Consider the following 288,358-nt stretch of genomic DNA (forward strand, 5'->3'; position numbering starts at 1 on the left):
ATCTATCTGCTTTAAATTTTTTTAGAGCTGAATTTTTAAGCAAATGATTTTTGATTCATAGGTTATTTACAGAACACTTACTGGAAATTCTCAAGTTTTGTATAAGTCTGTATAGCTTCATAAGTAATCTCATTATTATTTATGGTCCCTGAATATTTTCTGTAGGATCATATACTTTACATCTAGATGTAAAATTTGCTATTTTCTTTTGACTATTGATAATTTATGTGGTTTGAATATAAATTTTCTCTCTGTGGATATTTAGAGTTTTAACACATAAATTTTAGTTTTCGAATGTTCCTATAATAACCTTTGCTTAGAACTACATTGTCTAAGGAAGAAGAACCACAAAGCTCAGACAATTAAACTGTACGTATCTTAACATCTATAAATAAATAAATTTTCGACTAAATTATCTTATCAACTCCAGTCTCAAAGTTGTAATGACAATTAAAGAATAGACAAAGTCATTAATGTGGTTAATTAAATATGGTAGACTTACAAATTTGATATTCCAAGAAAAGTTAGAGTTAGTAAAATGGAATGTGCTGAAATAACTGATGAGAAATTTTCTTTTACTTGATCTAATCTCCATTATCTCTGTTAGTTGATATGTATATATATGTTCTCATAAGCATACCATACCTATGTTTCACACTCATTTTGTTCAATACTAAACATGGATGGACATCATATGTTTGGAGATAAGTAACCGTATGGCATTGGGAAAAGCACTTTCTGACAGCTTTCTGGATTGTTTTAAGAAAAATTAGACATTATATTGTGTTTGTTAAGGTAACCTGGGACTCTGCCTTGTGTGCTCTCCAGCCCTCTCTCTCTCACTCACACAACTGTATACATGTACACATATACACAGTCTCACAGAACAGCACCCTTACTACGTGTGTTACAAAGAACCGCTCCCCCCCCCCCCATTTCTAATGATGCTGTTGTTATCCTCTGTCCTCCAGAAATTTTACTCAACCTGACAAACATTGGAATGTTCTAAGAAAAGGTTAGAAACTTGCTAAAAGGTACAAATGTTTTCATCTGCCTTTGGGTCAGTGAAAACTGAAAGTCTGAAAGTTTGGTAACGACCCCTCACCTCATAAAGCCAACTTTCTGCATGAAGAAAGTGATTTTTTGCTATGAATGACTGGATACAGTAACAATGGTAATAACACTAAATATGAACAGTAGGAAAGGTTTTCAGAGCAGTTAGTAAGTTGAGCAACTGCAGTATCAATCCGTTAAGTTAACCCCTGTGTAAATCTCAGGTTAAAACTAAGCAACTAAATAAACAGTAGTAAATGCACTTTTAAAAACAATTATCTATATTAGCAGTCTCTTTCTAATTCTTTTTTTTTTCTTTTTTTTTTGTCTGGTGTTTTCAAATATGCCTGTGGGATAGGTCCGCCCAGGTCCCATAAAATTAATGAGAAGTAGGTGTTCAGATCTGTTAGATTGCCCTGAGATTTCAATCTGAAAGTATGAGCACTGTTTGGAAACCTCTCTAAAGCTAAAGGTCTAAGCATAATTCTGGCTCTTCTTCAGTTATGCATGAGTAAGAACATATGCTTAGAATCTCTACTGGGAGCCCCCTTAATGATATGGGAAGACTGTATAGCCAGTTCTTGTGCTTTTATGAAGTGTCTTGCAATAAATAAATTGAGAAGACCAGAAAAATCCCAGAAGAAAGACAGAGGAAAGATACAGATAAAAATGTGTATGTCTTAGATTAAGAAAGAAATATATATATATATAAATATATTTTTTAAAAAAATATAGTGGCTTTCTTGAAGACAGAAAATACAACTATTACAAGGATCAGTATTGTGTTTGTGCTCACACATTGTACAGAGCGAATTGGGGAGGAGGGGTGCTGCAAAAATCTTCAGTAGTTTTTGTGTGACTTTTCTGTGCCCGAGTTATACAGGTCACATCAGACTGAACTGGTAAGACTTTATAAAAGTACATAACATAATCTAAGTACTTTCTATGTATTCCTCCCAGAATACAGATATAAAACTGGGATGCTTATCTCACTTCTTGTCAATGTCACCGTTACCAGTAGCCATGTATAAAGAGACTTTTCAAAGCTAATAACCTTCAGTTGTGCCTCGCCACTTTATCTTCCCATATTTTGCCTTTACCTGTGTGCACTAGAAATATAATTAAATTAAATTATTTGTGTAGCTCTACACACATCTACAATAAAATCTTATATACAGACAGGTTTGAAGTGTACCTCTTTACATGAGGTTATTGCCACCAGAAATGCTACAGTAATATTTTGGCAGACCATCAGATTCCAAGACATTTCCTCCTCTTCCCACAATCACATCTACACCAGCATCTTCACCGTTTTTCACATATTTTCTGCAAATTTTTAAAACTGCTGTTGCTAAAGTCATGTCTGTCACTGGAATAGCAAAGAACAGCTAAAACGGCCATGAAATTTGATTGATGAAAAAAGTTAACAGGGTAAAATATGGTTTAAGCTTTAAAATCACGCCTTATTTTCTCCTTCCAGAATGAATAAATTAAACCCCACCTATAAGAGTAAGAGAGAGTACATATTGCTCTAACTGAGAAGTAAACTGTGTTAAAAACAGAGGAACTGAACATTGTTTAGTCAGAGGCCTGGGCAGAGGAAAACTGAGTCAGGTCCAAACTTACATTCCCCAAAGATAGGTCTAATTATCTAAGGTGCAAATAGATCCTCTAAGTGAGCAATGCATTTTCACATAGCGTAGCCCTGGTAAACATGTTTGCCCAACTATTCCATAAAATTAATTTTCTGAATCTTTCCATCCCTTCACCTTCCCATCTTTTTTTCACTTTGGGATAAGTAGGTTTACAAAAAAACCTCCACACTTCAGTATTCCCACACTTTAAAAGCTGCATTTCTACAATTTTAAAATGTTGCTTATTAGACCATCAGCATTCAAGTTAAAAACTTGAAATTCACCTGGAACCTTAATACTAGTCTCACGAGAATGTGCATTATTTTATAGTCCTCTTTAACCTGGCCACTGTTTCCCCAATGACAACATATTAACCAATTATAGCAAAAGGATGCTAAGGTAGCAGTTGTCAATAAAAGGGGAAAACAAACAGGTTGTAGTTAGAGAAGTACAGGCAGAGAGAAACGGAACCCTCTGTGTGTGATTTTTCCTCTTTCACTTGAATAACTGTTTCTGTCGAATGGGTGTCTGTCACATTGGGTGTATCTGTACTGCAGAATGGACTAATATATAGCTTAACCTTGAGTGAACTCTCCTGTTTCTTGCAGTCTGGCCTCTTCAGATACATTTTCAAGTGTGTCCTTTTAAAACACATTTTCTGTTGTTAAACCTGCTCTCTCTTTACAAGCAGCATGCAGTTTTTCTTCTCTAAACTCTTCTCACAGATCTTCTTGATCCAAAATCTCATACATGAATGGCATAAACTAAAATGATCTTAAGGAGTCCTACATGTCCAATGCTTTCGAGGGGAGTAATTCCAGTCACTGGGCTACCAAAGCAGCAGAACTGCTTTTTAGAACCTAAACTTTAAAACATGCAAAAGCAAGTAAGTAAAGAAATTACACTGTGTTGATAAAGATATTCTTGAATGTATATAAAAAGTATAATATTTTTTCTTGAGTCTGCAGAACAACAGCTCTAAGAAATGCAGTGATTTCATTAATGACACTGGTAATTAACTTGGAAACTCACCAATGATATTTAAATGTTAACATTCCTATCTGCTTTACTGCTACTCATTTTGCCAGATGCATCCAATCCCTCTATGAAATTCCACAGTCTTAAGTTTACTTTCCAAGTGCCAAATGCAACACTATTTCTCACAAACTACAGTCGCCAAGATTTATCTTTCTCCAGGTAACACTTCCAACATTCATTTGTGCTGTAAACACACAGGGGAAAAAAAAAAAAAAAAAGAAAAAAGAAAAGAAAAAGTACTTAAATAGTGTGTTGAAAGCTAAAAATAGACAATATAAAATTAATTTCTGTGGACAATGAAATAAATTACACAGGTTGCTAGTACAGTTAATTTGGGGAGATTAATTAACAGAGTAATTTAAAAAAGGTCTATTTTAACCATGTTGATGTGGAATTTCCAGCCACATTAGAGCAACACAAAACAAAACCTGCGATAATTACCTTCCATTTAAGATTCAACTTGATATGGAGTTATGGAGGCCTTTGTGTTTACGTTATAGAAGACACCCAGCATTTTCAAGCTGTTTTTGCCATCCTCCTCACATCTGTCAGACTTACCTGTCACTGCTCTGCATTATTTATTTTTATGTAATGTGTTCTTCTCTTAGCTTTTAACAATATAAATCTTATACACAGGGCACCTTGTAAAAATGATGGAAATAATATTCAAAACAAATTGTTAAGATCTTACAACAATCACTACACTGACAATCTGACACTACTGTAAAATTGGTGAATAATCACCAGCACAGCGCAAAAGACAGCTGGACCACTTGTAAACCTTTGACTGCAAAGAACCCTTTAGTCTGAGATATATATTGGGAAATTGCTGACGGACTTGGCACTTGAATGGGTCTTCTTACTCTGCAGACTGACCCAAAAATCAGAAAGCACGGAAAGCATGCATCAGGAGTGGGAGAGAAAACAGCAGCATGAAAATTGTCATAAAGTAGAGAAAATAAAGTTTGATGTGAACAGTTACACACAGTAAATAAGTAAGGACTTGGCTGCTTTAGTGCATTTTTTTGGATCTGTTCTTCACTAACCCAGTAGCAAGTCATACTCTTAGAAATATTCTTGTGAAAATGTTACTATTAAAATACAGAAACTTTAAATTATTATTGTGTACTTCTTGACGTTTTTTCCCCAAGAGCCATTTCTCTCTCACCCTGTATCTTCTTTCTCTCTAAAATGTATTTCTTTCAGTCTTCACCTACAGAGTTGTATTTCCTATACCTATTTTTCTTGGCCATTTCTCCTGCCTTCAAGAGATTAGGAGGTACCTGCTCTACTTGCTGAAATGGGCACTGTCACCACAAAGACCAAAATAACTGAAGGCCTGACAAATGCCTCACAGAAGAGATTTTACCCTCAAAATAGCTCCCTGAGACAGAGAAGTCATATTGCAGACTGGAAAATGATGCTTGAGTTATATTAACTTGATTCGTAACTCCCTGAACAAGCATCAGAGTAACGTAACCTGCATTGCCTCTGCTTTATGCAGACAGTTGGATCCGATGATTTATAGAAGTCTCATTGAACCTAAATTATTCTGTGACATTATGACTCAATGAATTAGAAATTCAATTTATAACTTTGTATTTTTTAAATTTTTTACACTTTCAGACTTTCTTTCTCTATGACTTCACTGACTCTGGGAAAAATTACAGCCAAACATAAACCAAAATATCCTGAAATATTACTGACTTTATGACTTCCTAAGTGTTAGGAATTTTCCTCGTGATCCTACAACAATTTTATGTGAGGTTTTACAGTGTCATTTACCTTTATCTTTACTTAGGGTCTTCATAAAGCCTTTGGTGGAGCTGCAAGACAACAGAGTAAAGTGCACTGGCAGTATCAGTTCTACTTTCTGACTGGATAGCCTTATGCCTACAGTAAACTTTGCAATATAAAGAACCATAGATACCTGAACACAGGCAAATATGAGTGTGATCCTGGCAGGAATACAGAGTCAATGCAATATTCCCTCCTACACAGTTAAACTTATTTGTTGCCTTCATGTCCTGCAGGACCTTTCAAATAGTCAAACAGAATTCATATGGACACATCTATGAAAGTCTCATTCCATGAGTAAAAGGCCAGCTGAGTAGAACATCTTTTCCAAACCAGAACCAATTATCAATGTGAGACAATACAAATGCGTGAGATGTGGTATCTATCATCAGTCTTTGCAGTTTAATATACCTTGTAATGAAGCTCTTTAAAGTTCCAGCTGGTACTATCAGCAGCTAAGCAACACAAAATGCAGAAAGGAAAACATGTAATATTTTGGTTTTTTTCAGTTACTGTATGAATTTATACTCAGAATTTATATAAAGTGAAAGATTTTTGCCCTGTGTTCAAATCTGGACACAGGAATGTGTAACGATGTCTTCATCTGTTTCTGGTCATCATCCATTGTAAACCTGTGACTATAGTCATCCATAAAATAGATTTTCTACAGAGTCTAAGAAACTCAGATAGTAAATGGGCTGGCTGGGAGCACAGGACACAGATCTCTTCCTGCCTTTCAAAAAGGCTAAAAGTTTTAAAACTAAATGGAAATCTCAGTTTTCCAGTTTTACTTCCCTACAAACCTGTTCAATGCTTATTAACTACTGCTGGTAACTGCCACAGGCAAGAACAGAAAAATCATATTGGTATTTGATAAAAGATAAAAATCTGCAAGACACTGATAAAGTATATGACTTGAATCATTCAAGCACTTCAACAAATAGCTCCCATTTCTTTCCAATTGCATTTTTCTGCTTCCTTCCTTCCTTTCTTGTTTACTTACCCTTTCATCTTTGTTGCTTTTTTCTGTCTTTTCTTTAATCTCTCTCATAATTCCATACACACATATCTACAAACAGCCCTCTGTATGGAGTTTTAAATTAATTTCTATTCCTTTTTACCTTCTTACATGTCCCGTGAGACTCTGACCCTACTACTCCTACATGTTCCTGCCCACAGCTTACTTATAAATATTCAAAGCCCTATCCCATCATTGCCAGCATTTCTTCTCTCACACAAGCATTCCTGACTGATATTTTTCACTTCAAAGACCTCTGTCCTTCACATGCCTTGTCTCTTCCCTTGGCACTCATACTCACACGCTGTTACTCTGTTTCCTTACTAATCTTTCTTTACTTTTGTGTTCTCCCACTCTGTTGCTCAAACACTTAGGTGCTTTTGTTCTCCACCATTCTATTCATGCCACTGCTTTTCTTCTTTCTTCTAATGAATACAGTGTAAAGGAAGGAGGTAACTGTATTTATGGCCCCATGCTTTTCACAATAGATAGCCACAGCAGTCCTGACAGGCAAGATGAATGAAATTCCAGTTACAGCAACATCTATTTCCATTTCCGCGTATTACGCTAATGGCAGACTCTACAAAATACACCATCACAAATAGGGCCAGTGCTTGCTGAAGGCACAAATAAGGAGGTCCTTTAGGAGAAGAGGAAAAAACAGAAGGGACAGTATGAAGTCAGTGAGTTACTGTTTCTTTTACACCAGTAACAGTGACTAATTCTTAGAGTAATAAGAGAAAATAAGCTACTGATACACTATAAGCAAAAAAGTCTATTAGATCTTACTACACAATCCACTGCCCTAGGAATGGAGAGACGACAGCTATAATGTTCTTGCCTGTCAAACCTCTGTACAGAAGAGATTCCACACTCCCACTAGTTACCTTGTTCCAAATGCGACTAACACCACATTTAATAAAGTTTTGTCTAACATTTTCCATATAAAGAGACCATTTACCCTCAGTCTTCTCAGACTAAATAGTGTTCTTTCAACTTCTACACGCCTTGCTTTCTACATGTCTTAAAATTCTGTTATTTTCCTCTGGACTGTCCTTAGTTTCAAACCAAACACAGTTGACTTCATCAATCCCTAGCAGAAAAATAATTTGTCCTGTCAGATGTACTGCACATCTATTAATACACTCCACAGTGAGGCTGTCTTTTTCTTTAATGGTAGCATGTTGCTGACTCATATTTACTTTATAGTCCATTACAGCCCCCAGATTCTTTTCTGAAGTGCTGCTGTTTTACCAGTATCCTTTTGATTTTACTTTTTCTTCCCAAATGTAATTTGCATTTGTCAGTATTAAGTTTCCTCCTGATGGTTCCAAGACATTTCTTTAATTTGTTAAGATCATTTTGACTTCCGATATTGGCCGCCAACATGCCAACAGGTCCTTCTAGCTTGCTGCCAGCTCTGTATTTCATGATTTCATTATTCACATCACTGACAATCTGAAGAACAGAAAATGCCTTTAAGATCTAGCAGTTAACATGAAAAAAGTATATCACGTAAGAAATTCTGCTTCACCATTCCCTTTGGTTAGGCAGAATACAACGTTTTCAGAGACAACTGTCTCACTCTTAACATAACAAATGATGGAGAAACATCCACGTTCCTACATCCTGCTACTAGGTGGTGTCAAAATTTTACACATCTAATCTTCACATGTTTTATTTCTGGACATTGACCTCAACTGAGTAGGATTTCATCTGTCAGGTTATGTCTTTTACATCCAGGTTGCTCCATATCACGATCAAGTATCTTTACATACTTTTTTTTTGGTAACCAAACAAGTAAAAATAAGGTAAATTTTCAAATCTTGGAATTGTTAAATTGCTTGTTTTCAGTAAGGTTGCTTCCTCCAGCCCTTCCCCCCCCCCCCCCCCCCCCCCAAGATGCATTATTGCAATAGGAAATCACCACAGGAGTAGTTTATCTGCCATAACCAGGAGGCATTTTGAACATCACAACATCCAGCATAAAGTTAGGCTATGCTATAGGTCTTTCACGCACCATATGACCATATATTTGGACACATTAAAATAGATTTTCAGTCAACCCAGACTTTGTCCGGCTTGTTTCCGTCACTGGTAACTACACCATCACCAACTCCCTTTCCGTGAACTTCGTCAGCAGCGACGCCCGACGTTCTCCCGAGCCGCCGAAGGGCCAGATGGCCCCGGGGCACCCCGACCCTCGTGCCATGGTCCTCCCTCGCCCGGGGCTGCGTTCGGGCACACCGCCCCCCCCGCCCCAGCCACCCTCCAGCCCCTTTGATCTGCCGCTACGCGCCGCGCCGCCGCCCGCCCCGGTGCGTGCCGGGGTAGGCCGCACGGCAGCGCGGCTGGGCTGCCTCGGCTAAACCGGGCGGCACCGGGGTCGGGACGAGCTGCGCGTCCCCGGCCCCTCGGTGGCGGCAGGGGGCGGCCGAGGCTGAGGGACCCCCGCCCCGCCGGCGCCCGCCCGCCGCTCGCACAGGCCGCGCCAGGCGGGCATTCCACGGGCGCTTAACGGGAGCAGCGCGCGCACGCTCCGCGCCCCACGGAGCGGACCGGGAATCCCGGCGCGGGCGGTGCCCCCGGGCACACGCGGTGCCCCAGCCGCGCTCGCGGCCCGCAGGGCCAGTGGGCGCGTTCCCGCCGCGCCGCGCCGGGCCGGGCCCTTCCCCGCCCGCAGGCGAGGCCCGTCCTCCCGCCGGGCCGGGCGCTCGCGCGGCTGCCTCGGCACGCGCGCGTGAGGGAAGGCCGCGCGCTCCTCCCCAGCGGCCGCCCACCGACGGCCGCTCCCGGCGGCAGAGCCGGCTGCCGGGCGGGCGCGGCCGTACGGCGGCGGGGCGGCCTGGTGCGCCCGTCGTCTTTAAGACGCCTGCGGGGCGGGGCTGTGTAGGTTTCGGCTGAACATTCTGGAGTGGAGGGGAGCGGCGGGGGGCGAGGCGAGGCGGGGTGCCGCCCCGAGCCGCGCCGCCCGAGCGGAGCCGCGCCGAGCCGAGCCGAGCTGTGCCGAGCCGAGTTGCGCCGCGCCGCCGGGCGGCCAGGCCAGCCTTCCCCGGGAGGAGGCGGAGGCGAAGGCGAAGGGGGAGGAGGCAGGGGAGGGGGAGGAGGAGGGAGAGGAGGGAGGACACGGGGAGGCGGTTGCTGCTGCTGGGCAGAGTCGTCGTGCAGGAGCTGCGGCTGCACTCGGACGCCACATTCCCTCCTTACGGGACTGGGGGTGAGGATGTGCGAGAGCTGATCCTGCCGCCGCCGCCTGTGCTGAGAAGTGTCTGCTCCTCCTGCTCCTCCTCCTCCTCCTCCTCCTCCTCCCCTGCTGTGGGTGAACCTGCGCTACGGGCTCTTCACCGACACGGGGGAGGGGGGTTCGTTTGTTTGTGTATTTGTTTAAGGCAGAGAGAGAGAGAGAGAGAGAAAAAAAGCGAGAGATCTTCCGTCCACTGAAGCACAGTTCACTATGATCGTACTCGCATTCAGCACTGGAAGCCGGTTGGATTTCGTGTCTCAGTCCAGGGTATTTTTCTTGCAAACCTTCCTTTGGATTTTATGTGCTACAGTGTGCAAAGCGGAGCAGTATTTCAATGTGGAGGTAAGATCAGCCGTATGCGTGTGCGAGCCTGTGTGCTTCCCCCCTCTCCCTTTCCCCCTTTCCTTTTTATTTTTATATCCCTTGGATCAAATCAAATAGCCAGCCAGCCATGTCTTCCAGCAGCCAGGGCATACGTCTGTGTGGGCTTTCTTTCCAGCAGCCGGTAGCTAGCTCCCCTCCCTGAATTACCCCGCCTGATGGATGCGTTTCAGCCGGAGATCCCGTTATCCGCGGCAGCACAAAGCGCGATGCCGCGCTGGAGCGCAGCCCGTGCCGCCCCGGGAGACGGGAAACCCTCACCCCGGGCACACGGGAGACCTGGGGCGTTGCGTGTACCCGCAGCTCAGGGAAGGCTCTGGGAATGGCTTAGCCTTAAGATACCGCGCTACTGCTGAGTTTCCCCAGCCTGTGGTGTGGGGGTTTTCCTTTTTTTTTTCCTAAGAATGAATGAAAGAGGGTTATGGGGACAGAAGGAAACAGACAAGGGATTTTGGCACTTTCGTTGTGGTACAGTATTTTACAAAATAGGATCGTTTCCCCGTTTATATGTAACAAAAAGTGTTGCCACTAGAAATCGTGGAACAAACGACATGAAGGTGCGACTACAGCACAAAAGTTAGAGGGTGTGGAGGACCAGGAAAACAGGATTTTTTCCAAATGAGAAAGAAGAGTAAAATGTGTGGATACTTAGATAGGGCAAGCCCTGAGAGTTTATAGTGTCAGTGAGAATTCAGTGGACATCCATTTCCATTCACTCTTCTGTACACTTTCAATTTTCCTGTTTGGGGTTTTTACATAGTGCTTTTTATTAAGTGACATTCCTTTACCGACTTTATCATCTTTGTGTATGTTCTTTCCTCCTTTTTCTCCTTCCTGTCACTTCATTAGTTCTGCTGTGAGCAGTTTTTCTTAATGTTTCAATGTGATGGGTGCATTTCCCTCTTCCTTTCCATGTCAATTAAAGCTCTTAATCTTTTTTGTTATGTGTCTCCCTAATTTATATGTGCTCTTTAAAATTCTAATACATAGTTCTGTTTTTCTGTTAGATCCCTGTGCTCCCTCACTTTCTGTCCTGCCAGCCCCCCTCTAAACTTTCTGCTGCACCCATACACCACTCTCACTCATTTCTGTTTCTAGTTTATTTCGTGTCCTGGGTTCCCACAATTCTTTCACTCAGAGAAATGGAGTCTTGTCTTTTCCTCTGTCTTGCACATATGCACACTTGCTTGTTTTATGTGAGCTCTTGTTCGCACTCAGCGACGCTAATTTTTGCTACTGTCTCTGGCAAGATTGCTCCTGCAGATGCTCTTCCGTTCCTAGACTGTCTCCCTTTTTGTCTGAAGTTCTTACCAGTACTCCTTCTCCCTCTGCCTCATGCAAGATCGCCTTGTGTAAGAAATCACTTTTTCTTTCCCCATGTCTGCTTTTCATTCTAGTCCTTCCCTCTCTACAGGCAGTTTCCCTTGCCACATGCAGTTGTCCTCTCAGTTTAAGAACACACACCCATACCTTCTGTCTTTGACTTGTGCCTCTCCAGAAACTTGTATTTTTACTCCATCGTTAAGATCTCTCCTGATTATAAATCTTAGTCTTTTTTTTGCTGTCATCTTTACTGTAGTCACTCTTGTTCATTCCTTATCACAAGTGTACATCTGTGCTTCTGTTTGTAAGCTCTTCGGGGTGCAGGACTTGTGTCTTTTTACGTGTTCATGTGGTGTGTAACATGCTCGAGTCTGGAGTACAATTGTGAGACTTTAGCTATATAAATATTAAGGTCGCTAATTTCAGAGCACATATTGAAGTTTTATCCTTCTTTTGCTCGTGTCCTCAGCTGCCTTCTTTTCTGATGAGCAGGGGAAGGCAGCGTGGAAGAGAGGAAGTTGCTCTCTGTATCCTCTCCAGGCTTCACAGGCTGGCCCCCTGCAGGGTATAGGGAAGAAATTCCAGCGACAGAACTTTCTCCTCCCACAGTAGTCTGCTTCGCTGGCATCTGGCTCTGCTGGAGAGATGGGCGGCAGATGGAGCTAGTGTGGGAGGAGAAAAAGATTGGTTTAGTCAAGTGGAATATGAACAGGAGGCCAACTCCAGTCAGAAAGAGGTTTTATGAGGAAAGACGGGAAACACTTTCATTTTTGCCACCTCTTCCATATGGAAAACAGCACATTTTGAGGGCAAAGGCAATATTGAGAGCAAGAAACACTGTTGGGTGGAATGAAGTGTGTGACATGTGTGTGTTGAGGGAACATATTTCTTCCTTTTGAATTGTGCTATCTCCTGTTCTTCCTCCCAGCTCTTCTGAAACAAAGTGTGTTGTCATAATGCCAGTGCTACCACTCTCTTTTCATTTTAAGTCTCTGCACCACATATTTCCGGGAGCCAGACAGTCTTCCAGGGAATTACTCTAGGATTTAAAACTTGTCCTAATATGGGGCTTTTCCCGAGGCCACTGACTTTGGCTACTATCAGTGACATGGTCCTGGGCTAAATGCACCTGAGATTTGCCCCAGAACAGCCATTGTCATGTTCACATTGTTTGGATAACCCTGAAAATTCAGCTTTCTTATTTGGAACAGCAAAGGCTAAAAGCATGGAAAATTTGAGGCAAAGGACTTGGCAACAGCATGTATGTATTCTGCTGTACAATCCTCTGTGTCACCACAAGTGCATAAAACAGTTGTACTTAATAGTAAATTCTGAAAATATGACAACTATTTCTTATGACAGTAAGAATAAATATTCAAAGTAGTGTTCAGGAAAGAAGTGGTATACATATAGCTGAATAAAAGGTCACCAAAGAAATGCTTAAGATAGCTAGAAAGCAGATTTCCATCCCCTCCACACCCCACCTCCTCTTCTTTCTTGTCTCCAAATAAAGTACATTTAATACCTGTTAAACATCATAAAACGCAGACATCATTTATTTCCTTTTTTGTTTTGTCTCATTTAATCCACATTCCTGATTGATAAGCAAAGTTGTGTTGTAGTGTTGGATTTTTTTGGTTGATTTGTTTCTGTGTGGGTTTGTTAGGCTGTGAGCCAGGGCAATTCTTAGAAGGTATTACGGGAGCTCAAATAATGTTATCTTTTAAAAGAAAAAGACTAAGCTGAAGTTTAGAAGCTTGTGTGAACATTATTGTTGCTTATAATTTGGTTGTCCCTCTGTAAAATTTCTTTTAACTAAATATCTACATGGATGAAATCCTCTGGCTTCCAATGATAGCTGAGTTGTCAATTCTGAAATGTATTCGTGTATGTAGTATTTAATGTAATACCCATAGTTGAGTAGGATTCAAGTCATGGAGTACGGGACTCTGGAGGGGCACCCTTGCACTCTGAGTCAGTGAGAGCTTTGTGGTAAAGCTGCATGAGAGGTGGTTGTAAACTGGTAGTTTAATCATGAAGAAGTTTAAGATTCACATAGTCTTATGTGTAGGAATATCTTAGTATTAATTTTCGAAGTTCACTGATTACCAGTGGCATTTTGGTGTGACTTTGTTTCTGACATCATGAGAAAAACTAAGGACTGCACTGTTAGCTCCCTGTTCTCAGCGCTGAACTATTGCTCCAAAATGATAACTTCAATGAGTAAGTGGAGTAATGGAAGAGTATGTCCATCAGTGTAGTTTTTCTATTTTCAACTGTTTCTGTACTCTAGCAGAGGAAGGTATGGATCAGTGAGATAGTGAATGGAATAAAAGTTACTGAAAGGGTGTTTTAAATGTAAAACTGAAACACACAGAAGATAATCCCCGCCCTGCCCCACACTGGGTTCCTCACTAAAGTACTAATAGCTTGTGTTGCTCAAAGATAACTCCTCTGCATGTTATTGGGAGTGTCTATAGATGGTTTTTCACAAGTATCATCCATATAGGCTATATATATATATGTCTCAATGTTTTCCTAAAACCAATAATAATACTATTCTGTTTGAACTGGTATTATCCTGTGAGTTTATCTTCTAATCTTACTCATTAGTTCATGTATATTTCTAAATAATAAGTATGTGTATATTTAATTTACTATTCAATAGTCAATATTAAAGAAACTGAAAAACAATGTCACCTTTTTGTTAAGGGAAATACAGTTATTGAAACAAGAATACCTTGGTCAGAAGACAGGATCTGCATGAATCTAGAATGAGATTAATCTCCGAATCCTAGTACTATGTATGCTTAGTCAGCTGAGTATCTGCATAAATCCTGCTGAGCAAAGAAGTGTTTTTAGAATTGCACCTAGTTTCATTGACTGTATGTGTCATGTGGGAAACACTAGAGAGAAAGCATGCTTCATCATCTCTTTCCTCAAGCTGGCAGTTACGCTCTATTTCCTTTTTACAAATATATAGGCTTGAATCCCTAGGGGACATCTTAAAATTACTCTTACTTTAGTATGAGCAGCTCTTTAAAACAATACAGCCGTTTCTCTCTTCCCATTTTCAGAGGTGGGACAGTTAAATTGCATATTGTGGAACAAAATATAGTGGAATCCAAGCTTCTGAAGAATACCAGGAGTTTCCTTCATGGTAATAACTAGTTGAGAACCCTGCCGTTCTGATTGTTAATAAACTTTACAATTAGCCTTCTGCTCCTGCTGAGTGGTAATGCATGACCATAAGCTTTGGGTCTTCTAAGCTTAAAACCAGACCAGTTTAATTCTTCAGCTGGTAATTGAAAAGGTATAAACATTTGGGAGGGGAAAAATTCCTCCAATATCAGGTTTACACACTTTTCAGCTAGTAGGATTGCTTGCCAGGTTTGTAAGCACAATACAATATTTTTATAACTTTTAAAATGCAAGCCCAAAACTATGGGGAAGCAATTAAGATGCTTTTGGTATAACTAGTGCTATGTGTCCTAAAAGGAATTTACAGGATCTTCTGCATTGTTTTGAGTTGCAGTCAGTATGCATGATTCTGTTACTTAAATTCTGAATCTTAGTCTTGCATAAAGTATGAACAAAATTAATTGGATTTTTGTTAGAACAAGAAGTTCAAACAATATATTAGAAGGATGGAGAGGAGTTATGGAATCAGGCGGAGGAGGTGGTTAGTGAGTGAAATATTAGTCAATAAAAAACGTAGATACAAAGTGGTATATTTGCTTATTGAGGAAATACCAATATTTAGAAAACCTCCTGTAAAGGCTTTTGATGAGCAGATATATCGAGACAAGGAAAATAATCGAAAAGTTATGTGTTTGATAGGCAACAGTACACTTTTCTGTAATAGAAGGCAAATACCTACTGTATAATGAACTGGGTTCTATTTGGTATGGAGAAATACATGTGGTGACTACTAGTTGGCAGAGTGCATTCTCTGCTGCAATTTGAACAATAATTCCCGTTTACAAGAATTCCAGTAGATCAATTTGCTACTGTAAAGTAAAAGAGATTATTTTGTGCTACTAATGTTGGAGAAACTTTATGGATTCTGTTGCCTGTATTTTGTTAAAAGACAAATAGAAAAGGTGGTCCCAGTTCTTATGAGTTCATAATTGACATAGCATGTTAGATCTTAGGTGCAAGACATATTTATTTATAACTGTAGTTCATCTTATTTTCCTGTTGCAATTTTTTTGCTGTTTAGTGTTTAAACATCACAGCTATTAGTGATTCCCAATTCTACAAAAGAAAAGAAATAAAATTGTTAAGAGGTTTATGTAATCACCTTATGTAGTGCAAGATAAACATATCAAAACATGTATTCCTAATGTTTTCTGACATGAGATCTTACTAAAATAAATACCAAAAACCCCTTAACAAGCCCAAACTTTCCCTCTCTCATTATTCAGATGGCATAATGTAAAACTCCTCCATAACCATTCACTGTTTTTTCAGAGTGGATATATTGTGTTCTTTAACTGGTTTAAGATTTATGCTGCTCTTTGTCAGTTTTATTTGAATCCATCTAAAAGGTCAGTGCTTGCTCTAGGCATCTCAACTCTGCTCATGCACTCGGCAAGACTGAGTTGCAAGACTTTATAAAGACAGAATGGGGTATTATATAGATTTTAAAACATTTCAAACTGCATCTCTTTTCAGTATTTTAAGGTCTGTCTCATCCTTCTACTTTACCAAAAGATCATTTTGTGGAGTTAAAACACTGGAGGACTTTGTGTTGATGTTTTTTGAAGGTCCTTTAAGTAACAATGTAACTTTTTAAAGATTTTATTCTATTTAACCTATTTAAATTGCATAATCCATCTCATCTCTCTGCTTTGGGTTCCAGTTTGTTGCCTAACCTGTTCACTATCCTCAAACTACACTGTTGACCATAATCTGAAGGAGCAGGTTGAGTCTGTTTAATTTGTTATCCGTGATATGTCAAATGGCAGATTTGGTTTAATTTTGTACAAGGAAGACCGGGATTAGTGCTGCAAACGTGATTTTAGTTGGCATTGAAATGGATTTGAAAAATGATTATGATTAGAGCTTTATTCTTTAAAGAGAGGTCATGCTATTTGGAACCTTTATTTATTGGTTGCCTGGCAACTGTTCATTCATGTTGCTGCTCATCATCATTCATTATAAGAATCTTTGCTGTACAGTAAGAGCAATTAAGTGGTAAAAGTTTATTTCTGTGATGAATTAAAATTGACAGAAATTACAGAAATAGTAAAAAAATATTTCTGTAGTTTTAGTTATTAACTGAAATTGTTGGTACAATGTTTTTCTACTTACGAACAAACAGCTGGTTTATACCAGCTGAAGAGTTATCTGCATTTCAGCTGTGATCATAATGTTCCTAGCATACCTTTTGAGGTATTACAGCACATAATTGAGTTAGGGGCTTGTTTAGGTGTTTTTTGTCATGCTTAAGATCTCCTGTTAATTTCAAGATCAAGGCTTCAGGGTATGAGAAAACTTTCAGTGCTTAGCATTAGGCAATCCAATCTCAAGTGCTGAGGCTTGAACCCAGGATTGCAAAAGAATTTTTAAATTCTGTAATTAAAATTGCTGCAACAAGGGATGTGCAGCTGAAGCAATGAGCCACAATAGCTCTGTAGAACACTGAAGTCACTTGATGCTTTTGCTCTGTAGAACAATAGCAGTTTTTATTACACTGTGAGAAAACATTCATAAAACATATTATTTGACAATTGTTTTGTGACTGTGTATGAAAAATGTTTTGCCTTCTTGTATTAATTCTTTATGAATCATATTGTGATTGACCCTTGTGTGGAATAACAGCGTGGAATGGAACAGTTGTGCTATTGAGGATTTGTAACATTGCGAGAAATGTTGGAACAATTTGCTTATGGCTGCATCTTAAAAGAACATCTGGCACTGTAGGGCCAGGGTGGGAGTAGATTTCTCTCTCTGCTGCTACCTCTTGGTAGTAGTGGCTTTGCCTCTATACTGGATGGCTCAGACCTTGGAGAAGGAATATCCCTCTAGAACAGATGCCCTCTGCTTTGAGCTTCTGGTTGTATTAGCTCACAAGTACTCTTCATACCATGCCGTGGTTATGGGGGTTGAAATTAATTCTGTAAGACAAATCTATATTTTCATCTGCTTTTCCCACTCACATGATGTGCCTGTAACACATGAAGATACTGTTATGCATGTTTCCCTTTTGTGAAACAACTGAACTGGTTTCACAGTTGCATAAATAATTTGAAAAGAAATGCTAACCTCAGAAAATCTGGTTTAAAAAAAAAATATTTTTTTTTTCCTCATGATCTTGTAAAAAACCTGGTTGTTTCATTTCCTTGGTCCTGTTAATTTTTGCTGACATGTAATCACATCTCCATTTACAAGTGTGAAATACAGGTTGGCAAGGGGGAGACTTAACTTTTCAGAAAATTACCAGCTGAAAGGCAGTTGGAAAATTACCAATTTTCTTTAAAACATAGATAGCGAAACAGAAAAACAAGCATCCCTTTCAATGGGAACAAAGATACTTAAATATATCAGTGGATATTTACAAAGTGTACCGAAGAGGAAATTGCTTCCTTTTTGTACTGCATCCGGGTCTGAAGGTGATGGTCCTGTCATATTTTTCTTTCTTACCTCAGATGTTGGTTGTATGATGCTCTTCTAGGAAATTGCTTTGACCCACTGTCTTTGCAGAGAAATTGACGATTGTATTTGGCTATATGTCATGGTTTACATGCTGTACAGAATAGTAATGATACATTTAATTGTAAGTAAAATAAATGATCTTGTTTCCACACAATAAAATCTAATATTATTACTAGAAGTAATAGTATTACATTGCTAACTGTACAGGATGATTTTGGTCTTGGGAAGTGAGGCTTTCCCCCTCCCCTCCTTACTTCTATGTGTTTTAAAAAGTAAAAAAACCAAATCCACAATCCAGGACTATTTTCCATTTTTAAAATTTTATTATTGATTATGAAGTGCTGGATTCTGATATCTCTGTCCTTCATTACTGGTACATGGAATGTCAGCTTTGGAAAGGTCTTTATTATCTCTTTCTCTGTTGCATGTATTTTTTAATACGTAGGGGAAAGGAGGCTGTGTGAGTAAGTGGCTGAGGCACTGTGCTGGGGGGCTGGAGGTCTGGGCTGTGTGTCCAGTTCCATCATGAGTCTTCGTATCTATCACACAACTTACCCATCTTTGTAACCTGTTTTGCACAAATGTGATTTGGACTAATTGAAGAGTATTTGCTGGCTTTTCCAGTGCATGTCAAGAACAATAGGAGTGATGTAAAAGAGCCAGGGGTATACCTTCACCATTCACTTGTCTCAGGACTGTTTCACTTTTTTCATGAAAAGTAGTAGAGGGATATCATAAAATATAAATACAGCATTTCAATTTGACAATTTGTGTGATCATTCAGATAGTGAATGTGTTCAAGACACAAGTACCAGAGCAGAAAAGGGGATAAACTTATCTATAACACTTCAAACCATGATGTTTTTTTAGTTTAGTATTTTTTTTAAATGTAACTAGCAAAACGTGGTAGAGAACATTGTCAGTAGGATTACGTGAAGGATGTCATTAGATGACTGAAGATAGAGAGTATCAAATTCTCTTTTAGAATGAAAGTTTGAATAGGATAATTTTTGTTACCCAAATATGAAAAAAAATACTCTGCTTCAAAATGTATTTAAATAAATATCAAAGTCTTTACAAATAAAACGGGCTTTGGATCAGATTGTAAATGTTACACAGTGCAAAATTTAGAACTGTTCTATTTTTGAATGATGCACTATTAAAAAATTGTTCCACAAACATTCATGTTGCCTTGTCATCACAGTACCTAAACTTCTCCTTTTTTGTTTGAATATTTGTGGATTTTTATGAAATACAATAAAAGATAGGCCTTTCACTGCCCCAGGTATTAATGTTTTTTATTAGACACCACTCATAGGCAGACATGCTGTTCACATAGCCCTGGATGTTAAAAACTTAATGGTGGCAGGATGAGGCACAGGGGAAATAAGAGATTTGCTATGCTGACATGTTAAGTATGATGAAGTAGAAACCGAACCTTATTCTTCAGGGTTCCTGTGCCATGAGTTCACCTTATGACCTTCCTTCCTTCTTTCCACTTCCCTCATTATGTAATTTTTCTTTTCCTTGCTTCTTTCTTTCTTCTCTCATTTTCATCCTTTTTTTTTTTCTTTCTTTCTTTTTTCATTATTTTCTTTCCCCTCAGCTTGTCTTCCTGCAGGCTATTATCTGCAGCCAAGGAAAATCATCAGTCATTACTGAACCGTAGAATCAAAGATCTTAGGGATGGGAAAGATGTATCAAGGGCCTGCTTCTCTGCCAGTGCAGGATTGCTAACAGCTGGATATTTGCTGGGGTTTTGTTAAGTCTGGTTTTAAAATCCATAGTGGTGGGACTTCCAAAACTGGTAGAAGTACAGTAGGGAAAACTACAGTGGAAGAATTCTTTTCAATAGACTTTTCCTTTGGCTACAGGCAACAGTTTGAAGTTGGCTCAGGTTAGGCAGTATAAAGTGATGTCTGTTCTGTAATCCAGGATCATGGGAGCTGTTTATGAGCATAGGTGGCATGCAGCGATTGGTAATTTGGTGTATTTCTTTGACTTCACAAATTGAAAAATACAGGAGGAGCAGAGAGAAACGAAGGGTTGGTTTAAATCTTCACTCCATTTAAAATTCTTAGTGCAGTTGAAACGGGATAATGCTGTCTGATTATGAAAGATATGTAGAAGCGTGTGGATTGCTGACACTGGCTCAGCGGGGCTTGACTAGTTCATGATGATTTCCTTGAAGTACTGTGCCTTGTGTTTATGTGTTACTACCTAGTGAATAAAATTGGATATTAGTAGGAGTGTTATGAATATCTAGATATTATGCTCTGTTAAAAAGTCTTATTTTGGAATTTCACACATCATTGTTGTGGTCAGAAACACAGCCTTAAGGATGTTCATGACATTGGCACATACAAGCTGTCATAACGTCCATGCTTTGCAAATTATCTAACACTTGGGAAACAAAGATCCCGATTGAATTTGTTTGCTGGTATACATCATGACGAGGTTTGTGCAGGATGATTTGCATGAGGTATGTTTTTTTGCAAGCGTGCAAGCTGCACATTTAGATTGAGAAAGCGATTCAGTCTGAGAGAATAGCACTTAAATTTAGGTGTTCAAATGTGCTGTACATGTTTCCTATATATTAATAACAGTCTCCTCCCTGAAGTCAATGAAACAGAGAGACTGATTCAGCCGACCAACCAGTTAATGTCTGTGTCAGTGAACTCAATCTTTTTCCTGGACTCTGCTGTTAGTATTGACTGGTGGTGGGGTTCAGTTGCTTATGTGTGGGCATTCTGTACCATGTAAGGTGTCGTTGGCTCAGATCCACACAAGGCTGGCAGAAATAGTACGGGACATAAGAAAGTTTCATCTTTTTAGGCCAGCAACAGGAAGGCAGGATGTGTCCCCCAAGTCATCTCAGATGACACTAGAGACTTCTGTTTAGGTAACTAAATCCTATTCTCAATTTCAAGTGATGGTGGAGGGTGTTGAGACACCTATGTCTATGAGGCTGCCCTGGTAGGCACTGGCAATCAGATGTCATCATTTGGGGTTGAATCCCTTCCCTCTGCACTGGTGGGATTCATTATGCTTGTCTGGGTACCTGGTGCTGTTTAAGCCCTGTGGACTATGTTGCTTGGCCTCTAGATAATGTGAAAAGCATGGGCCTCCTAAAGGTCCAATGATGTATCTGCCAACCCCTGGATGACATAATAATCTCAGATCACACCAAATACCTGTACTTCTGACAAAACCAAGAGCAGAACTCTCATTTTTATGGTAGTACAATTTTTACCCTGTCACTCTGGTGCCCTGCACATTATTAAATACGTTTATCCCTTAGTGCAAAAGGTTAACACTTTCTTTACATCTCATGTATTTTAAATATTTAGTTAGGGATATAAAGAACACAGCATTTCTCCACTGGCAACAAGGCAGTTTTGCTTTCAACCATAATGAGACCAGGTCTGGGCCTGTTTAAATCTGTGTGAAACAAACTACTTAACTTGAAACAAGTACTTACGGCACATTTGATAAACTTGGTGCTTCTGACTGTTATTTGATGCCTTCCTATAAATTATTTTAAAGGCTGCCTTTCCTTCCTAAACAGGCAAACCTCTAAACAGCTATTTGTTGCCCTTGAGGGGAGATAACAGAATGTTAAGCATTTTTATAAAAAGTAAGTAATTAGGAAATATATTTGAGGAGACTAAGCTCTTTAAATGTCTGTTGTCTGATAGACAGTCCCCAAGAAGATAAAAATGAAAATGACATTTTAATAATTTCTTTGGGTAAGAGCCCTAGGCCCTCAAGAATAATTAGCTATGTTTTCAAGTACTTTTGTTATATAAAGTAAAATGTGGATTAATTCCACAAAAAATTTACACTTCTGTGTTAATACCAAAATCTGTAATTCATCATAGGCAGATATGTAATTTGATTCATTTATTTACACTACTTGCTTTAGGTCTTCAAAACTGTGAAATTAACTGGGTCAGAATAAGAGTGTTATTGGCCAGTTTATATATTTGCTTATTTATTTATAAGTCCAAATTTTGAAATACCTGAGCATACGAGCTGATGTACTATTTAAATGAGCTTTCTGCTAGCATGTAGTTACAGAGAGACTAGATCTGTTGATTTTTAGGTCGGCATTTGGGAAGGAAGAGTGATATATCTGCAGTCTTTTATTCCAGAAGAGCTTCCTTTGTAATATTTAGCTCCACTCTATTGTTTTGCACTGACAGGCTCATTTAGAGAAAAAACAGTATTTTAGTTCCTTTGTGAATAATCCCATCATTTTTCCCGGCTGCCAAGAGAACTCACTCTTTGTCCCAGCAGCCAGATAAAGATAGAGTCATTGTTCTTCATAGATTAATTGCTTAGATGCCTTTTCCACTGAGATAGTAGAGAATTTTTTTCTACATGCAAGATCTAAGGACGTGATGTCAATTTAATTTGGACCAAAAGATTTGAATTCTATAGAAATACGTTCTTTCTTTAGCTTTGCTCAAAATAAAGATTCTGTTTCATTAAAAGGGTTTTTTAATGTCTTGATGAATATTCTCTTCCTTCTCGAAATTTTCAGCAGCAGAGGAAATATTTTTAAGGTGAAGCTAAGCTTTAAAGATGTTGGAACAATACATTCTGTGATGTTTTGTAAAAGTTACAGGTGACTAAGGACGGGAGAGCCTAAAGCAACTGTAGCTTTTCTCATGTTCCAACTCTAATACAACAGAGAAATTAATCATGCTTGTTAACTTTAACATGATAGCTAGAAAAGGACAGATTGGGACTTTTAATTTTAAATGTCCTACAGTGTAAGGGCTTTGTAAGTGTTAACTTGTTTTTAGAAATAAAATAGCTACATGTGGAGTTGAAAATTGTGTAATGGTGTTCAGTAAATTATCTAATAAAAAACTAATATATTTTTTATTTGGAACAAAGAATTCACAGAATTGTTGAAAGAAGTCAACACCCTTCAGATTTATATAGAAATGGAGAATATAAATAAGCTTCTTGCTCCATGCTTTTTGTTTTTTGGAGCTGATACACTACCTATGTTTCAGTTATAAGAAGAAACTATTCAGACGTAGGAAGAAGAAGAGAATCCACCCAAATCTGGTCTATTTTCTTTTACATAACTGTTATTTTTTCTACTTACATACCTATTATTCTAATAAGAGATCTGTGCCTAGTGGTCTTGATTGGAAAAAAATGATGAGATTCTAACTTCATGGAATTGGCCAGGTTGTGCCATTCATTTTATTGGGTCCAAGATTTTTCCTCAAGCTGTTTGGAAAGCACTTAATTGCCAAACATTTTAACTGAGTAAATTAAGAGTCTATCTTAAATACATAAGATAAATATTGGTGTGGAAATCCATAGGCTTAACTGGTACATTAGGGATAAAATTAGTACAAAAAGAAGTGGAGATATACTATCTATGCATAAACTGAATCTTGTAGTTAGAAGAAAGTTTAAAATTGTTAGAGGAGTAGTATTCTTGAACCACTTTCCAGAGGGAATGCGAGAGGGGTGATGTAGGGGAGAAAAAGTTAAGTCGTTCTGAGATGGGATCTAACTATTTAATGAAAGGGCTTACATTGTGTAACTTTTGTCATCAGCAGTAATGGATAGGATTCCTTATTTGTCCTATATCCTCACTCTAATAGTAATTTTCCTCACTGAGTGAGGCTGATGGCTCTGCTCACAGCCGTTGACTGAACATTTATTCTTCCGCATTTGTCTTATCTTAAGAACGCTATAGCTATTGTATTAGACTGAAAGTGTGGACTATATTGCATCAAGTGAGTTCTCCGCCTCATTGCTTTTTGTCACTTAATTCAGACAACATGTGTGAAGGTCTCTTTTGCACAGTAACTTTTAACTTTTACAAACTTACCGAATATTTAAGATTAAACCTATATAACACTGGCCATGGTGCTCACTTCATAGCTCTTTTCAGTTTTGATTGTCTTCAAAATCGTATTTGCTCAATTTTTGCTGCTGTTAAAACTTCCACTTCAAAAAGTAAAAATTTCTTTAATAGGAGAAGGAAAAAAAAAAGCACAGATTTTACTGCTTTTAAGCTAAGTTTGTCATTTCATAGCCTTAACTTGGTGTTTTGTGGCATCTGTGAGAGACATACAGAATTGTAGTGACATAAGACCAGTGTCCTAGAGGTTGAAGATTAGACCTCCAAAAGCAGTATATTAAAATACCAGTATCAGTAGCATCATGTACTTTTAGTCATAAACTAACAACTATTTGTTAACTAAGGAGGATAATTTAGGTATTTATATTTAAATAATGTAAATGAAGCAGTGTGCCCAGGTGGCGAAGGCGGCCAGTAGCATCCTAGCTTGTATCCAAAGCAGTGTGGCCACCAGGACTAGGGCAGTGACCATCCCCCTGTACTCAGCACTGGTGAGGCCGCACCTCAAATGCTGTGTTCAGGTTTGGGCCCATCGCTTCAGGAGGGACGTTGAGATGCTGGAGCATGTCCAGAGAAGGGCAACGGAGCTGGTGAAGGGTCTGGAGCACAGGTCTTGTGAGGAGCGGCTGAGGGAACTGGGGGTGTTTAGTCTGGAGAAGAGGAGGAGGCTCAGGGGGGACCTTATTGCTCTCTACAACTACCTGAAAGGAGCTTGTAGGCAGGTGGGGGTAGGTCTCTTCTCCCAGATAACAAGCAATAGAACAAGAAGAAATGGACTCAAGTTATGCCATGGGAGGTTTATATTGGATATTAGGAAGATCTCCTCCACTGAAAGTGTGTTCAAGCACTGGAACAGGCTGCCCAGGGAGGTGGTGGAATCACCATCCCTGGAGGTGTTTAAAAAACGCATAGGTGTGGTGCTTGGTGACATGGATTAGTGGTGAACTTGACAGTCCTGGGTTAACAGTTGAACTTGATGATCTCAAAGGTCTTTTCCAACCTAAATGATTTTATGATTCTATGAATTTTAGACGAGTGTTTAGGTAATATAATTTCCTCCCTCCTCCTATATAATCAGATATTTTTCTTCTTATATTTTTATTTTGTTAGTTTAATTAAGACACATGAAATTTAAAAAACCAGACTGCTTAGTAGCTGACTGCTTAGATAGTATTTTAATGAGAAAAATGCCAGTGATTGATACATAGTAAATGGATATTGATTGGAGGGGGGACAGCATGATACGATAGACAGTTGACTGCCTTACAATATGAATTTAAACTTAAGAAATCCCATAGTGATTGACTTTGTGCTGGAGTCAGGAGTTGAAAATCAGGGGATGGGCTTTGGAAGAACTGGCAATAGCGATTCTGCTTGTTCAAAAATGCAAATAGGGATTTCAATGTTATTTTAATCATATATATCTATAATGGGGGGTATTTTAATTTGGAAAACACGTTTCTTTCATACAATTCAGAAAACATGACTTGGGTAGATAGCAGACAGCAAGTCATGAATTTCAGAGTAAGAGCTAATCAGAAAGGTACCATTGTATGTCAGATAAATGCAGAGGATGGTGTGGCTGTCCATTTTTAAAAAACAGTGGAGGTAATAATTTCAGGCATTACTCTTTGCTTGTATTAATAAGTTTAGATTCAGCTTTTGAGGTGTAGTCCCACAAAGGGTCTGTCTAAAGATAGTAGAATGGATTTAACTCAAGTGCAGCTCAGATGCAAAACCCTAATCACATTAATGTTGGAGACAAAAAAGCATTTGAAATGCAGTCCCAGGTGACCGTAAACCCCTTGTCTTATAGAAGATGAAGCAAAGTCTGTGCAAGAAGGTATCCCTTGAGTTTACTGTGAATTTCCAGTTATGTTACATGGGTTTATGCTGAATGAACAATGAAGATTTTTGAAAGAGATCTGACTGTGTTTATATATAAAAAAAGTAATAAAACTGGTTGTGCACATTTTCTTGAGAGCTGTATGTAAAAGTGCTGATACAGTTTAAATGTATGCATTACAGATCTAACTGGTGTAAGTCTTCAGTATCTTTAATTATGTTGTGAAATTTCCAGCACAGATGGTAAACTGAAAAGGTTTGGATAAACTTTCATAACATGTGGAACTTCTGTCTCTTTCAGCTGCTGATTTGCTTGACGCAAGATACCAAGCTAATGGCAAGTTAACTTGCAGGAGTTAAGTTTGAAGATAACATATCATGTTTCAAAAAGTATAAAACTCAGTATCAGAGTAACTCTGTCTATATTGGTAAGCTAAGCAATGCCAGAGAAGTCTTCAAGCAGGGAAGACATCTGTCTATGCGATTAAGTTGTTTCAGGCATGATTTCAGCATGGATCAACTAGTACTCTTACTGACTCTTACTTAGCCTCCTGAAGGATTTGAATTTGAAATTGCCTCTGTGTGTTTAACAGTATGGAGGTGATCTGTTGTGTCACTAATTTTTTCATGCTGGAGGATGGTCTCAGGCACATTTATTAATTTAGACATGACCAGTCTTTTCTGTGAGTGTTCCTATACGAAGTGATCCTGATTTGTCCCGGTTGCTGAGTCAAGCTGTTCAGATGATATGTGAAGGGGAAAGGTCCAGAACATCTATGTCCTTGCTACCATTTGTTGCAGTTTCTGTCAAAAAATTGTGATGACAGACAGTGTTGGAAGACTCATTGTTCTGTTGTTTCTTTGGTTTTACACATCAGTATTTTCTTTGGGCTTGCATCATCTAGGCAGCCCAAACAAAGATTAGCCCTAGACAGTTCTATGGTAGAAAGAGAATTTAATCAGATTTAAAGACTTGAGGATCAGGGCTTTATTTAGTATTATTCTGCAGTAGGATGGTAGCAGTGTATTGTGCCAGGGATCAGGCAGGTTTTATGTATGATGTAGCCTTCAAAAACCTGATATAATTTTATTGCCATTTGTTCCATATATTTGATTGAGTGTCAACACTTTGTATGCCCTGTATTGTATGCCTTTTGAATCTGGTTTCTTATGAATGTGATTTTCTTCATTGTAAGTTTGACTTACATTGACTGACCATAGATAAGGCAGACATACTTTTACCCATCATCTCTAGAATGGTTAGTGGCAGGGTGAGTTACCCAACGCTGTACCAAAGCCGGTCAAACCTGAGCTGGAGGAAGCAGTACCCAAGTCTCCAGGTGAGAGAACAGAGTCAGCTGAAGCAGATGTGTTAAGTGTTACCCCTGGTAACGACCTACACAGCTGGCTGTCATGAAGTGCTTCCCTGCAGTTTATATGTTTACAGTTCCATGTTACAAGCTTCTATGAAGGTTGCAGATTGTAGATGGTGCAAATGTTACAGTGTTGTTCCACAGTCAGGTCCATTTCCCCAGGATGTCCCACAGTGGATGAAATTTTGCTAGAAAACGTGTTCCCTTTGGTGAGAACTCCAAAGATCCCTTTGTAGGATGTGGACAGTTTTATGTTGGTGTTTATCTGGGATGTGATCAGTGCTTGCAGTCTCCTGTGCTGAAGGTAAGATAAGTCAAAAGAGCTTTCCAGGACTCCTTCACTGTTTGGTACTTCCTGGGACAGTCAAGGAAGAGTGCCACTAAAAATTTTTTTGAACCGTATTTTTGGGAAGTGAGCTGGGATGATTAGCTTGTGTTATGTACTAGCAGCCCTCCAACCTCCTGTAGTAGCAATGATCTAGCATTACTAGCCTTCAAGACCACATTCATAGTAGTACTTAGATGGGAAAAAATGAACTGCATTTCTCTTCATAAAGCTTAACCTGTTACGTAGAAGAGGACTTTAGCCTTGATCTGGGAAAGCATGCTATTGAGAACTGTGTTTGGGGAAGCTAGAGTGTTCAGTGTCTTGAAAAGGAGAAAGCCCAGAGTGTCTTTTTGTCATTGATATTATTAGCCTTCTCTGATACCTTGTGAAACACTGTCTTCATTATAAACTGTGTAAACAAAATCAAGCTAGCAATACCGATTGTGCTTATTACTCCTACGCAAGTCAGATGTTTTCTTTTGATCTGACACCCTCCATTCTCGTTTTGTAAGCCAATTCTTAATTTGTATGAGCAGCTTTTTTAATGTCTGACCTTGTAGGTGAAACTGCTGTGTGATGCAGCATTAACTGATTGAGAATTGAGATAAATAGAATGTTCATTGTGTCACATTTATCATCTATCATATTAGCAAGACATACAGTAAATTTTGCCATGCATGGTTTTTTAATGAGTTTTGAGTTACTGTGGCTGGTCTATGCAGCATATAGTTTTAAAGGTTTGTAAACGAGGCCATAGCAAGCATTTCCAATTTCTGCCCTAAAAGTGAAGTCAGTTATTGGATTGCAATTCTTCAGATCCTCCCTTGTTCTTTATGTAAATGTAGTTATGACCATATAACATATGGTGCTTCCTTTCCCCATTTTAACTTCACTTCTTTATTCTAAGTAGAAGAAAGGATATTGAAAGTACACCACCGACAATGAAATTCTGATAGTGAAATTGTGTCCTGACTGAAATTAATGGGAGTTTGACCTGTCTGTGGTTGTGGTTTCACCTGGAGCACTTCTTTTACAAAGCGTTCGGTTCAAGTGCAAGGGGACTGTGTCTGAAGCTATGGAGTCGCTTGTCAGCATCTAGAATGTTTCATGTTGCATTCGCTCTGTACTTTTCACTCGTGTGATTAGCTCTTGCTAACGTCAGTGCTATTGGTTGAACACAGCAGACTGTGGGATAACTGTAGTTCAGGGGAGTATTGCTTGCAGGATGATAATGTGGCTGATAATTTTCCAGAAATGTTTCCTGTGTGCTTGGCAAAATAGCTTCAAGTCATTAAGACTTCTTTCAATTTTATTTGAAAATGTCAAAATACAACAAAATGTCAAGTGAGACAATGCAGATATTTAAACTGGGTGGGTGGGTGGGTGGGGGTGGGGGGGTGGGAATGGGGACAACAACTTAGCTAGGGATCCTTTGAATAAGGTGTCTGACAATTTTCAAGGTAGGGCCTCAGTTTAAACCACTTATAGAAAAAAGTGGTAAACAATTATCAATGTTTAACTTACATATCTACTTGGTACATACAGGTAACAGATGACTAGAAATATTTTTCTTATGTTTCATCATGGTGTAAAATGAGGACATAATTTCTGCATCAACTTGAAATTATTTTCTCTCAAAATTAGTCTGAATGATCACCAATGGAACAAGATGTAAATGTTGCTACTTTGACCTAACCTCTTAGCTTGAACTCCATAACATACTAGGACAAATTACTTCCACTTCCCTTCCATGTGGAGGAGGGGAGTGTGAGATATATTGTACCACTGCTATTCCATTGGCATTAGCGGTGTTACTCCTTTGGCCAAGGACTGAGTGGAGTGTTTGTTTTAAAATAAATGAGATGGTCATATGTCACTGTAGTGACACATAGATCTGCGATACTGTTTGTGATATGCAAGGTGTATCTGTCCTACAGTACAGGGTGAAACACAATATCCTGAAGCTACTATTGACTCTACTTGCTAAGCCTGCTAGGTAAAGATACTTGGTTGAGCTCCCAATTGCAGTCATACTATGCTACACCTGACCCCAAAATTCCGATGTCCGAAGCCAGAAAATTAGCATGAGTATGAGTAGATCCAGACCTGTATCACTTTATTCTTTTTGGTTAGAGACCTAGGGGAGTCCCTTACTAACTTTGAAGTCCATTTTACTGTATTTCATTTTCTTAGTCTGCCTAGCATTTTGTTAAGCAGTTGTCATGGCTTAACCCAAGTAGGCAGCTGAGCCCCATACAGCTGCTGGCCCACTTCCCCCGTAGTGGGATGGAGGAGAGAATTGGAAGGGTAAAAGTGAGAAAACTGGTGGGTTGAGATAAAGACAGTTTAATAGGTAAAGTAAAAGCTGTGCACACAATCAAAGCAAAATAAGGAGTTCATTCACTACTTCCTGTCAGCAGGCAATTCATCAGATGACTGAGTTCAGTCATCTCCAGGAAAGCAGGACTCCATCATGCATAATAGTTAATTGGGAAGAAAAAATTCTGTAACTCTGAATGTTACTCCTTCTTCCTTCAGCTTTTATTGCTGAGCACGATGACATATGGTGTGGAATATCCCTTTGGTCAGTTGGGGTCTGCTGTCCTGGCTGTGTTCCTTCCCAGCTTTTTGTGTTCCAGCCTGCTTGCTGGCAGGGCAGCGTGAAAAGCAGAAAAGACCTTGACAATGTGTAAGCACTGCTCAGCAATAACTAAAACACTGTTTTCATCACAAATCCAAAACATGGTATGATACAAGCTACTATGCAGAAAATTAACATTATTCCAGCCAAAATCAGTACAGCACTTAAAACAGTGGAACCAAAACAAAGGTGTCCATGATTCCCAAGTGCATAGGAAGAAATGTGGGATGTCAAGATGAAGTGAAGTTGTGGTAGTAGTCTGGAGAAAAAGCTTTACATTCTTTCATTGCAGCCTAGCAGCTAAATATTACTGTATTTTATTATTACTGCATATAAATGTGCACTTGTTCAAAATGCTTGACAAACATGGGCAAATTCTTACGATAATAAAGCTGTGTAAAAGTATTATCTCTGCACTTCCTGTAACATTTTGTAGGACGTCTATTGAAACCTGGTATATATATGCTGGAAAATATTAGTCATCACTCCAGGCAGACTTTTCAATCCTCTGCTACAGTCCTGTCGTTCTTCTTGAGTCTCCAGTCTGTACTGCTTTCACATTCCAGGCATGCTCACTCTTTGTTTAGATATCCCGTTCAGTAGAAACCCACCATCCCTGGTGACTCCTGTGTATTTATCACATGCCATAGGAGTTATCTGTGGTTTGGTGGTAAAGTCATCAAGGCATCATGGTATGGATCCAAAAGTTCTTGCTCCAGAAGGCTTCCTCAGATATACCAGTTCAGGTATAAGTGGGATGTTTGGTAGTTTGATCTATGTGATTAAAGGCAAGCTGCAATACTTAATGCTTTTTGATACTAGTATGTTTGTACCATTCTAAGCCTTGTGAAAATTTAACAGACCATTGACAAAAGTATGTATTTTTTCTTTGTCAAATGGGATTTTTCTAGGATGCTTTTGTTAACCTATCATACATATACAGATGAGAAAACTGGCATCAGTTAGTGTGGCCAAACATCACTGCAAGAGCCAAAATCAGACAACATGATTCATGTCTTTGGGAAAAAGTGTCAGACCATGGTGTCACACATTCTTTTAAATCCTTTGTACAGCAGCACGTAAGCCACACAATCTACAAGGGTTACAGAGGATAAGAAGCAGTGTAGATCAAATAACTAACAGCAGAGTGCATAAGGGATGCTAAAGGGACTAGGAGATGGAAGGAGACCCAAGCAACTGTAAAGAAAGGAGAAAATGACTTTCCTCTGTTTAAGGGTTTGGCTTCCCGTGACAGAAGACAAGGGCTTGTACATTTATATCCTGCTTTTCCCTTCCCCTAAGAGCATATAGAAGAAATAGGAAATTGCTTTGGGACAATGTGAAATTTAGTGCAACTCATGTGAACAACTATTTCTCTTCCTTCTTATGTGTTAAAAGGATCTAAATCTCTGTAAATAACATTTATGTCTACTGTAGAACTCCTGTACGTAGAAGAGTGAAAAAGTAGGCCAGCAGCTGAAAACCAAGTCTAAAAGAACCTATTTCTGATGTCTTCTATCTCCCACATGATCATGATAACAAAAGAAACTGTATGTCAGGACATGTGATTTTTCTTTATTTCCTTTGTTTCTAGAACATATACCCTCAGCAGCCACTGAATCCATCTGTTTAAGAATATTTCTAGCAAGTTTTCATGGTAATTGTTCTTTTTATACCTTTCCTCATGTCCACTTATGCTGTGTTCTACAGGAAGAATGTGTCAGCACACTTTCATTTATGCCTTTTCTTTGCACATTTTAGAAATAAATTAAGCTATATAGTTTTTCTTACCTTTCTTTTTACAAGTAACAGTTTGTAAAAATAAGAGATTTATTAACATCAATAGCTGCAAGGATTTACAGGAATGTATGTGCAATATTAATGAAAAAAATAGATCAGTTTAAGGCAGATGAATAACAACTCTTTCCAAGCTATGTACATTCAGGAGAGGGTAAAAGGCCTGGCTGTGGCATTACGTGAAGGCTGGATTGAAAGTAACTCTCTTCTAGTCCATTTAAATCGGTGTGGGCACCAGAACCATTCAGCGTATTTCCTTAGCTGTCCGACACTTGCTGGTGTTTGTGCTACCATATCTAGATCTTTTTACACATTCATAATGAGGCCTTCAGATCCATGATACTCAGGCTGTTCTGTGTGCAGCCTTGGAGGCAGACCAGACCTGTCAAATCCAATGGAAAATAAATGTAATGGCCAGCTGGTTTAGAAGGCTGCAGTTAGATCATCGAGAATGAAAACTCCACCTGGAGGTCTGCCCTCCTCCCGTAGCAGAGTTTGGGCTTCCAGAAACTGAGCATGCTAACTTTACCTTTAATTTTAACTTTAACCTTTAATATTTTAGCAATTCATAATGGAGCAAAGAGACTACTTATTCGACTTTTCTGTCTAGAGTGCTTCAGAGCATCAGCAGAGATTTTTTTTGTGATTTGGTAGTCTCTTTCTAGACAAGGGAACTTTTGTTCTCTGTGTGATGAAATAGTGAAAAGATGTCCCACACGCCTGCTGTTCAGAAAATATGTGACGGTAAGAGTCAATCACATGTTAGTACATGGATTTCTGGATTGTTTCAAAATATTATTCTGGGGGGAAAAATAAAAATCTTCTCTAAAACCTAAAAAGGTATGTCTTTAAACTGTTTTACCTCCTTCCTAAGTATACAGCAAAGACAAAGGAAATAGATCAGTATCATGGGTTTTGGTGGGTGGAGTGGGATTTAGATTAGCCCTGGTGGTTCTGAGATGGGGTTGCCTGACTTTTTATCTCCTCAGTTTTTTGGGGTTTTTTTGGGTGTTTTTTTTTTTTTTTTTTTTTTTTTTTTGTTAAGAAAAGCACTGATTTCCAGTTCCTATCTATCAGCTTTGCCTTGGGAGAAATTGGTCTCAAATTCAGTAAAGCTTACATGCACACAATTGCCAGAAGGGACACTGCTGCAAAATGTTGCGGAGCTTTTGTTTATGAACTTTTATTAGAATATGGAGAATCTGTGTGGGAATACTGGATATCAGAAGAGGTCTATTATGCCCACTCAGCCCTGCTATACTTTGACTGCAGTTTTTGGTAAACCAAAGATCTGGAAGGAGAAGTGATAGACAAGGATAGTTAAACAGCATTGAGCCTAAGCAGAGGGTGAGATTGGCAATCATAGAGGAAAAACCTTAAAGGGATTGGTCTGTACTGGATTGAGGGTTCTGCAGCTCTAACAGGAGTGTGTATTGGAGGCAATCGGAGGCTCTGTAGGACCTTCTAGGATGAGCAGTCAGAGATGCTCCTCTTCTGGTTTCAGCGTTACCACACAGAAGTTATGTGGTCTTCTCACATGTGTCCTTATACTGTAAATTTTCCCATTATCACCTACAGAGAGCAAACTGTGGCTTGCAAAGGTTATTTATATAGTACTATGTTGTATTAGTGTGATGTCAGCGTTCCACAGAATCACTTTTTCCAATAAACATGTACGCTTGAGGATGTGGGAATCTGCTAGAGAGAGTGGTTTTATACAGTTTCTGGAATAAAGAGGCTTAGAAATGAGAATAAAATCCAGAACTTTATTCTAGGAGGTTGTAGAATGTAGTTTGTTTTAAGATTTGTACTTTATATATCTAATAAACACATGACCAGGCCCTTGCTTTACAGGTGGTTTTAGGTAATAAAATACAGTGATGCTTAATAACAGGTGCCTGGAGAGCAAGGCAGACGAAGAACAGCAATACACAGCAGGAAAAAAATGAAAGAATACTGATTATAAAGTTAGGTTGATCTACTATAAATATTGCAGAATAGCTTTTCATTTTTTCATCGATAAAGCATACAAAAATGCTGGTTTCATCTTGATGGAAAACATTAATTGAAAAATAAAACAACCCTTCAATAAAAAGAGTTCAAAAGCATTTTTCCTCTTTGATGTAATTTTTTGCATTTCTGACTACATTTATTTTTTGGTTTACACGATAAAGATGCCTGTCTTCTTAAGGAACAATGAGAAAACTCTGAATATCAGTGTTGTGCAGCAGCTATATATAGGAGGGTAAAAGAAATCTAAGCAATAAATCTTATTTCTGCATTAGAATTTCATTTTACCCCTACAACTATATTTTAGTAACAAAAATGAGTTTTAAAGAGCATGTATCTTTAATAATTTGCCATCTGCAATGTATAGGATAATCTGTTTGAAGAGCAGCAATAGCTCTTACTAATAAGGGCGGGGTAATACTTCTGTCACATAAAATAATAGTTGTATCAGTGCAAATAGTAACTGCTTAATGACTCATTTGTCATTTAAATCTTTCAGTGCAGCTACAGCAGATGCTTTTATATCCTTATTTTGCTTCTTGGTTTTTTGCTTTTATTATACCTATTGTTCACTGCTGAAATGAGCACGGTTGCTCAGCTGATGCCATTTTTCATAGGCTCTCTCAGCAAGGGAGGGAGCAGGGATGAAGCTGCATGTAGGTCTCCATGGCGACCTTGGTCTTGGCCTGATGCCTGCAGTCGGGCCTGCTCACAAAGCGCCATACCCTGATGAATTATTTAGCTCTGCTAAAGAAAAAAAATAAATCTACAGCAACAGGCTCCCAGTGAATAACTAAGAAGAGCAGTAAGGTGACATCAGTCAGCTTATACTGATGTGCTCAAGGGTTTTCACCAGCTAGCAGAGGGATTAGTTTGCACTTCCTTTTCTTAACGCTCTGCTATGTATCACTTTTCATGTTGAATACCCACATTTTGTCAATCTTAGAATCATTTAGGTTGGAAGAGACCTTTGAGATCATCAAGTCTAACCATTAACAAAGGACTGCCAAGTTCACCACTAAACCATCTTGCTAAACACTGCATCTATGCATTTTTTAAACACCTCCAGGCATGGTGATTCCACCACCTCCCTGGGCAGCCTGTTCCAATGCTTGAGCACACCTTCAGTGAAGAATTCTTTCCTAATATCCAATATAAACCTCCCATGGCATAACTTGAGGCTGTTTTCTCTTGGCCTTTCACTTGTTATCTAGGTGAGGAGACCTACCCCCACCTGCCTACAAGCTCCTTTCAGGTAGTTGTAGAGAGCAACAAGGTCCCCCCTGAGCCTTCTCCTCTCCAGATAGACAACCATATTTCCCTCAGCCGCTCCTCATAAGACCTGTGCTCCAGACCCTTCACCAGCTCCATTGCCCTTCTCTGGACATGCTCCAGCACCTCAACATCCCTCTTGTAGTGAGGGACCCAAACCTGGACACAGGATTTGAGGTGCGGCCTCGCCAGGGCCGAGTACAGAGGGAATATCACTTCCCTTGTCCTGCTGGCCACACTGCTTTGGATACAAGCTAGGTGGCTGTTGGCCTTGGCCACCTGGGAACACTGCTGGCTCGTGTTCAGCTGGCCATTAACCACACGCCTAGGGCCTTCTCCCCCAGGCAGCTTCCCAGCCGCTCTGCCCCAGCCTGCAGCGCTGCCTGGGGCTGCTGTGACCCAAGGGCAGGGCCCGGCACCGAGCCTGGTTGAACCTCCTACAACTGGGCTTGGCCCATCGGTCCAGCCTGCCCAGATCCCTCTGCAGAGCCTCCTGCCCAACAGCAGAGCAACACTCCCCCCAGCTTGGTGTCGTCTGCCAACTCACTGAGGATGCACTCGATCCCCTTGACCAAATTGTTGATAAAGGTATTAAGCAGGACTGGCCCCAGTACTGAGCCCTGGGGGAACAGCACTTGTGACCGGCTGCCAGCTGGATGTAGCTCCATTTATTGCCACTCTTTGGGCTCAACCATCCAGCCAGCTTTTAACCCCACAAAGAGTGCACCCGTCCAAGCCATGAGCAGCCAGTTTCTCCAGGAGATGCTGTAGGAGCTGTTGTCAGTGGCTTTACTAAGGTCCAGGTAGACAACATCCACAGCCTTTCCCTCAATCACCAGATGGGTCATCTTGTGGTAGATCAGGTTTGTCAAGCAGTACCTGCCTTTTATAACCCCATGCTGTCTGGGCCTGATCCCCTGGTTGTCCTGTATGTGCTGTGTGCTGGTGCCTGCAATGGTTACGAACAGAGAATAATAATTCTGTGGGTTGATAGTGTTTTTCCTTTGGTGATCTTTTATTTATGTTCAAAGAAGAGTCTTTCATTTTCAACAATTTATTTTCACAGAGACAAATCATGACAAGAGTTTGACAGTGTCATATACTGAATTATTAAGCCCAGAAATAATTACCTCCAAAATTGCTATGTGTCTCTGTGTATTTAGATGGCTGTATCAGTTTGCTAAGGAGCATTTGGTAGTTTTCAGTTGCTTCCAACAAAGCTAACTGACCTGTATTCTGTTTATCCATTGTTACGCTGCTTGGATTATGTGTATCCAACCCAAAACACATCTGTGCAGTTTTGGGTTTTGAGGCATACCTGAAGGTAGGGAGTTTAAATAGAATAGGCAGAAGTTATTGTTATTTCTAGCAGTATTATCTGCTGCAAGTATGAAGAACCTTTGGAATACTGGGGGTAGAGGTAGTGTATCAAGTGTACAGTGTTTGGTTTGGCACCTCAGACTTTATCGGCAAATCTTACGAGCCACCCTGATTTTTAAATGTTCCATCTATAAAAGATTGTTCATGTGCCTGTGCTTCAGGCACCATTACATGCATCTGTACAACTCAAAAGCCCTGTATTTCAGAAGAACTCCTAGTTTTCTTTCTAAGGAGGGAAGATTATTTCATATTACCACTGACTAAATCTCTGTTTATGTCAAAAAGTGAAATGTTTCAAATATTTTTTTTTCCCTGGCCCTGGTGTATTTTTGCATATTTTTTAGCCATATAATAACCCATCTTATGACCCCTCCTTGTACAACAGCACTTAAGTAACAATTAAAAATGAGCTGTTTGACGGATTCAGTGGGGAGCATGTATTTGTCAGGGGGTTGAAATTCAGGTGTGTTTTGTTGCTTAACTCACCATCTCCTTTCTGTTTTGACATGGCAACATGGCATTGACCTTCTGCATGAAATCTGAACCTGCAGAAGGAACGTTCCCTACTGGGCATATTGTGTAATTAGCCCATGTGAGTCTTGAACTAACCTGCCAAAACACTAGCAGTGCTACTTCTCATCATCAGTGGCTTGCAGAGGAGTGGTGTGCCTACCTGCACTCCATTTGTCTTTGCAGCTTCAGCCTCAGCCAGAAGGATCCTCTTCACAGCTCTGTCAGCTTGTAAGTCCAAGGCAGGACTCAGAATGAGGTGGCTGAGATTACTCTATCCCCTTGCACTCTGCTTTTGCTTTAACCAGAAGTAACATTAACTAAACCAAAGCCTTAGCTAGCTAAGGTTATTAGCAGTAAAAAGATGCATGTTGGTTATTAAATCCTTATTCTGAAAGAGAGTCAGTCAGTCTAATAATCTCGTTTTGCCTTGGGACTCATATTTCTTGAGAATAAAACAGAACAGTTCGCTAAAGGGAAAACCGTAAGTCCCCTATGTTTCAAGAAGTCACATATCAAAGTCTCCTGAGTGTAGGTAACATCTTTGCATCTGCCAGCTGCAAATAAAGATGAATTAGTAAATACAGAGCTTGGTTATAGTCTAGAGAATACAAGAATATGAAGACCTTATAAAGTCACTGTAAAGATATACAATATAATTCAAAGGCGGACAGCTAATGATCAAAAAGAAAAGAAAAAAATGGAATTGTCATTTTTTATCAGGCAAATGTACCACAGTAATAGAACACTACAGTGAAGAAGCACTGATGGCTTCAGCAGAAAGGAAACACAGATTTCTGACTATAAGAAATCATAAAGTCTACATTTTCTGTGAATAATCAACAAGTTCTGTTCTCTTTTCTTATTAATGCTTAGTTCATCAGCGTTATTTTTCTTCAATTATAGCAATATTTGTTATTCTTGGGGGAATCATCCCCAGTTGTGAATCTGGGAGTGGTGCTCTACATAAGGCTTTGAGGTGGTTGCTTATAGCTGAAATCTGGAGTTTACATGCTCCTTTCTTTTAGATTATATTATTTTTGACAGGTGGAACATCTGAGCATTGTTATTACATGGATATATTTACTCCCAAACAAACACGTAGGCTCATACTTAGCTTCATTTAAAAAATCCTACAAAAAAGATGACTTCAGAATTTTAAGTATCTTGGTAGATATCAGTGAAAACAATTGTCTGTGTATTAAATAATTTCCTTGAAATACCGTTGCAACAGTGCAGATAAAATCCATTATAAGATCTCATTATACTGATCTCATTAACATTAGTTAGAGAATTTGTAATTCTAAAGAAGGTACTAAAAGATGGGAATGGATTCTTTTTGCATTTAAAGTAATAGCAGGTAAGTAATATATTTTAAATTAGATATGTATATTTTTACATTTTTATATAGTATCAGTTTGTCAATCCTGGTCATTTGCATTAATCATCCAAGGTGATGGCTGTCTTGCTGGTGCCATGGCCTAAGGCGATTCAGGACCCTTGAGTAGCTTTGATTATTAATTGATAGTTACAGTAATTTATGAAGTATGTCCTAATTTTTCCTGCTCTGGCATTCAAAAAATAACCAGGTTACCTGGTAGACAGGTAAACATAAATTCTACCAGCAATGTAGTGTGTGGGTTTGGCTGTGATGTTTCAGCATTACCTTTAGTAAGACAGACTATTTTAATAGGTCTCCATGTGCCATTTTACCCTATTGAAATACCTCAATTTGCCACTGAACCTAGTGAAAAAGGGATTTCAGTCTCCCTACCTTTCCTTTTCTTTTAAACACTTGAAAGTCATGGTCAAAATACTTCCCTCTGTTGTGTTTATTGCTGAATGGCTCAGCTATGTTTAGAAGTCAGGTGTAGTCAGTAGGCTTAAAAATTTATCATACGATTAGTTAATACTGATTTATCAATGGTCTACCTGTATAATGTGGTATTAAATTACAGTATTCTCCGTATTTTTTCTGATGTTTTCTTCTGTTATTTGAAATAGAAGTGTCTGGAGCAAGGATGGATGGTATTTAAAGGAAACATTATGAAGCTTGCATTTCTTCAGTTTGCAGTTGTGTTTAATGAAGTGTTCCTTTAAGATAATGTGGCTTTACCTGTGCCATAGGAAATGCATTTAGTGGTTTTTGAGAAAAATATTTATTTTTTGAACATACTATAATAATGGCAAGCAGACTTCCCAAAACCGTTAAAAGCCTGTTATCCAGTTTGGTATATTTTTTCAGATGTTTTCCTGATATGTTTTCTGAAATGGAGAACTTTTTTTGACAGTTTTGGGTTTTGTTGGTCTTTTTTTACTCAGGGAAAAATGCTGTTCAAGTGCACTGCTACTACACCTGTCATTTACATCCTAGATAAAAAGGAAGAGAGTTTTGCCCCAAGTTGTTCCGCAGAATTTATTCCCATGTCCCTAAATTTAAAGAGGAACTGAAAGAAAATATCCTCATTAACATTTAATGCACTGTATGATCTCATAGTTCTGCTGAAGTAGAAGACTGTAATCCATAATTTAAGAGTGTGAAATGCACTTTCTTTACTTTATGCAATTAAACCCAACATTATTTAAGAAATACTTTTCATATTATTTAGGCCTGCCTTTTAAAAACATGACAAAATGGGGATATGGAAGGAGAGGTTTCTATTCTAAATTATGACTCAGAAGATGACACTTTAACTCATTTGTTCAAGCAGTGGACTGAATCTCCATTAGCAACACGTTACCTTAATCCTCTTCTGGTATTTTCCATCAGCTGAACATTTGCATGATTGAAACTGAGAAAAAGAATCATAGGATGATTCTCATGACACATCTAAGGCTCTATAGAGACTGCAGAGGGAGATGAGCTCTCAGGGCAGAGATGTTGCCTGGCATGGGAATTCATAGAATCATAAAATCATTTAGGTTGGAAAAGACCTTTGAGATCATCAAGTCCAACCATTAACCCAGGACTGCCAAAGTCCATCACTAAACCATGTCCCTGAGCACTGCAGCTACACATTTTTTAAACACCTCCAGGGATGGTGATTCCACCACCTCCCTGGGCAGCCTGTTCCAGTGCTTGAACACACTTTCAGTGGAGGAGATCTTCCTAATATCCAATATAAACTTCCCCTGGCATAACTTGAGTCCATTTCTTCTTGTTCTATTGCTTGTTATCTGGGAGAAGAGACCTACCCCCACCTGCCTACAAGCTCCTTTCAGGTAGTTGTAGAGAGCAACAAGGTCCCCTGAGCCTCCTCTTCTCCAGACTGAACACCCCCAGCTCCCTCAGCCGCTCCTCACAAGACCTGTGCTCCAGACCCTTCACCAGCTCCGTTGCCCTTCTCTGGACATGCTCCAGCATCTCTGTGTCCCTCCTGAAGCGAGATTGGCACAACTATAAAAAGTAGTTGTAAAAAGGGCAGCAGAACTTCTGGTATTCCCTGTGCTGCTGGACAGTTCCCCTGCGCCCTGGCTCTCTGCAGCCGCCTGCCGCCTTGTTTGTGTTTCTCCAGAAATTGCTGTGGGCGTGGGTATACTTTTAACATTAGAATGAACATTGCCTTGAAATTAGTCTACATCATTCAGTCTGGTCGTTAAAATTAGAAAGGAACAACTTCAGACTGACTTGAAAAGCATATGCTTCAAAAATACATTCATGAATGTTTGATTTAAGTTAAGGACTAGTAAGAATAAAAACCCCACTTGAGTAGTATTGTACAGCAATGTCACAGTTTGAGACAGGTTGACAGTGTAGAGTCTAATGGGGCTGCAGAGAGGCGACTGGTGCTATGGTTTTGTCTTACCTTGTTTCAAATAGCTGGGTTTAATCTGACTTTATTATTCATGGGGCACTTATTCCTTCTGGGAGGTGATTTACCTCTGACAGCAGTCAAAGGTAAAAGTTAGGGGGGCTGATTTCTTGAATTGATGGCTAAATCCATGAAGTTGCACGACCAACATACTGTGATCAGCTGGATTCTGTTATTGGTTGCTTTTCTTGGTGGTGGTTTTGTTTGTTTCTTTCTGCCAGGAACATCTGAAGCTTTCCTGATTTGAGAACTTACTTCTTAGTGTCATGGGATTCCAAGTCAGGCACAGCTGCGGGGCAGATGTGTGTAGACTTCCCCTTACAAGGAACTCTTCAAAGAAATCCAAAAGGCTTATAAATAAATAAGTAAATAAGTATATTACCTTTAGGTTTTATTAGCATAAAGCTGGATTAGTTAACTTCCTAAGAAAATTCAAAGAACTTAGGGAAAGCAATAGAAATGAGAAAGACTTATAAACAAATGCCTTCCCAGAGTTAATTATTATTTCCAGAAAACCCACTGCCCTCCTGGCTCAGCACCATCTTGTGAGGCCCATGGGGTGGGGGGAGGGAAAAGAGAGAGGAAAAAAGCCCCAATCAGGTCTGAGGCCTGGTTATCTGCTCCTTGCAATCATTCCTCCACCTTTTCAAATGAGTTGCAGGCTTCCAGCTCTGTACTGTCATGCAGGTTCCTTTGCTTGAACTTTTTCTCTTTGAGGAAGCTCAGTGTCTTCCCAAAGGAAGGAGCAATATCCACTTTTCAACAGATTCCATCCCAACAAGTGTTCATAACTGCCATCAAGAATGAAAACCAAAAACTGCCCATCACAGTTTATTCACACTATAAATTTATTTCCTAGCAGTAAATGAGACAGGTGCAGAAGCAAACTCTACTCCAGTATGACTTGATGGAATTGACATGAGCGTAAAGGTGCTCTGTACTGGTTTATCTATTTCTAGATGTGGAAGCATGAGAGTAAAAAGATATTACGGTATGAAGAATCCAATGTAAAGAAGGTATAGCCATATCTAAATCAGCAGCTGTAGTTGTATGTATGTAATTACTACACTAAAAGAACCCAGAAAACAAAATTTTTATTATGCTATAATCTGTGTATAGAATAGCATTAGGTATATATGCACAAACTGGCAATTGCAACGAAAAATGTGTGGCAGATAATTTCAGAATACTCAGGCCTGTGTGTGAGGTATTTTCTGCCTGTGCATGCTTTTAAAATAGTTTTCATTCCTTTGCGCATGCAGACTGTTTTTGAGATTTCATCTGAAAATGATCCTACTGCATTTCAAGGAAGAAGGAAAGGCATTTCATTGAGGGGTCACTTTTAAATGTTCCTTCAAAACACACTCAAGCAGAAGTATTTCTCTGAATAATGCATAATGGCAGTGTTGTATAGCTCCTATTAATATGGTTATCAATTGATTTTTTTCCTTGAAAGAGAGATTCTTAAGACACCGATCCTGGTACCTGAAAACATGTTATTTAGTCATTGGTGTTTTCTCAGTTGTGCTGGTCTGTCTGTGGTTGTGTGTGTGTGCGCACACATACAGCTCACAGGTTTGGTGATTTGTGTACATGGATGATAAGAGTTTTCAGGGGTCAGTCTTATGAATCCAGAGTCTTTATTCATCCCCTTTGGGACAGGCTATTTAGTATCAAAGAAAATGCTGCAAGTTATTTCTTTTCCTTTCATTAATTGTGGAGTTTTAACTGGTGAGGTGTGTAGGCTGGACATACGAAAGCACTTCTGTGTGATGTGATAAGTGACTTTCAGAATTGAGCACTTGTCCTTCTGAAATAGGTTATATGGATTTTGTAAGGCTTGCTTGGTGTGCAACTCCAAATGAAAGCAACTTTCAGTTTCCATAGAAATAAGTACAGCATGTGTTTAAAAACTTCGAATCATGGCCCTATTTAATACTGTCAAAAGAGATTTAACAGCAATGTAAATCTGAGTGCTGAAGTTGCAAGCTACTTGCTGCTTTATTGCTACCTAACATTTTTCAGTTTCTGGGAATATCTGTATCTGCATTGTTTCTCTGTTTTTTGAAAAAAAAAAAATATCAGGAGCTGTATGGTAGGTTGAAGCTGAACATTCATTCATTAAAATTACTGTTCATGTTCACAGTTCAAAGTAAGCAAGCAGTAAATTTAATACCTGTTTTTCATTTCTGGTGGTTACATGTGACATAGAAGTATTGCTGTCTGAAGCAAAGACAGTGCAAAGCTGCTCAGAAACTGAAAGGCTGTGTATAGAAAAGCTTTGGCAGAGCACCACGCTGGGCATTGACTGGGTATTATTGGAGATGGTGGTGGCTGTGTACGGAAAAGTAGAACGTAAAGCCAAAGAGAGCTGTGGAAGTTTCACCGTGACTTGATTGGCATAGGCTTTCCAGGTCTGTTTGTTGCCCTGCTAATATATCCTTATGCATACTGAAATATTTGAAGAAGTGTCTGGCAAGAAGTCTGTGATAAACTGGGGGCTGTCAGTCAGAAACAGAATCCAAAGAGTTATTTAAAAAGACAGTAAGTCAGTGAGATAAGCAATTCTTCTGAAATATCTAAGGTTATATGGAAATGGATGTTTTCCATTCCTTTTAGAATATGGAAGGTTTTGCAGGAGCCTTTTCTTGTTTTGCTCGGTAATATTGCTAAACTAATATTACACAGACATTGCACAGGCTAAGTGAGAAAGGTAAACTTCCAATAGTTAATGCAATATGATTTTTTGCTTCTCAGGCATTGACAACTCTTGTCGTTTCTGTAGTTTTATGCTGTTTGCTTGCCAAAGTTCTTTGAAGTTGAACATACATGGAAGTCTTCCAGTGTAAGAAAAATACATAAGTATACCAGTGTCCTAAGAAGGTGGTATGTCATGGCAGGAGAAGTCTAGATTTTCCTGAGAGAACTAAATACAGAATCTTATAGTTGTGATTACCTTCTAGAAAGTTTTCATTATTTCTATTAAAGAGAGATTGTGTATCCCTGCAACACATTTTATGATTTAGGATTCTTGAGGGGCAGCTAGTTACACTGTCAGAAAAAAACCCTGAAATATTATGATTGATTATGAAGTTAAAGCAGGCAGGGCATAAACATGGTAATTCTGATTCCCTAAGATATTTGATGTTTTAGGACAGTAGCTAGATAAAGAACAAAAATGGAATGTACAGGAGAAAGTAGGCATGGTAAGAGAGACATCTCTCCATAATTCAGTAGACTCACGATTCAAATCTGTTTTCAGAACTACCGAAAACTTGCCAAAGGAGTTCCTAATGTAAGGGTAGACATTAGCGTAATACCAACTGGTAAATTCATCCACCCTGCAGTGTAAAGTGATTCTCAGAGTACAGGAGTACCGCTTTAAAATCAAAGTGTGGAAGCATAGCTTTTGAAGGTGAAATATTTGGAGCATGATGTAGAGGAAGCCTTCAGGTGAAGGCTATGAGTAACAACTGCCTGCTCTGGTTCAGGAAAAGCAAGTATGCTGTTTCTATAACTGTTTATAAAACTTGGACTGCTGAAGATTTCAAACAGTGAAGAGATTTCTTGGTAAAACATAGAATAGGAAGGCATGGAAAATTACTGCAAGTGAAATAAACTTGCATTACAAAGAAAAGGTTTTTTGAGACTGACCCAGCTCCAAAAGTTTCATGTCATTCACGGTTCCGTATTGGAGTATGTTGCGATTTGGGCATCTGCCTGGAACAGAAGCTGACAATTGTATTTCCTGACAGCTGTGAAGTGCTTCACGAAATAGCCTGAAACTTACCCAGTAAGAAGCCAAGAGTCTGTGATAGTACCAAACGAGTGGAGTGGTTTGGGTGGTCTGAGTCAGTTCAGATGGGAAAGCTCAGCATGCAAAGTGTTTCAAAGGGTGTGAAGCAGTCTAGGTTCAACAAAAGGTAATCCACCTTGGAAATTAAAATCTAAGAGAAATCTAGTGTCAGATCTCAGGATAAGTTCCCACAACATGGTGCAGTGATTTGTCTAATTAGCTGCGGCAGAACACTTCTGTAATGCAGCTATACTGCCTCTAGTATTTGAGCTAGCTTGAGCAGCTCCACAGTCAGCATTATATCCTGCTGACATACCTTGGAATTCAGCTTACTGCCTGTGCAGAACAAGAACACTACAGCTCAGAGCCAGTCTGCATGGAAATTCGGGCAACCAGGTAGAAATACAAGCAGAAGAATAGGAGTCAATTTTCATTAAAACATTTCCTATCTAATGTGTCTCATTGCTTTCTGCTGACACACTGTCCTGTTCTCACCGTGCTGTACCTCCCTGTTGTTTCATAGCAGGACAGCTGGGCCCTTGAGTAATACTGAGTGAAATGGAATAGGTTGGTTAATCCCAGCCTCCAACAGTACCAAAGCAAGCATGGCAACTCTTCCACTGATTGTTTTGTGTTGCTGTGTCTCATTCTCTCTTAGTCTAGAATTATTGTGGAGAGTTATTTGGAGGTTCTGTAGTCAGTGCCTGCACCTGTGCATAGAAAATCCACACCCTCCAAGTCAGGGATGTTTGAACACAGCTGTTCTAAACAAGCCCTTGTGAGGAGAAACATAACTTCTCCTGGGATCAGCATTAATTACCTCGATACCAAACTTCTTTCCCAGAACCTGTAAAATCCATCTTTCCTTCGGCTACCAGTTTAAATAGGAGAGGAGACTCCTGCCTACCTCTTCCTTCACTGGACCTTGCAAACAAGTGCCACCTGTTGGGAAAGATTAGTAAAAGCTTGATATCCATCCCTGGATGTTGTAAAAATCTGAATAATTAATTTATTCTGGCACAGGTTGCCTCAGCTTGCTCTTCTGCACCTTTGCTACTCATTCTTTATCTGTTCTTCCTACTGTTTAGCCAAGAGTTTCTGTTCTACCTCCAGCTAGAGACTGGTGCTGTTGGTTCTTCTTGTGTGATCTCATTCACACACAACAGTGACAGTGTTGTGGTAAAAAGATTAGCGCGTTGGTATTCTGCCTCCCAGCCCCCATCTCTGAATCTTTTTATCCTCCTTTAAGAGCAAAACCGAAAGGAATCAGTCATGCATGGAAATAGGTATTATAGGGAATAGGGTTTATTACAAAAGTCCAAGTAGGAAAAAAGACTTGGAGAATTCTGTTCAAAGTTAAAGGCAATGCCAAAAATTAAGAGTCTGAAACTGACCTCTTAATATAATTACTTCTGTGTTTAGACCAATACCCATAAAGAACTGTGTTCACACTGAAAATGAGAATGAGGTATCTGTATCAGTGGCTGGAATGGGAAAAGAGTGGCCCTCCTATTTCATGATAGTCACATTTGTTGCTGGGTGTGTTTCATTTGGCATGGCTTGTTAGAAAATTAAACTAAGACATGTTATTAATTGGTTTTTTTCATCCCTTTAGATATCAACTGAGTTAGTGGTTGTTTTACTGAAGGAGGATGTGTTACTTTTTCATTACTGATGATTAGTTATGGAACGACTGTACTGCATGAAGAGGACTGGGACATGAGTGGCAGTTTTCAAGTGGGATGTAACTGACCCACCACATGTTTTAGTGATATTAGTGGTGTTAGACAATCTGCAGTACATATGTACATATGTAACATACAGTGTTTTCAAACATAAAACCATCTTCCTTTTAAGTAATCCCTTTTAAGAAAATATCCAAAAAGCATTCTAGCATTTGAATGGAAATTCAGGTGGAATGCTAGCACTTGAATCGGAAGAACATTCTTCAAAAGCCCTGCTGAGGTCTGACTACTTACCTACAAATGTTTGGAGATTCTATCACTTTTGTGCAGAGTGCTTAGGATGTATAACCCAGTTGAGGTTATTGGAGCTTCACGAACAAGGAATCCTTAAAGTCTGTAATCTTCTCAGCAGTCAAATTTAATAGGCAGGTTTGAGGAAATTCAACTATATAAATCAGAGGATCTCTTTTATAACCAGTGCAGTTGTGCTGGGTTTTGCTCAAAACCAGACAATAGGAAGTAAAGGCTAAGAAGCAGTCTGTTAGGGAGGTATTTATAACAGAGAAAATAATTCTGATTTACAGAATGTTAATCAAGAGCAATCCTGGGGGTGAAAAAACATAGTATGTTTGGAAGCTGTCTTTATCTGAGGCCAAAAGATGACATACATTTTACAGATGTTGAGAAAACTCTGAATTTCCCCTGCTTAAACAGGTTTAGATTACTGTACCTGCAGATGCATTTTGTGTGTTAAGAGAAATGATTAGAGAGTCAAGGCCTTTAGGTATAAAAATATTTAAGGAAAAGCAGTATGAAATTTGACTTTCTGGTTTCCTGGATAATCCATGGCTTATAATTCTGAAAAGTAATTTCCTTTCAAGTATCGGATGTAACACAGCTTGGTCAAGCCATCCTCACACATCAGTGAAGAATGTTAAAAGCAGACATAGTAAATGAAAATTGACATTGTAATAAAACAAGAGACTAATGTCATTGATTAATCCCTGTTGTGTGAGAACATGCCGTCACTGCAGAAATCACTAACGTGGTCCTGTCTTGGGCTACCACTGTCAGTAGCTGTCAGTACAGCTATCATTTTGGATGCAGACAGTGTAAGAGAGCTCGCTCTTAGAAGACAGAGCACTCTGAAGACATTTTTATTATGTTGTTGGTTTTATGACTTCACTGAGAGCATTTCCTGCTCGGTGCTTTTAGCATAGAACAGGACACAGTAAGAGCCAGATAGAATTGTTTTTAGGGAAGAGCGTGTGTTGGAAACTGCTAGGTTGCTAAAACAGAAACGTTTCATGAGTATGTTTTCTTCTCCAGTTATTTTCCTCTGGGATGAAGACTACCATGAAATAGTGGATGAGTTTGTTTTGTGTCTCTATTCTTTTGGGTAAATCCAGACTGGCGATAAGACTAGTTTCCTTATCCGTTTTCTGAGGAAGATTAAAGAGATAAATGCATGTCATTCTTCCTTAATGTTACGGCTTTCATATTGTCTCTCTCTTTCTACATTTATATATGTGTTCTAATGCTAGAGAATAATAAAGGCCATATTTGATGGCAACATTTATACAGAAAAAAGAATGGTGGTATTTGGTTTATTGCAATAAATTCTAATGATGCCATCCTTTAAGGCAAGGCTTTTGTTGGAAAGCATCTTTCTCCTGATGTCTTCCCACCTTTCATTCCAGTGTGTATCAGCAGCATTTCTATTATCCATACCCATATCCAATGATACAATGGGAGATGGTGCCTATAGGGAGCACCTGTCTCACTGGAGGGCCCTCTGCTCTGCCGCTCATAGCACAAGTTGCTAAAGTCCATTTGTGCTCTTTTAGTATTTGTTGAAGGTGCACTGCTGTGAACACACCTTGTATCATAAATTGTTAAAATCTCTCTGTGCTCTCTTAATATTTGTTGCATATGCATGGCTGTGAACACATTCTGGATGTATAGCCAGGGTGTTGTGGATGATGCTGGTTACATTTCTGCATTCTAGCTAACAGAATAATTTCAAAGCATGGTAGCCATTTGTTGATGACTGAGGTTTACATTGATTTTATTGTATTTTCATTGAATGTGTTGATCCACCAGCATACAAAATGTAATCAACCAAAGAGCTCCAGGAACCTCCACTAAATTTGCAAGATATAGTTTCTTTTATAAAACAACATAGTATTCTAAAAAAAGGATAAACTTAGGCTGTAGCTATTAATATATTGACTTACAAGGTGCCTGGCATGTGGAATGATAACTCCCCATATTCATCCCACCTAATCAGTCTTCCATGAGGCTGCTTATGGTGCAATTACTTATTCACTTGTTTTATGACTGAGAAAGGCTAAGAGCAGAAGGTGTTATTACTTCAGATAAAGTGTTGCTATGTACTGCAGATGCCATACTAGTACAAGATATAGTCTATGGGGACATCCTCCCATATGGTCTGTGGTAAGCTAAACTCTTGGCTGATGCTGATGCCCACTATATTTTGTATTTTTTTGTAAGTGAATGTAAATGCTGATTTGTAAAACTTGAGTAATCATTTATTTAAAATTTACATTCTGGATGGCTGGATTGAGTGTTGATTTTGGTAAACTCACTAAGACATTCAGTTATTTTTATTTTCTTTTATGTCCACTGAAATTTAAAATGTGTATGAATCCTGTTAGGAGAAAATGGCATTGCTTTTTTACAAATGGTATATTTTCATTCCACACTTTGTTTGTGTATCGAGGTTTTATGTTCAAAGTGTTACTGCACATTTTATTTCTATGTCTGTATCTTGAAATGCTTATACTAGCTCAATATAAGTGACTGCAGCTGCAGAATTTTATTTAATCCTGTTAGATAGCACTTCTCTGACTGTTTGAGTCTTCCAGAATTATCTATCTGTGTTTATTTTAGATTGTTCAGAATATGATTACTAGTCAGGTTTTTTATAACTAGGCAGTCAAAAATAGGTTGCTTTGCCATACTCATGGGTTTGCTATATTTCCTTTTTTTTTTTTTTTTTTTTTTTACCAGCTTGTATACCTTACCAGGAAGATACTGCAAGGAGTTGTCTGCTATTCATTTGTCTGGTTCTAAGACCTTACAGAGTGTTAAATAACTTGGTATCTGCTTCCCATGGCTGTGGATGAAAAGGGAATAAATGTCTACCTAATGAAATGTGCCATTACAAATAATTTTTTTATGTTTTGCTGGATTTTATTATTTTTGATAGAAACATGCTGAAATATCAAAGAAGGAAAAAGGTGTTGCAAGGAATTCTCAAGTTTCATTATGGTTTTCATCAACTAGTGTTGGTTTGGTCTACTGTTTGAATTTCCAGTTAGTATCACATAGTTCTGTGTGGCTGATGAATTTCAAAATGTGTCTTGGATGGTATTTGTTGTGAATGGAGCAAATTTTTGAATTTAAGAAGATATTTTGAGGGGGAGAATCCCCATGGCCCTACCTTCCATTGGTGAAATGGACTGCATCAATTGAAGTCAACTAACGTACTTTCCTGTAAGGAGATGAAGACTGAGTTAAAAGTTCAAAGAAAAGGTGATTTTACTTTCTCATCCGGAGATTAAAAAAAAACTTTATTGTTTTTAATAGGCATAGCTTTTTTTTTCCTCATTTTTATACCTGGAAATTACTAAGGTGAACGTGTTCTAAAATACACAAAAATCTCACGATGGCTTCCTGGTTTGTTGTTTGGTTGTTGGTGGTTTTTTGTTTGTTTTCCTTCTCCCCTTTTTCTGTTCTCCACTTTCTGCCATTGTCTACAGAACTTTACCAAAAATGCTACTCTCAGAATGCTTTCGTAACAGCCCGGTGTACCAAACCTTCTGCCTTCTCTTTCCTTTGCCTTCCTCTACTTTACCTCTCAATATTTATTACTCCTTCTACTGTATTTCCATTTCCCATTGTCCCTGTCCCTCCCTGGACACTGTCCCACTAGCTACGTTCTTCTGTTCTCCATTTGCAAAATCGTTCCCAGCTGATGAAGTTTTGGTAACATCACAAACGAGAATATGGGAGGAAGTATCTGCAGAACATGCCCTGCTTGACTGCTGGCACAGCAGGTGAAGCGGGTATCAAAACATAGCTGAGAAATGGTTAAGAAAATTAAGCACGCCACAGGTAGGTCTGGCAAAAGCAATTTCAATAATAAATTAGAATACTGATATATGCTTAAAAATTTAGAATAGGCAAACTTCTGCTAAGAGATTAGTTTAGGGGGAAGGGATGGAGAGAAAGCCATTGTGTTAAACTCACCCACATAAACTGAAGAGAAGCATGTTCTGCACATTTTCTTGGCCTGTAACAGCAATAGACAAGCTGCAGTGCTTACCCCAGAACTCATCAGCTAAAGGCAGCTGTACCTGAACCTCTGACCTTAATTTAACTTGACAGGGCTAAACTGTGGCTGATGAACTACTGAAAAAGTTTAATCCCACAGCACCAGCTAGCTAAAGCTATTACTTTAAGATTTACTATTTGAAAAACTATACTTTTCTGTCTGTAAGTGACTGCTGAGTCAAATACATGTAATTTAAAGATGGACTGCAGTTCCATAAATGCGACTAACTGCTTTCCTGCTACAAAGTAAAATACCCTGGACCAGCTCCAGTTTTCTACTGAAACAAATAAATTACACAAAAGATTTTATTAGTTTTTAATATGTTAGGCTCTTTAACTAAGTCTTTTAAAAGACAAATGTTACCACACAGGGGCATGAACACAGGAATTTTTGTTGGGAAATAACACCTCTGTAAAGACACCTTTTTTTCCTCAGTTAGTGCAATAATAGCAGAACTCAGGGACTGTCCTCAAGGTCACAGTCTTCCAAATGCATTTGAAGATCTATATCTGCAAGTTACCAGGATTATGTATTTGTAAGGGAAACTTGTAATTGGCTCCATGTATCATCCATTTATAACATATTATGCATACAGTATTATTTGTCTGGTTAATTTTTATTTTGAGACATAAATAATCCTTATTTACTAGGTATTCCTTGCATTTTTTCCTCTCTGTCTTCCTAGAAGTCAGACTCCTCAGGGCATGAGCAAAGCAGTGTTCATTAGAGTATTGGCAGTAGAAGAAACCAAACCCAGCTTATTTTTCAGGCCCTCAATGGTAATGTGATCAGACTACTCCGATTGCGGTGTAGCCACAAGTCAGCCAGGTATTAGTCTAGCATGATATATTTATTGTGTAATAGTATGTCAAACATCAAATGAGTCTCAGTCGTTGAGTGTTATCTTCTACTGGGTTACAGTCTTCAGATGCCCCTTATCTAGTCTGGGCTACTCTTACTGTATTATAATGTAAGGATTTTTAAAGTCACTGTTCTGTGGAGTACACAGTATTTTTGGTTGTTCATTTGTTATGCTGATACAGTTGAAAAGCACTCACTATTCCTAGAGCTATGCAACTATCGGTCAAATGATGGTAGTATGCAAAGATACATGAGAATGTCAAGACACTGTGCAAGTTGTAGTTGCTCTTGTGAAAGAAATGCAGACATGCAAATTTCATCTCTGTTCAAGGCACAAGAAGAAAAATCAATATTTTCCCAATGGTGGAAATATAAATCAGTGTAAATGTATGAAGGTATATTTCTGTATTCTCTTTCTGCATGTTACAGTCTCTAATCAGTAGCTGCAATCAGTGCACTGGAAAATATGAACATGTATTGATCATTTTCTTACCTAAAAAGAACAGAAGAGTACTGCTAAAGAGAACACATTTTTTGCTTTCAAATTCCTTGCTGATATTTGAAATGCTTTACTTGGCTTCTTACTGCATAAGTTTCTGAGAATGTGGAGTCAAAACCACATATGGTTTATACACTTTATACATTGAAATGTCCGTTTTATGTAAAATTGGACATCTGTAACTTTATGTGAGTTTATAAATGAGAATAAGTCGCATGGTTAAGAGCCAGCACTTGACTGAAATAAGACAATAAAGAGAATGAAACCATTTTTGATGGGTAATGTGTTTGGTCTGAATGACCTTTAGTCTAGCTTTGGAAAGGGCTCTGTGTGATGCGTGCCCCAATACTAGAATCCCACTAAATATAATAGAGTAGGTATCATTTTCTGACAAATTTAGCTATACTAGGTTGTTTGAAACACTGTTTGCAGACGATGAATGAGGCCCTAAAATAAATGCTGCGGATTAAAAAGAGTGATATAGAGCCCTCAGATCTCATATGATTTGCAAATTCAGGTGGGTAGATATCACTTGCAACATAAGTGACATAAGCACTGCTATGTAAGAAATAAAGACTGTTCTTATCCTCTGTTTTAATGCAGACACCACCTTCTCCCCATTAATTTGAAACTGAAAGGCTTTGTACTTTTTGTGTGGGATTCATTAAACAGATCTATAGGCAGATATATATGGCCACTGCAGAATGATGATCAAGTGCTGATATGACAGGGATTTAGTTCACATAATCACAAGTTGTGATTCTTTTGTGAGCTTAACCCTTTAATTTTCAGTTTGTATAAAGATATCTTACAAAATGTGACTTTTTTGACAGAAACATTCACACTGTATCAGGAAGCTTTAGTGGGAGGAGAGTGCAAATTCAGTGGATTTCCCTTTAAAAATATGATGCATATGTAAGCTATGCATATGAAACCATATGAAAAAGCCACTGTACTGGAAATACGTATATATATATTTTTCTCTCAGGGGGGCTAGTATTTATGCTAAACAGATAAGACTTTTTCTTAACACTTAAGAAAGAACTATGACTTTTTTTTCTTCTTCAGAGGAACCATAACTGTAGAACAGATTCACATGCATGACAAAACATTAATTTCTCCATTTGGAACACTTTATCCACTCTTTTTTTTCCTTCTTTCTACCATTTACTTTCCACTCAGCACCTGGCAAAACAGTGAACCATTGCAACTGCTTTTCAGTCATTACTGTATTATGGTCTATCTTTTACATTTTGGATAGGGAAATAAAAAGAGAACCTTTTAGAAACTGAATAAAAAGGACAGAGGTATTTACTTCCTGGAACACTGGAATCTGGAAAAGAATTTTAATTTCCTTAAAAGTGACTAAAATTACTTCAAGGTTCTCAAAATGCTCTGAAGGCATAAATGAGTTTAATTATTCCATTGTGGCATGGCCTTCCAAAAATACTATGAACATTTTTGCACTGAACTATACTATACGACTATGCTTTTGAACCTCTTATGTACCTAAAATAGGGAAGATATTTACATTTTCAGTAGTTCTATCAACAGTGCACATGGGTGATGTTATTCTCCATTTTCAAACAGCTGAAGTGTGGTATGTTTAACTCCTCTGAGGTCATATTGGGTGTTTGAATGGAGAAAGGGGATAGTCAAACATTCAGGGAACTTTTGGGTTGCTTTTCTGTATTGTGCTGAATTGCAAAACTCGGAAAGATGGTTTATACCAAATCACAGAATCATAGAATAGTCTGGGTTGGAAGGGACATTTAAAAGTTACCTAGTCCAGTGCTCCATCCTAGCTCAGTTGTTCAGGTAAAATGTCCACTACATGAGTGGGACCGGAGCCTTGTTTAACAAAGACTAGTTATCACAGAACCATAGAAATATTTAGGTTGGAAAAGACCTTTGAGATCATCAAGTCCAACCATTAACCTAGGACTGCTAAAGTCCATCACTAAACCATGTCCCTGAGCACCGCATCTCTGTGTTTTTTAAACACCTCCAGGGATGGCAATTTCACCACCTCCCTGGGCAGCCTGTTCCGGTGCTTGAACACACTTTCAGTGAAGGAGTTTTTCCTAATCAATATAAACCTCCCCTGGCATAACTTGAGTCCATTTCTTCTTGTTCTATTGCTTGTTATCTGGGAGAAGAGACCAACCCCCACCTGCCTACAAGCTCCTTTCATGTAGTTGTAGAGAGCAATAAGGTCCCCCCTGAGCCTCCTCTTCTCCAGACTAAACACCCCCAGCTCCCTCAGCCGCTCCTCACAAGACCTGTGCTCCAGACCCTTCACCAGCTCCGTTGCCCTTCTCTGGACACACTCCAGCACCTCGATGTCCCTCTTGCAGCGAGGGGCCCAAACCTGAACAGAGAATTCGAGGTGTGGCCTCACCAGTGCCGAGTACAGGGGGACAATCACTTCCTAGTCATGCTGGCCAGGATGCTGCTGGCCTTCTTGGCAACCTGGGCACACTGCTGGCTGATGCCCAGCCGGCCGTCAGCCAGCTCCCCCAGGCCCTTTTCCCCCAGGCAGCTTCCCAGCCGCTCTGCCCCAGCCTGCAGCGCTGCCTGGGGCTGCTGTGACCCAAGGGCAGGGCCCGGCACCGAGCCTGGTTGAACCTCCTACAACTGGGCTTGGCCCATCGGTCCAGCCTGCCCAGATCCCTCTGCAGAGCCTCCTGCCCTCCAGCAGAGCAACCCCCACCTCGGTTGTCGTCTTGGTATCATCTGCCAACTTACTGAGGATGCACTCGATCCCCTTGACCAAATTGTTGATAAAGGTATTAAGCAGGACTGGCCCCAGTACTGAGCCCTGGGGGAACAGCACTTGTGACCGGCTGCCAGCTGGATGTAGCTCCATTTATTGCCACTCTTTGGGCTCAACCATCCAGCCAGCTTTTAACCCCACAAAGAGTGCACCCATCCAAGCCATGAGCAGCCAGTTTCTCCAGGAGATGCTGTAGGAGCTGTTGTCAGTGGCTTTACTAAGGTCCGGGACCTTTACTAAGTTCCAACAGCCTTTCCTTCATCCACTAGGTGGATCATCCTGTCACAGAAGGAGATCAGGTCCATCAAGGAGGACCTGCCTTTCATAACCCCATGCTGGCTGGGCCTGATCCCTTGGTCATCCTGTATGTGCTGTGTGATGGTGCTCAGCATGATCTGCTCCATATTCTTCCTTGGCAGGTTATATTATATATGAGGTCATATTATATATAAGGTCAGGCTAGTTGTATCCACCCCATGGTGAGATACAGGCTTGAAGCTGTTTCTTTCCCCCCAATACCACAAGGAAACCTTAAATCTTCCTAGAGACCTGCACCAGTCCTGCAGCAAAACTGCTTCTGCGGTCCATGTGCTGGTTCTAGCTTTCAAAATTTCCATAAGAAATTCTTAGCTTTCTGCTTTTGAAATAGACACATTGACTCAGATAACATCAATTACATTCTTAGTAGTTAAATATCTGGTTGAATTACAGCCTAATGAAACATGATAAACTCCATCTACAGTACACAGTGCTGGGCATTATTAACACACTGTTAATGAAGATAATATTTAGAGTATGAAGGGAAGTGTTTAGCTTGGGAGGAATACCAAGGCAAGATAATTTTATAGCATGCTTAAATTGAGCACCACCCCTGATTATGCGTCCGTGAGTCTTAATAGGCATGCTATGCTGAGGTGTCTGAAGCTTATACTCTTAATTAAAACTTCTGAAAAGGCCTGACAGTGAGGAATACAACTATTTCATAGCACAGTTATCTTCTCAATCTGTTTAAAAACACTTTGCAGCTCAATAATGGTTTTAGGAAAGTCACCCAGGGCTTATTACTTAAATGATTGCTTTTTTAGTTGTTGACCTTGAACGCTAGTGCTCAGTACTGCACCTTTAATTGCACAGACAAGTGCGCCAAAATGTGGGTGTTTGATTAGGTAATCAAGAATTTAACCTCTGACTACCTAAAATATTTTGAAAGAGCTTCTTTTTGTGCAGTTGGAATGATTAGCTGCCAAAACTAAATTCTTTGTTAACACAGATGATACTTCACCTGTAAATATTTCAAATGAGTTGTTGATTTATGGTGGAGAGGTAAGCTTTTCTATCGTACTTGTATACTTTTTAAAAAAATAGAGAAGTAATTAAACTGCTAATAAAAGCAGACATTCAAAAAACCTGTTGGGGTGTAGTCATTTGTACCCTCATATAGCCTTGATTTACTCAGCAGGCGAAAGTGGTTTCCTCATTAGTTGGGGCACACAGTCTCAGTGTGATGCAGCTGCTTGATTGTACTGCCTCTCTGTGCTTTCTGCCTGCCTCTCATCTGCCAGCATCTCACAGACTGTGGCAGCATCCATCCTGGTAGCACTGTCCTGGGTGCTCTACTATCATTTGTATGGCAGCGTGATCACAGCCCTTACTGACGATGCTCTATTTGCAGCAAAAGCAAGTGACAAATTGTTACTGATTTTTATGCTCAGAAATATGCATCTGCTTTTAATGTTGCTTGAGCCACATCATCCTCAATTGAAATACAACTACACTTTATCCAAGGTGAGTTTCTAGAAATTGAAGATCACCAGTCTCTCCAGAACTTACTGCTTCACAGGTGTTTACAGAGAATATAATTCTCAAATACTTCCAATCACCACCTGCGGCAGCCTTGGAGCACCACTGCTTGTGCAGCCTATCTGCTATTGCTAGTCTTCAAAAAAGTGTGTAAAGACATTTGTTTCTTCAAACACCTGCACCTGGAGTTTGTTTCTGCCCAGAATTTGGGATAGATTCCAGATATATTTTAATATGGCTATAGAATTTGTAAATGTTATTAAAAAAATCATCATTTTTAATAAAGGTAATTAACAATGTCCACATTTACTGATGATGGCAGTAGTCCAGAGAAGTGATCTTTGCCTTATTTGTCCCTTTTCTATGTACACTTTCAATCAGCATTACTGGGGAGAATGTGAGAGAGCAGCTAGCTTTCTGGATCCCACGCTGAGAGCTGGAAAGGGCGTGTGTGTGTGGGGGAGCTTCTTTATAATCTTGTTACTTGTAAGCTGATAAAAAACATTGCAAACACTAAACATAGACCTACTGAGGTGCCTTTTTTTTTCACAGGACACTCTTTGGAGTTGAATTACCCCTTGAAATTGACTGTGCTCACTGGTTCAAGAAGTGTATTTTTTTGTGCTACATTTTATGACCAGATGATGGCTAAGGCTCCACCAGGGTCTGAATTCCTTGGGTATTTTTTTCTGCATGCCTGTCTTTCTTATTTTGAATGTGATGGTTGCCAAGGCTTTAAGAGTTAATTTTTCTGCAAGAAAACCCTTGTCCGGTGTGAGAAGATGTGAGAGAGAAAAGCAGCACTATTGGCATTGACTCCCTTTGGGAACAGCGTGGGTTTTCTCCAGGCAGGGCCATTTACCGTGAACAGCTCTCTGGCCAGAAATCCAGTAGCAAATGACAGGAGCATTAGAGCAAAGCGAACTTCCACTGAAACAGCAGAAGTAGGAACATATTAAAAGGAGCATGCTCTCTGGACAAAGGCAGCTACTTTTGCCCAGAAATAAAATATGAAGGGGGAGGATGAACATAGCTTCTGGATGAAGATAAAGCTATTAGAAGTTTCATAAGTAAAATTACATTCAGGACATTGTTTCCCTGAGGAGCTTACTTCGCCTCCTCCCTCACTTGTATCTTGGTTTGGTTTTTTTTCCTCCCATTTTTCACTCATTTTCTTTTTCAGGACTGTGTCTTAGAAATTCCTTTGCTAAACCCAAGTTACTTCTGTTACCAACTTGTTCTTTAAGAAATTAAGGGTAAGTCAGCACCTCTGGTATAGCTTTGTGTTTTCTAGGAGAAATTTACTCAATTCACTGTGGCACTAAAAGGCTTGAAGGGCTAGTTTCAGAGTTGGGGTAGCTGAATCTAAGGATCCTGCTCACCTGGAATAGTGTCAGATTAGAATTTGCACTTGAAAGAGCCAAAGTAACTATGGTTGTCACCCACTGTTTAGACCGAGGGGGCTTTATGGTATGTAAAGTACACGATTCTGTCACAACAGGCTAGCTTTCACTGAGAACAAGCTGCGATACAGGGCTTGGGTTTGACATTTTTATCAAGAATGAACCTATTTAAGATATGTGCTTATTGGATAAACACCAGAAGAGGAAAACTATATTATGGATTTTCAGTAAGTTAAAGAGGGAATAGATTATAGGCTTTTCATTTTACTGTTTGCATGGCTGAGGAAATAAGAAAACAGACTGAAAGAAGTGGCCCTAAATCTAAAGTTAAAGATATCATACATTATATAGTACTTAGCCAATCAACTGAACCCACAGGAATTCTAAACTTTTTGATTGCACTTAAGAAAATAATGATATATGGATATTATTTGTAGGGGTGCATTATGTGGCAATAGATTATCACATTTCTTTAATGCCTGAGTAGAGATTAAAGAAGAATTTAGAATTTTCACAATGGAAAACTGGATGCATGGAAAAAAGGGATCTTTGCTGTTTCTTTTCAGCAGAATATGCTGTGCTGGCTACTGCAGTGTTATTTTACATATACTTTGCATATAGCATTGGGTTCAATTAAGTTGTAGTGCTTTGACCCTGTCTCAATGCCAGGTGCCCACCAAAGCTGCTCTATCACTCCCCTCCTCAACCAGACAGGACAGAAAATATGACTAAAGGCTCATGCGTTGAGGTAAGGACAGGGAGATCACTCAGCAATTACCATCACAGGCAAAACAGACTCAACTTGGGGAAAATTAGTTTAATTTGTTACTATTCAAATCACAAAAAAAACCCAACACCCTCCCCCCCCCCCCCCCACCTTCCCCCCACCTCTGCCTTCTTCCCGGGCTTAATTTAGCTCCCAATTTCTGGACCTCCTCCCCCTGAGCAGCACAGGGGTGCAGGGAATGGTGGTTACAGTCAGTTCATCACGTGTTGTTTCTGGTGCTCCTTCCTCATCAAGCTCTTCCCCTGCTACAGGGTGGGGTCCCACCCACAGCAGACAGTCCTCCTTGAACTTCTCCAATGTGAGTCCTTATCAAAAGGTGCTGTTCTTCACACACTGCTACAGTGTGAGTCCCTTCCATGGGCTGCAGTCCTTCAGGAAGAGACTGCTGCAGGGTGGATCCCTAATGGGGTCCCAAGTCCTGCCAGCAAATCTGCTCCAGCATGGGCTTCCCATGGGCCACAGCTGCCTTCAGGCATCCACCTGCTCCAGCATGGGATCCTCCATGGGCTGCAGGTGGATATCTGCTCCACCATGGACCTCCACGGGCTGCAGGGGCACAGCCTGCCTCACCGTGGGCTTCACCATGGGCTGCAGGGGAACCTCTGCTCTGGCTCCTGGAGCACCCCCTGCCCCTCCTGCACTGACCTGGGTGTCTGCAGAGTTGTTACTCTAACATAGTCTCACTTCTCTCTTTTGCTGGCACAGATAGATTTTTATTTTTTTTTCCTTATTACTATGCTATCCCAGAGACTTTACCACCATCACTGCTTGGCTTGGCCTTGTCCAGTGGCAAGTCCATCTTGAGCTGGCTGGCATTGGCTTCATTGGACATGAGGGAAGCTTCTGGCATCTTCTTATAGAAGCCACCCCTGTAGCACCACTGCTACCAAAACCTTGCCATGCAAACCCACTGCATATGTATGAATCAAGTAGAGTTTGGAAGTGAAGTTTAAACCTCTCAGAACAGGCAAAAGAGAAAAAAGTGTTTGTCATGTTTTGTTTCTGGTGGAGTTACCTCCTTCACTGATTTGCAATAGGAAATCTTTAATGGAAAGAAATATACTAATGGGAAAAGCAGGGGTGTGGATTTCAGGCAGACGTGATTTCCTTATTTCTTTTTGTGTCCTACTTTTGCTTTTCCTCTGTCACATAAGATCCTTTTTCAGTGCCTGTAATTAGATGCCTACTACTGTCAAGTGTTCCTACCCAGTTGTGTGTAAGGAGACTAACTGTGCTACATGCGTGAACTAGTGCTTCTCATTCTGCCATGCATCAGTAATATTTGAAGCAAATTGAAGTGCTCTCTCTCCTTCGGAGAAAAGATGTTGTCTGTATTCAGTAGCTGTTTCTTGGGTCTAGCATCTGTCTCAGATATGTGCAGTATCTCTAACATCACTGCTCATGCAAATGAGTTTATTTAACTTTGGAAAAAGATGAATAGGCTGCAGAGTTACCTTGCTCTTTCACAGGAGTAGAGAGTTGCAGCAGATGCATCTTTGTGAATTAGATCTACTTGAAAAGGGTGCTAATAAATCAATTCTCACTTTTAGTGGAGGAGTTTTACACTACAAGAGAGGAGAGAAAACCAGTGTTAACACTAAGAAACTGTGATTGTAGAAATACAAATTGGTGTGGGAATTGTGGGTCTGTAGTGTACATGCAACTGCTTTTAACACTGCATTTGGAAATTAACATTATTTCTAACTCAGTCTCCCAAGCACAGATCAGTGTTGTACAGGTTAATATGGGTAAGTTGGGGTGGTGGTTTTTTTCATAATAGGAAACAAAAATTTCTAAACTTGCAAGTACTTAAGGCAATGAACAGAGTATACTGGAGTACTTTAGAGTGAGAATCGATTTTATTAGGTTTATTTTAAGACTTAGAGGGTTTTTTAGGTCATACATATCAATGTTTTATGCTAACCACAAGCAAAGGAGATTTACCCACAGTTGTAATTAAACAAAGTCAGAATTTATCAAAACATGATGGTGCTGTAGTAAACTTAACTCGTGAGAGCTGCAAGACAGACACTTGCTAGAATATTTTTCAGTTAAAAAGTTAAACCCCTCTCCTGTTTAAGTTACAGTTTTGATATAGTTAGCTAGGTAGGCACTGTATTTGTTTTGAAGGAAGGAGAGGAAATCTGATGCCAAGGTGGCACAGCAGAGCACTGGAGCGAGGAGATCTCGATTCTTTACTTGGCTCTGCCCCTAATCCATCATTGGAAAATGGAAGACATACTGCATATGTAAAATAATTGTAAATAAAATTTCTATTTGTTTTTCATTATAAAGCAGTTGGAGACATCTGTTATGCAATCTCTTATGAGTCCATTGTAATAATTACCTTTAAGCTTTTCAGAATACTGATTGCAAAATGATGAATGTTTACATAGTTTACAGAAGTAACAGCTTTCTAGAAAGAGTGTTATTTATCTTAGACTATTAAATAAAAAATTATGGGTTTACAGTAGTTTCTCAGGTCTTGGCCTTCTTTAAAAAGATAGATTTAAGGGGACTCAAAATTCTATATCATGATTTAGAAATCACCCTCTCTCATAAGAGCACTCTGGACATCTACAGTTGAACAAGAAATCAGACTTCCCAGTTCAGCAGTTCCAGAAGAACTGTAAGATTATATTTCATTAAATGTCCAAAGGCAGAGGTGTATGAACATTTGCGTCAGCAACTGCCCTTCATTCACTTGTGTTGGTCCGTTGGTCAAGTCTCCCTGTTGTGACCTCAGAGTTACTGTGGAAATGACCCAGAGGGAGCTAGCAATGACCTGGAAGACTAACAATTGATGTGGCAATTATCATAGCAGGCAAGTAAACACTGAAGTGGTGGTATTTGCACCCTGGATATGGTATTAAAGAAAGGGTGTGTGTGTGGAGTGGGGCAGGAATTTAGCATGTGCTTAATGACTACTGTCTATCCAGAATTGAATCTTAACTTTTATTCAGAATTAGCTGGTTGTGCCCCATAGAATTCACCACAGATAAAAAGAAGACAGTTAGCAGGTCTATATACTGTGAGTGAAATGTAGATTAGAAGGATACATATGCATTAAAAGGCTACAATATCAGAGCAGTCTTGAAGTCAAGAGGCAAAGTGCCCCTTAACTTCAATAAAAGCTGCGTGGAACCCCTGCAGAGTGGCAGGGTTTGACAGCATTTTTTTCAGTGTGAAAGTGAATTAGCATAGTTGTAACAACAAATGGTACAAGTTGATATCTTAATGTCAGGAAAAAAAGTTAGTTTCAAAATATAGATTAGGATCTAGATATAGGTCTTTTTTAATGCATTTCTGATAGGTTGCAGCTGGATCTGTAATTGAACTGGTTTTGTTGGAAGAACCCACAATGAGCATTTTCCATTCAGGGAATGGGAATTGATTGTGTCTTCAGCTGATCCAAAGCTCATCTCTTTAGTTAAAACCAGGACAAATAAAGATACGTACAACTGGATCTACAACTAAGGCAAAAGAGTTTCACTAGCTACTTAATGAGTAAGAATTTAAATACAACTTCACAGTAGCCAGAGCTGTAAACAGGAGCTGTACATTGTTGTTCAAATTCACCCTTACATCACCTATTATTTTTTTTCTTTCATAAAGTGGCTGTAGGCTTTTTTAGGTGCAGTCTAAAAGCCATTAGTGTGTGAAATTAGTATAATTAACTTCTAAGTGTTTGCTGGGAGATATTGATAGATTGCTTGATGATGACTCCTGTATATTTGCATTTATTTGGTTTAGTCTTTAGCCTTATACATAACTACTTATTTTAGGCTAACTTTTCTGAAACCAAGTAAAATGGGATAAAAACAAACATCAACAAAAAACCCCCTCTTCATTCCTCTGTAACATTTTCTGTTGAAATACGGTGAATTCTAGAGTAGGGGGCAGATGTTTTCTCCTTAATGGTCTGAAGACATCTTCCTGCTTATTGATTTGTCAGTATGAGAAAAGCTATTTAGAATTACTAAATATAACATCTTTGCCTTGTCAGAAATAGAAAGGTGCAAATTAGTCTGAGAGTTAGATAAATACAAAGCTTAAGGATTCTAGGAGAAGCAAAGAAATAACTGAAAGCTGGGGATGGTAGCCACATATGTCTCCTTCATTAAAGTCATGCCTCAAACCCAGTCAATCCAAGGAAAAGTTCAGTGAGCTAGTTTCTACCATGCACCTACTATGTGCATGTGTATCTCCTGGGGTTTGGTCCTGCGAAATATTGCAGGCTCTTAATGAGATAAAAATTCAAACATGTAACTGCTCATAAAACATGGAAATCTAATCTTTAGTTAATCCCATGATGTCTTAAATATGACCTCGCTGTTGTTTGGTCATGTTAGTACATGATAAAATTAAATACTGCCAATTTCAACTGCACTTTTCAGAAAGGAGCTAGTGGGGAAGAAGCCTTTCAGAATTTGTGGTTGCCTACTTGCTGTGTAATCATCAAGCCTCTCAGTACAAAAAAAAGGTTGCAGGGAATAAATATATGTGCTTTCCTACAGATTCTTGCATGTGTCCTGGAAATGACTCCAAAAGCGTTCAGGACTTTATTATAACAATGAAACGCAGGGTTTGTTGGTGGGTTTTGGTGGTATTATTATTATTATTATATATAATAATTATATAATAATTATATAATAATAACAATAACAATAATAATAATAATAATAATTTTTAACTTAAAGCCTTTAAGCAATTGATGTGTATTTGTGAGAAATGAAATATATTACTGAGAGTGTTTGGTCTAGAAAGTTTGGATCCCCTTCTCTAGATAAAAGAATTATGACATGACCTGTATTCATTTGCAAAACAGTCTTTTTTTTTTTTAATTCCTTTATTGGATAATTCGTTCTGCTTTGTTTTATAGGACTCTAAGTATCAGTGGACTTTTTTCAGAATTCTCTTTGATCGGGAGTTCTCAGTACAGTTCAAGCTTTTTACCTGTTACTGTATCTGTGATTCTTGGAACCCACTGCTGCATAGCAGGGTATGTGATTTTAGTAAAAATTTATGCACAGCACAATGACATTTAGTTTACTGGAGAATCTGGTAGCAAGGATGTGATTCTTGTATATCAGATTAAATTTTAAAAAATAGAACTTGTCTGAGTGCCTGCAACTCATTACAGTAAGAGTTCCTTTCCAGGTCTCTTTAGTCTGTTGAGCTCTTTTTGATTCAGTGATTTTCTGTCTCACAGGTCCTTACCTAAAATGTCTCACAGGTTTTGACAAAGTTCATATAAACTGGAACATACTCAACTGTTGTTTTAATGACCTTGTAAGTTTCTTTAGCATCTTAGTGTAATTCTGTGAACAAGATTTTCTTCAATTTGTAGGGTGAACTTTGCGAATATGTTAATGAATTTCTATAACAATTTCTGCTAATAAGAGAAAAAGCTTTGTTCTTTTATAGTGGAAACTGTAAAAACATCTTACTTTGTTAGCTTAGGCAATGTAGGCTACAGCAGAAACAGATCAGAGCTAACTTATTATTTTTACATCAAAGATGAAGAAATTTCTTTGTAACAAAGTCTAAGATGGATCCAACCTAATATCTGACCCCTCTTTTTTTCTTTTTTAATCGTGAAATTCTTGAATTCTTGAATTTCCCTTGAAACTTTTCCTGTCACTTTTTCATAGACTACATTACCCTTTCCAAAACTTCTTTTCGTTATTTTCACTACTACAATATTATTTCAGCTTTGAAGTTTTTAGTAAATTGGGACAGTGAAGTGATGCAGTTACAGTGTCCTGAGGAAACCTGGATCTTGTTGAAGCTAGTGGGTCTTTTGTTGATGTTGATGTTCTCCTTACTTATAGAGAACTATAAAGTTTGGCCCTTTGGCTTTGCCAGCCATGTTTGTGCAATTCCCAATGTTACTGTGCTATAGCACAGTAGAAGTTGTCTTCTAGTGAGGAGATGTTTTCTCTCAGTATTTAGGTCTTTGCAGCTTCTCTTCCACTTAATTCCTCCTTATTCTCTGCACCAAAGCATACTACTCATTATAACCTGCCATTATCCAATGTATCATTAAATTATTGAATTGAGCTAAATATGAAAAAGTGTTTCTCCATTACACTGTATCCAGCACAGTGTGAGGATGAGAGTTTACACCAGGGGCCCTCAAACTTTTTAACCAGGGGGCCGGCGCGCGGATGCAGTGGCAGGCAGTCATCTGCGGCTGCTTGGTTTCCCCCCCCAACCCCCGGCGGGGGGGTCTGTAAATACCGGGGGCCGGATTGAGGACCCTGGGGGGCTGTATCCGGCCCGTGGGCCATAGTTTGAGGACCCCTGGTTTACACAATCTCTGAAATAGAACCAGATTAAGGCACCTTTGCAAATAATGAAATACATTAAATGCTTTTTTTTGCTATCTCTGATAGCATAGATTTTTCATAAAGCTAGCTATCTTGTGGTGGGAAAGACTTTTATATTTTACTTCTACAGTGGTTTTAATGATTAGGTTTATGTAATCTTGAAGACCCCAGAAGCCATCTCCTACATCTTGTTGGAAGGAATGCAAGAATAAATTCAAATGAGCTAAGGTAATTTTAGAGAAGCCTTTAAAAAGTCATTGGAGAAGGTCTTCTCACCATATCTAGGTCCAGCTAAAAGAAACAGAAAACCCTGGGAGAACCTTCAATAATAACAGCCTATTACTCGATCAAGAACAGGGCATGGAACTGAGCTTACCACCCTCTGGGGATATTTTAAATATTTTTAAGCACATGTAAGCCACAATGATTGACATTTTCATGAATGTTTATACTCTAGAGAGATTGTTAAATTGCCAGGCATTTGCTAGTGACAGTGTAAAAGAAACTGCTCTTAAAAATTAAGCTATAGTAGAGAAGGTTAAAAAAGTTTTAAAATATCAAAATTGTGTATAAAATAATTACATACTGAGACAATCTCATGCAAACGCAATACTAGCTTAATTAAATGTAAAATGAACAATTAAAATGTGAGTATATTGTACTAGTCGATAGTTATAAAGTCAGTGTTTCAGTTTGTTTTGCAGCAGTGTATATGAAACATGAGGAAAATATGAAAATATTCTATCTTATTGGAATTCATCATTTATTGGAATTCTTTTTTATTTAATTTGATTTTCGGACAGTGACAGTTACATTTCTGACTCAGATGCCTAGTCTTTAAGTTAGTATTAATCTGAAATAATAAATCAGCTTTATATGAGCAACAGTTTTAGAATTTACCTGGACACTTCTAAATTTTTATTGTATTTTTCTAACACACATATATAATGCAAAATATCTAGAGACTTTATAGGTTTTGTTTTATGCATTTCAATAATGCAAATTATGTCTTTATTTCCCAGTATATATCACTGTGTAAATATTTGCATATGTGGGTGTGTTTTCATCACTATATGTGCTTATAAAGTGATAGGTATGTTTATTGTATTTTTTATATATAAGTTTTTATATGTTCAGTTTTGTAATATGTTTAACTTTCAAAAGAGGTGTGAAGTATATATTGCAAAATGCTCAGCTCCTTTCAAAGTCAAGCTTGTGATGGTAAGAATCAAACTGCTATACTGGCCCTTAGGATATTTCTGAGGACAGATGAATTTGTGTGTGCATCCATATTCTTTCCAAAGCCTACTCACTGAGGAAGTAATCTTCCTTCACTAGTCTGCTAAAAGTCTTACATTCCCTTAAATTCTCTTGTGCAATGAAGGTGCTATGCAGGTTGCCTCGAAATTGCAGCTGAGTTTTGTAATGTCAGTGGTGGACCTTTGTATTACGTAGATAACCTTGTTGCACAATTACCTCCATGCTGTGACTTCACTGAATGTAACAAGTAGTTGCACCAGGTATTGTCCAGTGTTCTGAATACATACTTTCAATGCTTATTTTAGTGCAAACTAAGTAATTTTAGTAAAGTCACACTTTTTTTCATTATAATCTTTTTAATTCAGAATTTCCTCACATTTTTGAAGATAATTTATTGAAAATGCCAGTCATGATGAGATCAAGGCACATGACTGACAGATGTTCACATCATACCTAGTACTTAAGAAAGCATAAAGGCACTTAGGATTGCATTACTTCTGCCTAAACCAATAACAAAAATGTTCAAATCATAAAAAAATGTATCTGTAACGGAACAATTTTTGTGTTGTTTTAAGTATTAGCATTGAAAGACTCGATTAATTTGGTTAAGAGCATTTATTGTGGTGTTTATAGGCTTTGTAAACACCTTTGTTCTCCCTTCTTTTTGATTTCACTTCTGTTGGCATACATGTATATATAGTCACACGATTAATAAAATTCTTCTGATGAATTTTAGGAAGAGAATACCCTCCATTGTCAGCTTGCTCAGCCGTGGGGATAGGGGGGTCAGATTTCACAGCATCATAGAATGGTTTGGGTTGGAAGGGACCTTTTAAAGGTCATCTAGTACAACCCACCAGAAGGCAGGGAAGTCTTTCTCTATATGAGGTTGATCAAAACATCATCCAGCCTGGCCTTGAACACTTCCAGTGATGGGGCATCCACAACCCGTTCCATTGTCTTAGCATCCTCACTGTAAAAAAATTCTTCCTGAAGGATGAACTGGGTGATCTTGAAGCTTAACACACATCTAGAACTATTACCTGGTATGGATCACAGAGATGCCATGAAGCTGGACTACTGGGTTAGAAAAGTGTGGCTTGTTTAGAAAAGACAAGCCAAGGAAAACCAGCAGAGTTACACTTCATTTGAAAAATGTATTTATAGCTCTCTGACGTTCAAGCAAGAAAGTGAGAAGTAGACTTCTTGAAGGCATACCTTCACTGGGCTGGATAAAATTATGAAGGAAAAAGGGACATTGCCATTCCTGGGTTGTATTGTAGACAGCTTGGTCAGAAGAATAGAGTCACTAGAAACACCTGAAGGATTCGGTGTGGTTGAATTGGAGAGCAGCAGTTACTCAGTTACAAAACTGGTATGTAAGGATAGAGAAAGTCTGACAGATGAACAACTTTGTTTTAAAATATAAAGAAAGTTGCTATTACAAATAGCATTTCCTAGATTTGGCTATGATTAAAAAAAATCTGAAACTGGATGAGAATCTGCACTTGGAAGCCAATTTGGGTGAAAGTGGCTGTAAAATGGCAATGTTTGTGGTTTTTGAAAGAAGCTCCCATAGTAGGAGAACATGAACAACTGACTTTAATGAACTTGGAGACCTAGTGGAAATGGTCTCCTGGGAAGATAATCTAAAGGATAGATGAGTGAATGAGAGCTAGCAGTTACTGAAGGAGAACATGTTAAAAGCAAAGTCACAAACTATCACAACGGGGAGCAGAGATGGGAAGTATACTCAGAAATATGGATGCATCAGGCTACACAAATGAGACACATGGAAGCACTGGGGGAAAAAAGTGCTGAAGGTGTTAGAACCATACATTAGAATGATAGAATGATAAAGGATAGTACTGGTCTATTACTTAGCAAGAAAGAATAACAAGAAACAGAGGGAGAAAAATGCCCTTCAGTTCTGTAGGCATGTGTTTAACAAAACAACCAAAACAACATTACCAAGTAGGTACAAACAGAACTGGGAAGGAACAATTTAAAGAATGTTCATGCAACACGATGTATCCATGTTGACAGGATCCAATTAAATTTGCCCTAAAGTACTTAGAAAACCTAGCTAGCTCAATCCCTGAACCATTAGCAAATGTAGTACCTAACTTTTGAAAAGGAAAAATAGATTATTGTAGAATTACAGATGAATCAGTGTAATTTCAACATCTGGAAAGTTACTGGAACAAGTTATTAGGTATTCAGTGTGTAGGTACAGAGACGATAATAAAGTAATAAATCCAGCTTGTATGGTTTTGTCAAAAGCAATCATATCAACATACCCTAATTACTTTCTTTGATGGGATTTCTGGGTTAATCAGATGTGGGAACAGATAGGATTAATTTTGACTTCAGGCACGGTTTCCAACACTGTCCTGTAAAGGAGTCCATAAATAAATAAGGACAATATGATTGTGATAATAGTTATATTGTGATAATAGATAAATAGGTGAAATTAAGACAAGGTGCATAACTAGTTAGAAACCATACTTAAAGCTGAGTTATCAATGACTGTCAAGGAGGGTGGACAGTGCTGGACATAGTTTTGTTCAACATTTTCATAAATGACTTAGTAACAGACTAACAAGTATACTTTATAATTTATGGATGAAATATGTGAGTTTGGAAGCATTTCGAACATTAGGAAAGAAAGATCATTATCCTGGAAAAACAGATCACTGTGCTGAAATTCAGTAGTAAATAAGTGAAAAATGCTTGGGGGAAAGAGTAAAAAGCACAAATACAAAATGAGCGTAAAGAACTAGGTATTTATTCTGAAGAAGAGTATCTGAATGCCATAGTGGACAACAGACTTTGTCAGCTAAGAAACTGATGTTTTTGAAAAATGAACATCAACTGTTATTCTGGTTGTATTAACCAGAATGTCATATGCAGTGTATGCAAGGTAGTAATTATACTCTGGATCTGAGGAAGGTTTGACTATGAAGTAGTGTATCTGTTCTTTGCCTCCACACTTTAGAAAAGAGCTTAAAACTGTAGCATGCTCAGAGGAGAATAGCAAAATTACAAGAGGTATGGAAAATTCTCTTTCGAGCAGAGAAGACATATTTAATTGATTTCATCTAAATAGTGGAACTTATGATAACAGACTTTCAATATGTAAAAGAGTTTTACAGACAAAAGATATACATGTGGATAAACAGGTAATTAGCTTAGTTTTCAAAACAACCCAGAAGTAACCAAGCAATCAAAGCCCAGTGCTTTAGGTTTGGTATTGGGAATTGTGAATGAAATGCAGGATTGCTGACTAAGAGTGAATTCTCTTTCACTGGGGATTGTCAAGAAAAAAATCTGTCCTGAATAGTCTAAATGCACTTAACTCTGCTTTTGGGATAGGCAAATGACTTCATTACTCCTGTACATTTGGCCAGCATACCTTTTTTACAATACTTTGCAAAATGCTGTGTCAAAATACTGAATTTCCCTTATCTTTGTTCTTTTTAAACTTCTGTGTAGTTTGATGTGGCTTTTGTATCTGGACAGCTGGACAGTTTACCTCAAATGTGATGCCTTCCTAATTAATTAGTTATTCCAAATAGTTTTACACATACAGAGGCAGGGAACAGAACTTCTGAATCAACTCAGAGTGAGTAACTTGCCAGACTGCTGCTATTTATCGCTCCACAGATACTCTCTATGGTTTTGCATGAACACTTTTCTGTCTTGTGGATGCACATCTGGAGCACAGCAGTCTCTCTGCTGTGGACTGAGAATATCACCTCTCCGGGCTTCAATCTTGTTTATTTTGGGGCTATTTGATGGAAATGGCAGCCATCGTTATCTGAACACATCACATTAGAGCTAGCTGGAATCACAAATTTTGTCCTGCAGGCAATTCTGGGGTTTTTTGATATTTGTTTTCAATCTCCCTTACTAGATTAGATCTCCTCTGTCACATTGGTTTCATTTAGGTGAGACTGCAGTGCCTCATGGAACATGTAGTTCAGACAGGCTAACTGGTACTTCACCACCATCTAAGAATAAAGTGCACTGGGTATTCCATTTCCTTGCATGACTTTTAGCCGGGTCAGTCCTATAAGCTTTGATAGAGTTATTTCTGATTTCTGCCTGCGTAAGCAAAAGAACCATAAGCAGATTGTTTCAAACTGTGTGATCTGGGAAGAAAACAGAGCCTTGTTTCATAATTGGGAAGGTTTCTTTTTTAGTAATATTTTCTCCTTTCATTTTAAAGCTGAGAGTTTTATATGAAAACATAAATGGACAGGTTTTCTTTTCATTGATAATGAAATTAATTTCCATAGATATCTCCATCTTTTTTCTTCAATAAAGAAGAGGAGGAGGATCCTTGGCTGAAGTAAAAAAAGACATTGCTTCAGGAGCAGCAGTAATGCAATCTTTTATTTTGCTCCTGCACAGCTGATAGGTGATAGATAGGGGTATTCTGGTTTTTCAACAGGATTCTTCTACTTTTTGGAGTGGACGTATTATGTAAAAGAGTTGTTTGTTTTGCGTTTTTTAGGGTTTGGGTGTTTTTGTTATTATTTCTGGCAAACCAGTCACATTTTCCCTTTAATACATTATACTCTGGTGTAACAGTTTATTTATTCTGAAAAATAAATAGTAAATCACCGTGTCATACTGTTTTTCGATGGAAGTTTACTCTAAAGCTATGAAGTTCCTTGAAAGCATTTAAGTATTTGCTGTTTTGTGAGTAGTGAAGGCAACCCCATGCAAAACTTCTGTCCATTTAAACAATAGAAACCATATTTCTTCATCTATTACAATGTTGTTGTTTCTGGTCCAACAAATGACAAGTAGAGTTTTCCTTATTTGTTTATCTTCATTGATTAGTTTTGCATTTCACTTCTCTTTGAGATCAGATATTTCAACTTTTGTACTTATTTTATTTTTCCAGTGGCTGATGTCTGGTAGATAAATGGTGGGAATTTCCAAATCAGTCTTGTTTCACTTTATAGCAAAACCTGCACAAATGCTTTCTTAGCTTTATATGTATTTTCATGGGTCTTATTTTCAGATTTTCTCCTTTTACATGGTGAGTGACAATCTAGTATTTAACATTTTCTTCAGTCCTCAGCAAGAGTAAATTATTCTGCTTCATTTCTTTTCCTGTTCTCAGAAAAGCATGGGCAGGAAGACCTAGGAAACTGCCTTCTAGGAGTGGGATCCCAGAAGAAGTACCCATCCAGTGGAAAATCCATGTGACCTTTCTTCCTTGTCCTAACATAACTAGCACTGGAATGTTTCCTTTGATGGGGAAGTGTGGAAGGTCTCTGTCATGGCATGCATAGGCCCTATTAGCACCAAGCTAAAACAGGAGCACCTTATGCAGCAGGCTCTCCCTGCTTTCTGTGCCGGATAACTTCAATCATTCTGATTTGTGTCTGCATCTATCAGATTTGGACTTGTAAGTCTACTTCTAGTAGTAAAGGTCAAGCAGCACTAACACCAGTCTCCCTGCTGCAAAGCTGCATCTACTATTCTGGCTTTTATCTGTGACTTTAATATTCCTCAGGGCTTTGTCCATGTTATTCAGTATAATTGCGTATTTTAAGAACTACAAAACTTTTGGCAGTACCAGCTTATATAACAGAATGAAGAAAAACTATTTTTTGTATAGCACTGGTAGTTTATATTTTTCATGAAGCAGGATGATGTTTCAATTTAATTGTTTGGACTTGTGATAAAGTAAAATCTTATTAGAGAAAGCTTTGTTATACCACAACCTCTAGTAAAGCAGATGTGCAGCTGATTAAATAATTTACTACTTTGCCTTGTTCTTATCTTTAATCGAATCTAGCCCATCTCAGTTGGACAAGCAGGGCTCTTTGAAGTTTTTCCTTTATGTCAGCTTGTACGTGTTGCAACAAATAAAAAAAATACAGTTAATACATAACCAGGTTTGAAGCTTCTTATGGTCCATTCTTATAACAGTAATTAAATGCAATATTAAAAAATAAGAGCAGTAGAAAGCTTGGTGATTCTTTCTCCAGTACTTTGATGTAAGTCTTGCAATATGGAGGACCAGCTTCTTCCCACCATTGCACCAGCATAAGCAATAGATAATTCCACCAAAGCCATCAGGCTTAAAGAGAGGATAATCAAGTATGTTGTTTACCCAACAGGTCTGTGGAGATGGGGTGAGAAGGGGCCTGTATTCTGGACATGCTGGTTTTACAATGAGTAAACGAACTGAAAAAAAAAATTAAATTTAAATTTTGTAAGCCTCCCCTTAAAATCTCAGGATTTTAAGGCCTTCTTTACTTTCATATTCCTGGTTAAAAGCCAGATTGTGCCTATTATAATGAATTAAAGAGAGTCACAGAAGTGGTTTGGGTTTGGTCAGCGCTAGCATGACCTCTTACCTGGTTCAAAAAAACAGAGAGACATTTTAGGTAGAAGTGTCGAGTGGGAGCAGAAATTGAGAGAACAGAAATGAAATTGACTTTCTGTTACCAGTTATCTGGTCTGCCTGTAGCTCTTGCTGTGGGTTCAGTCAGCACAATTAACTCTGCTCTGGCCTTCTTGCAGGTGGCATTGCTCAGAAGTCCAAAAGCCATGTGGAGGTGATTGTCCTGCTTTCTGATTTGATTTGACTCTGCAGTTGGGTGTCATTAATGAGCCTTCCAAGAAGGAGAGACAAAATGCAGGGAATGGGGGGAAGGAGAAAGAAAAGGGAGTTGTGAATAGTGTCAAAAGGAAGAAAATGGATCAAAGGCATGAAGTTGGCAGCACAAAATGGTTGAAGGCTGAAAGGCATCTTTGGAGATGTTCTAATCCAACTGTTGTGAAATGAGTGGCTTAGGTCAGGTCGCTTAAAGAATTACCACCAAAGAATTTGAGTGAAATAGGTGTAATAGGAATTTGTGGAAATGTGACTGCACAAGATTCGATGGCAAGGTTCACTCTGTTACTTATTACTCAGAGAGAAACTGAGTTTAAATCAAGTCAGAATAGAGTTGGAAATATTTTATAAAGTTCAAAGGCATAAGAGGGTAAAGGAGATCCTCCTGCTGAGTCACAGGGTTTAGAGGAGACCCCCTTGCTTTCTAAACTCTCACAGAGTTTAGGTGCAGCTAGATCCAGTCTTCGCCTCAGACTTTGACAACAGTTGGTACGTAAAGTGGAGAGAGGGAGAGAATTTGTTTACAATTCAAGATTATCCATAGGGTTTTAGCAGCAAAGCAAATCAATCAAATTTGTTTAAAATCGTAAAGATAACCTAACTACTTCAAGCTTGCAATGCATATTATAACAAAGGTATACCTGCTAGAGGTCCCCAGTGAGTTCAGTGAAATATATCAAATGCCTTTTGCATTCCGCAATGGATGAAGGGTTGAGCCTTGAGGAGCAGGGACTGCAGCCCAGGCCCCATCATCAGCTTTCCACAGTGGTCCCTCTAGTATCGCAGACGTGGTGGTCGGCGAGCTCTAAGCGGCATCCTGCTTGGAGTGAGATGCTGGTCACAGCCCGCTGCAGTCCAGGAGAGCTCAAAAGGGGCTCACTTTAGGACCACTCTTTATAAGGCTGTGAGGTGGTTGGCTTTAGTCATCAGTAAATTTCCATCCTGGCCACACCCTGAGTCAGTAATTTTTCAAAATTCCTTTTGCTTGGGTTACCACTCAGGCTACAATCTGGGAAGGAGCATTCTGCCATTGTCAGGGATTAACTGATTGTCTCCATTCTTGTTCCCTGCTTCAACCAGTCAATGGGAGGTCCAGTATGGACAGTGCCACTCTCTGCCTTAGCTGAGTAGAAGTTACAGGTATAGTCAAAGGGTGCTTAACTGCCCAGCTCATCACTGATGGTGCCAAGGCCTACTTGGCAGTTCCTAGGGTCACAGAACAGGGGGAGAAGTGCACCACCACACCAGCCCCCTTGCTTAAAGAAGGATCAGCTAAAGCTGGTTGCCCAGGGCCGTATCCAGCTTGGATACTTAGTGTCTCCAAGGATGGAGACTCTAAGACCTCTGTGGGCAACTGGTTCCAGTGCTTGACCACCCTCACAGGGAGAAAGATTTTTTCTTATGTATAAAGGGAATTTCCTTTATGCCAATTTACGTGAATTTGCACCCACTGCTTCTTATCCTGTCCCTGGGAACCACTGACAAGAATCTGCTTTTGTCTTCTTACTCCTACTCATCAGTTATTTATACACATCGATGAGATCCTCCCTTAACCTTCTTTTCTCCATGCTGAACAGTCCCTGCTCTCTCAGGCTCTTTTTGTATTACAAATGCTCCAGCCCCTTAATCATCTCTCATGTGTCTATGCCTCTCTTGTACTGGGAGATCTAGAACTGGACACAGTTATCCATTGATAGAAAATGTATTAAAGGTGTGGAAATAGGAATCCCCCAAAAAAGAGGCAGCATCAGCAGCAGGGCAACAGTTTCTGCATGAAGAACAGCCTGGGCTAGCTGTATATCCACACGAACCTAAGCAGAGCTGGCTCAGGTGTTTTTGCACCTTCAGCAGAAGTTTTGTGGGAAGGGGATTTTTTTTAATTTATTTTTTTTTTGCCCCAAAACTCCAGAGCTACAGAGGAAATAGCAAGGGTAAACACGAAGGAATACTCTGGAATATAGGTTTGTCTTTTTTGCTTCACCCAGGAACGTTTTGCACACATTTATATAAATGCGTGTGGATTTTTTTAGAGGAGGAAGAATTAGAAGAATGAAGAAATGTCTCCAAGATACTCTATAGGGTTATTAGGCTCTGAGAAAGTGCAATGTGAGTTGAGCTGAGTCCAAAAGATCTGTGCCTATATTGACATAATGGTGATTTTGATCTGATTACATCTCAGGAGGGCTTTTTAAATTCAGACTTAGCTCTCTGTAAAGCAGGTATATCTTGACTAGCTTATAGGGCAGGCAGAATGAACTCAGCATCTCCTGTAATGCATTGGGTAGACTCACGTGGGCCATTGCCAGGAAGGCTGTAATCTGCTATGGAAGCTGTTGGCATGGGAAAGGCAGGGAAGGAGGCTGGGGTAAAGCCTGAGTGAAGTGAGTGAGCAAGTACTGGAGTCAAACTTCATGCTCTGAAGTCCCAATGTAGTTAGTGAAAGAGAAGAAAAGGTAAAATTTTCTTGGAGTTTGTAGAGAGGTCAAACAGGGTGTAAGTGGAATAATCCAGAACTGTGTAAAAGTTGAACAAGGCAGAGGCAGAGCTTTAAATATAAGTCTAAGAAGGCAGAGAAGGCAGGTGAATGACAGCAGAGAAAGCCTTAGGAAGAGTATCAATTAGGTTTTCAGAGACAAGTGGGCAAATCAATGGAAACAAACAAAATAATCACATAAAAGAATATAAAATATGTGCTTTTGAAGAAGGAAGATTTTAAATAGCTGGTTCATGAAGGAATGTCTGATTCTTCTAAACTCAAAATGTATTGCAATTTATTTAATTCACAAAGAAGCTGTGGTGAAACGAGGTGCAGTTGATATCAACTCTATATTCCTACTTCTTTATAATCAAAGGGCAAAGATACAAAGTTGTTGAAATTTTTTCCAGCTGCGTTTTTTCTCTTTACAGTATAATCACCACGCAGCTGCTTTAGAGCATACTTCAGGTTGAATGTATGAATTTAGTTCTGCTGATAGTTGCCTGCATGTTTTTATTTGAGAAAGGTTATGCATGCCATTCTGTAATGGTTCCTATTTTCATTTTAGGTCGGTATGCTTATGAAGGGAAACAGCTATAAATGGCACCAGCAGGTGCAGGCATGAGAAACCAAGTAGAGGAAACTCTCACCACAATACACCCTCAAATTTTCCCCTTGACAGCAGTGTGTCTCTTCTCCAAGATACAAACCCTGTGGTTCCAAATAAGTCATCATAAGACTCCTGAAAAAGATGCTATACTGCTGCATTACCATTTGTGAGGCTCTTGGTCTTTTGTGACAGAAGTCTAAAGCCTGTTACATGATAGAAAAGTGGTGGGGACTTGAGGTTGTGATGTGCTTTGGAGGACCTCTGGACATATTTGGGTAAATGTACCAAGTTACATGGTAACCAGCAACAATAGCACAAGTGTGTTTATGGCCTGAGACAGATCTGCCTATAAAATACAGCTCTGACTTTCATGCTTCTTTAGTACAAGCAATTGGTCGCTTAGTTTTGTATTTGTTCTCAAGAGAGTCCTAGAGTGAGCTTGCATGGCATTAGCTGGGTGAACTGTGACTGTCAGGTGATCAAATGTTCTTGAAAGATCAAAGATTCTTGAAAGGATGAAGTAATGGTGAAACAGTTAAGAAAACTTGAAGTCAAATTTGTTATGAATTGGTTATAATTGCATGTCACTCAGCTCAGGTTAAGTCAGGCTTTTTTGCAATGTGCTTTCAGAAGTATCAGCAATATTTCCCTCTGTGGGATGTGCAGTTTCTCCGATTTACATATTCTTATATCTTAGAGTTGTCAGTTCTCCGATACACTTCAGCTCTATCAGTTCTGTTTTGCTTTTGCTTGAAACAATAGTGAAGTACGTATTGGCTGGACTATATTTTAAAATACTGGTCTGGCATTGCTGTGCTGTTTTCAGAGTTGGCCTTTTTAGTTCTATTTGCAACATATAGCTTTATACTATGTTTCAAAAGCAGTAGCAGAATGTTACATTATTTTAAAGTTATTTTTATCAGGAGGTTAAAAGAGTGGGAACCTTACAATTGAAATTCAAATCTCGTCTGTCCTGTTGTCTGCATCTGTACTCGAGACAATACTGTCAAGGTAGCTGGAACTGGATCAGAAACTGTACCATCTGGAGGCTTTTATCTTTTGTAAGTGAAAGATGCATCTGTGTTGTTTTTTTTTTTTAAGTAAGAGATATTTTGATCTAGAGTCACAGCTGAGGCCAAGTAGGGCTTGGCGCATCTTAAGTGGTGGATGGTGCAAACATTACTTCAAGCCAGGCTGATTTCTCCTAAAGCCAGTCTCTGGGCATGGGTGAAGACTCTTAAGTGGTGTGCTTTGACTTGCACTGTTGCCTGTGATCCCAAAGGACTTTTATAACAGCAGTGGTTTTGCTTTCTTTTGCCTGGCTTTCTTGCCTGATGTATGCTTTTTTTTTTTAGCTGGGGCTGGGCAGGCCTTGGTGCAAGCTGTCAGGGTTGGAAGGTTGAATACATTTCATGCTCTAAAATTGTGTAAGACTGACTTGTCATCCTGACTGTCTGGAAAGCACTGAGCTTAAATATGAGTGTGCACTGTTTCCAATAATTGCACAATACATGGGGGTGGGGGTGGGGGGGGTGGGGAGGCGGGGGGTGAGCAGCACTCTAATGCAAATGGCCTGGTTGGACTTCTTCATGACTAGTATGGAGCTGTACCACTTCCAGCAATGGCCTTCCATCAAGCCTGAATTGATCTTGGATATAGCAGGACAGTGTGGTAGCTGTTGTTCTAGTCCAAAACAAGGATTAGCAAACTGTGGCATACCTTTTTTCACAATTCACACAACATCTATTTCAAAGAAGCATGCAAAATAGTAGTAGTAAAACATTAATATGCCATTCCTTTATTCATGGAGCACATGAACGACAGCTGTTGGGTGGCTTGTAAATGCCCTCTCTTGCACCTGTGCACGTTTTGGCACAGAGATGAGCCAGCTACCACCATCGCCATATGGATGAGGTGGGACAGGAGACCTCCTAAGTGTGCATGTGAGTCAGCACTGACTCTGCAGCAGTGACTGCTAGTTATGCAGGGGAACCCCTGTGGAAAAAATGACATACAAATTATCACAAATTATCACAACCAAGGGGGGCTAGCCAGAGTTATGAGGCATTTCCATGTGTTCCACTAGTAATTGCCTTGTTTTCATGTGCTTGGTTTTGGTGAAAGAAGCTGATGATGGCACAGTAAGTTAAAACATACCTACAGTTTAACCTAAGGTCAGCCTTAGGTGCCTCCCTTCTCCCTGCCATTGCACTGGGACTTGGAGATACTAAACCAACATGCATGAAGGGTGGCATCACACTGTCAACATTGTGTCCACGTCATGCTCCACATTTTGTTCAGAGCGCTCATTTTGAAGCATTCTTTAAAATTAAATTAAAACAAATAGCGGAATTTGAGGTGATTTTTGCAGATTATGCTCATTAGATGGCAGTACAGCAGCTAAGAGATGTGTTAACCTTTAAACCATTTCATCATATTTGACTCATCTAACCACTGCAGGTGTGTTTTTAATGGCAGTGACTATCATAGGTCTGAGCATCTTCTTCACGCTTCAATTTTATTTCATGTTCATGGTTCTACATGTAGGCTACTACACTAGAGAGTTTCAGGGGACTATAGTCAGGATGCTAAATTTTACTGAATTGCTCTTTTATTGCCAATACAATGAAAAGGAGAAACAAGTATACATGGATGAAAGAATTAGAGCAATTACTACTTCTGGAAGATATAATCTGTTTAAAGTAGTTACTTTGGTAGTAAAAAGATACCATGAACAATTTAAAGAAATAAATACATTCTTGAATTCAATGTTACTTGAGTGTTACATCCTGCCAGGGAAATAATAATCATCGTATATAAAACATTATTGTGTATTATCTCAACAGTGGAAATTAACCAGAGTGCTGGGGCCACATTTATACTCTTTTGTAGACTTCTGACTGATCTATTAGAGATAGTGTACCATAGAGCACTGTACCACAGAGATCAAGCAGTGCTTGATACTGATTTCAATGGCAGCACACCCCAGACTATCACTATGTAGCTTTCTGTAGTGTTACTCCTACTGTTTTTTCTACATTATTTGCCTTAATTCTGAACAGGGTTCATTGCGTCCATACATACTCCCATGTACTGTTTCTACTTGCATTTTTCATGGTTACCGATGTAGCTACAAAGCTGGCACCCACAAAAAGTAACACTGAGCTTCCTTCGAGACTCAAATGTTGCTCGATTACTGTATTTATTTTTCTGAAATGTCCATGGAAGATGTTGAACTCTGAGCAAAGTACAGTGTAAATAATTCTATCTTGCTGTCACAGTTTGAAGAGGCATATAGGTCAAAGTGTTCCTGCAGATCAGAAGCACTGAAAAGCTGATGAAGGGCTCTTGCATCCTGCATAGACAGGATTGAGTAACTTATGACGGAATTAAATAATTAATTTCATGACCTGGAGGTTGTTGGACTGAACACCATTATAACTATTTAACCATAATTTAAATTTCTACCTATTTTTCAATTAAAGATAGACATTTCTTACAAGTACTTTGAGGCACTGTAAAAGCTGTGACTGGAAGAGAACACTATTACCTGATATATTTTTTTCTGACAACTTTTCTAATTCATTCTTTCTATGATGTCGAGTGGTTTGAAGTAGTGTCCTAAACTGGCATATAATGCAGATCTGTAGGTGACAGCATCGAAGAAAACCAATATTTGCAAACATATTAGTGCTTGTTTATAGTATTTTGAGACATTGCCCTGATATGGTGTGACTGATCATACTAAAGCTAATCATTTTCTTCACCCAAGCTGCTGAATTCTGTTGTGATGGATGCAGCAAGCAAGGTTGTTCTTCTGCGTTGACCCTTCTATAGCTGAACATGTCAAATTCTCATCACAGATGGCATTGCTTAGAGGCTCTTTGTCAGATCCCTTGTCACTGGGATTGTGTTTGAATTTTGGGTCAGTAAAATATAAGCAGATAAAAAACTTGAGCATTATATGGGCATTATCTGAAAACACAACTCTCAAAATCGTCTATCATAGTATTACGTAAGAGAAAGTTGATAAAATTTATGCAAGCAAAATCAGGTGAAATGATAACTGCCTTTCCAAAACACTGGTCATAGTTTATTTAAATTCTGAGGATATTAAAAATTTGGGACTTATAAATTCTTGATCAAAATGACAGTAAGCAGTTGACACCAAATCTAACTTGGTGCTGCTCTTAAGCATTTCACAGGAGTAAACACTTGGTGAGGCCACTTTAATTCCAGTTTTAATAATATCCCCTTTAGATAATAAACTTCTGACTTGCATGTGCTTTAAGCTAAGCCTTTCCTCATGTGCAGGCCTGCATGAATTTGTAATGCACAGGGGAGGACATCTGGGTCTCAATTTAATGCCATGTTTCCACAACCAAGTGTTGCAAAAACCACATAAACTTAAGATTTCATGAAAACCAATGTGTTTGCAGTTCATTTAATTAATTGAAGCACAGTTATCCACAAGAGCTTGGGCATTACAAGCAACATTAAAGGCATTACTTTGATACATTAAGTATGTTGAAACACAGACTTCTTTTTCTAAGTATGTACAGATTTTGTTGTAAAGATACAAGATACTGAAATGAAAGCCAAGCCATTGTTACTGGGATCAGTTACAGTAAAATAGTATTTAAGGTGTCATATAGATCTGTAGGCCTTGTCACTGATAATAGGACATGAAAAATGCCTGGTAAGAGCTGTGCTTGTGGAGACTCCCTGCCTAAATTTAAAGCTTCTGCCTAGCTGCCAATTTGTGTTGGCTTTTTTATGTATTATAAAACTACCAAGTATATACCATAGTAAAACATAATGCCAGAGCAAACTGAAATGCAGTATGTTTTATCAAATGAAAGGAATTTTAAACAATATAACAGGGGAAAAGTACCTGTGAAAGACAGTAAGAAGAGTCAAGTGATAATCATTAAGGTATTTTGAAAGTATGAGACAATTCATGTAACAGTAAAGGAAGGAAAATGTAAACGCACTGTGAAATTTCATAGGTCATTTCTATCTGGCTGCATACACGTTGAATGTATGTGAGGTTTTTAGTTTAATCAGACCTGTACATTTAGAGTCCATCTGCAATTCCAGTTGGAAAAATCCGTGGGCTTTTGTTTTGTCACTTTATTAACATAAAAAAAGAGAAACTAGATGTCGTTTTAATAGGTCATGATATTTTTTCTAGTTTAGTTGTATTGTACTGTTTATGTATATGAGCTCTTCTATTGTTTTCGTTCCTTTTTTTTTATTCCTAATTTGAGGTTTTTTTAGAAAACAGTTCATATTCACAATCACTGTAAAGATCAGTCATGTGCAACTATTTGTGAAGATATGCATTCTTTATATTTTTATGTATTTTATAATTCTTCAGAGCAGTAATTAGTAGTATACAATATGAAAATATGGGTTTATCTAGAAAATAACAATAAACCCTTCATGATATAACCATCCTGGCCAGTTAGAAATATATAATGAAGAAATGCTCACAATATGTAGCCTGTGTATGGTTCCACCTGACCTACTGATCTGTCTTCCTGAAGAGGCCTTGATTTAATTTTCCAGGTTTTTGATTCTTACAGAAGCATTTCCAGATTATAATGTGTTGCTTGCAGTGGACACTGGGTATGTGTTCAAGTCCACAATTAAATTTCTCAGCCTACCTCTATGATGCTGCTCTGGATTTAAACAGCTTAAGTTACCACTTGAGGACTTGTGAGGATTTGTTGTAATTATCCATGTTATTCTTCTCTTTGTGACATCTATGAGCCTTGCAAAAACCTACACGCATTTAAAATTTTACATAGAAAGGTGCAGAAGACGGCTGAAATATTTGCTGGTTTGTATCTCACAGGTGAATGCCTCCCATGGTTGCCTGCTTTTCTATATAGGACCCTATCTTGTTTTCATTGTCATGTTTTTTTTCCTAATTTTTTTGAGCCTATGCCTTTTGAACTGTTCAGCATACCATATGCTCTCATGTGCATGAAAAAGTCGGACCTGGGAAAATAGGAAGATGTAACATGACAAAGTTGCATGTCCCAAATCTGCATTCTTTTTACAGGGAAGGGAAACCAGGTATTTAACAGAACAGGTTATACAGCACCTTCAGCTTCCACTCAGAAATATGGAAAAGAGAAGTGTTTGTGACATCTACTCTCCTTAGGTTTTGTCAAGCTAAATAAGCTCTTTAAGTAGCTTGTTCACCATGGTCTCTGAAAAGTACCGCCAGATAGCTGGTGCTAAGGAGTCATCAAATTACAGTCTTTTAAATAAAGCATTTGCTCATATTCTTGGCTTTTTTATGCCACAGTCCTTTGCAACAGTCTGTTAGACTAGAGGCAAGATTGAAGCTCTCCACCCTCTGAAGAAATATTACTGTATAGAAGGAATGCTTTTGGAAGTAGGGGGGATGTCTCCACAGAGACAAGCACAAGTAACAGTGTGGATTTCCATTCCAGTGATTAGGATAGGAAACTGGAGAATGAGACCAAAGACCTCTTACTGCTCTCTCTGTGAAAGAAATTTTCATGCATACCTGTGTGATCTAAACATCTTTCTGAATAGCAAAAGTCTGAATTCAAAGCAAACTGAGGAATCTGGGATAATGCTTATGCTATCCAAGGAAAATATGTTTGCCTCCAAAGATAAACCAGAATTGCACTATAAGTACTGCACTAAGACCAGTTAGGGAACTAGGTATTCTATGATAAGTGGCTTAAGGGAACCCTGAGACATGTAAATTTCAAATAACAGCTTTTCAACCATGAAAATATCTGATAGAAGAAAAAAAGGAAATGATTCCATGAAACTGTTTTTTGTGTTTCTCTAAATTTGCTAAAAATGTAAATTATTTAATTATATTTATTAAATATAGTGAAATGCTGGTTAAACTGAAGTTTTGGAGGGAAATTTCTGTATACCCTAGCATAAATCTTTGATAGGCTTTTTTTCAATGAATGTATGCAAAAACACTAGAAAACTAACTCAGACTCCTAGAACTATAACACTAAATAGGGAAATACCAATTTTTAAGAACATGTCTATTTGGATGTTCTTTAAAAATAAGTTCCAAAAGTCTTAACTGGTATATCGTAGGTGAGAGCTTGGAGAGAACTGAAGGTAATTTAATTTTGTGAGTTAAAAGATGAACGATAGTAAATCATGTTCATATGCTTATTTTCATTGATTTATTTTCATATATATTTATTTGTTTCCATTTAATTTAATTATTCATAGAAATAACCCACAGCATGCTAATTGATACTGTATATTTTGTAGTACTAATACAATAGAAATTATTTATTTGCTTAGAGGTATGAGAAATCTGAAGTTATTTTATGAAGTTAATACATGACCCAAAGTATAGTGCAGGGACACACCTGTAAAGCTAGTAAGTAATACAAGAGTCACAAGGTACAGATTTTTAAAGCTCCAATATTTTAAAAAGGTATGGGGTTTTTTATTTTAAAAAGTATATATTTAAAGAGAAGACAAATTATGCATTAGCTAACAGTTAAATACACCTTATCATGTTGGATCTAATACCTGGCTATGGAAAAAATGATAACGGTATGTGTGCTTTCATTCATGTGGTTGCTTTTTTTGCAAAAGAGTTAAATTATCCTGAAACCTTCCTTAGCAGGTATTTTTATGTATTTTACAAAACATTTGGCCAAACAGTGAGGTGAAAGCAGTTCCATCAACTTCAGGAACTTTAAATTATCAGCGTAAGAGTTTGTTCTGATGAATTGGGGAAGCACAGTTTGTGGCCAAGAGAGTTTCTTCCTTTCCTTTCAGTCTCCTGGCAGAGGCTTAGTGGGACAGTTCTTCTTTGCTTCAGTTCCTCATGTATGAAAGGAGATCACCATTTCCCTGTCTGATCTGCTATAAGAAGAAATCCTTCAAAATTGTGAAATATTCAGAGAAACTGCTTTTTAAAGGCAATATAAACTCTATGATATATTTTTACGTCTACGTGTCCATGCTGTACTGAGTTAACCTCTCCGTAACAAAACATTCCCAGTTTTGTATGGAAATTAAATATTAAGTCTGACTATTTCAAAATTAGGTACTGTGCCTTTCTAGGAAAGAGCAGCTACTCTGGAAGATTTTCAAACTGGCAGAATAGTGCCTGAGGGTACCATGTCCATACTGCATGGGGAGGCACTTGAGTTTTAAGCAGAATTTCCAATACATGATACAACAACCAAAACAGCACTTCCAAGAGATTTCAGATACTTTACTGGTGTTTCAAGTTTTCAGTGTTTTAAAGTTAGGAAGGATAGGAGAACATAAATATTAGTGTCAGGAGAAGAAAAAAGACAACTTGCCAAGCATTTCTCTTATAATGCTGAATTGTGCATTACTTGGCACTATCTGAAATATTTGAAGACCTTCACAAGACTGGGAACAGAGACTTTCTGTATATTCTTCTTGTGCTAATTACTTGTAAGGATTTTACAAGATTTAGTTCAAGTGTTCCATTATGAAAAGTGACATGTACACAACTTGGTATGTCGGCTGCCCTGTGTGCCCTGCAGAAATAAACAAAACCTCATTCTGAGCCTGCAAGCAGATTTATGTGTATATATATATATATATATTTAATCATGTGTCAGAAAACTGACTTTGGTTAAGTTTGAAGGGATGTATATGTCTTCCACCTGTCTAGACCTCATGTGTACAAAAGAAGCCATTTATATAAACAGCTCTTGAGCCAATATATCATCCTAGACCTCAGTAGCGGACTTTTGATCCATTTCTCTCAGATTCCTTTTTCCTACAAAGCAGTTCAGTGCTCACTAAAGCCACATGAATCTTTTCCAGTTCCTTCCAGCCCCAGACTAGTCCATATTAGTCCCTCTGCAGACCTATTTGTCAGTCCCTGCTGCTTTTATTCATTAAGGCTTCTGCACTATTCCCCTGAGACATCAGCTGCCAGACCTCCCAAACTGTTATGATGCATATTGCTTAAATATACAACCTTTGCTTAGAATAAGCATTACTTCTTTGCTGTCACAACCACATGTGTTTTGCAGGCTGAGATAGAGTGAACAGGCACAGAAGAAAGACTAATGATTTCTAAATCGTAATATGCAAAAATGCAAATCTGATAGCTACTGCCATTGTGATTGTACAAGTATGCCATCACATTTTCCTCTTCATGAAGAATTATGTCTATGAAGATTCTTAACTCTAGGAGGAAAATGATGTGAGACCTGTTCTCATAGAAGACTGTTGATCATCCTGCTTTCACAGTAAAGGTCATAGGACTTCCCTGAACTAATTCTGCTTTGAAATAAAGCACATTCATTAGGGAAAAGACAACCCCTACTGATTTTCAACTTGCCAGTGAAAAGAATCTTCTTAAAACTTTGAAACTTGTTCCATTAGGTACTTACCCTTGCAAGACATTTTCCCCACAGATTTTGTTGAGAAGTGAGTTTATGATTGGAGATTTAATTTATTTTGAGAGAGAGAGGTTATTTGCTGAGTGCTATGGTACAGTTCTCAGAATGTGTGGATTGGAGTGAATGGTTGTCAATTTATTGAGGGTGACAGGTGAAATTCAGTGCTGATAAGGTAATGCATACTAGAGGGGATAATTTGAATTTCTCACACACGTTGCAGGTTTCTAAATTAATTGTAGTCACAGAGGGAAGAGACTTGGGCAATGTTTTGGACAGCTCAGCAAAAACAGCTGTGCAGCGTGCTACAAAAGGAAAATGCCAGGACATTTTATAAAAACAGTTATACAAAATCTGTAATATTTTAATATCATTAAGCTAATCTGTTACTATTTTCTTACGTAGTGTTTTTAGGTTCTGACAACTTCATCTCAGGAAGTGATTCATCAGGAAGAGACAGAATTCTAGAAAAGGTTGAGGAGAAATTTGAGTACAGGAATGCCTTTTTATAAGGGTGTGTGTTAATATTGTTTCATTTGAAGTGACTAAGTACAATCGGCCTTAAGAATAAGAATAGCTAAACTGAGTTCTATTTGGCTTTTCAAAATTTAATGCAGATCAGTTGAAGCAGACAGTAAACTTTGAAGTGAAAACTGCTTTTAAAAAAAAAACAGCCTTCAACTGGTGGGGTGAAAATTAATTTACCCTGATATCCAGCTTATTCCATAATTGTCCAATAAGAAGTTTTCACTGAGACAGGAGATGGAGCACCACTGAGACAATCCAGTGTGAAATGTCCCATGTTTAGTCCCATAATTCGTTTTCAATCACTTATCATGATTATATAGAGATAATGACCCTGGCCTGAGTACATACAATCAGTTAAGAGGTTTTGACATTATAAGAACCTTTAGCTTTACTTTGTTTTCAGATCATCTGCAAAACTTAACCAATGCTGAATCAAGACTGCATTTCTGCTCTAGAAAGGAGAAAAGAAAAGGAAGGGGAACTAGAGATCAATTAAATTTTGTGAATCTAAAACCACCACTTGCTAGAGACTCATTTCATTAGGCATACCTCACTTTTTGGCAGCATGGCTATGTGACCTTATCTCATTTCTTACCTATAAAACTGAATGAGGAGAAAACCTGTTTTCCACCTGGCAGCTTTAGGTTCCTAAGCATTACAATGCTGAACTTCATGGAGAAGATACATGACATGCTTCAGTGACCACAGGTACCTTAACAACTAATGGAAAGTTGGCTATAGTTTCTGTTAAGGTAATGTCTTAGCATCTTCAAATCCACTTCTGACAATTAGGTGCTTGGTAACTTTGAAGCTCTGTCCTTCAATAGTTGTAAGGTAGGAGAACATTCTTCAAATAATGTATCAAGTTGCAAACTTTGTCTCCATCACTGCTTCTTCAAACTTTCTGCTACAAATGGAAAGAAAAGAAAGGTTGCTGCCATTCCTTGAGCCTCCATTTACATCCCTGTGCTACAGGTAGCTTTTTCAGCAACAGGATTCCTCACAAATTTCACTCTAGAAACTTCTCATATCCCTGCTCATATCCCTGCTCCTTCTTATAAGATCATCAAAGAGCAGTGTGAGCACATCAAGTACTCCTTTGCAGATTCAAGAAGTCATCTTTGCAACATTTTCTGTTCAGATAATAGCTGTGTTATTAAATCCACTATTAAACTAAAAAAGACTTGAGTCCTTATGATATATTTAAAAAGCTTTTAAATGTAACCCAAGTTAGATTGTTGAGTTAGAAAGCTGTCATTGCTTTAAAAGCTGATCTCATACAGCATTCCAAAATTAAAAGGTAACACTAGGAATTTTTACTTTTTAGTAACATGAAATTCTCATTGTTAAAAAAGGAGGAGTACCTTTATCACTTTCCTCAACTGAATATTCTTTAAATTGGGAGAAAGAAGGAAAATTACTTTTTTGTGGAAAATTGCTTATAGAAAAAAGTATGATGTGACAAGCATGTATTAAAAAAAAATTGAACCTTAGAATAGGTATGATGAAGGTCAACTGCAGAATTTTAAGGTAAGGAGGTGGTGCTTGATAAAAATGGAATTTATAGTGCACATGTTTATCATACAAATATCATCCTTAAACAATGCAGAAGCATACTGTTAGCTTTTACTTGTAGGAAGTCAAAAATATTCCAAGTGTTTAAAATAAGCTCTAGTTTAGCTGTCATGCAGAAAAAAAGAGACAGCAAAATGAGAGTACTACTTCCATGATGTCCACCACCTATTGGAAGATCTCAATTGAAAATGTTTTGTGTGTCTGTTCTGTTCAGGACTACAACAGTGTATCCTGGCCAGTTTATGTGAAGTCAATAATAACATGGATTTTTGTTCATCATACATGGGTCATAGGCAGGAGGGGTTTGGGCTGTTAGCTCCTTAGTTGAAGTTCTAAGGTAACTTAATCTGAGGAGAGCTTAATGTTTGCAAAATGCAGGACTTCATTTGATTCCTAACCCTGGTTTTCTTTTTTTTTTTTCCCTCTCCCCATCCCCCCAGTATAGCAAAATGTACACTGTTCCTTTTTCCTAAGGTTTCTTCCTCCTTCCTGATAGGAGCTGAGAAATCAAATACTCAGTTTGTCTATTAACAATTGTTAACTTGATCACTATACTAAAAGATTTTTTCTTGTTTCTAAGACCAAAACTGAAAAAAACGTGTGATTTTTCTCTTAAGCATATGTACACATATATAGATAAAGAGTTGTAAACACCCTTGGCTTTAATACATGCAAAAGCTGTTCTCATTTGCAGTTTGAAACTGTACAAAAATGTATATATACTTTTGGAAATTTGGACTTAATTGCTGAATAGGATAATACCATCTCTAATTTTGCCTCTAGTTTATGGTAGACCAAGTCTAAAAACCTAATGTTAAACTGAAAACAAATATCAAATAATGTGCTGCTTGGGATACTTAAATATTAGGTTCACAGGATTAGCATACTAATGACATTGCTATGAGAATACAGGACATATTATGTTAATTAATTGCAAATATAATTTCTAAAATGTACTAGGTTACTTGTTTTGCATATCATCCTTCTCAATTGCATGGATGACCATGTCTCTCAGGAGGAAAAAGAAACCAAACAGAAAAGCATACACATGTAGTTTTCCCTTGCTTTTTTTGTGTGCTATTTTGATTTCATTTGCATGTTTGAGATAGAAAAACAATGTCTTTATACAAAAAAGCCCCAAACCTCTATAATGACTGAGCTTTATAAATGTCACCAGTGATGAGTGTAAGGAAAATATTTTCCTTTAGCAACTTATTTTTTTAATATATTTATATGAGTATAGATAAATCCTAATCTGGCTGTTGGTTGATAGAGACACCTGAATGAGTTCTGCCAGGTAGTGAGTGCTCTAAGCATCCATCTGAACCTATGGCTATTGAGAGTATTCAGGAATTCACAGCATAATAAAGTTCTAATTAAGCAAAGCTAAAATTGTTCTATTACATTTTCAAATTGCAGCACACATGACCATAGCCCATAGGGGACCTAATAATTTACCTGCGGTTTGCTTTGAAGCAGTTACTGTGTGTCCCTTTCTGTCTGCAGGAATCACCTTGTCACATCCCTCACTTGCATCAATCCACCACTTGCCTTTCCCCCCTTCTATTTTTGTAATCCTGCCCTTTAACAAAAATAGTTTAGAGGATTAAAAAAAAAAAAAGAAAAGAAAAGAAAGAGAACTGCAGATGTACTGAAATATATGCAGTCTTTCTGCTATTTGCGGAACATTTACAAACAGTTGGCGAGTTAGTGTACTGTGAGCAAAATAGACTTACTTATCAAATGAAGTATGAGGGTTTCTTTATCTTTATGAAAGTAGGAGGCTAACGCAGCTAGCCTGAGTTGATCATATTCTGACACTAATATACACAGAGATGGTTTCAAGGAAAGGGGATGCTTTACTTTAGAATTGTTGTCTTTATTATAGCAGGCAAGAAACCTTTCTCTGCACTTTGTCTTTTTTCTTCACCTTAACATCTACAGCAGGAGTCAATTGAGATAGATTCCATAGTGATTTGAAGCGCGGATAGTTTCTTATCCATACTTAATTCACCTTTTCTTACTACTTAAGATTTGAACTCCATACAGAAAAGTTACTGTATTCACTTATTGCAATCCATGCTGAAGCAGAGTTTATGAAAGGTATGTGATCATTGTTGAAGGTAATTAAAAAAAAAAGAAAGGTAAAAATGTGTAACCAGTAGTGTTGTTACCTCTTCAGTTGTAGGGCGCTGTCTGGCTCCATCACTGTCTGGCTGCATGTGAACCACACATACGAAAGGAAAATAAGACAAGTGTAATTTGCATAAATTATCAGAGAGAATCATTAGAAGCAAGCATGTAAAAATGGAAGTGCTACATTCTGATTGATCCCTGCCCTCCCTGTGGCAGAGTCATCTCCCATGGGCATTTTCTGAAGAAGGGATGGAAATGAAAGTAAGAAACATTAATTACAGATCAATATCCTGTGGAAACTCCTCTACTGGATCAGCATTTTCAAAACTGGGAAGCAAGTCAGAAAATAAAAGAGGATGGTACAGAGGATGAGCTGCTTTCTGTACTGCTTTTTCCTTTTCATCATCACAGCTTCTGATCAGATAGAGTTATTATGTAGCTGATTGCTTACATTGCAAAACAGGGAGAGTGGCTGAATTAAAACGTTACCCTTCTTCCTCCCCACAACTGGATGCATTAATTCTAAGAAATCATACATTTTGGGGATTTTACTTCCTTTCTCTCCATTAGCTTCATGGCCTCCTTGCAGAAGTTACAAGGTTTTTCTTTCAAATGATGTTGTGTGGTAATATTTACTTTTTGTTTGTTTGTTTTCATTCTGCTGTGTGGACCAAATAATTCGGGAAACCACAGTATTGTATCTCTCCCTGGGAAATGACAAACTGATATTCTGTGTAGGTTTTATGTACTTATAAAATCTGTGCTCATCTTCTATCTACAGGTTTCTGCAGACAAACATAAATCAGACTTTTCAAAGAGCTGTTATAGTACTGAAAATATCACAGATCTTTTAGCAACTTGATTGTAAAAAAGAAGGATTTCTAAAATATGGAACGATATCCAGAAAGCAAGCACAGCATCTGATTTTTTAAATTTAAATCTTACATTTTACATCTGAAATATCTGACTTTAAAAAGCAGAAGACAGAAAAAAAAATGTATTTTTAAGTTAAAATTAGGTTTAGTATCAATTTATATTTAAAAACTCTTTTCACCACAGGAGAAAAGCATACTGAGCCATAAAAGCTTATATTGCAAGTAGTAGTGACATTACTGATTGTTGAAAAGGCGTAGAAAGGGAACGAGTAAAAATAACATGTAACAAAATAAAGAAACTGATTCAGTTAAATACTTCCTGTTTCCGCTGAAGGCAATTTTGCTGCTGACTTGAGCATAGACAGTTGTTTTTGTACAAACAGACATTCAAACACTGCTGATGTGCAGGACAGTATGAATTTACGTGCAGTCTCCTCTGTAAAGGTGCTGTAAAAAAAGCTATGAAATACAAACCCACCAAAGATATGTGATGCATTGTTATATTTCTATTATTTTGCTTTAATGCAATTTCAGTTTAATAGATCATATAAAAATATTAATGATATTGATATATACGCAGGAAATATTTGCATATATATTCAATGGATGTGTTTAGGATTCAAGATGTTATGTTTCTTATGTCTGTAAAATGAGAAAAAACTTATTATAATGAAGATAATTAAAGATAAATGATTTAAGTGATTCAAAGGAAAAAAAAATAATTTGGCCATGTCACATTTCCTATAGATGTTTAACTGGCAGTTCATCTACTTCACTGATGTAAACGTAAAACTGCTTAAACTATAGTAGTAAAGTTATTTTTTCTAATGGATTCATGTCAGATAATGGTTTGAATAATCATTTCCCCAAGGGAACTTTGTAGCTTGACCATTTGATTTTATTACAATGGAATACCTTCCCACAAGCCTTTCTAAAGTAGCACAACACCATCTGTTGGTACGTTATGTATTTATGTATTTCATATAGAAATATCTTAGAACAAAGTTTTAGTACATTAAGCAACCTGTTGGGACATATAAAAAAGAGCAGTGCTGATTAATGTATTTTTGGTTGATACACTGTTGATGGGGTTTTGTGTTTGTTTTCTTTTTTTTACGTGACAGCATGTAATTTATAATTCTGCCATAGAAGATATACTAAATAACTGATTTTTTACATTAGTCTTACAGCAGTATACAGTTTCTGTTTGTCCAATGTAGCTGCTGCTAATTTTTACAGTCTGTGAGGAAAAATCCTACATTACTGCTAAATTTTACTGATATGAATGTCTCTCTTTCGAAGTACATCTTTGACTGCTATGATATTCTGGGAGCCTGAAAGTGTATGGGGCCATTTCCAGCTAGTGCCAACTATCTTGAGACTTCGCTGCTTGTAGTATGGTGATGGAAGTAGCGAGGCAGTCCTCATGAATTCATGATGAAATACGTTGCTTTCGTTGTTTAGAATATGTGCGTGAAGGGAGATAGGTCTTTCTCTTGTGGTACCTAAAATAGAAGAAAAAAAAAGTCCAAGCAAGAGCTAAGTTGTAGATCTGAGCAGCAAACTCTATTTCCCTGGTTAGTCTTCAGTTCCCTGTTTGCTTTTAGAAACAGTGAAATAAAAGAAACATTCTGTGCTAAAATACTGCGATGATAATATGCATAGTAAAAATAATGCTGGCAATATATAGATGGATTAGACCAAAATAATCAGCTTGCAGGTGGGGTATTGCAAAGCTATAAGGATCAAAGATGCTAATACCAAGGCAATGACAAGGTGGGGTAATCTGGAGTGTGATGAAAGAGTCATTTTGAACTCTTGCCTTGATACATCACCAAATGATAGTTGCATTTTTGTAGCATTTTGTATGTTCCAAGCCCTGTCAGGATTCTTGCAATGCTGTGTTGAGAAACGTTTGTTAGCATCACTCATTTTTGCTACCACAAAAGCTAGCTGATTTTCCCAGGAACACCTAATGGGCCTGTGGCTCAACCAAGATTGTTCTGACTCGAGCCTCATCATTTCTTTTGATATATGCCATTCACCTTGATCTGGCCAGTCGTGTTCTGGGATCCAGTCACCTGAATGAACACCACAGTTACATACAACAAGCCATAGAAAACAGTAAAAGAAAGAGAAAAAAAATTAGACCCAGCAAAGATTCCAGGTAGGAATACAAATAACCTCTCAGCACATACACTAAGAGGGAGAGAAAGAGGCAAAAAAAAAGTAAAAGATTCAACAAATAAAGTAATTCTTATAGGGACTGGAGGTTATGGAATCTTGTGGGCAATCTCCATACACTGCAATATGATGGTTGTCAAAAAAGTAGACTACAAGTCTTGCAAAATCATAGAATTGTAGAATAGTTTGTGTTGGAAAAGACCTTAAAGATCATCTTGTCTCAGCCCTACTGCCATGCACAGGGACACCTTCCACTAGGCCAAGTTTCTCAAAGTACCATCCAACCAATGTATACCAGAACCCAGACTGCTTAGCTATCAGGCAGAAAGTTATAAAATTTCACCCAAGTTCTTCCTTAGTCTGACATTCATAAATAAAATGTGTTATTGAATAGGTGTTCTAGAAAGAGATCTCTGTGGAGAATTAATTTCCTGGCACTTATTTTCATCTTTGAACATAACTTTTTTTCCTAATTTTGCAACACTCTTCTAGATAGTTTGTTACCGCCAAGACTGTATTTTTTTTCAATGACTGTGGATGACTACTAAGAATTACTCAGTATTTTTTCTATTTTATCTTGTTTAAAAGATTAAATTACTCAACACCCCTTGTACATAGGGGTTTTCAGCCTGTCCTTCCTACAAACTGTTTCTTCATTTCACACATCTGTTTCTGGTGGAGGAGTTGACTCTCATTCTTAGTTTGTTCAGTGCAGCACAATGGGACTCTGTTCCTTCTTATAGCAAACTATCTGACTTCTGCATAAATCACAATAACTAGTGTTCCCATATTCATATATTCTGATTCTCTGTCAGGTTTTTTTTTATTGTTATTATTTTTTTTGATCATGTTAGAAGCAGCGTCAGTGCCTTGTTGACCAAAGTAAGAGGGTCCATAAAACATGTTGGCTGTTTAGGAATGTAAGTATGTAGGCATGTTTTCCCTCCTAAACTCCCGTTCTTCATGTCTTGGAGATCTTGGAATGACACTGGGTACAAGCATGTGAGCTATAATACCAAATGAAGTCTTCCCTTCTCCATGAGGAGAGTGACTGTCTTAAGAAAATCAGTCACTGTAAACATAATTTTCAATGAATGCATGTTTAGCCAAAGTTAGCAGTCTCCTGTTTCAAACCAAAGTTTTGCAGTGACATCAAGAGAACATTCTGTTAGAATTGCTAATTTAAACTGGCCAGCCTCAGGACATATTCCTGTATGGACCTATGCACTTTCTCTGTGTGAGCTAAAGTATACATCCACTTCAGTTTGAGAGTAGCGTATGCAGTAAAAGAGTCTATTGTTTTGTTTGACCATATGAGAATTAGTATGGAGTAATTTTAAAGTAATTGTTACAACAGACTTTGGGTGAAAAAAACTGTAAAAATATAAAGTAGTGACTTACCTGGATTTCTAATCCCTCAGGGACTTTTCTATGCTTTGAGCCAGTATAAGCAGGATTCTATAAGTCTTCAGGATAAGTTTTGGGGCTTTCAGTCTGGAATCACAGAGTTAACACAGAATGGTTGAGGTTGGAAGGGACCTTTGAAGGTCATTTGGTCAAACCTCCTGCTCAAGCAGGGCCACCTAGAGAAGGCTGCCCAGGACCATGTCCAGATGGCTTTTGAGTATCTCCAAGAATGGAGACTCTGCGATGTCTCTGGGCAACCTGTGCCAGTGTTTGACCACCCTCAAGCGAAAAAGTGTTTCCTTATGCTGAAAGGGAACCTCCTGTGTTTCACTTTGTGCTCACTGCCTCTGGTCCCACCACTGAGCACCACTAAAAAGAGCCTGGCTCTATGTTCTCTACTCCTTTCCTTCAGAAATGTGTATATATAGATAAGATAACCCCTGAGCCTCCTCTTCTCTAGGCAGAACAGTCCCAGCTCTCTCAGTCTTTTCTCATAGAAGAAATGCTCCAATCACTTAGTCGTCTTCATGACCTTAGAAGTTTTTTTTTTTCTTTTTCTGAAGCAGTCATGACTTATCTGGCCAGGTTATTCAACACAGCATCCTTATTCCTGCAGAGCACTTCATATTTTCCTAGAAGCGATAGGCATTCTAGTAAGGTGTAGTGACAGTGTCCCCTAACATGTGCTTGTGACTGAGTGTTTACATCTACTAGAACTGTTAGTTTTATTTGTGGAAGTGTTTCCACTGGTCTGGGTTCATGCCAAACTTCTCCCACAATTTCTGTTAGTGACTGGAGAAAATTACCCTGAGCAGCTAACACGTAAGGTTCACATTCTGCAGTCTGTTTTAAATGTGCATATTGCCACAGGGAACAATGAAGGTACGAGGAGTTTCTTTCCAGGGCAAGGATTTGTGTCATAGTTGTTACAGCACTAACCCACTCTCAGTACAGACACACAGCAGTAGTGAATGACCAATGTAACACCTGCCTTTGGAGCTGGGGAGTACCTGATCCCTGTTCCAAGTGTATTTCAGAGCCTGTCAAGCACAGTGTTACATGCAGATCCCACATCTGCCACTTACTGGTAGGTCCTTGAACTCCTTAGACTCTGAGTGTGGTTCAGGTCATTAACCAGGCAGAGACTCTGGCCTTTCGCTGCAGTCTGGATCCTTGCAATGGAGCTACCTCTCTCAGGGGAGAGGAGATCCCTTTAAAAATTGTCTCGGTCACTATACACTTATGTACAGAAATTCCAGGCTCTGTCCCTTCTCTCCTGAGTTCATGTAGGAAGAGACATACAAGATCGTGTGTTGGTAAACCTGGTTTTGTACTGTCTGAGACATGCAATATGAATGTTGCTTCACATCCATTTTGTAGCAGAAATGCATAAAAAGCTGTAAGCATATACATACTAGAACAGTGCAGATGCCTCAACTGATTTTGAACTATCTAGCTGCAGCAACTGAAATCTGTGGGGACCAATTTACCCTCTTCTTTGGCCCACTGTAGACTCAACTCTGCTACTTCCAGTACTGCATCTAAGTATTTATTATGGAGCAGCCTGCAACCTAGACATCCCACAGACTTTTCTGAATTATCAAGTCCTTGTTACAAATTCTGTAATCTGTGATAAAGGTAACCGTTATTAATGTGTCTAAGACTGTGCCAATACCACATCTCAATTGTTTTTTGGTGGGGCTATGTCGTAGTTTAACCCTGTCCGGCAACCAAGCACCACGCAGCTGCTTGCTCACTCCCCCTCACACAGAGAGATGGGGAAGAGAATTGGAAAGGAATGTAAAACTCCAGGGTTGAGATAAGAACAATTTAATAGGTAAAGCAAAAGCCATGCACACAAGCAAAGCAAGGCAAGGAATTCATTCACCACTTCCCATGGGCAGGCAGGTGTTCAGCCATCCCCAGGAAAGCCGGGCTCCATCACACGTAATGGTTACTCAGGAAGACAAACGCCATAATGCCAAATGTCCCCCCGCTCCTTCTTCCCCCAGTTTATATACTCAGCATGACGCCATATGGTATGGAATATCCCTTTGGCTAGCTTGGGTCACTTGTCCTGGCTGTGTCCCCTCCCAGTGTCCTGTGCCCCTCCAGCCCTCTGGGGCATTGCTCTCACATCACAGCCAAAACACAGCACTGTACTAAGAAGAAAATTAACTCAATCCCAGCTGAAACCAGGACAGGTTATCACAGTAATTCCTAAGAAAAGAAGTTGGTCACTTTCTAGTTTAGGTCATTGGAGAACTAAATTTTGCAAGTTGCTATATTGACTTTTTCTTTTTGGCATGTTCATAATAACAGAAAAGATAGTAGCTTGGACTGGAGATGATTCCTTCTATTTAAGATCTTTTCCACCCTGCTATACAATTTCCAAGAAGTGGATTTGTTTTTGGCCATTCCAGACTAATGTATTCTGAACATGCAGGCTCTTTTTTAGATGTCAAGGATTAGTTATCTTAAAATACAACCATAGGTAGCAAACCAATCATAACCATTAATCTGTTATATTATCTATCATAATTCTTGTTCTTATTCTATAGACATTTCTGATAGACTAGGTTAGATTCTTCTGGACTACATGTTGTTGTTACAGGCTTTTTTTTGAAATATTTTTCTTACTAGATAGATACTGTACACTGTATACCTATTCTGTAAATTCACATCAGTTTTTCCTGTTAAAAAGAATAAACATCACCAATGAGGAACTGCTGGTGTTAGAGATAATAAGTAGAAAAACCAGCGGAGATTCCCTGTAATGCCCTATGTAAACACTTCTATCTCTGTCTGGCTGGCTACCAAGTTGTCACTGAAAAGTCAGTATTAGCTGCAATAGTTAGGTTTATAATCAAAATACACCATTGGCCATGATTAATTGACCTAAATGGAAGAATTACCTGGCCATGTGGATACTAATTCTGGAGTTAGCTTGTTTATCCATACCATAGTGAAAACCTTCAACTCTTTGCAAAAGGACATCAAGCACTTGAACTGTTAAATCTTGTGGTGATCAGTGTAAGTTGGATCCTTAAATGTACGCTTTTTGAAAGTATAAATCTCATTAATCACTCAGATTTTTTAAATCATTGTACTTATAGTGTCTTTGGTGGAAGTGTATTAAAAACAAAAGTAAAAGTATTTTGAAATTTTGAAAACTCGTATTTTAACTCGGTACAGATAAAAATTTTGTTTGCATGATAAAATGTAAAAATGGAACAGGAATATCTGAAGAATAATAATATACAGCTACACTACTGAAGGTGTTTATGAAATTGTTTTGGCCGGTGATTTATTAGACTGTGATTTACTAAGCTTTCAGGTTCATAGAAAATAATTGTACTGTAGCTTATACTATGTACTGTTGCTCAGGACCATTAATAATTTGTTGATAAGTTCTCTTAGAGGAACTGTCAAAAAATGAACAATTTTATCTTAGAAAACAGTAAGCTTTCTGAAATTCTGATTATCTTAATAAAAATCTTGCTTAATCTTTGGTGATATATGGATTTTCTTTGTTCTTAGTAACTGGTGTCAACATAATATACTGTTTTCAAGACGACTCTGTCTTCCCAAACCAGCAAAGATGTGAATTAGTGAAGTCCATTGGTGTATTTAATACACTTTAAGTTAGCCCATGCTTTATCCTTTAGAGACAAACATACAACCATGTGACCTAGTGCTATCTATGCCGTAGCCAGATGATCCATATAGCATAGCATTAGTAGCAGTTAAAAACTAAAACAAAAAAATCTCTTCATCATCACAGAGCCCCCCTCAAACCTTAGGCATCTAGTCAATGACATTCAAAATCTAGAAGGTGATATAGCTCATGTGCTGAGCACTTACAGGTGCTGTGGTCTCCTGCAGAAGTGGCAGGCCCGCAACAAATTCCTAGCATCACTACATCTTTCATCACCAATGGATTCTGTTTATCTTTTTTCTTACAATTATGAAAAGAGAAGGTGGAATTATGGTGAAGGAATTTTTCTGCTGGGAAAAATATGTTTAAAGCATGGTTTTGTGATTTTAAAATTTATTGATAAATGGGACATAAGCCTTGAATTTCAGTTTGTGATAAAAAATATTTTAGGGTAATTTTTTTTCTGGGTTTGGGTTTCGTTTTTTTGGGGGGTGGTGCGGGAGTGTGTCTGAGAGTGTGTGTATTCCAAAATGAAGTGTTTTGAGTGTTCTTCTGTATTACTCCTAACACTGCAACTGAACTGCAGTGTTTGTCAATAGGCTAAGAATGGGAACTAACATACACATCTCATGCGAGCAGGTGCTTAGTAAAGATAGATTTTGCCTTCTAGTTTCCTGGAGGTTAATATGGACAATGAAGCAAGATTAAACAAAAGAGTTTTCTTTATTTAAAAAAGAGTAGAAAGAGTGACTCACGTAAGAGAGTTCAAATACATAATAAGCCACTGCAGTGGGGAAAGGAATAATTGGTTCCCCTCACCCGTAGCAGGTAAAACATGTTACAGCCTTACAGTAAGGGAGATTCAACTCTAAGGCAAACTTCACAGCAGTAGGATAGTAAAGAACTATAATAGAGAGGGAAGTAGTGGAACCCATTGTCTTCCAGCTGTGTTTTCCTGTGGCTACCGTGAGAGGTACCATGACTTTCATTTTGCTTCAGGACAAGAAAACCCTGTCTGAAAACTTCACTTGAATTAGCAGTATTTTGTCTTCCTAAACTTTAAAGGAATGGGACATACCACTGATTTTTGAGTCTGTGCAAAAGGTCTCTGTTGGTGTCCCAGACATTACATGTTAGAGGGATCTACTTCACTATTTCCTTGTTCCAAAAAAATTAGTTCCTCAGGATGACAGTGGCTCGCCAGCACTGCATGGTCATTGCTGAAGTGCATCAAGGCAGACACACATCTACTTTCAGTACAGAAGGAGGAGGGAAATTCATGATTTCTTTAATAGGTTGCCTCAAATGTAAGAAAATCATGCTCCTCTGTTCTCCTGCTGTGTCTGCCTCATTCTGTTTCTTTTCCTCTTTGTTCTTTTACCCACATACATATTTTTGACTTCATTTAAAATTAAGCTTCTCTTCCATAGTTCCCAGCATTTGGACTATGCACAACAGAATCTGAGGGATATATTTCAGGTATCTGGCAGACTGAGCCGAAGTCCTTCAAAATTTATTAATAGAAAACTGAGGAATCTGAGGAATGCAACAGGAACCAGATTTGTTGTCTCTTATCTTGTTTCATGATCCTTTCCAACAAGGACAAAACACTAGTAGCATTTAGTAGCACTAGGTTTAGTGATGCTAAATGCTACTAGCTCTCAAGCATTTACCAGTTATTAGTCTTGGAGGTTCATTTGTGTGACTTTTCAAAAAAAAGAAACTTGCTTTCAGGGTGTCACTTGACTTTCTAGTGAGTTGGCTGTGTCTTCTAGTTGCCATTTTGCAGGCTGAGGGAAGACCCAGATGGTCTGATTCCTTTGTTCAATGATAGGAAGCGACTGTATCAGGCATCCTGTGTTTAACTTGTATTTAGGTCTTCCTAGAAGGTGAAAGGCTACACTGATCTCTCCTGCTGTTTCTGAGCCACCTCGTTTCCTTTTCTGTGCCTGCAGTGTCACCCTGCTAGGTTCCAGTTTTTCCTCTGCCCTCCACTTCTCCCATGAGCTGTGCTCCCCAAGCTATTTTTTTCTGTCTGTCTGCTTACAGCTTTTCTGATTCAGATATCTCAAGGTTTAGCTGCTGGGAAATTTGGTTACCTGTAACCCGATACCTCTGTCTCCTGCAGTTATGTCCCAGTGAGGATAGTTTTGAGTGGTGATAGGTGGCCTGACAAGCCTGCCAAGCAATTTTGTGTGCCCTTAGCACCTGAAAGAGATTCATGAAAAACCCTGCTTTATGTCTATATACCGAATTCATGCTGAGAAGGTGGCAAGACAGTGGAATCATCTTAGGCAATAGTGACACGCTGCTCAAAAGTATTTTCCTTCCTGACTGACCCCATTTGTTTTAATATCACTTATTTGAGAAGACGAATCTCAAAATAACCTAATTCGTAAATATTCTTGTTGTAAATATTAATTCAAAGTGACTCTACATGCCACATTGAAATCAACCCACTCTGTCTGAAACTTATTTCTTACTTCCATGGTCTTGTTTCCACATATTGCATTGCTCTTGCCAACCTTCCAGCTTCAGCTGGACTTTCAGAGCTATCTTCCAATAATGGAAGGAAACCCAGACTTCCTGTGCAAAGCAACATGTAAACTAAATTATTTGTGTGATAACCCAAAACTAGCACAAACTTAGTGTTCACAAGTTCACTCTTGAAGCTGAAAATGCAAGAAGTCAGGAGTGTGTAAAGGTGGATGTAGATACTTATTGTAGCAATTAATTAATATTGAAAATAAAATCATCTTCCTAAATATTAAACAAAATTTTGCTCTTTTTATGAATGGCTTCTGTATATAGAGATAGTGTGGAGGTGAAAGAGGTTAGGCTGAGTCTTAATCCTGTCTGTACTGTATCTCCCTGTTGTGTGGAGCTCACAAATGTTGTTGAGATTTTGTCTGAACTTCACTATGGGAAGGTAAACCTGTTTATTTTAGAATTATCTGAACTTGTAACCTGGAGGTTTCCCCTATCTTTATTGCCAGTTTGATCTTTTATTTACACCGAGCCAATGCTATAATACATATTCAGTGTTAGTAAAATGAACCGTAGCAATGAGTTAATCCACCTTGAGATTCTTCACTGGATCTGTAAGAGAGGAGTGCACTACCAACATGGTTAACCCGCCACACAACTGAATTGGGTGGACTGTGCAGGCTAAACTTCAGGCTGAAAGTTGCAGGCTCCACAGTTTGGTGTTAGGCTGTGTATAAACCGTGTGTATAAACAGATAAAAACCCCTGGAAGTGTTGTATGAAGCAGACAGCCCACAGCATACTGTAAGGCGAGAGTGGGTGGGTAGCATTCATTAATGTAATGATTCAGAACCCATGAACTGGGATGTGATGCGTTTGAAAGAGGTGGCTGAACCATTTTTTTATTTCTTTATTGTTTATTTACCCATTCATTTTTTTTTAAAGAACAGAAAATCAGATTTATGGGGTCACGGGTATTTTGTTACTGGGGAGAAAGTTGCTGCAGCAGTACCATTTAGTGTATCTTGTAGATTGGCAATATATGCACCTTTCATTCATGTGAGTAGTTCCAGTCCTTAGATGAGAAGCTGAGACATTTTTAAAGATGAATCAGTGAGCTCATTGCCTCAGAAGTCCTACACTATGTTTTGTATAGGCTAGATTTGCAGAATGTTTAGAAACATTAAGAAACCGCAGCTACTTGTTTATAAAACATTTCCTGAAGAGGACAGCATGTTTCAGAGGATTTTTCCAGGTGTTCTTAAGATAACTGGCTTTAAAACGTAAAGCTTTCAGTTATTTGGACAGTGCCTTCTCCCTCTCACTTCTGCACAATTAGGAGCATAAACAGTTGGCACTAAACCATCTTGATTTAAAAAGGAAGATCCTCTTATCAGACAGTTTCCTGTAAGTGGGGACAGACTCCTACTTCACTGTCTGCTGGCCACCTGCTTTGCTTATAAGTAGGCGGTTTTGATATTCTTCTAGAAAAGCTGAATATCTCCCCACCCTCTCTTTTAGATCTTTTGAGAGGTGATAATAGTATAGTGTAACTGTGAGAGCTATCGCAGATTCATTATTGTAGTTGGTGAATATTATTATGGACCCGGTGGACAGTCAATTATATGTGGCATATATTATAGATTTTACGCTTTGTCTGCTTTTTAAAAATTTCTTGAAGTGCCTAGATCTAGGGTTAGGTGCTTCATTTGTAACTTCAAATAAATACATACATTAAATAAATAATTGAAGCAGGCAGATTCAGATAGTAAACAGGTCTGGTTTCTGGGTAGAAAACACTGTAAATCTTAAAAGAGCAAATCTTTAATAAAGGAGATGACATAAAATCTCCCCAAAATTTCTTCTTTGCCCCCCAAAAAACCCAACCACCCCCCAAACTTACAGGATTTATGCTTGGCAAATTAGAAACTTTGTTATATGTGGTACAAAATTAATTATTTACTAGGGAGCATTTTCTTTACCTCTAATTTCTATTTAATAGCCACTGCACTTGTCATTGCAGGTATGGTTACAAAAGTATGGCTACCTTCCACCAACTGACCCCCGAATGTCGGTGTTGCGCTCTGCAGAAACCATGCAATCAGCTATAGCTGCCATGCAGCAGTTCTATGGCATTAATATGACAGGAAAAGTGGACAGGAACACAATTGAGTAAGTAACCGGTACTGAACTGCTCTTGACTTTTCTGTTTCAATCAGGGTAAAATAGAAATGGAAAAAATTGTGTAACACGTGAAGCAGGGTGACTGGGATATCCAAATAGTGTTGCAGCTTCAGATGGGGAGTTAAAATGTTTCTCTCTTTCCTTGCCTTTTTTTCCTCTTTTTTTTTCCATTTCCCCCCCACCCCCCCTGTTTTTTTCCACCCTTTTCTTCTGTATTTCATGGTAGCAGGTAGTCGCTTGCCTAACTGCTCTCTGCCTTTGGGCATGTGACTATAAAGAAAATGTTTCAGGGTTACTTAAAGAAAGGGCCAAAAGATTATCAGTGTGGAAGTGGAGAAACCTGCTTAAAATTGGCAAGAATTCATGAAATGTTTCACAGTCAAAAGAGTCTTTTCTTACTGGAAAATAAAAAGTGTAAATTTCCTTATCCTCAGTGAAAACATTCCCCTGGCCCATTCATTTAATGGTTTCCAGTAACAAAAGACCAAGTGTGGTCATTTTAACATGCAGTGAAATTGGGTTAGTTTTGCATGCTGTTTGCAATTCTGAAGTCGTGCAAGGCCAGCAGTGTCTGATTTTACTGACAGACTGAACACAGAACAACTTTGTGAAACAGAGCTATTACAGGACACTTCAAACAACTCTTTACTATGCCAAGTTTTTAAAATGTGCCAGTAAAAAGTAGTAGCCAGAGTATCAGTACACAATAAAGAAAATGTATCTGGGATTAAGACAACAGGACTAGGGCAGCGATTGTCCCCCTGTACTCAGCACTGGTGTGCTCTGCACCTTGAATTCTGTCTTCAGGTTTGGGCCCCTCACTTCAAGAGGGACATCAAGGTGCTGGAGCGTGTCCAGAGAAGGGAAATGGAGCTGGTGAAGGGGCTGGAGCACAGGTCTTGTGAGGAGCAGCTGAGGGAACTGGGGCTGTTCAGCCTGGACAAGACGAGGCTCAGGGGAGACCTTGTTGCTCTCTACAACTACCTGAAAGGAGCTTGTAGGCAGGTGGGGGTCGGTCTCTTCTCCCAAGTAACAAATCATGAAACAAGAAGAAATGGCCTCAGATTGCACCAGGGAAGGTTTATATTGATAATAGGAAAAATTCCTTCACTGAAAGTGTGTTCAAGCACTGGAACAGGCTGCCCAGGGAGGTGGTGGAGTCACCATCCCTGGAGGTATTTAAAAGACGTGTAGATGTGGTGCTTATGGCCATGGTTTAGTGGTGGACTTGGCAGTGCTGGGTTAACAGTTGGACTTGATGATCTCAAAGGCCTTTTCCAACCTAAACAATTCTATGATTCTAAGATTTGAAGTGTTTGTTGGACTCATTCCGGCTAAAATGCAATAAAGATTATCTTATAATTTTAGAAAGTTACTTTGCTTGAAAAGCAAACAATAACAAAATAGTACTGTCACTATATATATATCTCCAACATTTATTTCATTGAAATATGTTTCTATTATTTCTCTAAAATTTTTTTGGGGGGGAGAGTAGGAGGGAATCTTCCTTCATTTCCCATTTATGACTCCCAACCCAATGTGTCATCTTTCATTATTCTTTTCTGGTAAAGTAGCTGATACGAATGATTTTTCTATCATTTAGAGTTTAGGGAAGAGACTACTCAAAACGCTGGCAGGATTGGAAAAATCATTTTATTCTACTGGCACATGCATTATTGCATTCAGAAACAACAAAGCAAAGCAGATTTTGGGGCTGCCTGAAGGGGAGGTGATTTGATCACGCATCCCTCAGTTCAGGAATTTAAAGGACCTTAGAACGTGCAGTGCAATAGCAGTAAATGCCTTGTGAGAGAAACATGTTCAAAAATTAAGTTTATGATCCAATCTGCAGGTTGGGGAGACTGGGCTCTTTATACAGTTTCAGTGACTTATCCTTAAGGGGAGAGTACTGCTGTACCAGTAACTAGTAGCCTTTTAAAGACACTAAAGAATTAGTGGCAGGTTTGTAAGAGGAAATATATTTTACTAAAAGAAAAACAGTCTGTTCACAGCTGTACAGAGAGGACAGAAAGTGGTCACCTAAGGAAAAGCAGAGGCCATCTCTTAATTTAGGGTATCAGCTAGCATCAGGGTTTTTTTGAAAAAAAACCACCCACAAACCAAACCAATACTTTAATTGCAATAGAAAGTGGTTCATGTTTGCTAAACTGGGCTTGTTGGCCAGCATGTTGACACAATTGTCTTCACTTCTGCTATATAAAATACAAAGGAATCCATCTATGTAGCAGTCCAAAACATTAATTTTGCCATGTGGTGCGTAGTGAGTCTTCCAAACCTTTTGATGCATGATTTTCTTCTACACAGAAATATGTGTTAGAGCATGACAATTCTTAGGTACATATAAATCATTCTGGATGAATTCTGCATTTACTTACATATTTGGAGTTGCATTAACTTGAGTCAAGTTGGGAACAGAACTGTTTCATAAAGACTTGTCACATTTGCATTGATGTTGAGAAAAAAAACCAACCCAAAACTCATTAAACTAAACTGTGTCCTCAAGTTACCATCAATTAGCACCACTTTCTTGGAATATATGACTATATAACAAGGGATTATTTTTTTCCTTCAGTTATTCAGTTATGGCAGTATTTTGTAAATGTTTGAAATAATTTTCCCTTTCATCCATGCAGGAAGTATATATACTCTCTTTGGGCTGGAATATGTGAGGGTTTATCATTTGGTTTTTTTCTGGGATTAATATGTTATAATCACACACAATGCTCGGATTACAAAATAAAGAATACAGCAGGAACCTCATAAAAACAATATGTTAATCATCCTGCGTGTGAGGATTTACCTGCTTCTCTAACATGTCTTGAAAAGAGATTAAGCTGTGCCTTTTCGTCTTCAGAAGGACAAACATTCAAAAGAAGTTATAGTAGTAACTTGATAGGATCCAACTTTGGGGATATTAACAGAGAAGTAATGTCCTGCAGCTTCATCATCAAACGTCTGACAGGATTTTCTTGCTCTGGAAAAAATATAATCCCTCAATGATATTTTCATATGCATAAATATGAACACTGTTCATCTTCCCCCTACTACTCAACATTCACTTGATTTTGCTGTATTTTTTAATTTGTTCCCAAGTGGCTTGAAAAGCATGATGCATGCTTATTGCTGGCAGTAAGGAAAAGTGAGTGATAGAAAGAGACATCATTATAATGGCATGAAAATATGAGGGACATTCTGAATACAAGTGTGATAACAAAGGCAAACCCAATGAAAATACTGTCTGACATTTGCATGGGATGCCACAGTATTTTCTGTGATTCATTGATATATTTCCAAACACAGTCAATGATACCTTAAAAAGGAGACTTCTGAAAATGGACCCACTGCTGGCATCCTGTTCTTTCACACCTCTAAACCAAATATATTAAGTAGAAAAAGACTACTTGTTGTCTTTTCTCAAAAGTGCTACACATTTTTCTTTTTCCAAAACATGTTTTGCAGTTTAAAGAGGTGTATCACAAACTTCTTTGTATACAGGTAAAATAGTTGTGTATAGGATGCTGACAAAATCTATGCAATAGTAACAAAACATTCATTTTATTTTAATGTCATTCTTTATAAATAAATGGCAGATGTACTTCTTTTAATGCTCAGATGAGCTTCTAACCCAAGTTTACTTCAAGGTTCATAATTAAACTGTAATAATCTCTGCTTTTTATATATTAATTATCAGTCACAGAGTAAGAGTGAACAGTAAATTTTGAGCTGTTGAAATCGACTCAGTGGTCCTTTTATTAGTAATGTTTTTGTACAAGAGCTATAGCTAAGGTCTTGTACCCTCAGCAAACATTCAATGAGAAGCCTTGCAGACAAGTCATCATCAGTAAGGGCTGAAATACAGTATCTTATATCCCTCTTTGACAGTTTCCTGTTGCTTAGAGGGGTCTCGATGAAATCCTGTAATAGTGGGAGTACAGTAAGGAGGAGTAAAGATGTTTAGAAAACATATCTATCTCTCCTCACAAGAAGTTTAAGAGTACTAGTCAGTAGTTTTCTTAAATAAATATCTGTAGTTTTTCCAGCCACTAAGTCAAGTTGGACTCTCCCTTCTGTTTTCCTTTTTTGCTATAACTCTGTCAAAAGGAAAACCAACCCCCCAAAAAACAACAGAACCAACAAAAACTTTATTCAGCCTAAGCAGATTTTTTCAATTAGGGATAAACAAGGTGGGGAGTTTAACTAAAGGTAGGGGGTTTTAATGTTTTGACTCCATGTTGGACCAAAACTTTTTCCTGAAGGCTTAAAAAAATGAGTAGAAAGAAGTAGATTCTTCCTCTTAACCCCCAAAGAAGAAAACATGGTTAGGCAACTGGCTTTAGTTACGAGAACTTCAGTTTCAGCTCTGTCTCTGCTGGAAAAGCATTACAGCTTTGCTGCTTATTTTTATTTGAATCTTTTCACATTTTCTGTGAGTCTAAACTCTTTTAATTCTCTTGACATATATAGCTCCTCAAGATCCAAACTAATGGAGCTAAGAGAGGAATATGATGTGGCATAGTCTAAAAACAGAGTTTGTTAGTCACAATTAAGCCTCTTTATTGAATACTGATAAAATATTAATTTTGAGGGGCTGCTACATAAAGGATTTCTACAAGTTCAGAAACAGATGAAAGAAAGGCAAAGTCATTACCGTTTTAAAACAAAAAAACAATTATTTTAAAAAAAGTATTTAAAAACCCACAAGCAATCAAGAACATGTAAGACCTTGATCATAATATGTTAAAAGCAGCTATATTTGGAACAAAATAGAAATGAATGTTTTATTTGTCAATTCCCCCCAGATGGAAGACCATATTACACACTAAGTATCCCCAAATGTCATGAACATTAATGATTACTAGACAGAATTCTTCCTCCCAGTCAGCGTTAAGAACAATTACTGTTTCAAAAATTTTTATAACATTTAAAATCAAAAAGGAAAATTTATGTGCCAGAACTTGTCAACAGTTTGCCTCATTTCTGTGCTAGAAAATACCAAACTCCAATACTAATAATGTAATTTGTTTAAAATTCTGACTGCTAAACTTAGCTCAGCTAAGATCTAGGTGATGGATTTGGTGATACTCCAACTCTTCAGCTGCTGATTGCATCTTCCCTTAAATTTTACATGAAGATAATTTCCTGAAAGCTAGTGAACCACTTGTGCAAATGCTTACATTTGATTTACATTGGTATATATATTGTGCGTGAGCCACAGTCCTAGTCCTCATGTAAGAATAGCAGGAACATTAGCGGGCCAGACAGCGTGACAACATGCAACATCCCCAGCCCATCCAAACCAATAAGGATACAAGCATCATGTTCTTCAAAATCAATGCAAGAACAAATTGTGACTGCTTGAATTTCATAACGTGTTATTTTGGGCTACGTTTTGTTTTGCTAAAAATTTAAAAGTAGTCCTAGTAAAATAATACAATGTTGGATTTTGGATCCATGCTACCTACTGGTTTTGACATTTTATATTAAATCTTAAGTAGAAAACATTTACGCTAACATTATTTTCTGTAAGACTATCAAACCTTTGACATAACTTGAAAGATTGTTTCAATAACAGCTCTGAAGATTAATTTTTAAATGCTCAGCTTGGAATATCTACCCTTATCTGCCCCTGGCTTCCAGTGAGCAAACCCTGCGATTAAAATAAGTGTCTTTATCAGTTAAGCTAAGTAACTTTTTTTTTGGGGGGAGGCCTAATTCAATTGATTTAAAGTCATTGTCCATGAAACAATACAACTAGAATTGATACATTTTTGTACAGTGTTTCTAACACAATACAATAATTATTTGGTTTTGCTTTATTCCTTGCCTTTCTTTTGATGTAGTGATATCACCTTAAGGTGAGAACACTGATCTTTTGTTATTTATATGTCTTTTTCTGCAATGTGTGTGTGCAGTTTCAACGGCATAATTTAGAGGTACCCTGTCACTAAAACGCTTGGTAACTGCATGCTGATCTAACATGTACTGTGAAAAAGTATTATTGACTATGTGTCTAAAACTTTCTGAGATCTGAGCCAATTTTAATCTCAGCTGCTGAATTGTAAATATGATCTCATTTTACTAAGAAGAAAAGAACTGCTCTTTGTTCTGTAACTTAAGATCTACTTCTTTCCTTAATTTTATTTTATTATTGGAGCAAATTAAACTTTTCAATAATATTTCATCCCAGAAATTGCTAACATCAACTTTGTTGCATTGAGACTTCTTTTAAAAAGACAGAAGAACCTGAAGTGAAGTTGCAAGGTATTTCAGCAAATACTGGTGGATAACGCTTTATAGATTTTGCAGCATTGTCTTTGCAGACACAAGGGAAAAAAAGATTGTTTTCCTTGCAAATACAAATAATAATCAGCTGGTTTATGTAGCACACATATTTTGTAATTATTCTATCCAGAAATAAGCGCAAATCATTCTGTGTTTCTTATTTGAAACAGGTAACTATGAACTCAGCGTTTTCAGTTGAGGCAAATTCTAAAGTTTGGGCTTCCCCACTTTTACTACTTGATGGATTTGTCACCCATCAAAGTTTTTGCAGGCACTTCTGTAGTCTTTATCAGTGCAAGTGGGGTGCAGTGCCATCTCAGTGATATCATTAAAATTTTGTATTTTCCTACATGCTGGTGATCTTAACTCCTACTTACGTAATTAAACAATAGTTTACTATATATCCATAGCTACAGGATACATGAAATAAGTCTGGCTGTACTTTTAAACCTCTTCACACAGGTTTATGAAAATGAGCGTGGCTTATTTTGTCTGGATTAGCCCACCTCTAAAAAATCATTCAGCATGCATTATGTTATGTCTTGTATAAGTAGGTATAAAACTTAAAATGTATATCTCATTCCTTGAGTATGGAACGGAAAAATCAGTGATTTCATTTTACCAGGACATGTAGTGGTAGGACAAGGGGTAATAGCTTTAAGGTGACAGAGCATAGATTTAGATTAGATATTAGGAATAAATTCTTGACTGGGAGGGTGGTGAGCCCCTGGCACAGGGTTCCCAGAGCAGCTGTGGATGCCCCATCCCTGGAAGTGCTCCAGGCCAGGCTGGTTGGGGCTTTTGGGCAGCCTGGTCTGGTGGGAGGTGTCCCTGCCCATGGCAGGGGGGTTGGAACTATGTGATCTTTAAGGTCCCTTCCAACCCAAACCATTCTATGACTCAATGATTTTATGATCTATTGGATTGTATAGGTTTTTTATATAGACACACTACTCCTTTGCCCTGCAAATACTGCATGTTTCCTTTTGGACAAAGCAAGATAATTTTCTTCATTTTTCATATATTTAACTAAGACTGTCTGCTGGAAAAGATGAAGGATGGTTGGCTGCTTGGGTTTTGGAGCTGTTGTTACCTGTGCATGTTTTGAAAGGAGTCTTTTGATCTAAGATGACATTTCAAGTGACTTTTCTGTTACCCAGTCATACATACATAAAGCTTGTGTGTGTATACGTATTTATAAAACAACGCTTAAATGACAGTTTAATGGTCAGAAATTCATTTGTGTGAGCCTGTATATAAAACAATGCTTAAATGCCAGTTTAATGGTTAGAAATTCATTCATGCAAGCCTGTATATGGGGTATGACTATTCTTGTGGTAAATACCATCGGAAAACTATAGCTTTTCCATCAGTAATTATTTGGCATGATAGAAATAAAATCAAATGAACTGGAAAAGTAACAGAAAAGATTTTTCTTTTACTTGTGCAGTGAATGTCTTAATCTTACTGTCTTCCTGATGGCAAATTGCAGCTATTCAGCTCATATAAAATAATAACTTCAGCTGAGTATTATTCACTTTTACTCAGGCTAAATAACTCCTTACACTACAAGTGAGAAACAGTTTGCTGATACTGCTGTTGATTTTTTTGTTGCTTTTGAATTAGATATCATCCTAATTTTTATATATTTGGGATGCTGACAATTTTTTTAAAATATTGGAATATATTGAAATACTGAAAGCCACTGTAAAAACCGAGCACTTCTGTAGAAAGCCTGGTGCTCCTGCAATGGTAATTTTGCTCCTGTTTGCTTTAGACCTTTTCAGCTTGATTTTGTGCAGAGTTTTAAATAGTTGTAAACAGTACTCGAGTTAAATATCTCTGCTTGGAGCTTACAGTTGCAATGAGATACTCTTCATTGTGTGAACAGACAGTAAGATAGAAAAACTTGATAGTATCATAAAGTTAGCAGTTCCAGTACCTCAAATCAAAAAAAAAATATTCTGGCAGTGACTAGGCTTTTTGACTAAAAAACCTCACATGTTTAAATATCGTGACAATGAGACAAAAGACAAGGATCACAGAACACAACAAATAATTTAGGAACTAGTGATCTGAGTCTTTGCATATATACTTTAAATTCATCTTCAGCAACCAAGCTAGTAATACAGATCATACTTAACCTTGGATGAATCAGAATAAATTATGGACTGTGTAAGACTTGTCCAACTGTGACGTCTTTGTTCAGAGGTTGTAGCAAAATAAACCCAGGAAACATAATAGCAGTGAAATTGATTTCTGAATGTCATGGGCCACAATGAAGTTCCACAAACTGTACCTCTGGTTACCAGATAACTCTTCCTTCTGTTAGTTGCTGTTGCGTGTAGACACAAAATTGATAATACCATAACTTCAAAAAAGTATGATGTTTTCATTAGTTGGGTGCAATGATTATAATTTTTCTTTCATGTCGCTTTGTGTTTCTTGCAGCTGGATGAAGAAGCCTCGATGTGGTGTGCCTGATCAAACAAGAGGTAGCTCCAAATTTAACATTCGTCGGAAACGCTACGCGTTAACAGGACAGAAATGGCAACACAAACATATCACTTACAGGTACCAAAGTTACTTGTATAGATACATAAATTTCACTACTACTGCTGACTTTTAATTTAAAGTAAATATGAATTTCTGAAATATTTTTCAATATTTTGAGAAGTTTATTATTAATGTGCGATACAAAAATGCTGATTTGGATACCTCTTTGAAAAGTATGTATGTGTTACATAAGAACCAAATCATTTTCTTGGATTAATATTGCATGCATTTAGTAACTGGTAATTTCTCTGAAGCTTTCAGCATCGATTTAACACCCAGTATGTCCTTAACCTTACCTTTCAACCCTCTTGGCAGCTTCTCAGTGAACATTACACTGAAACTAGGAGCGCTGTAATGAAACTCAGATCTCTCATTTAAGTATGTAAAATAGGTTATTGAAAGGAGTCAGTCTCGGCAAAATGTAGGTGCCTGTGGTTCTGTTCTAAGTACAAATGAATTTGATCATAACTTGGGGAGTCACTGTTCCAACCATTGCCTGCCTGCATGGTGATGGATATAGGGGTACGTGTGGGGACGTACATCTGTATAACTCTGGAGTCTGGCATGTGGTTTACACAGTGTGTTGCCTACTGCCCAAACTGATCTTTGTGGCCAAGGTTAGATGCAAACTGTGTACTTGATAGAGCTCTGTCATCCAAAGAAAGTGTCACGTATGTAATACGACATCCATTATTTGTCAGCAAAGCAAGGTATCCAATACAGCCTGTTTGAAAATTTACACAGCCTCGTTGGGCTTCCTGTAATATCTGACCAGGGTAAGTTCCAAGGGATAAAATAGTTTTCCAGCTCATTAACTGGTGCCATCATTCATGAACCCATATAAGTATTAAATTTTAAGTTTTTAAGCTCTAATGGTCATATAGATTGTTCTTCATACCACAGTGAAGAGATAATTTTATTAGTAACTCTGTGTCAATACTATGGCTTATGCCTGAATTAGAAAATTCCATTTCAAGACATTACACACCGATTTAACTTCAAGCAATAGAGAACTGACTGCCTTGTGATGTTGCATTGGCGGGAGTCCTTTGTTGTTAAAGCTAATGTAATGCACAGTCGGTGAGAATAAGAATGCCCACCTACAGCACTTTACATTTATCTGCATTTTAAAATTTAAATGTAGTACATGCGCACACGTATGACAAAGCATGCGTAGTCACCTACAAATATGTGTCTTTTTCTATAGCTGTGATTTGTATAGTCTGATTCTCTATTTCATTACAGGATTTTTTACAAGTCTAAATCCTACCACTCGTATGTCTTCTGTACTGTCACCCAAGGCATTAATCACAATAACAAACAAGGGGGCCTGGTATTAAATTATGTGGCAGCTGCCTAGTAATCTTTCTTACTTTGAAGAATTTATAGCAATTCTTTACCTCTTGCCTTCCCTCTTGTAAAATCTTGTAAAATTCACTCCAGTCAACCAGAGCTTTGAAGTGAATAAGTCTATAGTGAATTACAGACTTAAAGATATTTAAAGTATTAACCCAAAATTTTATTGGAATAAAAAGTACAATATTAATTTTTTCTGAATGAAAAAATAACAAAGAAAGTAAGGACAACAACAACAACAAAGAAATAAAATTCTTTACACGCTTCTCCTCACCCGCTTTGTTCTTCCCAGCAATTCACTGCTTACAGGCATAATATCAGTTAAATGAATGACACTTTAAGTTGCTTTGTTCCCTAAACTTTTGATCATATCTCTAGCATCACTTGTCTGCTCCATTTTTCTCAGTGCCACTTCTCAGTCTCTTTATAACCTGCAGGTTTCCAGATGTGTTCTGTGTCTTCCTGGCCAGTCAAGCCTTGTAGTCTGAAGCATGCTTGCTAAGCAAGCTTAGTAATTCCTCCAAAGAAGGAGAGATTTCTCCCTAATTTCAAGTTCTGCTACCTCTCTCACTTTTCTGGAAAACAAAACCAAAATGAAAATGCCACAAAAAAAACCCCAAAACCAAATCCTGCCCCCATGCCCTGAACAGAAACAGAGAATACACAATAAAAATGATGCCATCACAGTTATCATAGGGTGCATTCACCATTTTTTCTGAACAGGAATGGTAATAGCAAAAAAAAAAAAATTTTGGACCATTATGTTAAAAAGAGAACAAGAGATGAGCAGAACATGGACCTTGATAGCAATTAATGGGTTTTCCTAAAATATTTGGTGGGTTTTATTGCCAAGGGTTTTGATTGGAGTAGAGTAAGATTTGCTTTTGCAATTTGCTTCTTTGTTGCTTATTTAAAGAAAAAATTTAATATAATACTCTTGTTGGACTCCATGAAAACTACAGATGTGGACAACTTCTTTGTATGCATCACTGTCAAATAGGTGCAATTCCACTGCTAAGGGGGGCCCTTTGAAAGAGACCAAAAGCTACATTTACCACTTACTATCTGTCTGGCTATTTGATCTCAGACTATATACTCAGATGCTCTATTTAAATGAAATAAAATCACTTCAGGCAAAACATCAAGACATTATTAATGAAAAAATATCATCGAATTCACATATAAATGCATTTTAAACTGTATCGACTTATATTTTTACTCTAGTATTTTCTGTCTGTCCCTAATAATTGCTCCTGACACTTGTTTAATTTAAATTAGTTAATGTTCTTTGGAATATATTTCCTCTCAGATTGTCCTTGTAATCATGGGTAAGAGGATCAAAACAGAGACACATGTGACATAGTATTTTTTCTACATTTCTGTATTTTCAATTTGTAATTTTTCAAACTGAAACATTTTTCCCAAAATTTCAAGATTTAGCTTCAAAGAAGTGACTTGCTATTATAATTTACATGAATAATGTCCCTTTTGGGTGCATGTTATATTTTTGGACTTAGGTGAGAAGTAGTCTTAGAAGACGATGTGCGCAGACAGTATCAAAATGAAGATTTCGTGTATTGGGATTGTCAGCATGGAATGCGCATTGTGCTGCATTAATTATGCTTTGTCTCCCTTAGGGAACACAGCTTTCTGGTTATATGAACTGGTGAACAGTGTGTTTGTTAGAATTTCTGTTCCTAATGAAGTTACACAGCAATATTACTTACTGTATCTTTCCTGCCTGATATAGTTCATGCCCGTATACCTTGTAAACATTACTAGTACTTACGTTGTATACTAACATGATTTTTACAAAGAGAGAAACAGAAAGTGATTAACTGCAACTTAACAGCCAAAAAAGTATAGCAGCGAAGGAGAACATCTAGAGTATGTGAAAATTACAGCCCCATTACAGAACAAACTACAAAAATCTTAATGATATGGTCTTGATTCTTCCTTAGTGTTTTAGACCATATCAGGTTACAGAACAATCTCTGAACATTACATAGAGTCAGAGAAGAAATCAATGAAACCTATTAAAGTATTTTAATGGTTTTTTTTTTTACAGTGTGTTTACAAAGACACAAGTCTCTCTCAAGACACAATCACCTTCTTTTTTGCTAGGGAAGTAAATCATCCAGTACTTTAAAGAAGGAGCAACAATGTGAATCAATAAAGCAATCCGCTTTTAAAAATAGAACATAAATGTATATATATATATGTCCGTTTTAGACAGAGAATTTAGTATAGTCTTCCTCATCAGAATTCTGTGCATACTATTCACAATTTTAACTCCAGCAGTCACTGGTTAATTGCTGAGATTATTCAGTCTGCAGAACACTTTTCAAATAAAATTGTAGAATGCTCTCTAAAAAGCCAACCTTTGCCTTGAATTACAACCATTACTTAGAACTCATAACAATTTAAAATAAAATAACAATTTAAAAGCTATTCTGCCTCATTTTGCTGTCTTGAGGAAGGAAAGAAAAACAAATTTGATTGTTCAGCAATATGTAATAATTTAATTGGGGGAGGCAACTTAAATGTAGATGGTCAATAGCTTTATCCCAAGCCAACTAGAAATAATTTAATCTTTTTCTTGACTTCAGTGGACATTGGGTAAAGCCCTAGGTAAATGTCTTTTTCCTTTCTCAACAAGTTGGATACATCCTGGGTTTCAGCTCTCCAAAAAACAATAGAAGATGAAAGATTTGGACACGTCTAACTTGATACTGTCCAGTTAAATGAAGTAATGCTAGCTTGGAACTTCAGTATGCAATAAAAAGTTCTATCTAGGTTGTTAAAAATAGAGTTTTGTTTCTGTGGTCTGAATGATCCATATTTTATGGAATATGGGAAAATAATTTTTATTGGATATTTAAAAACCATGGTAAAAAATAAGAAAATACTGAATTTAGAAACAACTTAGAAAATAATGTTGTTTCAAAGTAGCAATAAAGTTTTCAAATAAAATAATATTTTGAGTGTACTGCTACAGAGGAATATTTACAAAGTATTTCCAAAATCAAGGAATTGCACACCTTATTAATCATACTTGTCACAAAGTCAGTATAAGCTGATTTTCCTTGATTTCAGTTTGCTCATGAATAAAAAACAGGTCAGCTCTGTGTCCATATTGAAATGATAACACAAGCTTTCCATTGTGATCATGATCACACTGCATTATTATTGAAATATACAGCTATACTCAACATCAAGACATATGTGTATTTTTCCATGCAAAATCAAAAGCATAAATAAGGGGAAATAATCAGAGTGGTTTAGATTGGAAGGGATCTTAAAGTTCATCTAGTTGCAACCCCCTGCCATGGGCAGGGACACCTTCCACCAGACCAGGTTGCTCAAAGCCCCATCCAGCCTGGCCTGGAGCACTTCCAGGGATGGGGCATCCACAACTACTCTAGGCAAGCTCTTCCAGTGTCTCACCACCCTCACAGTCAAGAATTTCTTCCTATTATCTAATCTAAATCTACCCCTTTTCAGCCTAAAGCCATTACCCCTTATCCTATCAGTACACACCCTTGTATAGAAGTCCTTCTTCAGCTTTCTTGTAGGCTCCCTTTAGCTGTTTTTCAGAGATGCCAAGAACATCCTGACTGTAACAAATTTGTGAAAAACTGAAATGTCTGAAACCTTTTTTTTCCAATATGCTAGTAATATTTAATGCTTTAATTCAATTGTACCTGACTAATGTATTCTGAAAGATGCCGGAAGCATTTGCACTCTGTTTTTTCCCTATGTACATATGAGGCCTACAAGACCTTAAGGCAGTGGAAATACCTAACTGTATGTTCTAGAATCCTACCTTACCAGTTTAAGTCAGTTATGAAGTTTGAGGTTCTTAGCTCCTCACAGTAGCAGAGAAGATGTGTGCAGATTTGTATTGAGAAGTGATACCACCAGATGTGGAAAGTTTTCCGAGTGGCGTGGTGAGGAAATTTTCAGGGTTCTCTGAAAACAGATGTTTTCAAAACGACACATCCATGAGTTCTTAACATTCCTACTTAAGTATTTTACTGGAACTCTGATGATTTATAGCTGCAAATCTAGGAAAATAGTAATTTATACTAGGAAGACTACTTATTTTCTACTATAAAGTTCTAAACTGTTAAGACCACCATAGGGTTGTAACCCTTAAGGACTAATGGGACAAGGATGGTGTGATTCCTCACACTAAGCATTAGCTTTTTGTAGCAAACATGGATGCAGAATTAGATGCTAATTAAGGCTCTATTAAACATTCCTTTGTTATTATAACTGCATCTCCTATCATCTTTCAATCAGAAATACCACAAAAAATGCAATTCTAGTACACATGAAAGTGTCTGCTATCTACCTGCTATTGCCATTATAGGCAATGTTTAGAAATCTGAACAAAATGGAATAATTCAGTTCCTGAGGGTTGATTTAAGCATATTTATCCCTCTGTTAAAGCTTGGTGTTTTTCCAAAGTCCAACTTAAAGGTAATGCTTGGCCTTTTCTTAAAGTATTATGTTAGTGGTATTATATAAGTTAGCATTTCAGACCTCTGAATGGAAGCGGGGAGGACATGTAAAATATACCTAATAAAAAGAGATAAACTACACTGTGGTGATTATAAAATTTCTGTAATGAACAAAGTCTAGATAAATGTAGCTGTGAGAGAGGATTCCTACGTAACAATCAATTAAGACAATTAGTTATGATTTTCCGCAGTGTAATTAGCAAAAGAATGCTCTTCGCTATATGTAGTTAGTGTGTCTTTTTCATATAAAACTTGAAAATTTTAGAATATCAGTACTCATTTAATACTTATCTACTTCAGCAATGCTGTAACAATTAAATATTTTAATATTAATATTCTATAATTGTAAATATTTATGTTGCATTTTATTAATTTTAAATTACTTGGTAGTAAAATATGACATGAGATTACTTAGAACATCTTCCCTGTAGAAGTATTTATCTGTCAAGTATTTTGTATCCTGGAAGTCTCATCTTTGCCACTTTTCATCTCCTTTTAATGAATTATGGGGAGAATATTACCCATGAGACTGAAGAGGCAAGACAATTACAAATTCTTTCCAAAGTGGCAGCAGTAGGTTGATTTAATGTGGTCACAGGAAAAGAATATCAAAAGCAATAGTTCTGACTTGGGTTTAACCATCTGGAGCAAGAGCTATATGAACTGAGATCACACTTTTCATAGAAACATTCTTAGGTTATAGATACACAGTTAGCAAAGTGAGACTGGAAAGAAGTTGAATCTAAGAAAGCCCACATCAGTGAGAGATTAATGAAGCAACTTGATGGAAAGTATCTCTAGAGAAATGGTGGAGCAAAATTAAATATACCTTTGCCCAGAAGTAATCTATTAATTTCAAGAAAAGTAACAGTGGCATTAAAAAAATAGATAAATAGAAATGCCTTATTTCAGTTTAGGCTTGATTTAAGGCAATGGCAATAAGAAGGTAGTTTCAACAAGTTATTCAAATTTAAGCTGTGTTTCAATTCATTTTATCTTAACTGTTTCATATCAACTACCGATCTATAATTGGTTTGCTTCAAACAGATTACTGACCACATCTTTTTACCTACCAAATCAGTTGGGTTTCCTGCTCTTTTATCTTCTGTGTCCATTCTTTCTTTAGAATGGGTTTTCCAATTTGTGACTTTGCTCCAAGAAAATCTTGGAATGTTTGAGAGAAATGGGACTGTAGAAATATTCCTCATTTATATTTAGTTGTTATCTTTATGTTCTTAAAGAAATAAAATATCATCTTGCATCATTATCATTACCTGATAATTCTAAAAGCACTCATTAGTATCCAGTCTAATCAGCACAACAGGGTAGTAAAATATTGTTAATCTTGTACCCTGGATATAATGCACAAATGAGCATAGAACCAATTTAAAACCAGTATTTATTATATGCAGTGGAGAATAGAAGTATCAAAAGTCTACAGGCCATAAAGAAGTCTGTCACTAAGTTATTACTACTCTTGTGGAGGCCATTACTGCTAAGGTAAGCTGTAAGAATAAGCTTTATGTGTTTTGAGCTTTATCTAGCCTTTGCTGAACTGCCTCTTGGGTCTAGCTTGAGTCAGAAGAGTTGATTTTATATACAGAATGATGGCAATTTACGTGAAAAATATAGCGAGCTGTTCTAATGACAGCACAGGAAAGAAAAAGAAAAAAGTGAAATTTAATGGCAAATATGTGTTACTTAATGTACTGTATTTAAATTTCAGATGACTGATTTTACACAGCCAAGTGAGGTATATCCTGACAGCCTTGCAAGGTTCCTGAAGCTGTTGCAGCCAAAAATGTGTCACTGAAACATGGATAATTTTTTTGAGGGTATTTTGGGAGAAGGAGCAGGAGGGGAAGGAAAACCCAAAGCTTTTCTGAAATCAATGGGACTCTGAATTTTAGAATTCAACAGTCTCCAAAACAAGACTCTTCAGGCATCTGTAGAAATAATAAATCAGTGTTAAATGTGCATATCACTGATGAAATCTTATTCTTCTTGTGCAAGACATGAATATAAAAGTTGTAACACCTAAAGCAACTATCAGGTTGAAAACCATATTTGTATCAAACAGCAATAATAACCACAAAACACTGTATTCGGTTGATGCATAGCTCAGGTTGTCTAAATATAACAGCCTTCAAAACCTGTACAAAACATCAGTTTTCTAGTTTGTAAACAATGACACTGAAGTAAATGTTTCATCTACAGATCATCTTTTGCTTATTAAAATGGTTTCCCTTTGGAAGGAATTGTGAGTATATTCTTCAGCCTCTTTATAAGGCTGCACTGCTGATCTTGTCAAGGTCAGCCCTGGATCCCTCTCTCTATTGAACATCTTTTCTGTGAACTGAACACTGGACTTGGAGGTTAGGAAAGTAATACTTAGGAAACGTTTTCTTATTGTGATGGCTTTTGCCTTGCAATTCTGCCACCTTGCGATAGGAGTGGTTCTGAGTGGGCATGTCCTCCACTTATTTTTATTTGAGCTCCATTATCTGGATACGTGGAGTGTAAAATACCCAGTTCCTCTTTTTTTGTTATCAGTGACAGTTACAGCTGTTTCAAGTGATTTCTCAGTTTAAGATGAAGAGCCATATGTAATAGGAAAAGGGTTCATATAAGACTTTATTGGCTATTGCAGTGACATGTCTAAACTGAAGACTTTTAAGAGATGAGTCCTAGAATCTTGGATAGTTGATACATTGTCTGTTTGGACTGATCTTACTGTCCTTCCCCTTTGAGGTTATATGATCAACATCATGAAAGAACTGTAAAATAATCTGGATTTCATATGTCAACATTGGTGCATTATTCTAAGCAAAGTTCCCAGCTAGACAGCATCAACATTTGTGTTAGACACAGTATTGGAATTTTTCCTTTTAGGATTTAAAATGGCTTGCATAAGTACATTAAAATGGACAATCATTTTCTGGAAATACTCTTATATTCAAATAACTACTGATTTATTTCATTTCTTTTAAAAGCTATATCTTCCATATAATCTTGCCCTTTCCAGAAAGTTGTTTTGGAAGCTAGAAATCTGTCTTGTTTTAATACAGAATGTATGCTTTGAAAAATCTTTCTTCTTGACAGTGTAGGATGCTATTTCAAAAGTAATTTGATGGCTGATTCTCCTGGAAAAGGCCTCCCATCATAGGTAATCATCCCTAGTTAATGTGTGTGAAACTAGCAAAATGGCTCAATTTTTCATTTGTAATGAATGACTAAAACTTAATTCTATATACTGAAAAAGCAAAAACATGTAAAGTGATAAGGCTTAAAATGTGAGTCAAACCCTTTTAGACCATGTAATTAATCAAATTACCACCAATACAAAATTCTAATATTTTTGATCCATTTCCTCATATTCCATATAACAGTATAACACCGTCCTTCTGCTCTGTTTAGAACCCCCAAAGTGTGACTTTGACCCATTACTAAGGTTCCTAAATACAAAATTATAAAAAACCCACAAGTGTATCTTTCAGATGAACTTTTCCTCCATCGAAATATCAGTTTTCTAGACATACTCTATTTTCTATGAAAGCCTGTTGATTCATTTGCTGTATTCATTATATGTAGTAAATAACAGAGGCTCTAATCCTTCAATGAACTGTGCTTGAGACAAATCATGTGATTTAGTGACCACACTGGAGGACTGACTAAGAGCAAATTCATGTTTGTAAGTGGCATTCTTCGCATAGCAACAGGTTAACTGTTATCGAATTTTTGGTAGTAGCAGTGTAAGTGGGCCTTTGTGAGATGTTTCAATTTAGTGCCATATGACACTCTGGTTGTAAAATCCTGTACATTCTCAAAGGGCACAGGATGAGTAGTTTATGAACTTGCTAACTAAAACATATTCAAAAAGTAATTCACAAAGGAGGGAGCTTTCAGAGAGGGGTTCTGCAGGGACTGATAGTTGGTCTAGTGCATCCAATATTTTTTTTAATCACCTGAAAATCTACACAAAATTGATCATACAATTACTGATGAGTAAATAACTATGAAGAAAGGGCATCACACCAAGCAATTTGAATCACATGACATTTATATCATATAGAGTAAGGCTATGCCTGCAGATTAGAGGAGTTTTTCTCTTTGACAGTGAGGTCAGTACTGCAGTACTATAGTTGTGACAGAGTCAGTTTTAAAAATGCACTGCAAAATTGAAGTAAGTTCAATAAAAATCAGAGAAAATATTTAATAGACTGGAGAAAACCTCTTATAATAAGACATTTAAAGATTTGAAACAATTTCAAAGAGACAACAAAAAGGTAGTGAGTTTGCAGTACAGAAATGTCTTTTAAATGTCTTTTCTTTGGGGAAAAAATGTTCTTAAAGTTTATGTGTGCAAAAGAGAAAGGCAGAACAAGGACCAATGCTACAAGCCACACAAATAGGAGATTAGGCACAAGTATGTAATGACTGGTTAAATAATCTATGGAACAAAATATCAAGTGAAGCAGTGGATTCTCTGCAGTATACAATCTTCTAATCTGGCTTTGTATCCCTTTGGAACATGCATACTACCTAAAAAGAAATAACGCTTTGGTTAGACTAGCATTATTGGACTCAATACAAGAATATTTTTGCGTGGACATTAAAATCAGCAACTTTATGTTTTCTATATGAACCTATGAACAATGTATTATATATGTGAAGTCAGATCTATAAAATTAGATTTGAAGGATTTATTTCCATTTCTATAAACTTAAAATATGTCATCAAGCACATTTAATACACTGAACAAATCAATCATTCCAGGTTTATTCATGAAAATATTTTTGTTCTCTATTAACATGCCATGCTGTGTAAACTTACATAAATCTTACATATACTCTAGAACTATGTAATTTCTTACATTTGTGCTGGACGTTCACTCAGGCATATGTCAAATGAACAAAGAGCATCTGATTGCAGCAGTTTCAGAACAGACAAAAATCTAACAGAGTTTTTGTTGTCCATATGAATTGAGTAAAAACTCTGGAGGATATTGGATAGGTCTGAAATTTATTATTGCCATTCTTTTCTTAAATAAATAAAAAAAAAAAGTTGCTGATTTTTTACAGATGATTCCACTATAATTTACTAGTAATGGTGACTCTGAACTTAAATGTGATTGGCTTTTGCTTTTCTTTTATGTGTGTAATTTGAAGAAGTAGTGGGAGACTGAAATTTCTGTTTGAATTTATATTTCTGAATTAGCACATAATTGTCTTCTATAAAATTATTTATCTGAGGCATTCTACAGTTTTATGCAAGATTTATAGAAGTAATCAGATCATGAAAGGATGTCTTAGCCTGTGTTGAAATAAAAGGGCTTTGTTTCTGATAAGGAATTATCTATCCAGTCACAAATGCAACCAGAACTGTTTTTAAGTCTTTGTGAATACTGGTTGGTGGTCACAGTATGGAGCTTTGCTATTGTTAATAGACTCACTAAGAAGTTAAAATTTCATTTAACTGGAAACATTTCTCTTTTGATCAGGAACGGCATTCTGTTCTTTAGCTGTGATGGATTCTAATTGTGGTCCAGGAGGTAAACAGTCAGTGGTTGATTAATGTGGTTATCCCACTGTTAAGAATTTTTCATTTTAAAATATTTTTAATCTTCTAAAAATAAGATTTTTGTGCTGCTGAGAGTAACCTAGTTAACATGCGCTAAGTTCTAGCATAAAGGGCTACACAGATTGACACAATAATTTTGCACCACCTTCTTTAAAAATATTCTTTCTTAAAGGATATGATGGCAGACTAGCACTTTTTGTTAAAAGCACAGTGCTTTTAAAAATTAGGGGAAAAGGGATATAAGCAGTGTCACTTACCACTCTGTCAAATTTAATCTATTTAACTTTTCTCTGTTTCTTTCAGCATAAAGAACGTCACTCCAAAAGTAGGTGATGCAGAAACTCGTAAAGCCATTCGCCGTGCCTTTGATGTGTGGCAGAATGTAACTCCTCTAACATTTGAAGAAGTTCCTTATATTGAACTAGAAAATGGCAAGAGGGACGTGGATATTACAATCATTTTTGCATCAGGTTTTCATGGAGACAGTTCTCCCTTTGATGGGGAGGGAGGATTTTTGGCTCATGCATATTTCCCTGGGCCAGGAATTGGGGGAGACACACATTTTGACTCAGATGAGCCATGGACTTTGGGAAATCCCAACCATGATGGTAAGAGAAGATTTCAGTTTAAACAAAATATATAAATGGCATGCATTTTCAGCTAACAGAACTATTTCCATGCTTCCCTGTCCTTAAAGTCACATAGATTTCTTTCCTAAGTTCACACTACTTTAGCAAAGTCTTCAGTTGATTGGTCTATTAGAATCTGAGGTAGAAAATTTTCTATCTAAATGTAAGTTACAGTATGAAAATGTGTTTCTCTTGAAAAACATTGAATTCTATTCAGGAAACTTTGTGTTCATTCAAACATTGTGCAGCTGAACATTTACATAAACTACTTTCATTTTTATATTGTTTGCTATATTTATTTCATTTAGGTTTAGGGAAAATGTGGAATGTTCTTTAGCAGTGATATAAAAGAAGTTAAGAATAACTGAGACTAGCCACCAATACATTGGATACCAATGTACATAAAACTAGTCTTCAGTTTTTCTTTATGGTGTTGCAGTGTCAGCATTTGAAGTCAACTCTTAAAAATGCCATTGCAAGAACAGAGTTAGTGTTTCCCAATAACTTTTTAACATCTTTTGGAATTGTTAATTCCAACAATAATTCCAATTTACTTAAGTTGTATATTCTCCACAGTCAAACAAAAATTTACCAAATCAAGATTAAAAATACTCTTTAAAGTTACTCTTCACAGAACTGTAATCTGGCCCTTGCTGAGCTCCAAGTTCATGTGACTATATTACTGCCATTATCTATGACATGTAATTTAAAGCTAGCATCTGTGCACAACAGTATCAAAAAAGAGTTTGTGTATAGAGATGTTCTGTGTTTGATGCTTTGACAGGTTTTTGTTGCAAGCAGCCCCATTTGTCCTAGTAGATCTCTCTAAGCCAGTTACATAGAGTTTGAGAGAGTCTCTTCAGCAAACTGCACAAAACAGGATGCGCAGATGCACAAAGAAGTTGTTTCTGGCACACAAAAGATGATACAGGTGACAAGGAGCACAGAACTCATATATTTCAATGTTACACTGAATTTGTGAATGAGAGGCTTTATCTAATCCCTTTCCTTTCCCTTTCTCACCTGAGATATTTCAAGCAAAATTCAGAGCTTTTTTTATGTAGCAGTATTTGTAGTCTGGAGTTTGCAATAAAGTTAATATAAATATGGCATTGTGACTGTTCTAATGGTGCAATACTTCTGTTGTGCCAGAGTCAGTGAAGCAAGAGCAGTGTGCTGCACTGTGAAAGCCCTTAGCAGCAGAATGGGTTCAAGAAGCTGATCTCCCGTGGAACAAGCCCTAGATTCTTACTGGAGCAAAATCTGTGGTATTCCACTGCTCGTATTTGCCCTCTTCACAAATTTAGCTCAAAGAAACAACAGTGGCAATCTTCTGTATGTGCAGTTCACGTACATAGTCAGTCATAACACTGTGAGGCTAAATTAAGATGGTTGTATGGGCCTCAGTGGAAGACCAACACTGCACATAATGTTTTGAGGCTATTACTTCAAGCACTCAGGAAAATCTACAGGTGGTGTACATTGAAGTCAAGTGTCAATTTAAAACATAATAACTCTTTTGGAGCAGTTCTGCATACAGATACTTATAGTCTGTATGAAAGTTTGCAAACTTCTGGCTATCTCCTTCTCCTTTAACCTGAACAATTTTCAGCGTGCAAAAGGGCACTCATGTCTTTATATGCCTTTTTGTGGTTGAGTTTTGTAGAGCAGTTTTCAAAAGCTATTTATTGCATTAATGAATTTTAAGATATTTTGAAGGAAAAAAATCAAGTGAAAATAAAATTATACTATCACTAAAAATATGCTTTTATGTATCTTAGAACATTTAACTTTTATAATAAAAAAAGTTTTGCTATCTGTATCATGAAGGTTTAGTAGGTATCACTGGAAAATTATTCTGTAAATTTAATAACTTATGTTTTTTGGTGTGCTCATATATACTTTTTTGAGAAAGATATATTACTGTTAGAATGAAATAGTCAAGGAGGAAAACTGAGGATTTTTTATGACTGGAAAAATTGTGCAAAATGCATGATAATTAAAATAAGTATCTTACCATCACAAGTTTTCTGAAGAATTTTGGCAACTCCTAGTTTCATTGTTGAGATGGTATGAACCAGGGATCTTAGGTCATAGCTATTGTCCAGAGAAAAACTGTATGTCATTATAACTCCAGAAACAGCAACATATGTGCAGATGATCTGTATATGCATAGTGTCTATTTGTCTGATCCGTGACTTCCAGTTATCGGGTAGGCCAGGTTCTGCTGATGATCTTACTGCATTAGCTTATGTCTAGGAATCCTGAAGGAACATCCAGATTTATTTTTTTTTTGTGACTGGAAAAAAAATTTCGGGTGGAAAAAGAAGACAAGCATGCCATTTGGGATTGACAGGAAGAAAGGACTTACAGCTCTCTTAGGCTCCCTATCATATTGAGCTCAGCCTTAGAGCACTGAAAAGCAGGAGGCTGAAAGTTATATTTATGATCTTAGCTATGAGTAATTTTTCCCAGGTGAGTGTCATTGTTTTTTCCAGGTTTGTTGCTCCAATAGTCAATAGTCATCTTCATATAGTGTTACTCAAAATCCAATAGAAGGGGGAAAAGATTTGATATATTGTTATTTTAAAATTAACTCTTGTCTCAAAGGGCTGATTTTCTCACATTCCTATTATATTATTTCAGATTTATTTGAAAACATGAACAACTTTGTTATTTAGCATCAAAAATGCAAATGTAAGGTCCTCTTGAAAAGTACTAGCCTCATTCTCCACCTTGTAATGTTGTCTAATGAAAAGAATTTGCATAGTGTTTACCTCAGAAAAGACAGCAACTTCTTGGAACACTTTCATAAACTGTTGTCTGTTTGGAAATAGTTTTCATTCCAAATAAGGAATCATATACAAATTCAGTATTCTGAGTATAGTTAATTCCCACAGTAATTTATCCTGTCTAGTAAATTGCAGTGTCTTCACACTTTAGGTTTGGGTTTTGGTTTTGTGGATTTTGGGGATTTTTTCCTTATCATGTTAGCTTGATTTTCTTGTGTTTTACTTGGTTTAAATAACGTTCTATACTGAAAGGACAGTTCCAATGGAAATATAACAACTCCCCAGTGCAGTGCTGCTTTATTTTGTTCTCACTTCAGTGGTATATTTTTGTGGATCACAGAGCTATCTTATCAATCACGTTATGGGGAAGAGATCTGTGGTTGGACTTCTCCTTCAATCTGAAGAATGAATAAGGCCTTTGTAGGAGCAAAGACTAATGGGTCTCACTCAAGAAAAAAGCTTCCTTTCTTACAATTTAACACTTGCAGGCTCTCTAAAATGATGTGTTTATTTGCTTTTATAATAACATGTAAGCAGAGTACAGCTGGAGCCTAAACTGCAGCTGAGCTGTAGAGGTCTTTTCTCCCCGTTTCCTTCCATAGTGCTGCAGGTGATGCCAGAAGTATTGGCCAGAAAGGACAAGAAACTTGCCATCACAGGGGAGCAATGGAAACAAAGACAGAATTTCTTTTGCTAGGGAAGGAGGACTGTACTAGAAGATAAAAGTTGTTTGAGTTTTTTTGCAAGGTGAGGAAATGGTAGCCTTCCAATACTTTGGACAAAGTGTTTGTATGCATTGGACCATAGCCTTCCTCCAGCCAGCCTTCATGTTCCACTTGTTCTTTTAGGATATCTACTTTCCAAGTTGTTCTGTGGGAGTAGGCCTTTTCACCTGTAGTAGATCCCATTTCTTTTATGCCTGTCCAGGCTTCAGTGTGAGATGAGGACCTTAGGTTTGTAAATTATTTGGGACAGGATGGTTTCTTCATTACCTCTTATGAAGTACCTTGTGGTCCTAGGCGGTCTCAGTTAAAACTCAGGTTATTATACTGTGGTAGAAGTAGAGGGTAGAGGAAACAAATATTGAAGGTGAAACACTCTTCAAGAATAGCAGATCAGAAAGGATAGGAATATCACAAGAAAATCTTTAACAATATGTACACTTGAAGATGTAAAGAGATAAACAGATGAAAATCAAGTTACATAAGTAGCTATCTGAAAAATCAGCACTTTTTAAGAAAAACTTTAAATCCTTATTTCCTTCTGAACTTAAGTGCTGGAAAGGAAGAAAAGTGGAGAAAAAAAATGAAAAAGAAATCTTAATATACCAGTCTTGAGGCTACTCATTGTTCCCATGACTCCAATCCATTTAGGTGGTATGTATCACCTCATTGTTTGAATGAAAAATTTATGGTCAATGAATAATATATTTAAATCCAGAAAAGGACAATGACTTCTTGCTAAGAGTGACAATATTTTGGAGATACTTTATTGTCAAAATCCTCAGCAAAAATATTTTTCAAAGTATATTTTTCAATTGCAATATTTCAAATCACAGTGATGAAATTCAGAATCACTGCCAGGGAGCAGCAGTGGTAGGGACTGTCTCTGCAGTAGATTTTCTAGTAGCTAGCAGAAAAGTCTTATCCTATGACCTGTCTTCCTGTACCGAAACTGAAAATGGTGTTCTTATTAGCCTTAACAAGGCTTTCCCACATATTATCTTAACCTGTCCATTATTAAATCTGCAGCATTGACATTTTTTGATGCCCTGCAATATTAGTGGTTGAAGTGTCAGATTCTAGTAGAACAAGTAGTGTTCTAGATTTCTGGAAGATCTGCTTCATTATGGAGTTGTTATGCCTCAGAGCCTGAAGTCTCCTCCTACCCTATCCTCCAAGTGCTGCAGCATGATGAGCCAAACACATTCACAAGGTCTTATAGATAAGATGCTTTCCCTATCAAAAGACCAGGAATTATTTGTTTCTGCTTATATTCTCCCTATTTTGTTCTAACTTTGAGCAAGATTCTTTTGAAAGCTGTCAATGTCTGCTAAGCATAGATGTTTGCTACTGGAAAAAATGGAAGCTGTATTTCTGCAATGACACAATTAGGAATAGGGCTTACCTTGCAGCTCTTCTTTGTTAATAGCATACGGTGATAAAACCATAAAAATTTCAGTAGGCCAGTTTTCCTGTGTGCAGTTCAGAAAATGCAAATTAGAAAGAAATCAAGACATATATTATATACAGCACTCACTAGATTTTCTTTAATTGCCTCATTCCTATGACTGAAGGTTCCCATAACTGAACTTCAAGAAAGAGAGGAGGCAACATTTGATCTAAGAGCTGCTAAATGCCTTCTACACAGAGGGGGATGCTTCTGAAGTGATTAACTATATATGTTGTACGGTCATTAGCTGCTGTATTTTGGAGGGGACGTGGAATTTGCTTGTTTGGTTTTTTGTTTGTTTGGCTTGGGTTCTTTTGAGGAATCCCTTGTAAAAACTTGGAAAGGACAAGAACTATTCTCAGTTTAGTTTGTGGTTTTCTCAGTAATTTAAAAGTAGACAGATTCAAAAGCTAAATGAATTTCAGACCCTTCACCACTTCTGAAGTAAGACCCAAGAAAGGGGCAGATGATGAGTCTGAAAACAGTCTTCTGAAAAGTGACTTCAGAGAAAGCTGGTCTCATCTTTAGAAATTTGTGTATGTTGACTAGTTCTGCTTGCAAACCCCAAGGGCCATTTCATGGATCAAGTTTGTGTAACATTTGGATATTCCCTGGCAGCCCCAGCCCATCAAAGCTAGGTTCCTTAACTAGTGGCTGCTCAGAAGTTTCATTTTGGCAGATAGTGGCATGGAAAGAAAGAAAGGACTGTGATGAATTTTGCAGTTAATGGTCGCTGCTACCTGCACACTGAATGAAACACAGAATAATCCTACCAGTTGTGAATAATGACTGATACGTATCTGTTCTTCTTCCTCACTATTGCCTTACATATTTTCCAACAATCTCTTTTCCCTGGATTTATTGTGTGATTTATTAGAAACATAATTCCTATTAAATATAGGAAAGCTCTCAGATAAAATCCTAAAAATTATGGCAGAGAGCGCTGAAAGGAAGACATTAAGAGAAAGGGCCATCATGGATGAAGATGTGTACACTATGTTCTAATAGAGAGCAAAAGCCATTACTAATATATATCTTATATTTTATGGCTTCTTGATTTATATATTTCCTTTCTTCACCTAAGAGTGTATGAACACATTTTACTATCTGTCAGAAGGTAAATGTCTCTAACTTAAGGCATAAACTCTTGCCTGTATTTAAAAAATTGCATTAGTTTATCAAAATTGATTTTCATTTGCCTGGCTACATGCACTTAAGTTAGTTTAAACCTTCTTTAAGGCAGTTATTTTTTTCTGGGAAATTACTGAATGCATCTAAGCCTATTTAAGGGAGTGTTAAACCAGTTTGAACGGAGAGTGCACTACTTTTAACTAGATTAATTTAAGATTGACCTACTTACACAAGTGCAGCTTTTTAAAACAGCGCAAGATTTAGAAGTAGCTCCTGGGGAAAACAAGGATTTCTTGGGAGCTTAGATTTCAAGCACATTAGACTTGATGCTTAATGTACCAATTACTGGCTGAAATCTGACCATAGAACTTTGTGTTCCAGTGGGAGAAAATATTCGGCAAAAACTATGTTTAGGCTCTCCTTAGATAAACACAGTAGATCAGTAATGGTAGTTTGATACTTTTATCTTCTTATTCATATCTGCAAGAGAAATAAAAATCAAAGTAGAACGCTTGATTTTTTACCTCTGTAACAAATTCACCAAGGCATCTACTGTACCATACTGATATTCTGTAGAAACCAGTTCTTTCATCAAAGAATATACAAGTAACAGCAAATGAAACTCCATTATAGAACTAATACATTACTGTACAGTTACATTTTAATGTAAGGAGAATATTACCACAGAATGTTTACATTCATATGGAATATTTCTAAGTTGTACATACATGAAGCTCTTGTTTTCAGGAAAACAAAACCGAAACACTAAGAATTCAGCAATTTTTTGTTAACTCTCCAGCATTCAAAAATTGATTCAAGTTTTGCAAACAATAAAAAGAAAAATACCAAACCTGTCACTTTGTACCATTTTGTTTGTAGATTGCCAAGTAAAAGCTTCTTGGACCTGATGAAAATACAGCATCTAGTGTAATGTTCTTGGACTCTGGTTAGTGCATAAGATTCTGCTGTGGGCACTGTGTTGGCAGCCAAGAAAAATTTATGAAAATCCTGATCTCTGAACAGCATAGATCAACTTGTAGTAAATTTCTTTTGGCTGCCAGTGTGGTTGACACAGTACAGGAAATATATGCTGCTGGAAATATGAACCAATGGAGTTGTGAATACTAAGTCTCCTAAGGGAGCTCTGTGTCTCCAACTGTACTCACGTCATATGCTATGGTTTAGAAAGCCAAGCATTTCAGACTAAAGGAAGCTCTGTATTACAATATTACCAGTACTTTAATTTCATAAAGCATAGTGCTCTTAATTGATTATTTATTTTTAATAAGGTGTTGTCAGTATCAAATTTGATCTGTAACCAAAGTGTGACTTTGCATTTGTCACATACTTGTTTTCCAGTTCTGTACAAGGATAAATTTGTAAAACATTAATATCTTCTTTGAATTTGTATTGCATTACACTTGTGTATATACTTTTAAACACAGAATTGCCAACATGGGTTTAGATCAAAGGTTATCCTACAAAATATCCTATCTCTACTTATGGTTATTAACAGATACCTAGGGAAGAGAATAAAGGCAGGGCAAGCATATGGCAACAAAACCCAGCATATTCCCTCTTAGCTTCCAGCAATCTGTGGCTCATTGAATTTCAGAGCCACAGGCCATATTTTTATGTTTAATAGCCTTTGAGGGATTTCCTTTAATGAATTGGTGTAATCTCTTTTTGAACTCATGTAAGCATGTGGTATCCACAACATCCTGTGGCAATGTGTTCTATAGTTTAAGCAGATGGGAAAAACTACCTTTTTCTGAATTTTGAACCTGCCATTGATAAATTCACTTTAGGTAGACTGGTGGTCATACTGTAAGGAAATAATTTCCTAATCATTTTATCTGTGCCATTCATACTTTTATGGACCTTTGTCATATCTTGTTTCCAGGATAAAAAAACCTAGCCCATTGAGTTACAGCTTTGTTCATATGCAGTTGTGAGGTTAAGAAAGCACAACTTCTATTTAAACTGAATTTATTTGAGTGCAAAATGAGAATTATCAATATTATAAAAGATGGCAAAACCCCACTATTACATGTATAACATAACACAATGATGAAGATGCCAGGATAATATTTAAAAGAACTTTGCAAGCATCATACAAATGGAGTAATGGTTGATTCTTTTCATTTCACCATTCCCCCTGAAATTTAATTCAGGAGTCAACTAACACAGATAATACTTTCTATTGCTAAACCACAAGGCTTTCAGTATTTAAAAAGCAAACCAGGCTTTCCCTGTAAGTAAATGAAAGTTGTGATAGAACTTCACAGGGTAACCTGTCCTCAAACTTCCCAAACCTACCATACATTATACTTGCTTGGTGTCCATGTGCCCTCCTGTTCCGTGTTCTTACCCCACATCTTACATCTAATGGTAACTCTGAAACATTCAGTGTCTGCTGCATAAAATGTGTCCTTCGATGTATCATCATAGGATGCAAAGCTGCACTTGAGAATAGAAAGGTCCCTTTCAGTTATTGAAAAGATGGAAAATGATTTAAAAATTAACCATAAATAGCCCTGTCTGTAAGGACTGTCATCAGACATAGGGCTATACAGATAGCTAAACCCCATTTATTGCTGGAAGCCAGCTGATGGAAAATATTAACTGTTGGCAAGGTAATGACCATATTTTTATTGAGTTTGGGGAGGTTTGTTTTTTTTGTTTTCACGTGGCACCCTTTCAGCTTTGAGAAAAGCACTTAATTTACATGTCATTAAAAAGGAAATCTTTTAAACATTGGCAGTCAGTGAAAGCAGTCTTGTGGATGAATCCAGTCCCTTGTTCTAGATGTGTGTTTAGCTGGCTACTTTAAACACATCCCAGGGGCTATCAGAGTGCAATAACATGCTCCCAGCTTTCCTTCTTGGCCTAAAATTGCCAAGTGCACTATTATGCAAATAGAAAGAGAGGGTGAGGAATATGTCAAGAAGATGGACTTTTTCATATTCTTAATTAAAACAATGGAAATGTAGACGGATACGTACATCTTACATTGTGCTTTTTGTGTCTATAGAAGCAAGGTGATATTTAAACTATAGCTCAGTTGCCAAAGATGGTCATGATGCAGGTCATAAACCAAAAAAGGCAGCGTAACCTGAGTCACTGAATTGTATATTGCTTCTATCACACTGTAGGTAAAACAAGCCTATATGGAGTAGTTAGAGAAGCTGCAAACTCCGTTATCCATTCAAACTGCAACTGGAGGTTATTTCCCACATACCAGGACCAGCAGAACAAGCTGCCTGCATTTGCAATCTGCCTCAGTTTGCAAGCAGCCAGCCTATCTTAAACTGCTAATGAAAAGTATTAAAACAAAGCTGGCTGACTTTGAGTGGAAATAAATGAGGAAAGTTCACATTTTCTGTTACATCAACTTCACTGCCAAGGAAACATTGAGCTGAAAGGCAGAATGGATCCTTGCAGACAATTTTGGCAATGATAGCACCTACATTCACAGAAAAAAACCCTGCCATTTTTTTAAAGATGTCTTTGTCTCAAACAACTCTTTACACAACAATGAAGATAAGTTTATCTTCCCAAACTAGATTCATTCGATCAGATGCTCGTATCAGTATATTAAGAGTACTGAGTTAACATGGGGAAATTTAGTTGAAAAACGTTTGTTAAAATCATTGGTAAGTAGAAATGAACAATGGTTTTGAATGGTTTTGTTTGGTTGGGGTTGTTGGTTTTTTGGTTGTTTTTTTTTCACACTAATATGGTAGAAAAGATCATTGGGAAGGCTTTATTTTTTTTTTTTTTCCCAGGCAAAAGATGCATTTTGAATGAATTCATACATAAAATGCGGGCCAGCCCCTTCATGATTATTTTCATGACCCCACAACCCCTCACACATGGTTACTGTGTGGGAATGACAAGGGGGGGGGGGGAAAAAGTAGCACCTCACACACAACAAATAAATCTAGTTCCTGCTTTAACCTTTCCTTCTCTTAGAAAGAAGCTTAGCAGATTTAAAGTTTGAGTCTTGAATCTGAGAGCTTCATATAATTCTTGTACATGACAAAGTTGGAGGGGGGGAGGATATAAAAATAATACTAGTAAAACTAATGTTAATAATAAAGAAACTTCCTTATGACCTGTGAGCTTTCACACCAGACTCTGAATTTCAGGTTCTGGAAAGATAACTTGCTGTGGAGAGCTTGTGAGAAGCCATACTTTCAAACATGTTGGGTTAAAAAAAGAGAAAATCACTTTTTTTTTATTGGAACTAAGTTGAAATCATTCTCAAATTAAAAATCATCTAAGGAATGAATGGCTTGAAATTATATTTTTTTTCTTTTTAGTCTAATCTGCTTGTCAAAATAATTTAGGAAAGAGAAGCAACCTATGATCCTCAGATTGTCCCTTTAAGTAGAAAGTGACATTTCTGTGCTTTAAAGCAGGCACCAGGCTTAGCAGTCCAACTCTTGTGTGACCCAGAGATCTTTGAGTCTGTTTCCTGCTAGGACCGCTTCATGGAGGCTTCTTCTCCAAGACAGCAGCTGTGGGAAATCTGACTTTTCCAAAGATGTTCCATAGAGTATTATTATTGTGATGCCCTCTCCTTTCCCCTGCCTTTCCAGGGGAAAACAGAATCTGAAAAATCATGTTGCCAATTACTATGGATGTTGTCATAGTTTCCTGAGAGAATGAGATAAATATTTACAGTAATTACATATGTATTTATCTATTAGGCAGAAAATGAATGGATTATTGTTCCGAAAGTAGAATGTAAAAAATCCCTAAAATATAGGGTAATATTATATATGACTTTTTTAAGAATATTGTGTGACTGATGAAAGATTTTTTACAATATCTGTGTTTTCAAGCCTAGAGAGTAATTTGTGCTTGACAATTGCTAACTTCAGAATGGTCAAATTATATGTTCTTGAGGCCAAAATATTTTAATCTATACTTAGGCTCCTTCCTAAATCGCTTGGGTTTCAAAAATTCCTGAGCAGCTAACACCAATATTTGGAAACATCTACAGCTAAAAACATCAGGCTGAGAAAAAAGATGAAAACCGAAAGACTAGAAAGACCAGATAAATTAAAAGAACAATATTGTTTTGTGCAAAATGTTTTGTTGTGGTGGACCCGTTTAAGTCTGTAGTTCAAGTCAGTGATGAATGCTTCCTGGTCTTGTACATATATCACTTAAGTCCATATCCTGTATTTTTATAACTAAAGTTTTGCCACGGACTTAAATGAAAAGACCTAAGTCAGAAGCCAGAAGACTTGAGTGGGTGGAATTAATCTGACCACATGTTGATGTTTATATCTGAGTAAATCTCATAGGGTCCTTTCAGAGTTAGAGGAGAGATATATTGCCTTCCTGGGTAAGATTTGTTGCATCCTGCACTAGGTGTCTAAAAGAAACTAGATGAGTCATGTCCTGAAATACCTGTTTCTCATCACTGTCTGTGAAAGGTGCAGGTATAGATGTTTGCAATTCAGTTTTCTGTAGCGAGATGACTTCCACCAGTGGTGTTGAATCATGTGCAATTTCAGATTAGAGGAGAATTGAAGTGATAAGTACTTCCAAATAACAGCACCAACTGGGGTCCAAAGAAATCTGTCTCAGTGGTAGAGATGCCTGTTTTGGGGACAGTTCAGTATTACACTCAAAAAAGGTAATTACTGGTGTAGGCTATCCCCTGTCCTTCTCGGTATTGCAGGAAAACCTTTCTCCTATTGGTCTAAATATGGTAATTCACAAATGGATTGCACCACTTAAATTTTGAATGCACAGTGCTAATATGGTAATATGTAAACATACTTTTCGTTTGCCTAAGAATTGTACATACCTCCTTTCTTATGATGCAGTGTAGGAGTCAATACAATGTTAAGTATGAGGAAATTGGATTATCACTGAGTATTCAGGAAACTGAAGATATGGTAGTGACATAGGATTAATGTTGCTAGCTGTACTCCTGCTAGCAGTACTAGCAGAAACAATACAAATACGAATGCCTGAGCTTCAGGAAGAGTTAGCAACTGCATATATACCAACAGACACTCCTTAGCTGGTCGGTGGTTTTAATGATCACTTGTGTTACTGTCAGGGTTGACTGTCATAGCTGGAAGGGATGGAGATATAACGATCCTGGATCTTCCTGAGTGTGGGCTGTGGTAGAGCAGCTGTGGGAGCAGGTTCCCCCAGCAGCTCTGCACTCAGCTCCCTGCTTTCCAGTGGGGAGCTCTGGTCTGAGAGCCATCAGAGATGGGACTTCTGACATTGTCCCTTTTCCCTGCCTGTGCCAGCAGCTGTCCTCCCAGGCTGGGGTCCTGCTGAGCTCTTAACTCACAGAAGGGAAAGTGTTCCAGGATTGACCTTTGCCCTGGCTAACATTTCTATGTCCAAGCTCTCCTGCACTTTGGCAGGGGCAGCTAATTTCTGCCTTTGTCTTCCTCTCTAAACATCCTCTTGCATAGGCCAGGAGGCCCAGGAACATGGCTTGGATGCCTAACTGTCTTGGCCTCACCAGCATCCTTTGGACTGCCCTCTGCAATCATTCATCCTGGAAGCTGCCCCTCCACGGTGGGTGCTGAGGCATCCCCATGCCAACAAGTGCTAAGAGTTACTAGTGCCAAACTAACAGTATTCTCTTAGTGCTAAAGAGGTTTACAGTGGTTCATCTAGCTAGAATGAAATAAACAGCTACATGGATATACCCACTGATAGGAGCAGATTATCCAATAATCAGAGTGTTTCATACGAGTAAATTTTAACAAAGTAAAAATCAAGGTAGCAAATTTGTCTTTCTGTCACTTTCTCCACATATATTACCTTCAGTTTGAAGTTGTCTCAATTTAGAATATAGTACACACTTGGATCAGGTCTCCCTTTGAAGTCTGCAGACTTCTTAGAAAGCATATCTGTTTTTCACATCAGAGAACTTTAAATGATGTTTTTTATTTTTCCTAAACACTTTGCCAATTAAGATTCAAAATTCCCACTTCTGTTGCCACCAGTCCAAGGGGGGAGAAAAACAAAACCCCAAAAACTGAAGAAACCCATAGACAATTTTAGCTTGACTTTTTTTTTTTCTAGTAGGAGTTAAGCAAGGGAAATAACAGTGAACAAAGAACTGTTCTTATAAAATTACCAAATACATATACAACACAATGTCTCTTTTCTCTTTGAAAAAGCTTGAAGTCACATGTACATGTTAAGTAGATACAATGATAGGTTAAGAATAATAACCTGGTTTTGATGGCTTTAATGTGTGTTAATTTAGAGAATATTATAATTACTCTTAGTAGTTTAACTGACACAGGGTAAAAATTTATCTCTGCAGAAAGCTAACACAAGATTTGCACGTAAATTAAATTTTATGTACATTTTATTGTGGGGATTTCAGTGATCTGTAAGACCCTTTCAGATTTTTGCCCCATGACAAGTTACATCTATTGTGAATATTGGCAGCATGACTTTGACCTTCCTCCTAGTAATTACACATATTTGTTTATAGTAGGACACACAGGACTTTAGGGAAAATGAAGAGAAAAAAAAAGATGGCAAAAGCAGTCACAGTGTTAACATGCCAGCATTTTAGCTGAGTGGCTTAGAGATGAAACCTACATTTGTTTTTGTCAAAGGCAAGGATTTGATTTTAATAGGAACTCATGCACAATTAGAGACTTTGACATTTATTCTCACCCACACTGCACTCGAGTGTGGTAGGAAGATGTCCATTCCCTTCACATGAATGACCCTTAGGGACAGGACCATGGAGGATAGCTGAAAATTGTGTGATACATGCCGTTGTGATGCACATATCCAAATCTTCAATCCCAGCATGTGCTCATTCTCACAGCCTTTGCAAAAGAGTTTTAAATACTTCTCCAGCTTATTGTTCCCACAGCAACAACTAAAAACAGAAACAGAGAAGATGGGAAAGAGTATAAATAGATAAGGCTGCTACAGTATTTGCAGCATTTGTAATTGTGTTGAGACTACTGGAAAACCAGCGTAAATGTTATTTAGCAACCTGGTCATTTGTAATGTTATGACAATGACCATTGTATTTTCAAATGATTTTACCAGTGTGAGCTTGCTGAGAGAAATCAATTTATGAAGATCTCTTCTAGAAAAATGCAAAATTCCATTATAATTTTAATCTAATTCATTTTAAATAGTCATTACCTAAAGATGACCATAAAACCACCCAAAATAAAACTTTTCAGTCTGTTAATAGATATTACTTTATTCCTAATAGAATGAGAATGCCATTTGAGAGTAGTATACAAGTTCAATAGCCGACCTGAATGATGAAGTTAATCCCAGGAACCAGTGATTCATAAATGCAGTTTTTCTTAGTTTGTTAGGTTCACTGTCACAGCAGGGTTTCCTCAAAGCATGAAATGAAGCCATAAGCATTATATTTGCAGAAGAAACACATACCATCATATTTACACATTTCTGGGAAGCAGCAAGCCTTCATGTCTTCTTTACCTCCCCCTGGATGACCTCTAGTTGCTTCACTTCTCATTCTTTGGAGAAGTTGGTATTGATTCACTAGTCAGAATAGTTTGCAAAATTTTTCAGTACTAGCGATTGAAACTGTGAGAAACAAAATGGAAATATCCTTACATTCATGCTTTTATAGAAAGAACATTAAGAATACATTAACTAATTCATTCCACCCATTTCAAGCTATTTACTAGAAGGTTATAGAATGCTTGGTAATAATTCTTAGTAGTAAGGCAGAAATTGCTATGTTTTGCATGTTCTTGCCCTCTAAAGTACAGGCTGATCTGTATTATAAAAGAATATGGGCTCCTTTCAAATACGTTGTTTATCGGGCTCCTGACTTCTAAATTATGCCCACAATAGGCAGAAACAGTAGAATGCTGCCAGGAAGGACATACAAACTTCTGAACTCATGTCTTTATCATACCTCATCAGCAATCACTGGATCATCTGAAGACAGTCTTGATTTATAGGAATATCCCCTTGTCAAATTTCAAGCAAGCAAGTTTACATTTCATACTAATGTTTTGATCTTTTTAAAAATAGAATAGTTTTTCAAATATATACACATGTATAAATTGCATGAAATTATACACAGAGTAATTAGTACACACTTTGTATATAACAAACTGCTTGTACCTCCCCTTCTGTCTGCAAATATATATATTGGTAACTCAGCTTACAAAGATTTTAGTGTATATGTTTTTGTATGTAATAATAGAGTGAAAGAAACATTTTTGTGTCCTTCTGTTTTGTCACATTGGAAAAATGGCTAAATGTATGGATAGGTTACTGAAAAATGATTAAAATATAGTGTGTACAAAATAGACACACTAGGTTCATATGGAATATTGGTATACTATAGATTTATATATATATATTTAAATATAAATATATATACATTTAAAACCACAAAACTTTAGTTTTGCTCTTAATTTTTTCAAAGCTACTGTACCATCTCAGCTACACCTTTTAGAATAACATTCTTTTCAAAATAACCACCAAGCTACCAAATTTCAGTGCCAATGGCAGAAGTTTGAGATAATGTCAAGAAACTGTATGTAATTTCTTAAACTGGAAAAGTCTTTATTTGGGTAAGAGTATGCCTGTGATTTATATTTAGGTTCATGTATACTTCTGTATAAAATATATCTATCTGCATATATGGTGCTTATGTAAGTGCATACATAATGCATATGCTCAATTCCACTGTATTGCAATAAGGTGAGAGAGAGAAAGAATCTTCTTTTATCACTGACTGTTGAAATAGTATGTTCAAAATTCTTTCCCCTCTGGGAAGAATAATAATAACAAAGAAATAAAACTTCTTCCCTTTTTTTTCTCCCCCGCGCCCCCTGTAGACTAAGAATCTTACTCTAAAGTTTGCAGCATTTCAGCCAGTTGTGATTAGCAGCATTGGTTTGATGATTCAATGGTAAAAATGAACAGAATAATGAAAATGCAAATTCTAAATACATCAGACACAAGTTCATGGGTAGCATTTGTGTAATATTTTCTGATGAACTGTAAGCCTGACTTTGAGGTACTGTCTTGTTGATAATAGGGCTGTAATAGAAGTCTTGTACAGATTTACATTTCAGATTTATACGGATTTAATCTGAAATCATCTATCTGCTCACATGAACAACAAAATAGAATAATCTTTGGAAGAAACAGTGTATGCCCATATATAAAACATTTTCTTTTAGCTTTCCAGTTTTCCATTTAAAATTCAGTTTCTAGGGTTTTTTTGTTTTTCTCTGGGAAAAGTCTTCAAATTTGAGGTCACATGGCATTTAAGTGATGGACAATTCTTGAGCTCACAATGTATTGTAGCAGTTGCTGTCATATGTAAAGGAGAAGAACCAAGTGACGTGCCCTGAGGTGTCATTTAGTGCTGCATTAAAAAGATGGCCAAGTGATGAATCAAAAGCCTGCTAAACCATTAGGGTATTGCTTTTATAAATTAAGCTCACATACCATTTAAAACAGGAAAATATCTTCAGAACCAGGTTTCTTAATAGCTTGCTGTGGACAAACGTATTAGCTTTGTTTATCTGTAGACGTGAAAAACAGTGTGTATATTAGCTACAGGAAAAGGCTTCCCTATACACCATGCTCCACAGTACTGGCTGTTGAATATTTGATATATTAAGACCTATTTATATTCTGGAGTTTGGCCAGTGATTGTAAAGTCAGGCAGATTTAGTGCCTAAAATAGTTTATAGCCTCAGAGAAAAGTGTCAGTATAAAAATAATCATTTTGTCTTAGTTCTTTATGCACAGTTTCATTTTTTTTTCCTTGTGAAATCAAACTTGAAATAAAATAAGAAAAACAATCACAATCTTTTTGAGCTTATATCCATCTATCCAGCTATTCCAAATCTCCATACTAATGGAGAACACAAGAACAGAGATGCACAAGTTTTGGACTTGAAAATGTATTTTCCAGTATTTCTCCACTACTCTATAGATAAATATAACAAGGCGTAACTGAGACTATCACAATGAATATTCACCATTGTATATCCTGCAGTGGCAACTTTTAAAGTCATTATAGTCATGCATAGTTTAACTCTGTAATTTATGAGTTGTTAAAGTTTTATGATGGTGCTTCATTTTGCCAACTGGACAGAAATATATGTTTCTACTTTGGTAATGTGTAGTGAAATATAGAATCATTTGGGATACTCTCCTTCAGTGGCGGGGACTGAAAATACTTTAAAAATATCCAATATCAGTATGATAAAAAAGCTAGCCTGAGCTGTTATGAATGTTCACTTGCCTTTACACTCCTTCATCTTACTCTGATCACTGGCCAAGGAACTGAAGTTGCCCTATTATCAGTCTTGCAGTCACAAGTACACTTCTGTGCAGCTTGGAGAGAAAGAGCAAGCACTCAGGGTTATCCTTGTGCACTCTCAGTAGCTAGTTACAGTAACACTGAGATGCTAAAGGCAAGTCTGCTCCTGAAAGCAAAGAGGGACCGAGTAATTGTTGCCTAATTGGAGAAATCTAATCATCTGCAAAGGAAAAAAGGTAGAAGCTAAGGCAGTAGTAAGTCCTACCTGTGCTGGTCTCGGACAACACATCTTGAACTCTTTTAAACTTCAGTTTCAACTGTACTAAGTTATTTGGGTCAGTTTAAATTCAGGATGCCCTGGAGACAATCATGACTCTTGATGGAAATTGTTATGAATAATGGGGCTATTTGACTACAAGTAGAAAATATGTTCCCTGTTAAATTACTGTCACCCCAGGCAAGAATATTATTCTCCCAGCTCTTTCCTGTGACCTTCTCCCTTCAACCCTTATTCATTTGCTCCGAAGCCTGCTGTCTTTACCACATTTAATAGCTCCCCTGATGGCTACAAGTTGCATTGCAGGAGGTGGAAATTTTCATAGTTATACATTTTCCCTTTCAGACTTGGGCTTTGACTAAGTCCAGAGGGGCAGTCAGATGCTGAATATCTTTATTTATTTATTTAGTTAGTTTTGTTTTTTGAATAATCACTCATATCCAAAAGACAAAGGAAGGAAGACGTACTAAGAAACAGCCACCCCCCGCATAATATCTGTTCTTTGACATAGTCCCACTGTCACTTAGAAGTACTACTTTGGAAATGATCTACCATATGCTCATTATCTGTGATCCCAGAAAGAAGTTGTGCCAGAAGATGACAGTGTGTTATATTTATTTCCCTGTTACTATGTAATTCACACCCCTTCCAGGTCAACATGGAACGAAATATGGAAATTCCTGGAGATCTTTATGGGGACTCAGTGAGGACTGGTAACCAAATGATGTATTGATTCTTCATGCATTTCATAACTGGAACAAATAGAGAGAAGCAGTAGACTCTTCCAAGACTATTTATCAACTGTGGTTTCCTGAAATTTTAGAAATTGTAACAAGTTCGCTTCCCAGACCTCCTACCTCAGACAGCAGAGGTTGAATACCACACGTAAAACACTCTTTGGTCTCCTGATATGTACTACTCTAATAAGAGTGGTAGAAATAAATGCTATTAATGTAAAACTATTTTAAAATGTGTCAGTAAATACTGTAGCCAGCTTACTAGTACGGTTATTAATGTAGGACCTAGACTGGTTAATATTCTTAATTATTATGTAGGAAGCACAAATCTAGGAGGAAAATTTGCCTTTCACAAGGTCTGAAAAGCAAAAGAAAATTGCATCTTTAATATATAAGTTAATGCCAGACAAAGAAATATATCAATCTACTGAACCTAGGTTAGAACTCTAACTTTCATAAAATGCAGAAAATAATTGAAAAATAATGTGAGACATGTCACAGTACAATAGTTATACTAGAGTAACATCTTCTTTCATGTCTTTCCATCTTAAGCCTATCGTTTTTTAAAATTATATTAATTATTCCCTTACAAGTTCAAAATGAAAATCTTTACAGAGTTGGTCCTGTGCACCATTTTCAATGCTGTGGTTAGCTACAGAAGCTGTGGTTTATACATATGAGATAATGTCAAGATCAGCTTTAACTTGCATATGGAAGGGCAGATTCAGATATCAGAAGCATTCATCACCAGGAAGTCAAGCTTATCAAACCTGTTAAAACAGCACATTGAGAATCTGCTTTACGATAAAAAGAACTGTATCCCAGGAAAAATATTTTCATGAAAATATTTCATCTGGAAAACACATAATTATAAATGATAGGATAAACTCTTCTCATTTCTGAAAGCACATTATTTCACATTAATTTTTGAAAAGCATAATTTTTCTGCACAGTTATACTGAATAAAAAAGTAAGAGCATTTAGTTTTCATGTTTCTGGATTAAGAATCAGAAAGACATGGAAAGACTGTGGCAACTAAGCACATCATTTTAGTTGTGACTGTTTCCATGTTTTCAATAAAACATGTATTTTACAAACATCAGCATGGCTCCATAACATCATGAAGACATCTACAGTTAAGTGCTTCCCCTTTCATATGTACTTGGGAGAAAGTTTATTTCTTTGTGTCAACAAGAGAAAATACTTGAAAAATTACTATGTTTTCAACTGTGTCCTCAAAGTTCTGTAAATATATATGTATATGCGTGTCTAAATTTTTTTGCTAAGTTCAACTTTTTAATATTATTACTATTAATATAACAGTACATAGAATTCCAGATCAGGTGCCAGCAGTGAAAAATAGATGTTTACCACCAAAGAATTTACAGAATATAGGATGAGAGTTTATGTCAAGCATTTTCCTGTTCCAATGTACCTCTGTATATTAAGCCACAGTATAGGCCTTTCATTATATATACTGCTCTTTCAACAAGGGACTACCTACTATAGGTAGCACCTGTTTCACTTGACTCCAGCAATCTAAGTTAGATGCTCAGCGTAAGCTGCTGATCTAGAATACTTATCTTGTCAGTGCAACAGGAACACACTTCTGAAGGATGATTATCCTCATCCTTAGCTGGTGAAAATGAGCAATATCCTGGATGTGACCCTCTCCAAGTGACCAGAATCTTTCTCCTGATGTAAAACGTTTTTCCAATGTCTCATGGCTGACTACAGACAGAATTTGTACAAAAGAGTCATGGAACCATGTGCTGAACTAAGTCTTAGATGAATAAAAATAGGCAAAATTAATACCATAGGGGTCCAGCTCTGAAATTTTTATAGAAATAATCCCATTTGCTTTGATTTGGTTTTGCTTCACAGAGAGCCATAATTCTACTGCCAAAACATCTACTTGTGTCTAATACCCTGTAATAAAAAATGAAAATATGATTTTTAGAAGGGAATAACAAAAAAGTTAAATCAGTCTATTACATGAGTGCAGTATTTTATTTTTTAGACCTGCAAAAATAAAAAAAAGTTCTAATACTTTAATAAACACCTACACTTACAATGGAATTACACAATGAAATAAATAAAGGTGTCCTATTTTGAGGATAGCACAACACACAGATTTTCCTCATGAGAATTTCAGTTATGGTGATTCAGAAATGGACAACACCTGCAAACAATTAGCAGGGGTCTGACTACAAGCACTTGGATAATTAAGTTCCCTGTGGGGTTTGTCCTAAATAGGTAGTCCTCAGTGTGTGAAGTTTACCACACACAGCAAGGATATTTCCTTTTTGGAACTACGTCTTGATGCAAGCACTTTTAGTCTGGTTAACTGCAACATCAACTTCAAGTCAGAAACTGCACACAGGCCTAGATAGGAGGTATGAAACTTGAACCATACACTAACCATGCACACCAATTAAAAAAGATGATGCTTATGGTGCTGTAAGAGTATCATTATTATAACAATAATGGTTTCCTTGTTTAAAAGAAGGGGAAGTTGCCTTTGCTACCACATTATACTTACGGTTAATTATTAAGCATTACCCTTTTAAATTCAAATTCAGTGAAATTGTCTTTCAAATGTAGAGCCCTCTACTTGTGTTATTTCTTTTACTATGCTTATGGTTTCAAAGGTCTTTTTTCCGTTTCTTCTTTTCATAGGGAATGATCTGTTTCTAGTTGCAGTACATGAACTGGGACATGCTCTGGGCTTGGAGCACTCTAATGATCCCACTGCAATCATGGCTCCATTTTATCAGTATATGGAAACTGACAACTTCAAACTACCTAATGATGATTTACAGGGCATCCAGAAGATATACGGTATGTCTTGCTCTAATAAAGCAACATATGTTTTTGCTTTAGAATATATGAGGTCCTCCGGTCCATACCACATCTCCAAACCTGTTTGTTAGCGTAGGCTCTGCCAGTTGTTATGCCAGAGGCCTTCTTGTGAGCAGGCCAAAGACTTTTATGAAGCTCTTTTACTTTATTTCTCACTGTTCAAAGCTTGCATTCACATTTCCACTGAGCTGGAATAGTAATTTTCAATGTTTGAAAAAAAAGCTAAAGAAAATATCTGCAAGAGTGTCCCAAACTACAAAAATATTAAGAAATGCAGGCCTTTAAGCATAACAACCTTATTTCAACAGTTGTCCAAGATAGTGTAACTGGATGAATTGATTATGTCTCAGTTTATCAATTATAATACTAAGCAGTTCGTTGGCTGTACAAAATTTGTGGTCCCAGAAATACCCTTTCTTGTGATAAACAGCAAATTGATCTCAAAAGAATGTTATTAGCAACCCAAGATTTTGAGCTTCCTAGGGGCAAAAAGGCCCACTTCTTTAAGAAATGTTTCTTTAGGGTTTTTGTGGCCTGATATAAAAGACACATGATTTAAATAAATTCTGCATGTATTGAATTCAATTTGACAATGCAAGGTAATTGAAAAGTAAAAAGAAAAAAGCTAAAACAATAACATTATTCTGAGTATGAGCTGAATGTAACACTAACTCCTGTATTATGGTTCCTTTACATTTCCAAAGATGTGGCTTTATTTTTTGTTTTAAAGACTTTGATTCTGTTGTTATCTATTAAATAGTCTGGGTTTTTTTCTTTAAAATATATTTTTCTCTCCAACAGTGAAAAATCTGTGGTATCTGTATGTTAATACTATGTATCCAGTGCATATCATTTGGAATCACCTTGCTTAACATTCCCAAGTTAATTCAGTATTGGATTCAATTTTGTACTCACAATAATTTTCAGTTTAAAGGTTTGTCAGTTTTCTATTGAATATTGGCAAGGCCATTCCTTGTTTACCTTAACTACTAGAAAGAGCTATGATCATGTAGAATTACTGTACTGCTAACTAGAACTCCACAACCTCCATGGTGTTTTATATTAATTTAAAAAATACGTTAAAAGAAAGGTTAACAAGCACTGATATGTATTTTCATAAAGCATAAATAGCAATTTCAAAATGATTGGCGGATCAAGTTTTGTTTGGTTGCTTCTTTTGCTGTGTGATTAGCTGGAATGAAGGTTGTTTCTCATGACCTCATAAGTTGGTAGTCTAGACTTAAGGGCTAGACAAGAATTCTTTGCTGAAAACTAACTGCTAAGCTCTAACAGCTGTGGGCTATACATAAGGAGAAATGTGTTACCCCTGGGAAGTAATATCTGACATCATCACCAAATGGCATATGAAAAAATTTGCTTTAGGGTTAAAAACTTTCCAACATGAGCTACTGCAAACTGATTCCTTTGCTCCCCTTAAAATCAAGAAGTGATCTGGAATCATATGCCTCAATAAAAATGTCACACCTATTAAAATAATTACTTTGGTCTGCAGTATTCCTTGAAACACCATTATTAGCTGTAAATTATAAATGTCACAAGTCTTAAAATTGTGAATGAAATAAATGCCTTATTAAAGTGTATGACAACCATTTGGCAAGTTTAATATTTCCTTACATAGTCCATCTTGTTCTTTAAAAAGTATACTTCTTTTGAAAAAGTATCAGAAATTCAAATTTATGCCATTTATGCAGTTTTAAAGTTGTCTACTATTCAAAAGTCTTTCTGAAGACTGTCATGCAAATTTTATTTTTTAAAAGAGGGAGGCCTAAATAGAATGAGTAAAATTAAAGTGTTCTTCTTGTTTCCATAAATTTTACTGATCCAACTGAAATTTCTTAGCTTTTTGTACATGGAAAATATAAGTAACATAGTAATATGTGTAGGAAGGGAAAAGCATTTTCAGTACTCCCATTGCAAGTCATTCAGTATGCCATTAAGGTTATGAATAGCGTCTACCTAGGATGGCCTTTTGACTTCAGGTAGAGAAACCGTGAGTGGGATAGTTATTTCACCTGTGATCAAACTCTGCATATTATGATGGAAAATGTATTTGAAAGAAGAAAAATATTTTTAAACCACTGTACAGAGTTTTAGTTTTTAACTTTAGTTCTTCTTAATCTGTTTATCCTCAGAACAATTCCTTTAATTACCAGGTATCTAGCTTTGTAAGACTCACTGGAAAACAAAAATTAGAAAAAGAAGTAATCAATTTCATAATACTGAAGAAAACGTGAATTATGGTTTTTGTTTCTATGGATGCCTAGGATGTGAAGTCAAGTTTCAAGAGCTCCTATACATAGCAAGGGCCATTGAGGAAAGCTGTGAATGTCCTGTCACTAATGCACATGACATTACGTGGCCTACAAATTGAGTCAGTAGGAAATATCAGGTATGCTACATATATGCATATCTAAATTGATGAGTGGAAGTTAAAAATGTGAGCTGAAAAATCCATTGACTGCTGATGATCTTATTAGGAACAGTTTTTTTGTTTTCTTTTATTTTGTACAGTAGACAATGATTCCTTTTTAATAGTTCTTACTCAGTTGGTAAAGTATGTGCTATGAACTACTCACCCAAAATGATGGCAGACCATGCGTCCTTTGCAGGTTTTATTGGAACCTTGTTCCAATAAAGTAGGAAGATTCTGAATGATGAAAAGTAATAATTTTCCTTGGGTTTCGTAGTCATTCATTATAGCCTTTAACAACTCAGGTAAGGTGTGTTAGGTCACTTTTTCCATTCCCCTTGCACAGTAGGATTTGCATATCTTACAGCACGTTTTTGTTATGTATTTCTTCGAGTATCACTGGTGGGCACGTAGATTACATCCTGCTGCTGTATTTTTAAAGGTCCACCTGACAGGATCCCACCACCAACAAGACCTCTTCCAACAGTGCCCCCACATCGTTCAGTCCCTCCAGCAGACCCGCGGAAGAATGACAGGCAACCTAAACCTCCTCGGCCACCCACTGGTGACAAACCTTCCTATCCCGGAGCCAAGCCTAACATCTGTGATGGGAACTTCAACACTCTGGCTATTCTTCGACGGGAAATGTTTGTTTTCAAGGTAGGAGGCTGTGACTTTTTCAATGTTACATCAAATGTCTACATTTCTCCTTTTTTTTTTTTTCTTTAAGCAAACTCTCATTCATTATGACTCCAGTTTCCCAGCCTGCTCACAGTTACAAAGTTCAAGTAATAAATTAAAAAATAAACATACACATGGTTTGAATGTCTAGCAGAGGACTGCTGTAATGTTCTATTTTGGGAAAATACCCATGTCAGCAGAAACAGCAATGCCTCAAAATGTAAGGGTAAATAAATACTGCATGTTGTGGAGAGATAAAAAGTATAAATCAACTCATGAATAATAGGAATGATTTCATTGGGAATACAGCCACATCCAGAAATACAGTAGATATTGTCTTCAATACCTTCCCCACCACCACCACCCTGAACTATAATTTTAACTCTACAATTAGATCTGTCATTTATAAAGGAAGTTTGTCATTGTGTTGTGGTTTCATTGAAACCACAATATCTAAGTAAAGGTCTTTGCCACAAGAATCTTATTGCAAATCTGTCATTGTTTATTTCTATTCATCTTCTTGCTCTGAGCTGAAAATGTGGTATAGACAAGAAATCAAAATAAACACGCTGAACTGAAAGGCTATCTTTTGATAGAAGGCCTTTGCTAAGACTCACGGACATCAAAGCTATCGTAGTAGGATGATCTGCAGTATGGTTTCCAGAAGGCACTGAATGCTGAAGAATAATTACAGAACCATTACTATTCAGCCTCTTAAATCTTAAACCAATTTGTTGATAGGTAATGCTGTGCAAATATTCCAGAAACAAGCAAAAGGATAATCTATTATTTTGAACTACTGATGTGTCAAATTTGCTTAAGCAATAGGAAGTGTGGGTTCTTTGTTTTACAAATATGATTCCTTTTAACTTCAATATTATCAGTAGAGAAGAGCCTTTCACATGAACAGATAACACTTTTTCCCTTCAGCAGTAGTGTTGGTACAAAGGAAGTGCAATGAATTTTTCCCCAAACATGAATGAAGCTCCCAGTTAAATGGCTTTTGTTGTCCTTTCTGATGACCCATTTCTTCCTTATATGCTTTGTTTTGGTGTACTCTATCACTCCATATAAATCTTATTAGCATTACTACCCAGGCTTTCACTTTCTTTAGCATACCTGAAAAAAATATATACAACAAATAGCTTTACATTAATTCATTCAAAATTATTGAGCTACTTTCACAACCCAATGGGCAGGAAATATTTTCCCCATAAACAGCTAAGGATTTTGCCAGCCCTGGGGCTGTCATCCCTTTCTATCTGAATATATGGTATATCTTCAGACATTGGAAGGTACTGAACCAACAGTCCTTTTATGACTAAAAGTCAAAGATTAAGGAAGAATATAATTTTCTAAATGGACATTAAATGGGATATTAAAATACTTACTTCAATCTCATGCCATCCACCTCAAAAGCAATAGAACATACTCTCGTTTTAGACATAAATCAATAAATAGTGAAATGGTATCCCACTAATACAGAATTTCCTGTCTAGCCAAGTCTGTGTACCTGGATAAATAGATTCACTACCATTACTAATCAGTCACCTATCTGTTTGAAAATGCATATTAAGTTTTCTCAAAAAAATATTTACTGCTTACTACCTTAACACTATATATTTACTGTACAGTTTGTGTGCTCAGTAGTGTCCAAACTGCATTTATGTTCCAACTCCATTCATGAACCACAACCTAATGATGTAGCACAGTAAAACTTCATCAGAGAGAAATGACCAGTAACACAGCGTTTGTAGATTTCATGTTTAGAGTCTGATTCTCCGAAAGGAAGTTGCTATAATCATAATGGCAAAGTGTTGGGAGGGAAGAAAGAGATGGCATTTGTCCAGATTTCTTTAAGGGTCCCACTCATGTCCCTGGGAGCGTGGCAAGGCATGACTTGGGTTACGATGCTAAGCATTGGAGTTTACTTAAGTATATAAATCTTGATCTTGTAGTCTGCATGTCTGAATGCTTGAGTTAGTAGGCCTTAACTTTTGGGTTTGTACATTAATTTGCTAATGAAGATTTTTGTCTGCTAAAGGAATTCCATTACCTGTTTGAGATTGGTTTGTATTTTTGTGGTTTGCGGTTTTTGGTTTGGTTTGGTGTTTTTTGGGGGGTGTGGGGTGGGTAGTGTATGAGGAGGAATATGAAAGGAGCAGAAGAGGGGAGAAGGAATTAGAAAAGTCAGGGGGGTTAAGTAATTTTCAGCTTCGCAGAATCTCAGGGGGACAAGTTATAAGGAAAAGCTCAGCATGTCAGACTGTAGCAGGAGCAGGGCAGGAATTAATTCACAGAAGGTATAAACAGGAATAGGGACTAAATACAGGGTAAGCATCCAGCAGTGGAGGAAACAAACCTGGAAGTTCTGTGGTCTGACACAACAAAAAACCCAAAGCTCTTTGCCCTTGCCTCTTAATGCTAGTACAAGGATAGACTGGGAAGGCATGCATGGTGGGCTGAGAGCCAAGTACAGAGAGGTAGAAAAGAGGAGAGGATTGACAGCAGTACTGTACTGCATGGAAAAAATTAAAGAATTATGACCTTCATTGGAAGAATTACTGCTGGATAGTTCCCAGATGAGTTAAATTAATAAAGTTGGAGGCTAATCAAATGATATCCTTTTCTTTCTTTGTCTTTATCCACAGGTTTCTAATGATTGTGTAGTGGTAGCCTTTACTGCCTTTTGAATGGCATGTATGCCATGTACCAATTTCAAATTGAAAGTAGCCACTTTTTCATCTCATGGGCAAGTCTCAAACTCAGGAGCTCAAATTTTTAAATAATCCTTGAAATTACTTGGGAAATTAGCCGCAGAGTTGAAGAATGTGAGCCCTTTTAAATAATTAAATTCTCATTTCAACATAAAACTGAAGCAGGAAAGATAACAGTTTGAGATACACTATGGATTTTCATAGTAGATGACAAACAATATTAATTTCAAGAAAATTGTTTTCTCTTGGCTATTGAACTATTAGGTATATTCAAGAGTATCAGAATACTAGAAACATTTTCTATGTTCAGTCAAATTGATGAGCTTTGTTTGTAATTTTAAGATTATCTAGCATTCTCAAATGCATATATCCAGAGTAAAACTGAATAACAGTAAACTTAAAAGGAAAATGGAATTTACACTTATCCATCAATTTTTATTGTTTTGTCATTACTTTAACAAAGTAACAATCCTAATAACATTTGATAAAATAGGGTTATGGAAATAAAATGAAGAAGGACTATTCTTGATCTAACCTGAACAGTAAACACAACAGTAAATCAACTTGTTCAAGATTCCCCAAAGATCACCAAATGGAATTTTGCAGATCAATTGTTTTGATAGAAATGATTGGGTTTTAAGGAAAACAAAACTATTTTTCATCAAATATACATGGATTACTGACTTACAAATGTATGGTCCCAAAAGGACTTCTTCCTGAATTCTTTAAATTAGATGCACTTAAAATGCCCCTGCTAGTTGTAAGCTTGGAGACACAGTATGCTATAGAAAAAAAATATTAGTTAAAATCAGTGTATTGTAACTATTTGTTTCAGTTATCATCAACTGATGTTTTAAAGTGTATGAAGTTTGCCTTAATTGAATGAAGTTTTTAAATTATTGCCATTATTTAATACATGGTTGAACTGATATAAGCAACCACCATCACAGAAGAATTTCTATGCCAAAATTCATGAGTGCCAAGTTTTTATCTTGACATTGCAGTTAGCTTCTGTATTTATGCTGAATGCAATTAGTGTTTAGCTATCACTCTCATTTCCAATCTTTTCTGCAGCTATTTTCTCCCTCTGTTTAGTTAGAACTCCCCTGGGACACAGAAAATGGCTGAAAATGGAGAAAAACAAATTGGTCTTCCCTTTCTGGGAAAGTTGTGCAGAGTGGTATGACACTGTCTGCCTTTAATGGAAAAACCTCTCAACCATTGCTTGTCACAAAATATGTGGTTTCCGACCATACTGTTCTCTCCTTAAAGTCTCCAGAGAGTACCTCCAGGGCTACTGTGTCATGATGAAAAGGAACCCCATTGTCTAAGGTCACCAGAAAAGATCCATTAGTGAAGAAGTTTACAGCGTATATTTCCAGTTCTTCCTGTGTTCTGAGCAATTCACACTGCTTTTCCAGTCTTATGTAGAAAAACAGTTTTGAAGATAATCTAGGATGTCCTATCAATAAAGATACTTATGTTAAAAACTTCTGAATCTTTTACACAGTTAAAAAGGAGCCAGTGGTTGCACAGAACATATTGGCTCTGAAAGGATGCAGATAAAATAACACTGGTTGCTTATTCTGTTATTTTTGAGGCATGTACAGCTTGTGTTTGACTCTTCATGCAGATTGTTCCTTGGCAACAAAATTACCTCTAGCTCTGCATCAACAATCTGTATTGCTGCTGTTACTATCCTTTTTCTTTATGTCCTTTTCAGTTTCACAGATTTTAACAAAATCCTTTGGTTTTTTAACAGGTTACATCTAGAAAAGTAAGCACTAAATCTGTGGAACTTGTCCTGCATAATCAGGAAGTTAAAGGGATGAGTCACTCTTTGTTTACATGACACAGGTTTTTGCCTCACAGAACATCTCATAGAGGTTGCACTGGTCCTTTCTTTTTTTAATGCTAAATCCTTAAGAAACAAATGAATGGATCCTATGTTATCTATAATGGTTTTAGTATTCCTTTCAGAAAAGTTAACTCACTTTTAAATTTAAAAATTTAAAAATGCTGGAAAACAGCATTTTTAACTACTGTCATATACTAGGGTGTTTTTTGAAATGTAAGTATAAGAGAAAGAAGCTTGTCCATCAGACAAATAGCAGTTGCAGCTCAGACAAATGTCTTCTGAAATTTTAACATTACAGATGGTAGAATATGGAACCAATTTTAGGAAAGCCTTAACTGGCTGTGTTTTACTATTTTATAGTAATTTCTCCACAACTTGCAGAAATTTGTTTTCTGACTCTTCATCTGCTAAGAACCACTGTAAAAACATTTATGATGTGCTGAACAAGCCAAGCCAATTAGGCTGTCATTACCCTTTGGCATTAGTTTAGACTACAGTTGTTTTCATACACAACAGTATAGATGCCATTTAATATCCCTTTCAGGATTGTGTATTTATATAGAGTGTACTTTTAAACACAAAGGAAAAAAAAAAGGTTTCTTGATATGTGGTAGACACATAAGGAATTTTTAAAGCATTTTTGCATTGCCTATGTAATCATACCTGGTAAGTCTATTAAAAAATCTACGAGATGGAGGGGAAATACTAATAATAAAAAGTAGAGACAAAGAAACAGCTATAGTATGAGACTTGACTTCACCATATTTGAAAGCCTTTTTTCAAAGACGTTGAAGACATTTTTTCAAAGTTCTTCTGGTCTGTTTGTGTAGCTGGTTTTTGTCATGTGATGCTGTGGGTATCTGGGCTGTCAGTTGCAGCCTGGGAAAGTTCAGCAGAGGATGCTGCAGAAGTAGACACTTTGGGATCTGAGAGGGGAAACCACTTAACATATCAGCTGTAAAAGACTGGGAGCAGGAGGGTGGAAGTAGCGAAGTCTGCAGAGAGAGAGAGAAGACTCATTTACCCCTACTTTTTGTATCATTATGCTAGGAAGAACAATCTGGTGGAATTTGACATTTTTGAACTCATCAGGGAAGAGAGCTGCTTTAATTCTGGCAATTCAGGTTATATGTTGAAAAAGAAGGAGAAAAGCAGCAAAAACTCAGGGGGGGACTTCAACATGTCACAGTAGACCAAGCCTATTGGAAATATACAGGAAGACGTTTTGTGACACAAAAACAAACTAGGTTGTCTAGAAGGAAAAAAAGCAGGGACATGCTGGAATACTAAAAAGTCATAGCTTGTATATTTTTGATAAATGGATACTTTCACTAACAGATGTAAAAATATTTTCCAAATGTTACCTAAACCTTTTGGTGTGCTTCTAAGCCAGGGAAGGGTTTTAGCTCACACATTTCACAGTTTTAAAATGGAAAGCACACTCTGTTCATCACTGTATGGAAAGTGGGTAGTATATTCCATCCAGCTGCAAAGGAATTTAGACAAGAATGTAATCACCTGGGTAATAATTGTACCAGAACAGTTCAATTAAAAATCCTTCCACGCTCTCACCTTTTAAAAAAATTATCTTGGACTTCTTTAAATAGTTTTATGTTCATTCAAAAGATGGCAACACTGTCATAGCTATACTTACTATCTAGCACTTACTAACCTACATATTTGTTCACATATAAATATTATGTATAGAAACTTATAACTATATTATTAAGGCTTTATTTACAGAGGGCCAGTGTAATGGATATATATGTTATTGAAACTTCTATGCAACTTGAATGGTTAACAATCTGTACTATCTGGCTAATAAAATTCCTATTATTCATGTACTAGCCCGCTAAAAAGTGTAACTGTAGCAGGATGCCTGACTCAGTATCTTCAGCAGGACTTCAGGTTTGTCAGAAGAGAGAGTACTATTTTTTTCCAAAAGGCTATGTTTTCATTGGGAAACAATATAGTGTAAAAGGATTTGATCAGTAGCAGAGCAGATGGTACTGAGCTCCTCTCATGTCCATCATATGTGCTTTGCTTTTAATTAGATAGAGTCTCTCCTCTGAGGCCAAACAGTTCCACTACACATGTGGTTCAGATTTTTCTGAAGGGCAGCTATCCATTAGATACTGGTGTCTTTTGAGCCCTCGAAAGCGTACCACACAAGTGTTTCATCTAATGCAAGTAGCGTTACCACCTTGTTAACATGTAATTACTCATACAATCTTAATGCAAATAAACCCTCATGTACAAAACACATACTATTATTTCTATTCGTACCAAATTTTGCATGACATGATGGTACGTACCTCCATACTATAAGTTTGAACGATATGCATTGCAATGCAGTCAAGGGAGAAGAGGAAGATTTAACAGCTGTCCCAAGATATCACCATGACCTTACAGAATAATATCCTTAGTTTTCTTTTCCTTGAGAGAAAAACAAAGCAGAATGGGTTTTTTTGTTGGGTTTTTTTTGTTTGGTTTTTTTAATTAAACATAAGAAAACACTTTTTCATTGTAAACCTTTACAGGTTAACCACTGGAACAGGTTGTCCAGAGAGGTTGTGGAGTCTCCATCTTTGGAGATACTCAAAAAGTGACTGGACGTAGACCTGGTCAACTTGCTGAAGCTGACTGCTTTGAGCAAAGGAGGGGGCTGGATCATCAGAGGTGCCTTTGAACCTCAGGCCTTCTGTGATTTTCTGTAGCAATTGAAATATGAGCACTAAAAAGGCATAGCACCCCAAAATGTTTCTGTGTTACCTTTTTTTTCCCACTTTCCTCAAAAGGAGGATTTAAGTGTGTCTTCATACTCTCCCAAAACCCCCAGAGATCCTTTCCAACCTCAGCCATTCCATGATTCTGTGAATCCACTGAAATTTGACTGTTTTACCCAGTCATTTCCCAGTAGCATTTGGTCCACCATCTCTTTTGGAACACAGCCCTCACAGGCAATAGCTAGTGAGATTTGGTCAGGACACTGTTGTGTAACTTCTGTATTTCAGCTCAGAAGAAGAGATCAGGCAGAGGAGATTGGGGCGTGTGGCTGCTGCTCACAAAGCACTGCTGAGGGGACTGCAGGGGGGGAATATCCACCCCTTCCAGCTGTGCAAGACAAATCTTCTACTGTATCCTTCTTCTATCTCAGCTTTCAGAGGAAATCCCCCTCCTTTCTAGGGTCAGGCAGTGGGCTAAAACACTTTATTCAAAAAGACTGACCGCATCCTGTCTGTGAGACTCCCGCCATCTCATGATGAGCCGTTAATACCACAAGGTGCCCTCCCTTCCCCAGTGAATCCTCACAGAATAAAAAGAGGTATTTCAGACTCTTCTGGAGTTTTCACAATGGGGTGGACAGTCTGAGTTTAACATAAACACTCAAGTACTTGTGTGGAGCCATATACAAATGTGGTAGTAGGATTTGGGACAACATTTGTAAAGGTTTTCACAGTTAAACATGAATCTTACAAATTCCTGTTTATCATTTAGTTATAAACTAATAAAATCTGAAAAATGTGAGTAAGTCCTTGTAAATCATAGGCCAAAATTCCAAGAATTAGTCATTCTTTAGAAGTGTTTTATTGTTTTGATTTTTAAATAGAATGGAATTGGTGGAATCTGAAGATGGCTGTTACTCTCTTTATGCAAAAGGACAGAGTGGGTCAAATTTTTATATATTCTTACGAAATTACTTTTAACAATATTGAATGAAATACAGAATAATGACTTTTTCATGATCCCAACAAGATAATCCACAAGATTTTCCAATAGCATGCCTGTATGGAGTTATTCTATATTTAGAATTGCTATTTTTCTTAGTCATTGACTATGGCTGTTCCTTTTTTCTCCCCATATGTCAAGAGGTTGTCTTGAAATTCATTGACCATTAACATAATCATGCTTTCAGTCAGGACAAGTTTTGCTTACTATCCAATGCAAGCAATACAGAACAGTTACAGTTCTGCCTATTAAAAAAGTGAAAGACATTGGTAATACAGATAAACAAATGCATGTGACAGACTTTGATCTGGCAGATTTACTTCTTATGAATAACTCAAGCCTAGACAGAGAATCTCAATGGGGAAAATTTATACATATAAGCCCTCAGTGGGCATAATCACTTGAGTAAGGACTAACTATGTGAATGACAGTTGAAAGATCAAATCCTGATTTTTTTTTTCCCCTCATAGTTGCAGAATTTGCTTGCTACAGTCAGTGAATGAAGTCTCCATTTTTTATTTTACTGTAACAAAAATTATTGACAAAAAGCATTAACTGAATACTAGGGTACAAAAGGTATTTAATTTTGTAGAAGTAGCCTGTTTTCAGAGACTCAGAGTTTGAGTGAACCGATTAAAAATACTCCATTGGCAAGAGAATAAAAAAAAAGCATTATTGACAAAGAAAAATTGCAAAAACTCTCAGCAAGGAATAATCTAAAATTACATGGAAGCATATCTTCAATTTTGTACTACCAGCAAGTGTTATCTTGCAATATTAACAATACATTTTAATTGGGGCTACAGCCTAATGGAACCAAAGGGAGTAATTGCAGAAACACTTCAAGTACAAGGCTTAATTAAAATTTCTTGTTGTACAAAATTGTGGTCTTTCAAGTAATTTAGGTAAACATTTTGAGAAACAATTGGAATGGCTTGTAACAGAAGCATTTTCAAGCAGTGGTATTGATCAGTCTTGAAAATACTGGCTTAATCTTGATTTACAGCTAAAGCCTTATGTTCCAGAACTATTTGTGTATTTTTAATTTCTTTGTTTCTTTTTCGTTCCCCTTTCAAGGTGTTGAGGTTCTACAATACAGAAGTTTAAATGAAAAGAAACTCATCTCATTTGTTTCTCTGCATTAGTCATTTCCTATGCAAAACAGCGTGCTACTAAACAGTTGAGGTTTTAAGGACTTAGAACAGCACCCATGTTTATTTTTGCAACAAATCAGTTACTTCTATGCATACTATTGAAAATCTATTGAAAAATATCAAGGAGTTATAATAGATGTTTATTTAAATCCTGTATTTTCTTCTTTTTTATAAGCTATAACTTGAATATTTTTAAGTGTTGCCTTCCTTGCTTATTGAGTGAAAATTTGGCCCAGTTGAAAGTAATGGGAAAAAATCCATTGACTGTAACAGATTCAAGATTTCACTCAGAATTAGGTACCTGTGACATGACAGGGAGACTATCTATTTTGAGTAAAATGTATTAGGTAAAATAAAACAAGAAACAGCAGATTAGCTTGTAATACAAAGCATATGAAATAAAACCATGTTTTCCTATGCAAAATCAAATTTGATTATACTACTTGTTCAGTCTATAAATCAAAATGAGACAGGGATCATTTTAATTAATGATTCAACATATCTGTCCAGTGAGAATATCTTCACTGAAGAGACTGTATTAGGTCAGAGGTTATATTTAATAATGACAGTTAAACCCTTTCCCGTTCTTGCAGTTCACCAATGTTTCTCCTCAATTTTATCATGATGGAGCCTTTGTTGATGTTTAAGAGTGATTCTGGCCAGCCCTTTATAACACCCACAGTCATTTACTGCTTCAAATGGTACATTCCCAGTTTATCTGTAATCAGATGTAATTTACAATATTGCATATTCACTGTTAGAAAATCCTTCCTTTTCTTCACAATCTAATCCCTGTATCTGGGTGACAGAGACAGGCAGCAAAGACAGTTGAATATCTACCATTTTCATATTTGCCGTGTCATGACAGTTGTCACTGTTGGCTGCTCTTTGCTGGATATGCCACTCTTAATGGCTCATTTTCTCTTTGGCCATCGCTGTCAACCTCAAAACTGAGTCACTCCAAGAATATCACTGTTCACCACTGTTTACAGGATCAACTTCTACAGTCTTTTTCTAATCCTGCCACTTCCATGGGGGAGAGGTTTTACTTAGCTTTACTTCATGCTACTCAAAGCTAGATTTGGTACCCAGAATTTTTATTGTTGTTTCCAGCACAATTTCATGGATCAAAAGCATTAAACTGAGATCAAACAACATATATTAGCATCTTAGCTTGCAGTGACTTGAATCCAAAATAACCCCCATACACTTGTATAGTTTACTCTATACCCCCCCCCACACACACACTTAGAGAGTTTATGTCATGTCTTCCCCTATTTTCATGTTACCAGCTTATCAAAGCTTATTGTTTAATTCATACCTTCAACAACAGGAAAGACTGAGTTATCAGCAACATATATTTAACTCATGCTGTATATTTTTAAAATCTGAATTTGGTTATGCCCTCATCTGCACATCTTGCTGTTTCACAAGTGACTTGTGTGAACTTTTGCAAGCCAGGTCATTTGCAAACAGCTTCTTGTTAGTCCACTACCTGTGTTTAGTTAGCTAGTTCATTAGTTTCAGTGTATCTCAGAATAGTCATTTCCTCTATTGCACGATTACAATAGTTAGATTTTGGGGCAAAAGATTGGGACATTTTGACCTTTGGAGTGTTGCATTAGTTGACTTCCATGGCCACTGAGGATAATACACACACAAAAAAGGAAGCTTAACAGAAATTTATACTTATTTGCATTTTAAAAGGTTGGCACATATAAAATTAAACACATTCTTACATTGTTTAGAAGTGTCTGGTTCTTTTTGCAAAGAAACTGTAGTCTGACCTGAATAGCTACATATTTTCTACTCTGTGATTTAAAAACTCTTACATATAGGTATACCAGCCCATGCAGTTCTGAAGGCTGATATACCTCTTTTCATATCTACTCATTATAGGTGTGCACATGTGAACCAAGGTGGTATGGCCCTGAAATAAGTAGGGTAGATCCTCTTCCATTTCCTCTACACAGAGTGTGTAAAGGTGTGGAAGACCCTGGTTAGAGAAGCTTCAGTCTCTTGTTTATGCATGGACTTCCCTGAACTACTGCAGCCAGGAGGAAATACTTAAATTACTCACTGTTTCTTCCTCCCACCTGTGGTTCTGACATGACTCATGTGGACGCTGCATGCTTCTGGTCTCCTCAGAGAATCCATGCAATGTGTGGTGTGGAGAGAGCAGGAGACAGGGTAAGTGGTAGGATGAGCACATACTGCATCTACAACTAGTATCACATCAATTGCATGTGTTGCAAACCCATGAAGTTTGGCTTCAGTGATTATGAAGCTTGAAGGGAGGGACAGGGTAATCTTAGTTCTTCAGAGAGGCTGTAGTTGTGTGTGACATGTACATTGTGGTTTCCATCTGCTCATGCTATGTCCTCACCCACTGACATCCACCTTCCTTTACAACTTGTAATGTTACTGTTATATTAGGAACATTTTGCCCAATTTTCATTCATTCTTTAATTTTTTCCCCTCATACTTTCTTGTGAATGCTTTGCTATTATTAGGCATAGAATCATAGAATGGTTTGGTTTGGAAGGGACCTTAAAAGATCATCTAGTCCAGCCCCCATAACATGGACAGGGACATACATATGCATATGGAGAGAAACACAGATGTGTATGAATTTATGGGTATTATAGAAACATGAAAATAGTGATAAGTCATATAAATATATCACAATTTATTCTACAGAAAAAAGATCCCTGCTTAAAGGAAATGAAAACTGTATTACAACTAGGAAAAATATTTGGAATATTAATTTCTGTTTTCCTACAATAATAAGAATAGATGTTTGATAGTTCTGGTTAATATTGGCAGATATAGTTTGTTACTCCCTCATCTTCACAAGCTTTTGGCCAACAAGAGTGAATGATAATGACTTTTATTTTATTTCCACGGTGAAAATAGACGTAGAAGCTTCCTGTAGCTGGAAATTATGCTAAATGATCTCCTAGACATGCCATAGTTCACAAGTCACAGGTTTACTCATTTAGGTGAAATTTTGTTTTTTTCTGAGTGAATCCTTCTGTGCTCTATTTGGAGTTTTGCAGTTTTCTTGGTTTGACAGTGGTATCTAGCTGGGTTAAAGAATGTAGAAACAAGCATTTATGGCTTTAGCTTAATCATAATTTCTCTGCTTGACTGCTTTCAGCATTTTCCTTGCCTTCAACTAGAAATTTTGATGAAGCAGGTCATACCTTCTCTTGGATTGTCAGTAACTTTTGGTTATCTAGGCTCATAGCCTCCAATGCATGCTGACTTAATCCTTATGTTTTGGGAATAAAAATAAAGGAAGGGAATTGAGTCTGCTCTCCTCTGGCCTTTGTGATTTTCAGAAAGTGCCCAAGTCATTACAGAGAGCCTGATGACTCAGGCATATCTGTAGTAGTTGTTAAAATAGTCTGCTCACTCTTCAGGCAGATGGTGAAGCACCATATTACACATGATAAAGTGATAAGGGCAAACAAGTAGAGAAAACAGTTATTCTGATTTCATTAAAATGGTTGGTCTGTTTTGCTTTGACAAAGGTAAGTCTATCCTGGACCATTTTCACATATTTGTATGTCTGTTCTTTGCAAATGTGGAGTCAACGATTTCAGACTGATGAGAAATAGAATATAATCGAGGCGGGGGGGAGGTGGCAGGGAAAGTTACAGAAAAAATGCAGGCAAACAAACCTTAATATTCCTTTTTCTCTTCTCATAGCCCAAGAAGGGTAGAAAATATAAATTACAAACATACAAAAAAATTCCTTGGTTTTTTTTATAAGCTCCTAGGTAGTACAGTTAGTCTTCTCCAGGAAGGAGATTTCTGTTCTAAGGTCTGTGCTACTGTTGCTAAAGCAGTATAGCATAGTGCTAGGGAATACTATGCAGGTGGGAAAAGAATCTTGAAAATACTTTTATGTTGATATCTTGCCTGTTTCTAAGGAATTGCACATTTTCAAGTCCTCTTGACAATGTTATTAAAGGGAAAAAGGTAAGACCAAAGTTCTTGATAATTTTATTTTATTTTATTTTATTTTATTTAATGGAATGGTAAAAGAGGCTGTAAAAGGATGGACAAAAAGTGGAGAGTATGAAATATATGTGATGAGCTGGGGAATGAAAGCAGTTGTAAAATTGATATTACTGAGCTTTCAAATAGCATAGAAGCTCAACGTTTGTCAGATTTAAGCTAGCGAACTGTCATAGAAAAGTATTAGTTATTTAGTTTCCCACAGACTGCATCAAGAGAGGAATGTGTTAGTATAAGAGAAGTACCAAGAGTTAGGCATCGATAAGTGGAAAAAAAGGATTTACCTCTTTTGAACATTATGCTCATCATATATCCTGTGATATTTCCAAGAACCATGATCATGTGTTGACAGCCTATGTAAATGCTGCCTGTCAGAAAGCCAGTCTTCATTCCAACTCAGTTTTACACTATTATTTGTAAAGAGACAAAGATAGCTACTGCAAAGCTATCTTTACCTCATATTATTATACAACTACTTATCAAACCCTTTCACCTGTTTTCATTGTTTAGCCCCTATTATATACCTGCCTGGTTTCAAAGACAGATCTATCAAAAATCCCTTGTTTGATTTATGTTACATAGACAGGTGTGTGTATTAATGAAAACGTGTCATACTTTTTTTCCATTTGAGTCATCATTGTTAGAATATTTGCAGTTTAACTATAACATATACCTCAGCAGAATACTTTTTTCACAATGTCAGGAGAAAGTTTTTCAGTTTTAATGAAGAAAAACAGTGATTCTTTTATAATAAAATACAATATAAATCGCTCCATTTTCTTATCTTTCCATGGTGCAGAATGCATCATTGCTCCATGAACTCATGGAATTCATTGATTTTTATGTGAACTCCCTATGGGTACAGGCAATCTGTGGGTACAGAACTGGGTTCAGGAAAATTTACAGATGGTTTTGTAGGCTCAAAGTGCAATCACTACTGGGGGAATAAACAGTGAACTGCTCTGTAAAGGCCTAAAGTTCATCCTGTGGATGAAGGATTTTGTGCAGTACTTACATGAATGTGCTCATACCTACAGAGCATTAGTGGGAATGTGAGCATTCCAGAGATTCCTGGCTGCAAGCCTAGATTTGATGTCTTTAGAGGTCTTTATTGTGCCTTTTTTATGGCTGTTTGTTTGTTTCTTGATATTGAATCATCATCATCATGTGGCAATGGGAACATTTCATAGAGTCTCAGTCATTTTAGTTATTTGGATGAAATCAGGATGAATTAAAATGCTGAATTCAGTTAGGAATACAGAAACCCACCAGAAGGATAGATAGTGGTTTTTTTTGTGGGGGTTGTTTTGTTTTGGTGGTTTTTTGGGGTTTATTTGGTTGGTTGTTTTTTTTTTAAGTGAATGATCAGTTACCATTATTATGTTCTGTGACACATCAGAAAAGCAATAGTACTGCTCAACATCATCTCCAGCTGCACCATAGTGCAAGGTCTGTAACTGTCAGACTTGTAATTCAAACAGATATAGTGAACAGATTCTGATGTGGAAGATTTTCCAGGAAGAGAAGACCCAAGTGCTCTTGGAAGTATATGACTGATTTAGTATGTGTCAATCTTCCACATAGGACCCAGATCAACCCACAGTGTTTTTAGGGATCTCTAAAACTGCAGAGTTCCATGTATGATGTAAGATCTAGTGTCACCCAGAGACCAAAGATAACTGAAGACATTGTAGCACATTTTAAAAATATCATGCATAGCATTTTTCCCTTGAACTGAAAGTATTTTATATGTACTTACAGGTTTTGATTGCTTCAGAGTAGTTTTGAGCGGTTAATGTATACGAAGAAAACAAATAGATAAATGCCATTGCTACTGTCCACACAGGAATAATAGAGACGACAGATGGATATGCATCAAAACTTTTTTTAAAAGCTCACATAAAATTTGGTAGTGAAGAAATTATAAAATACATATTTGAATAAGACTGAAAGAATTAAAATAAAGGATATAATGAAAGAATCATTTACTAATGAGAGCAGCACTGTAACAAAATGAGGATACAATATTTCAAAAATAAATATTAACCAAATGTACATCAAACTGTTCTTAAATTAATTACTTCCATAGAATAACAAATGCTAAAAGGAGTCTTAAGACACATTTAATTTAGAATTAATTTGTCCATATGCATTAATTTATGTATTTGTATGTATAGAAGATATAATTTAAAAAATGTTTTAATCTGCACTGGAAGAGGCAACAGCAACTACTGCAGTCTTCAAAAAGGTCAAAGAAGAGAACACAGGAAAATACAGGCTGGTCAGCCCCATTTCCATCCCTGGAAAGGTGATGGAATAGGTCATCCTAGAGATCAAGTCAATGCATGTGGCAGACAATGAGGTCATCAGGACTAGTCAACATGAATTCACCAAGGGGAAGTCATGTCTGACCAATCTGATTGACAGCCTTCTATGACGGAATGACTGGCTGGGTAGATGAGGGAAGAGCAGTGGGTGTTGTCTACCTTGACCGCAGCAAGACTTTTGACACTTATCTCCCATAACATCCTCATAGGTAGCTCAGGAACTGTGCACTAAATGAGCGGGCAGTGAGGTGGATTGAGAACTGGCTGAATGGCAGAGCTCAGAGGGTTGTGATCAGTGGTGCAGAGCCCAGCTGGAGGCCTGTAGCCAGCGGTGTTCCCCAGGGTCAGTGCTGGGTCCAGTCCTGTTCAACTCACCCATCAATGCCCTGGGTCAACTCACCCATCAGTACCCTGGATGAAGGGCCAGAGTGCACCCTCAGCACGGTTGCTGGTGGTACAGAACTGGGAGGAGTGGCTGACACACCAGCAGGCTGCGCTGCCATTCAGCGGGACCTGGGCAGGCTGGAGGGTTGGGTGGAGAGGGACCTGATGAAGTCCAACAGAGGCAAGTGGAGGGTCCTGCACCTGGGGAGGAAAAACCCCATGCACCAGCACAGGCTGGGGCTGCCTGCTGGAAGGCAGCTCTTCAGAGAAGGACTTAGGAGCCCTGGTGGACAGCAAGGTGCCCATGGGCCAGCAGTGTGCTGGGGGCACGCTGGGATCCTGGGGGGTATTAGGAGGACCGTGGCCAGCAGGTCAAGAGAGGTGATCCTCCCCCTCTGCTCTGCCCTGCTGAGGCCACATCTGGAGCGCTGTGTCCAGTGCTGGGCTCCCCAGGTCAAGAGAGACAGGGAACTGCTGGGGAGAGTCCAGTGCAGGGCTACAAAGATGATGAGGGGACTGGAGCATCTCCCTTATGGGGAAAGGCTAAGAGAGCTGGGCCTGTTTAGCCTGGAGAAGACTGAGAGGGGATCTTACCAATGTCTGGTTGGACTAGATGATTTCCAGAGGTCGCTTCCAACCTTGATCATTCTGTAATTCTGTGATCATATGCCCTTTGCAGTACAGAGGAAAGTTAGTCAGTTAGTGCAGTCAGTTACTGCACTCAGCTGAGCAGACAAGAAAGGGCCAGGATTTAAATCAAAACATGTCTTCAAAAAGTGAACTCTAGCTGTGATTGTGGATGGATATGAAAGTGGGCTACATTCACTACATTCATTTAAAGAAGTTATTTCTCTGCCAGTTCTCTCTGAATTATACCAAGCCTGTTTCCTTAAAAAAATAATGATTAAAAAAATACTAATGACCTCTTTGGGCATTTTTTTAAGCCTAAGATCGATTTTTAGGAGGTGTTTTTATTTGTGTATGTGTATATGTCTTATACAGTCAATATTCAAGGAAGGACACAGTATTTGGATATACCGACAGTCAACAAAATAGATGTCCAAAACCATTTCTGCATGGGAAATGACCAAACTGCATGAAGTACTGGGCTCAATATTTTCTTGAGGAAGAGCTAATATGAGTTCACAGTATTATGCACTTTTTTTATATTTACCTTGTAGTATGCAAGATATTTAGCAAATTTTCAACATATGATTCCCAAAGTAAACTTAACAGTTATATTCTAAAAATGTTAATATATTTTAGACAAAGAAACACCTCTTTGAAATACTGGAACAATGAATGTTGTCTTTCAAGTGGGAAGAATGGAGCCCAAAAGAGTGATTTGCAGAACCTACTCTAAATATGAATGGGGTTTTTTCAAAGCTTCTTGAAAAACTTCAAAGTTCTTGTAGAGCTTGTTGTCAGGCTCTCAGTATTACTTTTTGTGTATTGGAAATAAAATCAGAAATTCCTCAGATCTGCTACTGAACATGCAAGTGTTTGGAATATAAAGAAACTCTTGAGTGAGGAGCAATGCTTCAGCCCTTTCATGAATATTCAGCACAAAGGCACCACTTGCTGGGCTGAGGGGCTGGGCTGTGCCCTGCGGGACCCCGCTGGCGCTGGCTGGAGCCGGCTGGAACCGGCCGTGCCTGGCATGGGGCAGCCCCGGCCCCTCCTCACGGCGGCCGCCATGCAGGCCCCTGCCAGCGCCGCGGCACCGACAGCCAATGCAATTGGCCAAGGAATGCATTAGAGAAAAAGAGAAGCGTATAGAGAAAAGAAGAAATTCAAGGATAAGATAAAGGACTCTGCATCTTGGATCTACCACTGTGCGGGGTGCAGCTGGTAGTACGAAACTACTCAAAAAGTCAGGTGAGGTTTCAGAGGGATTACCAATGTTTGGCTATTGACCATACTTTAGAATTTGATGTTGAACATAAAGGAGGTGTTTTTGCTCCAGCTTCAGTCATAGTTCCTCTTGTTATATCCTGTTGTCCTGGTGGTGTGTAAACTAGACCCAGAGAGCACATGAGCAAGAGTGCACAGTACAAGTTTTTTGTATATAATGTCCATGAAGGAGATCTATACAGCAGTTTACCGAAGAGGGAGGAAAAAAAGAGGTTGCTCTTGTGAAGAGAGCCAGAATGTATATGCAGTGCCATAGCCCTTTGACTCCTTTGAAAAAATAAATTGTATTTTTCATATTTTCCCTAATCTTTGAAGCCTAATTTCTGGATTACTGTCACTTTTTTTTTTTTTTTTTTAATTTTAAAAACATAGCTATAGATTTCAGCATGAGAAATGAAAAACAGTTGTGCATATCTTAAAATGAGCAAAAAGGCTATTCAGGTCATTAATTAGGGCTCAGAATATGAAGACAAGAAGGTAGATTTTAACATAAAGAGAGCCATTTTTGACCTTGAATAAACTACTTGACATCACTTTGTCAATTACATAGGAAAACTGGTAAGAACAGATAATAGAAAAAAAAAATACATTATACTCCTTAGCAAAGATTTCCCAGATAAAATCACTAGGTCATTTTTCTGCTTGAAAATGTATTTACACCAGTGAACTTTTAATGTCAATGGCTTAGCTGAAGACAGATGCTTTAAAGTGGGCTCAGTATTTCCCATAAATAACAAATGGGTAAGTTTACCTGTTTTTTACTTGATCCTACTCTGAGTCACAGCAGTTAAGTTTTTTGCAGATGGTGTTGGTTAGCACTAACATGATGTTAAGAAAAGAAATAAGATCATAACAAACAATGGCTTTAATTTGTCTGGAGGAGTGCTTCAGTGTCTGATATAGATTCAATAACAAATGGTAATTAACAGTGGTTAATAAAGGGCATCAAGGAAGTACATTCCTTGTTTGGGAACATAAAGAAGCAACAGAATTAGCAATATCATTTGATGATGGTTTTGCATCCCTTTGTTTTGAATCCAATGAGTTATCTCATGAGCATTCAATGATCATCATGAGGAGATGATCAGGAGGTTCAAGATCTCAGTATAGGAGGTGCTGAAGCTTTCCTGATTGGTGTTAAGTGCTATGACTTCTCACAGTGGTTCTCAGACCACATTTTTACACTGTTAGAACCATGCTGTTGTCTCAACCACATTAGGAAAGATTAATTGTTTCTAGAAGTTCAAATAAATCATCTTCAATGCATTATACATCCATCTGTTAATGAACGGATAACATCCCTTTTGTAGTTTTAAAGGGGCTTTCTTGTTCTTAATGTGAATCAGCTCAATAATAATCTGAGCTAAAGTATTCTGTGTGTGTATAGAATAGCCCACTTAGCTAATTGTTTCCTAAAATGAGCTAGATTGGTAGCATCCATTTGGTGTCTTGATTCCAGTCTCACTAGAGCCAATTGTTTACTGCTGTGGAATTAAGCAGGAGCTGAAGTAGACCTAATGTATAGTTTCCTTGCAAATTCTGTATTAAAAAAAACCAAACAAAACAACAACAAAACAAAACAACAAAAAAAACAAACCAGAAAAGATAATGAATTTCAGTGATCATTCTCATAGCTGGATTGTGCTAATATTTTTCTACATTTAATTCCCCTGGACTGTAACTTCTTTTTTCTGCTCCATGAAAATTATTGGCCAGAAAGTTGCTCAAAAGCATTTTATTATTTTTTTCCTATTCTGTGCAGTTCTGTCCTTTTCTATAAATTCCAAATTTGGAATATTGAAACTGGAAGTTATTAAAGAAATAGTGGAATTCTCCAAATCAGTAGGAGAAAAGCCTTTAATCCCACATGTTGCAGGCCCAGTATTACTATCACTGAGATCCCTGGTGAAATTCAGAGGAACTGGTGAAGTAGATGTGGAAAAATGCCTTTTGAGATTAGATCAAGATTTTAGAAAGGATATTCCTAATTTATTTCTACTTAGATGCAATAAATATAACTTGTATTTCCCAAATTCAGTAAGTTTCTTAATACTCCTATAACAGTGTGTGGTAGGGGAACTTCATTCTCTCCTGTATCACAGCCTTGAAATACAGTCTGTGCAGGTTCTATCTCCGGTAAGTTTCTCTGTACATAACTGGAACTCTCCTTTCTCTGTGAGAGAATAATTTAAAGTTACTAAATAGCTTAATGTATTTTTTACCACTGACTTTCTTTGCAAAATGCAGATGGGAAAAAATTAGAAGGATACTCATTTGTCTGAATGTTTCAGTTTGCTGCTCCTGCTTTGCATAGCTACTGAGTATGCATAAGCTCCATTTACAAAAGCTTCCTTTTGCACATGGTCAGAGGTAGCTTATGGGAGAAAAACATTACCCAGTGTGAAAACTTGATGTGTTTTGTCAAAAATATTAAGCTACAAATTAATTGGATTTCAGTATTTTATTAACATTGATTAAGAGCAGAAGTATTTTATTTGTGGGGGTTTTGTTTTGTTTTGTTTTTTTTAATTATTATTTATTTATTTGTAATTAAATAGGCCAAACTGTGATTCTGTGGAATTGAGCTGTAGTAAAACTTTATCTATCAGCTATAGATATTATTTTTTTCAGTTTTGCATCACATTCCATCCTTTGATTAACAGCACTATATGTGTGCACTTTAACATCCAGTCAGAGTCTCAGTATTGACTGAGATAAATTCACACAGAGATATTTGCTGTACAATGTGAGGATATTTCACAAATTACTTGGGGATTCACATACATTTTTATAATCATAGTAAAAATATTATAATTTACAGTTGTGATTTGTCCTTGTTTTTCACCTGTCCTGCTGTCTGCCTTAAATCTTTTCCTGCCTTGTGTACCTATGGTGAGTTTTAAGATTCCTTGAAGATTCCTTTAAGATTATAGCCCAAAACCTAATTTCTGCTAAAGTCAGCTTAGTCTTAGTCTCCAAGTGGTTACAAAAGTTACCACTTGAAAGCTTTCTTCTTTCTTCGTTCTAGCTCTTTGTAGATTTTTTTTTTTTAGAATGTCTATCACATGCGGTAGTCTTTCTGTTTTTAATGGCTATCATTTGGACCTCTGAGTCAATGTCATGTGTCATTACATAATTGCAGATAGAGTTCATTAAGTATAAAACAAAGGGCAGAGCTCTAGAGATTTTGTAGCAAATTAATGTTTTATTGTTGGCAGTGATTGTTGGTCCAGAGACGCAGGAGAAAATGAGGTGCTGAGAGAAGAAAGCTCCATTAATTTTGCACTATAATCTCCACGAGTTTGTGTATTATGGATGAACTGAAATATCTGGAGATCGTTTTTAATTCTCCTACCCATCAGTTGTGTCCCTTAAGGAACCTGAAAGATGTTTAAGGTGAGAATAAATACCAAAATTGAAATTAATTATTCACTGGATTACAGAATTAAAAGTTCATTTGGGAAAAAAAAAAAGAAAAAAAAAAAGAAAAAAAAAGAGATGGCAGCAGTGTTTACTTAGAAATAAATAAAAGGAAAGTTACAAACTTTTTGGTTTAGAAACTTCGCTGAAAGAGGTCATAAAATAAACATGAAGAACGAGTTAATACAATCATCACTAGAAGCTAAAATTGATTTATTGTAAGATTGGGAGGAGACTATCTAACAATAAAGTATGAAATTTATGCATTATGATCCAGATTTTCTGACTCTAATATACTCTTCCATTCAAGATTCGCCAGGCTGTCAGTAAAGAAGTGCTTTTATAAGGAAGGTATTTGCTATGTTCATACACAATGTATTATATTTTAGTCTCTTCATCTAATCACTGAGTTACATATGCACAGAAAAAAATACTTAGACCTTTACTGACAGTATAGAATGATTTATGTATAACCTCTGTTGTTTGTTTTCTCCAATATCTTTATTGGGTTTTTTTCTCAGAGGTATCCCGGCCTTCCAAACAAAACAAATTAAATAACACTCAGATTGAGTGACTACTCCTTCTTCTTCATCCCTCTGTTACTCTTTATCCATAACAGTATTTCTGAAACAGCTGATAGTCTCCCCTTACTCAATGCTCATTTCCTGATTGTTAGATACATTGCTCATTTTTTAATTCAATTTAGATTTTTGTTTGGTTTAGTTCTGCTTTTTGAACTGGAAATAATTGTCCAAGTTTAATTTACTTAGTATGTCTATAGTCATAATATTTAATGATCCATTATTATGCAAGATCCCAGCTGCACAGGAGTGATCCACAGATTTGGAGCTATTGGGTAACTACAGATGCTTACAAAAAGGCATTTGCTAGCCAGCAAGGAAAGGCACTAAAAGCTATACATTTAATGTATCTGTTTGTCAAGCTTGGAATTGCAGTGCATGTGACCATGTGTTCAACCTTTTTGCAGGAGTTAGTGTGTTTTGGGGAAATAAAATAATGAAAATTATATTTAACCAATATAGTGGGAAAGACAAACAGTTTTACAATACACAGTATTTCTCAAAAGAGACATAATTGTGTTTATTCAGTATAACCAAATACAATGAGGCATGTTTTATCAGAGAAACTGTTTCAAGCTATTTACTTTAAGTGTGAAAGAGCTCTCTTAGAGTTAATACACTTTCTCTTGGAGTATACCTTTTTTTGAATTTCAGTAATAGCTGAACTGTGTGGAAAACACATTTTCAGTAATTCTACCGGTTTATGAAAATGCACATGATAAAATTGCTGGTAAATATAACTTCGTTTAAGAAATATTTAAGTACATTTAGTCATATGTGCTGAATTGATCCATTCTTTCTACAAGCAGAGACTGTCCCATGTAGTACCTCAGAAAGATCCATGGCATGCTTTACAGCCACATGCTAGATTTTAGCTTGAGTTCCACAGTTTGAACTCTGGCAGTATAAAACCGTTGAGTCCAGTGTGTTCACAGGAAAGTCAGCCAAGACAATTAAATTTACGTAATGTAATTATTCTATCAACTTCTGCCAACACCTACCTTACCCATCTTAAAAATGATCCAGACTTCCAGTTCTGCTGCCTGACATTTCCAGATATTTGCTTATTCTTGTTGGTCTGGCTATATATTAAAATACATCTATTTGCAATCATGCCTGCTTCTGTCTGTTTAAATAAGACCACAGAAATGCTAAAATCATACATTTTCAAGATTTTAGTTTTGTGGAAACCTGTAGGGTCTTTTCAGATGAGAAACACCCCATTGTTCATGATTATTGTAGTGACATGTAAATCTACTGAAAACCAGAGCTGGAAAATACGGAGTCTACGGGATTCATCAGCAGGAGAGCATGCTATGTTGTGTTCACAATTATGCTTCAGATTGGAATATTTAGACATTAAAGGCAATGGCACAGGAAGAACTTATTTCAAGGCACAGATCTTTAGCCTTAATGTTAGCCAGATGTGCTACAGTATAGAGAGGTTTCCTGAAAACAAGCAGAAGGATTTAGTCTACAAGGTGGTTTTAACATGAAGCAACAAAGATCATGGATTAGACCTTGCAGTCAAAGTGCTACTATTCTTGGTGATAAAGAAAAAGAAATAAGGTGAACGAGGGCTGAACACCAGTTAGCAGCTGTGACTGTTGCTGGTTGCTTATGGCTTTTGACAGTGTGGGTTGTTAGATTGTCATATATATTCCTGCAGACAGCTGTGGATGCTCTGAATTTGCATGTGTTTAGGAAGGAATCCAAAGGAGTAAAAGTCTGTCAAGTGCTATTAATCACAAAATTATCACCTTTGATTCAGGTGGTCCCTGAATCGCAAGTTATGGATGACTGGGTGAGTGTATCAGAGAGATGTCATTGCATGTTCCCTTTGTGTTTATTGTGATGGAACAGGGCAGGGCAGGGCAGGGCACGGCAGAACAGAACAGAACAGAATAGAACAGAACAGAACAGAACAGAATAGAACAGAATAGAACAGAATAGAATAGAATGGAATGGAATGGAATAGTGCAGTTCGAAGGGACCTGCAATGATCACCTAGTCCAACTGCCTGATCATGTCAGGGCTAAAGTGTTATGTGTCGATTTGCCAACGACTCCACTGGAGATAGGATACAGGCCTAGGTGATGCCTGGTCTGGTTCTGTGTGCTCATCTTTATGTGTCTTTGCATTATGACAGATTGAACCCAGGAGACAAAAAGTAGAGAAAGGACGGGGTTTATCTTACTTGCATTTAGATGCCCACTTTGTACTTTGTAGACATCTAAACAGGATCCAGGTTGCTAGGTTCCATTTTTAATCAGTGCAGAGAAGTAAACAACCAAGTGAAGCTTGCCTTAGAATGTTCCTATGAGGGTCCTTTATTGTGCCAGGTTCAGTGGTTCATATCTAAACAGATTTTTGCATTGTAGACATATACATCTGGTCAAATCAGTTGTTCTTATGTAATTCACTGAATACTAACCTAGTAATATTAGTACAGAAGTAGTAGTCTCAATATTTTTGTAGAGTTCGGGAAGTAACAAGGTACATATTAAGAAAAAAGAAAAGATCTTGAAGATCCATGATTTTTTATTTTATCATGTTTGATACCATTTCTTTTGGAAGTATCTCTAAAATGATTATAGGATAAAGGAGACTCTTCTAGTATCAGTCTCAGGTGAAAAGTCCAGGACCGATATGTACACACAGTAACACCCTGCTGAATTAATTTCTTGTCATGTAATTTGATTTCTTGTTGAAAGCTTATGGATACATAATATTGACATTACCATAAATATATATTTAAAACCAAATTCCTGGGGTTAATCTGCATGAACCAAACATTCCAGCTTTGCCATAATAGTATTACTGTGAAAATTTTAATTGTGGTATAGTACAGCAAATTATTGGCTTTCTAAGGAATTTGAACAAAAAAATAAATAAGAATAATCTCACTATTATGCTGCAGATTGCTTAAAATAAATATGAAATACACAATTCAACATGCAACTCAATACCAAATCTGCAGAATATAATTTTATTGGCCTTCTTATCAAAATTAGTTAATGCAGATGTATTCCACAAATCACTAAGGCTGAAACGTAACTCATTCACGAGAAGAGTATCTCTGTTGACTTGTTGATTTTACGGTTTTGTTGCACTACGAAAACTGTGTTTGTTACATACTCAATTTCTTTCAAGAATGCATATTTAGTCTCTTTACTGAGGTCATTCCATTGACATTGATATTATACCAGTAATCACCATGATGGGATAGTACTCTCCAGTCAGCACTGCAGTACTGCCAAACTAAAATGACTGCTTCCTACTCTGGCCACCTCTATCTTAACACTTGGAGGTTTGTCAACTATTCAATATAGCCATGACTATTTGAAGTTTGGGAGGGGTTTGTTTTGTTTTGGTATTTTTGGGGGTTTTAAATGAAACAAAACGAAACAAAACAAAACAACACAAGTCAATGGACTTGATTGAATATTTAACAATGTAATTGAAGTCTGATCAAAAGAAGATCATTTCTGTCATTAGAACTACAGAAGTTCTTCTCTTATAACACACAATAATGTGATTTGCAAGACCTGCTTTGGTGTACTAGCTAAGAGTTGAGATTAATTAGCCAACCTAGAATGTTACAAGCTTTGTCTATAGACCTGAGGTCCAGACTTTCTGGAGTATGTGCATTCTATTGGGAAACTCCTGGAAGCTTGAGCATTTCATTGACGACTTTTGTTGATGAAGTGATTATGTGTGTACTTAAGTCCTTTTGTATTCAGCTAAGTAGTCAGCCTTTGTTCAGTTTTACATATCCTGCTTGTTTTGTACCCACAACTTGATCCATGTCCTTCTGAGTTGGAGGACATTTTATGAGAGCTGGATATGTTCCTTCATGCCACTAAACATTGTTTTCTAAGATGTATTTTTGCAACCAAATTCAGATAAATAAAAAGGGTTATCTCTATCTCTGGGTGAAGAAGACAAGACTGGAGTATTGCATTGTACTGAAGGTAGTAACAGATATCACAAAGACTGCACTTTTAAATCACTGAAGCTTGCTACTTGTTTGTCCTTTTCTTTAAACTTTAATAACTGATCTCTGAGATACTGCCTGGCTTTTTATAGGAAAGCATTTTACAGATGTTTGGAGAGGACAAAGAACTGTTTGGCCTATTGAGACTTATTATTACATCATTCCTCCCTAAGTCGTTCCTAGATTGATGATGCCTCAAAATTCTGACCTGAAAATCCATTTCAAGCATTTATTACTGTTTCAATGAAAAATTACTTCCAAATATCGGTTTGAGTCTATTCCCCCTATTATAATTTTTCAAAAGACTCTTGTCTTATCTACATGCTATAATAAAAAATATCAGAGGTTGACATCTGTTCTGGCATTCCGAGCACATGATTCAGTTAGGCCTTCCTAAATACTTGTATCTCTAAGCTGTATTCCCCCACTTCTGCCAGTTCTCTTACTGGAATTTAGTCAATTAATCCTAAAAAATTGCTTTATTGACCTGCCTTAAAAGTTATAATACCTCTTACAATAAAAAAAATCAAACAAACAAAACCAAACAACTGAAGCTCAAAATAGGAGTCTAATCAGGTGAGAATAATGTAACTTTGTTACACTGGTAATGAAATAGCAAAACATGAAAAAATGTGAGGGATTTTAGTAGTATTATTTCCAGAGAATTGCAGCTTTTCGATATAATATTTTTAAGGTTGTGTAAGCTATCTGAACTTTTTTTAATGCTAAAGTTCCCAGAAATCTGGGACTCAAAACAACTCTTTCAAATTTTAGACTTATTTATGCTCACAATTAAGATACGTTTTTGTATATATATTGAGCTGTTTTGTATTTGTATGGCTAATACTTTTTGTAGAGATGTATAAATTTTTGAGTCATTGGAAAGATAAACAATTAGAGAGCTGTGATCTCAGATCTGGAAAGATGATAAATACAGTTCATCACAAGCCTGCTCCTGCAAAGTATTAATCTTCTCTCTAAGCTGTGCCCATTCCCATAAGAGCACAATTCTCTTTTGCTTGGCAAGTTGACCTGTACAGAAAGAAGGCTGAACTGCCATGTGAAACTGTGACAGATACCTGACAGAATAGCACTTTTTTTTAACATTTAAAGGGTTTTGTTTTATATAATAGTAATACTGTAAACATGTGCAAATGTATGTAAAAAGTTAAATACTTGTTTACCCTATCCTTCATCTCTAAATATTGGATGAACTGGAACTGCTGTTGTTATAAGAGCTGAAGAGGTACAACAACATCTTTATCAACACTCACCTAATCTGTCACATTCTGATTTCTCAACTTGAATGTTTCTCAACAATGCAACTTCCCTATGACTGTCACTGAAAGTAATACCATATCCCACAGGGAGAAAACATTTTAAATGGCAACAAACTAAGAGAGATTTACCAGGACACTGGATTTAGCACCTGTAACTGGCTGTAATATTAACCATTTGATTTGCTATTACATGGAAAGACTGCAAATCTTCACTACAGTAAAGTTGTCACCAAAGTGTAGTTCTAGTCAGACTGATGTAGTAATGTTACAGCTGTATCTGTCAACCTTTCACTGTTAGCAGCCACTGCAAATGGCTTGCAGAATTAGTTTTTCTTCAAAGCCTGTCTGTAGTCCCATTACATTAGACTTACACATACGCGTACAGTTCAGTGTAAAAGCACTTGTAGTCAGTCCACAAATGTTAAGTTGGGCCCCTTATAGGAATGATGCTGAGAAAGTTATGTCATCTCATACAGCATGCTGTACGTTCTTCTGAAGGCTATCTACACCAAACACACAGTTCACATAGGTAACTTATTCCCACCTCCAGGACCAGCTAGCTCCGACACATTTGTAATGTGTGGATGTGGCATGACTGCAAACACAAATATGGTTATGCGAATGGGGAGAGGTCATGTTCTAAAAATGCTAGGATAGTCTGTTCAGTATTTTCAGGACAGCAGCTGAAGACATACAAATGCCTCAAAGCATAGTAAGAGATGTATATTTGGTTTCCAGGATCAGTGGTTTTGGCGAGTCAGAAACAACAGGGTCATGGATGGATACCCCATGCAGATTACCTACTTCTGGAGGGGACTGCCTCCCAGCATTGATGCAGTTTATGAAAACAGTGAGGGGAATTTTGTCTTCTTTAAAGGTAAGAAAAGAAGAAAAGTAAGATTTTGTGTAATACTTTTGGCTGTGATGATTTCTTATTTTTACTAATGATTTGTAAATCATGTTGTAAATTGGTAGCTAAATGAAGAATATATGAGTTATGTTTTCTCATTTTGGCAACTACATAAAGCTTTAATTTCTTCTTACCATTCAGAGAATCAGATCACTTACTCTTATATATTCAGTAAAAATGTGGAAGTATAAATAATAGACATACCAATGCAATGATATACTGTGAAATCTCTCTTGAAAGATGTGGATTCAGAAGCTAGAATGAACAGCTATTTTTTTTTTTATTGTGGTTTTGGCTCTTCTTTTTACAAATTAAATTTGCATATATTTAAATTACATTTGTGATACATATATGTCACTGTACTGCACTGTAGCATGTTTCATCTGAGAACTGTGATTGTGATGCAAGGATTTTCAGGTGGGGAGAATTAAGTATCTTTTTCATAGATATGTATTTAGTATTTTTAAAGAAGCAAAAACTCCAGAAAATATGTTGTATGGATTGAATTGTTGCTAATCATTCTTTTCAAAGTTTCACTCCAGGCATCAGCTGTTCTGCAAAATTAAAGTTCTTGAACATGCATCTAATTTTAATTTAATGAGAAAATTATCCTATATGTTAAATAAATACCCATTTAGCAGCTAGCAACAAAAGAGTGAAAACCATGTAAAGTATGTTTTATAAGATAATAATGTGGAAGAAGAAAGAAGGAACTGAATAGATATGTGAAAAATGATTCAGCTGTTTAGTTACGTGACTGATTCACTTGTTAACTCATTAAAAAAACAGATATTTTTTAAGTTGTTATATCAAAAATTAATTTTTACAAGTGGAATCATTAACAGGGAGCTAGACATAGTATTTTATTCACTATGAAAACATTGTCTATAGGTTATAGATAATAAAAAACAGAAGAAGAACTTCTCTATTTTCTACCTGGGACATTAAATAATCAGGATTAATTAAAGGAAGCACAAGCAGCAGGATTGTGGTCTTAGAAGTCAGAATATTGTGTTCCTTTCCTTCCTCATCACCCCCAGCTTATGCTGTCTGATTAGGAGACTTGAACATCTACCTTCTGAGGAAAGGCTGAGAGAGCTGGGCCTGTTTAGCCTGGAGAAGAAAAGGCTGAGAGGGGACCTTATCAATGTCTACAAGTATCTTGAGGGGAAGGGTTAACAGGATGGGGCTGGGCTCTTTTCAGTGGTGCCCAGCAACAGGACAAGGGGCACAAACTGCAACACAGGAAGCTCCACCCGAATGTGAGGAAGAACTTTTCTTTGAGGGTGACAGAGCACTGGAAGAGGCTGCCCAGAGAGGTTGTGGAGTCTGCTCTGGAGACATTAAAAACCAGCCTGGACGTGACTCTGCAACTTGCTCTTGGATTACCTGCTTTAGCAGGGGATTGGACTAGATCTCCAGAGGTCCCTTCCAACCTCAACCATTCTGTGATTCTGTGATTTCAGACCAGCTAGTTTTGTGTTTTCTAGCTGTTATCTTATGATACTTGGATTTTCTGTTGCAGGTATTTTCCCACCTGCTTTCTTTTCAATGTTCCTTCAATTATTTTTCAAGTGACATTTCTATTGTCCCTTTGTTTGCTATGGTCAAAAGTCCTCATGTTTCCTTCTGCGATTTTTCTGACTTTTTGCTTCTCTGCCACTTCCTCTACATGACTTCCAGTATCTACCTGATGGTGTTTGCATATCAGTGTAATTCATGGTTTTCCACTGCCACAGAATCAATAGGTTTAGCTGAGTCTTTTGTATGTGTGCCCTTGAAAATTCCTGTTAGCCAAGGATTTCAGCTGCCTTGTGGAACATGATTACAGAAGTATATATAAACAGACTGTAGGTAACAATTGTCTTGTTTCTTCCATTCCCTCACAAAATTTTTTCCTGGGAAGGGTATATGTCTTCCTCCCAAAGGTGATATAAATAGACAAGTTGATTATTGCTAAGATGATGACCAAGTAGATTATGTTATCCAGGTAGTGTGCTTTACCGATCTAAAACTGGTCAAACCAAGGATCTTTACATTTGAAGTCTTGCATACAGATGTGTTCACAAAGCACATCCCTAAGCCAACATGTAGAAAAAATAGAAAATATGGAGTGAAGGCTATCATAGAGCTTGGACTGGAATAATGTCACTATGTGCACCTCAGAGAACATTTTCCAAATCACTTCAAGACTGGTCAGTTCATCATGGCAGAAAAGTGTGGTGTTTGAGTGATGACAGCATTTACTTGCAGATTTTTGAAGTCTGCAAAGCTTCTTCTCAAGGTATCTGTAACATCCAATTCCCTGTAAGGTATAGAGTTTTGAATATCTGGTGTGTTTTGGAGAAACAGGTCAGTGTGTAAATATCCTCCCTTCAGAAAAGCCACTGCTGCTTCTTCAGATGCTCAAATGTTCCAAGGACACCTTCCCTCTCCATTACTCTCTTTCACTCACTTTGGAGGCTTTTTTGCTAGTGTGAAACAGGGCCTCCTGTGGCTGACTGATTTTCACTCATGCTTTCATACTTGTGGAGCAGTATCTCTACTCTTTGAGGAAGGTGAAGAAAGCAGTAAGCCAATTTACTCATCTGCCACTGCTAGTGAGTAATTTCCAACTTACTTCTCTTTACATGCCTACGCTGTCATAAATTCAGGATGAACAATGTTCTGTATTTAAGATGCACTCAGGATAGACCTTATGAGCTATCCTGTATTAAAACACACTGTTTATCTTTTTAGAAATATATAAATTTCATTTATTTTCAATAATCTATGCTCTATTTGATTTGTTTCAATCCTTGTCCTTCAGGATGGCAAACATCAAATTTTAAACAGTTGATTTAAATTATAAAACAGATTTAGATTTTTATTACTTTTTTTGATTACCATTAGAGTTTTCCTGTCTTTGTGTATACAGTTAGATTCATTCAGTAGTAGAAGTATAGATTAGAAAATTTATAAAAGTATTTAAAAAAATTATTTTTTTAAATGGGAGCTATGTTATAAAATATAAGTCATATGCAAATGATATGTCAGCTCAGGATGGAACATTTATTGATGAACCTTTGAAACGTTTTTATAGCTTATGATTTTGCTATGATAAATGTAGTTATTCTTAATTTGTGCTAATAAAATCTATCACTATATTCTTACCTATCTGACATTACTCTCCTGAGAATACTTGAGGATTATGCATAATGTGTTAGATATCTGTAGAAAATCAAGATGAATCAAGTTCAAGAATATTGGATCAAGTGTCTTCTTTAGTTTTGAAATGCCATTGTTTTTTATTTTTCTTTTCTTTTTAATTTTACCATTTTAACTTTTATTTCCTTTTTTATTTTGTTTTGTTTTGTTGGGTTTTTTGCATCAATATTTATTTTCACAAGGAAAAACAACTGTAAAAATTTAGTGGTGTGCTTGTAGTACAAAGTGATGCTTGCTTGTTATACATGGCTTAAGATATTTAGCCTGTCTCCTTGTGCCTTCTAAAGCTCATAAAGTTCATAGCAATATCTGGTGGTTGGCTGCTTGTAAAAAACAGATGTTTAAATTGTTATTATTCACTGCTGGTGTCCATGCTGAATGATAATAAGAAGATGGCACCAGAATGATACTTTTTTTTCTTTTTTTTTTTTTTTTCAATGAGGAAACGTGAATAGTAAAATTTATTCTGTGTACCTGTGGGAATTTATATGGTGCTAAAAATGAAATTGTCAAGCCATCTGCACTTTCAAATGTTATGGTAAACCAAATGTAGCAATAGAAATGCTGCTGTAAAACTCATACTACCAGTGCCACCATCATAACTTTCAGCTGCACTTATCCCACTGCTTGACAGTTTTATTTTGAAAAATAGATTTACTATAGTGTTAGATCATGGAGCAGAGATATGACAGAAACTTGATGTGGGAAAGAGAGGATGTGAATAAAGGAAGCATGAATAATAATTTGGGGATTTTAGTATGACAATATTTGATCCTGGCTTGAAAGACCAAAATTAAGAGCAAGGATGACTGAAGAAAAAACCTCAAACTTCAGGGTTAGATTTAACTAGCTTTGGTTGAATATGATTCCTAAAAGTTTTGAGAATTTGTTTCATCACTGTAACACAGTGATTAGATGCTATATCCCACACAGATCTTGCACTACACACATTGTAAATAACATGAACAAAAGTCTTGGTTGCTGACAGCCCAGAAGCACAACTATTTAGGATTCTCATTCTACAAAGGAAGAACTACATTTGCTAAAAACTGCATAATTGTTTGCAGTAGTTAGTAGGTAGTTAATAGTCTGAAAAATATCTGGAGTTAAATATTCAATATTTTAAGTGAAGCATGGCAATACAGATATCCTTTATTTCCAGTATTTTTTTTAGAATGTCAAATATACATGTTGAAAGACTTCAAATAATTGCAGTCACAGTTCATCCTTCTCAATTGTTTCCCTACAGTGATGATATTTGACAAAGCATTGTTGCAACAAGTAAGACATTTTGACTTTTTTATCACTTGCTTCATTCTCAGCTTGTGACTTTACCATTCTACTTGTTATCATACTAGATCTTACATTAGAAAATAAAAGCAGAGAGGTGAAACATTCAGCAGGTTGCCCAGACTTCCGGAAACATGTGGTGCTTTATTCTCCATGAGCATAACAAACCCACCAACCGACCTTAAAAAACAAATTTGTAAAATAAATACAATGGTTTCTGCCAAGCTAGCATAAGCTAGGACTCTGAACGATCATTAGTTATCTATAAGAAGGATCAAACTATAACAATTTTAGTTTTGTCATAAATTCTTTATTTCCATTATAATCACATTAATGAGGTGTATTGATTATTCACTAGTGGAAGTGCAATATGAGCTAAATGAAAGCATACTGATTTAAGGATTCATTTTTAATACATTTTAAGGTACATAAATATAAGCTAGAAATAAAAGGAGTTAATTCTCATCACAACCAGGCAAGTTTTGCACTGATTTTCGGCTCTAACTCCTCCTAATATTTGGAGTTTGAAAGCTTCTCAGTTTTTTCTGTTTTTTGAAAATCCTCTGATCCCACTTTCCTCCAGCTGAGGGACAGAAGCTAAACAGAAAAAAACCCTAAAACAACAGACCCAACAACAAATCACCTAAACCCCCCTGAAACAAACAAACAAACAAACAACCCCCCCAACAAACAAAGTGAAAACTGTCAGCCAGATGGAACATTTGGATTTCTTATATACAGTCCTTCCCATTAACAATTGACACAGTTCTAGCAGACCAAACGTGTCTCCAAAGCAGATGTTAAATACAATTCCCTCTAGGTAGCATCAATGGAAGTTTTGGCCATGTATGTTAGAGCTCTCAGTGCCCCACTGTCTCCATAAAATACTGTTAAATTTACCTTTTCTCTATTTACCCAGAAATAATTTGGTTCTTATTAAGAAATTATGTGAAGAAGAATTTAGTTTCTAAGTCTGCTGTTCCCACATCTACACTTCCCTTCTACTTCAGTCTATATGAATATGCAACAAATTCCTGGCTTAGTTGTGCTGTCACTTATAATGGTGTGTGCTCAACCCTTATTTATTTTGGTATGACCTGATCTTGTTAATAGGTAAATTTGACTTGTTGGGTATGGCTGATAATGATCTATTCCTAACAACCGGTGTTACGTTTATTCCTTGTGAGGCACAGAGAAAGGTAATAGCATTACATACATCACAGCATATGCCTCTCAATGCTGTGCAACAGCTGTCATTTTGAATGATCTTCTGAAACAGAAATGAGCTGGCTCAGTATCATTCACTGGATGCCATCTGTTGTTCACACCAGAAGTACTAACTAGTAAGGTCCAAAATGCATGACTTCTCTTATCGTTGCATTTGAAACTGTCATTACCATCTGAAGCCTTCTGTGTCCAGTCATGTGAGTTGGCAAAACCACATGGGAGGAGGGACAGTGAATGCCTGAAGATCCTCACCCAGTGTAATCAAGCTCTATAAGTGAATTTTGTAAGGAATCTCAGTAAGGGTACTTGCCAGGTTAGCACAGACCCTAATCCCAGGTCAACACAGACCTCAGCTTTCCATGACTTCTTAATAGACCTCTGTGTCTCTTTTATTTTCAGTACTTCAAATGGCTCTGTACATACTCATTGTTTGAACCCTTTCTTCCTTCAACTGGTAGGGAAGAGAAGACGAATCTTTTGACTGAACTGTAGCGTCTGTGCTTGGAAGTGGGTGACAAGCAGCTGTAAAGAAGCTGATAAAAAATTTACTCTGGAAACCCAGCATGGGAGGGACTGAAACTATATCCCCTCTCCTAATTAAAACTGTGATAAAATGAAAATATGCTTTAAATCACTACAGTGCAAACAGGGAGATTAAAAATCCCCTTACTTTAAACAAACATTTAATACCACTGAGGGTCAGCTAAAATATAAAACCAACTGCAAAACAACTCTCCAGATTTTCCCTCTTGGTGACTCTGGCATACACATGATCCTAGATCTTTGGGGTAATATTACATTTCCTTATAAAATATTTATACAGCACAGTACCTTAACCTCCTAAGTCTGTGTAACAGCCTGCTTAGCCTTACAGGTAAGTGCAATGACTACTATGGACAACCACGACTTTATCTCTTACCATCTCTTTCCAAATGTGTTTGAGTAAAATATATTTTTAACCTTTTCCCCATATATTTTAAATGTCATCATAAAAAATAACAATGGACAGACCAAAGTGAAGTATCCAACAGGTCAGTTCATATATGTATTCACAGAATCATAGACTCACAGAATCATTTAGGTTGGAAAAGACCTTTGAGATCATCAGGTCCAACCGTTAACCCAGGACTGCCAAGACCATCACTAAACCATGTCCCTAAACACCACATCTACAATTTTTTTAAACACCTCCAGGGATGGTGGTTCCATCACCTCCCTGGGCAGCCTTTACAATACTTGACCATAGGTCTTCTCTAGACCTTTCTGTGATGTAACTCAGAAGGGTCTACATGATGTCAAAGAATATCTTTTCCTTCAGTGATATTATTACCAAAAATAGCAATGCTTTTTAGAAACACAGATGAAGGTAGTGCTTTGAAGGAAAAATAAGCACATGGTTCCTACACAACAGAGGCCTCAAAGCAAGCTCTTCAGATAAGTACTAAAATGCAAATTATGCTCCCTTTTCCCTATTTCTAGGGGGCATATGAGGATCTTTATTCCCCTTTTTCAACCAAAGCTTTCTGTGTTTGAAAGTCTCTACTAAAAAGACACAGGTGAGGAGTGTATTTTGGAGAAGAATTTGAAGAAAGCAAAAATGTAAAAAGGAGAAGATAGTTGCAAGAATAAGACAGGAGGCACCATATGTTGAGAAGACCCTAGTAAAGATTCTGGAGGACAACACAATTATTGGGGAAAGTGTTAAACTAAAGGCTTAATATGAGATGATGAACCGGGTGAGATAATTGTGGAAGTGTTCAGTGAGGAAGAAGAGCTTGCCTAGGATGCTAGAGCAAACTGAAGCTGGGAAACTGGAGTTGTGGGCTGGTGAGGTAAGCTATCCAGTTACAAGAGCCAGGAAGCATCCTCTCCAAAATGTATGAGGGGGGTACACACTGGCACAACGGCTGCTTCTGTAGACATGCATTCCTCTATATAGACAATATATTTCGCTAGTAACTGCAACAGTAGGGATTCAACCACTGAACACTCTGTACAGAAGGCAGTAGGCTATTCTTCATATTTAAGACAGTTTAGGTAACCTGAGGTTTGTGTACACACTGTGCTAACACCAGGTAGAGTCGTACAGCTACCTTGTATTACCAGCACCTATTAAGTCAGTTGGGTGGTTTTGAATGATTCATCACCCACAATCAGAGGTTAAATCTGACTGCCACTGGTACTAAAGGCAATCCCCCATTAATTTCAGAAACACAAGGTTTTCACCTATGAGACATCAGAACCTCAGTTTGTTGTCTTTAGGCCACACTAAAGAAAATATGCTAAGAAAAGTATCAGAACCTCAGTTTGCTGTCTTTAGGCCACTAAAGAAAATATGCTAAGAAAAGTATTTTAAATTCTCTGGCCATTTCAGAAATAAACCGGTCATCCTTTGTAATTTCACTTCTTGAGGAGAAGGAGAGACAGAGTAGTAAAAGTATATGGTCTCCATGAGGATAGGATTTTCTATTTTTTATTTATTTATAAGTTTTCTTACCTCATTTTGTCTTAAAATCCACTCTTCTTTCCTCATGAAATTCAAAGCTGTTGTGTGGTATCACTGTAAATGTATTACATTATCAACCACAGAGCCTCTTGGGATGACTTCATTTTCATTCTGAGTTTGATCCCTATATAGTTGGTACCAAAATATTCTGTGGGCTTATTGAATGAAAGGTGTTTTATAAATGCAAGTTATCTGTAAGGCATATTTAATTTTGCATTATCTGCAGTGATAGAACATTTTTCATTTCATTGTGTTTGGCAGAACCACTATATAGCCCTTTGAGAGTCTTTCTTATTTCTTAGCAGTGTATTAATATTAATACTGAGTGTACTGAAGACTATATATGTATATTTATATGCTTTTGTACAGGTAACAAGTTCTGGGTGTTCAAGGACACTACTCTCCAGCCAGGTTATCCTCATGATTTGATAACACTTGGAAGCGGAATTCCTTCCCATGGCATTGATTCGGCAATTTGGTGGGAAGATGTTGGGAAAACCTACTTCTTCAAAGGAGATAGGTAGGTACAGGGATTCTGCAAGGAATCAATTTGGTGGATATTAGTTAAGCATGTTAATATTTTCCTCTATTTCTCAAAATGAGAAGTCAAGCTACTTAAACAGTTCATTTTCTGTCAATGAAACTTGGAAGGCCATGTTGTTTTCACATTTCTTATAACCTAAATTATATTTGTGTGACTATACTGAAATGAGTGTATGTATACCCAGTGAAAAGTTTAAGTATTAGAAATCAACAGGCACATCGTAGATGTGGCAAATTTAAATTTAAATATTCAAAGTAATATAGTTATGTACACTCTTACCTGCTCCTTTTTATCCATTTTTCTAAACTCTAGCACATAAAAAGGCAAGGCGTGATCTAAAGCTTTTTAAGGTCAGTGAAAATAACATCTCTGCTACTATTTAAAAATGAGGTAAGAATGGGAAATGACAGCTAAACCAGGAAGTTAGAGAACAATTTGAGCAGTTCCTTAGGAATTATTTTAAAATAAATCTTACAGTTCCCTTCAGAAGCGACACTTATTTTTGTGATTAATAAAGAACAGGAAAAGATGGTAAAATCTGAGTATTTTTCAGTCCTGAAAGAGACGTGCATTAGTCACTTAGTGTCTCTGTGTCTTCATTTCCCTGTCTCTAAAAATAAAGGAAATAATATTTGTCGGCTTTATAGAGATGTTAAGAGAACTCATTAATTTTTTAATCCCTACAAGTTATATGAAGGATGGGGTTGACAGATTTTCATGATGTTACCATTTGTTGATTGGTGTTTCGCTGTGCAAATTCTAAGTGCTCAGAGAAAAATTATTATTTATTAATAATTGTAATGTTTGTATTAGTATTGTTAAAAGTATGATGACTGCTTTTGTTACTGTGCAGTATTTAGGATTTTGAGACACTAATAGTACTCATGGATAAATTAAATTAATTTAATGCACATCATAGAATATGTTTAGCACACTACAGTTGCTCATTTTTAAGCAGTACTAGAATATTGTACTACAGATTGCCACAACAAATTTTATTGTAAAAGCTTTTTTTAAAAAAAAAAAATATCCAGCACCCTTGATGAGAAAAGCAGATAACTAAGTAAAATGTTTGTGGTGTTTGAAAACTAGGTATCATTTCAAGCAATTAATTTCCACAGTAAAGAAGGTGGCCACCTAAATAAGTTGCTTGCCGTGGCTGAGTAGATTTTTAAAATATTAATGTTCATTTTAGGTAATAATTTTCCACCTCCACACTCCTGGGAAAGTATGCACAGTAGGAATCTTATGTGACCTGTACTCCTTTAGCCTTTATACAGCAATGTCCTTTTATATTTCCATGTACGAGCAGTTACTTATAGTCAAGACTTTCCTAAAACACTAGTGGTAATAACAGAAGACAAAAAGAACTATCAGAGAAAACATCTGGTGATGGAGAAGTTGCTACTTAGAGCTAACAAGCACAATAAAACTCAGCAGGTTATAAATGCCAGAGTGTTAGAAGAAGATAGAACAACATGAGCCTTGCAGAGATAATCGAGCTATTACAGGAGATTGACCACCAGTGGGAATAAACCCATATACCACTAAGCTTCTCAATGTGTATTATTTATATCACAGTTTTTTCTTAATGTAAAGTTAGAGTTGAATTCTCCTGCTGGTTTTAGTAGTATGTATAAGTCTACTGTAGGGGTGGATCTTTTCCTGAAGAAGGTATCACATGAGAATGTACCTTCCTGGTGGCAGGAGGTAAGAATGAAAGGGAACCAAAAAGTTACCAAAAATAACAATGTTCCTCCTTATGTAAGTCAAGGACCTCTATACTTATTTTATTTTGACATTAATCTTAGTTAAGGAGCTCCAGGGCAGAATCTAGACAGAGTTAAATGTCCCAGAACAAGGGTATACATAAAAATGTTAGAGCAATAGAATACAAAGCATCAAATATTGGCTATAAAATGGAAAGGGGGGGAGGGGTGAAACCAAGCCAAACAAAAAACTCAAACCAAGAAAAACACCAGTAAGATTTAAAAGTCCAATTTGTAAATTCTAATACTCAAATGTCTAAAGCAGCTCATGTATTGATTGTTATTATTAATATTTGAAATGATCCATTTAAAGACTAATGATAATTCTTCCTAATAATCGTATGAAAGCTAAAGAGGGGAGAAAAGATGACTACAGAAAACATTTTGCCCTTACTCATTCCTCTCCTACCAGAGCTGAGTAGTGTAGAACAAGATAATATTGCTGCATTTCTTGACACATGGTTTTGTCACATGACCCATCTGGTGTGACTGGGTTTTGTCATTCAGAATTTAAATGAATATTTTTTTCTTCATAAAGCTTAGTCATCCAATAGTTCAGAATATCATTAATAGGATTAGATACAGGAAAGAACATGTATAAGCAAATATTTTCCAAATTCCCTTTCTCTAAAGCCACGAAGTGCACTTTCATTGATTTTCCCTCTGTTACTTTATTATCCTTTGAGATACAGTAGCACAATATATGTAGTTTTTAAAGCTCAAATCACTCAAATCATTGCGGAGTCTGCTTGTGAGCATTTGGCATGCTAAAGAGAATCAGGATTAGGCTTTTCCTTACCCTGTAGACACACTCATTATTCCAGCACAGATTGCCTAGATAGTACCATGATCAGTCCTTCCCTCATAGGATTTGTCATCCATTCTTAAAAAACAGTAGTTTTGGTACTTTTGAGTGTGCACTGGCTGTGTCCTTAAAGATATATTTTTAATGACAATGTATGTTTTAAAAAGTCCTATAGAACTGTCTATTTCCATCATGCAGTCCAGTGGAAAAATACAGATGTGTAAAATGAGGAGCTCAAAAAGGTTAAAAGTTGGAAGAGAAAAAAGTAAAATGAGTGGAAGTATGCAGGTAGGAAATAGGGTTCTGGGAAAAAGGGACAGAGTAAAAGGTAAGGTAGTTGATAAAAAATGCAAACGAAGAAGAAACACAGAGTCAAAAGATGAAGAAGAACTGGTTGCAATCGTATTGATGTCAGAGCTTTGTTTACTACTTCTACATGTTGTTTCTTTCTACATGTAAACTCTGAAAGATGTTAAATTTCAAAATAAAGGACATTGTTGGCTGGTTACTGATGCATATGTGACTAGATTAAGAAATCAAGCTATAAAGATAATTTATGCATAAGAAAGAAAAAATACAAATGTTCTTTAATGTAACTTGCTAACTCTTAACCCACTTGAAATCTGCCACCTTTTAATTTCATTAGAAGTTTAAAGCCAAAGAAATGCCACACAGGGAGAAATACAGAGGATTTTAGACCATTTCACTTTTTAAAAAAGATGTGGATTGATTAGAGTGTCTAAGTACCTTTGCAGGGACAAAATATCATCCACTAAATGGACTCTTTAATGTATCAGGAATGGTCACAACAAGGGTTTCTAAAAGCTGAAGTCAAATGAATTCAGATTAGAAAGAGGGTCAGGTTTGCTGCAGTGACCAGATTATCAATTGAAGGGATATATTCTCAGGCTCTTGATGTCCTGAAATGACACGTGACTGCCTTTTGATGTGATTTTTCACATGGATAAAACTGATTAAAAAAAACAACAACCCAAAACATTCTCCAAGACTACTATGCTCTAAACTGCTATGCTCTAAATGAGTGGAACGAATCAAAATATGAAACAACCCACCCAACTGGTGTATCCAGATACACAGAGATACTAGACATACAAAATGTTAATTCTCAGAAGCAGCTTATAATAAGATATGCATAGCAATTTAGCCAGCTGCGTAACAACAAAGAAATTATCTGTACATGTAAATAAAATCACAAGTGCAAATACTTCTTACATGTTCAGGTTGCCTAGAATGTGCATGCGTAAGGTTTTTAAATTGGAGGAGGACTGGCTGGCAAAAAGGCACAAAAGCAGGTTGAATTTTGTATTACACTGTATCTACTTAATTATGACATTAAAAGCTACTGTACTGCATACATATAAGGAGTTAAAATTTCTGGGAGTATTTTAATCTGAAACTATGGTTGTTTTCATGATTAAAATGTTATCTAAAACATGAATGTATCTTTGCATATGTTGTATCTCTGTTACTGTGCAGACACACCAGGCATCAGAATTGCTGCAATTAAAAGTGAGATGCATCCTGATTTGGTTGTCAAAGTGCAGAAATCTTTTATCTTCTTTCTGCTTACATGAAACTGTTGTCCAGTCAGCAAATAGATTTCCTTGTAATCAGGTAGTATGTTTAAAGACAAGAAGTCAAGCATTCCCATTTGTGGCTAGTGAATGTATCAAATATTAGAAGGAAAAAATACCTAGTTACTCATCTGCTACCTTATAAATGATTTTTTTTTTCCCTCCCCTTTAAAAAAAAAATCAGGTACTGGAGGTACAGTGAAGAAATGAGATCCATGGACCCTGGTTATCCCAAACCAATCACAATTTGGAAAGGTATCCCAGAATCTCCTCAGGGAGCCTTTGTCCACAAAGAAAATGGTATGCAAACACATTCCTATTTTAATGATTTACTAACAAAATTTATGTAAGGTAGGGTAGTAGAGAGGTGATTAACTATTCAGGCTAAGTAGAGAAGGAATTCTTGATTTACAAACAGAATATTTCCTCCTGTAGAACTTGCTTTCATGAAAATGGCTGTTTGTTTGCATGGACCATTTAACACAGTGGAGAAAATCTTTCAAATTTAGTATCATAAACTTTAATTTCCATTCTTTTTTCCCCCTGTGTCTTAATTCACTTAATTATGTTTGTTCTCTGCTGAATTATAGTACCTTTTAAAACAAGCTTCCTAAACACACAATATCTCCATTTGAATTGTCAAGGTGTTGGCTGTTTAAACAGCTTAGAGGGTATTAATTTCATTCTGAACAACTAAAAAAGGGAAGAAAAATCTTTATCTAAGCAGAAATATCCTTAGGAATCTATGTAAATCAAAGATGTCATAAGCCCATGATGCAGAAATGCTGATCACAAGGATGTTAGCATGAAGTGCTATTACCTGTATCAAGATGCATCGTCATGTGCAGGAACCTAGGATCTCAGCTGGCCACACCTCCAAAGGAGTGAGAGCAACCAAAATCTCCTCCGTCTTACGAAAATTCAATGCTACCCAGGGGCTGCTGGCAGGCTGCCAACAGAGCCCTCCATTGCACATAGATTAGATCCTTTTGATGGGAATAAAAATATGCATTTGTCATCACTGATTATTGGAGAACTCTTGTATGGCATTTATGATTTATTTATTAGTAGGTTCTGAGTTTAGTCTGCCTCATAGACAGCACATGTATATATTGCCTTATTATTTTAATTTCCTTTTAATAAGCAGATAAAAAGATTTTTTTCCTTGTATGAATAATTTCAGTCTCCTATTTCAACCTCTAACTTGATCGAGTAATTTACCATTAAAATGTTTGGGGGCCTTTCCAGAAAAGTTTAATTGCTTCCCTGCCTTGTCTCTCTTTTTATCCAGAAGCAGAAAACCTCTCTGGATTCTGGCCTTTTGGCCTGGATGTTTTTTTGTGCTTTCTTTTATTTGTTTTGTTTTGGTTTTAACTGGAAAGTAGGTCAGTCAAGATGATATTCTGCCTACATCACATTCAGTAACTAACTGTAAATACACATATATGTGGAAATGGGTGCAAGCATTATGCATGCACTGAAAAACATAATGGGTATAATCTCTGCTTTCTTCCCTCCATTACTTTTAAGGCATATTTTTAAAGACTTACATCCAAAAGGAATGTAATACACAGACAGACACATATATGTATGTATATATGTATGTATGGGGTTTTTGCTTACCTTGATTGCAGGGGGATTGCATTCCTCATAATAAGTTTTCTGTACTGAGCTCTGGAACATGTGTGTCTCATTACAAATGAAAATTGTCTTGCTGTAACACTCAGACCAGTGGGTCTGAAAGTACTGCAGAGGCAGAGGACTCATTTCTGAGGCAGGACAGACTTGATTACATCAAAGCCACTTCTTTACCCCAGTGGCTGTGGTAGTCTGCCTGGTTCTTTGAATGAGGACGGTGGTAAAAAATGACATGAGATTGTGAGGAGGAGAAGAGAAAGAAGGCATTCTTGTGCTTCTCAGAAAGCCTAAAACGGCCCCAGGGCAGAAAGAGGGACTGAAAATGATACCATAAAGTTCCCAAGAAGACCATTAAGACCTTTTCCCTGAAATCAAGTAAATAGATGTCTTAAGAAACAGTTCACAACTCCACTGTTGTTTGTATAAAGAGAGAAAGAAACAAAAGCAGATGCAATTAAGAAGTACCACAGCTTAGTTGGAAACAAATTGATTACATTTTGCCTGAAACTTTTCCTTTCTTTGAGCAGAAGCAGAGTTGATAAGGAAGTTTCACTATATAGCTTTATAAGGGAACATTTGATAGCATATCTTCCAGTGAATCCATTTCATTTTAAAGAGTACTTTTTTCTTTCCCTTGTCTTTCTATTGCGTAAACCATGTAAATGAACACCTGCAATAAGTCTGATCATAAAGGAGTTTCCTTTACTGTCCACAAAAATTTTCGGTATTCTTGCAGTAAGTGGCTTGGGAAAGATTAGAAAAAACAATTTTTTACTCTAGATTTTTGTGAAGGAGTCGATTTTTTTTTTCTCCGTTTAGGCATGTTTAGTAATAACATTGGATTGCACCTCAATGATCAAATACTAGCTTTTTGCAGAAAACTTAAATCTGTTTACACCTGTTTTCTCTGGGCAAAGCTGCTGTTATTTCATCCAGTATCTTTCTTCTGAAGTACAGCAGTAGGGTATGTGAATTAAAGAAGGTAAATTCTCATTTCTGACTAGCATAGTGTTGCAATTTGTTTCAGTAGACTTCCCACTTTGACGAGGTTGTGATGCTTTAAAGTCCTGGCCCTGAAGATTCCAACTCTGGTTGGGTTTTCAGTGAATGAGCAGATCATCTGGACCCTGATCATATTGATCATATTCTCTGGAATTCCTTTATTTTTATTTTTTTAGTAATGGAAGAATCCTAGTTTACTGAATTAAAAAAAAATACCCCACTGTAAAGATAAAAAAGTTGTAAAGGAGATTGGAAAGACCTATAACGGAAGTATATTTCTTACATCTTTTTAATATTTTAATAACAAAAAAAAACCCCCACAACCCTTATTAACAGTAGTTTTGGTCTGTTGATGACATGTTTTGATCTGAAACGACTATGAATAATTGCGATTTTCTTCCTCAGGCTTCACATATTTCTACAAAGGAAAAGAATACTGGAAATTCAATAATCAGATGCTCAGGGTGGAACCTGGCTATCCCAGATCCATCCTGAAGGATTTTATGGGTTGTGATGGACCAACAGATCGAGATAAAGACCGTGACAGCCCTCAAGATGATGTTGACATTGTCATCAAACTGGACAACACAGCCAGCACTGTGAAAGCTATAGCCATCGTCATTCCCTGCATTCTGGCCTTGTGCCTCCTTGTCTTGGTTTACACTGTGTTCCAGTTCAAAAGGAAAGGAACACCCCGCCACATACTGTACTGCAAACGCTCTATGCAAGAGTGGGTGTGATGTAGGGTTTTGGTTTTTCTCTTTCCTTCCCAGGAGTTTATGGTAACTTGAGATTCAACACAAGAGCTGTTATGCAGTTTCCTAGCTAGGAGCAGGCATCTGTCAGTCTGAAACAAAGCTGATCTTTAAAACCCAGGGGGTTGCCTGTCCTGCACGTGAGTGGCGATTCGCTCAGCTGGGAAGCTTCCATGCTACACAGTATCTGCTGTTTCTTCAGTCCTTTGTCTTTCTTTGTCATTTGATTCTAGGCCTTTCCTCTGCACGCTCAATGCCCTATAAACTGTCAGGATTAACTAATGAAGAGGAAAAAAATAAATCTCCAATGTTTCTACATTTTTCACTGAAGGCCTGTTCCCCTTTGAAAAAATTTTTGGTGAAAGTAAATTTTTTTAGAAAAACACAACAACCCATAATGGAACTTTCAGGAAAGTGAGAAGACCCAAAACAGCTTTGTCTCCAAAGAGGATTGCTTTCTGTCTGCTACGGATAAAGTCCTATACTCCTACTTCCAGTTTTGTCAGGTGGGAGACTCAGATGACATGCAGGACTTCAGACTGTTCGGACAGCCATTTTCCAACAAACAAGGGGCCAAAATATCTGCAATATAGTAACAGCCTTAATAATACATTCATTTTGTGTTTTTTACAGCTGCTCTGGGCTATGTCCTCAATGTTTTAAACTCATTTATATTCATTACTATATTCAAGCAAAACCTTTTTATTGGTGTGTTTGATTTTTGGTTGGTTTTCCTGCATAATCTTTCCCAAGCTGTACCAGGCCAACTGCCCCAGGCCTTTCATAGGTCTGTCAGGAGCACTCATTCCAAAGCACGATAAAAAGCAGTGTGTCTCTGAAGTGGATTTCAATGAACTAAAGCAACAGTCATGCTACAGAGAAAATTGATGCTGGTATTACATCGGTGGTGTAACCCTTTGAGAACTATTGCATCCGTTTTCAGAGTCTGGTGGATGTTAATCTTGGTTGTCATTAAATTATAGGATTGTGTTTGGGTAATACAGATTTTAAAAGAAAAACAATTTTTCAAAACAGATTTCCTGTGACTGCAAGTAAGTGTTTTTAATTATTTGCATTATTGATAGAAAAGCATTTGTAACATAAATAGTTACCAGCTACTTTTTGGTCAAAGGAACCAAACCTGTTTTAATAACTCCTACCACTTACCGAGATTTTTTCTGAACTGGCAGCAGTTTTATAGCTTAGCCTCTTATCTTAAGCATCTTGAATTTTTCTTTTAAACTATGTTGTATGATAATTCAATTTGCCTCTGCAGAGGCAGAGCTACAGTTTCAAAGGAAAGCAAAAATGGTGACTCTGATATTGCATGAGAATCCTCTGGTGTGTTACCCCTTTGCATGTTCACCATAGTTCTCAAAGGGTTAGTCAAATTTCTGGCCTTCAGCCGAACATGGTATCACTGACAGAGCCAAGGGACCACCAAAGCATCTTGTCATTCAGTGTAATTTTTGCTAACAGCAGTATTGTCATTTTCATGTGACCTGCAGAGCAGGTTTGTATCAATATTTTTTTCCTAGAGAAAAGTCAGCAACTGACAGACCTCTTTATTGATTTTAGGAGCTGCTTCTTGCAGTGGTAGGCTTTACAGTCACTGGGCTGTGAACTTATTAAAGATGGTCAGAATGATGCACCCCAAAAGTCAGACACCTGGTTTTTTATGAAAGCCAGGATTTGAGGGGAGTAGCTTTTGCAACAATGAACAGCTTGCCTTGAACTTGATTATTGACCTGTTGACTGTCATTACAAAGTTAAACATTGTCTTCTGTGAACAGCTTCACTGTCTGAATTTCCTTAAAGTGTACTGTCCTATGTCTTTGGTCTTTGACCTTTAACTTGCAAACTGGCACAAACTGAAGGGAATCTGGTGTTGCAAATGAACTAAGATGAGTTTTATTTCTTAAAAGGCCTAATATACATTATCCAAAATTCAAGGAAAAAAAAAAGTTTGATGTGTTTTAGTAGAAAAGAACTGACATAAACCAAAATATTTATGATAGATCTGTAGAAGGGTATTTTGCTATGTATACGTGCACACTCTAAAAATGAACTACAGTAGAAGTTAATTTTTATTTAAATTGAATACAATTTTCAGTATAAAACTATAATTTCTACAAATAGTTAGTTATTAATAAAAAGGCTATAGGAAAGTATTGAAATACTTGAAATGGCCAGTATGGGCTTTTACATAAAATGAGACTTTTATACTACATCCAACCAATTTCTTACTGGTTTCTTAATCCACATAACAGGATCACTTTTTAGAGAGTGTAGGTATATATACATGTATATTATGGTTATTATTATTTTGGTAATGGATAGCTTGATTGCCTTGAATTTATATTTATATTGAGCATAGCATGAAAAATAGTGTGGCTTTTTTTTAATTACATGACTTTATATTGATTTGAGGACTTATTTTATGTTCATGTGTGGCATGCTATAAAGCATTGCAAACTTGTTTCTTAGGGCATAAACAGATATACATATGTATGGCTAACAAAAATGAAGATTAGAAAAAGATAGAGTTTTACAACAAATATGCAATGCGGGTGGCATTTTGGAGATGTTTTGTAGAGGTACTGCATACTGTAGGTTAGAAGTGCACCAGTATCAGCCCATAGCATTATTTAGTAAATCCAATTCAGTTGTTGCTGAAAATATAGATTAATTGACAGTTAAGTAACATAGGACATTTTATGCACATCAGCTTATTTGGTGAATTCAGAATTCTATGCCTGTTTGTCATATATATTAAAAAGTCTGTATGTGTTTGTATACCTATAAATGCACACAAACACACACATACACATACGTGCATATTTTAATCCATGGAGAGATTTTTATTGTCAACAAACTGCTATAACTTATGTTCTGCTGCAGACAGAACAAAATTATTCATGTTGCTGTTCCAATTTTGTCCCTTGGGTAGCTGGTGGAAAATACTAACAGCACTACTTATTCTGCATTTGGTTTTCCTTTGCAATAGGAGAACTTACTTTATATTATCTTCAAGTTGGAACAGCATCTCATCGGGGTTTTTATTCACTTGAAAATCTCACTTCAATTTTGAAATATCTTTCATGGCAGCTTTAACCTTTTGTGAAACTGTTTCCCTGACAGTAATGAAGTGCTGAGCATGTTGACTGTTGTTCTTTGATAAGGTAACAAAAGTGTTTGTATTTGGAGAATTTATCTTTAATTATGCAGGAAGGTAAGTGTGATAAGTCTAGTGCTTCTCATATGGTACATCATAGATACATGAATACACGATAAGTTGATTGTTTATTTTCTTTTACTTAAAAGTGCATATATGTTATATACAGAGAGAGAGAAAATATTATATTGGCATGTTTACGTCATGCAGAGCAAGATTGTGTCAGCATTTCTATTACATACGCCTCTTTTCAGTAGGTTATAACACAGTCATAAAGGTTTGCTTTAAGTAAAAGATGTAGAAGCAATTTTGTTCACAGTAATTCCCAAATACATACTGGCTAGTTTCAAATTATAGAAGTTCAGAGTCAATTAGTGATGTTGCCTGATCTAGTTGTGAACTCAAATGAGTAAAAGTTTTAAGATGATGTTATTTTTTGAACAGTTGTTTTTCTACCAGGGCCTATAATTATGAGAATTAGGAAAAAACGAATTGAAAATATTTTTAGTTCTGCACTCTTGATTCCTGCTCATGTGCCGTAACTCTTTTTCATACAGTTTCTAATAAACATTTCCATATTGCTATTGTTATGATCTGTACTGTAGAACAATACAAAAATGAATATGTATTGTGTTAATCAGTTACAGTCTATCAAGCTGACTATACAGGGTTATGTATCTTCAGAATACTGTGGTCTGTATGATGCAGGAGGCCAAAGCAGATGATGGCAGTATTTCCTCTGGCCTTTTAATGTATAAACCTATGAAAAGGTTGTTGACTGTAGACAAAAAATAATTTTTATCAAAAAATACATTTAAAAAACTATGTAACTGTATATTTACTGGATAGGCTGGGATGGAGAGGCTCAAATGGCTCCAAAGGAGCCCTTTCAAGTCTCCTGAATAAATGTAATACATATTTTATATATTCCTATACACTTTTGTTCTTTTTCTTCTTTCCAAGTGGGGCAAAGGGAGGGGATAATTAAAGGAAAAGTGGGGGGTTTTTAGGCTAATTTTGTGAATGAAAATAACAGAAGCTAATAGATTCAAGTCTAAGGGGCAGACTTACACTTTTGCTTAGAAGTGTACTTCACCTCCCCAGCTGTTTGGTCGAGACTCCTGTGCCATTAGCACTGTGGGTTAAGAACAGAGTGTAAGGCTTAATTTTTGAATTTTCAACTTTTGGGGGGGCTCTTACTTCACAATCTTAATGTCAGTTAAATGTAGCTTTTGGTACCAAATTATATAGAATCAAATTCTAGCTTGTTGGTTAGAAAAAATTGTGTAGAATAGAAAGTAGGTCTGCCTATAAGCAATGGAAGCATTACATTCCTATTCTAGGTTGTTTTTTTTTTGCATCTGAATCATTGCCAGGGCAAATAAAAAATACACATAACAAATTGAACAATGAATGTTCCAGGCACTGCATTTTGAAGAAAGTAGAAATGCAAGCTATCACACCATTAGCAGCCTAAATTTGAGATAGCATAAGATGACTGGGTTGAGGAGCAAGGATATGACTGTAGGGTTTTGCTCTGTCTTGGCTCCCATATCTTCTCAGAACATGGCCTGAGTTTTTGTCACCAGCTGCTGAGGTGGAGGAAGCCATGCACCGTGGCAGTAGGAGATGTGAAGCAGCCATTGCAGAGCAATAGCTCCCTGTTGTCTTTTGTTGTTAAGACTGTCTTTGGACAGCCCTATTTCCAGAAGTGTAAATAGATGACTGCAGCCGTATGAGCCATAAGGAAGATCATTATTATCAGTGGAGAGAACAAATGTCACTGGCCACTTAGCTGTTCAGCTATGCTGAACAAGTCAAATAATATTGTGTGGGAGCTGAGGAACAGATAACCCATTATTGAATACAATGGTATAGCCGTGACTGATACACCAGCACTGTAATGTTAGATGCACTTCCTTAGCTCACACCACAGAGACTGCAGACAAACGGAGTGGTTCACAGAAGACCATTTAAACATATGTCAGTTACAAAATCAGGTGTAAATGAACCATATACTCATGAAATTGAGCTCTGATTTATGCATGTAACTCAATTGTCTGCCACTGGTGTCACGAACAAATGTTATGTGTGAATCAGCTCTGTCTAACCCATTCTTGTGACTTGCCATCTGAGAAGTCAGAGGCTGATAAAGACATTGCCATCAGTGCCATCGATGCTGAAAATTTCTGGTAAGCATCAAAAGCATACCATCACTTGTTGCAGACTGACTCCATGTGATGCTTGACCTAATGTTAAGCAGCAAAGATTCTGTATGATGTGGCACTATTTGATCTATCTATGTAACTAAGAAAGCTCAGTAATAATCAGGAGATCATATTCTGAAGGATCATCAGTATATGACAACAGCAAGCTTCTGTGCCTAAAATCAAAATGTATTTCAAAGAAGCTCTTGGACAGCATTAAAAACATACATCATAAACAGGACTTATTTCCCAATATACATAAGTTTTAGCATACAATCTACAAGATATAGTCAGTTTATTAACATTTGCGGTTGCAACTGCCCATTATGCCTTTTAGATATGACATTCTGTGAGAGGTGTTCATAAAGTATGTTTGCCCTGTGGAGATAGCCTTATGTACTGCTCTGGTCTGCCCACAGTATAGATGAAACAAATTTTAGAGACAGGGGAGACATAAATGAAGGAATGCTGATGTAAACTAGCATGCTAAAGACAATTTTCTACTTGTGGATATGCATGCAACGTAGTGCTACTTGCTGTCACAGTAAAACTACATAAACAATAATCATTACTCATACCAGCCATTTATGATGGCATGGAGCTTTCCAGTCACACAGCTTCCCTTCTTCACCTCCTTTAGAATTATGTTGTCCACAGATGATAATTATAATAGCCACTACATAAACCAAATCTTTCTGTTTAGTTAATAGTAATTTCTACCCTATGAAATTGCATCACATCCTTTTTATAACTATGACTTTAATCTCCTTGGCAAGCTATTGGCATATCTGCATTTGTAGCCTTTCATGTCTATTACAGTTTTTCGCTGTTGCAGTAAAATATATGCCGAACGTTCTCTCCATCTTGCCATCTGGCACTAACACATGGAATAATCATTTTCATTCTGTGCCATGCATGTGTCCTGGATCATCCATTTGCCCATCCGTTATTCTGGGAATGGGCTTTCTGGGAAGTGGGATTAGTAACAGAAGGCTGGGATAAAATAACTTCCTAAAGTACCTGGTTAGTCCTTAACAATATGACAATAGAGTTTGAAGAGTTTTTAGTGAAGTATTATATTACTTACCCACTGGCAACAGAAAAGTGTAACTCTGCCAATCAGTGCATGCCCAGATGGGTTCACCACTTGCAAAGAGTAGTGTGTTAAGTCAGAAAAGAATGTTTCTAATTCATATTTCTGTCCTGATGTGTTGGCATACTTTAGCACCCAGACTGCAAACACATTCATAGCTTATGTGGCTGTACATGAAATCGTCTGCCCGGTAGAAGGTGAGAGTGCTTAGGGTCAGCAGGCAACCAGTGCTAATGTGTTTATAGGGTATGAATACCTTTTGGTTCCCTTTTACATTTAAAGGAGCAAAGAAAAGAAAGTAGGTGTCTCCATAACAAAAAATGATGGTTTATAGTATTTTTTGTCAGTGTTCACAATTGTCTGATATTATATATAGCTCAAACATTACTATTGAAAAACTGATATATTCCAGCTGAAATGCATACCCCATATTTAGGCATACAATGAATCTGAATAGAGATGCACATGTTGTGTATGCTATGCTTGGCTATTGCCACAAAATTGTCAGAGCTCACATACTGATTATCTTCACGTCTTACGGGAGCACCATGTTGGAGTCAGCTCCGAGCAGTTTGTCTGCTTGGATATAAGTAGAGTTATATAACTTAGGAAATGGTACATGTGATTGCATGTATTCAGAAGACACCAGCAACCTACAGTGCTGTTTTAAATGATCATGAGAACTCCAGTTCATACCTGCAAGGCATAGCTGAAGCTTGTATTTACATGGTTGTGTTTTCATAAAGTGTTATGAACTCTGGCCATGCCTCACGAGGTATAGGAAAACTATTAAAAATATCTTTCACGATAGCTGTTGTCAGTACTCACACAGCTCACAGAAATACCTGAGATTGTTATGCTCAAGAAAATTTAATCTCGAGTAGGAATCCAGAATTGAAGGAAAGTGTGATGATGCAAATAATCTATTCCCAGCTCTTACTCTATGTAATGTATTTGGTAAAACACTGTCAACTAAGTATATGTCTAACATCCACCTTTACTGTGTTTCCAAAACCATGCGATCTCTTGTCAATCCATGCACAGTATTGTCTTACTGTGTCTGACTAAAAAACATTTTAAAGTATAGGTCAAGGATTGTGATACTCCCTTCTTGTTTTCTAAGGTACAGAGGTCATCATCTGCTATCAATATGCATTCCTTTGAAGGTGGTAGTCTTTGGATCACAGTGATGACGAATACAGATTTAAAGGAACACCCTATTGTTTTTTCTTTTCTCAGAGAAAACTTAAATTAGTCATGAACTTTCTTTCCACGACTTCTAGGATCCACAGGAAAACAAACTACCTTGTTTCGTCAAAGACTGCAGACAGACACAGAAAAACCAGCATAAGTACATTTCCATTTTTCAATTTAAGAAGAATATAAGAAAAGGAATAAAATTGTTTTGGCTTATAATTGCAAGTACCAAACCAGTTTGTCAGAAAGGGAAAGAGCCAAGGACCACCAACACCACTACAAATTGCCTTTATCTGCTATGTAATCAACAATAATATAAAAACAAAGGAGATGTTATCTGGAAGTCAGTGACAACTTTGAAAGTATTATTGGTCTCAAACAACAAGAATACCTGTTAGGCTGTAGAAAGTCCAGTGAATTTTGTATTTGGTGTCATAATCCACCAGAGAGCAGTCAGTCAAAGGGCTTCTCAGTATATTTAGTCTAAACCTGACTAGAAATATATATAGTGAGCACGTTATCTACTGCAATCAAAAATCTATTGAGATTTAATCAAACTAACATCAGCCTGAATCTATGTGCAAAAACTTGTCACAGTGAAATGTTCTTACGTTTCTCTTCAGAAATTAGATTTAAAAAGTTGTCTACCATTTTAAGAACTCCACTGGATGAAATACTGAAGGACAAAGAAACCTTTACCTCATACATCTTGAACTCCATCATATCTCAGTCCTGAAGTGATGTAACAGAAGTACTTTTATGACCCTTAGATAGATCACATACTGCTATTTGTTTATGTAAACTGAAAAGTAAAATCAAACCTCCGCCCCCTTCTTTCACTGTGCCCTGACATGTTTCCTGACTAATTCAGGCACTTTTTAATTTTATCCGCTCTTGGTACACATGTGAGAAATGATCTGTTCACAGTACAGAGAAAGCAAGAAAATTTTGTTGTCTGTCTCATTGAATCACACACAACTTTTTACAGTCTCTCACTAGGAAATAAAGCTTTTTTGTGCCTATGGTGAAGAGGTAGTACCTTCTCAAAAACTCATGTGAACATCTGAGGACCCCGATGTAGATCTTTCACTAAGTCTTGTTCATTGTCCAGTCCCCCAGCACCGAGCTCGAAGTTACTCACTTCAGATTATTGAAGTCTCTGCATTGACACTTCCATCTTTGAGTCTTTTATAAAAAAAGACATGGTACAGCCAGCACTGACCATCATGGACGTCTTGTTTGCATCTTGGGGCTACTTGCCTGGTCACATATACAATGGTGTAGCAGAAGAGACCTATAATTTTTCATTCCAGCCACTGCATACCATTTGCATGTGTCGTTTATGCCATCTGTGAGAAGTGATGAGTCTAGAAAGCTGCATTTCAGAAAAGGTTTTATTATTTTCAGTGGTTCCAGTTCTCATCTTTAACTTTTTCCATTTTTCCTTTGCATTTGGATGCCTGTAATATGTATCATGTATATTCACACAAACATTATATGGCTAGACTCCTTCCTCTACCGCAAGTCAGTTCATACATATACATCAACTACCATTACATTACTGCTGTAGCATAGTATGCTAGCACTGTTGCATGGCAGAATGCTTTGCTGTTATGCATTGTTTTCTGATTGAGCCTAATTTTTAGGGATCATAAATAACATATTTATGAAGAGCTCTGTCTGACATCTGCTACTGTAGTCTGGGAATCGGAGTGATTACACGGTTCAGTTACAGCTTGCAGAAAAAGGTGCAGGTGCTTGACTTCTGTAGGTTTATTGTATGTGATACGTGTTCTTATATCAGAAGCTCTTTGAGGGAGGTGATGCCTGCTCCTTGCCAGTCCTGTTGCTAGTATTGTTAGCAGTTAAAGCATGTACAGCTGGTTTTGTCGGTGTGTAGTCAATCAAAGTTTGATATGGATATGTACAAGAAGGGTACATTGTTTTCCATGCTTCACACACATTCTTGGTTTTCTTACTCGCACCAAGTGCTCTTGTATCTACCAGAACCTGCTTTCTTCCTTAGTTCTTCTCGTTGGGTGTTATTTTAGCAGCAGATTTTCCATCTTGTTGCCATTCCTTACCCCCTGCCTGCCCCGCCCCCCCCCCCCCCCCCCCCCGCCCCCCCAATCCCTGTAATTCCAGCAGAAATTGTTCTGGTTCCAATACATTAACTAGAAGCTACTACAGTTCTGACTCTTCTCACACTTGCTTCTTTATCCTCCACCTCTGAGAAAGAGGAAATCAGCCTTTCATGCAGAGACATGGATTTTGGAACAGTTGTTAGGATAGCTCTGGAAGTGGTTTTATGCATAACATTATCATAAAATTCACACATTGTTAAACATCAACTCTTTTCAGGCACTGCTTCTTGAACCACCCAACAATGGTTCATTTAATTTACAAAGCCTGACAAATAAGTCAGAATATGGATGGGATGATTTGTCTGTGACACAAATTTCTCATTTTTATTCCCTTTTCTCTACATAGCTCCATGTGCATTTCATGCCCATGTTTGGCTCATTAGGATGTGTGTTAGTAACAGAATAACTGGAGCATTTATTTTCTTTCTGCACCTAAATTTCATTTTATTATTGTTATTTTATTTTACTTTATTTCTTATTTTATTGGCTCACACAACATTCTATACAGTAACCTTTTTATAACTGACATATGTTATTCCTTCAGGTAGCTTCTACTGACAAACACAAAGCTTGTTTGTGTGCAAATGCAAGGCTGACTAAATGGTGCTAAAGTGTATTATGACTGTCAGATATAATCAGGCAAAATTTTGTGGTGCTTAGACTGATTTTTTCATTGATTTTATTGATCAATGCATTGAACAGTGTTTTGTCATACACAATTTGTCTTTTATTAGTAAACCAAGACCTCATAGTGCATTGTTAAACAAAATGGGTTAATTAATCTATGTAACAGCTCACCAAGCTATTATCTCTTTAACTCCTTATAATGTTGTGTGGTCAAGGGGTCATGATAATAATCTCATTGCTGTAGACCATTAACATGACTGAACATTTTCAACAAAGTACTTATGTTTACAATGCTATAACCCTTTGACTGCTGCGGCAACCTTTAACCACAGAAAGTCACGTGCTAGAATCATCATTATGGTTCTTGCCATGGCAATCAAAGAGTTAAGGGCTGTGCAGTGATTTGTTTATATTTATTAATTTATATTTATTTTTTGTTTTCATTTGAGAAGGGGGGAATTGGGGTGGGGCAGTTCTTGTCTGCTGTAAGTGTCTTAACCAAGGGAAGGGTTAAAATGGCTTTTTATACTATTGCATCTTATGTACTTACCATTGTTTCATTGTGTTGTAATTAAAAAAATCTGTCAATAAATAAGAGAACAGAACAAAGTTTCATAAATGCATTGTGGTTTAATTGATATATATTACTATAAGATTTATAGCTGCTGTTTCTTTAGGTACTGTATAACATTACAGACAACTTTAGCCTCAGAAGAACGCCTAACCATGTATAGAGATATGGCTATATCTGGGTATGAGCAGGGTGAAAGAAACATTAGTTAATTTTCCTAATCAAAGTAGAGCAGGAAAAACTGATTTTTATAGAAAAGAGGTAGTGTGTGTGATAGTGTGGACCTGTTTCTGTAACCTCTGAAGGGCTACTCATTAGAGATTGCTGTCCAACTACTACAGAAATGAACAGGTGGCTGAATTTCCTCCTTTGTTCTGTGTAAAAAAAACCATGAAAAGCATAACGTAAGAAAAAGAGAAGTCTAATGATTCAGATTAAAACATATATGAAGAATAAAACCAAAAAATTATATAATTTTCTTGAAATTAAATCACAATGGAAGACCACAAGACTAAGATGCAAAGGACAGTTTTGTGAAACTTTGGCCATCCAACTCAGCTCTGCAAAGATCTGTGTTCCTCCTGTGTCAACAAATGTAATTCTTCTTAGGCTATACAGGATTAAAGGTTTTCTATGTCGAAGCATATGTATGGGTATAGGAAACCAGGAACAAGCTCAGAGACCCACCAAGGAAGAAGGCAGTGCTTGTAAGCTGATCCAAGACCCAAGGCCGAACTCTTCACATAACTAAGATACCTGAAACCTCTTCTCTATTCTATGTCAGAGGTGCATCTGTTTTACACTTGCTAACTCACAAGTTACTCATCATTCCAAAAAAAAAAAAAAAAAGAAAAGAAAATTCCATTATTTAGCTGATTAAAGGAAGAAATGAAAAGAGATGAATAAAAGATGCTATAGAAGTCACTGATCACAATTCTCACACACATGAGAGAGGAGAAGGCCCCTGGCTGGGCCTTCTCTGCCGGCGACTGCTAGGAGAAACACTAGTTCTGAATGGAAGCATTTGGGGAATGTCTTAAATATCTTAGCAACTTAAGTTCATTGAAGTGTGCTTTTTCTGAATGATATGAATTAAAACAGCTTCCAAGCTCATTCATGTCTTCTTTATACCCTTCAATTCATAGGTAAATATGCTGCTACAGGCAGAAAACATCTTAATAAAAGTCTAGCAATCACAGTTAACATATGAGAAATTTGGTGCTATAACGCAATCTTTTCTCAGACTATTTTCACATAATTATGTGGCAGAAAATTAGATTTTTGTTTTAATGTTAGGACTCAAATTCAAGATTTAGCTTCCAGGAATTATTCTTCTGCAAAAATCTTTTCAATCAAAAACCACAACCAATACTAAGTTAACCCATTAGACAAAACTGATTATGAATAACAATCATTCTTTATCACTGCTTGTCAACTACTTTCATGCTACTTATTTGAATTATTACAGTGAACAAAATCGACTAAACATCTGGACTTGAATAGCCATCAATGGAATTAAAATTTATGAATAGATTATATATGACTTTCTTCATTCTAAACAGCATACAATGGCATGGAACATGCTCATTTTCCAATCAAAAGAAGCTAAAGATAGAAGAAACTTTGTATTTTGTAGATCACCTACTGAGCCAACCAGGAAAATTCTGGGTGCTTACTATCAGTTGTGAGGATTGCACTTGAATGAACATTATTCAGTCCTAAAGCCTAGAATACACGTGAGTCAAACTGCCTTTTCTCCAAGTATATTGGCAATGTACTGCTGCTGGTGGTGAAAATGAGTATGTATTGGTAAAGAGATTTTTGCTGTAAGATATGCAAGTTTAGGTGCACATTTAAACTGTGCTTCACTCATACAAAAATCTAGACCCTGAATAATTCCTAAACAATTTTCACCTGAGTCAGTTTCAGCCCAAAAGGAGGTGTATTATAATCCTCGACACAAAAATTCAGAATCAAAGGAGCTTTTCCCAGACTTAACAAAACTGTATTTTAATACTTCGGCATGTGTCGTGTTGAATGCAACATACAGACAATTTCACTTTAGTGCCTTTCTCCCATGATTATTATTTTTTTTTAATCTGAAATATTCAAATTATAATTCAGGAGAACCAGAGTGGGCAAGTTTTAAAAGTGAAGCAGCATCCAATAAAACAAAAATAACAACAAAAGTATTTGAAAAAACCCAATACTTTTTAAGATGTTTTTGTATTAGTTTCTAATTTCTGGAAAGTTTCCAAGCTGAAATAAATATCATTGCTACCACACTGTTCAATATATTGATATGAAGTTTGGTTTGCAACTATTCATCCCTTTACAAGTCACTGCAAGAAACAACTCCTAAAGAGCATGCTTAATTTCCCAGATGTTTGTGTGAAATTACTGTAATTAATCATGGTATTGATTATCTTTCTTCACTTTTCCAGGGTTCTTCTATTTAAAATGTTCCCCGAAGTGACATGTAGAGGCATCCTTGTTATCCAGGACTTGCTCACTTGCTGTCTAATTGCTAGATAAGAGATTAATTGTGCAGTACTTTTGTGTTGTGGTTCATAGATAATTCTTGCTTTGATTTTCAGCATCACTCAAGCATTCTTACCATGACAAACGACAAGTGTGGCTGCACTCCCCTTGTTTCTACAGCGGGAAGTTGTTACTCTGTCACACCGGCCAACTTCCCAATGTATGTTTGCTTATACTTTGATTAAAGTGATAGATTCAGGGTGAAAAGATCCTGAAGAGTTTTTCTATTCATGTTATTCTTCTGTAAGGAAATACTCTATTATCTGTAAATGACTGGTTTTACAAGGAAGATACGGATTATCTGAATACTGTCATAGTGTCAAATAACTTCAAGGTCTTTTTTCCATGTCAGTCTGCACTGTGTGCATTGCAGATTTTCTTTTGGAGTGCACTAGCTAGGTCTTTTAGAGATAAAACGTGGGTTTTTTTCTGGGAGGCAGTTATTCCAGGCATCACTCTGGCGTATTAGATAAGATAGCATCGCCCCTCCTATATGATCCCAGCAGGTATAATACTTCCGGGCATAATGCATTTTCTGAAAATGCCTCAATTCAAAAAGAAATAGAACCTCACAGGTAACAAGTTCAGTTCACTTAGAAGAACAATGAGTTTGTAAGCCTTGTTTGGGTATAATAGACAAACAGTCAGGCACTGTTTAGGCTTAGAACTATAGCAAAATTAGACATAAAGAAAAGTTAGACCTTCTCCAAGGTCAGCCTAGTCTCTCAGAAAATTAGTTTGAGATACAGGGACTTAAATGCCCCTTAAAAGTCTAGCATAGGGCATAATGGCCAACTTGTAGCTCCTGACCTGTGCCTCAAGTAACCACATTAGGGTTCTACCTGACTATAATAGATTTGTACCCTAGCTGGTGGCCTTTAGAAGTTAGTTCCATTCCACATTGAAAAGACATCTAAATTTAGGAGTTAATTTAAGACTCCTTCTCTTCATAAGACATGTAAGTTAAATGAATTCATCCCTTTCACCTCTCAGCCAGGAGAACAGAGATGCAGACAATAGAAAAAGATGCTGGGAACAGCAGCACTCAGAGATCCCACACAATTAAAAGAAATGAGGTATGTCAGGACTGTCAGGAATCACAGTACAAAGAGAAAAAAAAAGGAAAATGGAAAGGAAGCTCAACACATGCTTCTTAGGAGTTTGAATCTCTGACAAGTGTTCGCGCACCTGAGTCTCCCATTTACCAGTGTCAGGCAGACATACACTGTTCCTGGTGTATTGCTGTGGTGGTTTGACCCTGGGTGGACCAGGTGCCCATGAAAGCTGCTCTGTTGCTCCCCGCCCTTGAGCTGGACAGGGGACATAAAATGTAACTAAAGACTGGTGGGTTGAGATAAGGACAGGGAGATCACTCACCGATTACTATCATGGGCAAAACTGACTTGACTTGGGGAAAATTAATTTAATCTACTAGCAATTGAATCAGAGTAGGATAATGAGAAATAAAACCACCTTCCCCACCCACCCGTCTTCCTGGGATGAACTTCACTCCTGATTTCTCTCCCTCCTCCCTCCAGCAGCAGAGGGGACAGGGAATGGGGCTGGGGTCAGTCCCTCACACGCTGGCCCTGCCGCTCCTGCCCCCTCAGGGGGAGGCTCCTCACACTGCCCTGCTCCAGCCTGGGGTCCCTCCTGCTGGGTGCTGTCCTTCAGGCACAGCCGGCTCCAGCGTGGGTCTCTGTGGGGTCACAGCCCGGCCAGCAGCCCTGCCCCAGCCTGGGCTCCTCTACCCATGGCGCCACAGGCCCTGCCAGGAGCTGCTCCAGCGTGGGCTGCCCATGGGGGCACAGCCTCCTTTGGGCACACACCTTTTCTGGCATGGGGTCCTCCATGGGCTGCAGGGGGACCACCTGCCTCATTGTGGTCTTCACCACTGGCTGCAGGGGAACCTCTGCTCCAGTACCTGGAGCACCTTCTCCCCTTCCTTCTGCACTGAGCCGAGTGTCTGCAGAATTACTCCCCTCACATATTCCCACTCCTCTTTCCCGTCTGCAATTGCCCAGCTACCACCATCACTGATGGGCTCATCCTTGGCCAGCAGTGGATCTGTCTTGGAGCCAGATGGGATTTGCTTTATTGGACATAGTGGAAGTTTGTGGCACCTTCTCACAGAAACCACACCTGCAGGCCCCCCACTACCAAAACCTTGCCATGCAAACCCAATAAAACCACTTCTTGATTTCTTTTGAGTTAACTAAAATTCAGGTATAGTTAAATTGCTCTTATCACCTGTAAGGAAGGTGCCCCCACTGATTCGCTGTTGAGATTCATGTGTGTAGCAAAGCCTTTGCACATTACAAACAGCACAGACAAGACGCATTCACTGAGCTACCCCATATGGATGTCAGTCAGCAGAACAGGACGTGAGAGCAAAGAGAAGCCTTGGAAGGGCAGCAGTGCTGAATGCCCTCTAACTGTAATACTGAATGCCACCTACAGCTTTTGCATGCATAGGTGTTTGTACAGCTTTTTGCTTATATACTGGCTTATACCATATAGCATAAGCTTATATCTGGCTGAGAAATGTGACTGTACTCTGTACACTCAGGTCTCGCAGAGGATGAGGGAACAGACAAATGAGAACACAGAGCATATTCCTAATGTAATAAAAAGATGGAAATGGGGGGAAGATAAACATTCTGTAGGAAATGAGAAAGGCAGTGGAACAGAGTGATTAGAAAGAGTAGTTCTGAGCTTTGCTTTATACAATATGGAAATTAATTTTGACAGCAGAATTTCCATTTGATTAACTTTTGGGAGAATCTGGACCGTGGATATTTTTCTGGCTGTGTCACTTATCAAGCCCAGGTACAATCAATAGTTAAAAAGGAAGCAGCAAAATAAATCCAGATCAACAGCACTGGGAAAGTATAAAATGCCTGCATGTGAGAAGATTTCTCCGCTCCTTTGATATGAAAGGGACATTGCCTAATGCCATGAAGTCCTAATGACCTTTGAAAATACAAACAGGGAATTGTTTTCTCATTTAAATGTTAATTAAAAGAATTGAACTTAAGTAGTTCAGAGAGACAAGAAACTGAAAGTTCTGAAGATTAAATTATTCCTTTGATGGGTCAGGCTACATGGTATTGCGCAGTATGTGTGCCTCTGTTGATGCAGGCTGCAGAAACACTTTCTTCAGGGACCAAAACTCTTGCTTCATCTCTCGTACCTGTCTCCAGATTACACTGGTACAATCATGCGTGCCTGTTTATCTCAGAAGCTGTACAGTTCATGCAGAGCTTTCTTTTTATACATAAAAGTAATTATTTTAGCATTGACAATCTTATTTCCCTGTGTCTGTTTCCTTTCACACTTTTTACATGGATTATTACAGAAGTTAGTCCCAGTCTGCAGTCTGGCAACCTCAGGAGTTCCTCTAAGGCTCCGTAAAATATTAAGTGGTTTTACAGCTGCTTTTTTAGTCTTGTGGCTAGAGTGAGAAAGATACCTAGGTGATGGCAACACTAACTTAATTGGAATAAGATTCAACTTTGAAGCACAGTCAGATTACTTTTTTGACCCTTGGTGAATCACATAATCAGCACTGGCCAGCTGTTGTGATACTCTGAATTAAAATGAGTAGACTTGCCAATACAGAGTTGCACGTCTAAGCTCTTCACATCCTGACCACCAAAAATACATTTCATAATAGTCAACCTGTTAAGCAAGGTAACACTTAAGCTTACTATTAAGAAGCACTGAAGGAGGAAGACAGTGCAACTCTGCCTCTCATCTAGACACCAGCTAGGGGAAGAGCTAGGCACATTTGGAGCTTTGGGTCATCATCAGTTGATGAACTGTATAAATTGCATATCTAGAGATGGGTGGCTTATTCAAGCATCAACCCCAAGGTATGGAAACTTCTGGAATCCAAAGCCCACTGAGGTCCAGGGGATCTGGGTCGTCTTAGAAATTAGATGGTTTTCACAGCTCAGTCTTCATTCCTCTGTGTCTAAAAAGATGTTTAATCTCCAGAGAGCTTTTGTTATTCATATACTCTAAACCAGAGAGAGAAGAATTTTCTACACTCTGTTTCCTCAGTATTTTTCAGTATTGCTTCTTCTTCAACATTCATTAGGAAATACTATGGCAACCAGTAAGAATCTGATTCTAAACTGTCTCTCCAGTCAATGCAGAAGAAATTTAGGCACTGTCTTAGATACGAAAGCAAAGACTCTTTGCCGCTGATGTCTTAGGCTGGGTCACTGATAAATTCTGTGAAGATTCTGTTTCTTTGGATTGCATTTGTCACAGCAAGTCCCTTCTGAGTAGAATAAGTTGGCTGATCTCCTTGCCACCGGGCAGGTAGTGAGGAGTGAGTAGAAAAGGTGAGAAATAGCCCTGCAATCACCAGGGTTGAAGAAGGAGGGAGAGTAGGTGCTCCAGGCATCAGAGCAGAGATTTCCCTGGAGCCCATGCAAGAGACCACGGTAGAGCAGGTTGGCAAACTGCAGCCCATAGAGGACCCTAGGCTGGAGCAAATTCATCCTGAAGGACTGCAGCCTGTGGAAAGGCCCCGCACTGGAGCAGCGGAAAAATGTGAAGAGGGAGGAGCTGCAGATAGGAACTGTTATGGACTGACCAAAACTCCTATTCCCCAACCCCTTCCACTGACTGGAGAGGACAGATGTAGAAGAGTCAGGAATGAGTGAAGTTGAGCATGGGGAAAAGGGAGGGGTGAGAAAAAGGTGGTGTTTTATTTTGTCTTTGTTTATTAATATCCAAACATTTTAACTAGCAATAAATTAAATTCATTTCACAGAATCACAGAATGGTCAGGGTTGGAAGGGACCTCTGGAGATCATCTAGTCCAACCCACTGCTAAAGCAGGTTCACCTAGAGCAGGTTGCACAGAATCACACCCAGGTGGGTTTTGAATGTCCCCAGAGAAGGAGACTCCACAGCCTCTCTGAGCAGCCTCTTCCAGAGCTTTGTCAACCTCAGAGTAAAGAAGCTCTTCCTCATATTCAGATGGAATTTCCTGTGTTGGAGTTTGTGCCCGTTGCCCGTTGTCCTGTCACTGGGCACCACTGAAAAGGCCTCATCCTGTTGACACTTACCCTTAAGATATTTGTAGATACTGATAAGATCCCCTCTCAGCCTTCTCTTCTCCAGGCTAAACAGGCCCAGCTCTCTCAGCCTTTCCCCATAAGGGAGATGCTCCAATCCCCTCATCATCTTTGTAGCCCTGCACTGGACCCTCCCCAGCAATTTTCCTGTCCCTCTTGAACTGGGGAGCCCAGCACTGGACACAGCACTCCAGATGTGACCTCAGCAGGGCAGAGCAGAAGGAGGGGTTCACCTCCCTCGACCTGCTGGCCACGGTCCTCCTAATGCCCCCCAGGATCCCACTGGCCTTCTTGGCCACCAGGGCACACTGCTGGCTCATGGGCACCTTGCTGTCCACCAGCACTCCCAGGTCCTTCTCCACAGAGCTGCCTTCCAGCAGGTCAGCCCCAGCCTGTGCTGGTGCGTGGGGTTGTTCCTCCCCAGGTGCAGGACCCTCCACTTGCCTCTGTTGGTCCCTCTTCACCCAACCCTCCATCCTGCCCAGATCCTGCTGAATGGCAGCGCAGCCTGCTGGTGTGTCAGCCACTCCTCCCAGTTCTGTACCACCAGCAACCGTGCTGAGGGTGCACTCTGGCCCTTCATCCAGGGCATTGATGAATACATTGAATAGCAGTGAACCAGCTGAGCCTCTTTTTGTGCATGACAGTGATTGGCAGGTGATCTTACTGTCTTTATCTCAACCCACAAGGTTTTCCATCCTTTTTTCTACCTCTGCCCTGTTAAGGAAGGGGAATGAGTGAGCAGTGGGTGTCTGGCTGGTACACCACACCCCCCCCACACACACACACACACAACCCCCGTTCCCCCCAGCTGTTCTTTAAGTTTATTTTATGTTATTTGAAAGTATACCTGGCATTGTTTCCCTGGCATAAACTTCCGTGGAGAGGCAAAATTCTGTATCTCTGTTAAGAGTGGAAGAACATGGAGAGGTGGAATTATCTTCTTGGGTGCAATTGTCACAGTATCATCTTGAGCTGAAATGTCAGTATAAGATGTTAAAGGATACTTGACAGGATGATAGTTTCAAATTTCTGCTGAAGTTAAGTGTTCTGAAGGAACTGAAAAAAGAAACAACTGAATTATGAACTGTGCTGTATCATGTCTTCTTAAAACTGCTTCTCAACTGGAAGTTGGTTAAACGACAACAATGTTTTAGAGAGCTTAGTGCAAAATTTGAAGAACTGCAGCCAAGTAAACTGTGAGCTCTAGTGAGCAACCTGACCTTGGTAGAGGGACTTGTAAACATATGGCTAAATATTATATATGAGAGTGGAATCAGAATTACCTTAGTAGCAGAATCATCTGTTGGAGTTCTTGAAACATATAAATAATTCTAATGAAGCTGATACACTTTTCTGGATTTCCAAAAGGCATTTATTAAGACCCCTCTCAAACACACTTAAAGGAATTTGGCTATGATAGCAATGGAAGTTAAGGTTCTCAGAGGGATGAGCAAGTTATTAAACTATGGGAAACAAAAGACAACATTATTACCTGGTTTTCACAATAAAGTGACATTATAAATAAAAATCATAGTGTCTCTGCCAGAGAGTGTTATTCACTATATTCATAAATGATCTGGAAAGAGTTGTATGACAAAGTTTGCTGATGATGCTAACAGCAACAAAGACCAGGGATGAGTGTTAACAATTACAAAAAGAAAAGCTGCACAATACGAAGGGATTTGGAAATGAGACGGCATATAAATGAAATTATGTACAAGTGAAACACATATGCAAAAAAAATATGTATATATAATGATACTTTGTGAGCCAAGTATTAGTGTTTGAGAAAAAGTCTTAGGAATATGAGAGAAATCTATGAAAGTGTCAGTTCAGAAACAGTCCTTCACTGTAGCAGTGAAGGAAAGCAAATGAGGTGTCAGAAGTTGATAGGAATGGAGAGAACAAAACAAAATAATAATAATTAAAAAATCATTATGCTGCTGTATAAATCCATTACATACCTGCATCCTGAATTTTTTTGAAGTTCTGCCTCTCTTTCTCCATTTGCCTGTCAAAATACCTATAGTAGCAAAGCCATAATATCATATAATGTAGCTGTGTTTGGATAAAGGCTACAGGAATAAGCAAAGTTATCAAAGATGTTTCTATTTTGTAAGAAATGACTACATATAGGAGGACTCTTCAAAAAAGGTAGCTGATGAGAAACACAAAAATGGTCTAAAAACCTGAGTTATAGTGTATAGAAAGTTACTTTTCACTGTCTTATCCTGTAAGTGAATCAAATGAAAATAACAAGTGGCAGGCTAAAAGCTAACCAAAGTAGCTACTTTACAAAACACACAGGTAAGATGCTAATCTAATTGTTACAAATTACCACAGACACTAAAAGTTGACATGTACTCAAAAAGTGAATTTACAAATGCAAACAAGAAAAATCTCTTTAGAACTATATAATACAAACGACCACCATGGGCACAGGGAGCCCTCCACGCAGGACCTGGCACACAGAGATGCAGGACTGTGGAAAAGAATAAGAATAATGCAAATTTAAGGTAGTGTCTCTGGGGAAGTGGCTCAAGATACTAGTTTAGATCCCATACTGTCATTTACATATTTATATATTGAGCTGGTAAACAAGCAGTATTTGTTATTATTGACTTGACTCAGTGAGGAGTAAACTACCAAGCTTCCCACTGCTTTGAGTAACTGAGACTTCAAATGTAAACGTGAAGGATCTTCATTTACTGAACCCTCTGTTTCATATTAACCCATACATTAGTAGATATACTTAATATCAATGTTTAAATGGGATAAGTGCATGTAATTCTTTTCTGCCTCTTCACTGAAACCAGACACTATGATAATCAACTACTTGGGGAATGATGAGTTTTGATAATGATCCTGAAAATATGTCTTTGAGAGCTATCATAATAGTCATGCTCTCCATTAGTAATTGAATCTTTACGCAGATGAAGACCTAATCTGAGACAAGGATTCCTGTGTATCACATTGTAACAGTCTCCCTGATACAGACCTTTACATCATCAACATTTCTAGTGAGTATGCCTTCCATGTGTTTGCACTCAATGTGATTCATGAAGACTCACTGAGGCCTGCTGATTACTTCTATATTAAACATTAATCCTTGAAATAGTTTTAATATATATTTTGCCTCCCTTACACAGTAAGTTAATCAGTATGATTCTATGTGCTCAGCCTATCACCTACTCATACACCTAAAAAAGTCAGTATGTGTATATATATATATAAATACAGTTATACAAGCTGGAAGATAAGTAAAACCTATGTACCTGATGTACAGTTTGCAATGAATGAGTGATTTGTTGTAGTTTCTGAAGAGAAGGAAAGATTTTCCCCCTAAGATGTAAGGAAATAATTCAAGATACATGACGGAGAAAGTGACTGATCAAGGAAGACTTTCTCAGATTACTTCCTCAGAGATCGTCACTTTATATGTAAGTTTAAAAGTAAGATTCCCTTGCTTTAATTGGATCTAATGCCCCTAATGGATTTAATAATGGTAATAAGCTATGACTAGCATACAGGATCTTGCTGGACCTTGGAAACAAGCAAGTTAACACAGGAAAATTTTGCCTTATAATTTTGCACTGGGGGTTCTGCAGTGGTTGCCTCCATAGTTAACAGCTGTTCAGATCTTTCACAATTTTTCATGAACAAATGGACAAGGAAAGGTCAAGATGGATGTGGGATGTGAATGACATTTTTAATCATAAAAAAGTAACTTTGTTAATGAAATCGAAAGTCTTCCCTCAGTGAAAACTAAAGAGTTAGTTCTGATGTTTCATATATGTGCCAGTGTTTTGAATGAGGCCAAGGAAAAGTTATTTTTTTTCAGCAGCCTACATATTACTTAAAGAGATACAAAATAGAACAACAACTAAATAAAACCCAAAACAGAATGAGAAAAAATAGGTGACAAAAGAAATAGTACTAATATTATTTCTCTTCTGTCACCATTTCTTGCAGTTTCAGTACCCTGAAAAGATCAAAAGAAATGCATTCTTTATCAATAACACTTGGCCATGAATTTTTGATACATAACAGGAAACATATTGAATTGTATTTGTACAGTACTAAATTGATTCCATGCTTTAGATTTTCCTCTGGGCACTTTTGTAGAGAAGAAAGTCTTTTTTTTTTGCTTGTACTTGGACAATTGTGTATCAGAACTGCACTTCACCTTCTTTAAAAGATTCAGAGGATGGCCATGCTAGGAACAGGACATGGGGAAAAAATGTATTTGTGCTTCTAGTTGTGTCAATGAATCTGCTGGGTGTCTGTTTAATATTCCCCAGATCCAACAAGCTATCAGGTTGGAGGTCAAGAAAGTATTGTGTTTGATTTCCAAATCAAATTCACAGAAACCAATAGCTTTTTGGGGCTCTGCTCTGTAGCACATGATATGGCACCAGTCTCCTTTGCAAGAGTTTTCATGTAATTAACTTTCCATTACTGCACAAAATAGGGCATTGGCACACTGATTCTGCAGTCTGGTGGCTATCTTCTCTCTGCCTGTCATACTGACTGCTGTTGGTATACTCCACAAGAGTATTGTGTTTGAATTTAGGTTTCTGGAGGCATGTGGGTGCTCCAGTGGGGATAAGTTTTCCTGGAAGGAAGAGTCAGGGTAAGGCTGCTTACAAGCCTGGTGCCTGTAGCTCCCTCCCTCTGCATGCAAGGTTTGATCCAAGGGTCCCCTAGGATGCCAAATCCAGTGAACTTCAGGACCCAAGGGAGTTATTATTCCCAGTCCACCAGAGACAAAGGTGAGTCATCCTGGCCCAGTCCCCAACAGCCAGCTCAGGTCTGGACCCTAGTGAGGTCAAACAGGTACCACTGATACCTACACACACACACTTACGTACCTGTACACACAGCCAACCAACAGCAAACACAGACAGGAGACCACTGCCCTTACAGCCACCATGTGCCCACAACAACAGTCCCACAGGTGTGAATCACACCAATGGCCTGATCCAAGCTCAAGAAGTGGGCCTATGTGAACCTCACGAGGTTAAATGAGGCCAAGTACAAGGTCTTGCACCTGGTTTGCGGCAACCCCCAGGATCAATACACTCAGGGATAAAAGGTTTGAAAACAGTATGTTGCAGCACAAACAAACTAGTAGGCTACAACAAGGCTTTTACTGTTGGTCAGATTCTACTGTCCATGCTGTTCCTCCTTCCTCCAGAAGTCAGACCACACTGCTCCTCCTCCATCCAACACCTATCTCACCATCCTCAGTGCTATTTAACCACTTAGTGGGAATGAGCTACAGCTGCACATCGTCCATGTCAATCAACCCACTGCCTTTGAGGCAAGGCCACAGCTGCATGTTATCAATGCTAATCGACCACTGCCTTCATTCCTCTACAGCAGCCCTGTGGAAAATTACTTGAGGGAACAGGTGGACGAAAAGCCAGCAGTGTGCACTTGCAGCTCAGAACATCAACTGTATCCTAGGCTGCAGCAAAAGAAGCCTGGCCAGCAGGTCAGGAGAGGTGATTCTGCCCCTCCACTCCACAGTACGACATCCATCTCTAGTCTTCAGTAAAGGAAAAATGTCAACCTGTTGGAGTGGGTCCAGAGGACGGCTATAAAAGTGATCAGAGGGATGGAATACCTCTCTTATGAGGAAAGGTTGAGAGTTGGTGTTGTTCAGCATGGAGAAGGGAAGGCCTTATTGTGGCTTTTCAATACTTAAATAGGTCTTTTAAGAAAGATGGGGACAGACCTTTTAGTAGGGCCTGTTGTGGTCAGGCAAGGGGTAATGGTTTTAAACAAAAAGAGCTAGATTTAGACTAGATATAAGGAAGAAATTCTTTACTGTGAGGGTAATGAGACACTGGAACAAGTTGCCCAGGGAGGTTGTAGATACTCCATCCCTGGACGCATTCAAGGGTAAGTCAGGTTGGACGGGGCTCTAAGCAACCTGATCTAGTTGAACGTGCCCCTGTTCATTGCAGGGGGGTTGCACTAAGTTACCTTTTAAAGTCCCTTCCAACCCAAGCCATTCTATGGTTCTATGATTCCGTGATCCTGCCTTACCTGCAGGCTAATCGCTTGCAAGGTTTATTAACAGAGCCCACATACATGCATTCACAAATGGGACTTTACAGTGGCTGGCCCTGAGTAGCTGCTCCCAGTCTCCCCATTACCTAGCCCCAGACCTATAGCCTCTACAGTAACTGGCTGCCAGACCTTATGGTATGACTCGTCAGCTAGTCCAGCCTGCAATTTTGTAGCATCATGCACACATAAATGGATCCCTCCAGGAGCTGGCCTTTGACCCTCAGCCCAGGCCCCAGTCTGTCCAGCTTCCTTTCTATAAGTCCCCTTGATCCACAGTCCCTATTTCATAGCAGCCACTTAGACCACTCTTCCTACTCGCCAGCTAGTCCAGCTTCAAGCTCACTGGCAGGTCTCACACACACACAGAGCACACTCCCATAGGAAAACAGGAGACTGGTTTAATAAGAAGACTCAACAGACTGTTGATTACGTGCAAGGCTTAGCCAGTCAAGTGTGCCAGACCAGCAACTTGTTTGCACATTACTTTCTGTGGTCCTTCTCCTAAACATCCCATGATAAATTTCACAATCACACAAGCCCTTTCAGCTATCCCACAAGTTTCCTTTTTCTCATGAGACTCAGAATAATCTTGTTTCCCACTTCTTACCAGTTACAAAACATCTGGATGAACCTCCTCAAAGCTTTGAGTGGTTCTGTCCATGGCCTGTCTCAATGAGGTACTCTGATCTTTTATGTTGTCTCTGTTGTCTACGATTTATTAGGGTATATGCATCTGAGTCTTCAATTTATTACTTCTCCTGTCTCTTTTTCTAGTCTTTTGTCTTGAGTACCCACTAACAAGATAACCTCAGAAACTAAGCATCCTTACTTCCACATATTCCACTACATCCATGCACTGCAGAGTAATTTATTTGATTCTTCATTTTAATTAGTGACTATTTCCTATATAGAGACTATATGCACATTTTCATGAAAACATAGCAAAGAAATTGTAGCAACAGCTATCTTTGAAAAATTCCCTGCATTTCAAAGCTTTGTTGGTGAACCAAAGTCCCTGTAATGATTCCAGAAAAGGTTTCAGGAACACTGATTATATCCAAATGTTGTAAATGTCTAAATCAGTTAAAATGTCTAACTGGAAGAAGAGTATGGTTCAATGTGCTTTAATAGCTATGCAATAATATGCGGCTCATTTTCAATGGGTAATTAGAACAGTTCACATGTACCTCTGCAGAGAGATACGTTTCAAACATGTACACTTACACCGAGCCCTTACAGTCCCAACTAAGACATTTAAGCTGGAGGATTAAGTCCTGTTCAGCAGGGATATTAAGCATACATGTCTGTGTATGTTTAAATACATTCCTAGAGGGAGATAGGGTCCTGAGTTTGGGCCCGCTTGTCTGAAGTATGTGATTGTAGTAGAAAGGGGCTGATCAACTATAAAAAAAACATGACATGTGATGTACTGAAAGCAATGATCATCTCATGGTCACCAAATATTTTTTTAGCAGAACATTTTTTATGAATTAAAATAAGATTCATAAAACTGAGGTAAGGCAAATGTCTCTTCTGAGCTTATTGTGTACTAAGCAAAAGTTATTATGATGTTTCTTCAAGTTAATTTTGTTACCAGCTCTAATTGTTTCAGAACGTTTTCTTTTTCCTCATTATATCTAAAAGCTACTAATTTTAACTTGCTAAATGTATTGCAAACATCACTAAATGACAACATCCAATAGTTTAGCAGTTTCTCTGGCTTGGGAAATATGCAAAGTAGAACAACTATCAGCAGAAGAACTATTTGTCAACCTCTCATCTGCATCTCAGGGGTGTGCTACATACTATGTAAGATGAACAAATAAATTGTTTACTAGAGGCAGAGCGATGGCTGCCTTCATTTACTTTTTCTTACTACTAGCCTGGCTGGAAGGACTGATGTAGAAAATCCAATCTTGTTTTCTGTACAGGATGGCCTGCCTAACCTTGGAACTGAAAACTATGAAGACCTGCAGGATGCAGCTATCTGTGAGAGACAGACACGATGAAGGTAGTCATGGACTCCAGTTTCCAAAACATTGAACTTTTTTCGCTGCTGGGGGTTCCTGTGGGGAACCATGCTGCCAGGCCGATGCAGAGGCCCCAGTGCCAGAGAGTTATAGCTGGCGGGCTCAGCCAGCCTTGCTGCTGATCTTTGCTTTCCAAAGTCTCTCTTCTCACCATTAAAATTTTCGTATTTCTTATACTTCTTTCTAAGCTCTCTCTTCCTGTGCTTCAAAAGTCTTTTCAAAATTCCTTGCTTACTGTTTAACCTATCTATTTGCCATCATCCTCACCACTGTGTTCAAACTGGGGTGAAACAATCGCTCAGGCTGCTTTGGGAGTCCCATTTACACACACTGTTACACCATGTTCCTGTTTTGTCACCTGCCATTTCAGCAAGGTGAGCATGCCTGTGAGCACCCGAAAGACTGAAATATCTTACAACTGGTATGAAAGCAAACCCAAACCCACTTTTTTTCTCAATCACTCACACCATTAAGATTTTTTAAATGGAACATAAAAGAAGAAAGTTGGTAGAAAGCTCTTCTTTATATAGCCCTTTAGAATAACAATAATAATATGCAAGTAATATATATATTTGAGCCTTATAAAATAACTGAATACTTTCCATATGTGGTTTGGTGGGGTTTTTTTTCTGTTCTCTTGCAAAATATACCATGGAAATATTTTGTGTTCCTAGAGTTTAAACTTCAATTTTAAACATTTTATTCAAACAGATTTATGTACTCAATGAATCTGCTTTCGTGAAGTACATGCAAAAATAATTTTACTTCATATTCTTCATTACTTTGAGATTTCTTGGAACCTAAAAGTGTCTGGGCCTCTGAAGCTCACCATAAATTTAACAGTGACATATTTAGTCTAACTTCCCCTGTTGGAGCCTCCTCAGTTAACAAACATCTTCTAAGTCTTCCTAGAATATACACCTTTGAGTTTCAAACTGTATGTTTTCAGTCCCACTAGAACACAGAACAAAGATGTCCTTTCACTAGGATGCTATTGAAAGATGGTTCAGTTCTTCCATCAACACTAGCAGTAGCCAACACATGTAGCCAAAGAACTTTTTCCTGTGCCTGTTGGCAGAAGGATACAGACCCTAATGAATCCATTATCAGTAAACATAGTTGTTATTTTTATTTTTTTCAGGTCGTGAGATGCCAGTTGTGCATGTGAATACACTACTGTTCTTGCTCTGAAAAGCATAATTTTGTCAAAAAAAAAAAAGGGGATATTTCTCAGTGTGTATTTCAGAGGCTAATTTATAAACCAAAGTTTCCATGACAGAAGTAAAGCTGAAAGCATTAAAATGAAATTTCTATGTAATTAGTCATTTTAAGGCAATGCAATACAGAAATGAATCTGTGAGGTAAATGTGGAGTCCAGTTCTCATATAAATGGCTTCAAATTTAAATTTTCACACATCCTTGTGCCTACTTTGGACTCCTTCTCCTGTCATCTAGGTTCCCTATTTCTAGAGGGAACCTTTAGCTTAAGGGTCTGTGACTTTATTACTATCCTGACGATGGATTTGTGCAATTCTGAGTCTGTTAAAATAACTTGAGATATTTCAGGCAGATGTAGACACCCTACAACCTGTTTGGGGAGATATTACAATAAAGCTTTTAGGATCATATACCCGAGTTTGTTTTATTTAATGTAGAGTTTCTACAGTCTCAGTTCTTTCACTTCTGAGAAGGTATATGTTCTTTTAAAACAGTCATAGTAATATAAAATCTTTTTCCCGCTATGTAAGCTCAGTGCTGGAAGATTTATTTGAATGAATAGGCATGAAAAATAATACAGCTATGTTGCTGATATTTTTAGTTTAGTAAAACAGTCACATAACTGCTAACTCTACTTCCAGTGAAGAAAAAAATTCAATGAAGATTTTGTTTCCTAAAGAGATACTTCAGATACTGCCAGCTGAGAAGTCACTCAAAGATAAAGCCTGCTACTTCTTTTAAGTGGCCTCCACTCATAAACTAAATATGTCTATAAAAGCCTGTCAGTGTTTATTTTTTCACTTAAGATGCAATGATAAAGGACATACAAAGGAAGTGTCAGGATATATGGGAACTCTAAAGCTATGGAGTTTTTTCATTAATGTACAGCAGGTAAGTGAAAATACTTAAGATGTTGACATTGCATCTGAGGTTAAGTCTGAATAGCCTTTATTTTCCTGAATTATGTAAAGAAGTCCAAATGGTTTGAATGGTAGCAATTTGTATTGTGCCCTGACATAACAGGGCCTGAGGTCTGGGGGATAGGGAGTTATTAGCAGTTTACATTGATCTAAGAAAAACAATGAATCATCTTTTATCTCCCCTTTTTTTCTCTTTCCTAGTAAATGCATTTTAATTTTTAAGCTTGTTCTGCAGAATGAACAAAGGCTCCTTGACAGAGAGATGGCAACACAAGAGTAGCTGGCTGAAATTTAAGCTTAGTATGTACATCACTGGTTTAAGTAAACAACTTTGTTAATATGATTTTACATAATCCAGAACAATAGATTAATACAAATTACTGGAACAATTCTTGGTTGCTTAAATAACTTTACCTCCTAATATCAAATGAAAAAAAATCAGCCTAACTATTGGTAATGGTAGATATTTCTTTGTCATTCTAACAAATGTAATCTAAATGCCATTCTATTTATCAGCCTTCCTCACACTGATCTGGTTTAGTGACTGGAAAAATTAGACCCCCAAATTAGGTAGGCCCTATAATAAATAGACCATTTGCAAAATTCCATTCATGTTGTGCAAACCCACCTTATGTAGAATAGCGTAGAACTAGAATAAAACTCCAAGCATCATGTTTTATTTTTATTTAAATATAAAACTGTCATAACAGCACATAGTTTATTTTTTTTTCTCTTAGTTCAAATGAAATTTTGTTATGACGTGGGTCTAAGAACAGCTGCCATCAGCTTTAAACTGTCTGCTGTTGTCTTCCTGCAGATTAACATTTCCTTTGGATTGTTTGTTAAACAAGTTTCAGGAAAACCAACAAACATGTCAATTTGCTTTGAGCCTGAGAATGGGACAACTCGTTTTAATAGGTTCTTAGCTGCCTGTTAAAACTAAAGCTCCTCTGATTCTGGATGGAATGGACGTGTAATATACATCAATGGAGTTTGCTTTCTTCTCACTGGAGAGAACCAAGCAAGCCGAACAGTATAAAATAAAGAGAGGTGAATCACTGTGGTGGGCATCACCAAACTCCTACACAACATAAAAAGGCTGATTTACCAGGATTATAAGCAATGCATCTGGGGCACCTGTGCATTTCCTGTTTATTCTCTGTTTCTGAAAAATCAGACACTTCAAAACTCCTGCTTTTGTAAAGTTAACTTTTAGCAATATTTGAACATATGGTAGAAGCTCCTGTGAGAACGAATACATTGCCATGCATAGTTAAATGACAGGTAAGTGTGAACACCTAAGTTAGAGGGAAATAGAAGTTATATTTAAATACTGTGCAAATACTGAGGGTCCAACTGATTCCTTGACCAATATGCTGAGTATGCACACCAATCCAATTAATAAATTACATTACAGAGAAATAACTGAAGAATTATTATAATTGAAGAATGTGACATTTGGAGGACAGCTAGGGATAGTCATAGCTTGCAGAAGACACTGCCCTAAGCAGGGGAAAGGAAACAAGCAATAGCAAGGCAGTAGTGAGAAGAATACTTTGGTTGGCACCTATCATAGAATCATAGACTATTTTGGGTTGGAAGGGACCTTTAAAGGTCACCTAGTCCAACACACCCTCCCGGCAATGAGCAGGGACATCTTCAACTAGATCAGGTCACTCAGAGCCCTGTCCAGCCTGACCTTGAATGTTTCCAGGGACAGGACATCTACCACCCCTCTGGGCAGCCTGTGCCAGTGTTTCATCAACCCCATCGTAAAAATTTCTTCCTTATATCTAGTCTGTATCTACCCTCCTTTAGTTTAAAACTATTACCCCTTGTCCTGCTGCAACAAACACTGCTAAAATGTCTCTCCCCATCTTTCATACAAGCTCCTTTTAAGTATTGAAAGCCTGTGATAAGGTCTCTCTGGAGCCTTCTCTTCTCCATGCTGAACAACTCCAGCTCTCTCAGCCTTTCCTCTAAACCAGTTATCATTCAGATAATGGAAGTCACATAACAGATGATTTATTTAATGTCTATACATCTATCCATTAATGCGTACAAAAGAAAGAACATATTAAATGCACAAAACCAAACAAAGAAACAAGGAATAGCATAGCACCTGAAAAGGAAAATGTTCAAAAGACTGAAAGGTTGATACTCATTATAGAGCCTGAATTCCTCCCACCTTCTCCCGTTAATTGAAAACTAACTGGAAAATCCTGAGCCAAAATAGGTAAGAGAGAGACAACCCCCCAGAGGGGTGAATCAGAGGAGCCACATTCCCCTCTGGAAGTGCCTCTCCCTCCCCAACAGAAAAGAGATCTAGGTCTATTTTTCCAACACAGGTGTCTTGGATGGGGTGAATCTTTCCACCTCGTTAGATTCCACATTTCGGTACCATAGAAGTATTTAAAAACTCCACCCAGCTGCTAATTATGAATCCCTAATCATCCCATAATAATGTTTCTGTCAATAAGTTTTGCCTTGTCTGCAGAGCCTGCTTTAGCAAGTAATATTAGAGCATAGCTACTTGAATGGCTAGGCAGGGAGAAGTAGCAGCTTCCTGCATCTCATAATTTAGACCTTCAGACCTTTCTTGGATTTAATAACTATTTATAGAGATCCTGGCTGGAACTAGACATGAAGTTTTCAGTGTTAAGAGGAGGTAAAGCAAAAAACTGTACATTTCCATTACGAATCCTTACCTTAGTTGGTGATGCTGATGTCTTAAAACTATTTTATTAAAGTGATTGGCAACAATTTTTATATGTGTTTGTTTGGATTACCCTTTGGATTATCCTTTGGAGCTGGATTCATTTAATATTTTTGGGTTCCAAGTCTGAAGCAGCTATCTAGATTCTTTACAGAGTTACTATTTTGATAATAGACTTATGGAGAAGTAAGATAAGGGTGTCCTCTCTATGGATAGACTTTCTATAGCAAAGATGAATGCTACTTATTTTAGCTGCTTATTTTGTAATAGAATAGATGTCCCTATGTCTTTCCATTGACCTTAAAGGAAGTCTGAACCTCTGCAGAGCCTTCTTGACCCACTTACTCTAGATGGATATTAATGTCAGTTAACATGATATTGTCCACATATGCCATTTTGCTAACCAGAAATAAGATGGGAAATATGTGTATTGAATCTGTATCATACTTGAAGTTATTAACCAGATTATAGAGTGATTGGGACTTGAAAATAACCTACATTTTTCCTTTTATTCCAATGCTGAAAGAAACAATAATCTCACATGCTATTATACGGCCATACTCATATATTACATCAGAAACTAGATATTTTGGGGAGAAGAGGGAACAATTTATGCAAAAAAACCCCAAACTAATATTGAATTTAAGATTAAACAAAAATGTTTTAATCTATCTTGTTCATATGTTGTGTCTATTGGCTGGGGCATGTGAGTGATTGTGTGTTTGATTGTCAATGATTACTCTTTTTAAGTCTAGAGGAACTGCTGGCTGTTGATGACAAGAAAGAAACCAAAGCAATTTGTTGAGGATTCTGCAGTGTACTATAAAGAACTGAAAAAGGGAAGGTGCCGAGAATCAACTTTAAATGATCCCCCCACTCCTCCTGCCCTGAAATTAATCTATGTAAAATCTTCTTTTGGCCTGATCCCATTTTTTTTCCCCCCAGGTTCAGTCTTGATCTCTGTAATGTAATAAGAGCAGAGCACTATGGGACAGTCTGGATTGAAGAATTACCAGTTAATGTTGCTTAAATGAGAAATCATATTACATGACCTTGTTTTTTGAACTATTATGAGACTAGGAGCCAACGTCTGTTTCAAACAAGAGTCAGAATGCCAAAGAGAGGCAGGATGCACCGCTTGCTGTTCCTTGTAACGACAGTTTTATTTTTAAATCAGAAAAAGTAATCTAGTGATCAGAAAGATGTAAAAGAAAGCAGTTCAAACATACTGCAGCTGTGTATTACCTAAGAGAAGCCATCAGCAAGCATTGCCTTGTTGCTGGTACAGTTAAACTTCCATTGGATAGCGGCTAATTAAGAGAAGTGTTGCACTGTGCATGGGGAAAGGGTAGATTGATCCCATCAGGTGAAACAGCAAGTGCTAAATCAGAACACTTATGATAGATCAAGGAAACCTCTGAGATGTCAGCTGCATTGTTCTGGCAGCTAAACAGGGAGGCATAGATTCAGAAAGGAAAGAAAATCATGGCAAGGGCAAGGCCATGAAATATCAAATAAATTCAAACAATTGGGCAATAATAATATAAAGATATAAATTTCCCATCTTAAAAAGCAGGAAAAGTACCCTTACTAGATCATATCTCTGGGTGGAAAGCTGGCATCTTGCTGTATAGCAAAGCAATCTAAAAGTCTAAAGTAAAGTACAGTGTAGAGGAATAAAGCTGGGTTAATTAGCATTGATAATATACAGCTGTGGGCTGGCTTCAGGGGCGGTGGGTTGGCTGATGTGGATAAGGTGCAGGTGTGGCTGGTTCTGTTAAATCTTTGGGCAGCCAATGAAGAGAGGGCAGCTGAGGGAGAGAGAACATATACTCTGGATGAGGTGAGACAAGGAGAAGGCAGCAGAGAGACTGTATGAAGAGTGTGCTGGTATGAGATGGTAAAAGAACTTGTTGTAGCTTGATAGTTTGGGGAGTGCTGTGACAGTACAGGGCTTTGTGGTGTTATGGGTTATTGAGGAAGTTATTCATACTTTCCTGTGTAAGTAGGCTCATTTGTAAGTCATTTAGTCTCCTATTAAAAAACATGTGGCATACCTGCACACCCCAAAGCTGCTGGAGTACGTTACAGTGAGGGACTAAGGTACCGACTGTGTCAGCATCTCTTTTCTAAACAGATTTTTTCAGGTGGCATAGAATAACCTGCATCTGTGTTATCTTTTTCATTTTAACATTTCATTTTTTCAAAATATTTTCATATCTCTATTCTGCCTTTGTAGTTAAGAAAATGAAAAGCTGAACATCTAATGACTGAGTGAAACATGCCTGTACATTCAACATAGTGGCAGGTGTCTGCTTAGAAGTGGTAAGAGAAAAGACACAGAAACAAAGGTCTAAGACAGCCATTATTACAAGCATTTCAGGGAAGAGGTCCCAATACCCTTTGTGGAAAGCAGGCACACAAGCACCTACCTGCAAAAGAGGTCTGAGTCTCTGGGACCTCTGTGGTCAGAGGCATCTCCTGAAGCCTTGAATCTAGCTAAGGGACAAAAGTAAGGCTTTATTTGTGATTGTGTGACCTGAATAGAACAAAGGGTGTGAAGGGGGGGTTTGGACTGCCTCTTAAGTGGATAAATGCGTCTTATTGCTCTAAGCGTTGGGCTGTTGAGTAAGAGAGACACCTGCCTATATGGAAGGTCAGAACCTTTAACTGAGTTTTGGAAATGCTACTAAAACAAGTTTGAGAGATGAGCTAAACATGGAAATACAGGATTTGTGAATATTTCTGACATAAACAAAGAACAATTCACTTCTGTTATGCCATCGGTGGTTTTGCATGAGATCAGCAGTATGTGTTCAGTACCCAGGGTATTTTTACTGGTAAAAACTTAGACATCTAAGGAATTTAGGTCTCTCCAAGGTTAGCTGTCAGCACGTAAAGTTCATCATGGGAGTCTGTATTTTAAATACAGGTGTCTGAGGTGTCATCTAGGTATTTAAGCCCTTATGCAGTGCTAGTTCCTTGTGATTTGTCTGAGTTAAAATACTTAGTAGTTGCATATGCAAATTAGTAAATATTTTCAATCCAAATGCTGGCTAAGACATCTAAATCCCTACAAAAAAGCTGAATAAGCAGCCTTAATGATTAGCACTTAGCTACCAGTTAATCAGATTCTCATCATGTAGTAACACCAATTAGTCATTAAGGCACTGTTATTAAAGGAGGGTCATTTGAACAATAACATCACTAGATGCTTCTGATTGAAGATTTTATCAAATTAATGATGAAAGAAAAATAATCACAAATTTTATTGATATAGGTCAAGGCTCTCGTCTTGCACTTTGACTTCAGTGGATTTTTACATCAGAAGCCAGAATGATACAAAAATTACATGGCATTTTTAAAATAGATCTAAAACTGTCTCAGAATGTCAGTCTGAATGGAGAGCCATCAACTCTTCTGTTTTTACTGGAGCTTCATGGGGATCTGTTCTTGGTTGTACAGTTTTTAAAGTCTGCCAGTGACATGGAAGACATAAAATCATCACAGATAAAATTTGCTGTTGGCAAAGATTGAGGGAGTGGTAAATATAATGAAGAATACAAGTGTGAACATATAAAGCTGGATCATTTTGTAAATTGGGCACAATCTATATGTTTGTCTCACTAAGTGTAAGGTAATACATCTGGGAGCAAACAATGTAGGCTAGGTTTCCATGGGAAAAAGAGGAGAGTATGAGTCTGAGAGAGATCTAGTGGAGAGTCAGCTGAATGTGAGCTTCCAGAGCAACGCTCTGGTTTAGTGATTACATTCAGACAGCTGAACACTAAGTAGTAGGAAATACCTGATACCACTACCAGTGAGCATGACTGCTGCTGCTGAGATGGGTTTTGTGCCCAGCTGTGGTGCATGCCTTTTATAAAAAGAATATTTGTTAATGGGATGTGTTCCAGAGATGAAAAAAGGCCCAACAACTAAAAACAAAAGTTAAAAAAATATTGAAGCATAGGATATTTAAGGATGAGGCCAGTCATAGGTCAGTGATTCTTACATTTTCTTCCTCAGACAACTTCTTTGAATCTTTTTTCTTTATAATTCAAAGTAATCTATTTTGAATTACAGCAACTTCCTTTAAATCTTATTTTCTCTTACATCTAGACTCTTCACAGCCTTTTTTTTCCCCCCAGCTTAAGTTCAGTAGCCCTCTAGTTGTTTTCTCAGATTACTAATTATGCAAGCAAAGCTTTTCTGGTGGCAAGGTAAGAAAAGCCCTTTCCCAGCATTTAGATGTCACTTCTAATCCTTAGTCCATGTCAGTGCCAACAGTCAGAGGATGTATTTTGCCAACATAGTTGCCTGTAGTCTTTCACCTAAAGGTAGAGTGACCTGGAAGACTATGGCTTAGGGTCTAGCATGAAAAGTAGATATAAAATTGATAGTTATGCCCTAAATGATCAGAAGACCTGTTTCAGAGCACTGGATTAACCTAACATGCTTTACTTACAGATCATCAGTACTAGCTATTTTTTCTGGAAATTTTTCAGTTCCCAGTGTTTTCAAGAGCCACAATAGCTTTCCCCTGTAGAACAAAACAGATAAGGTCAGAGAATAGATCCAAAATATCTCTGTTAACTTCACAGGGAAAATGAATCTCATTTCACTTGTGTATATGGAAGCTACAGCACAAGTGCCCCAAAAGCTCACTATAACAGCAGATTTGGCCATGTAGTGGGGGGATGAAAAAAGTTACAAATAAATAATGGATTAAAAATTATTTTTATTGAATACATTTGTCACAGATTATTAAAGTATCTGAGTACTGGCTGAAATGCGAAGTCACATATGGTCAGATAAAATGTAGCAAATTCTTGAGAATATCTGCAGAAAATTATTCCACTTGGTCTGAGTTTCATCTGTTACCCTGAGAGTGTACCTCTGGAAAGAAAAATGTAAGATGAGGCTACTACAACTATAAATAAATAAAAATGATAATTCCCATTTAACATGATTAACATTTTCCCAGCCATATTTGTTGTCGTCTTCTTTTTCAGTCCATCAAAAGCCTGCATCAAAACCCCTCTCTAATACCCACACAAGAAATCAGAAAATAGTGGAATGAAAATCAGTACCACCTGTGGTGGAATATTGTACTGCACATGGGGTCTTGAAGTCAAAGCTTCCACCTGAGACAAGACAGAAAACAGAAGCTGAGGATATGCTCCATCTTCACACAAGGTGAGGCTTCAGGTGTAAGATGATGATGACTGGGAACTCTGCATGCAGCAGTTTGCTTACTCTGTACTGACTACCTGACGCTAGTTCTTTCACTTTTCAGCTTTAAATTAGAGTTGCTTGCTGAGTTACTAGGCTTGGAACATTAATTTCTGTATATTAACCTGTCACTCCTATTTTATTCAGTTTTAACCCAGGGCGTCATCCAGTTATCCTTTATACGGTTATTGATTTTATTGTATTGATTGTAGGAGAGCTCTGATACATAAGAAAACATCAGTCTACCCTAACCCTGTTCTAAAACACAGTCTCACTATTTCCTAACAGGGAGATTTTCTTTTTTTTCCAGATCCCATGCATGTTTTCTGATCCATCTCCCTGAACGTCTTCTCAAGTAGATTTGTTTATCTTCTGTTAGAGCAGCAGTTGGTAAAATTTGGAAAAGAGCTCTCTAATTAAGTAGAGAGTTAGAAAAAAAAGATTCTAAACAGAAAATGACCACATCCTTTCTTCAGCAGTTTTGTGATCAGAAAATTAGGACTTTGAAAAAGAAAACAATTTGGATTAGTCCCAATTTTCGTACACAAACCTATCTACCAAGATATTTTAGCAATGAATAGAGCATCTTGTTACGTTTGGCTTTGTCAAATGCTCAAGTAAAGCTATTGTGTCTGGAAAATAAATCTTGTTCTGCTTATGCAGACAGGATGCCACCTTCTGAATTTTCAAAACAACCCTGTGGCAACAAAATATTTCCTCCAGACGGCAAAAATGTCTTTAATTTTGTCTCGCAAATAAATTACAGTACTTTAACCATGTCTGTTGCTAAAAAAGGTTGTTGCCTTTCCAGAACTGCAGGCTGAAAAGAGCTTTATTTTCTGTAATTGTGTATGAAATTCTGGTCTTAAACTCAGTAGACTCTTGTCGCTGATTTGAGTGAAGTAGGAACTTGATAAGTTATATCAAAAGAAAGAATATCTATGTGTATATGCTAAATATGAGTATATAATGTATATACTGAAAAGAACTCTGAGCTTCCTTTTACATGGCAAATAAAATGTACAATAAAATCAATTAACCTGAAACTGAAAAGAGCTGCTGTGACTCATAGTTGGAAATACGGATGTTGTTTGGCTTTCACTCAAAGGTAGCAGGCATGCATAAACATTTCTTCAAGTCTCTTAAAATATAAACACGGGAAAAATGTAAACTTTGTGACTGCTGGAAAACTAAGTCTGCGTGTATAGGAGGAACTGGCTCTGCTATGGCGTCTGTAGTTGTGAGATTGTGCAGGTAGTAATGAATTGCTTATTTCTCCCGTAGAAGTATTCTGGAAAGTGGAGACTGAGGGAATGAGCAGTTATCAGAAGAAGGGAGAGGAAAGCTTATTTTGGAAAAGATCAGAGCAAACTGCATTTTCATAGCTGTATGCACTGTACACAGTGAGATTTGCAGCTCCAAGCATGTTGAGCAGGGGGATGACAAATATATGCAGCAGGGAATGTGAAAAGGGAAAAAAAAAAAAAAAAAAAAAAAAAGCTGTAGCTCTCTCGCCTTCCCCAGATGTGAGTATCCATCTTTCCTAATGTTAGGGCAGTAGATGTGGAAGTAGCTGACCTAAGGCTTGAACTTTTATTAGCACGTCTATGCCTAACCAAGACTTCTCACTTCCAAGAAGAGTGCCCTGAATACTAGAGCTTTACACCTTCCCTGCAGAAAATACAACATTCACTAGAAAATGATGTGTGGAGCCAGTGAGGGGATCCAAGAGATATAGTGTTATTCTAATGATGAGGAAAACCATTAACATGCTCTGCCATTCATGTCTTAATATGTGTTTGATACTAACAGCCCTTGAGCCCTTTCAGTGCTTCATCCCTGTAAGTTTAGCAGTCAGCTGTATACTGCACCTCTTGCCTGTTTTTAGCTGTTATTACGGCTGTACATTATAACCTAACCCTGCATATGAGAAAAAGTAAAGGAAAATTGCACTTATTTGTAGTGGAGAGAAATGTTTTTTGTTTGGGAAGCTGAATGTACCACCTGCTGTATGAAGGGTGGTTACAAATAGTGATACATATACATACTCAAACCTTCCCCCCCGCACAGTCTCACTTCACCCACACACCCTGGCTGCTCAGTAAGTAATTGTATTTAATTAAATTCAGCTTCAACTGCTTGACTAAATCCTGATGCTCTTCCTCAGACCAAAATCCTCTTTCTTTGATATTAATTCAGCTTTTCTAAGACTGTCAGAATCTGTGCTTGTTTATTTATCATTTAAAAGTACAATGGAAATAACAGTACTTCTCTGAATACAGAAAAAGACAGCAACTGGCTGGATGGGGAATTTTCACAGCTCGTAGTATAAGTATTATTGTGTAAATTTAGAATTTGTTGTGAGATTATTTGGGAGGTCTGTGAGCCCTTTAGCAGTCAAAAATGGTAGCGATGATTGCCTCCTAAATGTGCCAACAAATTCTATTTTGAACATCAGGCAAGGTTTCCAGAACAGATCTTTCCTAATGAATGAATTGTGATGGAAACACAGCCAGATGCACAAGCAGGTTTAGGTGTGATAGCATGACATGTTACCACACAAAACATCTACATGTCAAACACCTAATGAAATTAATCAACTGAAGCTAAGCATTTAGATTCTTGAGATAATTTCTAGTATGCCTAGTAATGGGGATTCACAGCAGCCAACAGGCTAAGCAAGATGACATCTCAACCGGCCTGTAGGAAATAACACTGCAACACTCAAGAAACAGAAATGTTGCAAAGATCAGCCTGAGGCATTACAGGAAAAGGTGATTTGATTTTAAAATGAAACCTATTATTTTATTCATTCACATTCACACCATCTTGCCCACATATTCAAAACCACTGAAACTTATGTGTCCAAGCAGCACATCTGGCACCTGAGCCTTTGCGTACAGGTGGTCTGAGCAGGATTCCTTGTGATGACACAGAAAGCAGAGGGTCCTGACTCGTGTCTCCCAGCATTGTCTTGTGCTGGTTTTGGAGAAACTTTTTGTCCTCTAGGAGCTGACAGTCTTTCCACTTTTTCACATCAGAGTAATGAGGGTTTACTGACCATCATTTGTCTTTCAGTCTGGTTGTCCTAAGCAGTTGCAAGTAAATGTACTGTAAATCCTCTTAATCTGGGGGAAACAAGCATATGACATTTTTGCAGCCATTATTCTGACCGATGTTTGTTGTGCCTCTTACATTCCTGTTCAGAAATACTGGAGTGTCTGTATAGTGTGCAGATAGGTATGCCAGTGTGTGTGGTGGGGCATCTCACCCCCTTTCCTGGCCCAATTTATGATCTTAGAAATTCCTGTTAGGCTTTAGTCTCTGTGTAATGAGTTGGGTGGTTGATCATCCCTTGACTGCACTAGCAACTCTTGCACAACTGAGGTAGGAAACTGCACTGTCTGGACCAGAAGCATCTTTTAACTCTAGAGCAACAACACTTGTTAGCCTGGGAGGGTTCCTTCTCTGGAACATAACATCCCTAGAAAGCATGAAAACACGCTTTATTATGGCTCCGTGGGATACCATATCACCACAATAGTGTTTTGAGAAAAAAAACTATTAATGAATGACTTGGATTGTGGCCAGGATGGAAAATTACTGATGACTAAAATCAATCATCTCTGATCCTATAAGGATCAGTCCTAAATGAGGCCCTTTGAGTTCTCCTGGACCACATTGCGCTGTGAACAACATCTTCCTCTGAGTGGGACACCTCTCAGAGTTCACGAACTCCCAAATTTGCAATACTAGGGGGACCATTGCCCGAAAGCTAACGATGGGACTTGGCCTGATTTTCCTGCTTCTTGATGCTTAACCCTTCACCTGCTGAGAAATGCAAAGGTGTCCGATGTGTGTATTTCACTAAGCTTGAGGGGAACTTTTAACAGGTATACATTGTACATACGTCTCTATACTTTCTTTGTGTCTCTGTCTATGTGTGTGAATTCATTTAGAAACTTTATTATAAGTAATACCTTTTTTAATCCATATTTAAGCCCCATTTATAATTTAAGCAAATCCTATTTGATTCACTTTGTAGATGATAAATTAATCAATGATTTAAGTGCTGCTAAAATCCTATGATCAACCTTAAACTGTAAATATTCCTTATATCCTTTAGACATAAACCATTGACCAAGTCTGAGACTAGCATTAGATCTAGCAGCACCTGAGCCCTATTAAGAGCTTAGAAAGCAAGGGGGTCCACTCTGAACCTTATGACTCAGCAAGGTGGTCTCCCTCACTCTTTCACATTTTTAGTCTCTGTGTAAATCATTCCAGGTTAATTTTAATTTGATTCTTCTTTGTGTGATTTGTCCATGTAGTAAGTAATAGAGTGAACCTTGCTATTGAACTTTGTGAAGTCGCACCCCCACAAATTCCTGTTAAAACTTTTTCACTCATACCTTGCATGGTGATCCTGTCAGTGACATAACCTAAACCACTTGTTTGTGACAGTGTTTGATTATTTGTGAACATCAAGTCAGACTAGTCGATAAGTTGGGTAAGTGGCCTGGAAAGCAGGTATTAAATAGCCAGAAAAAAAGGATGGACACTGGAGAAACTAATGAATCTGCCAGTTGATTACTGGATGGACCAGGAGGACATGGGGTCTAGCGTTCACCTGAGGGACCCATTTTCACATGTGTGTGTCAGTGCAGTCAGTGCATGAGAAAACACAAAGTGAGATGTTCTCAAGGCAAATTACTGCATAGACTGGAGTGTCTAAGATGAGTTACCAGGTGGATCCACTGCGTGTGTGTGTGTGTAGGTCTGTACCAGCAACTGGAGTGGAGCTTCAATCATTTGGGTTCCTATGTCCAGTTGTTAACAGCTGGGGAGAATGGGAATAGGATCCAGGGACCAGTTCCAGTGCTTAGACAACTGAGTGTTTAGGCCAGTTACTGGAAGGATCCATGTCTTACGTATGTGCACATATTCACTAAGAGGTTTTTGTCCTGATGGACCAGAGAGGGGAACTGGAAGAGGCCACTGGTGCTGCTTGTGCACAGCTGGCGTGGCTGTGCACGTGGATGCGCACATTGTATATATGTGTTTGTCTGTGTGCCTGTTGGGACTACATGCTCAGCCTCATTACTGACTGGAATAATGAGCTGGGTGGGACTGCAGCCACCGTGCCTCTAGCAGGCTGCTGGATTGGCTCTAACAGAGAGTCGTTCCTTTCCTGCTGTTTTTCTCCTCTGCTCTTCCTGGCAGCAATGCCAATGAGCTTTTCATGTGCAAAATGCAGAAGATTGATGTTGCTATTAGCTCAAATTTTCTAGCATGATTAATTACCTCAGTTACCCCATATAGGGCATTCTAAAGAAACACCCTTTTAGGAAGTGCATAGTACCTACAACATTCATAACCCTTTAAGCACTCTTTAGCTGGCCAAATGAACACTGTGGCATATAAAATGATTAATTGTATTTAAAAATGTGTGCCAATATTTATATAGTGCAATGGGATGGCATAATAGTTTCTAGGAAAGTGAATAATGGTTTCTGCCTTGGGGAGTTTACAGTCTAAATTTAGATCTGACAAGGTAAGTGATTGCAAACGCAAGCATGAGAGTTACAATAATAGGAAAGTTACATTTGCTATTTTCTTCCTTTCTTGTTTACAGTTGTTCCTGTCTTTGGAAGCAGTTTATAATTACTTAATTGGCATGAACTTAATGTTGCTCCGTAGTGAAGCAGTCACACAGAATACGTGTGTGGAAATGAAAGGATGTGATGAAGAAATAGAGAAGGAGAAGCACAAGACTAGAGGAAGGTAAAGAGAATAAAATAACTGGGTGACTACAGAAACAGTCATGATGAGCAAGGTGGAAAGAAAGGAGAAATAAAAAAAGTAAGGTAAGGAAACACAGGAGACCTGCTACAGAGCATCTGTAAGACTAGATAAGCAGTGACAAAACATCTCTTACACATCCAAGGCCAAGATGCTGAAAAATTCAGTATGGTGTGTATTTGGAGGCCTTTGGGACAAACCCCTCATGAAGGTGGTAGGATGAGACAGAATGGGATGTCAGCATCCAATTCTGGTTGCTATTGCTGCTGGTATACAGGGAGCTATAAAGGAAGCTAGAGCTTGCTGTCTGCCTGGCTTGCAGTTTCTGTGCAGTTCTGTGATTACACAGGGGTCCTCTAGGGTAGTGGTCTCCAAATATTTTTGATTGTACACCCACACCAGTTAAAAATTTTTGAACACACACTCCCAATATATATATGTTTGTTTATTTAGAAATAATCTACATTTATTACTCTAACATTATATTATGTACATTATGAAACATACAACCCCCTTAGAAATTAAAGAAGAATGATGTAACAATGAAATAAAAACTCTTTTAAATTCGCTGTTTTATTTATTAATGCTACAAAACCCATTCTCTTCCCAAACCCCAATGGATTGCACACCATCTGGGGTGCAGGCACCCCAATTTGGAGACCGCTGCTGTGGGGTAGCCTTAACAGGATAAAAATGTGCGGCAGTAATATACATTTTTCGATTAAGGTCAATCAACAGTTCTTTTATCAAACAGATATTTTCTCTTCTGGAAGCATGCTTCAGTACTACCAGTAGAACAGAGAAAGTTGGTAGAACAGAGAAATTGCTCTATAAGCTGAGCAATGCTAGTTCAGCGGGCTCCATTTCCTGGGAAAACTCCCTCATGAATTGAAATGTGTGTCTACAGCAAAAAGAGAGGTATCTGAGATAAGAAAGGCATTCAAATTTAGTCAGTAAAATGGAAGAAGCTTTTTTGCTAAACCCAGGATGGAGCTAAATATTGACAACATTCGATCTCTACAAACCGTTAGATTCCTAAAATGAACTACCCTTTCTCGTTAGTAATTCATGACTCTGCTCCAGCTTCCTGTGATTTGTGGTCAGGAAGAATCCACATACTGTGGAACAAATGGTATATATTTTGTAATGTAAGTTTTGTAAGTCAGAAAAAGGCCACAAACTTAGCTGGTTCAGAGGCATATCTAGTTCTTTATCAGTGTTTGAAGAATATGCATAGCTGGTCTATGATAATAGGGAAATTTATTTGTGTACACATTTCTGTGTCCTGCCTATAGGCTAAGAAAGTTTTTTTTTAAGCAGTCTAGACAGAAATGTGAAAAAACTTCATGAGAATGATATTAACAAGACAAAGTCTGCAAAGTCTCACCATATACATTATCTTCCAAATGAAATCTGACATATATTGTATGTATGGATATTATCAAAAATTATGGTTGATGAACAAAACCACTGTCAATCAAAATTTTATATCAGGTGTGCACAATTTGCTTGGTTTAGATTTAAGTAGTAATTTTGAACTCTGTACACAGTTCAGTGTGTTGTGTGAAATACCTGCTATACTTTATAGATAGACAACATCCACACTGTGACAGATCAAAGAAAGAGTGTAGCCTTTTGCATGGCATGTAGAAGACTAACATTTATTTCTTTCTGCAAAGTATATACTGCTTGACACTGTGCTCCTGTAAAAAGAAAATAAAAGGCAAATGAAGCTCACTGGACCAGTGACAAAATAGTACTTCAAGAGTAGATTTGATAGCATGAGGACTGGTTGATTAGAATGTATTAAAAATCAAATGTAAAGTATATTTAGATTATTTTGAAAAGCCAATTATTGCAGTTAAACTTGCAGTTTAAAACATAAAATTACCATGTAGCAATGAACGATTTGGAAACAGTTACAATGGAAAAACTAAACAATGTAGACTATGATTCAAGGTTATGAAAAAGTATTTTCTGTATTTCAATCACTGGCATAGGAATAATATCTGGAATTTTATAGCTGGACCACTATTAGAAAAAAAATATTTTTTTTTTAAACAAAGAGTAAAATTTTAGTCCTGTTGCAATAAATGCCAGATACAACATCTCACAGATCTCAGTAAAAACAAGACTGTTCTTACAGGCTGTTATGCACTAGTTCACAGCCATATAATATGGAATAGACAAGGCTACTTTGCTTTTTAATATTATCTCTAGAAGGTCATATGTGACAGTAGGAAAATATATTAGGTTGTAATTTTTATTACATTTTATAATTTGGGCAGTGTATGCCTACAAATGTGCATGTGCGTGTATTAACAGACCTTCTGATGTTTTATAAAAACCCTGTTGTTAAACAGAAAACATCAATATTTAATCTCATCATATTTGGGAGTGATGTCTTATATTGCTGTAACTCCTTAACAGATTTTGCAAATTAGTCTATTGTACAACAGGATATGTACATTTCCTGCTTTTGTCTTTCATTAGTGACAGATAATTACTGCAGGAAAAAAAAACCCCACAATAATCATGCTAATCAGCAAGATGGATTTTCATACACTACACTATAAACTTTGCTATCCTTCATGATGCCAGCATGTAATAAAAATTCCTAGGCAACTCAATGAAAAAGAACAATAATATCTCTCCTATGGGTATTCTGGTTCTTCTTCTAAGAGCAAAAGAACAGCTGTATGGGTACAGAGTTGTCCCTCTAGCCACTGCACGTGATTCAGAGAAAGTACAAGAAGTTGCTAATGGTATAACAATATTCCTTTGATAAATCCTGCAAATGCTTAGCAATCCACAGCACAGGGAATTCTTGAACCAAGACCATATCTTCTTGTTTAATATCTCTTGATGGACTTTTTTTTTTCCCTGTGACTTTTCTTTTTCATTCTAAGACTTCTTCCTTGGAATTCCTAAAGTGTCTTAATGATGAACAGAACAACTGATTTATTGAAACACATTTCGGGGAAAAAAGAGTCCCAGGAGTAGATGAAGAGGGCAAGTATCTTTAGACAATCAAATGGGATCTCTGTGAAGAATAAGATTAGTAAAAGGCTTGTGACTGATCCCTGGCACTAAAGCCAGCTGGCAGGACACAGTCTACAGTTTATTATTACGTAGCATTAAACTCTCTTACCATTCAGAACAGGCTGCATGAAATTACTGATGAGGAATGGATTCTGGCCTACGAAAATCCATTAGTCAATTCTAAATATTGTTTAGGAGAGTGTTTTGGCTCAAGCCATACTCATGCTAAAGACCATACTGGAAATTTAAAAACTATACTAACAGTTTAACAGCTGATGAAGCTTCAGTGCCCCAAAGCCTTCCCTGGCAATATCTAATTAACTAAAAAAGGTGAAACCTGTGTGTTTCTGCTGGTGTTTTAAGTTCTGCAGGGTTGTGATAGACTAGAATAAAATGATCTTTTTAGCATGTCAGTTGCTATTCTAAAACAATTGTAATCTTGAGTAGGGAGTCTCAAATTTTAGTAGGAAATTTATCTTAGGAAAAGCTTTGGTATCTCTATTAGAAGTCACTTGTGCATACTGAAAAGATGCTAGAATAGAACTGAGCCTTAAGGAAAAAATAATTGCCCATTAGGATACATAGAATGACATGGAAGAAAATTGTTCAGCCATTCAAACATGTTTCCATCTATTCTCATCAGGGTCTGCAGAGATGTCAGCGTTTTTGTTGTCAGTGGTACTGAAGGAGGATGATCTATCCTTGTGAAAGAGCCAGGCTGATCTTTCTCTCTTGTCCAAAGGAGATCATTAACTACAATGATAATCCTGATTGCTTAGGTTAGCTATTCTTCTCCATTTGCTCTTCTCATGTAGAAGACAAGAATTTAGATCCTGATTTCTGCTGAACACAAATGTTCCCAGCTCAGCATTAATGAAATATTTAGAAAACACAATGCAATCAAGACACATTCATTGTTCTGAAATAGGTGATGAGGCCTTCCAGCTGATGAGCTTAGTGTAAACTTCCTAACTAATTAGGTCATATAGACAGAAAACTGAAACCTTACTTTTATGTCTTCAGACTGCAGTCCATTACAAAATTGCATTTTATAAAGGAAATAACTTTTAGTAACTAGTTTCAGGAATTCTTCCATGCTATAAAACTATTTTTTTTTCTAAAAGCCAGTTAAAATTACTAAGTAGTTGTATTCAGGGTTGCCAGGACACTGCAGTTGATAACGGTGTTGCTTTGTACCGCAGCACTGCTAACTTTGATATCTCGTAGATGGTATATAAACAGAAAGGACAGACAATCCTACCTCCAGTTTCTTAGGAAGTTTACTGAATTCTGTGTTCTCAGACTACTGTGCCTGGGTGGATCCTAATGCTGCTCCTTGCAAGATCAGGTCTGTATCAAGCTTAATCTTGAAGTCAATGAAGCTTCAGATCAGTATATAGATTTTCTGAGGTGAATCCCCTTGAATGACTGGTACATAATATTGTGTATAACTTCAAATATACAGCTGCAAATAACCTTGTCCTGAAAAATACCTTTCAGTGGCTTGCTGACTAATTACAGTTCATCAAATCCTAACGCATTTAAATTGATAGAAGAATGAGAAATCTTTGGAAGTCTTTTGGCATATTCAGGGTGGGGTTTGTTTGGTTTTTTTAGTTGTATCAATAAAAAGAAATTATAACATTTTGGATCACTAACTCTCATTATTTATTGCCTTTTTCTAGTCCCTTTATGACTTCTTTTTTTTTTCCCTTAGAAATATCCTAATTGATGAAACTCTAAACCCCTTCAATATTAGAAAAACTTACTGCTGATATGAGAGTAAATGTATACTCATAGCACTAGTATCTATCAGTTTTGAAGACAATTTAATCAATATTATGCATTTCATAACAAGTCTAACTTCTTGCATCTGCAGTACTTGCAACTAACTGCAAGAGAGTTGCAAGTACTGTTGTGCTTTCATTTGCACTCATATTGCACTTAAAAGCATTGTAAAGCATGTTAAGGCCCCGGTCTAAGGTCAGGCTAACCAAACAGAGGATGACAAACTGTTGGGCATGACGCGACTTGCTGGAGGCGCATGAGGAATAACAGCACAGCAAGGCCATTTAGTTGCTGATGCTGACCAAGGTGGTCCAGCCTCTTTTCTTTGAACAACCACTGCTAAGTCAACTTCTCAGGAAAGTAGTATAATGACCACTAAGGAGCCCATAAAGGATGGAGGATTCTAAGCTGACAAGAGGTAAACTGTTTCCAGTCCCTTCGCAACATTTAACTCATGCAAAAGTAGCAGAATGCAAGAACCTGCCCCAGGAAGAGGCTTTAGTTCCAGATGCAGCCCTACAACCACATCTGCCAGGTCCTGCTTACTCTTTTGCTTTATTTTGCTATTATCTTCAAAGAGCCTGTTCCTTGCCAGTCTTTTCTCTGCTAAAATGCAGGATGTTTCATGCTGTTCATAAACTGATGTTGTGACAGCAATTATAGGTGAAGAGATAACACCTAAGGTGTTTGACCTTATCTAGACTTATTTTATTGACTAATACATTAATACTGCATGATAATCCTACTTGGTGATTACATAAGGAAGATTATACCTGACGCTTCAATTCTGTAGCCCATTCATAAGGCACTATTTCTAGGTGTTCCTCATGCTGTAGTAGAGTTCATATATTGATTCTTGTCTCAGAGTCTTTTAAAATAATTTTCTGTAAGAGCTAGTTATTCATACTGAGTGAGGAGTGTGAGGAGACATGGTTTCTGTGTTCAAGGATATCACAAAAAATATTATCATTACATTTTGATTTACTGACTGTTTTTGCAAAATTATAGTTTCTTCTTTTATATTTACAGGCTCATGGAAAAGGCATTACGTTTGCATCTGAAAGTGATCTACCTGTTTTATAATCCATGTTATCTCTGTTTTTTAAGGGCTATGTCCTGCAAAGTACTGAATATTTTGGCTCTGATCCTGCAGAATGCTTACATGCATAAGACATCACACTGAAATCAAAGGGTTGTCTCAAACATACAGAGACAAGGACATGTTTAGGTGACCAGCATAGGAAATCTGTGGAATTAAAATATGCAGGTATATGATCAATACTGGAGATGGGTTTAAGACAAACTGCCCAGATCCAGAACAAAATATTATTTTGTATCTCAAAACATATTTTTAGTTTTATAAAAATCAAGTCCCTGTGGACTGCATGCATGGTTTTAAAACATGATATACCACAATGATAAAATCCAACCAGAAAGTACTTAGACAAGCTTCATCAAGATCTGCGATATGTACGTTGAGGAGTTTGGCCTAAACCTGTCTCTAATTACTGTATATAAGAACTGGGTCATGCAGCGGAGTGTACTCCTATGGTCTCAGAAAGGCTCAGGAAATTAACACCAGATACCAACTGTGTGGAGTAATTTTGTCTGTTCTGTGCTGCTCGGTGATGTAGATACCTCTGCCTACGCTTGCTGTACATTATTCAATACCACTCTCTTTGCTCCCTTGACAGATTTAGCATGACCCTTTTCACAAAAAAAAACATGCATTTTCCCTCTTTCCAGTAGTTAACTTGAAAATATTTTTCTTTATTCTTCACAGACTTTTTACAGGCTTTTCCATCAGCAGACATTAACTCAGAGAGGAACAACAGCTCCAGTGAATTTACTCATGTGAGCAACAAACTACCTGTGTAAGGACAGCAATACCTTCTCCAAAATTTGCCTGTAGCTAAAGCAGTACAACTGTTGCCACTGCAAAAGAAACAATTTACTTACTAAAAAAATTCTCGGGTACAATTCAGCTGTATTATATTTACTAGCCTTGAATCTCAAGAGACAAGTGGTGATATGGCAAGTTCTGTGCACAAAGGTATGTATGATTGAAAATATGTACATACAGTTTTGGTTGCTGTGCAAGCTTTTGCAGTTCACCTCTTCACCATCATTATCTTTCAAAGTTTAGATCACTGTCAAGTTTATACCATTAAAGATGAGAGAGAAGTACTATGTGAGATGAATGACCTTGGCACATGTCAAATCCCAAACGTAACCAGTTTATCTTCTAACATAGTGTATAAAATTGCATCTAGCATTGTTTAATTCTTCCTTAAAAGAAAAGAGACAATGCATATGTTTTTAAGAAGCAAGGTCTGCCTCTGCTTAGTCAAACCCATGGTTTTTTTATGTATTCATATACAGTCCTTTCTACATAGCCTAAATGCTGGCAACCATCCCCCGTGTGTTTATATGAGCATGGGGTTTATGTAAAGCTTATTTCTCTCAATCTGTTTTCATGTTCAGGCATGCAAATCCTTAAACTATGCACTCAAGAATCAGTGCATCCAAATGTAGGGCTGGCTGAAATTTGCATGCCAGTAGAGGGCCTGGTGGGGCACCTGAAGAATTCAGCTAAGATTGGAAACTTTTATTTCAGGTCTTGAAAGGTGATAAGAACAGGTATGCGGGACGTATAATGAAAATTGAGGCACAGTTAGAAATGTACCAGACAAAACCCATTTGATCAGTTTAGCTTATTTTTGAGAAATGACTATCATGTATTGCATAGGTTATGAAGGTTATGAATAACATAATAATTTTACTGCTGATAAGAACTGTGGAAAATGTAGGGCTACTTTACTGCTAGTTCCTCTCTAACATCTTCCTGCAGAGACATGCAATAAAAAGGATGAAGGGACTAGAGACTGATTTATTAGGGAGGATTAAAATACTTCTGTATGCATTGCTTGGCTAAATAATGATTAAGGGAACACTAGAAAATGCTGCTTAGCAAACAATTCTGTAATGGCAGAGAGTGGGAGTAGATGTATTATTATTTCTTAATTGTGTTGCAGTTGTGCCTAGTGGGTCCTGTTATGTCAGCTACTACACAAACACCCAGCAGGAGGCAGTGCCTAAAGAGCTCTCAGTGGGGACAAGGAGGAGGAGGAGGAAACACCTTGCACCAGAGTCAGGCAGCGGTGGAAGTCCAGAGCCCTGCTGAAGACTGCTAATTCAGTGGTTTGACTGGTAATTTCTCTGAAACATACCTCTGCTTTGGATCCAGCGGGTGTACCAAGGATATTACTTCAGAAATATGGTCTGGCTTTCAGTGTGTTGAAATCGGTCCATTTGTAACTGTCAAGAATCCTGTAACACTACTGTACAAAAGGTAGAACTAGCCATCCAGCTAACAGGATACATACAGTATTAGACAACAAATGTGTTCATTATCCATGCTAATCAGCTCCACAAGTGAATAGCAAACTACAGCAAATGGACGTCCAATTTTATGTTGTTTTAGGTTTTCATGGCAAAATATTTTAGATGTGAAAATAATCTTTTCATTTGCAGCCCCCCAGCCCCTTCCACAATGAGACTGAACTGTTTTCTCTCCTTGTATACTTACATATAATGAAATGTAAGGTTTCTTGAATGCCATCTTCTGATTGTTCCAATTCATATCAAACTAAGCTTGTTGTGCTCATTACAGATCCTCCTGCTCAAGCCAGCCCCATTTGGAGCCCATGTTGACCCATCATCATGGTGAAACCTGACTTCCAACACAGCCAACAAACCTTTCTTCCAACCTCTGTGCTGGTCAAAAGCAATCAGCTGCAGAGGAGAGGTCAAGTCTGGAGCACCATCAACACGTTCACAAAGCCAACATGGACTCGTTGTGCAAAGGGGGACCAGTCCTCACTGTCCGCTGCTGCAGGCAATGCTCAACTCCATGGCACAATGCCTTGGGTGTCCCGGAAGATTAGAACCGAAAATGAACTATCGGACAATTAGCTATTTGCCTGTGGGTTAATAGGAATGACACAGGAACAAACTCATTATCTAAAACAAGACTTTTCATGCATGTTATCTCCTTGCAGACCAATCCAACACAGAGAAGCTTAGAGATTAAGCTTTTTATCCTTACAATTAGGCTTTATTGTCCCACAAGATCTGTGTCATAACCTCTTCTAAAGAGGTAATGGATGGCTTGCCTTCTGCTAATCTGAAAATAAAGTTTTTAGAGTACAGAAAATTCAGAAGTAATTTCTGTTCAGGGTGGAAAAAATACTTGAATTTCTCTGCAAGACAGATGTTTAGAGAGCCTCAGAGTAAATACCAGTACCATCTGGATGACATGTCACCCTACCCAGATGGAAAATTGCTACTTAATACTGGCTATGGGCACAGTTGTGTAAAAATATCATAAAATTTCAAATTAAACAATGTTGGAAAATCCATTTAAACTACCAGTAACTACTTCATCATTTCCAGGCGTTTGAAGAAAAATAAGAAAAAACCCAACACTGTATGAACATTAGCAGAGCTTGCTGTAATAACAGAACATGACTCTATATTCAGAAGTTATCAAATTTGGGAGGAACATTTTCTTTCAACTAAGAGATTTTTAAGTGCTAAGTTAAAATAACGCTGAAGAAAGCTGCAGCTTGTATTTTTTTCTTCTGGCAAGTGCCCCGATTGCTGTCTCTCATTTTCCAATAAGAATGGAAGCAATATTGCATAAGGACAATATGTAAAGAAGAAAATACATTTTTTTCTTGGAAGATAAGATTTTGAAATTATCTCAGATATAGATTTCAGAGTCTACCAAAAGAGCTGTGTGATTTACTTAACAGGAGCTTTGGAAGAGAGAACATGTGGGTTCCTCTATTCACTGTTTTATTCCATGCTTAATTAAATCTCTAACCTATGATATAGCAAAGTTTGAAACAAACAGAAACTCTTTAAAAGAGTTTAGAAACTGTGTTTAAGGCCCGCAGAGGAAAAATAAATATTTTGCTACTGACTCTGCTGACACAGCCAACACCGACAGTGGATGCTGCAGTATTTTTCTAGCCGTTCCCAAAAGTAACACCCAGAGAAACAGAGTTTCTAGGAACGACAGTCCAGACTCACTCTGATTCAGTTTTTTGGAATACAAGAGAACCCTCTCATAGTGGCAGTGAATGAAGTGAAGCTCTTGTTACGCTGAGGACGAAAGTCCCCAGGTGCTCCTTGGCTTCGAGGCACGTTTCTGTTTAAAGCAGCTTCTCAGTTCCAGGGACTGAGCTTTATGTAAACAACACTGGCTGTTAGGGAGGCTCCAGAGTATGGCTAAGGACAGTGCCTCCTTCCTTCCTTTTCCTCATGCCCTGCAGTTCAGTGGGCAGCACAGCCTACCCCTGCTCCCCGCTCTGCTCCCCCCAGACCTCTACAGAGAGCCCCTTTAGATCCCTGCTGCCAGTGTCTGTGCAGCCCTCCGGTGGCTCCCCGCACCATCTGCTGCTCCGTCTGCCACCCGCCACTGGAGCAGGGAGACCTTCTTCCAAATATATCTAGGGCAGCCTGATCTGTAAACCTGGGGACATTTTTTTGTTTTCCAGTACAGAAGGGTACCCCTAAATAATCCTTCCTCTACTCTAAAATGGGAACAGTGCTGAAAAAGACACCACTAGACAGTCACTTATATCTCGGCAAGTCTATCGCTTCTGGAAAGGGAAATATCCACTGACAACCCAGACTGTTCAGCTGGCTAGTTTTGAGCTGCTGACAGAAATCTGGCTCTTGGTGTCTGTGTTCACCAGCAAGATGACAGTAACTTCTGCAAACCCGATTGAAATGCTACATATAGAAAGAGAATTCACATTGTTATTTAATTTTAGAGAAGCATGGAGGGGTATATTAAATTAAAACCAATTGATGTAAAGGCTTTTGCTGCTAAACAATAGTTATATAATAAAAGAAAGATCTATTAGAATCAGAATACATCAGAGAATTTAAGTGGTTCCCATGTGAAAGCTGACTAGCAGGGCATAATGAATGCTAATTCTCCTTGCTAACTTCTGCTGCAGATTTGCTAAGTTTAAAAGCATGACAACTGTAATAATAACAGTTACACAATATTTCCTAACTGCCCACAAGGCAAACTCAGACCGTGGCTGAAAAGCTGTGCCAGATTCTCTCTTCATTTTGCTTATTCTCACGCAGATTCTGCAGGGTAAATTTCCTTTTGCTACATCTATATCCACACGTTGCCATCAGTTAGATGCTCGGGTCTGTATGTGGTTGCCTCCTGCTCTGCACAGTGATTGGTAGAAGAAATAGTAAATAATTTCCTACACTCTTTTTTGTAAGAGTTACAACAGCATTTCAACATTTACCTATGGGTACTTCTATTGTTCATATTAATGCCTGAATTTCAATTTTGTCACCTGTTTCTGTAATGTATATGAAACTGGATAATAAGTTGCTTTTGTTAGAATTACTATCTTTAAGTCAATGACTCACAGTAGCTGAAACAACAGCTAAATTTCTGGCTCCTTTGGTTTGCATTTCAGAATATGATGGCGCTCATCATGTTTGTCAAAATGTCCTGAATTCAATGAAGGACAATCAAGCCACATGCAGGCTCAAATGCAGCAGTGTGTTATAAAGCTTACACCATGGTGTCTGTCCCCCCAGTGCAACACATCCTCTTTCTTCCCTTTGTCGTAGCCTAAAGCAGGTAACCTACCCAAGGCCAGCACTGTTATAGCCCTTTTACTGCACAAGCAGGCTTGTGATATGCTTAACATTCTTCAAACTGCTCTGAACACAGATGCGGGCATGTTAAATTGATTGACTGATCTGTGCTGCTTCTTATGTGGTTAACTGGCTTAACTCCAGGGCACACAAACTCCACCTGTCCTCTAAGAGCCTTCCTGCCCGGAAGGGTAAATTCCCTTAAAGAATACTGATTTCCTGGTAAAGAGGCACTTCCTTCTGCCAGGGGTATCTTAATTTTCCCAGCTACACTGGACATCATGACGTAAGCCACATAATCGACATGGCCTGAATTTGCTAGTGTGTGGTTAGAGCATACTCAGCATTAGGCTTCAGATTTGGACCAATGTTTAGATCATGCGTGGGATTCTGAACTATGTTACTAAGGTATTCCGGACTGTTCACTTGATTACTTGGCTTTTCCAAATGTAGTATTCACCTCACTTTTCTTTCCATTCCCAGATGACCATTTGGTATTATGATTATTTATTGTGTAATGGTTATCAGCTAATTAGCTGGAAATTCAAGTAGTCAGTCAAGAAAACCCTAAACACTCCCCTGAGCAGCTTAAAGCCCAACAGGAGACAGAATCAGAAATTCTTAGAAAGAAGAACTTTTAAAACCAGGCACAAGGTACCATAGTAGAATTGCTAAGGGAAAGATTTAAATTTTAGGAGTTTCTCTATAAATTGGAGTTAATTACATTATGCCAGATACAAACTTTCCCACTAAAATAACAGAAACCTGCATAAACAGAAGCCACTTATAAATTAGTTGGTGATCTGACTTGTTAAATGGTTGCCTAAGATTTAGGACTAAAGATTTGGATACAGAAATCTGTTCACAAAAGACAGTGAATCCAATCCTGTAACTTCTGCATTGATATAACTTCTCTGTGGATTAAAGTTTACTACTATGTGAATCTATACCCTGTTTTCCTAGAAAACTGAAATGAGAAGTCTCCTAGGAAACCTATGCGGCATGGATGGACAGTTTTTGTTTGAAAAACTAGCTGAATGCTTTGGTATGGGGATCTTCCTGTCATGTTTTTCACTAAATATCCCCATGCATTTGGTGATTCAAAATAATCCAGACTACAGTTTGGCCTCTGAGTTACTGACCTTAGAGGCAGAAACCCAAAGCTTGCATGCACAAAGAAGCACAGAGGAAAAAGTTTTGTCTTTCAAGACAAGATCTTCTGGAAACACAAATCTTTGAGGACATGATGGTTGACTCAGCAGTGAGTTGATGAGTACAGCCCTGGTCTCTTACAGTAATCGCTGCATCACTGCCAATCATTCCTTCAGAGGAGAGAAAAGGTGCCAAATGCATTTCTTGCAATTCTTGCCATCCAATTCTTGTAATTAAAATATCTTCTGTTGTACTTCATACAAAAGACTTTCCCAAAATATTTTGCAACTCTCATGCAAGCTATAAGCTTTCTGTAGCCTTCCAGTCTTACCTCTCAGACATGTCAATGGTGTTTTGCTGTCATTATAAAGCTGTAACTATCCTTTCTTAGGTTTGCTTTATAATTTGACTTTGAATTTAATATAAAAAAAGTCTGCTTTCAAAATGCTCTTGGCAATGAATTCTTCTATTCCAAGGAACAAGTAATAACAAGAGAAGTGGAGAACAGATTGTTTCTAAATCTTTCTTTTAGTTCTTGTTTTCATAAAGGTGAACAGCGAGGAAAGCACTGTGAAGCGGGATCCAGTGGGGGAGAGAGGTAGAATCAGGGCCACTCAGATCTGAGGGAAGAGGTTAATTTTCAAGCAAAGATGAAATCCATTTTTCATGTCGTATTTATATTCCATGAGCCAGGTTTTGCCCTGGATTCAAATTAAACCAAAACTTCCATGCACATTATATAGTCTAACTTCTGAATTTCACTTAATCACTTTAGTCACAACTGAAAATCAGTTTCCCAAACTTGCTTTAAAGGGTTACAAAACTTTTGGTTACTTGAATTCAATTCTGAATCCATACTGAAATACAGAATCTTTCACATGATTCTTATAGGGGCTTCTGAAATGCACTCAAATTATCTGGGTTGTGAGCATTTTATGGTGCTGCAACTTCAGTTCCAGCTATTAAATGAGGATAATGCTTGCTGAGCTGGCAGGGAGGCTACCAGGATCAGTTGCTTTCTTTAAATGGCTTTGAATTTCCAAACACAAAAGTACATGAACAGTGTATATGGTATGTTTTGAAAGGACATGAAAGGGCTCAGCATCTGGTTATTTCTATTAGAGATGCTACATATGTAGACTGTATATTTAACTTCTTTAAATCACATAAGGGAAGTACTTAAGACAGAAACCAAACAAATCCATTTCAGGTTGTTAATACTCTTCAAAATGAGCTCATATTTGTTTTCAGTGAACACATAATTCTAGAGATCATTGCTTGGAATTTATAAAAATTTTCAAGCAATCTTCCTGCTGAAGAACTCTAAATAAATACAGATAAATTCTTTTACTTTATTATGTAATTTAAAAAGAATGGGTTATTCAATGAAGCTGTGTATTGTTGCTTCTAGAAATATTGGGGAAATGATGACATATTCAAATTTTTGATGATGTCTTACCTCTTTTTACTTAAAAATATCCAAACTTAGAAAGCCTGAAAGTTTAATATTTATAAATTATATTGCTTCACTTCTACATTGTGTTAGAATAAGTTTGACTCAATAGAACATAAGTAGGACAGAATAACTGCACTAAAGAAGTAGAAAATAGAGTATTACCTACAACACATGCTTTTTGGCATAATAACTGTTGAATTACTCTTTTATTACTTAGAATTTGCTTTCAGCTTTCTGAGGTGCCCATGACTCCCGGTAGAATGTTTGCAACCCAGATGTTGTGATAACAAGGTTGTATTGTATAGTGAAATAGCAGATGCACCTCAAGCTGGTCAAAGCTGTGACATGCTGAATTCCAGCAAGATTCCAGGAGGAATTATTTCATTCGTTCAGTTGATGGAGGATTCAGATTTCCTGGTTTGATATTACTTTGGAAAGGCTTTGACTAATCTTGTCTCCAAACCAGAAGATTCCATGTCATGACTGAACTGTGCTAGGTGTATGACGCATGGCTCAAAGCAAAAATGCTACGCTGTTATATCAGTTACCTGGACTGTAAACCTTCTTAGGTTCAAAAAGCAACAAAAAAAGAAAAAGTGTTTCACCTGAATTTTGAAGTGAAACTTCCCAACTGAAAAATAATGTAAAGTTTAGGAGCTGGGTGAATGCAGTTTGCATCATGGAGAAGTATGCAAAGTGTCATGATAACAGAGAAAGACTTGGAACACATTTTGTGAGTGTATTGTCTGCAGAATTGTTTAGAAATCTTTGTTTCTGACCATTTTTCCAGTGTCATATGCCAGCAATGACTATGATTCACTTCTTTGGAAGAACAGTGTTGACCACTAAGTCCTTTAATAGCAAACATTGCTCAAATCATCGTATTCATGAATCAGAACATGCAGCTTATAATGTCTGAGCTAGAGAGAAGTAACAGTACAGTGGGCATCTTCCTGGGTGACACGATTTGGTATTTTTGTGTTTCAGAATTGAAAGCTCCAAATGTTTTGAAGTAATTGCCACAATATTTAGGTATGTGCCTGATATAGCCTTGTTTGTTTGTTTGTTTCTTATACTGAAGTGGTTGGTAAGGTGGAGATACATTCAGATAAGTAATTTTATAAGTTACCATTAGAAATATCACATCTATTTCTATGTTGTTTTACTGAAACACAGAGTATGTGATAAAAGTATTTTCTTTGTATTTCACTACAGGAAGGAGTTAGATCTGGAACAAAGGCACTTTTCCACTAATGTTTTCTGAAGCATTTGAATTAACGAAATGTTAAAAATATTCACCAGGAAAGTAAAGCATTTTAAGTAGTCCTAATGAATTAAAAGAATTAAGTTTGGTTTGAAGATTTGATTTGTTTAGATTTAATTAATTGGTTTAGATTTAAGGTTAATTGGTTTACTGCTTTTCAAATTTTCTAGAAAATAACATCTGAGTTAATAAAGTAGCAGTAGAGATAAAAAAAAAATTTGATCTGTTTACATTTTTTTTTTAATAAAAAAGTTGGAAATCCAGAAACCTGTTATAGGTGACCCTGCAAAAAAAAAAAAAAAGCACTCTAAACTCAGATTTAGTTGAATGCCAATTATAACACTTTCAAATACAAATGATACAAGGGGTTAATCTCTATGTTCCACTATCAGAGGGTTCAGAAATCATTTTCTTTTGTAACCAAAGGGATTTCTGGGTTTTAAGATAGAGGAATGAGCAGGTTCAGAAATGTGCATAAGCTCTGATGGGACAGGAAGGCTTTTGCAGCACTGAACTTTATCCTCTATTATTAAATTAACATCACTTTGTAGTTTAAAAGGACAAGGCCAGTTGCCAGAAAAAATAAACAATGTGCATGTTAGTGTTAATACCTGACCTGGAAGATATTTCCATGTTCTGCAGAGGTCTGTCATTTTTAATTTTAAAGCATACAGAAACATAATTAGGCTGGATTTCTCATTAATAATAGAATATTTGAAATGAGAAAAAATTAGGCCACTTTCAAGCTGCCATAATACAGCATGCTTAGTTTGAAAACTGAGCTATTTCTCTCCACAAAAAATATAGCAGAAATATACAGGAAGAGACAGAAAGAGGTCCAAGAATGAGGTAAGACTTTCATTTGAGTTAAACTGATTCCAACTGTTCAGGAGATCGGACTCTGAAGAAACTCCATTTGTATTGCTACTTTTATACTAAATTAGTATAATGCACTTTGCGCTTCTTTAGTGCCTTCCTTCTTCAACATGAATGTACAGAACCATCACTGAAAGTAGCATCACGGTAGATACTCAAGGACTGTAACAAAAGGGCCAGTGTTCCCTAAAGAAGTTACATGAAAAAGAAGGCAGGCATACGAATGGGGGGAGAGAAGAAGAGGTTAAGAGGAGGTGATTTCCTCAGTGGTTTACAGCTCCGTTTCACATGAGTAACCCATCCTGGTCTCATTCCTACTCCGGTCTTGTTCTTTCTCACTGGACTGACTGCTGCTCAAAAAGATGAGTGTGCAAAATTCTTCTGCAGACAAAAAACTTCTCCCAAAGTGTTCTGCAAGACTGGGGTCACTGCTACCGGCCAGCAATAGCTTAGTGTAGAGGGCTTTTATTAGAACCTCTGTACATGGTCAATGTTATTGATTAATGAATTAAACTGGAGAGATCTTACTGTGCTGAGCAAAAATAACTGCAATACATGAAATTTTGTAATAGCATGAATCCAGGGCAGAAATGAATAATCACCTACAGGTTTAAAAGTCAGAACACGAAGTTGTATAGCTGATTTGCTGTTGTTTCTTAGGAGGTATAATTGGAGTTCTGCAGCTACCTATGGGAATTATACAGAGCATTTGCCTCATATTTAGTTTTTCTCTTACAATCAACAGTTCCCTGCTCTGCTTATTACCTCTAACTATTGAAAACCTTATTTTCCTGCTATTTATTCTTTTCTTGTCAGCCTCACCATTCAATATCGACGATCATGAGTCAACCACAATGCACCCCAACACCTGCATTTGTTGTTCAAGATTTTTACTTAATATCAGCTGCAGTCCAGCCTTCTCTGAACCATAGTGCTTTCTGACATTCACCATCCATAGATATTAAAAATGTTTGCTGGAATTGCAGTTCTTTATGTGAGATTAGATTTTTATGTTCAACAATTATGATTTAACAACAATCCTCATGCACACTATTGGGTTTGATTATCTAACAAGGACGAGCTTTAAATCCCCTGTAAGAAGAAAGTATTTTCCTTCTCTTCTGAACAAAGTTCAGAAATGTATTTACAAGCTGGATTTCAGCCTCCTTACTTGTCCTTATTGAAGGAAGAGCAGATCTAAAAGTAAAAATGCAGAGCGCTTTGTACATGTGTGTATATGCATGAACCCCCTTATTAGCATCTAGACCCTTCATCCAATCTTAATCATATTAAATGGAAGAGTTGAGGACCTTGTTTCTATGGATCATAAAAGCAGTTTCTTGGATAAAGCAGGCAAACTGTTTTAGGAAAAGTTTATAATGTGAAACCCTTACATTTCACACAGAGAATCTGACCCAAGAGCTAACATTCTATATAAAACAGTAGGAAAGTGAGCTTGGTTACTTCTGCTTCTCACAACGTATCGCATTTATGGTATTTTACTGTGCAGTAATCATTTTGAGAAAAAGAACCTTTGACTTCTGTGTTCATTACAAATGATGGTATTCACTTCGACTGGAGTCTACAAACCACTTCATACCCTTGGCTTTGTTCATGAAAAGCTGAGCGGGGCTCCTACATAACATCTTCCACTATGCTCTAAAATTCCGGCATTCTTTTTTTCTATTCTTGTCTCTGTCAAAATTACAATTCCTTCAAACAAGTCAAATTAAAAAAGGAAAGGCAAAAAAAAAAAAAAAAAAAACAAAAAGGAAAAAGGAAAAAAAGGCACTACATGGTATAAAACAAAACCTAAGGACACATTGGACAAGGGGCAGGACTGTTGGTTTTAATCTACAAAGGAAAAGCAGTTAAAACCATGTGGTTCATAAGATCCATAATGACCAGTCTTTTATAATTTCACATAACTGGAATGCAGGATCCTATTTGACTACATCATCTTGTTCCACCCCTTCATGCAAAGACAGGGTTATTTTCTCTTTAAGCTTCCCGGTGTTTTCTAGATTTAACATAAATCTTTCACATTTTTAATGTCTTTTCTCTTTCTCCCCACCAGCTGTCTAGAAATCTGGTTCAAATGCTTTATAAGCTTTTTCCATTGCTATTTTGCAGATAAGAAACTAAAACCAGCATACGGCCTGAACTCTTTTGACATCTCTTCTTATACTGTAACCAGTGATTGCCACTGTCAGAAGAAAGTTTCTCAAGAGGGGATAGATAGTTTAAAGAGTGTAGTGTTTAGTTTTCAAGATCTGATTTCGACTCTGCTGTACCACAAATACATGACGCGACATTAAGGCCATACCTACAGCAGGATTTGGGTTCACAAGGTAAGATTTACATAACCTGATGAACCCTAACCTTCATTGGAGTGATCTGTGTAACCCAGTAGTTCTGTTTTCTCCAGCACATTTCCTACAATACACAAAACGATGCATCAGAAAATTTTGCACAGAACTAGTTACTCCATAAACAAAAAATCTATCAAAGAGAAAACAAAGTGCTAAAGCTTTATTCTCTGAAGTGCTGGCAAGAATATCGTTTTTAAATCAATGTCCTTTAAGTTCTTTTAAAGAAGATTTTACTGTCTGACATTTTGATGCTTTCAGAACAACAGGCATTCTGATCACTTAACAAACAACTTTATTCCTTTTGCAGCAAGATACACCTCCAGCGTCAAGTAATTTTCCAACAAAGATTTCCAATGTGAGCATCTTAATTGTACTATTTATCTTGAACTAGTCATATGTTTCAATAATAGTCTCTGTAGCTGGCAAACGATTACACACCAGGTCTGAGAAACAGAGGAGCTAGAAACCACAGGAGATATAGCCAATAGTAGTTAAAAAAAAAAAAAAAAAAAAAAAAATCAACACATTAGCCAAAGTAAATCCTAATCCTGTCACATAATTCACTGTGCAGCCTCTGTTTTTTGGGGGTTTTTGTTTGTTTGGTTTTTTTTAAACTGCATCAGTTTAAAGGTGCAGATCTCACAGGATTTGTAAGTTAATTTATGAATGGTCAAATCCTGCTGGCCTTTTTCAATGTTAAAATTAATTTCTGGTGATTCTCAGGCATAAATGGTTGTAGCCTCAATATTTCAAAACTCTTGACACTTCTTCCTTCTCATGAAGACTCTATATTGAGTTAACTGAAAAATTAAAGTTGCTCTTAAGATACAGGTATTAGTCTATGAAAAACCACTCCCATCTTAAATAAATGACTTGGAAATCAAAGCTAAGTGGGATAGCAATAAGGTGGCCCTTCATTCAATTCCAAACATAGAGTATACTGAAAAATTGACATAACTTATATTAATCTACAGCAGTGTTAGAGTCTTTGAAACAGAAGATCTTTTGGATAACATCTTCAGTGGGAAATGGATATAAAGAATTATCCAATTTATTTTGTCTGTATATCCTCCAAGATTTGTAAAAAGAATAGAAAATAAGGAATTAAAAAAAAGAAGTAGAACTTAAACAGCTTCAAAAGAATACTAGCTATCATACAGAGCAAAAGCTCTTCCAGCCGCATAATCTGGAGAGTTCATCAGTATCCATACATAGATTATAGAAAAAAATCTAAAGTTAGTGTTACTATTATCTAGATTCTTTAGGGCATCAGACAGGAGAACAATAGCTTTAAGGTTGCTAATTATATTTTAAATGTTAAATCCTGGTCATTTTTTGACTGCAGTATAACATATTACAGACCAAGAGCCTTCCAACTAAACAATTCTGTTTTAAATAACATGAATAATAGCTTTTTTGTTCAAAATTTTTTCTATGTTCTGGGCTACTTCTGTTAAAGAAAAAAACTTATATTTATTTACTGGTCCCCTAGAAATTTCTGTTTAGAGAGCTTGCTTTTTAACAGAGGTTCTTGGATGATTTATAAGGGTAAGAGTTGTCCAAAGTGATTTAATTAAATCATTTAAGTATCTCATAACACTATTTATCAATGTATTGTTGTGATATTGCTGTGGGAATCTCATAATCATATTTAATGGAGACAAAACTATATTAGGATTAAATATTAGTTAAATATTCGGAGAGAGCAGAAACACAAAGCCAAACTGTCCATTAACATCAGAATGAAGTCACAGCCTTCACAGAATATTTTTTTGCAATTTATATCAATGTAAGAAAGAAAACAAAACCAAATCCAAAGTATTTTTGGCTTTAGAACTTTAGAGTTTGTCTAATATAAACATATGGAGTCTGAAAGTTTCAACCCCTTTTTATTTTCAAACTTTCACCATTAAGTGAGTCAAAAAGTTCTACCAAAACCGAAGTCCATAAGATTTCTAGTTTTAACTGATCAGGTCTTACATGCTCACTCTTTCTTGGCTCAGGAATGTTTTTTGGCATGCAGAGGGGGTTATCCTGCATTCCAAGGTTAAACCTGTTTTACGCTGTGCAGAATGTCTCTTAGGAGGTTGTACTTATCCACTGCATAGCTAGACTGAGTATAAAGTACATACGTTGTATGGCCAGGTCTCGTCATTGATTTCAAGAGTATGACTTGAAATAATGTTCTTTATATTCTCTTTGTTAAAAAAAATCTTTCCAATCACAGCTGGTGACCTGAGTGTTAGGGAACAATTATTCAGAGCTTTTTACTGCCGTCTGATGTTCCTTGTGCTCTTCCAGTACATAGCACTGCTTTCACTCACATCAAACCTACTATGCTGGCAGTCAGTCCTGCATGCTCCAGGCCCCTGCATAGGGACCTTTAGTCCCTTTAGATGTCTGTAGTAATTTATTCTATTATACCCCAAAGTGCTTGAACAACAGAGCTTTTAATCAGGTGAGCCAATATATATGTATGTGTGTATATATATATATAATTTCCGGATAAAATCAGAGTTATTTTGAGGTATTAATCCAGTTAAACTGGGAGTTGCTTTTGTTTCTTGGTTGTTGTGTATGAGAAAAATACAATAGAGTACTTAACAAGCCCTACATCTCCAGTCAGGCTTGCGGATGCTAGCATAAATCAAATGTAAATAATCAAGGCTCCACCTCCAGGCTGCACAGCCTGAGACTGAAGAGAAGAGCCTTCTACTGAATGCATAGGTTTTATGGAATTGAAACTTTCAGCTAACTCTCTGACAGTTGCTGGACCACTCATCTCATGCAGAGTCAGCAGGTCTGGGAGAAATACTTCTACTCAATACCTGACAGATGGTGCTGCTTAAGACAAGTCTGACTCAGCACTGGGGCTAAAAATATTTCAAAAGAGTTTGAAAGATTCTTTTCATTTTGACTTTCTCAGCTCAGAATGCATTTTGATAAAAAAATGTAACAGAATGACTTCTGTTTCCTGAACTGGACTGAAGACCATCGATATGGCATTCTTGAAAGATATTTGTTTCTCTCCCTGTCAATGGTTGCTATTTTCTTTTTCTCAGACATTGATGTTTGCGTCATTGCCCAACAATATTCTACCAATAAGAATGACCATGTCATGTGCAAGAGTAAATGAATTATATTTAGCACATAATCAATCCTAATCAATATTCATGAAAACCACGTATAGCAGAGCCATAAAACTGGACTGGCACATTATCATGCTCCACACCCATGAGAGTCACCACTGAAATAACCTCAGTTGAAAACCAACGGGAACAGAGTGGGGATTAATGAAGAGAATCTTCTTAAATTCTAGTCCTGGCCTCCTCTCTGCTGCTGTTAGTTGCAGGCAAGCCAAATACCTCTGTTTCATTCTCTAGCCTGTGTGGTTTCAGAAAGAGAATCCTGTGGGTCTGAGATTGTATCTTACACTGAGTACACAGTGGAGACCTAATCTGTGCCAGAGATTCTTACATGTTTCCATAACAAAATGAGTATTAATGAATGATGAAATCGATTACTGACAATAATTCCTTAAATAATCTTTTATTACATTTTTTTATTTTAACAGCTGGCTTGATAAAGCACAAGATACACATTCATTACTGTGCTGGCTCACCTTCAAGATCATTTTTCTTCATTCCTGGTCTTGCAATGTTGAACATGTCTTACAGATATCCCATGCTACATATCTCTTCTGTGCTTGCAAACTCCTTCACTTGCAGGCAGATAGTACAAGCATGTCTTCTGTCACATTAACACATTTGTTAAGTATTCAGTTTATTAGAATGGAAGACCAGTAATTCTGGCCTTGGGAACAATGTTAGGAAACTTGTTGATGACACTTCTTTCCTGTTTCCTCCCTTGTCTGTATTTGTTTATCTGCTGTCTTCTGCTTGTAAATTCCAGGTTACACGATCCCAGCTTCTTATCCCATATTTATATGGCATAAAAAACACCTTGCCCAAACTCCTATTCTCCTGATTTCACTCTTGAAAAGATATTCATTTTATGATGAATCCTAAATAACTGAAAAGACAAGAAAGCAGTATACTATCTTCCTAGGTCTAAGAATAATCTTACAATGTAGAAACAAAACACATCTAAAGCATATTACAGAGGGAGAACAGTTCCTTACAAAAATGGAAAGCTGTGGTCACATGCTTAAAACTGCCTCAAACGATGTAAGGGTGTAAGTTACTCTAACTACTAGTGATAGGTGCACCTAGGTACTCCTCATGCCACGTCACTAGTTCCCTGTTCTTATCATATCTCTTATGGGACATGTCAAATAAGGAAGACAATGTTGGAGTCTCCTATGTTTGAAATCAGATGAAATTATTTAACCTTCATAGCTTTAAAGTTATACTGCTATTTCTTAAGCCCTGCCTATACAAAATAATAACATTCCATCCAATTAAATGTTTTTGTTTAGATTTCAATTCCTTGGCCAGCTTGCGATCAGTAAAATTTCAGAAAATGCCCATTCCCAGTAAATTAATTTAGTGTAGACTAAATGTCAATTATGTGAATGTAAATGCTTGTTTGAACCAAGTAGAGTTGATCACTACTAGAGTGTGGATTACTCATTTATCTTTTCTTCTGCTGTTGTTAAATTTTCAAAGGTTTAAAATACAATTCATATCAGCATGTTGCAATCTTTTAATGAGAATTTTGATACAGTGAAAAGAAGCTCCAATGACATTTTCATTTTTGACATTCTTTTAAATCCATTCCTATAGATGACCCAGGATGAAAGTCAAAACAGAAATTTAATTTTCAGTGATCATCTTTTGAAGTAATTTTAGTAATTTTATTTAGTATAACATATCACAGTACACAACATTAAATTCTGTAGCTTTCACAACTGTTCCATCCATAGAAAAATTGCACATGGGAAGTTATTTATATGTTTAAGCTATTCCTTTAATATCTAAGCACTGTTTCTAAACCAGGCAAGCCCTGGAGCATGTGACTGTATCTCAAAGGCAATGAGTCTCTGTGAATAGTCACAGGAACTCAATTGTCATTCCCCCATAGGTGGTCTTTCTAGAAGAGGCTGAAGTCAATGAATAGGCTTGTGCATAGAAACCAGCATCAAATGTCTGTCTAGTAGAGTGCATCATGACTGAGATTTTCAAAAGTGGCTAGGAGACTGGAGATGTTCTGGGGGAAACAGGAACAGATCAACAATTTTGAGAGTTTGGTTGCTCTATGCCTTATGATACTAGAAAAAGTGCCATACTAGGTCCAAGGAATAATGCATGTGTAACCAGCTAGTCACTTTTGAAAACCTTGGTCTAATAATTTAAAGCCATAATCTGATCAGTAGACTTGGACTTCTTTACCTCTTTCTTTGCTTTTTCCTACAGGTGCTTATCTGACAGTGCACTGCTGCAAACACATTCTACTTCCAGTGGATGAATAAATTGGGAAAATGATAGCAAAAGAAAAGAAAAAAAGTTGATGGGAGCTTGGCTTAGATGAAGATTCAGAGGGCTCACATATAGAACAGCAAATGGGTACATTTCCTAATGGTGCAGTCAGATGCCTTCCATGAACTGACCTAATGGCTCATTGTTGCCAAGGTGGGGAATCCTGCTCCCTCCCTCTCCCTCTTTCTCTCTTACAAGTTTAGTTACATTACATGTTCTTGGCCTGGTCTTCATCTGGCTGCATAACAAGGTAATTCATTTGACTTATTCATCAGCTTGGGGTTTTTTTCTGACTTACTGAGATGAATTGATCCAGGGAGGACAGACAGTGGCTAGATGTAGCACAAGAAAAAGATATGTATCACTTAGCTGGAAGTGAGCATAGGGGATTGTAGATTGAAGGAAGGATGACCAGGAAGGAAAAGAACAGTGAGAGGGATTCTTTTGGCATTAGTGAGACAGCAGAAAGGAACAATAGTGTGGTCACACAATAGCCACCCTTCTGGTATAAAAAATAAATAAAATGCTGGCATCTTAGTTTTATATTTAGTTTGCTATACTAGTTGGAAACAGATGCTGAGTACATATATGTACAGCAGCTTATAGAGTCTTCTGAAAAATTAAAAGAAAATTAAGCAAGCTAAATTAACTATATATCAATTGTTTCCAGAATGTACTTATCAACAACATGGAACAGCATATAAAATTTTTCTGAAATGCAATCTGTATTCCATAGTATGGCTCAACCAAGAATAACACTATCTTTTTCAGTTTTCTCTATATGTTGGGTACATTCTCCAGCAGGGACTGATTATGAAATTTGCCTTGTGTGACCACAGTATTACCTTTTATCCATAGGTGTATGTGCTGTACTATTTTCCAGCAGACTTCTGAATTATATATGATGAATATTAAATAAGGCTGGACCAAGTATCAACGTGCAAAGAATTTTTGAGTTTACTGAGAATCTCATTATTCAATAACTTTCTTCCGAAAACTATTTAAGATAGTCCTCCATCTACTAATCTTGTACTTTTCAGAATGAGAAGCAACAGTAAATCAAAAGCCTACAAAAAAAGTAAATAATAAACCCCCAAAATTCAGATAGACAATTATGTTTAGAAATCAAACATGCATTCACAGAAAAGAATGAAAACTGCCTTTTTTTTTTTTTTTAAATTCCTTTTTTTTTCTAAACCAACTGGCTAAAAGTTATGATAATTTTAATATCTAATTAAATCACTTCTCTATCAGTTTTCCTGCTCCTCTGCCCCTTTCCCCCCCACCCCTATCCCCATGTTTATGCTGATAATCCAACTGGACTCTAGCTGCTACAGTTGTCTTCTCTGCCTTTTATATTACTGCAACATTACAAGTTCTTCTAGTTTTATAAAATTCCCTTGGTATCCTCCGGTTTGTGAAAATTCAAAGCATCAGCAAGCCAGACTCATTAAGCTCTTCCAAGACTTTTTGATTCATGTTATTCAGACAATCAGATTAAATATGTGTATCTGTAGTAGTTTTTTACTATTCTCTGGGGCTAGTAATGACCGGAAAAAGCATTTCATTGTCCTCATCTGATACGTATACAGCATCCTGCTTCTTCCTAATTATAGAACATTAACATTTCTTGAACATGCATGCCTTTTCTTCATTATTGTTAACATCTTACCATCTGTGGCTAGTTATGAGCTTTTATCATCAACAGAATTACATTTTCTCCCCTAATATGCTTTATTGCCTTTACTTTATATCTATGTGCTTTTCCCTAACTGCACTCATGTACTGTGTTCAAAAGGTATACATACACTACATACAACATTATGTGCAGAAGTTATCCAACACTGTACCATCAAGGCTTATGTGTATGATCACCACTGTTACTACTGCAACTGCCAAGGATGATATTACTATCACATTGTAGTTTCATATTATTTAATTTATTTTTACTTGTAGTGACTGACTAGAACAATTTCAGAAACCAGTAAAAGCGTCTAGGAATATTTTATATTCCATGTTTAGATCTTCAATCTGAAATTTATATTATATATATATCAGAACACGTCCCTAAGTGTTCTGTCAATAACACTAAAAAGATTTGTTTCCAAGTTTCACCTATCCTTGAATTCACAAGCTCATAGACACTTCAGACCTCATTTCCAAATAAACTATTATGAATTGAAACAGTTAAAGTAGTTTATTTTCGGAGATATGCAGCTCTTTTGTTTAAGTTTGTTCACTTTAAAATGTGGGTTATTTACCACCTTTTCAAATCGTAAGTAAAATGGCAATGCATCTAGCCTGGGAAGGCACAGCACCCTTGCTGATTTTACCCTTGTAAATCAGTTCCTGACCTTTTTGCTTTAGATGCCCTCTATCTTCTGTCTGCTGTAATTGAACTCTCTCAAATACTATCAGGTTTTCAATGACTTGACACCAGGCTTTGGGTCACACCTCTCAATTCCTCACAGGACAGCCTTCTATTCATTATAACTCCAAGCAGATCATTACAGAAGCTACAACAACTGGGAAGTGAACTCACTTGGTGTCAGGTCCAAGTGAAGACCAGCTGCTCCCTGAGGGAGAGGGAGCCAGGTAAGCTGGCACGGTAAGCCAGGTTATGAGCAAGAGGGCAGAGCTGGGGGCTGGTAACAGGTTCGGTCCATCAACAGGGCAAGGGGCTGAACCAGGCCCAGAGACAGGGCCAAAGAGACAGCTGGAGACAATCTACAAGATACATGAAGGGCTCATCGAGATGATGGGTCTGATGTCCATCATCTGTGGGAGAGGGCTGCAGATAGATAATCCTACAGCCAAACTCAGACAGAGATTGAGGGTGATGGCGTTGGAGCCTTGGGTCCTAAAGGGTGGGTAGAGGTCCTTGAGGAGGTTGATCAAAGCTGTTAGAGGATACCAGTGCCCTCAGGGTCCTGACACTAAGAGGGGAGAAGAAGAAAAATATGTATGTAGGGTGACACAGGGGACTCTTTCACAGATGATGAGGAAGGTGGTGGCAAATGACCAGTGGGAACAGCTATTTCTAATGTAGTCATCGGCACTGCCTCTTACCCTGTCTGAAGGAACTGAAACTTTTTACTGAAATAAGCAATGTTTCATGTCCATTGACCCTAGTGAAAATGCCAAGCACCTTCCAGGACCATGGTGTATGAAACAATGATGGCAATACTTTGGTTCTGCATAAAACTCTCAGTTGCATAAGCTAAAAGTTTTAAGTTATTTTGGAGTTTATTGTCTTTATCAGCTCTTTCCTCAAAGGAGAGCATTAATTCCAGCCACCTCAGCTGCAGACTGCCTCCAAATGCCTAGTCCTAATTACTCTGCTGTTTGATTTTACTTACATATGAAAACCCAGATGTTTCTAATACTTGACATTTTACAATGGTCGTTTTTATTATTTAACTCAAAAAAAATCAAATTACGGCAGCATTATTCATGCACTGCCAGACGACGTTTCTCCGAAATTCGTTTCAGTCCACAGTTGATAGAGGTGCAAAGTTACCACAGATTATGCTGAATTACCTATTGTTATCAGAAAACCTATCTACCTATCAAAGCTTTCACTGCCAACAGTAGATCCAAAATGGGTTGTGGCTTTCAAATATCTAAATAAAAGGACCATTGAACCACCTGCCCCTAAACTGGCTCAACTTTGCAGCCTTAAGACAAGGGGAGAGAAGATACAGGCTGCTGCATCTCAGTCACATATGCAAGGGAATTTCCATCACCATGTGTACTTAGCAAGGTCACGGAACTGGGGAACTGGGAAATGGTATGAGGGTTGGGTGGGGAGATGAGGTGGGAGAGAAGGCTGACAGGTGCTACTGTCTGCCATCCTACACAATTACCTTTGTAAATTTAGGAATGCAACTGGAAGATCACATTATTAATAAATTCTAAAATAAAATTAAACTTGATGCCTGAAATTTTCACAAGAGTAACAAAGTTGTTGTTTGTTTGTTTTTTTTTCTTATTGTACACTTAATTTGGGATATGGGTACTGACAAAATTTTTATTTCTGCATTACTGTAATTTGCAGAAAGGCTTGCAGGTTTTATAGCTTGTCTCTTTTTCAGCTATATCAGATGTTTTAGTAAAAGATATAAAATCTCTCAGCTAACAGTCTCCATTTTATTCTTTGACAATAAAAGCTTCAACAATACTACTACGTTTGTGAGTATTACTCTGATATTTTATTTTATTTTTTTAATAAATGCAGCAGGTGTTAACAAGAGAGCTTTCTAGAGAAATAGCATGCATTAATTCTGCTCCAAACAAGTTAGAATCTAGGGTTTGTGGTAAGGTCTGTCTTTCAGTTTAATATCCTGTTTATACAATATAATCAGATCACTGGCAAGATTAACATGGGAAAAGATAAATTTCTCAAGCCAATGCTCACAGACAAAGTGTGATTGCATTCCATATAACACATACCAAGTTCAAGACAGCTAAGAAAGCCAATGTTTGTGTTCCAACTGTATGAGAAAGTTGTTTTTGGACATGGTAGCTAAGTGCGTGAAATCCTTCATTATTTAACTAGATTAAGCACCAAGGAAAACAACATTTACTGTCTGAGTGAAAGAGCAAGTTCCAGAAAACTTGTGAAGGATTTCAGCTTCAATAGGCTCAGGGACCTTGGCATGCATAAAGACACGCTACATAAATTTGATTTATATGGGCTTTTTAGTAAGCAATCCCAAACTTTTTAAAAAAAGACTCACAGCTTTTTCCACAAATGCATTCCTGTTCCAGAAAAGAAAGGTCTGACAATTTTATCACTGTTCTTCCTACTTGTATGCAGAAGGAACAGCTTTCTTAAAAAGTAATTGTTTTCAGAGTATAAACACAAGAACCTGGAATAAGCAGTAACATTTTACCACGTGAATCTGTGTCCACAACAAAGATTCAAAGTCCACAAACCTAGTGAAAGCTGAGTGGATTTTCTGTTGCTTCAATAAATTATAAAGCAGCTCTAACCAAAGAAACATAGCGGGTTGCTAGAAGAAAAATGCAGGTGGTTATTTTATAACTTGTATTTGTCCTGGGTTGGGTGGGGTTTTTTGCGGTGGTGGTGTTGGTGGTGGTTTTGGTTTTGTTTTGCTTTTTTGTTTGTTCTTTGTTTTGTTGGTTTTTTTTTCCATTGGGGTTCTGTGCTTTTGTGTGTCTGAGTGGATATATCTTGATTTTAGAATTGTATGGAGTTGTGTATGGGTATATGTATGTTGGTATCCAGAAACTTCTACTCTAGTCCCTTCCATAAAAGTAGAAAAAGTCAAGCAGGGTATTTCATATCAGGATGTGGAAGTATGCAGGCTATGATATTTGGGCTTTCCTTTTTTGCTGTTGTTGGTGAATTTCTTCAAAGAATGGTGTTAGAGCAGACTTAGATTTAATGGAAGGAAATTATTCTTTCAAAATATCAATGCAAAAATATAGATCTGAATGAAAATTAACACTTAGACAGAGGATCACAGGATGTGCTTAAAATTTATCTCTCAGCTACTCAAATATCATACCATTGATTTTTCTAATATCTTTATTTCACTAGTTCTTCAGATATGGAAGAAGTACCTAAGTTCAGAATAACTGAAATAAAGAAAATTTCTTCTTCAATTGTTTCAGCTCTGCTAATTCCCTAGCCCTTCAAGACAAATCTCATAAAATCCCAAAGCAAATTAATTTTTTTTCCCTTTCTTTTAAAGCCATCTTTTTTTTCTTTTCTCCTCCCCGTTCAAGTTCTGGTACTAGACAAATGATGTTGCTGGGCAACATTTAACTTATCACAGCATGCAATCTCTTTTAAACTTTCTTTGAAAAGTTCAGCTCAAGACTGCAAAATAATTATGGTTTGCAACTGTGTTCTGATTAGATGTATCCTACAACATTTGTAATAGATTTGGTTGAAAGAGAAATACAATTTTCTTTAATTAAATACTGTGGATTACAAGAAATTGGATAGAAACTCTCTAGGCTGGTTTATGATGTTTTTATTCATTTTGAACACTGCTTGACTTTAATGGGAATAGCTAAAGAACAGGGCTAGGAGGTAATGGGACTCCTCGTGTGCTGGAACAGGGAAGGCCAGAGGCCATAACATTTGGTAGAATGTAAGTCCAACTTACTCTTCATAGTATCCATACAACTTCTCATTTCAAAGGAAGTATTCATTTAATATATCTACACCAATGGTTGTGGTGAACACAAATTACATTTCTGTCTGGGAAATGGATAGTCTGTCTGTGGTTCAACTGATAAACACACTTAGAAAAGGTAATTTTTTTTCCAAACAGTGGAATACTAAAAGCTTGGCAAAGTAAATGCTCAACTGAAATATCCTTGTCATCCTTTCCTTCAAATCAGGCCTTCAAATGTTGGCTCCTATCCCAGTTCAAACTGATCATAGACAATCTAAAGGCTTACAGTGAGTGAATCACTGCAATTTCTAGATATGCTGAAATAAAGATGAATATACAACTCTCCTATGTCCATGTACAGTCTTTAATCATACAATCAGAGTCTTTTTCTTTTCTCCTCCCCATCCCCCCCTCCCCAAGGGCAATGTCATGTGATTTTTATAACTTGTAAAAGAGCATCTGTATTCAGCATGCCATGTAGCTGATATTTCCTAGTCTGTATCCCACCTAAAGCACTGGTTAAAATCAGAGAAAATAACTTCTTCAAATACATAGAAATACTACTCCAATATATTAATTAATTGGATGAAAGTTGTTAAATCTGAACTAACTAAAATTTAGAAGGACAAACTGAAATATGGACTGCAATAGTAGCAAGGTAGTGAAAAAGTCAGCCACAATATGGTGGCAATGTTAAATTATTTTTTTTAAGAAGTGTCTTTTAACAGTTTGTAGAATATATTAGCAAGAGGGAAAGACTTGAGCCTGATGCATTCGGTGTGTACCTAAATGATTTAGAGGAAGATAAAACTCCATTGCTTTCATTTCCATGTCTCCAAGTAACACTAAACCATTTGGACCAGCAGACAGCATAGAATAAAAAGACCAAAGCTGGAGAGATTCAAATGGAACCAATATATAGCAAGTTTACACATATGGAAGTTCAAAAATAAAGAAAACACATTTAATAATGGTATTTTATAGAAGGCACAATACAAAACGAGCCAAACTATTACCAGCACAAAGCATGTATCTCATAGAAAAGCAAAATGTTGGTGTATGCCAAGATGACAAAAAAGACACTTTCAGCATAGGATCCAAAAGTTGAAGTAATTTTTTCACAAGGCCTCAAAATGACTATGAAAATACTTCATGAATACCTTAAATGGAGTATAAGGACCTCAGATCAGAAGAGCTATCCAAAAATTTCCCCTCACCACACTTCTAACCTGCTTACAAGCCCTAGCAGCTTATGTTTCCTGGCAAGAATTCTTTCAAACAGCTACAGCTGTACATGACCCGGAGCCTTGCAGTTTGATTGGCATCCTATCTCTGTATCTCACCTGAGGTTGCTTTTGATACGGAAGCTTAGCAATTCTGTGCCTCTGTTCACTAAACACCTTCTTGGGACTCTGTTTACAATTGCATTGTGTTCAACTCAAAGCACAGAGGCCACATATACCAGCCTGATTCAGTAGGTACCTACCTAGAAAACGGAAAACTTCCCTACGGTAAGTCAGAAAAAAGTGCTATGAATTAATAACCTTCACATTCAAGAAGAATGCCTGTAAGTACCAGGTTGAGAGATTTTCTAAGCATCGAGAAGCAAGTGTCACCCTTCCCCATTTCTGAAGGAGAGAGACCTGTGCACCCTGTAGGATGCAAAACGCTTGGGGAGAAAATGGTGAAGGAAATTTCTCCTTACTTAATGTTAAGGCTAAAGCTTGTGTTGCCTGTCTTGGATATTTAAGTGTCTCAAAGCCCTTAAAATCCTCAACAGCAGTTCACTTATTTCAAGCTTTGTCTAACCCATCAGGTCAATGTTTATCTTATTGCTTAACCTGTAGCTTCTAGAAGACCTAATTTTAGGTACATAACTAGATTCAGAAGTGCCTTTTCTGGAAAAATACATACTGATCTCTACTTATAGCTTTTCTGCACTCCAGTTTTAGTCTGACAAACATCTAAATCTTAAAGACACCAAACTTTCAGACATACTGAGGTCTACAGTTAATATGGACAGCATAATAGTGATAAAAGGGCAGTCCCCATGATTAGTTAGTACGTGTAAGACCTAGTGGTAAGCACTCTATGCATTAGCTGCTATAGATTTAAACTTGCACGTCATATGGCCCAAGAAACTTATATGTTATGCTCCACTGGGAAAATGAATGTTGAGATGGGAGTTTAAAAGCATCGTGGGGACAGAAAAATAACAAGGAAAACCGAATTGGAAAGGAACAGAGCCATTTCTTTGTCTCCTGCACTTGGTACTCTGAAGCTTCTTTTGGCTCCTTTTCAATCTCAACAACTCTTGCATTCCTGGTATATAGGGGCTTCATTTACAGTGCTGAAGCAGTTCTCGATTCTCATTTTTGATCCAGTTTCCAGGTTAGGCTACCTAGTTGGGCTAAGTCTGTTGAGGAGAAATAGAAGAGAAAGTCAAGTTTTCAACCAGAAGGAGGATCCCCTGGGTATTGATCCTACCTTCCTTAACTGTCTGTAACTCATGTTCATACTTAAATAGAGTCCAAAGAGCAGCATCGGAGAGCTTTCATCACTTAATCAAATGCCATGACACCTAACGTATGCAGACATGTTCAGACAGACCTACTATTGTTCTGCCCAGACTCTGAGCTGGTCAGAACTAGAAGCTACTTAGCCACACTGGGCTGGTGCTGTGCCAAAGCTAACAAGCCATGGGCTTACCAGGTCAGGCATAGTGCCACAACAAACCTTCTACGTGGCTTATGGGTCAGAATAGCTTCATGTAGCCAGCCTCAGAGCTAACACAGAGAAATCTGAGTCTGTTTCTTCATGTGTGTGGAGATATATTCAGGAACATAGCTCCTCGCTAGACTCTTTCCTCCTGTCTGGGCCAAAGACTTTTCTGCCACAGGACACACAGTGGCCCAAATCCAAAAGCAGGGATGGTGGATACTTCTTTCCAAGATAATATAGGGGCATTTTATACTAGAATATCATGCAGCTTCTAAGGACCTGAGTTTCACTCATCCCACTCCCTGGTGGGCCCCCACTGACACCTCCTATGTAGGGGCGTGGCATCTTTAGCCAGGAAGCATGGCTGCCTGAGTCGTTATTGGAATCTGTTCAGGAAACCAGGTGCATTATGCTGCATCTTTTAGCTTGACTATATTACAGCCTTCTGGATTTTGACTTCATGGTGCTGTTTCAAAACAATTTATAAGCCAATCTAAATCACTTCTGATTAAGACTAAGCCTTAATCGAAGTCCACACTCCTTCCCATTTCATTCTTTGCCTCTTCATTGACAGCTGCTCCACAGCAGAAGTGAGGGGGCCAATTGAGCTAAAACAATAGACATTGTTTCACAAAGCTAATTTTACATGATGTTAGCACTGTGAAATGGTTTGCCAGTTCCAACTATATTCCAGTGTCAGGGAAGATGAGGAGAGTAAAAGTGACTTTGTTCAGGGTGCAAGGTGGTGTCACAACAGCAGCTTAGATTCATGATAACATTTTATGAAAACGAAAAAAGATGCACTCCCATACTTAATTTCAGACACCTAAATTAAATGGCTAAATTATGAAATCAGTCTCCTCAGACTACAACATGAACAACACAGAGAGACAGGCACTTCAACACAGCTATTTTGAATAGTTTTTTGGAAAAAACCCATCTCCTTACGAAGTCTAGGAAATCAAGACTCCTAATGTAACTACCTAGGCAGGCAGCTTAGAATTGGAAACAGTGACCATTTGCATGGTCACACTAAATGTCAGCTGTTAGTGACTAAACATGGGTTATACTTAGGGCCTCCATCCCTGGAGAAGACATGAATGACAGATGGCTAAGAAGGAAGATGAAATAATAAAGAGGATATTTAAAATAGTTTGTCATTCCAGTAATCCAGAATGTCCATGCTGTTAAGCTACCTTTCTTTTTTTTGTCTTTTTTTTCTTTCTTTTTTTTTTTTTTTTTTCAAAAATATTGCTCTTGAAGGGAAAAAATAATCCAACCAAAACCTGAAACCAAAATATTTTCCCCAGTGAGAAGGAAATCTGAATAGTGATTCATGCTACTGAGCATACCTATCAACTGGCTGAAGTATGTAATGATGACTATGCAGTCATCAAAGAAAGAACATTCTTGCACCTGCACTTTGAATTTGACACTGATGGGCAATGCAAGGGGGAATATGTATGTATGAGATTGCTTCATGGCCAATCTTCACTATTTTCTTGATTGACTGATTGGTTGACTCACTACTGAGATTCTCCTCTTACCACTTAAAAGATTCTCTGCAGTATGATTGTCAGTGAGAGGGGGCTTATTTTTTAGCAAAAGCAGTCATTTGCAGCAATCAGAGAAAGAAAAGCAGCCATAGTAAACAGCACTGGGAGATAGGACCTTAAATTTCTTGTTATTACTTACAAAGTCCTGGAACAGAATATCTGCAGCACAGTGCAGAGGGCAGGGCCAGGTCTTCCAGACTCTTAATGGCAGCTGAAAAGAAACCTTTTTGTCTTCATCTTATGTGATTTTCTGTTTATCTCAGGTTTAGCTGAAAAAATAAATGTTGCTTATAAGAATCTTTCCATGGCTGAAAAATTGTAAATAGATTATCTGTCTACAAATAAAATGTTTTAGCTAGAGCCTTTCTTCAGTATGGGAAGTTTGCATAACCCTGTAACCGCTATGACTGCCATGGTTACCTCTATAGAACAGTAAATAATACAAAGCAGGGACTCATTTCTGGCTCAGCACAGTTCACATTCCCACAGTTAAACTCTTCTACTGCCCAGGCCAGAAAGGTTTCATTCAAATGGCCCGTCAGGAGTGGTTTCTAGCCCATATTAACCTCCAAACTGTGCTTGGGTACTGCCTGTGAAAGTACTCATTGACATGAGTCAAAACTAGGTCAGGGCCATGCTAACAGTTTAAAAGTTTTATGGTAATGCCTGTTCCTGTGCCTTTACCCTTTTTTTATTAACTAGTGTAACTGTAGCCTATAAGCTAAGGAACATACTTGAGAGAATAAACTAAAATATGCCCAAATCAACACATTGACATATTGCATCTACTTTTTGGCTATAGCCCCATCATAATTTCTCATTTAGTTTAGTCAAGGGAAGATATCTGCTGGCAAACAGAGGTGGAGCAGACTCAGCCTTGTCCATATCCTGTAAACTGTAACAGTTTGGATTTACACTGACACATTTATCAGCTTAACTTCTATCCTACTGCACTTTGAGAAAGAATATGAGAGAATCAGCCTAACTTTGTGGTTGAAAGTAGGTTAACACCCGCATTTAATGATGTTAGAGATAATGCTCAGATTGTTCAGCCTGAGAAAACTGGAGTCCCGTATAGGCACTAGTTTATCTTCTTTCACTGGCTGTGTTGGGAAGGAAGAGGAATAATGTCTTTAGCTTTGGCAGCAGGTTTCACAAAAACAGAGGACAGGTGCCCTGTGGGAGCTTTTAATGTATTAAGACCAGTCAGAATATAAGTCCATCCTCCTCAGGGATAATATCACTATATGAACCAACAACTTCCATTATCTGCAGGAAGTTGTTCAGATGCCACATGTCTTTGTTGCTAGGGAATTTTCTGAGCAAAACTTCTATAAATGCTTATAGAATCTGTTCAGAATTGCAGAATTTCAAACATCAAACAAGATCTCAGTCTTTGAAAGGAGAAGGTCTGGATACCACTGAGACCCCTAAAGACAGAGGACGTTGTCCCTTAGTCAGTACTAAACAGACTTTCCGACTGGGTAACACAGGCTACTTACCAAACCATCCTGTTGAAACTTATATGATTATTCTCCTACAAGACACACACTGTTAAAGTTTTATATGTTTATTCTCCCAGAAGCCACACAACACTGCTACGCTGGCCTCTTAGACCTTTGCTAGCATCATGTTTAAAATTGCTGGTTTTTGCATTTGCTTTCCCCTCAGTTTATGCCTTCTGTTCTTATCTTCTCAAGCCCTTTCATTGCTTTCATGTGTTCTTTAATCTGCTTGGTTTAATTGCTTTAATCTTGGTTTAATCCATTTAACAATGGATTTTTCTGTTTGCCTTGCCCTTTCTCACACAGACATTTTAACAGTTCTGTTTTCTTTCTCCTTGTTCTTTTTGGTCTTCTGTTAGATGCTTTCTATTTCTTTTCTGTTTAGTACTTTTTCTCCCCTTCTTCCCAAGATGAACCTCTAGATAAATAGAACATAAACGGGACTTTCCATATACCTCTGCTAGTGTGAGATATTTACCTGGACTGGGGAAGTCTAAGGACCCTTGAAAACTGCCACCTACAAATGGTTAAGAAAGCAGGTTTTGCTATTCTCATGTTTTAGCTTTAACTATTTCCAGTAGTGAGTGAAGCTTTTCACACAGTAAGAGTTGATAACACACTCTCTTGAACTCTTCCTTTTCTCTCTGCAACACTTCTCTATTTTTGCAAGGCTATGGCAGACTAGGGCCTATAGAATATTTTCCTGGACATGTTATTTTGGAAGGTGGCAAGTGGGAATTTGGTGTCAAATTAATTCATTTTATTAAGTCACTGTGATATTTTATTTATACACATGAAGTACATAGTTTTTAAAGTCTATATGGTGTGGTTATTAAACCACTAGTGCAAAAGACAGAACTTTGATATCTTTTTTGTACTCCCTTGGGAAGAAGAAAGCCATAAGAGATGATGACAAAACAGTTACACAATATGATTTAGAAAGACTTGTGGTGGAATATCATATCAAAGAGAATGGTTGAAAAGAATCCTGCAGAAAGGGTTTAGTTCAGCCAACGTGTTTCTTTGTGAAAGTAATTCAGAACCATTTCTCACTGTAATTTCAAAATATCTTTAAGACTTTCAGTATATTAGGACACCTTTGTTCAGCTGGAGACTAAGTGTAAAATCTCTGGGTCTCAGAATTAGGAGCTTCTGTTGCTACTGTTGCAGTAGAATCACTGTACAACATGTATACGCCCCTACAAATCTCCTAGTCCTGAAGATGGTAAGTTACTGGTAAATGTAATTTTGTTTCTAAAACCCACATCCCTACAGTAAGTAGATACCAAGCAGGCTTTCATTAGGACTCATTAGCTCTAAGTCAATCTCCCGTAATGATTTAAAATATGGACAGAATGAGTTTGTACCAACTCATTACCAACACGGTAAACTCATGTCACCTCTGAGTCTCTGTAGAGCAGTATTGCATCTACCTATACAGACACAGTGTAGACCTATATTCAGGGCTCAGGGTGTTAAAAGTGAATAGAGAGTCCCTAATAATTATATGGGGATTGCAAAAGAGAAAATACAGGAATGAAACACACCTGCACAACAAATTAGAAGAAAGGACACCTAGCTACACTATTATTTTTTTTCAAAGAAAGTGGAGGTAGATGTCAGTGTTCATTCTTTATCATAAATCCTACTTGTATATTCAAAGATTTTTGAGTCATCTTTCAGATAGTATCTAATTTCTCACACGAAAGTGAGAATGCTCAAAAAGAATGATCCTGTCCTGTTGATATTTCGCCATAACTGTTTATTGATGAAAAAATTGGATCTAGACTAATAAAGTTTAAAACACTAGCATGACAATCACAGAAGCACCTAAAGGAGACTCCTTAGAACTAGAGAAACTGTGGAATAGTTTGAGTGAAGTGATGGCAATGACAAGTTGATTCCTACCTGTGCTGAGACAGGACTAGACTGACAAGAAGGAAACCTTAAAAATACTTTGAAAATATTTTATAGATGAAAAACACACCAAGAGGACAATAACAACAATAATGCAGCAAAAATAATAGCAAAAATAAACTCTGATCAAGGGAACTCCCTGAAGTTAGAAAGGCTGAACTAAAGAAAGGAAAACGATGAATTTCAGAAAACACAGGAGAATGTTTTTGTCCTAATGGACTTGGGGCAAGATGCAATTTAAGAGCAAGCGACCCAATTTCAGTTTCAACACTAATATTTCCCCTGTGATTTGCTAAGCTTTTACCTAAAAATGCATGTTTAAATAAAGAATGAGAAACAGAAGCCAAAGCTTGCAATTCTGCTGGTTTAGGATGCCTAGACCTATACTGTCATTGATTTCAGTGAAAGTTTTCTCAAGGTTAAAGGGGCAAAGGAAGGGGTGAAAGTAACAAAAAGCAAGGATTTGATCTATTTGGCTTTGGCATTCCATAAGCTAAAGAGGCAGGCCCCTGCTCTCCAGTACTTGTGCTTTCTTTCATTTCTGCACTCCCAATTTTACTATCCTGACAAGTCCTATGTAAACAGTCTGTTTTAACCCACTTGGTGACAAAGGGCTTTTATCCCTGTTGTCCTAAAATCCATGTCTCTTTTTCAGTCAGGCTTTCTTTGATGCAGGAAGTCATGTTCAGATCTGCACCGAATGTTAGAAGAGCTGGCACTGACCCCTGTAGCTGCACTCAAAGAGCTGTGGTCGATGGCTCAACGTCCAAGTGGAGATCAGTGATGACTGGCGTTCCTCAGGAGTTGGATATTGGGACAGGAGCTGTTCCAGCATCCTTGTTGGTGACATGGACAGTGGAATTGAGGACAACCTTAGCAAGTTTGCCGATGACACCAAACTGTGTGGTGCAGTTGACACACTGGAGGGAAGGCATGTCATCCAAGGGGAACCTTGACAAGCTGGAGTGGTGGGCTGGGGCAAAGCTCATGAAGTTCAACAAGGCCAAGGCCCCACACATAGGTTATGGCAGTCCCAGGCACAAATACAGGCTGTGCAGAGAGTAGACTGAGAGCAGCCCTGAGGAGAAAGACTTGAGGGTGTTGGTGGACAAAAAGGTCGACATGGCCCTACAATGTGTGCTTGCAGCCCAGAACACCAACTGTATCCTGGGCTGCATCAAGTATGACCAGCAGGTCGATGGAGGTGATTCTCCCCCTCTGGCTGGCTCCCGTGAGACCCCACCTGGAGTGCTGTGTCCAGCTTTGGGGCTCCCAGCATAAGAAGGACATGGACCTGTTGAAATTAGTCCAGAGGAAGGCCATGGAGATGATCAGAGGGCTGGAGCACCTCTCCTATGAAGACAAGCTGAGAGAGTTGGGGTTGTTCAGCCTGGAGAAGAGAAGGCTCCAGGGAGACCTTATAGCAGCCTTGCAGTACCTAAAGGGGACCTATAAGAAAGCTGGAGAAGGACTTTGTACAAGGGCATGTGGTGATAGGACAAGGGGGAATGGCTTTAACCTGACAGAAGGCAAATTTAGATTATGTATTAGGAAGAAATTCTTTACAGTAGAGGGTGGAGAGGCCCTGGAACAGGTTACTCATAGTAGTTGTGGATGTCTCATTCCTGGAAGTGCTCAAGGACAGGCTGGATGTAGTTTTGAGCAACCTGGTCTGGTGGAAGATGTCCCTGCCCATGGCAGTAGAGTTGGAACTAGATGATCTTTAAGGTCCCTTCCAACCCAAAAAATCCTATGATCCTGTTCTATGATGCTCATATAATATTTGGCTCAGGCAAGGTAGCAGCACTGGGATATCTCAGAGCCCTGGTGTCTTTGGATGGCCTGAGCTGCCAGTGGATGACCTTTACCAGGGTTAGTTTTCAAGCTGTGTCAAGCCATAGCCTCTCACTTCAGGTTTCCCACCCTCGATGACACAGCTGTGTCCAGGTTGTCTGCAGATGGCTGGCAAGTGATATCAGTAAGCCGGTCTCAAGCCTTACGCACCTCAGAGAACCTGTGGGGGTTTTGCAGGCCCATTATATTGTTTATTCATTTGGGTTGAGGTTTCATGCTTGTGCAGCAGGGCACAGCAGAGACAATCAGGAAAAGTGCTCCACCATCCCTGTTCTGCTCTGCTCCAGAGACCACTACAGTCCTTCACTGCAGCTTCAAGGACACAGGAACACCTGGAGGTTCTGATGCCAACTTCTTTGAGCTGCTGAACTGCTTCAGTTCAAAATTCCCTGTAGCAAGAGAGGCACAAGGATTCTCTTCCTAACCCTAAAATTTCTCCTGCCGTGGCAGACCACTTCAACCAGGGCCTGTTTGAGTATCTACCAACAGACCCTGGAATTACCACATACCATACCTCCCCTGGAGGACTTCTTTACTCTGGTCCTTGTGCAGACAGGTCCTGCACACTAAGCAAAAGGCTCAGGCCATCAGCTTCTGCTTCACATCCATCCTTTTGCACTGCATTCTCCTGCCCGCTGCAGAAGTTCAGTCCCCAGATACAGACATCTGGCTTGATCTCTGAGGTTCTGAGCAGTAGCTTAGCACTGAAGGAACTATGGAGGAAAGAAAAGCAGGCACTCTTGAAAAGATGCTTGTTAAAAAAATCCAAAAAACCACTTTCCTCTGCCAAAAAGTTCTGAAACCTGCTTCTGGCTCACATTATTCAATGCACACATCTAAGATCAGTATGTTAGGACTCCCAGGCTGAGGCAGAATAGAGAAGTGTGTCATCATTATGGTTCCTCAGCAACTTGCACTGGCCATGGCAAGAGGTAGGATCCTTTCACAGGTTTTTACTCTTAAATCAGAGCTATTGCCTCAAAAGTTTAACAAAATATCGTCTTACAATTCTTCAACTATATTTAACTTCTTAATAAAAAAAAAAATGAACATAGCACTGGCCATGTTCCAGCCCTTCCAGTTGCTTTATTTATTGTTTTCTTTAGCTGCTTTGCTTTTTAATTGCTTCAGTGCTCTGAGTGGATGAATGCCATTGAGCCCTAGTGATTTACTGTTATTTTGCTTCCTGTGCTCAGCTAACAACTCTTGCATAGGTACTCCTATCTTTGCTTATGTTTCACTTTGATTGCCCATGAAAATTAACTTCTGAACAGGAATTTCCCTACTCTGAAGAGTGAAGACTGGTATAAAGAATTCATTTAGTTTCCCTACAGTTTATCTTTGATTTCTTTTAGCTATTTTGTGATGAAACAGACTGGACTTCAGTCTGCAATATTTACTAAGTGTTAGGATATCTTAAAGTCTTTAGCTGTTTCTTTTTCACAATTCCTCTTTACTCCACCTCGATTACTGGTGAGCATTGTGCTATCATGCCGCTTAATGTGTACCATGTCAAAAGAGAATTTCTGAACATGAAAATTAAACCATCATGAAATCCATAAAAAATCCATAAAAATTATATAAACTCCAATCAAAATTATGTTTTTCAGGCAGCAAAAGCTTGATTTTCCGTATTTAACTACTATTTATGCCTAGAGAGGGAAAGAAAGACTGACGGCTAGATGGTCCAAGAATCAAAAAGCTGTGACTTCTAGAAATGAAACACAAGCATAAGTTTCCTGATATATGTAGATATTGCACATACAACACCTAGAAATATTGACCCAGTAATATTTTGTACTTACTTTGTGTTAAGAACTATACCCTTCTTACAGATAAAGTAGGTGAAATCTATCCAGTACGTGCCTCACACAAAAAAATATTACTCAGGATTTAATACCACCAGTTTTAAGCACAAACCTATTTTATACATGTCACCTTTAACAGGGTTGTGATCTGGATGCTGAGATTTTATAGAAAGACAGTTGCTGCAAAATATCACCTGGCATACAGCATGTACCCAGCATAAATATTTGTGAGGTTACACCTGACTAACTCTCTTCCTTTCCCATCTTACTCCTTCCCTTGCTTTTCTCAAGGATAACAGGATCTGTTTTCAGTCCAGTTTATCAAATGGGAGCTTTAACATGTCCAAGCTTTACTTGCCACGGTAAAAGTCATCCTACTTGGTTCTGAGAGTTTTTATTAACCTTAGTTGGCAAAGAGCATTTTACTTAATGATCTGTTTTCTTTCTGAAGATCTAATTCATTAAAATATAGAGAGTTTTTATTAAGAAATGGAAACACTGAATTAAGTTTGCCTGCTGTTGTAAAACATTAGAGTTCAGTGGGTGCAAATCAAAATCACACTGGATCCTTCCTGTCTTAAAAGAATTTGTAGGATTTTGCAGTTCCCTGATCACTTGGCGTTCCTGCTGGATGCAATTGCTGCTACTGCAGGAAAATTTCAGGAATTATTTTCTCTTGAGATACCTTATAAGGAGACATTCAGTAATCATTTTATCTTGGATTCTTTGTAAGGCAATTAAATGTGAAGGAAGTCTGTAGTAAAAACAAACCTTTTTGTCATGATTATGAAAATAGCCACTTAGCTGAATTTATTGTTGCATAATTGTCTGCATGCAAAGGGAATATCATACTTGCTTTGTGTGATGCTGTAAAAGGAAACTATGGAATGATAATGAATAAAGAAGATTTGTTCAGTCATGAGAACAAGACTCTTAATATTCTTGTATAGTTTTAATGTGCTTTTTATCATTGAAAATATAGATGATGGTTTTCAACCTCATAAACTTCTACACCTTTAAATTAGAAATTTCTTTTTTCAATGTTAATTGATATTTTTGCAAAATAAAATTTTAAAAAAATAGAACTGTTATCTACTCTTTCAATCCAGCAGATTTTAACTTTTGAAGTAATCTATATGATATAAATAATTTTTCAACTGTCTAAATTAATCCTGATAAAAGATAAGCTAATGTATGCTCTTGATTCTGTGGAACATTAGTATCTTCTCTCAGTCGTCTTTCAGGGTAGATGGCCAACTGAAAAAAACTTGTGTAATCAAACTACCAACAGCTAGAAAAATTAGTAAGTAGTGGATGGAATTAGGCAAGCTTGTAGCGTGAAGAACAGATTTTATGATCATATGATTTCAAACAGAAAACATTCAGTCCTGGCAGATAATATTCTCTCATACAACATCCGTGGACAGAGCTTGGAGGCCCTACCACACTGTGGTTCCCTCTTCTAGACATGTTCTGGGGTTTTTTTTCCAAATGTGACACATTCTTTCCCCACCTGTGCTCTTAGCAGCTGCCTTTCTAGGGAGGCTTGTGAGATGTCTACCTTCCACACAGAGAGTTCAGCGTTCAGAGCTGTGTCCAGGTTAGCATGCAAACTGGACTACTGTTCATCTATGGAAAGCCATATATACATTAAAATATTTGATTGTGCCAGCCAGGAAAGAGTGTCCTGTGATTATCTTGCATTTCTTGTCTTTGCAGGGAGGAGATCCTCCTATCCAAGCAAAAGTCTTAATGCGAGACCTACAAACGGGAAAATGGACAGGCCCATGGGATTTAATTACCTGGGGATGAGGGTATACTTGTGTCTCCACAGATGCAGGGCCACAGTGGCTTCCCGCTAGGTGTGTTAAGCCTGTTTTAAATCCTAGAATTGACAAGAGGACATCAGATACCAGCTGTTCTACAGACCCCTTGAGAGGGGAGTCACAACCTCTGGGTGACCCTGATGCGGAGCCTGAATCAGACGCAGCTTTGTGCCTTCTTAACTCAGCCTGGATAGCCTTTCCACACATCCTGCCAGGGGCCCTACAACGGATGATAGACGTGGCCTTTTTGGTTAAAAACAAAAAGGGGGAATTGTAGAGGAATGAAGGCAGTGGCTTGATTAGCATTGATAACATGCAGCTATGGCCTTGCCTCGAGGGCAGTAGGTTGATTGATATGGACGATGTGCAGCTGTAGCTCATTCCCCTAAGTAGTTAAATAGCCCTAAGGATTGTGGAAGAGGGGGTAGGATGGAGGAGGAGTAGTAGTAGTATGGTTTGACCTCTGGGAGAAGGAGAAACTGCATGGACAGTAGAATCTGGCCAATGGTAAAAGCCTACTAGTTTGTTTGTACTGCAACAATTGGTACCCCATGTGAGGCTGACTGATTTGGACTCCAACTGCAACAGACTACTAAAGACCTAGGTGGTTTAAGTCAACAATATGTGGTTGAACCTTTTTCCACAGGAAATATCTACAGCTCTGGAAGAGTAAGACTGCTGATTTTGTAGAAAAGAAAGGACTGACAAATTTGTCAGGAGAACTTCCATGCAAAAAGATCCAGGGATCATGCCTGAGCAGTTCTGCTTCACTACTTTTGCAACTATTTAGCTTCTGCTAAATGATGTGTGAGTCTAGAAATGAATCCTGGCAACTAGACTGGTACTGATTGTAAAAGGGATTGTAACCAAACCTTGACTCTGAATTTTGCATAAATAACAAATGACCATATTGCTTGGAGCTTTCTTTACTGCCCTGTTGAATAATTAACAATAAAGTCTGAAAGGGCAAGACAGACTCTGCAAAGCACATTATCTGAAGAACATTTAGAAAAGGTTTTCTTTCCTTTATCCCAAAAAAAGCAAATGCCTTTTGTTGTTTTGACGCTTTTGTTTCATTTGCCCTTTTCAGCCATTCTCATCAGTACACAGTATTTTGCTTCATTTAAAATAATTGCTAATGAAAATATTGATATTTAGTTGAAGTATATTGATTTTGCTGCTGAGGCAGACAGTGTTGCTCAGTAATTAGAGAAGTAGGTTTTAAAGCTACAGTTGGCTTCCCAGGGTTTTGGTTTGTTTTGTTTTCCATATTACAGAAAATTATATTGTAGCCTGGAAAAGAAAACAATATCAAAAGCTCTACTCAAGTCGATACAGGTGTATTAAACAGATAAATATATTATCCTGTATTTATGGAGTAATAATATATAAGCTGGTGACAGTTATTCTGCTTCTGTTTATTTGTCTATTTCTTTTTATTACTGGGAGTCCCTGTAAAGAAGTGATCTGACATTGAGAAGCTGATCTGTCACAGTAAGACATGAGAAAGGGAGGATGTGCTGTGTCTTAGGCCACTAGGGAATGATGGTTGAATAAGCCTTATTATAACCAGCAATTCATAAGCAATCCAAAAACAGAGACCAAATATGAGCTGTATTTATGCAGTACAAACCCAGAGCATTCCAGCATGGCATTCTCATTGCAGGGGTTATAGGAGGTATGTGAGCCATTCAAGTTCATGAAGTCAGAAGCAAGAAACTGTTCAGCTGGTAGTGCAAATGTGAGAAGCAAGGGACAGACTCTCTCCAGCATGTAAAAGAAGGATCGCTCCTGACCAGCCTCATGTATACGCTGTAAGGAAGACATGCCCACCCTCAGCACAAGGGTGTTTTAAGTGCTTTGTAAGATTAATATTAATAAAAAAGACACAGCTAAATGGTCACACTGAGTAAATATTTTGATCAATACTGTTCAAATAGTACTATGGTTTATTACCCTTAGTCTGGTCACACAGCCAATATTTGGCACATTCCCAAACAATTTCCAACAGATGAGATCAGTGCTAGACAGAAGTACAGTTATTGTTTAGTTTATGTTGATAAAGAACATAAATTCTGTATACCTGAGTTTTATCTTAAAATACCCATTTATACTTTTCCAGTCAGACCAGTTTCCCGAGCGCTTTGTTTCAGGTACAGTTATTTCCCTGGCTTTCTCACCTTCTTGCACTTTTGGTTGTTGCAAGTCACTATTTTGTTCCTGACACATTCACATCTTAGACTAGTCAGCACTATGCTATAATGGACATGCAGGAAATAAGAGTTTAGTTACTAACTGTCTTTAGATGCAGTATAGGCTGCCATTCTAGCGGCTTGCAAGCCAATCTGTTTACTAGTTGCTGTAGAGTCATTTCATCTGGCTGCCCTTGGCTATGCATCCCAGTCTCTTCCTTGTGCTGGCATCAGTGCCTTCTGGGCCCTGCCTTCAGTGCAGTAAGTCAGCACAAAACACACCCTACCATAAAGGCAAGCGTTTTCTGCTGATTCGGCATTCTGCATCAGCTCAGCTGGAGCTAGCCCAGCAAGGGCTGATGGAAGGAGGGGGAGGCTCTGGCTGGCAGCACTGAGATCAGTTTAGGCTGCCATGGGGCAAACTCTTCCATGCCTCCCGCAGCTTTTTCTCCACAGTATCTGCACCTGTTTCATAAAGTAGTCTTCTATTTAGCGTAAATAGGAAGCAGCTACACTGTCAGTCAGCTTTTGCAGCATCTATCTTTACGCACAAACTGAAGGCATGGAGGCTGTCATTAATACCAGCATTGTAGCACATTTCTGCTAATTTAATAGTATTTTCAACAACTGGAAATACAATGCATTACTTTTGCATTAGGTGACACTTTTGCAGTATGTGATATTGTTGCAGGGCAGAGCAGTATGCAGCTAGGGAGGTCTAGGATCACTGATTAAGTGGTAAGGAACAGCAGGGAGAGGCCTGAAAACTGTGCTGGGGAGGGGCCTGTTGGGATGATGTGATATGGTATAATGGGTACTTGATCATTTATGGGCAGATTTAAAACAGCACAAGAAATGCGTGCTTTAATATATCTCCCAGCTGTTGGTTTGGGGTTTTTTTGGGAGGGGAGGTTTATGGGGTTTTTTTTGCATGATTCCGTATCCTCTCCCTGTGTCCCTTTGCTGGGGATAAATAAATTGTACTTTTCACATAAAGAAACCTGTTCTGCTCCCACTACTGTCTGTTGTAAAGCACAGTTTGAGAACCCTTTAAAGAAAGCAATTAGAATGCTAGTGCTTTTCCTCTCCCTGTTTTTCAACTCTTTATCAAACAGAAATTTATATTTTGTTCACTTAAAATAAAAGTCATACAGAGAGCAAAACATATTTAGCTCTTGCAGCATAGAAAATATAGCAACTGGAAATTCATAATTTACCTAAATAGTCACCTTTGAGTTTTCTCTGAGGGAAGGCTTACATGAAGGTTTTTTAATATGTATACTTAAATCCATCCAGATCCCAAGCCTTTCACCTTTTGGTGTTTTTAATGGATGGCTCAAACTCTTCTGACAGCAGCAGGGTTTTAAACAAATCAGGTTTTGGAAGAATCAACAACTTTAAATGCTTGGCCCAGCTGTCATGAACTTCTCTGGATTGTGTTTACTTACATTAAGCTTCTCTCAGAAAATGCAGCATTCTTTCATTATTTCCTGAAATTTAATAATTACGATTACACTGCTGGTATTTTAAGGCAGACAACAATAACCAGGCGGAAGATGTCTGATGAGTCGAGCACTTCTCCAAGCTTATTCTTCGCCATTGATTTTAAAATAACATTTTGGTTTAGGTATTAAAATTTAAGGTTTTCTATCTCTGTGTGTCAAACAGCTAATTGTGAATTAGAGCATTTTCTGGGTACTCTGTTCTGGAAGAGTCTGTAAAGTACCTCTGGGTTGCTGGTTTTAGTTTATTTTCTAATTTACTTTGTTTTGACGTTTTCTTTCCTCCAGTGATTTGAATACAATATTATATAGCTTTTCAGTATGGTTTTCATAGCTTCTCATAACAATGAGAGAGACATTTCCTCCATTGTGTTTGCTTCCAAATACATTTGAGTTGTTTCTTTTGTATAATGTTCTTGCAGAAGCAAGTTGTTAAGCCTCCATTGGGAGAAATGTAGAGGATGAGTTTCTTCTCCTTTGTTCATGAATTTAGACATGTGATCTTTCAACACAGTATTACCTACACTTCAGCAGAGTGTATTACTTAATAGGTATTTGGAGGCAAAACCAGTCCCTTTTCCTTTTTTCTGCCCAAATCCGTTATATCAAAATGATAATAAAAATATTTCTGGCTGGTTTTCTTCTAATTTGTACCTGTTTTTATCCATATTACTCCCCGTTTACATCAAAAAAACGTGTGGAATGCATTTGATAGTTGTTGATGACTACCAGGCTCACATTTTAGCTCCAAGAAAAAATATGTAAAGATTTTAGTTTACCACATGACAGAGTGGCTAGAGAATTCCTTCAGCTCCTCAGACCTGGATTATAATATAGGGTTGTGATTCTTTATCTGTACTGTGTATGTTCCTTGTTCACCTCCTACGTTAGAGAGTTCTGGCATACAGTGGGACACTTTTAGAGGTAATACAGTTAAACCACATTGTCCAAGGATAAGCAGGGGATAAGCCCAAGAAATATGCTTCCAGAGCATTATAAAGACCTATCATAGCAACCACACAATCATAGCATACATGGAAAACCACTTCTAATCATTCCATAATTTTCTAGGACAACATAGTTGTCCTAGAAATCTGGTTGATCCAAATATGAAAAAGAGAAATGTTCCTCTTTTCCTTAGCACCTGAATACATAACTGGAATGATCTGCTATTACTAACGCATACTGTCAGTTTGGACTAGTCAGATGCAGTTACATGAGAGTTTAACATTTATCAACCATTTGATCACAATTATTGAAACAGGTCCATCAGAGAGGCTATGCTTTCTGATGTTTTCTGCTGGAAGCAGAAGATAAGAGGGAACAGAAATCAGAATACTAAACTGCAGACAGTCCCTATGATAAAGAAAAAAAAAATCCCAAATCCAGAAAGAAACCCTTTCTCCATCCCCAACACATGGTAGAATGATGAAAGCAACAGAGGGAGGGGATTGGTACTAATGAAGTATCAGCATGGCAAAAAAATGTAAGTAAGCAGGATTGTTACACAGCTGAGCTCTGAATGTAGATGTTTCCCTAAAAAGCTTCAGATGCTGCAATGAGAATAACCCTGAAATAACTCTGAAAGCCCAGAAGATGCTTCACATTTCTAGGAAATCTTGATTGTGCCAATGAAGTTAATAGGAGGCAAGTACTTATTTTACAGAACAGTTGGTTAGTTCAGCAGCTGTTGTGGACAAAATGGACATGCTACTGAAACTGAGTGAGTGCCTGGAGATGAAGAGAGGAGATCTAAGGCAGGCTTTACAAAATAGAGAAACATCTAATAAGCCTAAGAGGCATTCTGTGTCATCTTAACTGCCCTGCCTCCTCCCCCAGTAAATACCATACCTACCTACCTACAGCCCCTGTGAGCTGTAAAAGAGTAGTGAAAAAGCTACTCCTCCATCGCTACAAATACTGTAAGATGAGAAGCAGAGATTATTGAAAAATAGAGGTAACAGATTATTATCCACTATCCTCCTGACAATGGTCGTATCAGCAGACAAACCAGGGCTGTACTCTCCTTTTCCCACTACTGGAGGTGAATTGTGTGTCCATGCCCAGGTGTTGGCTGCCGGGGTCTGTAGGGTGGTCTTTGTGAGGAAAGGCTGGGGATGCCCTTTGCTGGGCACAGCTGGTTCCTGCTGCTCCAACAGAGCCACCGCAGCAGACAGCTGAGTCAAGTAGGTGGTACCTCTGGGAAAATGTGTTTAAGAGAGGGCAAAAACACCACACAAGCAGGAGAGTGGGGGGAAAAAGTGAGAAACAGCCCTGTGAGCAGCAGGGTCAGAGAAGAAGGAGGGAAAGGAAGTGCTCCAAGCACCAGAGCAGCCCTTGCAAGCTTGTGGAGAGACCATGGCAGAGCAGGTGGGTCTTTCATGAAAGGCACTGCAGCCTGTGAGAATGATCTACTTTGGAGAGGTTCATGAAGTACTGAGTTCTGTGGGAGGGGTCCCGTCTTGGAGCAGTGGAAAAGTGTGAAGTGGAAGGAGCAGCAGAGAGGAACTATTATGGAGTGACCACAACCCCCATCCCTCATCCCCTCGTGCCAATGGAGGGAGAAGGTAGAGGAGTCTGGAGTGGAGGAGGAATGAAGTTGCACCTGGGAAAAAGGAGGATGGGGGGATGGTGTTTTAATTTTGGTCTGCCTTTTCACTACCCAAATCCATCTTAATTAGCAATAAATTAAATTAGACTGATATTCCTCAAGATGAGCCTGTTTTGCTTATGACAATAGTTAAGTTGGTAAGAAGTTGATCTCCCTGTCTATATCTATATCCATGGGATGTTTCATCCTCTGCTCTCCCCCTGCCCTGTTCTGGAAGGAGAGTGAGCTGTTGGGTGGGTGTCTGGCTGCTGGCCAAGGTCAGCCCCCAACAACCTCAATATTTAAAAGTCCTTTTGGAGCAATGAAGTGCTATTCAAAATGCCAGTTCTGTTTTAGCAACCTTATAGAGAGATTGGTCAAGGCTTGCTCCTACACCAGCAGAGTTTGACCTTCATAGGATCATGAGGCCCAGATCCTGCACTGTGATACTGAAAACACTATGATTTATTCTTAGAGATATATTATGCAAATTTGATGAGAATTGTATGTAAACTTGCCCCAAAATTAGCCTAAGGGGCTCACATTCAGCAGGCCAATGAGCTGGAAAATACAAGCCAAAAAGAAATGAGAATGAATTTTCTTTTTTCTTCCTCCCCCAGGAATTTCAGAAAAATTCAGATTGCAAACTGACAGCTTTTATCAGTGGATGTTCCTTTGTTATTTGTATGCATTTATTTTATATGGAACAGAGCAGTTTCTTCTGTACTTAATAAAGAGTGTATTTCTTAGTCGAGTCCAAAGAAAAAGAAAAGAAGAAAAGAAAAAGAGAAAATCCTGCTTCCTTTTACTCTAACACCTCCTTGTATATTTAAAGAGAAATATGCATACAAATGGCATTTTTGACAGCCTTTCCATGCAGAGCTAATAATGAAATAGCAGAGAATGGAAGACCTTTCCCTGTATGGAACAGAAATAGTAGACTAGAGAGAGAAACAGATGGAAGAGTAAAATAATGCTTGGATTGCTGTCAGCAAAAGTGTTGTAGTTGGCTTCTTTCCTGTCCCCAAGGAAGTCCTAGTGCTGGGATAGGCTCCTGCTGCCCAGCAGATGACATCAGTGTGATATGTTCCTGTGATGAACTGTGACTCCTGACTGTCATGCCGAGTCTCTCACAGGACAGCAGCACTTTATACGGACAGCAACGAACTTTGGACTTGAAAAACTGCTTCAGCCAAATTCTGTTATAACTTTTGAGCACAATAATAACTCTTAAGAGAAAGAGGTAGTAATAATTACCTCAAAAATACCACACATAAATAATTATTCTTATTTCTCTTAATGTGAGTTGCAACCTGCAGTTTCGAGTGGCTATAAGCAGCAGTTTGGCTTTTATCAGAATCTCTCTCTCTGAGATAACTGTGATGAATTACATTTGAATCTTTCCTAAACTTCTATTAAGTTGACAATTAAGACAAAACAAGAAGCCGTGTTCTTCCAAAAAGTTTCAGATGGCGTATGTTTAGTGTAACCTGGCCCATTGAATCTCAACATTAAGAATGAATCACACATTGCAAGGTCAATTACAAGACTATAAAGATAAGCCAAAATTTTGATTTTAGTGAATGAGCTGTGGAGGCAAAATGTCCTACACATGTTTTAAAGCATTCATTGTGGCTGAAAGCAAACAAAATTATCCTGTGCCTGAATAGTAAGTTTCCATGACACAATTGATCTCAATATAGGCTGCATTTTTAAAAATCCAGTTCCTGAAATTATTTAAGAATCTTAGTTTCCCAATTCTGAATTTTGTGCAGCTTGCATACTGAAAAATTAGAAAGCAAATAAACCCCATTTCTGCTTCTATTTTGAATTATGTGACTTTCAAGCCATTGACATAATTTTGATTTATACATTTTGAGGACCCAAGTTTAATGATATGATAACTCATGCTTTTTAGGTAGGTTCAAATATTGTTTCTTTTTTAGTTGGCTGGTTGGGCTTTTTTTCATCAGTCCAATCAGCATTGCAGTTGGTAAAAGAAAAATACCTTTTGCTGTGCAAAACCTGCAGACTTTAGAAGATGCCTGATGTTAAAGCTTGTGTCCTTTACACGCCACAGTAATGTCAATGGTCCAGTGTTTATCCAAAAATTTTTCATTTAATAAATTAATAAACTTCCTGGGTGACACAGAAAAGGTGATCAGTTTCAAGAGTTTTGTTTTTTTTTTCTCTCATGAGAAATCAGGTTTGTAAAAATAAAGATGAAGAGATAAATAGGAAGAGGAAAGAAAAAGTGAAAAAAAGGTGACAAATGAAAAAATGCAGTAAAAAAAAAGAGAAACAAATTGCACATTAAAAAAATAATAATAAAAAAAACCAAAACCAACTTCCCTCTTTTAAATGTCATCAAGAAAAAGAACTTTTTATTTGGTTAGTGCTATTATTCAAAAGTTGAAGACATGGGTACTTTTACGAAAATATGACACAGTTCTTGGGGAGGAGGAAATCCTGGGAAGTCTTCCAGAGCACCCCCAATACCACCATAATAAAACCTGTTTGTCTAGCTTGATCTTACTTACATCATTCGTACATGTAATTTTCCCTAAGCAGCCTCTTTCAGTGCTTCACCACACTTGTTGTGAAGCTTTGTGCAGTATCTAAACTGAATTTTCTTTAATATAGATCTCTCCTCATCATATTTCCTTGTCATGTACCATGGACACAGAGAATATCTTTCCTTTACTTTGCAGCAGCCTTTGTGCATCCCTGAGAACAGGAATTGTGCATTACCCCAGTGTTTTTCTGAGCTAAACAAATTTTTCAAAAAGTTTTCCTCATGTTTTCCAGACATAGAACATTCTTGCTGCTTTCTGATTGATATAACTCCTATTTGCAATGTTGTCCCCTAAACCAAAGTAGTCTATCTGAGGATCTAAATATGCTGAGCAGAGAGAAAAGTATTACTTCATGTGTTTGGCAGCGTGAACTCCTCCTTATGTTGCCCAGGGACACATAATGTAAGTTATGTAACACGATGTATTTTATTGTATTTGCATTTTCCACATCAAGCCATTGTTGGCTCAAATTCAGACTGTGATAAAATACAAAAGCTCAGACTGTGGTTGCCTGTTACCCTTTTCTTTTTCCCTGATCCTGTATTGTCGTGATGATTCCTGTCAACGTGCTCTTACTTTCATTGAACGGTATCCCTTTTTTCCAGATCATACTTCTACTTGTCAAAATCATTTTGAACTCATTCTTCCCCTCCAGTATATTTGCAGTTCTTCCTGTCATCTGAAAATTCAATAAGAATATTCTTTG

General features: G+C 37.6%; 1 protein-coding gene across 2 annotated transcripts; it reads left to right on the forward strand.

The window, feature by feature from the left end:
- The first annotated feature begins 9,661 nt into the window (after positions 1 to 9,661).
- Positions 9,662 to 203,778, forward strand: MMP16 (matrix metallopeptidase 16). 2 transcript variants are annotated; one of them, XM_056330637.1, is made up of 10 exons: positions 9,662 to 10,126; positions 102,589 to 102,737; positions 111,504 to 111,626; positions 123,374 to 123,678; positions 144,787 to 144,948; positions 147,843 to 148,060; positions 176,207 to 176,345; positions 184,978 to 185,128; positions 189,506 to 189,621; positions 192,367 to 203,778. In XM_056330637.1, the coding sequence occupies exons 1-10, from the start codon at positions 9,995 to 9,997 to the stop codon at positions 192,699 to 192,701; spliced, it is 1,830 nt and encodes a 609-aa protein (XP_056186612.1). In that variant the 5' UTR covers positions 9,662 to 9,994; the 3' UTR covers positions 192,702 to 203,778. The 2 variants fall into 2 exon arrangements, with proteins under 2 accessions (XP_056186612.1, XP_056186613.1); XM_056330638.1 differs by lacking the exon at positions 102,589 to 102,737 and having other exon boundaries at positions 9,987 to 10,126.
- Positions 203,779 to 288,358: the final 84,580 nt, after the last annotated feature.

Source organism: Falco biarmicus, chromosome 3 (assembly GCF_023638135.1).
Source record: "Falco biarmicus isolate bFalBia1 chromosome 3, bFalBia1.pri, whole genome shotgun sequence".
In the NCBI taxonomy this organism is placed as follows: Eukaryota; Metazoa; Chordata; class Aves; order Falconiformes; family Falconidae; genus Falco; species Falco biarmicus.

Coding starts and splice junctions, on each gene's coding strand:
- MMP16 (XM_056330637.1), top strand. CDS start 9,995: ATGATCGTACTCGCATTCAGCACTGGAAGCCGGTTGGATTTCGTGTCT. Junction 123,679..144,786: donor GGGAAATCCCAACCATGATG/GTAAGAGAAGAT, acceptor TTCTTTTCATAG/GGAATGATCTGTTTCTAGTT. Junction 185,129..189,505: donor TACTTCTTCAAAGGAGATAG/GTAGGTACAGGG, acceptor AAAAAAAATCAG/GTACTGGAGGTACAGTGAAG.